The sequence below is a fragment of the Tiliqua scincoides genome, chromosome 7, assembly GCF_035046505.1.
Source record: "Tiliqua scincoides isolate rTilSci1 chromosome 7, rTilSci1.hap2, whole genome shotgun sequence".
Taxonomy (NCBI): domain Eukaryota; kingdom Metazoa; phylum Chordata; class Lepidosauria; order Squamata; family Scincidae; genus Tiliqua; species Tiliqua scincoides.
Genome location: NC_089827.1, coordinates 61683423 through 61927215, shown reverse-complemented (window position 1 = coordinate 61927215; position 243793 = coordinate 61683423). Strand labels below are relative to the sequence as shown.

Sequence of the window (243793 nt, the reverse complement as noted above, 5' to 3'; positions counted from 1 at the left end):
AGATTACATGCAATTTATTCATTACAACAGCCATTCAACCACTGTGCTGTGGCACACTGGTGTGCCGCGAGTGGCCTACAGGTGTGCCACAGGAGTTTGGGGGAAAGTCATTTGTTAATAGGGCCAATGAGAGATGTGAGCCCCCACTGGCAGCATGTGGTGCCTTGCCAATTGTCAGAAACCTGGTGGTGTGCCCTGACCAGTTCAGCGCCTTGTCAGCGTGCTGTGAGATGGAAATGTTGAAAATCACAGCATTACAAGAGGGCTGTGTGCTGCCTGCTCACAGGGAAAAGGAGGACACTGAAGTTCTTTCCCAGGACACGAGGCTGCAAAGGAGGGCACGTCCTGGGAAAAAGAGGGTGCCTGGGCACCCTGAGCCAGCTTTCCCACGCACACCAAGGAGTGGGTGGGGAGTGACTCCCAGTGGCTTTTTGGGCTCCCCCTGCAAGCAGCCAGAAGGAAAGCAAGTCTCTTCCGCTGCCACAGAAGCAAACACCAGCCACTTTCCGGCTCCAGCCTCCGCCTGCCGCAGCTCCTCCTCCTGGCTTGCCTGCGCCCCACGTGGCGGCCCAGCATCCCTCGGCCAAGATGGCAGCGCCCAGGGCCGAGAAGCAGGCGTGCGCGCGCGCGTCTTGGGCACACTGAGCCCACCTGCCGCGCGCCCACGTTGCAGGCTCCGGGGCTCTGGAAGCATGAAGACCAAATCGTCCTCGCACAAGGCGGAGAACACGCACAGGGTAAGATGCCGCCGCCAAGCACCCTGTGCTGGGGAAGGGGGAATGGAGAGGGTTGCAGGGGGAGAGTCGGCAGCACTCAGGGGTTTCTGGACCTATTATGCATCTCGGTATCAAAAGCCTTTGGAAGGGATGGTGCCGCCTCCAAGGAGTGACAGGACAGACAGGGCCAGTTTTAGCTGCCTCCTGCCAGAAGTTGTGGCAGTGGCTAGTCCCTGCAAAAATGCTGGAGGTGCCCTGCTCCCTCTGTAGCCAGTGCCCAAGATCAACCCACTGTAACAACAAGGTGTTGTATACAGCAGTGGTCTTCAACCTTTTTATGTGCCATGACCCCCAATAAATGCATAAGTAAAGTATGAGACTGGGGACCCACCATCAAGCCTGCTCCCCCCCCTCCTGGAACCCTATCTGCCCATCCTTCCTCTGTCACCATCTACCCCCTGCCCCTGCCACACCCTTCCAGAACTGTTCACTGGAACCAAATATTCTTAGAGAGAACAATAAAAGTTGCCACGAAGCCTGCGCTAGTGAAACCTATTTTAGCACAATTGCTGAGCAGGACTGGGACACAATCTCCTGGGGCCTGAAGGTGGGACCATCAGGTGCCTCTCCCTTTACCTGGTGGTGCTCTAGTCCAGTGCTCTACAACATATGCATTCCTGTAAGTTGCCACAACCCCACAGTTGAGGCTTCCTGACCCCCAAGGTTGAAGAACACTGGCATATAGTATTTCTCTCCCCCCAGCCCCCTCTCACCAATTTAGAATTGTTTTGGTACTGAGCAACATAAATGGACATGACCCAGGCAATTCTAAAAGGTGAACTTAAACCTCTGTTTTGTCATGATGAACGCACCTCTTTTTTCCTGCTGTCCCCTCTTGGATCTCTTGATCATTAGCATTCTGAGCAATGCACATCACAGAGATAGTTGGAGGTTTGAATTGATATGAAAAGTTTCTAGTGCAGTGCTTTGCAAAACCTTGCCCCTCCCTATCAGATTAAAACATTGATCATTAAATTCCAAGGTATATATTTATGCATTTGAAAGTCTAATGTTGACTTTTCCTTCTTTTATCTTTGTTTGGCTTGTCAGCTAATTTACTGAATTTCATGAAAAAAATACCAAGTTTTCATTGCTAGTACTTTGATCCTGAAACATTTTAACTAGAATAAATCTGATTGATTTTAAAGAAATTTAACTTAAAATTTGCAAAACTTACTTTCATGTAAATAGGTTTGGGATTATGTGTGTCCTTGAGTGTGCAAGTAATCTTTTTAACCTTCTGTATGCATGACGGCAGGGGTCTTCATTCATTTCTTTAAGAGAGCTGATGTCATATATGCAGGGGAATGAATGCTTAAACTCCTGAAGGATCTGTTCTACACAAAGACGTTCCATTTGTGCAGAGGTGCTCACTATCAGTATAACTGATTGCTGGATGGGGCACAAGCCTGTCTGATTATACTCTCTGGGGTTAGTAGAAAGTTTTTCACTAATCCTGGAAGCGTAATGGTTACAACACATACCGTAGAACACTGTTTATTATTGTTGAAATTATTTTTTTAAGAAAATTTATATACTGTTTTTTAACAGGAGTATTTCATAAAGTGGTTTACATGGCAAAATAAATCAATAAATGGTTCCCTGACCCTCACAGTTTAAAAATGATGCAAAAGAGACACCAGCAACAGCCACTGAAAAAGATGCTATGCTGGGCTGAAGAGGGAGAGTTGCTTTCCCCTTGCTAAATATAAGAGGACTTTAAAAGGTGCTTCCTGCCCAATTAGCAGGGCAGTAGATCATAAATCTTAATCTTGACCATGGAACTCCTTGCCACAGTACAGAATGTTGTACTAAATTACATTTAGATACGTGTCAGTCTCCAAAGAGTTTGATTTCATTTAATGAATATACCATACTGTTTAATGGGCAGTACATCCTTTGCGCAAAAATGTTTAAAAGTACAATTAAATAGAGTTTGGCCTGTATTATTTGAAAACTTTAAGAACATAAGAACAGCCCCACTGGATCAGGCCATAGGCCCATCTAGTCCAGCTTCCTGTATCTCACAGCGGCCCACCAAATGCCCCAGGGAGCACAGCAGTTAACAAGAGACCTCATCCTGGTGCCCTCCTTTGCATCTGGCATTCTGACATAGCCCATTTCTAAAATCAGGAGGTTGCACATACACATCATGGCTTATAGCCCGTGATGGATTTTTCCTCCAGAAACTTGTCCCATTCCCTTTTAAAGGCGTCCAGGCCAGACGCCATCACCACATCCTGTGGCAAGGAGTTCCACAGACCAACCACACGCTGAGTAAAGAAATATTTTCTTTTCTCTGTCCTAACCCTCCCAACACTCAATTTTAGCGGATGTCCCCTGGTTCTGGTGTTATGTGAGAGTGTAAAGAGCATCTCCCTATCCACTCTGTCCATCCCCTGCATAACTTTCCTTAAATGTGTTTCTTTAAAGATTATTGAAAAACAGCCAAACAATTTTTATATTTCTCTTGCAGTTTCTCACCTTTTCAGAACGCTTAAGTAATGTAAATATTGACATTATTCATCGCATTGACCGAGCAGGGAGCTATGCTGAGGTAAGGCCAATGTATTTTTAAAAAATTCTATTGCTATCCTTCAGGTAAAGATCATGAAATATTTTGCACATATTAAATGCTACTGTGCAAGACCTCTCCTAGGCTCAGAATGGCAACTGGAGTTGTTTTCTGATGACTTCTGATTTATGGATCAGGGTCCCTAAAAAATGGCTTGTAGGCCCCTTCCAGTCCACCAGTGACTGGCCAGTTCAATCCGGTGGCATTATAATTGCATACAACCCACTCCATTCCTTTCTGTTCTCTCCATATCTGCCGCAACAGACATTTTTCTTTCTGCCGGAAGAAGCAACTGTTGGACTGGGTTGGTGTTGCTGGGAACAGAGCAGAGAGAGAACCAGTCAACCCCGCAGATGCAAATATTGCAGATATTTTTCTCCTAGAATTATGTGCAAAATGTGTTTTCTATAATTGATCAATTTTGGCCTTCCATAAGAGCAAGACTGAGTGATGTGATCCAGGCAGCTGAAAATTTGAGGACCCCAATACAGATGTTTGTACTAAACAAAATCAAATAAGTAAAGAGCAGGCAAAAACAGTTTTGGAATGATCCTTGCTGGTTTGGTGCAGTGATTGCCTTTCCTTCATCTCCCTTCATTCTGATTCTGCTAATACCTTTGACTATTCTGGTCAGCCCAGGAATAGGCACCATTGTCGTCTGTCCTGCACAGGACTGCCTTATGGTGCTAGTCACTCACATATGCAGTACAATCACTGGCAAAAGCCAATTATTTTTTGATATTTTGACTCTCTTTATTTCCCTGTAAACATGCTGAGGCATGTTGCCAAGGAAAAGGAATTGCTTCCTAAATTTATTCCTCTCCAACTGATCTCCTTATTTTGCTTTTATTATCTATTGTATAGAACAGGGGTAAGCAGCCTTTAAACTTTAGGGCTAATGAACCTTTTACACAGGTGTTAGTGACATGATAAGCTGCATCTGTTGAAATTCCATCTTCTGCACAAGTGTTAAATGTCCCGGAGCCCTAAAGTTGAAAGGTTGGGTACCCTTGGTATAGAAGTAGTATTATTCCTGCGAGGTGATTAACTTCTGTTATTGCCTTTGTACAAATGGGTAACAAAGATAAGAGAAATCTAGGCTCTCATCATACATCTTAAATTCTTTGAATGATTAAACTCGAAATGCTGTAATGACTTTATAAGCTAACTAATGCACATTCTTCATTTTTGCTTAGGAGGTTGAAACCTACTTTCGTGAAGGACTTGAGAAATGGAGGGAACTGAACCTTACTCGAGACTTTGGTATATCTTTTGTTCAAAGTATTTTGCACAGTCCTTAGTTCCATGCTGGGAATGTATGTCATGCTGAAGGGTTTATAGCTCATCTGAATAGTAGCATGGTCCACAACAAGCCTTATGTATATGTTTTGGTGCTGATTGGTTTCTTCCCTGAATGTATGGCTCACTGTCCAGGATAGCTGTCAGTCATGCTGCGGTAAGAGCACTGTAACAAGTTGGTGCTAAATGAAGCAGCTTTATGGTATTGCTGTGTGTGAGCGGAAAACACATCATACTTGTCATTAAGCTGACAAGCCACTTTTAAATCCTCACATCCAGTGAGTTTCTTCTTTCTCAGAAAGATGTAACTTTTGAGTTTGTGTTCGTGCAAACTAGCCCTACTTGGAGTAGCTGGCTAGCAAGCTCTGCAAAAGTTTTCCCCCCTCCTCCTGCAAGAGTGTGACTGACAGTCCCCATTAGGTATATGGGTCTTGCGTGCCTGGACCTGGATTGCCCTCTGTGGGTCTGCGGTGCCTGCTGAGGCTTCTGAGTTGGTAACCTTGGAATTTTAGCAAGAGTTGGAGGACATGGAGTGTGTGCTGCCCATCCTTACTTCGTCCTCACTCTAGTGAAGGAAAGAATAGTGACTGTCTTTGGAATGCTGTAACATCATTCCAAAGAGCTATTTCTAAGGTTTTCATTTGTGTTTACATAGTGACATTCTACAGACAGGTGGTCAACAAATGCCAGTCTTTCAACCAGCTGGTATACTATCAAAACGACATTGTGCAGAGCCTAAAAACGCACCTGCAAGTGAAGAACAGTCTGGCTTTCCAGCCCCTTTTGGAGTGAGTACATGCCCTCAGATACACTTTCTCTGTGGGTTTTAAAATAATGCTGATAATGATTTTTTTCCTTCTCACACAAGTTCACAGTACTTGGGGCCTTTCCTTTTCGGTATCCTAGAGCAGTGGTTCATAACTTTTTTTAAGGTCATGGACCCCTCTGAGAATCTGATAAGAGTTATGGGCCCCCTCCCCACAAAAATGCACATATGCACAAACATGTTTTCTGCACCTGGTTTTGCACCCCCTGAATCCCGTCCATGGATCCCAGCTTAAGAACCCCTGACCTAGAGTGCTGCCTACTGATGTTTTAAAATTGTATTGCCAGTTGTACAGATTGCTTGAAAATGCTGTTGTTGGAACATATTTGCAATAATCCAAGATACACGTGTAAACTTTATTAGGGGCAGTCCTGCAGTGTATGCATGTTTATTGGCTGTGTCGGAATTTTTAAAAATAACACTGCTTAAGAGAAAGCATTTAAACTTTTCAATTACAAATGAAGATAGTTAACATCAGAAATAAAAACAGCTGATGATTGTATTTCCATTTTTTTCTTCATCAAGACTTGGTGCATTATATACACACATGTTTGAGCTCCTATATGACTTTTGATTTAGATTAAATGAATGGTCTAGTAGGATACATTGATAGATCCTAGTCCAAATCCAAGCTCAACCTTTAATCCAAGGACAGCTTTGGGCAATTTACTCTTGGTTTCTTAGCATTTTTCCAAAGTGAGAATGATGGTATTTGTACCTACTTTGCAGGACTGTTGCGGAAAATGAAACTTATGATGAATCTTGGGCATGTGCTGGGCTATACAATAAATAAACAAAAGCGTGAGCACATCCTGAGACAAGACAATATTTTTCCAAATATGTTTAGTTACTGTTGGATGAATGTTCCTTTAAATGTACTGTCATTAACATTTCTTTCCCGTCCCCAAATGTATTTTTAATCCTAGCTTGGTTGTACAGTTGGCACGTGATCTCCAGACAGATTTCTATCCTCATTTTCAAGATTTTTTCCTGTCCATTACAAAATTGCTGGACACCCAGGACACAGAGCTGCTAGAATGGGCTTTCAATACTCTCTCTTATCTTTACAAATACTTATGGAGGCTCATGGTGAAGGACATGTCCAATATTTATGGGTAAGCTTTTTACTGAGTTACTTAAAATAATGTGTGGTGGGTGCTTAGCTTTTACAGAGCTATGATATAATAGCATCACCCTTCTAAGGTTAAATGTTTAGGCATTTATAACTATGAGTAGTTTAGTCATTGAAAAAACTGCTTGGGGTGGGTATGAATGTTAAATCTTCTTTCTGGAAGCATTTTGTAAAGCAGGTTGGAAAAGCACCAGCCAGGGATGCTTTGGTGATAGCTTTTCTTGATACTGGAAATTTACCAGTTCAGTCACTGTGTCATTTCAAACTTCATGAGGTGTTGTATGAATTTATATGGAGTGACCAAACTGGTACACTACAGGAGGAGACTGCAGGGCCATCCAGGGCATGATGGATTTGGGGCAGTCATTGTAGCCTTATATAAATTGCAGAAATATATAATGTAAGGTCATTGGCAATAATTAGCTTTTGGCATCTACAAATTGCAAGGTTTGCAGTCTGTCATCATCGGACAGATGCAGCTGGTCACTAAGGTGGGTAGGTGTCATGCAAGTAGCTATTTCACTAGCCACTGTGGTCTACAGCAGTGTTTCCCAAGCTGTAGGTCAGGACCCACGAGTAAGGGCATGAGCTGATTTTTGGTGGGTTGCAAAAAGTTTTTGAAACATTAGAAAAAAAACAACTTCGCAAGCATCCTTGCCCAGTTTGCAGAAAAAAAATCATTAGCTGGAATGTTAACCTGTGGTATGAGGTTATCTTCTTACCTCTAAATTAACCAATTTCTGCCCAGTCCACAGGTGTTCACGTTTGATCCCTGTTGCGTATATGCAACGTTGGGCTGAAATGACTTAAAATATTACATTTTCCAACTTTCTCTACTAATTCTCATGCTTTAGATAACATGTGAATCCAGTTTCAGCCTGTTCTCTGGGCTGGAATTCCCTGACTGCACAACTTGCTCGGGTTCAGCCTTCTGGGTACCCTGGAATGACTGTAAAGGTTTGGGGAAACGGTCCTTGAACTCCATTTCTAGGGATAGTCTAGCAAATGTCTACACATCACATACTATATGTAAGGTCCCTAGCAGCCTCAGGAGCACAGTACCCCAATTATTATTAATTAGTAAGTTATTCATTATTAATAAATAAAATTTCTTTCTAGATCTCTTTTTCGGTCTGGTGGGTCAGATTAGTCATTTTTTAAAGTGGGTCCTGGCGCTAAAAAGTTTGGGAAGCACTTGGATAGTATTAAATTATACCAAACCTCAGGAACAGTTGCTCTCTGATGCCTGTGTCTCAGAATGCATATCTGTGTAATTTTTTTAAACCTAAAATCTGACAGATTTTGAGGTAGTTGGAGGACTTGAAAGTGCTCCAGAAGTAGCAATAGTGATAGTGACTCTCCGCTTGTATATCCTAACTTACCAAAATCAGAATAAAGATGTGTTGAGATTTGTGCTTTGCTTGAGAGCAGCCATTCTCAACCTTTTGGGGGGGGGGGCTATGGCCCCTTAGGAGCTCAGATTTCAGTGTCCCTCTGTCAAACAAGGATACAACATGAGCAGATAAACATAAAATCATTTCTATCTAGTTTTCTGTCCATGGCCCCCTTCAAATGTGCCACAGTTCCCCAGGGGGCCATATGGCTCCCGTTAAGAATGGCTGCTTTAGGGAATGGATTCCAGGAGGCATTGCTGAAAGAATGTATTTACCCTGCACAGCCTTTTTCTTTCATATATATTAATATATGTTTGAACCTTTGTTTACAGATTGTACAGCACTCTGTTGGCTCACCACAAACAGCACATCAGGAACTTTGCAGCCGAAAGCTTCACCTTCCTAATGAGGAAGGTAAGTGATATGTAGGTTGGAAAGAGAGGAAGCAAGTGAGAAATCAAGTTGACTATAGCCTTGAAATGTATATAAAGACCACAGCTGTAGTATCAACTTGGTCTGAAAAGTATATTGCTAGGGCTGTTCTTTTAGGAAACATCTTTTATAATGGGTTCCAATCCCGCTTCAGCCAAAGACTTGTTGGGTAGATTTTTAGTCTCAGGTATAGATTGGATGGGGCCTACGCTGGTGCAGGAGGCCTTAGAAGGGAGTGGTGCAGGAGTTGCAGCACCCTGAGTCCTCTTACTACCTTGTCCCACCTCCTCCTGCTATGTGTCCTGGGGCTGGACCATGCTGTGTCTCACTTCGCTTGCTGGCCAATTGTTGGGCTGGGGAGATAGATCCCAGCAAGCCCTGTGCATGGTCTGTGACTGGCCCACCAGGCCTGGCTTGGCAATGGCCTCCACACCAAGCTGGTCCACATAGCTGGATGCAGAAGCTTTGGCCTGGTTGCTGTTGGGGAGATCAGCTATTCCACCTGCCCCAGGTATGTCCAGCCCCAGACATTGACTGAACAAATAACTTATTACCATAGATACTCATGGATAAGTCAACCCAGGTTTTCAGGATACATTTTAGACTAAAATTTCTCAACATATACATGAGGATCTATGGTAAATGGTGTAGAACAACAGAGATGCTCAAAATACCGCAAGAAATCTGATAGTGTGAAAATTAAGCCTCTTGCACCTGCAGTCTTCTCCTTTTTCTATTCTTCTCCTGAATATGATCCTTATGTTAAAGTTGATGTAAAATTAAGGAGAGAAAAAATGGAGAAAAATAGAGGCCAATATGTGCAAGATAGTTTATGTATTTAAGGCCTCAATCCTAACCCACTTTCCAGCATCAACATAACGGCAATGCAGCTCCGAGGTAAGGGAACAAACATTCCCTTACTTTGAGGAGGCCTTCATGTGTGCCACCCATGCGCCATTGGCACTACTATGCCAGTGCTGGAAAAGTGGTTAGGATTTGGGCCTAAATGTCTGTTGTTTAAGATACTGTCATCCCAATTCTAACCCACATTGGCACGGAAAGGCTGACTGGCCTGCTCTGTATCCAGTGCAGGGTTAGGGCCGAAAGTGACTGAGCCTGGGGCCAAAAGTGACTGAGCACCTCAAGAGGTGGCACAGATCTGAGCAGTCCAGAGCTGTGCTCAAGTGCTGGATCCTGACCTCCACAAGTGCTGGATCCTGACCCCGCCCCCCCACTCACCCACCACTTGCCCATGGGCCCACCTGCCCTCCCCTACACTGAAACGCTTCCCCATGCCCCCCCCCCCCAGACCCCTGTTCCAGCCTGACTTGGCCTGTGCAGGCTTACCTCCTTTGCTGGCCCAGTAGAGCTTGGGCTGGCCTCGCTCCTCCAAAGGTGGCGTGAAAGTGCTTTATGGCACTTTCGTGACACTCTTCAGCCAGTGCAAGGGACTTGGGCCAGCCAAGGGTGCCCTCAGAATTGCGCCCTATGTCAGTTTAAGGATACCAATCTGCACTTTTCATTGAGTGGATTTTGTTTTGTAGGTTTCTGACCAAAATGCTCTTTTGAATTTAATGTTCCGTGACCTGGAAGAGCACCCAGAAAAAGTGGAAGGTGTGGGGCAGTTAATTTTCGAGATGTGTAAAGGTGTCAGAAACATGTTCCATTCCTGTGCAGAAAAGGTAAATATGATCAGTGTGTGAAGCAAACAGAAAATTTCAAAGGGAACAGTGCTACGTACATCTGTTGCTGGATTTTCAAAAGGATTGTACAGGTTAAGTGATGTTTTCAGCTTGCTTGAATGGAGAAGTGGTCCAGATTCTTACTATAAATTGTCATTGAGTTTATGGTAAGTATTTCATGCACTTGAAGTAACTTTTCAGGATATTTAAAAAAAAAAACTTTATCTAGAAATTATTTCATCAGTAAATGGTTTCTTTGAGAAGAATGAGTGCATATGTAATTTTGTTTGACCAAAAACTAATTTTGGTAACCATGTATTGGCATCAAATTGCTATAATGCTTACAGACAGCAACACATTTAAAGGAGTGAGATAAGGGTGCATTCCATAAGCACTTATACAGATGAGTTTGAGGTTTAAGGGTAAGTGTTTCAACTTACAGACAGTATAGCAGTAAAGGCCCATGTGACTCTTCCCACAGGCTATAAAGTTAATTTTGAAAAAGTTGGGTCCAGTTACAGAAACTGACATTGTGCTGCCCTGGGACTCTGTTGGAGAAGCTTTCAAACATACAGCAAAGTCTGCTGCCGATTTCGTCTACAAGGAGCATTTTGACGTCTTTTTCAGATGTTTGCAAGTAAGTTGTCATTAATTGTAATTCAGAAGGTTCTGTCTTCTTTCAGGCCAACAAATTATGCTGTTGCATGGTAGGTGATAGAACTAGTTTTTGATAGCCTTATGGCAGGTGTGGTGATCCATTTGGGACCTCCCAGGCAGCTAGAAGCCGTCTGGAAAAGGATGGATGTTGCCACCAGGAAGAAAAAACACCAAAAAAGAAAGTCCCCTTTCTCACCTCGCCTCTCGTCTGAGGGAGAGTCTGGCGTTTCCTCAGCATAAACACCAGCTGGTGGAAGAGCAAACTGGAAAGCCAACTAACCTGATTGACCTCCCTCCGCTGCATCTGCATTTGCTCTGTGTAGTATTAGCTCTGAGTGACCTGTTAGGGGGTAAGGAGCAATCGCTTTTGGCTCTGGTCAGAAGGAAGCAGGCCAGCAACTTGTGAGAATAGGTAAGAGTTTAAGAATGATAGCAAACAAAGGGAAAATGGGCAAGAGTCAAACGAGGCAAGAAGCAGATTACTCAAAATCAGAGTTTGAATTTGAATTCAGAGGCAACTGAAATGAAATCCAAGCACAGACTCCCTGTACTTTTTATTTGCTTCCTGGTCTGGAGGACAGGACAGCAATATGCAGTTAACTCTGCAGTGTTCCCCTCTCAGTCCAGCCCTATTTTTAAATGGGACTCAGGGGGAATCAAAAATCTACTGTTCTTATTGGCTATTCCAAAGACAGGAAGCTTCAATCCAACCTCCAGAACTTCTCTTCAAACTTGGTCAGCTGGGTGGACTTATCCAGTGTGAGCAAAATCCAGCAGGGTGCTTGTGTTTGTCTGCTGCCCCATTATTGTATTGGCAACCTTCAGTCTCGAAAGACTATGGTATCGCGCTCTGAAAGGTGGTTCTGGCACAGCGTCTAGTGTGGCTGAAAAGGCCAATCCGGGAGTGACAATCCCTTCCACACCGGGAGCAAGTGCAGTCTGTCCCTGGTCTGTCTCCCTGGCTATGGGCCTTCCTTCTTTGCCTCTTAGCCTCAGACTGTTGGCAAAGTGTCTCTTCAAACTGGGAAAGGCCATGCTGCACAGCCTGCCTCCAAGCGGGCCGCTCAGAGGCCAGGGTTTCCCACTTGTTGAGGTCCATCCCTAAGGCCTTCAGATCCCTCTTGCAGATGTCCTTGTATCGCAGCTGTGGTCTACCTGTAGGGCGCTTTCCTTGCATGAGTTCTCCATAGAGGAGATCCTTTGGGATCCGGCCATCATCCATTCTCACGACATGACCAAGCCAACGCAGGCGTCTCTGTTTCAGCAGCGAATACATGCTAGGGATTCCAGCACGTTCCAGGACTGTGTTGTTTGGAACTTTGTCCTGCCAGGTGATGCCGAGGATGCGTCGGAGGCAGCGCATGTGGAAAGCGCTCAGTTTCCTCTCCTGTTGTGGGCGAAGAGTCCATGACTCGCTGCAGTACAGAAGTGTACTCAGGACGAAAGCTCTGTAGACCTGGATCTTGGTATGTTCCGTCAGCTTCTTGTTGGACCAGACTCTCTTTGTGAGTCTGGAAAACGTGGTAGCTGCTTTACCGATGCGCCTGTTTAGCTCGGCATCGAGAGAATGAGTGTCGGAGATCGTTGAGCCAAGGTACACAAAGTCATGGACAACCTCCAGTTCATGCTCAGAGATTGTAATGCAGGGAGGTGAGTCCACATCCTGAACCATGACCTGTGTTTTCTTCAGGCTGATTGTCAGTCCAAAATCTTGGCAGGCCTTGCTAAAACGATCCATGAGCTGCTGGAGATCTTTGGCTGCCCCATTATAAAAAAAACAACCACTGTGCATATTTTCCATAAGAGACAAGATTATGCTTTCGTGTTCTTTCTGGATGAACCTCATTTGTGCAGTATGAGGATGGGGTAAAGGAAATTTCAGGAGATAACTTAGCAAATATTATACACAGTGGTTCTCAAAACTGTGGGTCGCAATCCACTAGGTGGGTCGCGAGCCCATTTCAAGTGGGTCTCCATTTCAACGTGTACTTTATTTTTAATATATTATACTCGATCCTACCATGGCATGTGACTGCATTTGGGAAAATGGGACAGATCTGTACTTTTAACAGATTACTAAGCATATACTTTTAACAATGACAGTCAGTGGGGGCTCACTCCTGGGTAAGTGTAGATAAGATTGCAGACTTTGGATGTTTGGGGAAAATTTTTTTTGAAACAGATCACCAACTGCTTGGAGGGTTAGGAGAGTTCTATTTTAAAAATAAATTTTAAAACTTATTATAAACCATTAATTTACTTAATTTGATTCTGTCACGTATGGGGTGGTAAAAATTTTTTCCTGCTTGTTGTTGTCACTTCCGACCACGACATCACTTCCAAGTTTGTGGCATTGCTTCCAATTGTCATTCTAAAAAGTGGGTCCCAGTGCTAAAATGTTTAAGAACCACTGTTATAACAATATAATAACAGAATTATATTTATTTATATTTAATCTATAATGACATCTGACCTTTTGGTACAAAACCATTTTTTGTTTGTTTCCTAACAGGAATCAATAATTATACTTCAAGACATGATAACCAAGGAGAACTGCACCGAAGCTTCTGAGCAGATTGAAAGGGTGTTGCAGGTGTATTTGACCTTATTAGAGTATGCACATGGCTCAAAGATCTCACAGCCTGAAGAAGTTTGCAAGGTGAGTCGACCTATTTGATCTTCTAGGACAGACCTAGTGCACCTGAAGTGAGATAAGAAGATACACAAGATGGGCTGTAGCATTCTGTTTTGATTTTCTCCTGCAGATTAAGGGCCCAATCCTATATAGTGTGTGCTGGCTTACTGCCAGTGTTCACTGTTGCAAACATACCATAAGGCACGTTTGCAGGTCCTTGCACAAGTGGAGTGCTGGTGCTGGCTCAGTACTGGCCGGCACTGGATTAGCACTGGTGGCTCATTAGTACTCTGCTGCTTGGCAGTTGTGCAGACTGCTGGCTGGTGGCGAGGTAGGTAGGGGTGTGGGGGGAGGCAAGGAGGAGGCATTCTGGGACTGGGGAGGAGGCATGCTGGGAGGAGGGAGCAGGGCAGGAGGGAGGTGGGACTGGTAGAGCTTTACTCCACTGCATCCTGAGCCTCCATGTCAGGCCTCCACTTGCCTGACATGGAGGCTCTTGATTCTACGGCAACCCTTGGGTCACTGTAGCATCGAGTAGCCCATTGTGGGACTACTCGCCTTACCAGGGAGAAGAGAATGAAAGTCCCCTTCTCCCAAGGAGCTGCCGGCGCTGCCTGGGTTGCGCTCAGGATGCAGCAGCAGCCATTTTCGATGCTGCTGCAGCCCTGAGCACTGGGCAGCTCAGGATTGGGCTACCAGTGTAATGGCAGAGTACGTCTAATAGTAGAGAGGGTTGAGCCGCATATGAAGGTTATGAAGTGGATTATGCAATCCACTTCATAACCTCTTTGTTGCCCTAACACTAATCTTTTGGTGTTGTGCCATATCAGATGCATTGTTCAAGAAGAAAGAATGTTTATAAGAAGAGGAGCAAGGCATAAACAGAAAGATTTAGTGGCAGGTGTGGCTCCAAATGCGATGGAATGTTGCATATGGTGCCAGGCACAAGTGGTATATGTTTAATCCTACGTCCTGCAGCTTCTATTTAAAAAGCAAGCAAATGAAAAGTTGTGGTTTTTTTGCCCTGATGAATGTGTTAATGAAGGAAATAAAAAGATGGAATTGAAGTATATATTTTTATAGCCACATAGCAGATTTTTCTAACTGAATTTCTTGGTCTGTTTTTAACAGTTTTCCATTCTTTCCTTCCATAGACATTAATGAAATTGATAGAAACAGCTGAACTCTCATCACCGTGTTGTGATATTCTCCTAAAAATGATTTCTGTTTTGCTTCTTGCTGAGAATGTCTCATTGCCTGAGTCTTTGGTTAAAGAAATGGTTGAAAAGGTAACAGTGGGTTAGGCTAAACTCAGTTTTATTATAAACATGCTCAGGAAAGCTTGAGATTGCTCACTTCCTGTTTGGAAGATAAAAATACTCCAAAGTGGGGTATAACTTTTTAAACGGTCTGATCCACATGTTACCCACTTAATGGGAGGGTGCATGAAATGACCTGATTGACACCTGTCTGCTAGAGGAAGGAGCAGACCTGCCTCTTTCTGGCAGCCAATGCAAACAGGTGCAGATGTGGCATAATGGCCACCACTGTTCTTCTCTTGTTGTGGGACGTGAAAGGTTGAAACCTCTGTAATAACAGGGGGCTTTTTTGCCATATAGAATCAGAACAGTGGCCAAAGTTTGCATTTGTGATCATGACTTAAGAGTTTGCCCTCTATCTAGCACCCCAGGAAAATGTTTCAGTGTTTGCTCTTAAGATCTATGCTTTCAACCAGATACGCACAGATGTGTGAACGAAGGAGCCATAGCTCAATGGCAAAGTGTAAGCCTTGCATTGAGACACCTGGGACTCAGCCTGAGGCATCTCACATTAAGAGAGTCTTGAATAGATTGGCTGGATGAGACCCCTGCTTGAGATCTTGATGAGCTGCTGTGGTTGGAGTAGAGTTCCTGCATTGGTTGGAGCAATAATCTGATTCAGGAGGAGGGGAGAAAACCCATTGAAATCTGGACCGACCAATTTTTCTTACTCCCATTTACTTTTTATTTGCTTTCTGTAGGTCTTCAAAGGTGGATTTGAAAGGAATTCTATTTTGGATTTTTCTAAATCCATGTTTGCAATGAAACAGTTTGAAAGGGTAGGTGAAGGTCTTTCTTTTGGGATTGGTGTATTACAGGACAGAAATGTGTATGGAGCAATCCCACTGCTGTTATGGACTCTGAAAACTGCCACTGCCATTGATCAAGTCCTAGAGATTGTGTCCTCAAAAAGAGTTATTTGTTTATTTGATCTAATGTTGCTTTCTATTAACCCTGTCCTCTATATTAGTTCTAACACAAAGCTATCAATAGCAGCAGCAGCAGCAAAACAGTAAAGCAAAATGCCATTTTTGTCTGAAATTTTACAGGTTTTAAAGCCTCAAAAGATATTTAAATATAACTGGATAGCATCAGAGCTCCATATTTCATTTTGTAGTAGCTGCTGGCTTCTTGAAAAAAAAAAAGCTTGGAAATAATGTATAAATTCAACTACCTTCTTAGAATTATTTGGATCAGTGCATTTAGCACTAATTATCTTTGTCAAAACATAATAATACTTGACATTGTGTTCACTTTTATTAAAAATATTTATATACTGCCTTTCCCCTCCCCGTGGAAAAGGTGCCCAAGGTGGCTTACGTTTTTTCCCCTGCATGTTAGTAGAATACAAAAGTAGAGCAGAGGGAAGCATGCTTCTCTCTTTTTTTTTTCTCCTCCTCCTTTTGACAGTAGAGTTGGTGTCTCTCTATGAGAGGGGAGGGACACAATTCAGCTTTAAAAGGCATCAGCACGTGGAGGTGACAATGGCGATGCTTTGCCTTGCTGGTTCCTCTGAGGAGGAGGAGGATGTAGAGTATTGCTCTTTAGAGTGTTCAAAGCGCATAACTTATCTCAACATAGCTCAAAATCTGTAATCATTTTGCAGATACAGGCTCAGACTGAGAGGTTGCTTCATGCCTGAGGCGCCATAATGAGAGAATGTTCTGATTCATAGTTTATAGATTTCTTAGCTATTGTATACATACTTTCTAGATGTACATTTTGTGTTTGTGGAATAATCTCCCATTTAGGTGGGAAGTTATCTTCCAAATAATCTGTTTAAATATGTACCCTCTCCTGAAGTTCTCAGAGGTTCAGATCAGCCTCTGTTCTACATGCATGCATATAAGCACAAAAATATACTTACGGACTACTGCCCAACAGTCTCGGTGTCTGAGCTTGCTGGAGTGATCTTGAGTGTGGGTTTGGAGTCCCCTCAGCTGGTAGTGCTGGAGGAACAGGTATGAACATTCATGCCAAGGATTTCAGCTCAGGATTTCATGGCCACCATGGGCCTGTCTGAACTAGTATCTCAACTGCCCTGTGCACTGTGCTTAACACCCATTGGCTATAGTGTGTTTACTTCTAGGCAGGTTGGTGGTGATCTGGCTATGGAGATTAAAATCACTCCTTTGTAATGGACATTTGCTACCTGGTAGGGTTTAGGCTTATGAACTCCTTTCATTGCAGATTGGGGGACCTATTCAGAAGGTACACCCCAAGAGCCTTTTCAATCAAGATGAATTTCTGGTAGCTCTGGAGGATTTTTCTGCCAGTGGGAATATTGATTCTACCATGGCCTTGGTTGACCTTTTGCAATGAAAAAGTGATTAAGGACATTGATATGATTGCACCTGAGTGTCAACTTTTGCCCAACATAGGCATTTTCCTAGATCAGTCACAGCTTATCATGGACTACTGTTCAAAAATTAGTCACATCACGTTTGCATTCCTATCACACGCTGTGTGGGGCTGTGCATGAAGACCATCCAGAAACTTCAGCTAGAGCAAAATACCGATGCAGGTATGCTGATAGGCACAAGGTGTGGTGAACGTGGCCAACTGCATTGCTTTCTAGTATGTTTCTGAGTGGAATTCAAGGTGTTTGTTCTGACCTTTAAAGCTCTGAATGGCTTGGAGTCAGAATACATGAAGGACTGCCATACCCATGTAGAAACATCCACCCTTTGGGGTCAACTTAGAGGAGTTTCTTGATTGTCCCTTCACTGGCCAAAGTCTTATCCAGCAGTGATATATGAGAGGGCCTTCTCCACAGTGGCACCCAGTCGCAGAATGCGATGTCTCCATCTTTACCACCTTTTGGCCGAAGCCTTCTTTGTTTTGTTCTGTTTTGGAGGCCTAATTTTTGCCACTGGTTGTGGGTGGGCTGCTTTGCTTTTCTGTTTCATTACCTGTTTTCTCTGAATTGGAAATTGTTTAAAATCCTGTATTTTCTGTTTCCCTTTGCAGCTGTTCCTTCCCAGTTTCCTTGAGTATATTGAGCACTGTGTTTGTGGAGATGAAGTTCTAGTTCAGGAGGCGGCCTTGGCAAGTTTGGCTAAACTCATTCTAGAGAAAGCAGAACCTCCCACTGTTGGCTCAATGGCATTTGAGAAGTATCCTCTCATTTTTGCAGAATCATCTAAGTGGTATGTTTCTGAGTTCTCTTTGGCAGTCTGTTGCTGAGGTGATTACTAAGGCTGGTGCTGGGTTGTGGTTTGTCTAAGGTTCAATAAGCATAGTTCACTATGTGGATTAACCACAGCGTAGATCCTGCTTCAGAAGGGCAGGGAACAAGCTGACAGGTGGGATATAAGATGAATCATACCCATGCTGTGGCCTAAAACCATGAGTGCACTGTTAACAAACCAGTTCTCATGCAGAAATACTCTGTGCCAAGTGTAGCACTCCTTTGGACTAGAACAGGTTGTAATGTGCTAATCTGGCCATTGAGCATTTAAAAGTACTTTCTGTGTGATTATGTTAACCAACGTCAAATGTCACAGGCCAAATGCATGGGCAAACCATTTTTAGAGAAGTGTAGATTGTTTGCTAGCTTGTATTAGTGGGTGTTAATTCAGTTGTCTTCCATTTTAAGAATCAGGGTGCCAGTTTAGCCATCACCAAATGAATTCCAGAATTCTGATTGACTTCTGTAAGATCAAGATTGCTATCCTGAGCTGCAATTTAGAGTATTTATTTGAGAATGATCTCTCCATCTTTAGTGGCAGAAGAAATGGGGGAAAGACTGTACCTGATGCAACTCTGTTGGAAATGTTGGCAAAATACCCCTAGGAAGCAGAGAGCAGTATAAACTCACATCTCCATGTGAAAAGAAAAAGACATCAGTGTTTATAGTAAGGGAGTAAATTGAGAGTATCTGGAATTATGAGTAACAAGGTTGATCTTTCTTAAGATAGTTCAAAAATTCTTTGTATTGGAAAGGTTTTGGAGGGAAGGCGGTATGTCATGAACAGCAGATTAAAGTATAATCTAGTTTAATGAAATTTAGGCAACAGTTCTATCCACAACTGAGGATAACAGCCCAATCCTACCTGCACATTTACAATAGTGGAACATAGTTCCACTGTTGTAAATGACCATACAGCAGCACACACAGTGGCCATATTGGAACTGCCGCCTCAAACAGACCCAGCTATCTCTGCCACCAAAGGTAAGCCAGCAATGGGGGTGGACAGAACAAAGCAGAGATTGGGACTTCTGGGGGGCATGGTGGGCAAGAGGGCGGATATCAGTGGCGATGGCTCTCTCAATTTCCTCCGCTCCTACCCAGTGTCAACAAGCCCCCGTGGCTCTACTTGGACTTGTGCCAGCCTAACAGCTGGCACAGATCTGGGTAAACCCATAGGAGACCATAGCTCAGCAGAGTAAGGTAAGTTAAACTTTATTTTACTTACCTCTCTGCCTAGACAGTGTCCCTGCCTGCCCATAGGATGCAGTGGAGCCTATGCTGGTGCCACTGTACCTTAAGAACATAAGAGCCCCACCGGATCAGATCAAAAGCCCATTTAGTCCAGCTTCCTGTATCTCACAGTGGCCCACTAAATGCCTTGTGGCCTACCTTGTGGGCAGGCACTAGTTAGAATTGGACTATCAGTCCCTTAGAACTCGGTGGGACTTCTGAGTACACAGGATAGGATTGTGCTACTATTCAAATATTGTAGGAGATTCAGGCACTGCTTTTTAATGGCAGCCTGTAGCACAAATGCATTTTTATTTTGGTTCTAGTAAAAGACAACTGAAGAGTAAGAAAATGGGAGAAAAAGAAGAGAAGACCGTGTTGGATCGTATTCTGTCCTGCATTCAGTTACCAGAAGATAGAACAGTGGTTGATCTTTCACAGCCTTGGGCAGCTCTTGTTGTACTCCCTCATATAAGGTAAATATGTAAATCCCTGTAGCTGCCTCTTAAATTGTCTTAATTGGACACATCCAGTGGCTCTGTAGGTCTTGTAGCAAGTGTTGCTGCTAATAACAGGTGAACCTGAGTCTGGAATTTACAGTAAAGCGTAATGCTGAAGGTGTGGTCTGGAGGTTTAGCTGCTGCCTTGCCCAAAGAAGCTAAATGGGAGTAACCCTGGCCATTCTCTGAAAGAGAGACCAACACAGCTGCTAAGCCATAGCAGAGTATGGAGCCATGAGGAGTCATTGTCATTGCTGATCACCAACCCATGAGAGGGCAAAGGAATCCCTGCAATGAGCCAGGTGGTGGAGGGGTGTGGAGGTCAGCTGCCAAGAACAAATAGCACCTGGCTGATTTGTGGCTGCTGCTGCTGAAAGCTTGTTGGCATGTGTCAGCAAAAACAATGATGACCATGCTGTGAGGGGAAGAAATCTGGAAATGAGGAGTTCTAGGGGTTTCTCATAGAACATTAATTGTGAAAAAACTCCATTTGTAAAAAAAAATGGAATTAAGTGATAGCTTGCCTATGTGAACCACTTTATAAGAGAGTAAGGGCCCAATCCTAACCAACTTTCCAGCGCTGATGCAGTTGTGCCTAGGGGGCATGTACTACATCCTGAGGTAGGGAAGCATTCACAGAGGCTTCTCATGGCAAGGGAACATTTGTTCCCTTACTTTGGGGCTGCATTGCAGCTGCATTAATGCTGGAAAGTTGGTTAGGATTGAGCCCTAAGACTCTCAGTAATAGTGAGAGTCAGTGAGGAAGGTGGTATAGAAATCCTGTAGTAGTAGTAATAATAAATCAGAAGAGAGTGTAGTGGTACCTGTAGGACTAAGTTGCCCATTAAATCAGTACCAGTTGCAGGTGCAGTAAACCACCTTGATGTGAAGCCCATTCACATCTGTATGATTTCGTTCTCAGTTGAGACTGGATGTCAGATTTTACATATGGAGTGCTATGAGGTTAACTTAATTTACCTTTTAGCTAAATATCTTGGCTCTGTTATCAGTCTCACACTGTCCTTCAGGGCCACAGTTGGTCTCAGTTGTGTGTGCTTGAACCAGCCTGGCACTGGTTACTCAAGGCACAGCTGAAATAAAACGGTCTCATTTATTGCATTGCATCTTATGCATTCCTAAGTCTTTCTGGATTTCACCCTAAGTCTTCAACTGCAACCATAAGGCTGCAATCCTGTGCATACTTACCTGGCAATAACCCCTATTTAATTCAACAAGAATGTACTTGTGAGAAGACATGGTTAGGCTTGTGCTGTAAGTTAAGTTTATATATCTGTGTTTGGCAGACCAATTGACAAAGGAAAAATCGTACCAGCAGTTACAAGTTTTGCTGAGTATCTCTTCACCACTCTTGACAAAGGAGAGCTCCGCAAAGGTTGGTGCCTTTTTCTCCCCCTCAGAACTCCCTAATGGTGAATAGAAATATTTTATAAATGATTTCTTTATTTGTGATTTGTAACCTGCTTCCCTCTGAATAACTGGAGCACTCAAAGTAAGAGGCATAATTGATGCAGAAAAACAGACGAAGTGTAACACCCCAGTGAAATTCAAAATGAAACTTAAAATTTTTTTTTACAGTGACTTGTTTGAAGGAGTGTGTTAAGTTGTACACATAAATTTCAGAACTGCCCAAGTTATTTAAAATCCTAGTTGCCATTAGTGGTCTTTTCCAGTGATGCCTGCCTCAGCTTAGTCTTCAAATTGTAAAAATGATTTTCTGACATTGGGTAGTATCCAGAGTTGTTTCTTTCAAAGGAAAGGATTCTGGAGGAACTTGCTTTTGCTTGTTTCTCTTCTGAAGTGGTCTAGACTTATTGATTGTACTATAGTCTTGAGATTCTGTTTATCAATTCCAATGCAAAAATGGCCATGGTGTATATCTGCATGTCCAGAGAGAGGTGGTCCCCTAGCCTGTGAACCCTGGTCCCACCTAGTCGTTTGATCCTGCTTCCTAAGCCTCAAATTACTGGTGTGGGGAGGGGGTTGAGCAGGACCACCGAGTCCTCTCCTTGGCCTCTCCATCATCTCTGGGCTGATTGAACTCCCTTGGTGGAGTGGTTCCAGCCTTGGGCCCTTTGTCCAGAGTTCTCCTCATTGGCCCACTTCTAGGGAGGTTTATGTCTAAGTCAGGGTGGGTAGAAAGACCACCTCTTCTAGGCTGTTGTACCCTCTTAAAGCCTTTCTCCCTTCCTGTTCTGTTCTCCCCTTTCTTTCCTGGGGGCTCCTCATATCCAGCTCCTTGCTCTGGGCATCGGTCTCAGCCACAGTCCACCCTCATGTGGAATTGTCCCTTCCCATCTTCTGTGGGCACTTCATCCTGTCAGATACTGGCTGTGCCTCATGCTGTGGCTTCCACATCCCTACCCAGACCTTGCTCGCTTTCTCAAACATGGCCCTCTCACTGGAGAGGCCATGTGGCTTCCCTCTTGATGCTCCATGGTGGCCTGCGACTGGGGTGTCTGGCTCTTGGCTGGCTATCACACCTCAGTCTTTGGGTTGCCACTGATCCTGGGACTCACCTGGCATCTGCATTTATTCCCAGACAACCTGCAATAGTAAGATCAAATGGTTACATCTGCATCATTGGCATTCAAGTGTAAAAATTGGCATATGGCCAAGGCAGAAATTGTAATTCCTCTGCTTTGGTAGAACTGTCCAATGGATTTCACATCTGGGCAACTACATGGAAGAATTTTGTCCTAAATGTACATTATTTGTGAAACTGCATCAGGATGTTAATATTTGAGTCATTGCTTGACTAAACTCTCATTTCCGGTCATGGTATTTTTATTTTCTAGTCTATTTATTTTGACTGTTTCATATTTAGTATCACCTGTTTAGTCCGAGGCTTTCAAAACATCTCTCAAAGAGGATTTCACAGAAGTGAATTAATGGACAATTTCTTTCTGTTTCATTTTCTCCAGGAAACTTGTTTGTGGCCCTCCAAGCTGTGAGCACACTGCTCGCTTTAGCAGAATCTCTGGAAATTCTGGATTTGTTGCCAGTGGAGCTTATAAAGAATTTGTTGCTGTATGTAACAAGAGATGAATTTTACGTGCTCTGTATGGCTGTTGCATCCAATTACAAGCGTCTGCCACTAACAACCTTCCGCTTAACAATGAACTGCATACGTGATGGTGGTCAAAGCACAACAGAGAGGCTCCTAATGAGACAGTCAGGACTCCCATAGCCTGCAGCAGAGTGTCTGTTTACACAACAAAGAGGCCCTTAATGCAAAGAAGAGGCAATCTATGTCCAGTAGCCTGTACAGTCAGCTAGTTTCTGGCAGGGAGTGTCACAACCAAGACACTAGATTGGGCTGCATGTTCACTTAACAACCTAACCGCATAACAACAGGGATTGGAGAACATATCCCTGTCGTTAAGTGGCTCACACCTGTAACTATTTATTTTATGTTTTCCAAATTCTACATATGAAACTGAGTTTGCAAGAAAAGAGAATTTGTGTTGTCCCAATATGATTATATAATTAACAGTCCAGTTCTAACCAAATCCCTTCGTGGTGGTGCTGCATTCTGCAGGGGAATTTCGGCTGCTGAAGGTCTCTTTGAGGTAAGGGGACATTTGTCCCCTTGCCCCAGGATAAGACCCAGCCGTACAGTGGGTCAACTCAGACCTGCACCAGCGATATCGCCGGCACAAGTCTGAGTGGATCCATGCAGGCAGATCAGACCTAGGAAAGGGGTTAGGATATAGCATAGTGCTGGTGCTGCTGATCCCACCCCTTCCTGGGCCCTATGTGCCCACCCTCCCCATCTACTCCCTGTTCCACCCTCTCTCCACTCCTGCACTGGACTTACCTGGTCTGGCAGGTGTCCTGTGCTCTGCCAGCACATGCGGGAAGGTTCCAACCTTTCCTCTGGCACATTGGTTAATAGTGCTGTTACGAAGCACTTTACGGCACTTTTGTGGCAGCATGCGCTGGCGGAATGCGTGTTCTGCCAGCACAGTGATTTAATAGGATTGGGCTGCAGTCCCCCATCCCTGATGATGAGCTGTAGCTCAGTAGTTTGAATGCAGAAGGGCCCAGGTTCAGTCCTGGCATCTTGGTAGGCTTGGGAAATACCCGTCTTGAAATCCTGGAGAGCTACTGCCAAACAAGGCAGAGATTATTCTGAGATAAATGGAGTCATGTTCTTGTATTAAATTTCACTGTGATTAATAATAACGTTCTTTATTCCCCAGATCATTTCCTTCAGAGCCATCTGCCTTGCTCTTGGGTGATCTCTATTATACAAGATTAAATTTGTGTGGTCACCGTGAGCACCTTTCCCAAGAGAACCTGATGGAATTGTTTTCTAAATTGCATATTAATATATCATCTTGTGTATCCAAGGTAATTCTATTTCCAAATTTCTCAGTGAATGCACTAGGCTTCCTATTACACAAATAGTTAACTGTTTATGTATAATTTCCTGTCATATGTAACTTAAAAGAAAGTAACAACTGTCATTTAATCATAATTGCACCCCTTTTGTTAAGCCTTGTGCTGTACAACACAAATGGCATAATGAATTGTGATTTACTCCTTCACAGGTACGACTCTTGACAGTAAGAATTTTAAATCACTTTGACACGCTGCTTCCTGCTGGAATGGAGGTAATATTTAAAGTTGTAATTTAATACACCAGCTTTCTGAGTGGCATTCTTTATACAAAGGATTGCTATGTATTAATGTAAAATAATACTATTCAGCAGGATGGGCACTCAACTTGGGGTGACTCAACTTGAGTCGCACTTGTCACTGCCCCCAAGGACTCGACTCAAGTTGTGGCAGTCACTGACTCTATTTGTGGGTACTGGCTCAAATATTGACTATGGACTCAGAATGACTTTGAGTCCCTAGCTTTGTAGTGTGTTGGTGTATTCCTGCTTATTTGTTTGCCGCTTCTGTGTCATGGTGCAAAGACTCGTGGGTGACCTGGAAGCAGGCATTTTGAAGGATGGCAGCAGTGGTGGTAGGAGGGTATGTTGGTTCCAGGAGGTGGGACGGGGGGGTTGAGGGGACGGTTTAAGATTGTTTTTTCGGGGGGTGTGCGTGCATGAGGCTGTGGGAGGGACCAGAAGGTGGGAGCAGCCAGGCCACAGGGAGGGGGCTGATTTACATAGTGGAACAAACGGCTAATTTTTTTTTCTGGATAAGGGAGGGGCGAGAGGAGGCAGGGAAGCCAGGGGGGAGTTGTTTCTTTTCTAAACAGGAGGAATGGCTTTAGCTCCTCTGGTGCACTTTGCATTTGCTGACTGGAGTTCTGATGGGATAGGAAAATCAGGAGGGTGTTAAATGAAAACTCCCACACACACCCCGCCCCCCACCTCTTTTTTTCTGTGAAATTGAAACTTGTGACTCGAAATGACTCAGGCTCATGACTCAATAGACTTGAAATTTTGTTCAAGTCAAGTTGCATGGCCATGTGCTATGACTAGTGAGTTGAGACATGGGGTCAGTGACTTGCAACTCAGCTTGTGACTTGAGCACATTTCTGCTATTGAGATGGTGCCTGAAAAGTTAAGGTGACAATAGTAGCTCAATCACTGTATAGTTCTAAGACAGATTTAAAACCTCAGTCCTGCCTAAAATCCCCATGCAGTGAGGCAGCAGCACTGGCACAGCTATCACTGTATCCCACTGCTGGAAGTCTCCTCGGAGCAAGGAGACATTTATCCCCTTACCTCTGGGCAAACCCCAGCAGCCGCTATGGGTCAACGTGGACCTGCGCCACCCCAATCACTGGTGCAAGTTCACATTGACCCTGGAATGCAGATCAGACCTGGGAAGGGGGTTGGGATTCAGTGTGTGCTGCCACCCGCCAGTCCCACCCCCTCCCAGGCCTGATCCATCCTCTACCCTGCCCCATCACCATGCCGTTCTGCCCACCTCCTCCCCTGCCCTGTTCCACCGCCTCCCACCAACTCCCTGAGCAGGCTTACATGCTCTGGTGAATCTCCCTGGATCCACTGGTACACTGGACAACGCTCTTGCCTCCCTGCCAGTGACTGTACAGTACATGTTGGCAGAGGCTGCCTTCAACTGCTGCAAAGCATCCTCTGCCCACATAACGGTAGTTATGCCAGTGGGGGAGGGGAATAGGATTAAGCCATACCTCATTTTTGTGGAAGTTCCTATTGGATTCTTTTGCTTTGGAATTTTGGAACTTACAATCCATGGGAGTTTTATTTTGGAGAAGTTTAGGGCAAAGATAGTTTTGATTCAATCATGTATCCTTTGATTCAGGAGTGGATAGGAATAGCTGAAATGTTTAAATTAAGCCATTGCTGCCCAATGTTGCATATACGCAACAAGGATCAAGTGTGTACACCGGTGGGCTGGGCAGAAATGGGTTAAAGCTGTGTTTTTTTTCTTCCTGAATGAAAACACATTTGGTGTTGCTATAGCCCAGATGTCAAGTTTTATGTCTTCTCTGGTTTGCTAAGGATGTGGACGGAGGTGAGGGACAGTCTGTGTTTCCCATATTGCTGCAAGCTGAACTGGTGCCAGCCAGTGTTGGCGATTATCGTGAGAAGCTGCTGCACTTGAGGAAGCTGAGGAATGCACAGTTCCTGACCCCTGAGGGACCTTTGCGTGAGGTAACATGTCAGTGTGTTGAAAGACACATCATAGCTGTCATGCAGAAAATAAGCTTACCTTTTTATTCAATCAAAACACATTTGATATCCTGTGCCTCGCGATGGTAACTAGTTGCCAGAACAAACTAGCCATGGTTAATTTGAAGATCAAGGAGCTTCACAGCACACACAGCACAATGGCCTCACTATTCTCTATGCAAGAGAATGAGAAACAAAACTGTGTACACAAAACTGTGTACACAAAGGTGTGGGCTGTGACTTAAATTTTCAAAACCAGCCCTGCCAGAAAAAATGAAAACAGTATAGGCTTAAGGAAGATTTGTTTCTATTACCAACAGTGCTTTTAAAATTCAAGAAAAGTTCTCTTGTTTTCTTTGAAGGGAAAACTTGATGTTGTCTATATTTTCTTTTGCATTACTAAAAGATTAACTTTTCCTTTGGATCAGACTTCAGTGTTTTATTTTGTTTAGCAGTTCTCTGTTGTCAAGCAGGATGAGATCTTTGCAGGGGGAAAGTGCAGAGTTCTGGGGGAATTGCATCATTTCCTCCAGGGCTTGGCTGGGCATCCTCTGTATAGAGATGTGTTTGAGGCTTGGCCAGATTTTGTCTTTGTTATAACAGCATTCTCCAGTGCAACACTTTGACACCCACTCCTATGGGGAAAATTAATGATTCATTTGTGTGTAGCTAGAACACAAAGGGATTAATTTGGGGAGATCATTGGGTGAGGAAGCATGTATAAGTGTGCTTTTTGCCCCTGGCAATGCTAGCTATAATCTACTCTAGACTGCATACCCCTGCTTTGAGGGGTACTGTTTTTTGGCTGTACTAGAATCCGATAAAATGTCTGTACCGAGGGCATTCTATCTTATTTATTTTTGTGAGTTTAAGGGTACAATCCTGAGGTGCCCTTGGGCCAGTGCAAATCCCTTGCACCAGCTCAGAAAGGTTGCAAATGTGCCATAAAGCACATTTGCGCCTCCTATAGAATCAGCTGGGCCAGCACATGGACGTGTGGACAGCCTGCAGAGGCTGAATCCAGCCTCTACTCTGACTTGTGGAGGGAGCCTTGTGTCGCCTGAGCTTGGCTGACACAAGGTTCGGGGGGAGGCGTGGGAGGGAGACATTCCAGGGTGGAGGGCGGTCCTGGGGGCGGGCGGGGAGCTTGAGGCGGAGCTGGAATCCTGCTGTTATGCTGGATCCTAGCCCACATTCCTGAGTGACTGCAAGCTGCTCTGCTCTCCTCAGACTTATGCCCCCTTAGGAGGTAGCGCTAGTCCAAGGAGGCCCATTGCGGCTGCAGTGGCTTACCCAGGGGTAAGGGGTGTGAGATAGGATTGCATTGTAAGTGGTATTGCTATATTGGGCTCTTGCTGTGTACAAGAAGAACAAAAAATTTAGAGCAATTTAGCTTAGAAAATTGATAGCTAATAAACTGGGATATCATGGACATATACAAAAACCCTGAATGGTCTGGGGGTAAAAGCACATTGGAATAAACTCTTATGAAATACGAGAACTGAAAAGAATCAGTAAAATTATTGCACTGAAAATATTAGGGCAGGGGAAGCATTTTTGAAAGAGCAGATCTTCTTTTATAGATATTAAACCCGTGATCTTCTTTTATATATACTTATTAATGGCATAGATCTTTAAACAAATGACTTTGAATATTATTCTAGGTCCCCCTACGGTATTTACTGGGAATGTTATATATCAACTTTAGCCCATTGTGGGATCCTGTGATTGAGCTCATAACGTAAGTAAAACTTTATCATGAAATGAATTCTTTAGATTTCCAGCCTTTCCTACTTCTAGAGCTCAAGAGGGGTAACATTTCTTTCTTTTTAACCGGTCTGCTTTAATTAACCTTTTAAAAATTCAAAACTGAAACTGAGAAAGAGTGGCTAGTTGAAGGTTATCCAATGGGCAACCCAATCCTAACTAAATCCCCATGTGGCAATGCAGTGGTGCTGGTGTGTTTTCTGCAGTTTTACCTACTGGATTTTTGGCCACTGGAGGCCTCCTTGGGGTAAGGGAGCATTAGTACCCTTGCCCCGGGGTAAGCCCCAGCAGCTGCCATGCGTCAACCTGGACCCACATCAGCTCAATAACTGGCACAAGACTGAGTTGATCTGTGAAAGTGGATCAGGTCTGGAAAGGGGTTTAGGATTTCACATGCACTGCCTCCATTGAACCTACCCCCATTCCAGGCCTGATCTGCCCTCCTCCCACCAAATCACTGCGCCGTTCCACCCACCCCCACCCTCTCCCCACCCCATTCCACCCCCTGCTCAGGCTTTCCTCCTCCGGCAAGCATCACTGCCCCCGCCCCAAACATCCTGTTCTCGCCTCTGTTCCACCTGCCTCTCTGCCACCCAGTGCCACGCTCATCTGCCCAGGTGGGATGCAGCACTTGCAGGACAGTGCAGGCCATCCTGCCCGCGCTGCTTTCTCACACAGTGTTGAAAAGTGCTTTATGGTGCTTTTATGACACCCAGTGCCAGTGCTGCAGCTGCAGCGCCAGGAGTCTCAGAACCGCCCACTTAGGAGCGGGCTGCCTGTCTCCCTAGTCAGTTTTCTGTCCTTTTGTCTTTATAGCTGAATGATGATAAAGTATACAACAAATGCACTTTTTCCACAATAGAGATGATGTGATGGGAAATTATACTGTTGAATTTCTACCTGTCACGCAGCCAGTTAGCAGTACAGATGAGTATCAGAATGCTTAGTAGTGTATGTGTACCAAATGGTACCTTAACATTGGTAGCTAATATACTGTGAAAGTGGTTAGTTACCTAATGTTTGCAAACACCTTTGTTCATTTTTAATTAGTTCTCATGCAAATGAAATGGAGAACAAGCAGTTCTGGAAAGTCTACTATGAACATTTGGAAAGAGCTGTGTCCTATGCTGGTAAGACAGGCCTCGTCTCGGCCACGGTGAAAGTTGCATATGAAATAAGTTGAGAGGTTTCTGATTAAGTATAGGTTAGGAGTATTGCTTCTGGTACCACCACCAGCTCCTCCTCGTTCCAGAGCTAGAATTTAGAGGGGTTGGAGTCTTGCTGAATTATTGCTTCCTTTCCTGTTGCTCTCCTGTGTTCCCAAAAAGCAGGATTCCTTGACTGGTTTGGGACAAACTTTATACATAGCACATAGAAGCTAAGTACAGGTTGAAGTACCTCTTATCTGGAATTCCAAAATATGGAATACTCCAAAATATGGATTTTTTTTTTAGAATCAGCATGACTTTTTTTAACTTTTTTTGCATAAGTAAAAACTGTCACTGCATAAGTAAAAAAGTCACAAACTGTGTTTCATGCACAAACCTTTTTCATGCACAAAATTGTTTCATGTACAAAGATTGTATAAAATTACCTTCAGCTGTGTGTATAAGGGGCATATGAAACATAAATAAGTTGTGTGTTTAGACTTGGGGCCCCATCTCCAAGATCTCTCATTATGTATATGCAAGTATTCCAAAATACAGAAAAATCAGATGTCCTCCTGTGGATCTCTGCGTTCTCACTTGCCAGGCATTTTTTATTAGCTACTTATTGCAGTCAGATTACTAAATACAATTGCTTCCTACCATAATGCTGATAAATGTTCAGGAATGTGTAGAAGAGTTTTAAAAATGATTTCTTGTAAAACAAAAGCCTTGTTTTTGCCTCTTCCACAGAGGGGGAGCTTCATAATCAGTTGGAAGAAGACCAAGAAGGCTTTATAGATGGTGAAAGAGAGAAAGGCCATGAAGGAGAGATCAGAACCTTTTATCTTGACCAACTGAAATTTCATACGTGCTGCAGTGAGAGATTGAATCATGCAAACTTTAGGTTTTTGCTTTGGAAGGCGATGTCAAAATTTCCAGACAGGGTGGAACCCAGATCAAGAGAACTTTCCCCACTTCTCTTAAGGTTTATTGAGTAAGTGAGAATTTTTACTGAGGTAGAGAGAGAGAAATGTTATTCTCTTGCTTTTGCATTTAAGCGCTTCTGAAAGTTACTTTGAAGACAATTTAAAAGTTGACTGTTCATAGTTAGTGTGTGCATGCGCGTAGTGGCGGCACTGTGTATACTCACTAAAATGTGATTGGTTAGAATTGGGAGGACAAAATTATGGCGAGCAGCATGACAAAAGACACATACAAAGGAATAGGAGAACAAAAGAAAAGTGATAACTTATTTTCATTGAGGCAGGTGGAGGAGAAAGAGTGTGTGTGTGTGTGTGTGTGAGTGGCTTGAGGTTAGTGACTAGAATGACAGGGACTTCAGGTAAAGACTTAGTGAGAGGGAAAGGTAAGGTAATTGTGGTTTTATTTAATCATACAGCAAAATGCAGCATCATTATATAAAATTCATAATATACAAAATTATATTTAAAATATAAACAACAAGCAATAAATTAAGACATGGTGAATAAAATTGTGAATAAAATAACATATGTATATGTTATATACGAGCAGTTACGGGCAGCCCAATCCTGAGCTGCTCGGGGCTGTGGTGGCGCCAAAAATGTCTGCCACCGCATCCTGTGCACTTCAAACAGCCACAGACGGCACCTCGGGAAAAGGGATCTTTTGTCCCCTTCCCCCGCGTAAATGCAGTAGCCCCGCAATGGGGCTACTTGATTTACCGCCAACAAAGGTTGGCTCTGAATCAAAAGCCTCTGTGTTGGGTGGTGAGCCTGACACGGAGACTTTGGATCCGGTGGAGTGTTGCCCCACCGGTCCCGTCTCCCCCTGCCCCCTGGCACGTCTCCCCCCGTTCTCTGCCCCCCTCCCTGGAATGCCTCCTCACCACCTCCCCCCACGCTGCTTACCAGCAGTCCACGCAACCACAGAGGTTGGGTGCCCGCCCTCCGCCGGCCAGCGCTCGGCTACCACCAGCACTCGCCCAGCATTAGGGCCCACAAACGTGCCTTAGTGCACGCCGGCAGAGAGCCGGCACACCGAGCCCAGGATTGGCTCTAAGTGTCTAAACCTATGGCTGAATATTTAAATCATTTAACCATTGGACAGCAGTACCCTCAAGTTGATGTAGTTCCTGCAGAGAGCCAGAGTACCTTCTAAGAAGGCATTCCATTGCAATGTGATGTAAAGTTTGTGGAAAAGTCCTGCAGTCATAATTAAGATTATCAACCAACCCCCATTTGTATTTCCAGTATTGGCACCTGCCATGGTTAGTACGAATCCAGTTCAGCACTGTCTAGTTCCTCCTCAGAAGATCAAAGCCATAGGGATGTTGCACTGGATCAGGCACTAGATTAAGCAGATCTGGGTTGGAAGTTGCCCACTCCTGACACCATGCTGTCTCAACATCAAAATCTTCTCTGACTAATTGCTGTCCAAATTTCCAAATTTCTAGAATTTAAGTCTGAATCCTCATGTATAGGTAATAGTGTGTTTGCCTTGCATTTCTGCCACTCCCTTTTTAAGGCTAGTTGTCTTCTAAGATGTGAAGGTGGTGTGTTAGATAATACTGGTAGTCAGTTGGAGGGTGTTGATTTGATGGTTCTTGATATTAACCTCATAGAGTGATTAAGTTGGATGTCCACTACTTTTTTATAGGCACCGTTTAGCCATACAGGGCTGCAGGTAATTGTGGTGACTTGAAGAGAATTTCCCTGAGGGGAAAGGCAACCGGCAAGAAGACCAGCTAGGAAAAGGCTGCAGTAGTTTTAGTTTTGAATCTTTTTTCTTTTCTTAAATAGCAATGAATATTACCCTGCAGACTCACTAGCAGCTCCAGCACAAAACCTCAAAAAGAAAAGTGGGGGTCATCATGGTATAGAAGAAGAAGATCTCACCAAGGAGATAAATCAGGCTGTCACAACAGAGGATGAGAAGAATGATGAGGAGGAAGAGAAACAGGCTTCAGAAGAGCCATTAACTGAAGGAATGCCAAAAAAGAAAACAAGAAGAGCTGCTGCAAAGTATGTTTTGCTGAATCGCAGGAAAAGAAATAATATTCACAAATAGTGGAGAAAGTCCCTTTTGAATGTCATTCAGCTTCTAGTCCTCTTCTTTCCCCCCCCCCCCAAGTGCAACTTGGATGTTTTTAAATGTAATTGTTTTTCTTGTTGTATTTCCTGTCATTCAAAAGATTTAACAAGATAACTCTTTAATTGCACACTGTGAATCAAAGAGCAGGAGCTTTTCCCGCATTGGAAAGGGGTGGCCAATCATGTCTAACACTGCAGAGCTAAATGTCTGCATTTTCTGGATCGAAGCCATCAGCCAGAATTCAGAGAGGCCTGTATATGAGCACAAATTGCTTTCTGAGCATGACAGAACTCTGGCCTCAAAATGTTCTTGGCATTTTTCAAGTATTGGGCAAAGTAACTCCTGGGTAAAAGATTTACTGGCAAGGTGTTAATGAATGCTTTAGCAAAAGCTTTTTCTCTTGACCCTGGAGTCACCATATAACTGTCAGATTTATACCATTGCTGTTCAGGCTATGAGCTCTAATTTGTTAGTGGAGGTTTTCCACACAGGGTTGTGATCCTGATTGGGTTTTGTACCTGGAGGATGGATAACAAGATGGAGCCAATTCTTGTTTTCTTGAACGCTACTATGCTCACCTGATAACGGTCTGGGAGACTGACTGCGGTTTCCCGCGTAAACTGACCTCCTTTGAGTAGTTGGGATCCATATTAAAGTCACTGTGGTTTAAAAAATAAGGGCTTCACAGTTTCAGAGCACATACATCCATGCAGGCATAGCATTATGTAACACAATCATTACAGCATTAACACACAGTCAGGCAAATTTACTTTAAATTCAGTAGAGATTATTTTCAACTTGGGTCATGACCATAAGCTGGATCAATTAGTGAATGGCCCAAAAACTCAGTCTCTGATAAATTCTGATGTCCTGTTTATATTAGTCCTCAACTGCCTCTGAACTTAAAGAAAACACTTGAATAAAGTTGTCCATACCTTTCTATTCTTCCACTTCCCAGATTAATAATCTTGTTCAAGGACCTGAAACAACTGTTTCCCATTGATGGTTTTTGTGTCCCATTTTGTTTTTCAGACAGCTCATCGCCCACTTACAAGTGTTCGCAAGATTTTCAAATCCACGTGCATTATATTTAGAACCCAAATTAAAAGAACTCTATACCCAGGTGAAATGTTACAAGCATGTCTTATTTTGTTTGGCATGCGTGTGCTGTTGTCTTGCATGGACTGTGCCAGTTTGTAAGTGACTCAAGGCCAAATTACACATTCCATTAAGCATATGTTTGGCTTTGATGTGTTAGGTTTTTGTTTTTTTAAAATTATTGCAGCTGCAGGCACCCCACTGCAGTGTGGGTGACACCATGGGGAGCTTCACTTCCAGAGAAAAGAGTAGCCACTGTGAGGGAACAGAATTGAGTCTGTGGTAGAGGCAAAAGGTGCATGCCATGGCTAGTGAGGATTCCTAAGCATGGGCTGCAGCTCAGTGGTAGACGCAGAGCCATGTTTGTGTAAGGTCCCCAGAATCAACCCGTGGCATCTCTGGTTACAAGATATATAGAAGACAGGTCTGTGACAGACCCTGAAGGGCTGCTGTCATTCACAGTAGCATTAGGGACTGGATGGCCCAGGGCCTAATCTTATCCAATTTTCTAGTGCTGGTGCAGTTGTGCCGGGGAGGTGTGCACTGCATCCTGTGGTGGAGGGGCAGTCACTGGGGCCTCCTCAAGGTATAGGAACACATGTCCCTTACCAAGGTGCTGCATTGTGGCTACACTGGAACTGGAAAGTTGGATAGACTTGGGCCCCCAATGATCAGTATAAGGGAGGGGTTTGTGTGTGTGTTTCACATTTGTAAAAATTGTGTGTACAGATAGCCTCTATTCATGTTAATGATTTCTAAAAGGAAAAAGAACTCCCTTATGAATCCTGTTACCTTGCAGTTACTATTTTCTATTGTTTCTCTTCAGAAGAGAAACAACTTGTCATAGAATATTAACCGTGATTTGCTAAATTAATAGAAGACAAAATTGGCCACTTTTGGGCTCTCTTCTGATTCTTATTTCTTGTAAAACATGATCTTCAGCTGCTGTCTCATCAAGACCAGAATGTGCAAAAAGTAGCTCTTGACTGTATCATGACTTACAAGCATCCACATCTACTGCCTTACAGGTAAGAGTTCTCAAGTATGGTTTGACTGTATGTTTTGCACTAACCATACATGGAAGAAATATTGTGTGTTGAGAGCAAATTGAGGATGTATGAGTGGATACTATTTATTTATTGCATTTCTACCCTACCTTTCCCTCACAGATGTGGGCACTCAAGGCAGCTTGTATAAAATCACAATCTACAATAACAACACATAACATTAAAACAATCACGTGCATTTCTTGATTTATCCACTTCTTTCCCTCTCCCCATCAGACATACACAAAATTTGTTTTTAGGATCTTTGACTTTGTCTTCTAATACATTGTGTGGAGGAGCGTGCTCCTGATGTTGCATTATATATTTATAGAGAGAATCTGCAAAGGCTACTAGAAGACAAGAATTTTAAAGAGGAAATAGTTCACTTCAGTATTTCTGAAGAAAATACAATTGTTAAAACCCTGCACCGACCAGAACTTGTTCCTGTTTTAATGAGGTGAGACACTTCTTAAGATGTTTATATGAACTTAGAAGCCTAGATTCTGGTGGATCTTTTACAATTCAGTAAGAAAATATAGTTACCTGTTTTTAAGGGAAATTTGGGATATTTTGACCCGCTGCTCAAATTCTACTATGAACACCCAGTTCCCCCCCCCCCAAACGAAAGAAGTACATTATATTATAAAATCCTTTTTATGTTGTAATGAAAAACTGCATCCTTTAGGTAATCCCCTGAAATGGCCTTTTATACATTGAGCTTCTGTTGTGAGGCCTAAGTTTCAAATCACACTGCTAGCAAAACTTCCTCCAATAATCATCCTGGAGGTGGCACAAAAAGCAGATTCCACATGTGAGGTATTTTGTGATGGTATTTGAGTGCACAGCTATAATCGCTGCTGCTATCTTGAAAGCATCAGTTAAGTATGTGATGGTGTTCTGAGAAGCAATCAAGCCCAACCGACCAGGCCTTCTGCAGGTAAGCCTGTAGCTTCTGATATCTTAATGTGATTTGTTTTCTTTTTGGAAGGATTCTATATGGCCGAATGAGAAACAAAACTGGAAGCAAAACACAGGGAAAGTCGGCTGCAGGAACCCGCATGGCTATTGTTTTGCGATTCCTTGCTGGCTCACTGCCCGCAGAGATCAGAATGTTCCTGGATCTGCTTTTTGAGCCTGTGAAGCACTACAGCAATGGTATGCATATATGATGGGACACTTTGCATCTTAACCCAAGTGCATGTACCCAAGCACCCATCTCCACCAATAATAACAAAGTAGGCTTGAGGGTATTTGACAATTTAAAGAGGAATGAATTGCTGTTGATTTTGTCTGGAAAGTTGGACATAACTTTGGTGAAGCTTGCACCACCAAGCTTCCTTAGGTAACTTTTTTTTTTTTGGCCTCAGCTGTACTTAGTTTGTGTTGTTCCTTAGTTATATTTTGATCTGTACCTATCCATCTTCCTGCACGTATGAAGATGCCTTACTGAATCATTCTGCCCAGTATTTTCTCCTCTTTTTGATTTTTCTTTCCTTGCTGTTTGAGATCCTGTTCAAATGAAGATGCCAAAGATTAATGTTTCACATTTATGCATGCTGAGCATGTGTTATATCACTGGGCTGTGATCCCCAACATTCTTGTTGATCTGTGCTCCTTGCTTATAGTGCAGTGGCAGCAGAGAACAGTGGTTCTTCCTCTTATTTATAGCACCCTTAGAAAAAGTATAAGACATACCCTGTACTAGCTCTTAATTTTGACTTCTGCTGCACTAAGACTACCCAGTTTATGTGTTTGTTCTCAGCATTTGAAGCCCTGCGTTGCCTTTGTTATGCTCCCTTGAATTTTCCTTCAGTTTTTGATATTTTCCCAAAAATTTGGTGCCTTGTACTGGATGTCAGATTGCAGCTGAAGCCCATTTAGCGTTTCTTACTATTTCCTTGATCATCAGAGTGACTTTCCTTTTCTAATCGCAGTTATACTATATGGAACAGTACCTTCACAGCACAATCCTGTGCATGCCTTCTCAGAAATAAGTCCCACTGAGTTCAGTGGGTCATGCCTAGGTGTATGTAGTGTGTATAGGACTGCAGGCTCAATCTCTGTGTATTGGAAGGATTCACTGTTTTCTTCCTTTCCTGTAGGACACTGCCACTCAGCAGTACTGCAAGCAATGGAAAAATTGGACTTAACTCAAGTCCTGCCTCTGGGTCGCCAGCATGGCCTTTTCAACAGCCTGGAAGTAGTTCTGAAAAACATGGGGCATCTGATCAGCGAGTATCTCCCAGAGATTTTGCAGATCTTACTTTGTATGACAGCATCAGTATCTCACATTCTTCAGCAAAGAGAAAAGGTGAGAAATACGATGTGGCTTATGTGTTTCCCCTCCACCCTTTGCACCTTTAAGTAACAAAATATTGCATGGTTGCTAAGAAATTGTAAAATCTATAATGGGGCTTTCAAGAAAGGCTCAAGTACTGGTAAAGAAAATCAAGGTTTGTTAACAGGTTTCTAATCAAATAGATTTGGGAGTCCTGGTTTGATTACTTACTCGTGTTTCTAGGTAGCCATCACTGAATGAAAATATATGGACTGATGGTGGAAATTAACATGTTAATTCTGACTTGCAGGAATTTGAATGTCAAATGCTAATTTATTTCAAAAATATTTCAGTCTTTGGACTGAAAATGCAAGATCCACAAACCAATTAGAATTTTATTGCTCGTTGTTTGGGTTCCTTCTAAGTTTTAAATTAAACCTGTGGCTAGAGTAAGAGAAGAGTCTCTCCTTTATGACGTTTCTGCAGCTTAACTTATCCACTATTTTATCAGCAAATGTATATATATCTTGGCAACGTCAAGAGGCTTTATACAATAATTAATTGCTGCAGCACTTTTCCTTGGCAAGTGTTCTTTTAAAGAGCCCTGCTTCAACCATCTGTTATGATGTTGCCCTGTTAGTTCTGCTCTTGGCAGGGATTCCTATGTTAGGATTGATGTCTTGTTCTAATGTTGTACAATAGTAAACTAAACAGAAAGTGAGTTTAATGTCATACAAATTAGTCTGTTTATTTTACAGGCCCAACTCAAGCACCCCTTGAAGCAGGTGCAAATGTCACTACCACTGCAGACCCATTCAAAAAACTGTGCAGAAGGCAGCAATTCTTACTGCCTCACCTCACTCCTTCCTTGTGTGGTCCCTTTAAACAAAGCTGGAATTGCGAGACTGAGAGCTGGAAGCGCTCTCAGCATTTCGTGGTTAGTTTAGAGGGATTGCATGAGGAAGAAGTAAGGTGAGGGAATCAAGAAGCAGATCACAGCTTTCTGATTCACTCCCCACTTGCTTTTAGCAAACAGGGAGCAGGCCAGGATGACTCTGTGCATTGCAGGCTTGTGAAAAGCGGTGGCAGTCTTGGGGTAAAAGGCACCTGAAGTTTGCCATTCCCTGCAACCCACCATTTGACATGAGCCTCTTCATTCATGAGCCAGCCATGCTTGCATTGGATCTCTGATTAGAGCTATGAGATATATACAGAAATAGAATGTAGCTAATGCCCTTTGGCTTCAGTAGCACATTGTCTGCCACCTACCATACTTAATAACAGGGACATCATCATCATGTTTACGTTTATATCTCCATTCTGATTCAAGAAGACAAATATGGCTCTCTTTCCCTGTGTTATTCTCACAGCAATTCTGTGGAGTAGGTTAGGCTAAGAGAAAGCTCAGTGGTAAAGTGGCGTTTAGACCCAGACTTTACCAAGGTGGCTACTTTCGCCCCCTTCCCCCGGGTGAATGGAGTAGCTCCACAATGGGGCTACTCGGTTCATTGCCAACCCAAAGGTTGGTGGTGAATCAAGTGCCTCCATGTTGGGTGGTGAGCCCGATGCGGAGGCTTTGGATCTGGTGGAGTTTGCTCCACTGGTCCCGCCTCCCTCTCGCCCTGCTCCCTCCCCCAGCATGCCTCCTCCCCGCCTCCCCCCCATGCCTCCACTTACTTCTCTGCTGCTCAGTGGTCTGTGGGAGACCATGCTGAGCTCATGACTGGGCTCTGAGGCTGCAATTCTAGCCACACTTTCCTGGGAGTAAGCCCCATTGACTATAATGAGACTTACTTCTGAGTAAACATGTATAAGATTGGGCTCTGAGTATGTATGGGAAGGAAGTTCAGTTTGAAAGCGGTAGATGGTTAGGGTTAGCAGTTTCAACATGATTTGCCTGCGCCTGAAGCTCTTCCCCTCTGGCTGCTAACTGAGGAGGCATTGCTGTGGCTTCTGCAGAATCTTTAGATGTTGCTTTCCACCGAAAGCTCACAAAAAAAGTGATAATCTGGACCCCAGCACTTGCCTGAGGGTGTTGCATGTTGACTTTCAGTTATTCTTTGAAATCCATTGTGAGTTTGATATTATTCTGGGAATGCTTCTAAACCAATTCAAGATGCATGGACCTGTGATGGAGCCACTTTTTAAAGGTTGTGCCTGAAACAGAAAGAAAATACTGATGGACCTGATTTGGAACTGAGCTGAATTTTTTTAACGGTTTCGTTCCCTAATTACATGGCTACGCACATGTTTAAATTGAGGGAAAAGTTATTCTTTTCACAACTTTGTTACTGGTGTCCACAGTAATCCCTTTTGTAGTTGCTTCTTGAACAAGTTATTCAGTAACACTGAGACAAAAAACTAATTCATTAACTTCTGGTTTAGCAAATATCTTTCAATGATGTCATTTGTTAAGCTTAAGTTATTGCCTTATTATGTAGTGTGGTGATAAAAGTCATTTATGGACTGTGAGAAGACTCTTTAAGTTATATCCAGTACTTTTCTCAATAAATTGGTCATTCATTGTAGACTTAGTACTTCCACTGGTGTTAAAGTTTGACTTTTTACACTAATGAATAGAGTTATGGTTTATAGTTTCCCATTGTTTTCTTTTGTGATAGAATCTATCTCCTGCAGCCTCATTCTCCTTGGCATGTCATCTGTTTTACATTTTTTTATTCAAATTTTTGTACCATCCTTCAAGGAGCTCAGGGTGCTGAACATAGTTCCTCTGCTCCTTTTATCCTCATAGCAACCCTGTGAGGTAGGTGAGGTTAAGAGATAGTGACTGGCCCAAGGTCACCCAGGAAGCTTAATGTCTGAGAGGGATTTGAACCTGGATCTTCCCAGTTTAAGTCCAACTCTGGAACCACTGCACCATCCAGACTCTAAAATGGATTTTAAACCATAATTTGCTACATAATGTTTAATGTTTGTTTTTCCAACAAAAACTGTAATCCAATGCATATTTGCTTCGGAGTCTGCTCCACTGTACTCGGGTGACTTCCTTCTGAGAAAATATGCACAAGATTATGCAGGAACTCTGCTAAGGGTGCTAATTTAGATCTGACTGAAATGTTACAATCTCCCGCTATGAGAATGCTACTTAGTGAAGAAGCCCTATCCCTTGGTGGTACTCAAGTGGTGGGTGTGATGTGTGTAAACGTCTTTCTCCTGTAGCTCCATTATTCATTATAAAAGTAGTAGTTCAACAAAGAAAAAGTAAAAGAAAGAAAGAATCTATTTGGTAAAAGAAAAAGTATCTTCTCAAAGTCATCCTAAACTTTTGCATATCCCTGACAGGATGGTTTTGAGAGGATGCATTCAGGAACTAGCATTTAGATGTTGGGTCCTCTGCACAGATGAAAAATTGCAGTGAAGAATAACAACCAGACTAACCCACAGGATTGTTGCAATTTGTTTTACAGATTCAACTCAAATTTATTAACCCACTGAAAAACTTGAGGCGACTTGGAATTAAGCTTGTAGCTGACTTCTTCTCTGACTTTGAAACATATAACTTTAGTGTTGAAGAGATCGATGCTGTGTTTCATGCAGTTGTGTGGCCCCAGGTAAGAGCAGTGTGAAATTGCAAAGTTGTGCACTTGAGTGCATTCCTGTTTCTTTCCAGTGTTGTTCAGCATTCTCCCAGAGTCTGGAGTGGTATGGGTATTTAGGGGAAGGGGGAGAGGGAATGCAAGAACAAAACTTCCAGGGTACTATTTCACTCTAATTTTGATTTCCTTTTTTTCCCTATTTTCTCAGATCACCAGACTTGCCTCGGAGAGCCAGTATTCTCCTTCTCTTTTACTCAAAATCATTCACATCTGGAGCAGGGACCCCAGGTAAGATCTGAACTTCTTACAGTACAACCCTATGCATGTTTACTTTAAAAGATCTCTCTGTTGTTCTTTGATAAGAGTCTTTTTTAACAGCAAATTTATTTCATTGCTTAAACTAATTCCTTTTCTTGGTTGTTTTTTCCCCTCCAGATATTTCCCCTTGTTGGCCAAGCAAAAACCAGGTCATCCAGAATGTGATATATTATCCAATGTATTTGCTCTGCTATCAGCAAAAAGTCTATGTGAGACAACAGCGGGTGTTGTGATGGATGTCGTCGACAGCCTTCTTAGCACTCCTGATTTTGAACCCAAGGACCAGCTTTGTAGCTTGACGGTGACTGACTGTGTCTTAACTGAAGATGATGAAATGACAGGAGGTAGGAATGATCAGGAGACAGACACTATTGATGGTGGCTGTTTCAAGTGATTCATCTGTACGTGGAAAAGTGGTTTGTTTAGCACACATCAACTTGCTTATCATATTTATGCTCTGTAAACTGACCTTTGCTTTGAAGCTCCCCTGTACAGAATTTATAGCTCTAGGATAAAAGGAACATGAAATATAGTCATGGTATCCAGAACGGAGCTGTCTTGCAATTTTGGCTTTTAGCCACTTATAGTTTTTAAAAAAAATAATTCAGATTTAAAAGAATTTATAGCCACCTTTGGTGGTACATTGAACACTACTGCCCCCCCCCCCCCACCACCAAAAACATTTGTTGAAGAAAAAAAATTTTTGGACAGAACTCATTGCTGGAAAAAAAAAATTAAGACCATTTCAGTTTTTTCAGTGTTCTGAAATTACAGATTAATTTTGGGCCAGGACTACATTGGGCCAAGACTACATATGTGAATTTGCAGGAGATGATCACGAAGTGCGGAAGACATTGAGATGTGTCCTAACTCTGCTGCTTGTTGAAGGAAATCCTAAACAGAAATATCGCTGCTCTTTTTTGCCAATCACAGTCCCTCACGATCCCTGAAATACACTTCTGAGGGTTGAGGAATCTTCTAAAGTAAGATAGGATGTGGCATGGGGGATTTCCAGGGAAGGGGAAGTCAGCTAAAATCATCCCCCATCCTTGTGCGGACAGAAATGCCACACAAATTTAGGGTAGGATGCAACCCAATGACTAGTATTTAGCAATGACTAGTATTGCTGGTAAATTGAATGAGTACGTTAATAAATTAATATGCATTTGAGCAACCAGCAATCTAAATCTAAACAGAGATCAAAAGCTGAGAAGCGTTTCTTATCAGTGCTAAGCAACACCATCACTAGCAACTCCTATGTTCAGTGGTACCCCAGGAAATATCGCAGTACTTTTGTGATCAATAGTCAGGGGATCTAGTGTGCTGGAAGCCATAGGATAATCTGTTGTTACATTTTCTGCAGGTTAAAGCAAACTTTGATAATGATAAATGATAAGCCATGTTTACGAACACAGACTTCAACTTCCAACATCCATTAAACCTTCCTGAGAAGTTGAACTCGAAGTTTCTGGCTTTAGGTCAGGCACAAGACAGGTGCATAAGAAGAGCGTGTGATAAAGGGGTTTCGAGATTCATATTCCACTGTTTTTAGGAGTCCTTCCTGCTTCACAGGAACCTTGGAGTGTCTCTTAACACGTGGCAACACAGGAATATTGCTTAAAGGAATAGGAAAGCTCAATGTATTTGCTGCTCTATCACATACAGTGTGTGCAACTAGAAATAGAAGAGCATTTAGTAACCTCACTCTCTCCATTCCAGATGTTCTTGACCAGGGTGTAAAGCTGATTCTCCCCCATGTCCCTGCCATTCTTCAGTATCTCAGCAAAACTATGTCAAATGTAGACAAGATGAAGAAAAAGAAATATAGAGTACAAGTCGGTAAAGAACTCAACATTCTTTCAAAGTAAGTGCTTCCTTAGTGTTCTTAAGAGTGTAGGCTTATAAGGGTTGTTTAAAGACAATGTTTTGTATTTGAGCCATCCACTAGGCTCTTGGGAGTTGACACTACAGGAAGGCAGTGTCAGGAACTGCCTTATTTCAGGTGGGCCTCTGGAAACTGTTATTTTCTGGGTGCTGACTTGAAACTGCTTGGATCCAATAACTACCGTGGTGTGAAGTGGTCCAAACTCTGATGGAGAACTAACATTGGTTCCTGCACCAAAGTGCTGAGATGTTGTTCTTGGTGGCTTTCCTTAGAAAAGTTACTAAGTACCACTGAGGGAGCCTCCACTTGCCAGAGCAGGTAAGATGATGGGAGAGGTGGGAAGGAGTGGCAGGAGGGCAGAACAGGTGGGGAGGGGGCAAAACCGGGTGGGGGGCATAATGGGCAGGGAGGCTGTAGCAAGGGAGGATCCATCACGAAAGGCCCAAGCCAGATCCTATCCCTTCTGGCAGCAGCCTCCTCGCGCCCTTTCACTCTTTGGACTTGTGCTAGCAAAATAGCTGGCATAGGTCTCAGGAGACCCATTATGAGTTGGGGAGCTTACGCAGGGGTAAGGGGATTTAAAATTCCTTTTCCCTGCAGAAGCTTCCTAGCCCACCTCCCCCATCGGATGCAGCATTTGCCAGTTTGGCGTCCCAGTAAGTGTGGGGGGAGGAGGATAGGATTGGGCTGTAAAGTTTCTCAGTAAGTCTAAGAAATACTAAAAACACAGATGTATCAACATAGTGTTTGGAGACCAATGGCAAACAGAGATCAAACAGTTTTTATTCATCAATTTATTATATGCTTTGTAAGCAGAACATCAGTAAAAATATCCAGTGTGCACATTAACAAAGTATATTTGTATAGCATCAGTTTCTACTTCAGACAATTGACTCATTAAATGGTGGCAGTGGTTACATACTATATAACATCTTTCTGTCCTGTGTAGAATCAGCAAGTTCATTAAGGACAAGAGCCAGAGTTCCATCCTGATTAGCCTTCTTCTTCCTTTCCTTTACCAGAGTAATATTACACAGGTAGGTTTTGCTTTATTTCTGTGGAAAATCACATTTTCTTTCACATGAGATTGTTTTTTCTTTTGAACTTTTAAAATGTTTTTGCAGATCATTGTGATCTGGTGGTAACTGGATTTAAGCCAGTGTTATTTCATCTGTGGGTCTTTAGCATTTTTTTTTAAATTTTAGTTATTTTCATCCCACTTTTGAGGCAAATTTTCAAAAGTGCTTACATAAAAATACTAAAACAATAACTCATCAGTAAAAAGCTATGCAATAAAAATATAATAACTGGCCCTATCCTGTGAAACAGTAGGTGTGTACCCATGCTGTTCTTAAAAATAATCCCATGTCTTCATTCAGAAGAACAGTGAGATTAGATTGTATATTTTGGGGTGTGGTTTGCGGTGGAAATGACCCCAAGCCCAGGAGTATCACCAGTTTACAAATTTGTGGTTTTGTTTTTTTAAAATTTTAAAAGGGAACTGTCTAATCTGGGAAACGGTACTTACGTGTCAGACCACCCCCAGATCAGCCCACTGAACACGGGCCACGTGGTATCACAGACAGTGAGCATATGCTCAGTCTAACGGTGTCTGCAGCACAGAGAACTCCATATGGTACAGTCACACCATGCTTCTTATTAAAGGAATAAAGAGAGAACAGAAGATATTGAAAGCCCTCCAGCTCTGTCCCATTCTTTTTTCTCTTGTTCAAGAGTGCTATTGTCATTCCCTTGCCCGTAATTGCAGAAAGATGTCTCTTTCCAAAAGTTTTCTTATTTTAGCTTCCTCTTTCCTCATCAGTTCTCTTCTCATCTCCTCTCAGTCTGAGAAGCCTCAAGTGTAGTTTCAGGTTGATTGAAGCAGTAAGGAACTCCAGGCAACGTGCTTTGTACTACTAAAACAGGGGTTGATCTGTGCACTATCTCTTGAACTTTCAAGTAGTGCCCTTGATTTTAAAATTCCCTGGAGTGTTGGTAAGTGACAGAGTGTGTCATGACCAGAAGCTTCAATTCCCTTTTTATACTGTACTAATGAGGCAATGCCAATGCCCCTTTGTTCTTGGAAAGCCGGTTTCCATTTTACTGGGAGCAAGCACAGAAAGAAATCTTGGAATATACGGGCGTGGGTTTTTTAAAAAGTGACAATAAAAGATGCTCGAGTGGATTTCTTGTGCTGATACTGTGGCATCGTTCTGAAGGAAGTGCCTCCTACCCCCTTTCCCACTAATACAATCCGATAACTGGTGTATCTTGCTGACTTACCTGGGAAGGAAGACAGTAGGCTTATTTAGTACAGCGTGCAAGTATAAAATTCTGTGTGATTGGAGGATTAGGAGACCTTCATTTTCCAGATTGACTTATCCTGTTGACCTTTTCTTTCTTTTGCAGAACAATATCAAAAGCATTGTTTGGCCATGTAGGTGTATTTTGTCCATCTGCTGCTCAATACTTATTGTCTAATTAACCTACCAAGTATCATGTTTTAACCTACCAGGTTTTTTGAGGTATCCACAGAGGAAATAAGTCAGTAGGTCATTGATTGGCATATTTCAGTTCACTAAATCTTGCTTAGTATATGACATGCACATGTTTGTATCAAAAGTCTCATTAAAGGACTTCATGAAATGAGTTCTCACAGCAAGGGAATGATTGTCCTCCATATTTTGAGATCTTCCCAGACCTCTTTGTTTCTTTCAGGACACAGAGATTGACATTCTTGAGACAGTACAAAATTTGCTGGAGCATTGCACGAGTCCAGCAGACTTCCTCAAACCTCTGGCAAAACTGTTCTCTGTTGTTCAGAACAAATTGTCTCGTCAGACCCTCTGCACAGTTTTTCAGGTATTGTATATAAACAACTGCAGTCCAAGGAGCCCTCCCTTTCTCCAGGCTTGATATGTAATGGGTGCTCGCTCAGGCAATTGTTTTGGGCCCAATGTGAATTGGATCCAGAATGGCCCCATTTCAGGTTAAAGCACTGAAATGTTACATTTAGCTACACTGAAATGTAGCAGTGCCTGCTACAGCACTGCTAATGTTATTGGATGCACAACAGTGCCTAGAATCCCCCCGTCTCCACTGTGAGCCCCCCTTTGTGAAGCCTTCCCTTTCCATTATGTGATACTGAAGGTTAGCTAGAGAAGGCTAGAAGCTCCTGTCGCATTTGTAGGGGACACAGGGCATCCCAGGATATATAGTGCGCATACCCCACCATGTGCAAGGGTTGCACATGTATCTATCTGACCACATGTCTGTTCCTGATACCTGTTAGTGTACATGTGCTAAATATAAATTTTTGTACTAGTAATATGTAATTTTGTCCTAGTAATATGAATCTAGGAGGAGTGTCGTGGTGAAGCATCTTTTAAATTGTTTGTTAAATTATTTGATGACTTTTTTCATTTTTTTAAAGACTCTGTCACATTTGGAGCGTGATCTAAATTACATTACAGATATAGTTAAGGTATGTAACTTTTTTTTTGTGGCTTTCCTTTGTCTGGATGTTTTTCATTTATATCTTTATTAAACCCTGAGTGACTTATTTTTCTGTTTTAGTTGAATGCATTTGATCCGCGTCACCTTGATGATATCAATTTTGACATCCGCTTGTCGGCATTCCAAGACATCACTTCCCATATCAAGAAAATGAAAACAGTGGATATCGGCTATTTTGTTTCAGTTATGCATAATTGTTTCTACTCCATACAGGTGAGCTATACTCACATGGAAAACATCTGCCCTTGCTTTTATGGTGGTGTTCCTGGAAATAGATTCTTGTTTTTACAGAAATTTTGATCCCTTTCAGAGTTAAGAAATCCATTTGCCTTCATTACTTTGCGCACCATGTCAGCAGTTGTGGTCTTAGAAATTTCTGTTTGTCATACTTCGTGTCATTAGCAAAAGAGCCATAATCCATCTTAGATGCATGTTATAATTGCCTCTTGGATGCTGTACGAAGAGATAACTGCTGCAGTCCATTTCGCTAGAAAACTGCAAGCCTGCCTCTGTAGGGTGGCTTGAAGTTTTTCCCAAATTGTTGACCGTATTTGTGCACACATTTCTATATTTTATAATTGTTCACTTTGTAATCCCAAGTGCCATAATTCTTTTATTTCTTCAGTTAGGGGAGATGGCTCTTAGCGACAGTGCCATCCTCTGCTTGAATGCAATTATTACCTTGCTTGCTGAAATTGATCACACAGCAGAGGAATACAAAGAAATAATCCAGCACACACTTTTGGAAGCTCTGAGAAAAGGGCTGAAGAGTAAGACTGAGGTAAATGAGCTCAGCTGTATATGGGTGTCTGTTTGTGTTTTTTTGGAAGGGGAGGGTGTGTGTACAGTTACGTGTTTCCTTCTTCATCCTTTATTACTCAGATCTGAGATGCTCTGAATTTAGCAAAAACCCAAATAGTCTAACAGCACAATCCTATGCATGAGTGCTCAGAACTGCCGGGCAGCCTAATTCTGAGCTGCCCGGAGCACCCAGATTCAATTCTGTGCCTCCCACACTACCACAGGAGGCTCCTCGGGAGATTCGTCCCCTTCCCCCGAGTAAGGTAAGCAGCCCCACAATGGGGCTACTCAGTATACAAGTAAAGGCGCTTGTGTGGTGCGCCCAGCCCTCCGCGAGCGCCCTGGATCCTGTGGAGCTCGGCTCTGCAGATCGTCCTCCAGCCCGCCCCCCGGCCCGCCTCCCCCCTGCCCCTTGGCACGCTTCCCCCCGCCGGCCTCCCCCCTCCCTGGAACGCCTCCCCCATGTCCCCGCCCCCCACCTCCCGTTCCACAGCCCAGCGGTCCGGAAGACCGCCGAGCTGCGGAACTTGGGCCGCCGCCCAGCGCTAGCCTAGAATAAACTCCTTCGCTCTTTGCTTGATGTCTTCTCTGGAGCATCAACAGCACTCACCTGCCTTTAAAAAAATTCTGTTCTACCTGCTTTGAAGGGGATAGGGAAAGACAGATTCTCTCATGTACAGTACACCTTGCGTGGCTAGAGGCAGTTACTCCCTACATACCTGCAAAGGGAAAAAGAACTGGAGTTAGAGACTCCTTTGGAAGAGTGTGACTTGTGGCTTCCAAAATCTAGTGCTGATGTCCTTATATCAATCCAAACCATACATTATTCAATCTCTTTCACTTTCTCTCTCTCTCTTACTGCTCTTAGAGCATTCAGCAGGATTACACCTCGTTACTCTCCTACTTGATTCGAACATTTCCAAATCACCCAGAGTTTCAGGACCTGGTTCAGCTGACCGACTCCCATGACCCAGAGATGGACTTCTTTGAAAATATGAAGCATATTCAGGTAAAAAGACAACCCTGTTTCTGACCACTCTTAAATTTTCTTTTTTTCTTTTGCTGTGATAGTGGAAAGATCATACTTCTAATCACTTTAAAGGTAAGGAGGTCCGAAATGTTTCACTTTGTGCAACCCACTCAAGAGGTGCACAAAGTCTCATCAGGAAGATCTGCACAAGCCCCACTGAAACAAATGTGAGCTGCACAAAAGCCTTGCCCTGCCCAGTGTAGCAGCGCAAGATGCTGCTCTGGGGAGCACCCAAGGCTTTTGAGGGCCTTGGTGCTTGGTGGGAGACAACACAAGACTTTATCTTGTGGCCTGATGGGAGAGTGCTAAAAGCAGAAGCACTCTGAGGGTTTGAAAGTTAGATCTCGAGGCAGCAAAGCGTTAGAACAATGAATAAAACAACAGACAAGTATAGTAGCGAGATGCAGAAGGAAGGCTAGATGCAGAAGAAGAGCTCCTGGGATTCAGCCTTCTCTGCCTTTTATTCCTTCTCATACAATTCACAACAGGCTGGGGTTTTCCATTCTCTGATCTTGTTTACAATACTAAACCATGAGTCAATAGTCTGTGTAATAGAGAAATTTCCAAGAGGAAGCTGAGACTCACACTGGCTGTAACCAGCCAACTTTCTAGCTTAACCACAATCACATTCTAGATATGATTCTTTATAACATCGCCTTGTTGACAGGCCACAGAGCCTCAGACTCAGCATGTCGCCAAGGCCGCACAAGCTTGCTCTGCGCATGTGCAAAGTGTGCTTTGCTTTATTGCCAACATACTAAGGCTAAGGCTAGCGCCTGTGTAGGTAACCACTACAGCTCAGCCCAGCTTTATTTAGATTTCTGTGGGGTTTTTGCTTAAGTTGTTCCAGTGCATTGCACCCAGTGTCATTCCCCTTTTTTGTGAGTAGAAAATGATGTGAGCGTGGCTCTTCTTTTTGGTTTGCCAAATATCCACAGTGGCTGATCATTCCTAGAACAATAGTTGTGCATGTTTGTCTTGTACACATGAGTATAATGTCATTTAAAGCATTCTAACACATGTTTGTTATGGTTTACTGTTTATATTGACTTCAAAGAGCAATGGCTCAAGACTATATGGTTTTATTTGGAATTGATCTGACTGTTCCTATACAAAACATCTATTGTAAGAGTAGAGTAAAGAGCAAACGATGGAGTAAGTTATCCTCCAAAGGTATTTGGAGAAATTTGAAATAAAAGCTAGGACTGTTACCTGGTTAAAGAAATTATTGAAAAGACTTTTAATGATTCAATGTGCATAAATCTGCATATAGCTAAAAAAGATTAAAAAGCATATTTCATTTTTAGAGCTGAGAGAACTTCTGCCTGAAATTAATGGGCGGGAGGGTTGGTTGAAAGGGGTAATTGAAATCAACCTAGCTTTTGTTGTCATTTGTCGTGACACCTGTTTTGTGGAAACAGCACATAATTTCTCAATCTTTCTCAGATTCACAGAAGGGCACGAGCCTTAAGGAAACTAGCTAAGCAAATCTCTGAAGGCAAAACTGCACTTTCCTCAAGATCTCTTCAGAACTACATTATGCCTTATGCAACTACTACTATTTTTGATGAGAAAATGCTAAAGGTGAGTTTAACATATTGAGAACACTTTCTAAAATAATTTATTTGCCCTTCATGCCCTTTTGGTACTTTATTTTGATGGGACAGGACACTGTTCAAAAGTGGAGAAGAACTGGAAACCGGAGTGTATTTTAGATCTATTTCCATACTAACTTTAGCATCGCCTCTTTCTCTTAGAATTGGGTTGTTTCATACAGAGAATTTGTCAGTTAGTTTACTAGTGGTAGTAGTTACTTTAAAAAAATTAAGGTTTTGAGCTATTTTTCAAAGAAACTGGGTCTGAATGTGACTCTTTCTTCAATTGACATTGTTGCACTGTTCTCATGTCCACTTAGTGCATTATACATCATGTAATTTAAGAATATAAAAATGAGCTGAAGAAAAACTTTGATGGGTTTCTGAATTTTGCCAAACTTGTAGCTCACTTTCAGTACTCAGAATGTGGATATAACTTCAGCTGGGTGAATTTTTCAGCAGCTTACAGACCTACTATTTAATTCAGAGTTGTTGCTTTTTCACTCTGTCTTGGGAGATTTTGGGGGAATGCAGTTGCGTTCCCAGGGTGGCGGGGGGCCCTGCCTTTGTCATCGGAGCCATTCCAGGAGGCAAAAGTAATGTGGAGTCATCTCCTCTGTATTGCTTTCACCTCCTGGAATGGCTCTGGCAATGAGGTGGAGGGACAGCTTGCAGGGGGTGATGAGGTGCCCTGCAAAACTTAGCACTGTGCCCCCCCCTACTGGGAACGTCACTGAAGGGAGGTTCATTGAGACACTGTTCATCTTATTTTACATTTGCTTTGTTAGTTAACTTTAGGCAGAGTTTCTGTCCTGCTTGAACATGGGGAAGACTAGAGGTTTTCTGTTTCTGTTTCTTAGCATGAAAATATGATAACTGCTTCAGTGGAAATGGTGGGAGCTGTTTGCAGACATCTTTCTTGGTCAGCATATCTCTATCACTTGAAACATTTCATACACGTCTTGCAGACCGGACAAATCAATCAAAAATTGGGTGTCAGGTACAGTAAAAATCAATGTTAAGATCAGTCATTTCATACTAATGATAGTGGGAATAAAATAAACACACTGACAATCTCTGTCTCTTTAAGATGTTAGTGTCGCTTTTACAGACTTGCATGCAAAAGTTCCCTTCTGCTCAGGTTCTAGTGGAAAGCCCCTTCTGCTTGCAGCTTAGCAGAAGAGCTTTGTATGATAGAAGAGACCCCAATTCCCAAGAAGTTCTTTGTTCATAAAGTCATGGCCTTTTTTATGGCCTTCTGGAGTTTATGTGCTGCAACCTGCATCTCTCTTGTTCACCATGTGACTCATACACGATGTAGCTCCCAATACCTACACTGAAAGAGCTTTTCTGCTAGTGTTTGCACCAGGTGTTTACAGAAGAGTACCAAGGCATCTTGTACACACAAAATTGGGAATGAGTCTCATTGGACTTCTTTCTGAGTATACGTGCATAGGATTGCCCTGTAAGTCTTTTTTTTTTTTTCCTTCCACACATGGTTCATTGGATGTAAACCTGGGTTAGTGGGAGCCGCAGTACTATGTCTGCACTAAAAGATTGTATTTTGTGCTGTTTTAATCCACGTTGGCCAGAATTCAAAAGGTATTCTAAGGTTGAGCACACTAAGGGCTCAATCCTAACCCGCGCTGGAGCAGGCAAGCCAGGAGGCTTGCGCTGCATCCAATGCGGGATTGCAGCGAGCAGCGGCTCAGCCACGGGCAAGGGGAAGCTCTTCCCCTTACCCGTGGGTAAGGGCTGCACGCCCCTATGGGTCTCTTCAGACCTATGCCACCTCCAGAGGTGGTGCAAGTCCGAGGAGACCTGAGTGGCTTAAAGCCACTCCGCTAGGGATGGGGGTTGGGATCTGGCATAACCACTGGGTCCCCGCCCCTGGCTCCCTGTGCACTCCTGGGCCCACCCTTCCCCCACCCAGTAACACCCCCTTCCACCCCTCCCCATGCCCCCCACGCCTACCTTTGCCGCTTATGTCGGCGCGCTCACAGCAACACAAGCGGCGGCGCAGGAGCCGCTGCGGAGGCTTCTGCCTCCGTCTGCGCGTCGGCGTATCTGAATGCGCCGACGCAGCTCTCGCCTAAAAAAGCGCAAACTTGCTTTATGGCACGTTTGTGATCCTCCAGGGCCACCTATAGCGGCATAACTGCTGGTTAGGATTGCACCCTAAGTAGAATATTTGACCTTTTTCAGTGCATAGCAGACACACACACAGACCAGGTATGTGTATGCACACATTCTGTATCACATTTGGAAGTATCCTCACTTTGAGGTCTTAACTGATTAGCTGTTGCAATCAATATATTTTGGACTGTTTTCTATTTCCCAGGTGGCTTACATGCTTTGTTCTTGGAATCAAATGATTGGGTTGTATTGTGGTAACTGGACTAGTAGGAAAGATTTTAGGATGGAGAACAAGAGAGAGGCATGGGCAGGGAGACCTGAAAGAGGAGGAGTAGCAGCATTGTAGACAAAATGGGTTTAATCTGTTTTAAAAGTTGGACTTTTTAGAATTAACATCTTATTATTCCCTCCCCCCAAATCTGTTTGACAGTGTGCTGGTTATGGTGCTGGAAGCTTTTCATTTTGACAATGACACTCTTGAAAAGCAGCTTGAGATGATGCAGAATGAAGGTAATATCATATATTCATATATCAGATGATGGAACCATCTCTCCTTATACAACTTCAATTTCTCATAGTAGTGCACAAGGAAAGTTTCAACTGACATGGTTTGGGGATTCTAACCCATATTTTTATCCCTTTATTATCTAATGGAACACCCTCTTTCTGTCATGCCCCTTTCTTGACACTTTTTAGAAACAAAACATGGCACTTTTCTGCTGCTTTTAATGTAGTTTGATGCTGCTGTTTATCTAATTTTAATTTGACTTTTGCTTATTCATCTATTTATTGTAGTTTTAGTAGTTGATGGTAATTTTTACTCTTTTATATGAGCTCTTTCATGGCATTTTTCTTTGTTAAAAAGCAAATTAAAAATATGACTAAATAAATCAATGAATAATGGGGTCTTTACACACTAAGTAAGGATGATGAGATGGAACCATACAGTTCACTGAAAGTCATGAATGCTCCATGGATTCGCCAGAGTCGGTACTGGCCATCGCATAGCTAAAGTTTTTTCTTCTCAATCTGCTTAGCAGATGCAGAAGCTGAAGCTATTGATGCTGAGCCTGAAGTAGAGAATGAAGCCATGGAGACGGAGCTGAGTGATGGAGAAGAAGACCAAGAAACCGGCATCGAACTTTCTAGTGACACCAACAAACCCAAGGAGGCTGCATCATCTGTGCCTGATCAGCCTGCCAGTGGAGATGTTGAGAACTCCCAGGAAGCCAAGAAACCCATTTTCTTCTTGTGCAGGAATAAGGAGCAGTTGCAGTTTCTGATTAGACATATTCAAGAAACAGTCACTGGCAGCATTTTGCCCAAATTGAAACGATGTCTCACTGCAAAGGTGCATTTCTAACCCTTCTGCTCAAAAAATCCCCCAACTAAATATATATTGACTCCTAAGAAGATGAGAATTGAAGGTTGTTTGCTGCTGCTGAGCCCAACAGGGGAGAGGAGGAACCTCGGTTGGGTGGGGGAAGGTGGTTTGTTTTATAGCTTGCCACAACCTTTTCTCTGTATTTGGGAATTCTGAGAACCTCTCCATGGGTAAAATCATCTTGTCCTCAATATCTAATGGGGATGTCCTTTCTCAACTTCTGTTTTATACGTCTCTTACTATATACAGTGAATTTACGTTAATGTCTCTAGTATAAGAAAATTGCCCACATATGTAGTCCTGCGTATTGGTAGAACGCCATTATACAGTCCTTTACTCCAGTGCCCCCTCCCTTCCTTCCCCCCACTTCATTCCTGCATAACCAAAAAACATTGGTAAATACCATGCTCGTTTACTGAGTTTTCTTTTTTATTGGAGTCTTTCCGTTGTCCCCGCCACCTTATAGATAAGATCATTGCTGGTAGCCATCTTACTTGTAAGCACCTGGTACTGGCGTTTGTGCCTGGGCTTAGGTATAAGAATGATGTCCATCAACAGCAGGCAGGCAGCGTCTCTAGTGAATGATTTTAAGAAGCATTTTTGCTGAACCTTGCAGGTCAAAAGAGATGAAGAACACAAACTTGTGAAATCTAAAGTTGTGAATGACGAAGAAGTAGTTCGTGTGCCATTAGCTTTTGCAATGGTCAAGCTGATGCAGACTCTCCCAGAAGATGTCATGCAAGGGAATTTGCCAAGGTAGAGTCCTCCTGATAAATGTGAAATTTGTATAGTATGAACCTGTTGGAGATAAGCAGTGTAAACAAAATATAGACTTGCTGGAAAGCACTCATCTTGAAAAGCAGCTCTCCCCAGTTTTTCTTTTGCTCCATTGTACTTCTCTGATTATTTCTGTCTCTCTCTGGGTTCCAGCATTCTCCTGAAAGTCTGTTCTCTCCTGAGGAACAGAGCACAGGAAATCCGGGACATCGCACGTAACACCCTGATGAAAATAATGGAGGCTTTGGGGGCACAATACCTGCAATATGTCTTAAAAGAAATGCAGTCAACCCTTGTCCATGGTTACCAGGTAATGTTCTGGTCTTATTCCTCCTTCTAACTCTTGACCAGTTAGGAAAGAGAGAGTTATACAAGCACATCAGAACTGTATTTTGCCATAGCTTAGTAGCATGAACAGATTATACTGTGAAGAACGTATAAAATTCCTGGAAAGGTTGAAATCCTGAGCCAGGTGGTGCCTTCCTCCCCTTAATAGCAAAGACATGGGGGAGTTGAATATCCTCTAGCAAAGGAACCTTATTGATTTACATCAGATTGGTGGGGAGAGGCAGCTTCCCCTACTTAACCCATCATACCAGCCTGATTTGGGAAGAGCTATTGCCTTATTCTAAAGGTATTTGGAGTAAGTTTATTATTAGAGTTGGATTAGTGTTGCAGTCTGAAGATCTCTGCATGCAACAGGAAACACAGTCTTATGCAGGAATCTTTGTGCTCTGTGTGTGTAGAACCAATGCTTGGTGCTGTTTTGAGAGATAGGACTAAAAGTTTGAACAGGTGTAGAAGTGGGAGCCTGAGCTCAGAAATTTTGACATCGCATTATACAGGAAGTTGAGTTAGCCATCAGTAGTATAAAAACTGCTGAGAAGACCATCATAACAATCATCAAAATCCTGTTCCAGTTGCATGCCTATGTCCTTCTCTCAGTCAAAATGCTTTCTTGAGCAAATGTAAAGTAATTTGTTTTCTTCCACTTGTGTAGATGCATGTCCTAACATTCACAGTCCACCTCCTGCTGAAAGGCCTAACCAGTAACAGGCTAAACGTTGGTGATTTGGATCCTTGCATAGAACTCTTGATTGAAGTAAGTTGGTTGAATACAAAGTCGGTGCATGTGAAAAATACCAAATTCAAAAGGAGTTTGTTTCAGAGATGCTGTGTCGGTCTTTAGGTTCCAGCTTCTTGGTTTCTTAACAATGGGGAGAGGCGAAACCGAGGGAGAGGCAGTTTGCCAATTGAATAACTTCAGGGTCCAAATAATAATCTTTCATGAAGGAGCCCAAGTCATGAGCCATTACAGTATGTGGGAAAGTGGCAACAGACCTCTGAGGAGGTCATGGCTTTCGAATTTATACAGGATAGGGACATGGCTCAATGGTGGAGCACCTGCTTTGCAGGCAGAAGGTCCTGGGTTCAATTCCTGTCATCTCCACTTGATGAAGACCCCCTCTGAAACTCCTGAAGAGCCATTGCTTATCAGTGTGGAAATACTGAACTAGAGGGGCCATTTGTCTCACTCAGCATAGTCATTGCTTTGTCATTTCTGGCTCTTATGCTCTCCTGGTTTCTTTTTATGCCTTCTTGAAAAAAAGATTTTCAATCAAGAACTCTTTGGGGAGGTTGCAGAGGAGAAGGAAGTGAAAGGCATCGTTTCCAAAGTCATGGAGGCCCGCAGAAGCAAGAGTTACGATTCCTATGAAATTGTTGCCCAGTATGTAGGGAAGGACCAGGTGACCAAGCTTATCCTTCCATTGAAAGAGGTAAGACCGTGCCACTAATTTTTCAGGGAAATCTTGAAGTGCAGCATGCTGTGAATAAAATTATCTAATTTTTTTGCTGAATGTACACTCTAAGGACTTTTATTGTTTGGGGGGGTTGCAGCCACTTGTATAGTTCCGCATTTCCATCTGTTCTCCTTTCATGAATAATCCTGGCACAAAGCTAACTGTGATGTTTCCATAGTCAGCAGCTGCACAGCACTCAGAGGGGCTTTGTGGTCTTATTCGTGGCCTTTCAGCAGGATTTGTCTAAGAGCTGCCAGTCCCTACCCCCCTCTAGATAAAATATGTGCAGCCATTTACACACACAGATTAAAGTGCAGATATTTGTGAATAGCGTGGTGAATTCAGCCTATAAGGTGAGTTGCATGCAAGAGTAAAATGAGCAAGGAGGCAAGAGGGGACAGTCTGTGACACTGTGGGGCATTTGAAGTGAATTGTCCTAGTGAAATGAAGGCAGAAATGTGCTATAAAGGGAGATGCAAGAATTCAGTCCTAATATGATGTTGTCTGGCAGATTTTAGAGAACACCACAAGTCTAAAGATGGCCCGGAAGGTACACGAGACGTTTCGCCGCATTGTGTCTGGATTGATCATGAACACAGCAATGACTGCAGAGTCCGTTCTTCTGCTTAGCCATGGCCTGATTAGTGAAAATCTACCGTTGTTAACAGAGAAAGCGAGGTACGTTTTTACAGATAGTGTAGCCATGATTAAAGCCAGTTTTCTTGACTTTGTTTGCTGAGACAAGTGCTTGAATGGCAATTTTCTGCTTTGAAAAGTATGTTTACATATAGAAGGTAGGAGGAGCCATTTTCCTGTGGTTGGCAGTAAGGTCCAGATTTGAACCCCGAAGTCTTCATTAGGTCAGATGTCCGTAGTTTCCATATTGGAGCTATTCACAATTATTTGTTTTAGTTCTTTCCACTGAAGTTGTTGAAATACATTCAGAACCTGGTATCTGGTATCCCAGTTCTGGAACCCCCTTGGTATATGTTAGCATCTGCTGTGAGTCAAATCTGTGGATACCTGAACCATAGATACCTGGCTCTGACTGTATATGCCTTCTGTTTTACACTTTGTACTTATGTTATGGCATATGGAAGATAATAGATATAAAACCGACCTGAACAATCTCATATGGGAACTTCAGCAGCATTCAGTATTCCCCCAGGATAAGCTAGGAGTAACTTTTCCCAGTCTATCAAATTTGGGGTGCTTGTAACATAGTGCCTGAATTAAACCACCTGCTCAACCCTTTCATTAAGGGTTAGGGTTGCCCCTGGATGACAGTAATCATCTAGATACTTTGCAGTTTGGGTTTAGACATGGTTTTGGGATTGAAACAACTTTGGTTGCCCTTGCACTGTCTTTCTCTGGGAACTAGACAGAGAGTGCACTCTTGCTATTTTTTTCAGACCTCTTAGTGACTTTTGATTTCATCGACCATGATTACTTTTGAGCCACCAGGCAGAGATGAGCACAGTGGTTTCACTCTTGCTTGTCAGGTAGGGTTCAGAAGGTGGTATTTATTGTTTAGCCCCTTGTTCACTTGCCTGTGGGATCCCACAAAGTTTCATCTTCTCCCTCATGCTGTTTAATATCTGTGTGAAGCTGCTGGGAGAGGTTATCCAGAGATTTGGAGTATGGTGTCCTCATATGCTGATAACACCCAGCTCTATCTCTGCTTTTCATCTGATATGGGGATAGCTGTGGGTGTTCTGAATCTATGCTTAGAGGTGGGTTGTAAACATTTGAAATTTAATCCAGGTGAAACAGAGGCATGCCATAGGTCAATAGATTAGGCTTCCAGCCTGTTCTGGACAGGGTTGCACCTCCTTGAAGGATATCAACTGATAATCCATATTGTAGTTGCATCACACCTGGACTGTTGTATAGTGCTTTACATGGACCTACCCCTGAAGATGATCAAGAAACTGTAGCTGGTATAGATTGCAGCAACCAGGTTTCTTCCTGGAACCTGATTGTCTGGCAACATCACTGGTGCTGGCTTTGACCTTTGGAGCCTTATATGGCTTTGGGCCTGGATATTTGAAGGACCACCTTCTCCATTTGTACTTGCCTGTGCTCTACAATTAACATCTGAGGGCTGTGGTTTGGATGTCACTGCTGAGTTACAGCTGGTGGGGATGCAGGACAGAGTTCTCTCAGTGGGAGCATTGATACTATGGAACTGTCTCTGCAGAGCTGGCCCAGGTTGTGTCTTTGTTGAAGGGGGTGGTTTCATTTTGGCTATCCACTGAGGTCTAAGATTTTTTTCCCCTGCTTGCTGATCCGTTGACTGCTAATATTTATTTTTTTCTTTCTTATGGATGGATTGTGTTTTAAATAATTGATGTTAGTCTTCATGTGGAAATAGAAGAGTGTGACCTAATTTTTTTTAACAAATACATTAGCAAACCATTTAATCCAGATTAGACTCCTTTAAAGTCACTAAATTTACTCTGAAGTGAGTAGCTCAACTTTATCATCAGGCAGTCATGCAAGTATGACCCAGTTCTGTCTTCCCTTGTGCAGTGTAGTTCCTCTGAGCTAATTGCTGACACTGTTGGTGAAGACCTAAAACCTAGTTTTGGTTCTCTCCATAAATGATTTTTTTCACCCCAGGACCAAAGCTTCCACTCCTCCAGATCCCCGTTTGCAACCAGAGAGCTGCCTTTTACTTCTACCAACCCCAGTCCGAGGAGGGCAGAAAGCCCCTGTAAGCCGCAGGACAAACATGCACATATTGGTTGAGTCAGGCCTGCGGGTAAGAAAACGATGTTTTCTAATGTTTTAAAAAACTGACAGCCCAATTCTATGTCTATCTACTCAGAAGTAAGTCCCATTGTATTCAGTGGGGCTCACTCCCAGGAAAGTGTCTTTAGGATTGCAGCCTGAAATTTTACCTTTATGCTTTAGTAAAAAATCCCTCCCTTCAAAATGCATGATTGATCTGGGTTAACAGTTCTTGTTTCCTCTAATCAGGTGGGAGGTGTCACAAACATCACCCTTGGGGTAGGGAAGGACCAGGGGTGATTCCGAAGTCAACCAGGATTTAACCCTCCTCCACCTACACCACCCTCCACAAACCCCCAAGAGCAATGTTTATGTATTTAGCTTACTCCAAGCCCCAGGTCCTATTAACATACATGTCCTTGGTTAATTATTGCACTCCATTTTCATGTAAAAGATTTTTATTATAGCTTTAAGGGAGCTTCAATTGCTCCAATAACATATCTACATGAATTACAGTAGCTTAAAAACAAGAAAAGATCATATCTAAAAAGAGGCTAAAATTACCATCTTTCATGTCTCTCAGCATTTCTTCCAGTATAAAAGCTGTTAACCCCCAGCTCCCTTCCTCCTGCTGTGTGTTTTCAGGCACCCATGCCCAGGTTTTATTCTTTAAATTACTAATGCACTACACCTGGGTAACAAACACCCAACTTAATCCATCTTAAAGGGAAAGGGACTTGCCCCACCCCGTGACAGGAGGTGAGTCCTGCTTCCTTAGCCATGATCTCCTCTATGGGACAGTTCCATACATCTTCATCTCACAGTTCTCATCCCTCATTAATTTATACGCAATTAATGTCATGCATTTCTTTCCTACTATAGCTGCTGCACATGAGCCTGAAGAGATCCAAAATAAATTCTTCAGATGAGCACATTTTAGAAATGTTGGATCCTTTTGTAGAGCTGCTTATCAACTGCCTTCAATCCACAGACGTGAAGGTAAGGGTTGAAGTGCATTGTCGAAGTGCAACAGCTCTTCTACAATGCAGCCACTCACTAATTTCAGCTTGAATCCTAGTCTTTATGCTGCCACTGAGATTAATAAAGGGATTAGGGAATAAAATTCACATACTGAATTTTTAGATGCCAGGATAGATGAATAAAAAAAACCTGAGCTAATTCATGCATAAGTTTCTGTCCTTCATGGTTGCAAGAACAAACTTTGGAAAATGTCCTCTAAAGGCACCTTATTACTGGGTATCCACAGCCATAAAACCGGATTAAGTTTGCTCCTGTGTGGAGTCTTTCACAACTGGCTGCTTGTTCTTGGGTACGCAAAGTCTAATATAAAATGCATATGTGCAAAAATAGTGTACGTGTGTATACTTGCATTAAAATGGTGTTTCCTGTTATGTGTTTGTGTGTAGGTACTGATACCAGAGTACAAAAATTAAACGTGAATCAACCCTCTCCTGGTATGACTTCCAGGAAGATTTAAGCCTTGCACCTCTTGTTGTTGCAATTAAGTTGAGGTCACCCTCTTATCCACATATATTTTGCTTCTCTGTGTTAAAATTATGGTATTAAGTGCCAGAGGTTCAGGGCATGGTTCAAATGTCTTTGATGGCACTGCACTGAGAACCTTATAAAAATAGAATCTTCTATGAGATGGAGAAGACCAGTAGTTTCCATTGAGGAATTCATGGCTGTGGCCAAACATTTCTGGATAGGTTTATTTTATTTTATTGCTTTCTTTTCTTAGGTGATCACTGGTGCTCTTCTGTCCCTTCTCTGGGTTTTAAAGTTTCCACTGCCTTCTGTGGACAAGAACATAGATCAACTAACCAAGCAACTTTTCCTTCTGCTGAAGGACTTTGCCAAACCCGGAGCAGCTAAAGGCCAGAATTTTCATTTGGTGGTTAATTGTTTCAAAGTAAGTCATAACTGAAAGAACAGGATCTGCACTAATCTTTTCAACTGTTTTATTCCAGGTCAAAATGTTTGCATGAAACCTCAATGAGGTAGGATGATCAGTATGATGGGCAGAAGTCATCTTTTGGAAACAGGCCTGTGGATGCTAGCAAATTGCACTTTTTGGACAATTTTTGCTAGTTCTCATTCCTACAGTGTCCCCAAAATGACAGCATTTGATCTGGCTGTCAGCCGCCACCACTAACCATCAACAGAAGTTGGGAGCTGCACAGTACAGCTACCTAATTTAGGATCACCTACTGCAGTGTTTCCCAACTTGTGTGTGCGTTTTTGGTTGAGACTGTTATCCCTTTAAGGAGGGTAGCAGCTCGATTGGGGACCTGTAGATACTGTTATATGGCATTTCCGGGTTTCACTGGTGCTGTTGCTTTACTCACATGCATTTGGCAGCGACTCCCAGAAATGCCATGCTAATGGCATCTATGGGTCCCTGATCAGGTTGCTACCTTCCTCAAGGGGGTAAGAGTCTCAACCAAAAGTTGGGAACCCTGTCCTGGTGAGCAAACAGAAAATGCCTATTCTCTGTTGGCCTGATCCTGATATGCTGCAGCACAGTGGTTCTCAAACTCTACATGAGTTTGAGAACCACTGAGTCTTGGCGGGGGGGGGGGGGGAGCAGCATGATCCTCAGGATTGCACTGCTGCCAGGGACTGAGGGGCTTTTTTCAGCTTACCCTGCCTTGTGCTGGCCTCCTGGGGGTGCAGGGAGCCCTGCGGAGCCCTATGCAGGACTTCCTGCATCTCTAACGCTCAAAAATGTGATTGCAACCCACTTCTGGGTTGTGATTGCAAAGATCGCATCCTGAGGATCGTGCTGCTGCTTTCACTCTACCCCTTGAAGAGGCAGTGGTTCTTGGGCTGATGGGTTGCCACCCACCAGTTTGAGAACCACTGCTGTAGAAGATTAAGTAATATGAAAATTCTGACACTCATACTGAAGCTCTGGAGTAGAAGAAGGTTGTCATGTAGAAACTTGCCCCTCACTGCTCCTTAAAAGTTTAAAAACATATTTACAGAACTGGATCCAAAACAACTGATAATAATTGTCGTCATAATGCCAACTTAAAAGCATGCATCCTGAATAGTTCATAGCTTCCATAAATGAATGTCATAGACAATGGTTCAATGTCTGGGAAAATGGTAAAACGTTTATATTCCCCCACCTACATGTCTTCATGGGTGGGTTACATAGGTTTCCTTGGGCAATAGATTCCATGGGTTTGGGGCCACCACAAAAAAGAGCCTGCTGGGGTTACCCAGCAATATGACCACTGAGCAGGCAGACTCTGAGCAGAGACTTCCCTGCAGATCTTAATGGATAGGAGGGGTTCTGACTGAGACTGTAACTCCACACCTGTGGAGTCTCATAAGAGCTCATAAGGCTTTAAGAACTTGGGATCCAGAGGAAGCCCCGTATCAAATATTTTCAAGTATTTGTGATCCTAATTCTAGATTTTAATTTGCAGTGTGTAACTCTGCTTGTGAAGAACACAAAGAGTCACATAACAGAGAAACAACTGCAAGTGTTGCTCGGATTTGCTGAAGAAGATCTCTATGATTCTTTACGACAAGCCACAGCCTTTGGCCTCTTGAAGGTATTACACCATCCCAGACAGTCTCTTAAAACTATTTCTTCAAACTAAAACAAAGCACTCTGTTTTTATGTAAGTATATACAGGTGTCTGTCACTTAACAACAGGGATGCATTCTCCAATCCCTGTGGTAAAGCAAACCCATTATTATGTTGATATCCACCACCATCTAGTGGCTGAATGTGGTATAGAGTCTATTGCAGGGGTCTGTCGCAAACTTAAGAGGGGTTTGGTGTGCTCAGAGTTCTTGGTTCTCGAACCCTAAAGCCCTCAAGGCCCCTCTGCTCAGTAGTACTGCCACCACCCTGTATGTGCCAGTGCCTCAGTCCAGGGACACTGAGATCCTCTAGGCTTAATTCTATCCCTTGCAGACACTGAGCACTTTCTCCAATTAAAGCTTCAGTCCTCAAGTTACTAGTCCTCAATGAGCACTTGGTAACTTGCTGAACGGCTAGGCAGGATTCTGAACCTTTGTCCCCAATAGAGAATGAAACAACTTAGTAAAAGATATTTTAGTTTATTAAGTACATAAGGTTACATAAGGCAGCAAATGCTAGAGGCATAAATATCTAGGAAACATATCAGCAATAAAATAATAAAGCTAGCTGGCTATCTCTATTAATCCCTATCTCTCACCTGGGTCAGTTACTCTTGGAGATCTTTTAGCTCCAGGGCTACCTATGAGACCAGGTGCCCATGTTGGACAATGGAGCTCAAAGTGTGCAGGATGTTGCACCCAAAACTCTGTCAAAGGAACACCCACACATCCCCTGGGCACTCATTCTTATACTTCTTATGCTAATAGTACTGAGGTGACCTCATACTTATTTAGACTGTCCAATCAGAAACTTTTGAGAACAGAACCTTCCCAAAGTTGGCCTGGTTGTTAACTCCTCCTAGTTCTTACCCCTCCCAACTGGAGATCCACAGCTGCACTCCATCACGCTTGATCAGGCGCCTCTCTGTCTACTAAGATGCTAAACATTCCAATGGGTTGTAATTCTTATTATCTGTCCTTTCTGGCCAGCAAAGAAGAGACAACAATCTTTTTGTTTATTTACCCACATTCTTGCAGCTAGGAACTGCTAGCAACTTCTCCGTTACACTGTCTTAGTGTGGTTCAAGCTTCACACAGTGTGGTTCAGGCTTCTACTGCCGACCTAGGGCTAACATGTACATATTCATGACAGGGTCTCTAAACCCCAGCTGACACCTGATTAAGATACATGATGTGGCCCTGGGGCTAAAAATTTTGGAGACCCCTGCTCTATAGCATATAACGGAATGAAATTGACTAGCATGTGAGAACCTTGTGTTCTGGTGTTAGAGGGCTGTTTTATGTACAGTTGGTTGTTAGTCGGAACGTTGTTAAGTGACGCACACCTGTATTGAAGTAGATTGTGTTGCTTCTTACATCAAAAGAAGATTTAGATGTATGTCTTTTTAACGTGCAACAGGGGGGGTTAAATTTCCCTGGTCTTCAGCACTGTTTGTACCTGCAAGGTGATAAGTTTTACAAAGGAGGAGGAAAATTAACCACATAAAAGTCAGTTTTTGGCGAAGGTTGTAACTACTTAAACTGTGTGTAATTCTGATGTGTCAGCCAGAAGATGAAACATGTTTCACTCTTTTGGTCTAACCGCATATGGCAGCCAACATGTATGTTGTGGTGAGAGAAGACACACACATGCACACAAAACTAAGGAAATAGCCTAAGTTGCACTTCACAGTGTGCAGAGTGAAATCACTAAAAGTCAGGTTTGTATTTCTTTCTTTCTTTTTTTTAAAGGCTATTTTGTCCAGAAAACTGATTGCTCCTGAGGTTGACGGAGTCATGCAGAAGGTTGCAAACTTTGCCATCACGGGCCCAAGCGAGCAAGTTAGAATCCAGTGCAGACAGGTTTGTAGAAGTGAAAAGGGCTTTTAAAGTCTTTACTATTACAACTGTTTTCAAACTTTTCAAACTCAAACAGATCTTTGCAACTGTTTTCAACAGTTCCCATTTGATTGATGGTAGGAAAGCTAGCAACACCACAAATATTTCTAGTATCTATCTGAAACCAGTTCCATATTCTAATTCAGGGGTGCTCAATAGGTGGATCGCGATCTACCGGTAGATCGCGAGGCAAAATGAGTAGATCGCGGAGTGCCGACCCCCCCTTCAGGTGCCTCTGGGAGGAAATGCCGGGAGTAAGGCCCATTGTACTCAATGGGGCTTACTCCCAGGTAAGTGTGGCTAGGATTGCAGCCTCACAGCCTAATCCTAGGCATGTCTACTCAGGAGTAAGTCCTGTTATACTCAGTGGGGTTTAAGGTACACCAACATACATTGTACACATAAATGTTATATGTTATGATGGCGCGAACATTGTAAAAAAAACTCTGGTAGATCTCCGGGCCTTGCTGGGTTTCAAAGTAGCTCTCGAGCCAAAAAAGTGTGAGCACCCCTGTTCTAATTCATCATGATGATACTGATGCAGAACCACTTAAAATGCTAGTCTTGGTTTTGACTCTAATTAATCCCAAATGGGATTAATGGGATGAACTTGTTTTGAATCCTAATATCTAGCATGACAGATGCTGTGTGGATTTTCGTAAGACCAGACAAAACATTAGATTGCTAAATTGTGCATCCTGAGGAATTTAGCTTTCAGGTTTTGTTTTTTTAAAATGCAAGTTTCTGTTCCTCATCAAAATAAGCATGAAAGTGTGTGGACAGTGTCTAGTGAACAATATGAATAGAAAAATTTGACTTCAAGGCTACCAACTTCTTGTTCCTCACTCTGATTTAATAGAAGCAGAATAAATAATTCAGTTAAAGACCTTTGCATAGGTTTGCTTAATTTGAATAATTTACACAGGTTAAAGTTTTTAGTTTCTTCTTACTTGTCATCCTCCAGTGGTCCAGGATCCACTTAGGGACAGGACAAGATACACTGGAGCAGGCAGGGCACACCTCCCACTTCTTCACCAAAGCCAGTGTTTTGCCTGTAGCAAGCAGATAGAGATTCTGAGCTCAGCCAGAGGAGGTTGATCTCTTCTTTCTCTCCCCACCCCATCAGCTCCCTCTTGCATTGCAAGCAGGAGCTGGTGCTATTGTCATGTTGTTCCAGTCTCTCTCTTCTAAAGGAGGAGGAGATGACCGTATATCTCACTCTAGATGTGTGAAGGGGTCTTGTGGTCTTTCTTTAGAGAATGTAGATTAACCTGGCCCAGTGTTTTGGAGCAGTGTCCTAATTAGATTGCCTTAACTAGATGGTTCTAAGGCTTGAGGTCCAACATGAATGGGTGAGGGAGAGGGTGAGAAGGTGTGTTAGCTTTTATTACAAAAGTGTTGAGCTCTGGGGCGTACCTTGTTTGAAGAGTCAGACCTGAATGGTGGATGAAGAAGGAAGGGACCGAGAATAGAACACTGCATCAAGGGAGACCTTGTAGCCAGGAGGAGAAATGTGAGGTTTGTACATATGTGTGAGGTCTGTCTTGAATTCCTTGTGGCTCCCACTAAGGGATCCTGGGAAGCAGGATCTGGAAGAACCACTAGTTAAGATACCAGAGACCTGCCACCAACCTGATCAACAGCTGTATGCTAGATTATTTGGTCCTGCACTGTACATCCTTGTGCCCTTCCTGATGCACATTTGGCAGATGACAGCAGAAGTACCAGCAGAGGTTTTAATGCTTTGTCTGGCACAGTTGCTGAAACACATTTAGAAATCCCATTTGAATCAATTATACTAGGAAGCTCTTGGCAAGGTGCTGGCACTTGGCTTTCTTGCTTATTTCTCTGCAAGAACCTGAAGAGGTATTCTAGGAGAATTCAGTGACCAACTCCGAGCTCCCTCCTGAAGATAATTCTCTTTCCTGTTACGTTGCTGTCACTTAGAGCCCAATCCTATGCAGATCTACTCAGAAGTAAGTTCTATTGTAGTCAATGGGGCTTACTTCCAGGCAAATGTGGATAGGATTGTAGCCTTAGGGCCCAATCCTAAAAAATGCACCAGCTTATCGCTGGCACACACTGTTGCAAAGGTGCCATAAAGCATGTTTGTGAACTCAGTGCCAGCCGGCGCTCCGCCACTGTGCAGTCTGCGGCAGAGAGGCAGGTGAGGGCGTGGGGGGAGGAGGCCTTCCAGGGCGGGGGGAGTGTGGGGAGAAGGTGTGCTGGGGGAGAAAGCAGGGCAGGAGGGAGACGGGACTGCTGGAGCTCAGCTCCACTGCATCCCGAGCTCCATGTCAGGCTGCACAGCCCGACACAGAGGCTCTTGATTCTATGGCAGTCCAAGAGCTGCTGTAGAATCAAGTAGCCCCATTGTGAGGCTACTTGCCCAGGGGATGGGGATGAGAGTCCCTTCCCCCGAGGAGCCACCAGCAGCAGCCCTGTTGTGCACAGGATGCCACAGCAGCCATTTCCTCACCGTGCCAGTCCTGGCAGAGCGGGCAGCTCGGAATTGGGCTGTCTGGAGGTGAAGTCTGTCTTTTGGAATGAACCTTTTTGTAAATGGGAAAACTTACATTTCCATGATGTTTTCACTGACACAGGTGTTCCTTGTTTGGCTTTTTGCTCCCCACAGATTTACCTGAAATATATACTGGATTATCCCCTTGGTAAAAAGTTGAAAGGCAACCTAGAGTACCTCATTGCGCAGCTCAAGTAAGTGTACTGAGTTTATGAATATAGTTCTCCAGACGGATCAAACCTGGTCTCTTCCCCCCCCCCCAGGTTTGAATAAGGCCCTTCTTATGATCATATACTGTTTGTGGAATAGGAACAAGCCATCCCTATTCAAAATAAAACCCTTCCATATGTGGAAAAGTCTTCCATGTATGCTTGACTTAGTGGAACTGGGAGCAGCATTCCCTATAAGGTGTCTGTGCTGGTGCATGGATCCCCCTGGAGCTGCACAGCATCGTAAATTGTCACATAGCTGAGTCTAGATGTTCGGTGATGTTGTCATTGCCAAACCTCTGGGTTGCTGAGCTGCATAGAGCTCAGCACCATAAAGAGGACACTGCGTGGGAGTAGTTCCATTCAAACAGTAGGACTTCCTGCGGTGCACAGAGAAAACGTATATGGCTTTGCTTCATCCAACCCTCTCTTCCACATCCTTCTATGTATATATCTCCATGCCTTAAACCCTGCCCATTTGTTGAAACAGTCTAGGCAGTAAGTGTTTGGCCCTGGCTGGAACCAAGGCTTCTCCCATTCCTCTGCATACAAACAAAAGGGAAGAGAATGGAAGTGTTGCCAACTTCTGACCCCAGTTGAGCTGCTGTACTGATAACAGTTGTATGGAAGAGAGAGGTGTTTGCCATGCATGGCTTCCCGCAGCACAATCCTGTGACAAAAACTGTACTGGCCCAACTTCTGCTTTCCTTGCAGCTTTTGAACACTTCCTTCAAAACCAGCTGTTTGAAATAAACAGAGTACTGTACTGTGAAAATTTACAGACACATCTTGCCCTGTAATCTCTTAACATTTTGAACGCCTTTTTATGTCTTTCTGGCAGTTCTTGAAGATACTAACCAAACTGTACTGTTACTTTTTTTGCCATAGTTACGAATACGAGACAGGAAGAGAGTCAGCTTTAGAAACGATTGCTTACCTCTTTGATATGTTCCCGCAGGTAATGTATAATTGCACCACAAGTGCAATATTCTTCTTACTGTTCAACTTGAACATGTATGTGGTGTTTCACAGAACATGTTTGAGGAAGGCTGCTGCGCTGTTTCCCCTCTTTCAATCATACTAGACTTGGAGTGTTTTATAGCATTTTGTCTGATGCTTTTGAGCATTGGAAAAATGGTTTGTGAATATAAGCAAATGCGGGCTGAAGGGGAGAGAGAAGAGAGATTATAAAGGTGCACAAGACATTCTTACCATTGACATGACCTTGGCAACTTTTGTAGCCATTTCTTTATTTAGCTGTGTAAACTACATTTTATTGAAAAGCAGCATTTAAATATTCTTTCAGCGGGAGGGGGAATCCCTTGGTATGTAAAATTCCCCCTCTTAGAAATTGCCAGTAAACAACATGGTGACTTTAATTTTTCTCTTCTCCTTCAGGGTTTGCTACATGAGAATTGTGGTCTCTTCTTTGTCCCACTATGTATGATGCTTGTAAATGATGACTCAACGAAGTGCAAGAGAATGGCCGCCCTGGCAATCAAATCGCTGCTCACCAAGATTAGCCCTGCAAACCGAGACCTGATGTTCTCACTGGTCACCTCATGGCTCAGGAGTAAGAAGGTACAGCTTATGGCAAGATTTTTGGTTCTCACTGACAGTAGGTTTTGTGAGTTGAGAGGAGCTGACTATGGAATTCCCAGAAGTGAATCTGTTGGGGAGGAGATTTTGGTTACACTTCCTGGCTGATTTCCTTCAATTTATTGTTTATTTTCAAAATTTGTATTCCCACTCTTCTCAGGATTTAGAGCACCTTACTAAATTTTTCCCCCCAAACCAATACAGTTAGTAATAAAAAAATGTCACTCAGATGTGACATTTGTAAGGGGACAAAATTATAAGAAGTTTACAAATGCCTGGCAATGAAAGACATACAGAAAGAGGGGGCCAGCCACATCCTCAAGGGTGCTTGCCAGTTCAGGTTTTCACCCTTCATAGGCCTTAGAGGCCTTAGGCTCAGGGAAGTCCCAGCTTCTGCGGCAGGGATCATTTGATTCTTTCCTGTCTGGTTCAGGCTTGGATGAACCACCACAGTTTACCTTTGTTAGGGAAGCTGGAGGCTGACCACAAGAAGTAAGGCCTGGTACAGCCCAGCACACCCCTTTCTGCTCGCCACAGATTTATTAAGTTGGTGACTGACTGGGGGAGAAACTGGAAGATTAACCCACTGCAGCCATCCCAGACTAAGGAAACCAGACAAAGTGGGGGCCATTTGGTAAAAGCTTCCCTTCCCTGCATAACACAGAACTACGTGGTTCTGTGCCACAGCATAGGAGCTCCTTGCAAGCAATCAGAACTCAACAGCCCACTGAATTGCCAGTAAACATGAATTAGGCAAGCAAAGAATGATATTTTAACTACTTTATTGAAATCAAACTGGGGAAGTAGTGAAGGACAATGAGCGGGCTGTTGAAAAATGCTCAGACTTGGCTGGATGGCTATGAAGAGAGAGCCTGAAAAATCTGGTGCAGTAATCAGCAACACCAGTAGGGCGGAGCTAGGTAGCTATTGGAAAGCACACAAAATCCCAAGGCACTGCTACACCAGGGAAGTTTGCAGGCTGGTTTGGAGTGGAAAGAGCAAGCAAAACAAAATTAATACCCTAAATGCATCAAGCTACTTACCTTTTTACAGCAATACCTATTGCTAGCTACTTACATAGTTACAGGAATGAATGCTAGCTTTCTGCACCTACTGGGGAGTAAGAGCTGTACCTTCCACAAGACAGCAGCTGGTTTCAGTGGCAGATCTGGCAAAACACACCAACATCTTTGTATCTGATTTGAAGAAATCTAGGTTTGAGAATATCATAGGGGACAGCACCTGACCTCCTTTACCTAGACAGGTGGACTGTGCTGCCCAATCAGTGAGCACACATCAATATCAGCAGAAGAGTTGGCTAGATAACTTTGTCTCTGGGGAAGCCCAAACACACCATCCATATTCTGCACATGTGGCTTCTTGGGCATGGCATTTCAAACAATCTCAGGGGAGCATCCCAGAGTAATGGCTGTGCATCTAGGGTGCTAGACAGTTTTTGGGAAGCTGTATTTTCCCAAAGGGGTTCTGGGACTAGAAATGTTCAGATGAGGAAAACTGAGGGGAAAACACAGGGCTGGGTGGGGCATTTTATCATAATCTGAGCTAAACTGAGCTAGCTGTGAGATTCTTTTCTAAATCCTCGGGTCATGTGATTTTGTCTTTTTTGGCAGAGTGTGCACAAGAGGCTAGCTGCTCACACCTGTAGTGTGTTTGTTGAAGCTGAGGGGGTAGAGTTTGAAAAAAGACTTGGAACTGTTCTCCCAGTTACTGAAAGAGAAATACAGCCTTCAAAGTTTGAAGAGGTAAGTCATCTCATTACAGGGGATGTTTGTAGGAAAGAGGAGGGGAAAGCTGAAGAGCCTTAGACTAACAGAAGGAGGCAGAGTGATTCTGCACTGGGTCACATGGCTTGTTCACAAAAGGAAACCACCAAAACCGCCTGATTGAAAGTTTTCATAGTTTCCATTATGATATCATCCTGAAACATCAAAGAAAATGCATAACTTTGTATTAACTATGTGAAGGAATGGCTGTAGGCTCTATGTGAAGGAATGGCCATCCTCTTTTGTACTGAGGGGAGGTCATTCACATATTTTTCTTCTCAGATTGATGATGTGACCTTATGAAAGGAAGGCTTGTGCCTGTTTGGAGTTCAAAGATACCAATAGATTTTTGGACATTAGAACCTTACAAACGTGCTTTAGAATGCAGCCCGAGTGATATCATTTCCCTGCATTATTTCATGCCTAGTGTTTCTCAAACTGTGGGTTGGGACCCACTAGGTGAGTCACAAGTCAGTTTCAGGTGGGTCCCCATTTTATTTTGAATCTCTTAGACTTGATACTACCATGGTATGTGATTGCATTTGGGGAAATGTAGCAGATCTGTACTTAATAGGCTACTACTTATATACTTTTAACAATGATAGTCTGTGGAGCTTATTCCTGGGTAAGTGTGGATAGGATCTCAGCCTGGGATTGTTAAAAAAATTTCCTGTTTCCAGACATGACATAACTTCCAGTGGGTCCTGAGCAGATTGTCATTCTAAAAAGTGGGTCCCAGTGCTAAGAAGTTTGAGAACCACTGCCTAGAAAATTGTATAATAATCACATATACTGTAATCATTTAGGCAGCATCTTACAAACTAGCAATTAGAGGCTTGCAGCCATGGCAACTTATATGTAAACCTCTCTATCATTCATTTGCTAGTACATTTGCAGGAGAAAGTAGTCTTAACACTGTCATTGTGCATTTCTTAAAGTTTACAGACGAGACGGAAGAAAAGGCTGCGGACAGATTGCTTTTCAGCTTCCTAACCTTGATTATCAAACTAATTAAGGAATGCAACATTCTAGAATTAAATAAACACAGTGAGATTTTGAGCAACATTTTGGGTAAGCATTAAGAATCCCGGCCATATTACAACTAATATTTTGTTATGCATTAAGAACTGCTCACATGGATAAAGGATGTATTCTGTGAAATGGCTTTTTGTTTTTATATTCTCCTGTTTATGAATGGATATGGATTAAATCAGCCCTCTTTCAATTTCTGAAGGACACGTCCAATCCCATTTATGGTATCCTCATAGTTGGGTGTGGTTGACTTCAGCTCAGATTTTTGGCTTGTTGTTTGCTTCTCACAATCCAGAAGAACTTGTTAATAAATGGAGTAAAAGAGAGCTGGACAATCAAGGACCTTCTGTTGAGCCATCTGCAACCACCTTCTTAACTAAAGAATTGGACAAAAAGGTTAGCCCTGTTCTCCTAAGCTGCTTTTCTTGTATTGCTGTAAATGTCAGTCTGTAATAGGTGGCAGAAATGAACATTAACATGAGTCTTAGATCAGTTCACATGGTGGAAGTGATGTCCTCTTTGTGTTGGGCAGCCCATTCCTAACCTGTGCTGTATTCAGGTCTCTTTAGGATAGGGGGATATATTTCCCCTTAGCATGGGTAAAGCCCCAGCCATCTCATGGGGCTTCTTGGATCTGCGCCGGCTATTTAGCTGGCACAAATCCTGAAAGCCTGGTTAACGCCAAGCGGGCTGGATTTAGGATATGGTGGAGGCCTGCTCTGCCGATCCTGCCCCCCTCCTGGGCCATTCTGCACCTGTCCTGCCTTCCCCCGCCCAGAAACGCCCTCTCCCAGCCCTTGCACTGCCTGACACAACCTTACCTCTTCCGGCCAGCAATGCTTCTGGCAGGCTTCTGGCTCACGAGTATGCTTTATGTACTTTATGGCACATTTGCGTACTCAGAGTAGGTGCAGGGATGACTGTGCTGGCTCAGTCGGCAGTTTAGAAGTGCACTGTTAGCTGCAATATCTCCTCCCTTTCTGGAGAGCAAATTATCCACACAACAGCACTATGCATCACAATACCCCCCAACCAAAAATGTCAATGATAGTCTCGAGTTGACCTATACTTTTCTCTCATACTTCACTCTTGGCATATATGTTGGAGAAGGATCACAAGTATTTGTCTTCACAGATGAAAACACTTGCTTTAGCTTTCTGCCACCAGCTGAAGTCCAAATTTCTGGATCCAGCACTTGGAGAACAGGTGAGAAACTAAGGAGGTTTTTAGCAGATTATTTTGTCTTTCAAAACCGAGACAAATAGCTGAAGGCATTCTGGTGTTTGCATAGTGGTAAAAATATAGTAATCAAATAATAGGTTTCTGAGTGACTTTTGCTTTTCTTAATATTTTAAGGTTATAAAGAATTTACTGTTTGTAGCCAAGGTACTGTACCTTCTGGCTCCTGAAGAAGGCAAAAAGATAAGTGAGGACATGGGCTGTGAAACTGAGGTTCAGGATGCCTCTGGAGGGGAGAATGAGAATGAGTCTTCAGCAGTGGAAGAGAAAGAAGATGAAGAGATGGAGGATAAAGACAGGCCAGTCACTTTGTTGTGGGTGATGAAGAGACTCTTCATAATGGCGACTCGAGAAGCCGCATATTCCCCCAAAGAACCTTTAAAGGTTTGCATGCTTTTCATGTAGACAGCAATTCTGTTTCTGTACACCCTGCCTTTCACTTTAACGGTCATTTCAGAATTGCAGGGCATTGGGAGATTGTTGCTTGTATTTGTGTAATGTGCAATGGGCCTTAAAGTGTTTGATATCTTTCAGAATCATATTTTTGACCGAACATTTGTTGTCTTTTCAGAGAACTTGCATCTTCAAGTTCCTTGGTGCTATTGCGGTGGATCTAGGAAAAGACAGGGTAAAACCATACCTTCCAACAATCATAGCCCCTCTGTATAGAGAACTCAGCAGCACCTATGCAGAACAAGGTGAGATAGAGCTTGTTTTCCATTTCATACAAAGGTATTTCCTGCTATTTAAAATGCCAGTTGTTTTTCACAACATTTATGTAACAGAAATTAATGGCAGCTAATAAGAAAAGAATGGTTGGACTTCCATATGCAATAAATGCAGGGGCCTTCCTGGATGATGGTGCTTCAGATGCAGAGATTTCATCTGATAGATACAGGAAGGTTCCTGCACCAGCTAGTCAATCTGCCCATCCCCTACCATATAGCTAAAGTAAAAACGGTGATAGCAAAACCTATATAATGACCCTCATTAGTGTCATTATTCTTCCTCAAAAAAAAGCAGCTGTATCTTGGTTCTGATTCCCACTTAATTTTATTACTTAATTTGTTTCCTTACAAACAAGAAGAGCAACACCTTGTAGGTCTTCAGGAGGACTGACTTAATCATTCTCCCTGTTTAATGATCTGTGTATCTGAATAGGCCATCACACATGTCACATTAGATAGAATTGCCATATTGCTGTTAACACAGTCAGCTATCAATCAACAAGTTTGGAGTAACTGAAGTCATGTCATCTTTGTTAGATCCAACTCTGAAGAACCTTTCCCAGGAAATCATAGAATTACTAAAGAAACTAGTTGGGCTGGAGATTTTCTCTATTGCATTTGCTTCAGTGCAAAAGCAGGCGAGCCAAAAGAGAGTCCTCCGGAAGAAACAGAGAGCCCTGCAGGTTGGTATTCAACTCCAATCCTGCCCCTAAACATATTATTCAAAATGTGAAGCTTCTCACATGAGAACTTTTACTTAAAACCAGAATGTATAAGGAAAGTGTGGACTCAAACACTGTGGTTTTGTTTTCTGGTTTAGGCAGTTGCTAATCCTGACATTGCTGCCAAGAAGAAGTTGAAGAGACACAAGAATAAAATTGAGGCAAAGAAAAGAAAAATAGAGTTCCTGCGTCCTGGTTATAGAGCCAAAAAACCAAGAAGCCATGCCTTAAAAGACCTGGCCATGGTGGAGTGAAACAGCATCACGCATAACTCAGTTATAAATAAATGTGTGTATCTTTCATTTGCAGCTGCCATTCAGATCATGAAACAAAAAACTACCCACCTACTTTGACAATACAGGAACCACACTTTTGCCAGGGCCTTTTACCAGCCAGACTGTATTTAGAAAGTATTTCAGCTGAATTACTGTCACAGTACTGTCTATATGAAGACATCTGCAGTTGCACTGTGGCCTTATTGAGGCTCTGTTGCAGGGGAGACAGACCTCACCTCAAAAAACACACCCTTATTTATTGGATTTTTATCTATACAGAACCTGTTCAATAGAATATTTTCCCATATTGTAAAGTATGTAAACAGTTCAGCAGGAAGATGCTTCTACCCAAGTCTGATTTTTTTAATTGACCACGTAAGAGTTTATTATATCAGTGATTAACATACTATACTGATACCTTTTTCTAATTAAATGTGCTTTTAAAGCATTTGAATTCTGTTGTTCAATATGTGTTAACTCTTCAGCTTGGTTTAAACAGTCAGATTGTGGCTTACTTGCCGGTTCAGGCACCATGGAAACAGTTTATAGGTTTTAAATTGAGCAGTGTCTCGCAACAAATTCTTACTGAGAACGGGAACAAGAGTCAGTCCTGCTTTATTATTATTATTATTGAACCAGGAAGCAGAGTGCAAATATGCTCCCTGTCAAAACTCCAGTTGACTTCAAAGGAAAGTAAAAATAAAGCTGGGGGAAAATCAAAGGAAGCAAGAAGAATATCTGATCTTGAAGCGTATTAGAGGTACATGTAATTCTGATTCCCTCCCTTTTAAAATTTTATCCCAGGCAACAAAGAACAGTACACAAGATGGTAAGTCTGTGTCTGCACTGTGCTTTTCCACACAAAGACTAAAAACTCCATTGAAGACTAGTATCACAGGAGGAAGGGCTCTAGGGTAGCTTTATTCCTGACATGCTGGCTTTCCTGGGATGTTTTTTCCCCCATGACACAGAAGCTATTTAAACATTACAGTGAACAAGCTGCAATTAGCCATGTTTGCTCCTCAGGAAGCTCTGCCACCCCCCACCCCCTTAATGTTCTTGAGCAGAAATGGAAACACCACCCTTATAGAACTCTCCCCTCTGAGGATGACTCCTTTCATTCAGGTCAGTAAACAGGATTTCTTCTCTTGGATGAAATGTCCTCTAGTATGTACTGTCTCCACTGAATAAGCAGGCTGCCTTGCAGCTGTTCATGCTCATAAGCTTTCTCCTGCCTCTCCCTTTCTTATTGGTTTCAGGCTCTTCATAGGGGGCAGGTCAGTTGCCTTTGTGAGACGACCCTTCTGTCCAACCTATGCAGCCCATAGCATAAGCATGTTACAAGGAAGCACAAAAATCCATGCAAATGGTAGTTAAATATATTTATTAGTGTTAAATAGTTTCAAAACACTTAGAAGTAACAAAGATTTATTCAATTATTTATTCTTACAATCAATCTTCAGTTAAGTCTGCCATAAAAATTGATGTTACATGCATAACTTACACAAGATAAAAGAAATAGAGTATTTTAAATGTAATATACGAACAAACATTCAGTTGGTTCAGTGTGATTTACAATGCAAAGAAACTCCATTTCTTTCAAAGGTAATTTTCTGTCAGTCCTATGTACAGCATACTTTTAATTCACACGACTGCTAGAAGAAAACTTCAGGTCCATTTCACTGTCTGCTCTTCAAGGTCTCCACCAACCTAGAAAAACAGATTCCATTTTGAGACTCACGAATATCCTCGAGATAGATTTAAATGGTCATGTAGAGTAATTTTTAAAAGCAGAAGTGAATCTGTTTAGGACCGACAAATATTTTGTAATGAAGCAGAGTTTCCACGCACGACATTCAGACCCTTCCAAGATTCAACAGTCATAATACTTACCACTCCATTGCTTCATCAAGTCCAGTGCCTTTGGTTGCAGATGTTTTGAATATCTGCCACTTCCGATCCTTCAGAGCTGGGAGTCCAAGTGCATTTGCCATTTCTGTGGGAGTCATAGCCTGTTCCATATCTTGTTTATTTGCAAAAACCACTAAAATGGCTTTTTTTAATTCCTCTTCCTAAAAGAGGAACAGATCAGTTAATCAAAATCACATTTCACTTCCCAGACTCAAAGAGTTACCTGAATTATCTCAAGCACATACAAGAGCCTATAGGGGATGGATAGAAAACTAAATTTCAGTGCTGAATGAAGTTGCCTCTAGAAATAATTTAGTGTAAAAACACAACTCAAGTGGGAATTCTCATTCTCTGTTAGTTTGGTGTCAACTATCAACTGTTGAACCTGTGCTGTAAAGTACAACCACAACATTAAACACAGGTTTAGTTGCAGAAGGGCCAAATGTACAAGGAGTTCAATCTTTCATTTCGACTATTATCTATCTCCCTGGAAAAGGCCATAAGACATTATCAAAATCTTTAAACATGTTTAGAAACAGACGTCTCAGTGAAAATCAGTGCTATAATAAAGTTGTGCAGCAGCCAACAACCTCTTTGCACTGCTCTTTCACCTACAGAAAGCCAAACAATCCAGCAGAGTGCCACCCAGCTTTCTTTCCCCATGTGACTCGCGTATAGAAATGTATGCAGCTGCACAACAACTGCTGACATGGGCATGTAAGCAACACCTGTACTAGGTCCAAAGCTCTCAGGGATGCAAACATGAAGCCCTTTGAGGACTAGATCAATGCAGACAGAAGAACACCAATGAAAAAAGTGCAGAAACCACAAATGTAAAATACCCTGAAGTTGACAGGACGTTTGGTTCATTTAGTTAATCTCTAACTACTACTTTAGGAGGCAGCATTTAGAACTAGCCCTTTGTGTAAACCTCTTCAGTTTCTTACCTCCAACATGGCAACAAGCTCAGACTTTGAAATTCCAATTCTGTCTCTATCACAGCTGTCTACAACATAGATAACTGCATCTGTATTGGAATAGTAACAACGCCAATATGGCCTGGAAAAGAAACAGTATTTAATGGTTTAAACTGTACTTTAAGTTCAAGATTAACATGGTTTTACAGAACACTTTTCCTGCAGCTTGAAATGAGGGTATGGGAAGCACAATGGCTTAAATGAGAAACTATAAACTTTTGGACAGACTGTATTTCTCACACACATTTCCCTCTTTGTGAGGGCCCAAATGCCCTCCATCTTCCCCCAAAAGGCCACATCACAGGGGCTTGGAAATAATATTTAGATAAGGAAATACTGATACACTCTATGCTAGCTTACTGTTTTGGGTGTTGTTTATTAAGAGAGGGGTATTCAAAAAAAAGATGCTATACAAATGAGCTGGTCCAAACCCCTTGCCAAGCTCTGCCTCTTGGATCACAGAGACACTCATCTTCTCTGCCACTTCTCTCCCTAGATCCTATGCTGTTCCCCGAAAGTCTCTCCTACCTTGGGCCTTTCTCCACCTTCCACCCTGGCTGCCCTGCCACTCAGTCCTCCCTTATCTTGCTCTCTTCTTTGGCTCTTCCTTACTTGTTGTCCTCCCCTTTTCTCTAAGTAGCCCACCTCTCCTCTCCTGACTTTTTCCATCTTTAATTCATTCCCCCATCTCCTGCATCCCTTGCCTTCTTGTCCCCAATCCCTTGCCTCCTTCTCCTTTAGGTTTGCTTGAAGTACCCAAGCATTAAATTACATTGTTTCATAAGTCATGCTCTGTGCTTGCAATTCTCTTGCTTTCACCAGATGCTTTATACCTGATGCTTGTCTGTCCTCCCAGATCCCAGACTTGAAACTTCAGATTCTTGTAGGTTACTGTCTCAACATTGAAACCAATTGCTAGAAGAGAAAACTAGGCTCATCAATGTACATTAAATACTTTGCTATAAACAGAAATACGAATTTGGAGATAAATCTGAATACACACATCCAACACAGTGCAATTAGTTACACTGGCATCCCAACAAACTATTCTCAAATAATTCTTACTGCACCATACATTCAGTACTTTGAAAGTCAGAAAAGGAATTAAATCTCAGAATCCAAAATTAATGCAAGATTCAGTTGAACAAAAGAATGTTTATAAAAGTACAGCAGGATATGGACAAAAACCGCTATTACAATAATATTACCACTATGACAGTATCCTTGTTTTCTTCTTAGAAGGAACCAGCAATAAATTATGAGTATAAATACCTCTGATAGGCATTCATTCTACATAGATCGATATGCAGTGCTTCTTCAGCATTAGTACTGAATACTTTAGGGTCTACAATTTCTCAAAATTATTTATTTAAAGTGATTTGTTATCCCACCTTCATAGTAGTGACATTCACTGGCATGGTTCAAAGTTTTAGGATGCTTAATTGTTTTTATTATTTTAAAAGTTAAATCCTATACTGCATACTGAGGAGGAAAATGAAGTTGAGCAAGATATCAGATCATCTATCCTGGGTGCACTTTAACGGTCATCCAAGCTCCTTCATTTCATATGAATGAGGAAATAGAAGACAGGGCATTGTATTACATGTTAAAGAACACTTACTAGGAATGGTAGTCACCACTTCTCCAACTTGTAACCTGTAGAGAATTGTTGTCTTTCCTGCTCCGTCTAATCCCAGGATTAAAATTCTCATCTCCCGGGTACCAAATAAACTGGAAAAAATGGTTGAAAAAAACCCACCTAAAAAAGAAGAATCATTTTAAAAACTGCACTACATGTTCAGACTGTTCAGTACTTTTCACCAGCTTGTTTGCACCAAGAACACATTTTCAAGATAGCATTCACTTTGGCCAATACAGAATAAGCAAAAGCAACAACAAAGGTCTTCTTTGGACTGACCACTCCAATGTCTTGTCTCAGGTTCCAAATGATGCTAATGTTGGATGTTAGACAGAAGTTTATAGCAAAATGCTGCAACTCTTTCATGTTCCTGTCATCAAAACCCAATGAAGTTATGTTTACAAGACCAGTAAATTCAAGATTAGAAATTAACTCATTCTTCAAGATCCTCAAAGATCTGCCCAGGACTCACTGAACACAACACATTTTCCCCTTCTCTGCCCTTGTCTTAAAAGGAAATCCACACAACTCTATCTGAACAGATGCTGAAAAGTAAAATGCATCAGGGATTGTTTTACTAAAACGCTAGGATTTCGAAATCGTTACACCAGTCCTTATTTCTTTGAATGCTGAATGCTTCATAGACTGTAAATGAATTCAGACAGTTAATCTCGCAAACAACAAGATTTGTAAACAAAGCATGTTTTCCGTTCTGAAATCATCTTTTCATTATATCCGACCAGATTATATCAGATTATAACTTCATCAAAATAATGGAAATATTGCTCTCCTAATCTGTAGCTGTGTTGCAGTTCTGCTACCCCAGCCTTTCCCTAGGTGCCAGGAGGGGCAGATACATGGGGGGAGGGGTCAGTGCTCTTTAACAGGAAATATCTGAGGACTGTAGTGGCCATATAGCCTGCAGGCACTATCCTGGGTTTAAGTACCTGTGGTTTACAGCACTGCTGGGCAGCGGAGGGTGAGGATGGGAGTCGCAGCTCTCTCTCCCTGGGAAATAACTCAAACTGAGGATGCGAGGCTGGAGGAAATGATTCCAAGTGGGCAAAGGGACAGAATGAACACTGTAGCTGCCCCCCCCCCGGCTGCCCACTTTGAGAGTGAAGACAAGAGAGGGGGGGTTTCTTTATCCATACCTGGAGTACTGCACCCAGTTCCGGTTGCCACATCTCAAAAAAGATATAGTGGAAATGGAAAAGGTGCAAAAGAGGGCAACTAAGATGATTACTGGGCTGGGGCACCTTCCTTATGAGGAAAGGCTACGGCGTTTGGGCCTCTTCAGCCTAGAAAAGAGGAGCCTGAGGGGGGACATGATTGAGACACAAAATTATGAAGGGGGTGGATAAGCCACCCGGTAGATGGGACTCGTCAGCCTGGGAAGGCAGCTCATCTGAGAGAAGGAAAACTGATCCCAAACCTCCACTGCCTTGTGGCTACATCCTGTTATGGAAAAGGCCTCAGGAGTCAACCTCGAGGCAAAATCCGGAGCCGGAGTCCCTGAGGCAGTTCATGGCTGAACACAGTCACGTTCTGGCAACTCCTGCGACGCCGCTGGAACCAACCGTATTGGCCTCTGCCTTTCCATTGGACCATTTCAGTGATGTGGAGAGGGGGGGATTTGCTGCATGGGTAACAGCCTATCCTCCATACCTGCTTTACCCAGGCTTCACGCACTGGAGAGGACACTCTGTTCCAGAACCACCATTCAGAGCGTGACACCATAGTCTTCCAAGACTGAAGGATGCCAACAATCCGGATAAGGGATAGAGAGATACTCCTTTCCCTCTCACACAACACCAGAACCAGGGACTGTCCACTAAAACTGAGTGGTGGGAGAGTCAGGACAAACGAAAGAAAACATTTCTTTAGCCAGTGGAACTCCTTGCCACAGGATGTGGTGATGGCAACTGGCCTGGGTGTGAATCGCTGAGTCAAGAAGCGGGCTGCTCGGCATGCGGGTGCAGGGAGGGCGCAGGGCTCCTGTCTTGGGTGCTCCCGAGCGACTGGCGGCCACTGGGAAGCTGGGCGGACGGGCCTTAGCCCGACCCGGCAGGGCTCTTGCCTTCCCCCTTCGTGGCTGCGGGGGTGAAGGGCGGGGCCCTCGCGAAGACGGTGCCTGCGGAACTCCTCGCCACTACGCGTGTGGAGGCTCCCAGGCAGCGTGGTGACTTGTGCGTTCCCTGAGGCGCCTGGGGGCCAGCGGGGGATGAGGAGGCTTCGTAGGGTCGGCCCCATGGGAGGCGCCTTCTTCAGCAGGCCGGCGGGAACCAGCTCCCGTCGCCGGGGCGCAGAGGCCGAGCAGCCTCCGAGCTGCCCAGAGCTGCCCGCCCCAGGAAGAGCCTGGGCGTCCCTCCCCCCTCGAGGCTTCCCGCAGCAGCCGGGAGGAGCGCGCCCCAGGACCCAGGCGTCCGAGCCGCTTCCCTCCCCCACCGGGCGGGGCGCCGTTGCTAGGCGACCACCTCCCCCTCCACGCGCTGGCCGCGCCTCCGCCCCTCACTCACCCATGGCTGAGGCTCGCGCGCGCCGCCGCCTCCCTCCTTCAGAGAGCCCCTCCTGCCTCTCGGCCGCGGCCGCCCGTTAACCCGGAAGTCGCGCGCAGCAGCTTCCACGTCGGCGTCCTCCCTCAGCCGCTCGCGCCCCGTCCCTCCTCGAGGCAGCAGCGCGAGCGAGCCCCGTTCTGCGGGCGGCACTTTCGTCACGGAGCAGGCGCCGCCGCCGCTCTTAGCGAGCGAAGCCTTCAGGAGGGGAGCCGCCGGCACAAGCAACGGGGAAAAAATGAAATGAAATTTTAGAAGAGCGCGAATGGGAGTTGAGTGGAAAACAGCGAATCTGCTGCTTCGAAGCGATGGCTGGAGCAGTTCCTCTTCTCCGCCCCCCATTGGGCGACCGGGACAGGACCGGGACTTGCTTCAAGACTTGCGGTCCGCTCATGCTGAAGAACTAGGAAAAGGCTAGAGGTGCATGCCGTGTGAGGCACGGCGGGATTGTATCCCCTATCTCCAAAGGAAGTTTTCCAGAGGAAATGTTTTATGTGCTGCCCACACAAAACAGTGGATACATCTGGGATGTGATGGTCTCTGTGATTCCACTGAGGATCAAGAGGGCAGCAATAAAAAAAATAGATGTTTCATGTGAAAAGTGAGCTTTTCTTAAAGGCTAAACATGCACTCAGTGGAGGTCAAGTCTTCTGCACATCATTTGGTGTTGAATCTGGGGTGCAGATGTGAGCAGAGGATGCAATTTAAAGAGACTGACAGCTCCTGCAACCTAAGAGGAGCTTACAAGTGTTTCTCAGCCAGTGGCACAGGCACCACCAGTGGTACTTGTGGTGGTATCTGGTGGTAGATGCAGAGCCCTGGACCCTTGCCACCAGGCAGCGAGTCCAGGAATACAACATAGACAGCCATGTGAAGTGGTACAGCAGAGGACAAACATTGAGAAACACTGCCCTAGTGCAGTGTTTTTCAACCAGTGGTACAGGTAACTCCAGTGGCCTGTGAGATGATGTCTGGTGGTACTCATGAGACCCCTGGACACTTGCCACCCAGCAGCAAGACTAGGAATGTGATGCCACAAATAGTGGTAGGAGGCTTAGCTCTGGTTTGAAAAAGCCTTCCTGTTCACCCTGAGTGTCTGTTGTATTGCATCTGGCCAGATGTCATCACCAGTTACTTTCATGGTGCTTTGAATAGGTGGACCATGTGAAGTGGTACAGCAGAGAACAAACCTTGAGAAACACCGGCTTAGAACGTCTTTTCCAATATAAAACCCAGAAACTCATTACAGGAAAGAGATTCATTCCACTGGATTTTTCTTATTTCTTTTATAGGTCAGTGGTTCCCAAATTGTGAGCCACTTGGATTCCCCAGGGAGCCATAGAAACCAGTCACAGGAGCTGCAGAATCCTCACAAAAAACCAGCTGCCCTATACACTGTATAGGATTGTAGCCCTAATGGGGAGTCATGGCCAGTTGGCCCAGTAGGTCAAGGGAGCCACTAGTTGAAAGTGTGTGGGAACTACTGTTATTGGTAATTCGTACTTCAAGGTACAGGGCTATGCCTAGCCCAGGTGCTGCTTCTTCTTGCATGAAGAAGCAGAAATGGAGAGAGATATATAAAGTTTCTACTTTTAGAGCGGGCAAAATCTCAGTGGCTTGCAGTTTTGGTAGGGCCATACGGTAGCTTAATGCAGATGTGGACAAACTGATAAGCCTCCAACCTCTAGTTCAGTGGTCCTCCAACCTTTCTGCACCAGGACCCACTTTTTAGAATTACAATCTGTCCAGGACCCACCAGAAGTCATGTCATGGCCAAAAGTGACATCATCGAGCAGGAAAAATTTTTAACATCCCCATACAACAAAAAATCAATTAGGTAAATTGGAAGTTTACAATAAGTTTAAAACTTTATTTAAAATAAAGAAGAACCCTGCTAACCCTCCCAAGCAGTTGCTGATCTGTTGGATTTCTTGGGATACACCATTTTCCAGTTCTTTCAGCTTACCACATAACCTTACATTATACAAAACCCCAACTACTTGCCTTTTGAAAGCAAGGCAAGAACAAAGCTGATACCAACCATAGTTATAATCCATAAAGCTGCTCTCTATTTCCCAATCTATTTCAAGCTGTACAAGGTCTAAAATTCAAAATCTTTAGTCCATTGCATGTATTTTACAGCTGGATTTACAACAGTAAATGTGGAAAAAATAATGTCAGTCAACATCCAATTTCTCTTCGGCTAAGGCAAAGCCTGAACATTCTTTCCAATGACCACCATCTCTCTTCAGTAATTGTTTTATTTTTTATTCAGCAAAAAGCATCATATTTTAAACGCTCTTTTTGTACAGTAGATGGAAATAGGAAGATTAAACAAAATTGATTCATTATTGGAATGAAACATAGCAAAAATCATTTCGATCATAATTAAGAAAATGTCACTTCTACAAAAACTTGATTAAGGCACACAAAGAAGTCCTTCAGGTCCTTGATATCCTCAGGAGACCACGAATACGCCTGACAAGTGCTTGAATGAAAGTGTAGCGTGACCGAACCTTCGAATACAGGCCTTCGATGTCAAGGAGCTTCTTCTGCAAAGATTCTCCAAAACTATTGGTAGCCTCGATCTGAAGCTAAAAGGATAGTGGGGAGAAGAGACAAGAGTTTGATTTAACGAGTGCTGTTTTCACAGAGGTCCCGTCACATCAGTTCTTTAAATTTTCCTCTTAAGCCATTTCTGCCCAACTTTGCACATATGCAACAGGGACCAAATGCATACACCTGTGGGCTGGGCAAATATGGGTTAAAGAAATGCCATGTTGTGGTTAGGTAAACCATGTTGTGGTTAGGTAAAGATATTTAGAAATATTAGGTATCATTCCCCTCTAAAAGTATAAAAAAAGTTATGTGGCTGGAAGAAGGGCATGTATGATAAGCATTTCACAATTTAGAACCCAAATGCCTGTATTTGGGTTCTGTATTTGGGTTTGTATTTGACCTCAGTGCCTCTACAGATATAAATTAATGTGCTTGAAGCCCTGTAAAAATACAGAAATCTATGGAATCCAGGATAGTTATAAGAAGTTCAAAAAAAAAAATTTTTAAACAGGCTATCTTATACAGATTAGGGAAAACAACCAATATTCTTTTGGTACAAAAAAGACATACTATTATTTGTAAGCATAAGTCATAGTTCTCAGGAAAATGATTCACATTTGTTCCCGAAGAGATGAAATGGGCTAGCTGGCTACTAGAGATGTCACAAGAAATTGATCAGATGAACTTGAAATATTTAATTCCCCTGCTTGATTTCTTAAAATATTTATACTTCACTTTTCTTATGTTTAAGGCAGCTTACAACATAACCTTAGATCTACCTTATCAAGCAATAAAAACACAGTAAAACAGAGAGGACAAAAACACTTTGAATCATGGCCAGTACAGTTCCGAGACTAAGATACACTGTGTTTACTAGCTATGCCTGCGGTTTCCAAACTCGAAGGGAGTTTGAATCCCGCCGTAAGTCTTTGCGGGGGTGGGGGGAGGCCACTCAGGGGGGCTGCAGTGGCTTGGTGCACTTGCCCAAGCCCCCTGCAGCCCCCCGGGGGTGCGGCGAGCCTTGTGCGACATTCAGCAGTGTATAGTTTTTACACACTGATCACACAACTGAGATACGAGATACTATTTGAAGGATCTTACCTGATCTATATCATGCTGGTTGACTCTACTCAGTCCGCTTCTAAAATCCAAGTTAGGCTCTGAACTCAAGGAATCTTTGAATTAAAAGTGACAACATTTATTTTCTATGAGTACCAAACAACTTTACAATACAATGTGTAGCAGCAGTAAGTAACTTAAGATTTCATGACACACTGCTGCTGTAGTACACTGACTGAGTTGCAGATGTCTGAGTTATGGATGACTGCATTTGAACTTTTACATAGGCACAGTATATCTTTTGGTGACAGTGGTGTAGCTAAGGGGGGCAGGGGTGTACACTGCCTGGGTACCACGTCTTCTGGGGGTGTCAACCCATGCTCCTGATAGTGGATTCCGAGGCCCTGGGGTGTGTGTGCAAGAGAAGGTACTGCAGCAGTGAGGAAGCCTCTTCTCAGCTATAGTATCTTTTCCTGCATCCACCCCCACAGCCACTCAGAGTAGGTGTTCACAACTGCTCTGACTGATAGGGGGGAGGGGGGTTTGGAGAAGCTTCTGTAAAAAGGTCTGGCAAAAAAGCAAACAAAGCCATTGGCCACTCAGAATGGCTTGCACCCACTCTAAGCATGCCTTAAACCTGAAAGTAATTGGTGGTGGCAACATCACATCACCACATTTACTTCCAGATTAGGCAGTTCTGGGGGGGGGGGGTGACATCCAACATAATGGTCTCAGGTGCCCTTGCTATGACACTCTTTGGTAGTACTTTCTTGCTGGGCTGGCAAGAACCAGCTATTTTGACTTCTGTGCATTTCATACAAGCCTCCTGAACAAAACAAGTATGTAGGCAGAAGACTTAGTTTTGTAGTGGTAGTAATAACCTTTCCACACGTATACTTTTTCTGGTCTCCCATCCACATTTTCACCAACACCTAATTGTACAATAATCTGTTACCCAGTAAGAGTGGCCTTTCTTAATTTTCACAATACCACACAGACTAAAAAAAATCACCCAGTGATCTTAAATATACCAACATAATCTATTGTTTTTATAATTAAAGCTTTCACAAAGTTTGAGAAATATTACCTTGTAATCTTCTGCTTTTAAATGAAGTCCTGGAGGCCAAAAGAGAATCCTGGGAATCTGCAGGAATACAGCGCAATAGGTAGTGTTCCAGATGCCGCCAAAGAATAAAAAGGCATGTTTCTATGATATCTGCAAACACCTCTAGTAAAGGAGAATTAAGTATTTAAGGGGAGAGGGCAGAGAAACTAGTCACTCTTTACAACAGCTTTGATCATCAAGTCATCAACATTTCTTCTCAAAACACAGATTTAAAAAAACTTCATGTCTTTACCACAGTCTTTAAATTGTTAACTATCAAAGGATACAGCAACAGAGAGAAAGCAGTTTGGCTCTATTGTTTATCAGCTTCACCAAGCGCCGCCGGGCCAAGATGTATTTTTGGGCAGTTGAAATTTTGTCTACTCCAGCTAGCATAACTGACTGGCACAGCTAAAGAAAGAACAGAACAGAACAAATGCAAATATTTCATATTGTCTCACCAATCCCAAAAGAGTGCAACAGACCTAGAGAATCACATCACCCCCCCTCTCTCTCCTTCTCCCTACATGTCTGACTGTATCCAATTCTAGAAAAATATATTTAACATGAAATTCTGAATTTTCCACCACTTTATAGTTACATTTTTAGCACAATGGTATGCATTTCTACTTAGACACAAATCCCATTATAGTCAATGAGATTTAGGGCGCAATCCTAACCCCTTATGTCAGTGCTTTCCAGCACTGGCGTAGCAGTGCCAGTGGGACATGTGCTGCATCCTGCAGTTGGGTGTCACTCACTAAGGCCTCCTCAAAATAAGGGAATGTTTGTTCCCTTACCTCAGAGCTGCATTGCCCTTATGTCAGTGCTGGAAAGCACTGACATAAGGGGTTAGGATTGCGCCCGTACTCTCAGATAAGTGTGGATAGGATTGCAGTCTTTGGTACATTTTGCATTTCTCTTTAACACAAACAATCCCTTAGTATCTGGATAATCTTAATTATCTCACTTCATTTTGTCAGAGAAAGTAAAAATATTTAGGGTTGGCCAATCCTGAAATCATCACAATGGTCCTTCTGAAAGTCAAAGTAAATGTCATTTTAAAAAAATCCAACAGGAAGTTCTTCAAAATCTCCTTATTACATTTTAGCCACTAGTATAGTTGTTTAATCAACGCTTAATCAACTCTGGTTATTCCAATAGTACAAGGATATATATATACATCTGTCACAATAAACCTTTAATACTTAAGACATGGGTGGCAGCTACCTCTTTTATCTCATCTGGTGGTAGTTGCTCCACATTTTGCAGCTTGCTAACACTCTGACGATGGCTGTCATAATAACTGAAGAAGTCATTAGCACTCTGTTTTAACAGGTAGAGAATGATACCCAGGCCAGGCAGACGCCAATATGGAATCACCAATGCTTGTGTGTCTAAGGAAGATTACAATCTGTTAAAACAATATTTCTCAAGTTCTTTGGAAACATAACTTTGTATGGGGTTTGTCATCGCTGTATCTTAGCAAGTGATAAGCTGTATTCCAGATTTAAGCCATTTCTGCTCAACGCTGCATATATGCAATAGGGATCAAATGTGTGCATCTTTGGGCTGGGCAGAAATGGGTTAACTGCTTGACGCCTAGCCATCAATAACACAAGTCACACTGCTTTTGTGTTGAAGTTCCTATTTTGAAGCCTAAAAATGCAATCTCGGAATGAAAGTGCTACTGTGTTCAACGAGGTGCAATCCTAGAAGCATGTGGATAGGACTATAGCCTAAATGTCCATAACTCCAAATATACATACCTAGACCTGTCTTATTGTGAGATATATTTATTATAGATAAAAAGCTGTGTATTGTATGAAAAGTGTACAGGAAAGACAGAGGGGTGGCACAACAAATTTCACTTCACTCATTGAATGACTCAAATAGTTATGCAATTGGTACTCCATTATTTAAACCATTGGAGAAAACAAGAATTCTGCTTCTTTTTCTCCTTCCAATTATCTTTTTGGTTTTGTTTGTGAAACACAATGGAAAAGTTGTGTTTTTCTTACTGCATACATGCTTACTTCACAGAAGAAGCCAAACAGAAACAGTGATTAGGAGCGTTTCCCCCCAGCTTTGGCTGATATGCCAGCTAAAACATTTCCTGGAAAAGACACACCTGGCCATAATTGTTCATGCATTGATAACCTCCAGACCAAGTGGAGGGACCGTTCCTGAACTGCATCTGGGAACTTCAATTGGTCCACAATGCTGCTGCCAGATAGCTGTCCAGGGGCTGGCCAGACAGAACATTCCACTCATGCTACTTCAGCTTTGTTCCATCTTCACTGTCTATCATTCATTTTCAGGCTTAACTTAAGGTGCCAATTCCCCCCTTTAAAGGACTAACAGTGCAATCTAGGTAGGTTTACTCAGAAGCAAGTCCCATTGTGTTCATAAGTGGGATTTACTCCCAGGAAAGAATGTAAAGGAGTGTAGCCTCAAAGGCTTAGAAGAGGGACACTTCCAGGATCACTTTTTCACATTCACCCCGAACGCTTCAATCAACACAAGAGTTCCTGCTTCAGATTTCCCCACTGACTGAGGTGTGGAAGGCAAATATAAAGGACACAGCCTGTTCCAACACAGTGCCTACTTTATAGATGTTCCTGCTATGCCAAAGGACAAACGAACCCCCCCTTTCTTTGCTAGTTTTAAAAAATGGAACCATGATGATGATATATACCAAGTCAACTTCTTCACATATCCAACAAATGTCAGTGTGAAGATTAACTTTATTTACTACATTTTTTGAATTAACCATAAATTTGAAAGCTTCCTGCAGCATTTTATGCCATGATGCAAGTGGCATCTTCAATATATGAGAAAAGAACATGTGAAATTTCTTAACGACATTTTCGGTTCAGCTTCCAGAATACAGCCCCTGACCCATACCAGGAAAACCACAAACTTACCTTGTCGAGATCCATCTCGATTGGTAGACTCAGAGAGACTGGGTGTGAAGAGGCAAACAGTGTGCTCAAAACTGGGGGCACACTGCACCATAAGTGACTGGCAGTATTCCATCACGTTGGCACAGATCTGCAGAGGAAGATACTGAGCAGGTTAATGACAATCAAGCACAAAATGTGGTCGATGGTCACTCCTGTCCTACCTGCTATCACTGGGAAAATGACACAAAATGAAGACACCAGACATTCCACAATTTTAGAATAAGGACATACACAGTGCGACCCAAGCTACAGCTCACCTGCTGCATGGCCAACTCAATTTCATCCCTCCTGTTCACTCTGTCACCCTCTGTGTGATCATCTTGTAACTTAAACTGACGCAGTCTATCTGAGCCACCAAACCGTGTTAGAAGGCCCAAGCACTGCCGCTGGAGGTAAAGCAAACAAAGCAGAGATTATTTTTTGTGTTCCAGTTACAGCTTTTCAAAAATTGTCAAAAATGCCTTTAAATTTTGAACAGTGTGTCATCCTTTAAATGCAAAAGAATTTTTCAAAGGACATTGGCATGACATTCTTGCCTGTCCCACTCAGATCAATGCTACATGCCTCAAATACACACTTCAGCATTTTGTTTCCAAGGATACCAAAGTAGGCCACACTCAGCTGCAAACATATTCTCTAATTATGATCACGGAGGCTTCCCAATTTTCTACCATGAACCACATATACTGCAGAATCCCATTAACACACATTTCAATTCATAGAAGGGCCACAAAAACCTCTGGGTTCACATCCTGCCAGTTGCCAAGTGAATACTGCAGATATACTGCATATATTTTATTCTCCATTATGCATACTACATTCTCAGCCTGAAAGGGTTTGCTGACTTTGCGAGTGTATGTCATAATGTGTTTCATCTCTTCAATATTAGGTTTTTTTTTAGATTAAGCATACAGCTTAGCCTCCATCATATCTGTGCTAAAATTAGAATTCCTGGGTTTTATCTTGTTAAAGGTTTCTCTCATGGCTTATGAAAAATTTATTTTATACATTGCGTAAGAAATACCCATTCTTGAAACTACATCTTGTTGGCATCCTTCAGTCTCGGAAGACTATGGTGTCACGCTCTGAATGGTGGTTCTGGAACAGAGTGTCCTCTCCAGTGCGTGAAGCCTGGGTAAAGTAGGTATGGAGGATAGGCTGTTAACCATGCAGCAAATCCCCCCTCTCCACGTCGCTGAAATGGTCCAATGGAAAGGCAAATACGGTTGGTTCCAGGAAAAAATTCACTCAGAGGTTTCATTCAAATCATTATCAAAAAGCAGTTGCTGTAATCATAATTATTTACCTGAAATCGACCTATATGTCCTTGTAGTTCAATCTGCATTCCTCCATTTACGTCAATCTCCAAGTCACCCAACACACCTAATGAATTAATACATATTTCATGATGAAAATAATCCACATACAGCTGACTAAAAATCTTTAAGAAATCTGTTTGGTTTCAAAAACATTAAGTCATGTTTTTGTCAAGATATACATAGTCAAACCCAAAACAGGTAAGATAATCTTTTATCGGACCACCTGTTGGTAAAAGGACTCAGCGCACAGTAACCATAGCTTTTGAAGCTGCTTCAAATGTATGAAGGAAAATTTCCACAAACATTTAATCTCATCTGTGCCTTGGTTTTCCTTGTGCTGGATTGCTGATTAGTGTTGGGGAGAACTCTCTCAGTCAGCTTAAAACAGCACTTAGAAAAACGGAAGTATTTTCTTCACTTGGAAAAAAAACTTCAATTTATTCTGAGTCCAAGTTGAACCCTGCCGAAACCCCCAGTAGTGGCACAGGAGCAAAGCTGCATTTTCGCAATACTACACTGTGGAACATGACAAGGCATTTTGGGAAAGGAGAGGGATGTGAGAGACCTCCCTCCCACCGCTGCCGGAGTGGCAAGAAACATAAGTGGAGTCTGAAGGTTGACATGGATGAAAGGGAAGCAGGGTTTAAAGTCAGAAAAAATAAATCAGGGCTGAAAAGCTTGTCTTGTATTTTAGATGCATATTAAGAGCCAACTAAATGTGCTTTTCCAAATGAGGAAAAACAGATTTCAGTAACTTCACTCATGCTGGTTGCCATTCTCAAGCAGACTTCCATGACCTCCTTTTTGAGAGAGATAAAATGTGTGTCCCATTTTCAGGCTTTTATAATAATCAGGATGTGTTGGATTACATGCGTACCAGATCTCTCTCTCATTCTTTTGTAATTATTAATTTATATTTTTATATTTATATAAAATATAAATTTTATATATTTTTTCCTTTTCAAGAAAAAGGTTCCAAGTGGTTTATTCTAGCAAAATGAATGAAAAAATAATTCCCTGTAAAAAGAGACACCAGCAAACAACAGCTGGAAAAATTTATGTGTTGGGATGAATAGGAACAATTGTTCTCCCCCTGAGAAATCTAAGAGGAACACCACTTAAAAAGAATCTTTTTACCTGGTAAGCAGGAGTAATTATAATACCTTTCCTCAGTAAGTAAGTGAGTCACAAACATTTTTTTTCTAATGACGTGTTATCTAATCCAGGGGTGCCCAATAAGTCGATCCCGATCTACCAGTCGATCGCCAGGCAAAACACATTCTTGGGAGTGAGCCCCGCCCTGGGAGTGAGTAGTCTACTGGGACTGACTCGTGAGTAGTCCTGGAGAGGAGCCGCTGGCAGGCTTCTCTCCCATCCACACATCCCTGGGAGTGAGCCCAGTTGACTCTCCTGGGGATGACTTACCTTTCCCCTGTTTTTGCACTGGTATGTATGGAGATCTGCCCCCCCCCACTTCCATCTGTTGGTTCTGTATGCAAGGGGTTTTGCACTGGTCTTGCTGTGATGCCTATATAGAGATCTTCCCTCCCTCACACCTTTCCCTTGTTTTTGCACTGGTTTGTATAGAGATCTGCCCCCCCACTTGTATTGGAATCAAGGAAGATCTGGTGAGGAGGTAGATGTGGTGTCAGCAGTGGCCCCTTTAAGGGTAAGGCCTCGGCATCCAGCAGAGTGTGCTGCACAGCTGCAGCCACTTGAAGGCAATAGGGCCCTCAGGGATATAAGAGCACCTGAGGCAGGAAGGGCTCCACTTATTTATGTGAGTCAGCCTTTTCCTACATGAAGACCTTTAAGTCCAAGTTCATCAGTTCCACCATGACTGATGAACATTTGGAAGTGTGCTTGAAGTTGGCTGTCAGCAGCTACTGTCCGGGCTATGCATCCTTGGCTGATTCACTTCAGTGCAAGTCATCAAAGTAAACTCAAGTAATTACAAAAAATGTTTATATTTAATTATGTTGTGTTGTGCAATATTGGCTCATGCGGTTATGCAAGGTACACCAACATACATTGTACACATAAATGTTATATGTTATGATGGCGCGAACATTGTAAAAAAACTCTGGTAGATCTCCGGGCCTTGCTGGGTTTCAAAGTAGCTCTCGAGCCAAAAAAGTGTGAGCACTCCTGATCTAATCAGTCTCCAGGATAGAAGACAGAAACTAACTAAGAAACCCTCTGAATTACAAAGAGCTTTTGAACATTTTCTCCACCTGTTGCATTCTGTGCCAGTTGAAGGACTGCCTAAATCTTTATGGAAGGAAGTTGGTCCAGTAAACTTCCTTTGCATCTAATAACAAGGTAATGATTAACAGCCAAGTATATATATCCTACCAGGTAGAGCTGTTTTGCTGATTATACCAGTCAGTAAAGCCAACTCTTGCAAAGATCCTGCACTGACTTCTTGACACCGCAAGATTGCCTGGATAGTATCTGAATGGGATATTAGAAACTGCAAAACCTGCACAAGAGAAAAACATATAGAAAAAAGAATAAAATCCATTTTCCGAAACTTTTTGGTTGTGTCAGTGGAAGAGAGCTGGCAAAACAGACAGCCTACTATGGAAGGCTACATCAGCAATGAAGAGCCAACTCTGCTTGGAGCGCCTGCCCAGTAAGTCACCTGTCCTGCCGCCTGCGCATGTTGGGCCATGCTAGATGTGAGAATGATCTGGCACAGCTGGAGAGCCGGCAGAAGAATCTGGCGATAGCGTTCTACAGGAGCAGGAATGAAGACTGGAGGCTCTCGCATTCCAAATATTCTGAAAGAAAAAGAAATCAAAGTTGTTTTCTTAAAAATCATGATAAACCTTAACACTAACATTTGAGGCTATCGGATCATATTTGTAGTAATTGTATACTTTGGCTACAATCCTATATATGCTTACCTGGGAGTAAATCTACTTCTGAATAGTCATGCTGTCTCTCTGACACCTCTCCTCAACGCCAGTTTTTCACAGCCTTCCTACCAGATATTCTTTAACTGGTGATGCTAGGGATTGAACCTGAGATCTCATATGTGCAAAGCATGTGGGCCGCTACTAAGTTTCAGCTCTTCCCCAACAAATATACATGTCTACACTAAGTCCCCAAGATATATACCGGTTCAATCCCAGAAGTTTATCCAGAAGTCAGAATTTAAATTAATCGAAACAGCCGGCCCAGAGTTTTCATGCCTGTGCAAAAGTACCAATGTGACTGTCTGTAATTTGGACATCTGTCACTTGGGAACATAGTGTATTTGCACATGCTAGTCTTCCTTCAACAAGCTCTTAAAGCCCACCATCTGCAAATACTGTACTGTATATATGGTTTACTAATATCTGTATTTTTAGGCATCCACAGTAGGTCTTGGAACACATCTCCTGCAGGGAGGGGGAGTACTGTATACTCTTATGTTGATCGCACTTTGTGCCCAAAAGTTCTAGATTCTGCACCACAGAAACACAGCACAGTAATACCTCTGGCCTGTGTAAGTCCAGTAGCGTAGGGCAAAGGAACTGAACTGTGAATCAGGATTTCCTTGGTTCACAACTTACTTCTGCCATGGCTCACTAGAAGGCTTTAGGCAAGCCACTCCCTCGCAACTTCAACTCCCCAGCTGCATAAATGGGAATAGCAACACTTTCCTTACGGAGTTGTTGGAATAGTTCCATACTTTACACACTCAAAATGCACTGCACAAATGCTAACAGTACTAGGTATGACTATTCAGAAGTAGATTTACTCCCAGGTAAGCATATATAGGATTGTAGCCAAAGTATACAATTACTACAAATATGCAGAAAACCAGTAGTATAAAGCCATCTTGGGCTCGTCTCAATGGGAAAAGGAAAGCTGGAAAGAAATGTTTTAAATAATTCTTATTGTTAATTCACAGTAAAAATTACGGGGATAGCCTTTCAATGCCAATTGAGCAAAAAGGTTTTAGACTCTTAACTCTAGCCAAGAAACTAATTGCTATCCACTCATTCCTCCTAAGCTGAGTATTCTTTCTAGCAGGTAAATGAATTTGATTAATAACAGTGATATTATTAAACATGGCAACAAAAAATGTGGGCTTCAAAATGTGAAGATTTTCTCTAAGGATGTGTTTTACAGGTTCCCAACTTTGTGGATGACTCTAGGTACAGCCTACAAAGAAACCCACCTCTGCTGATCCAATTCAGGACGCATGCCATACACCTGACACTGTGCAAGCCTCAGTATCACTCCAGATCTCAGTAACTCCAGTGCTCCCTGCTGTATTTTAGCCACCTTGGTCAGGAATGCCTGCAAACAGATTACAAAAGGTGAAATGAGTCAAAGCAAGTCATATGGTAAGAACCTGCTTTCGGAAATGATACCATCCCTAAACAGTTTCCTTTCACTCAGCTATCACACTAAATTAACACACACACACACACACACACACACACACGATTTGTGTACATTAAATACATAAAATATACATAACCTGAACACACAGAGCTGTATCCTAACTCTCTCTCTTACAAACTGAAGGTACTTCTGTTTACCCAGGGAAAGTAGGGGCAGGAATTTTCACCAATCTCCCCTTAAGCCTACAGTTCTCTGCTCCTTATTACAGTCTGTAAACCACTTTGTGAACTTTTGTTGAAAAGCGGTATATACAGTTAATAATAATAATACTGTTAATTATACAGTCCAATCTCCAAAACAGGTTTTCAATTCAGGGGGCTGTTGTGCTGGGAAGGGGGGGTAGCTTGCATGAGCTTCGGTTCACTTGCTGTTCTTAGAATACAATCCACTGTAAAAAAAAAAAAATGTAATTGCTGAAAACAGCAAAGACAGAGCATGGAAACTGAGGAAGCAGAAAACATGACAGATCAATGTTTTTAAGTACATAACCTCAGAAAGCAGAACTTGCGGTCCTAAAGTTTGCAACACCTATTTAGAGTTCTTTTGAGGTTGTGGTCTTCTAGAACTTAGGCAAGAGGTTTGCACTAGCCGAATTTTTTAAACCTTTTTTTTCTTTGAAGAACTGGTTCCCATTATCATAAACTATATTTGAAACTCTATCCAGTTTTAAGAAGAGTTTGCTGCATAGTGCTGCTGGTCAAGAAACATAACCCTAAGGGCTTCTTGGACTTATAGTACTTGATTTATGTTCTCTGGATTCCTGACACTGTTTCTTATGGCTGTTAGTTTCTCAAAGGGACAAAAACACATTATCTGTTTCTGTGGAGTAGAGTGGGCACTTGGGGAATAAAAAGAAAAGACAATTCCATTTAGTTAGTATGTATGACAGAAGCCTAATTAGGGCTCATCACTTCTTTTATAAACTGCTCTTTAATCACCATGATCTGGAACATGACCACAAGCAGCACTGGCTGCTGTACAAAGAACTATTCTTGGTATACAAGCTCCCCAACTTACGAATGTACAAGTGACAGATTGCTGTGTTGGAACTTTGGTGCAGGTGCAATATGTCATCTGCTGACACTTTCACACAGGCAGGATAGCACTGGGCTGACAAGAACAGGATGTTCCAACCTACGTCAGTTTCAAGTTATGAATGGACCTACGGAAGCTAATCTCTCTGTACGGAAAGGACTTAAGTATAATAAGATCTTACCATTTTTGATTCATAGGTGTACAGTGCCTTAAGTAGTGGAGGTTGAGGAGTGAGCAAACTTTGCAGCTTGAGATCATCATCTGCAAGGCTGTCTACAAGCACCTTTAAGTAGCCACTGTTGGAGAGGTACAACAACCACTGGTGCTGCTTATCCACAGAGACAATACGATCAAGTAAAGCCAGTGCTAGCATCTGAAAAGGGGGAAAAGAAGATTGTGCCTTAATGCATGTATTACCTACTCTCTAGCCCCTGGGGGCTGGGGGATAAGAATGGGCCCTCAGTTTGGCTGTACTTGTCCTAAGAGGCAACTAAACAGCAACCAGGAAGATAGGACTCGTTAGCCTGGGAAGGCAGCTCATCTGAGAGAAGGAAAACTCTGATCCCAAACCTCCACTGCCTTGTGGCTACATCCAATTATGGAAAAGGCTTCAGGAGTCAACCTCGAGGCAAACTCCGGAGCCAGAGTCCCTGAGGCAGTTCATGGCTGAACACAGTCACGTTCTGCAACTCCTGCGACGCCGCTGGAACCAACCGCATTTGCCTTTCCATTGGACCATTTCAGTGATGTGGAGAGGGGGGATTTGCTGAATGGGTAACAGTCTATCCTCCATACCTTCTTTACCCAGGCTCTGAGCACTGGAGAGGACACTCTGTTCCAGAACCACCATTCAGAGTGCAATACCATAGTCTTCTGAGACTGAAGGATGCCAACAAAACTAAAAACCTATTCTCTGCTCAGAAAGAATAAGTTCAAAAAATAATTCTAATTTCATTGTCCACTGTTTGCCTATTTGAAAGACAGAGTGTTTCTGCCTACGATGTAGAAAGCATTGTACATACACAGCAAATGTTTAGCACACCTTTCCTGGCATAGACAACTTCCTGCACCCAGTAGGAAAGGTAAAAACTCTTTTCTGAATTTGTTTAAGAAATCCTAAAATTATTAAGGGATTCCTTATTTCGACAGGTATGATACATCTTTAATGTTTTTGTCAATGGTTATTGTCAGTGTTTTACAAATTTTGATGCAGGCCCATTTTACATTGACAACAGAAAAGGAATACTTTCACACACCCGCCCTATCTCATGTCCATCACAAGCATCTCGGCAGACTACTTCCATTAGTGCAGAACCGTAGCTTTCAATAATCGCCATGTTTTCTCGCTGCAATTTACTGAAAGCATCTTCAGGAGCTGTTAGACGTTCCCACATGGTCTTCTTTGCTGCAAATTAGAAGGGAAAACAAAAAATAAACTATCACCCCTACATACAGCAAGGCAGTAACACTTCTTCAATGTATAGACTGCTTAACTGTCAACACTTAAATAGAAATGTTGACAAAAAAGAAACTGTTATCAATAATGTATTTTAGTAAGAATATACAAATGTGGATACCTTTATCCCTCAACAAAGAACTTTACTTCAGAACAAAATATGAACAGAAACCTTAATTTAAGCTGAAGAGGAAACACAACTCTGAAGAACTATTTATTTCAGGGAAAGGGCACAATATAGTTTCACTCAAGATAAAGGAAAAATACTAATTTCACTACAGTTTGTGCGAGGCACAAATAAAATTCCAAACACCATCAGGAAAAGAAACATGCAAACCAGTCTGTTGTGCAAGGATGGGATAGGGAGGTAGGGTCTATGAGATGCCTGGAAAGTGACAGGAAAGAAAAACAATGGTATGAGCATGAGTGAGGCTATTATTGATTACAGAGAAGAAGAAATATGAATAAAATGCTGTGAACCTTGGTCATAAACAGAATGCAACAAAGCTCTTAGGCTGAAGACGTTTAGCCCCATCATCACATTCACAACCAATGGCAACACCATTTGACAAGAGTTTATAACAGAGCAATATATTCCACTTGCATGTGAATTTAAATTATGAAAAGGTCATCAGAAAGTGATGTTTACCTGCTTCTAGGGTTTCTGGTTCATCTGGTCTCTGGGCAATCTGTAAGTAGTATAGCAGTGATCCATACAGGTGCGTTCGCACTCGCTGGAACCCACCTCCTGCTCAGATAGGAAAAGGACATTTCTCATGAAGAATTCTCACATCATTCTTCTTTTACCCCCCAGATCAAGGCTTGATTTATTTCCAGATCTATCTCCAGCTTTTGCAATGCAATGACAAATCTGTCTTAACAGTGCAAGATCATTCTGAATAAGATACAGTCATTCTATTTGTTAGTAGAAACCACAGAATTTCTCTATTTCCCGATTGTGAGTGACGGCCATACTTTATGGAAATTTACTTGCATGCCTATGAACTTGACAAGCATAAAACATTAGCGCAATGAAGCAGAATAAAAAAGCCAAGGTCAGAATAATATTGTGTACTATTTCTTTCCAATAAGTGTGAAATTCACACCTTCGATATTACCTGTTTTCAAAATAAAATCCAGAATTTTCTTCAGTATGATATGAAGAGAAGAGTCTCCAATAGGTGCAAATCCCACAGCCACGCCTTCAGAACTTGCTGACATTGTGAAAGAAGCATCCAGCACAAAGACAAACTGGGAATGTCCAGGTATAGGGACAGCAAGTGGCTCCTTCTGCTCTGTTCTCACGGCTTGGCTCAAATGGGCAGTCAGAGTGAACACTGCTCCTGCCACAACAGGCATCAACTCTTGAGCTGCATCATCATTCAGGATCTTACAGAAACAAGACAGGCTCAGTATCTTAGAACATGAAAGCAATCTGGTGTATTTCTGTAGACCTCCCAGTGCAAATACCATATTGCAACATTTTATTTGACATTTGTCGTAAACATAGGGGGGTTTGGGGTGCTCAGCGTTCTTGGTTCTCAAACTCTAAGCCCCTCTGCTCAGTAGTACTGCCACCACCGTGTATGTGCCAGTGCCTCAGTCCAGGGACACCGAGACCCTCTAGGCTTAATTCTATCCCTTGCAGGCACTGAGCTCTTTCTCCAATTCAAGCCTCAGTCCTCAAGTTACTAGACCTCAATGAGCACTTGGCAGCTTGCTGAATGGCTAGGCAGGATTCTGAACCTTAGTCCCCAACAGGCAATGAAACAACTTAGTAAAGATATTTTAGTTTATTAAGTACATAAGGTTACACACTCTACAATAAGGCAGCAAATGCTAGAGGCATATACATCTAGGAAACATATCAGCATTAAAATAATAAAGCTAGCTGGCTATCTCTATTAATCCCTAACTCTCACCTGGGTCAGTTACTCTTGTAGATCTCTTAGCTCCAGGGCTACCTATGAGGCCAGGTGCCCATGATGGACAATGGAGCTCACATGTGTGCAGGATGTTGCACCCAAAAATTCTGTCTAAGAAGGAACACCACACCCCTCGGGCACTCATTATCTTCTTATGCTAACAGTACTGAGGTGACTTCATACTTAAGACTGTCCAATCAGACCCTTGAGGAACAGAACCTTCTCAAAGTTGGCCTGGCTGCTAACTCCTCCTAGTTCTTACCCCTCCCAACTGGAGATCCACAGCCGCACTCCATCACACTTGATAAGACACCTCTCTGTCTACTAAGGTGCTAAACATTCCAATGGGTTGTAATTTTTGTTATCTGTCCTTTCTGGCCAGCAAAGGAGAGACAACAATCCTTTTGTTTATTTACTCACATTCTTGCAGCTGGGAACTGCTAGCAACTTCTCAGTTACACTGTCTTAGTTTGGTTCAGGCTTTACATGCTAGCCTAGGCCTAACATGTACTTATTCATCACAACATTATATAAATAAGACATTCTTAAAGCAGGAAGTGGGTGCAGCACAGTTGAAATAAGCTCTTTCCCAACTCACCTCCCCGATACTTTGGCTGGACCCAAAAAGTATAGCAAAGGCAACCCAGAAACACACAGCCCATCTCCAGTCATCATAGTACTTTGCAACTGGTTGCTGGAGACACCTGCAACCTCATGTATGTACAGCGACATAGAAGAATCATAGCAATTTGATTTTGGGAGACATTTTTGTTGATACAAAGAAATTTCATAACAGAAAAATAGATACTTGATGCTTAATTAAAAGCCAAAGACACACATATTGAAGTTTTTGTTGTAGTCAACATAAGAACACGAACACAATTAGAGGGACTTACTTTGTCATGCAAATCCTGTAAGAGATCACGGATGATAAGCTGCCTGTCTTCAGGTTGTATGAGGTCCTGTGGACAGGCAGTTAATATTATTTCTACCAGCTGTCTCCAGGACTCTAATGCATGTCGCTTGGCATACAGGCACTGGAGCAGTTTGTTCCGTTCCACAACATACTGGAGAATTGTGTTGATTTCCTGGACATCCAATAAAAGGAAATTCCATCAGTTCACAGCAAGAAAGAAAAAACATAACCTTTTAACCATTTAGCACACAACTGTAATTAACAAAGAGCAAATCTAAAAACAATTTTTCAGATCACTATACTGATGCTATATCATTGCCTAAACATTTCTTTCCCTTTTCATATTTGTGTTCTCTTCAGCTACCCACAGAACTCTCAAGACTGCCTTTCCACTCACCCAAGGTTCAGGATGTCACTTGGGGATTTTGTCTAGGAGGTTCTTAAAAGGAAAACCACTATCAGACATGTGTTGCTTTCCTATGACATTGCCTTTCAAACACCGCCCCCTCCCCCAAACACCAGATTGTGTTTGTGGGTTTTATGAGAGCAATGGATGAAAAAGAACATGTAAAAGGAACTGGGTTTTTGAATTTAAACTTTAGAATCTCAGACTTACTTTCCCCTAAAAACTTTCCCCTAACTTTCCCCTGGCCCAATCACAAAACCAGCATCATATGCACTGTGTGAATAGACACGACAAAACAAAACTATTAGCATAATCTACTTCAAAGAATTGAGAAAATAAAAGAAATCAAACACCATAATACATCCCTTAATGCAGGGGATCTATTCCTGAAAAGCTGAGTGCTGTCTAAAACAGCACTAATAGAAGACGTAATTGAAGATAACTTGTGCTGTTTGGCTAGAAAGTTCTCCTCCATTGCCTATAATAGCTATCAATTGGCCACGGTGATGAATGTTGTGACAAAACAGCACTAAAGAAAACGGTGTTAACAGAGTATTACTGTACGGTAAATAATTCTACTTCAACCATTTATTAATTGAAAGTGCTACTTCTTTAAATGAACAAACACCTGTTTTCCCCAAGAGTGTTACTAGTAAACAGTGGAAGAACCATGTGCCTGCCTTCACAATATCAAATCTATACATTTGGTTTGCGCTTACCTCCATGAGTAAAGGCCTCTGCCCGAGGGCTGCCATTCCTTGCAGGGCATTTATTTCAGCAACAAGAACTTTGTGGAGGTGCTAAAATGGAAGAGGAAAGAAGATAAAACATGTTCTCATGTCTTCAGATAACCCTTTGTATGTAAATAATGCTGCACCTAACCTTACTGGTAACAAATGCTCAATCCCATGATCATACTAAAAAAAATTCCAGCCAAAGTGACACACTGTTAAGGTCCACCAACATTAACAAAAGCGTAAAGCATGCGCCTAAAAATCTTCAGCTAGAAGGGTTGAGATTTACTCGTGTGTAACATAAGCTACACAGTGTCCTCAAACTGTCTGTCACTAGATATAGCAGAATTTCTGAAAATTGTTCACCTTGACGTTGCAGATAACTGGTCCACGGGCACTCCTGTTCTCACAGTTGGCAATGACCTGCTCAGTTTGAGCACGATCAAAAAAATCCAGCTGTAAAGGAGCTGGGATCTCTTGGTTGAAATCAATTGAGTCCAGGATGCTCAAGATTTTCCTGCGTACTGAGGTCAAAAGGAGACATCTATTCAGATATATCAAGAAGTCAAAGGAATCAGAGTTCAGTGGAACATTAAGATAGAAATTATACAAGATTTAGGAATAGAAGCTTCCCATTCAAAGCTATTTCATTTCTATATACAAGGGCAAAAATACTCGAATTTGCAATTCGAGACTTGGGTATCACCCCTGAGGCAGCAACCACCTCCCCCACCCACCCCTGCACACTATCACTACAGAGGGCTCTCCATGTGCCCTCTGCTTTGCTGGATAACAATGTTAGGAGAAAATGGGAGCAGCAAAGACTCCTGGACTGGTGATGAAACCCTACACCCTTCTACAACTTCTGGAGCTGGTGATATTTCCCTAGGCTGACATGTGGGGCAGATCACCCCTAGCATGTCACCTCCAAATGGGGCAACATGAAAGGATGGTCTGCCCTATGTGTCATGATAATGTTCTATGTAATGCAGTGTAAGCAGGTCTTAAAGGTCTGAAAACTGCAATTGGTACAGAATGCAGTAGCTCATGTGGTCATTGGGGCTTAGTAGCTTGATTTCATTAGACCACAATTTGGTGGCTGCACTAGCTCTCTGTTAGCTTCCAGGTACAGTCCATCCTTCAAGGTCATTTGAGAGATTTTTCTCTGTGAGCTGCCATTGGACAACACCAGGCTGGAGGCAACAAGGGACAGGGCCTCCCCCTAGCATTGACACTAACCCCTTTGAAAGGATTAAGAAACTCACCTTCCCTCTCAGCCTTCCAGTAAGGGGTTAAAGGCTTTTTTGTTTCATCTTGCTTTTTTGCTTCAGTTTCCTGTTTACCAATTCTCTTGCACTGGCTGGTCAGCTATTTATACTATTCTTTGCATTAATTGAATTTTTATTTAATTGCATTGTATTTTATGTTCTTAAATTATGACTAAGCTGCCCATGGACTAAAGGGGGGGGGGAGAATGTGGATTTAAATGTTTAAAAATAAATTAAAGTGTTAGTGAACATCTTGAACCGATACCAGGTCTGATTCAAAACGTTACTACATGAACATGCAAATAATAGCTCAAAGGCATTGGTACTTACTGGGTTTTTCCTCCCTATTACTAGGTTTATAATATGCTGCTTTTCATGAAAGGCTGTGTCCAAAACAGGCTGACAACAGTACAAAAAAAAGCTCAAGGATCTACTCATGCAGAATTCATAAAGGCTCAAAAGCACCCTGGAGAATCAGCACACTGAAGGTGCTGGAAGCAAAACAACCTAAAAGACTCCAAACCCATCTCAATCTTGGGATCATGCCCAAGATTAGATCACACTCTATAACAGATGTGTGTGCTAGAGACAAAAATACTTTCGGATGCAAACTCTTAGCAAAAATTACAGTGACATTTATTCATTTCAATTGTGGTACTTCACTCCCAAAGCTAGATCCCAATTTCTGAATTTCCTTCTTACACAATTGGTGCAAATTAAATGAAAAGGTGGGATACAGACTACAGTTCAGTTGCAGTGGCTGCTCTAGTGACAGGGCTCCCCAAGTTAGGTATGGAATCTGACTAAACCCATCTCCAAGAGACTCACCTTTGGAGGCAGTGTCGAAGTGGAGAAAACCACTAACAGACCGACTGTCATCTTCTACTTCACCATCAGCTAACAGGATTGAAAACAATACAAAAGTACATAAAAACACAGACATTCCAGAAGTAATTCTCAGAGGTTTAGGAAAAATGGTGCTTCCTAGGCAAAGGCAGCTTAAGAAATGCAGGGAAAATGATTTTAAGGTTGTAATCACAGATTTTGTGAGACATAATTAAGTAACCCTTCAAATGCCCAAAAGTCCCCAGAAGAATAGGGAGAAAAATAGCGGGAAAACAGGGCATTCATCACTGTCAAATGTACAATGAGAGTTCTAACAAATGGATACGAAAGTGATACAAATGCCCAATGGTCTTCAACCTTTTAGAGCCACAACACCAATATATAAAGTATAAGACTGGGGACCCACTGTCAATTCCGCCCCCCTCCTGGGACCCCATCTGCCTACCCCCTCCCTGACCCCTTCATGCCCTCCAAGCACTTTTCACTGTAACCAAATATTCTTATTAGAGAGAGAGAGCGCAGAAAAAGTAACCATGAAGCCTGGCACTAGTGAAAGCTATTTTAGCACAACTGCTAAAAACTTGAGCAGGACTGGGACACAATCTCCTAGTACCTGAAGGAGTACACCAGATGCCTCTCCCTTTTCCTGTTCATGCTCTCGTCCAGTGGTCTTCAACCTTTTTCATTTCTCTAAGTTGCACCAATCCCACAACTGAGGCTTCACAACCCCAAGGTTGATGATTACTGCTTTAAAAGAGCAACCCAGTGGCAACTCTCAAGTTTGTCCTGCCAAAAACCCACTTACCTAAGTAAGATTTCACTGGGATGTCATCTAGAAGCAAATGCAAGAGTCGCTGCGTGTGTGAACGTTGGCGGTTCAGTGAAGTAACACGTAGTTCTATAGATGCAGTTTTCATTAGCCAAGACATCTGGTTCAAGGCTGCAATCTCATGCTCTGAATGGAGAAGACAGCACAAGGGTGGCAAAGTTTCACAAAGTAACGCATACACTTTGGTCCAACTCATATGTTACACTTACAATACAACCACCAGCTGGTTTCAAATAGGTCAAACATAAGCACAAGGAGGCTGCCATGTGATGGAAGTTGTTTATAGGTCTACTTACATGTTTCATAGAATGCACAGCATTTGTACAGCATACCCAAGACTTTGATCTGTACACACTGTTATTCACACTTCACGCTCAACATACTAACCACAGCACGCACAATTAGTATTCTACATTTTCAAGGGGGTTAGTCCACATACTTGCTTTTTAAAATAAAGATATCATATAGTCATTCACTCAAAAGTAGGTGCCAGCAGACAGCTGTACATGCATTCAGCATAACCCGTAAATAGTTTTTAATGCAAGGTATGCATCCATATTGTGCACCTGACCACAAACCCTGATGCCTCTGTGCTCATGTTTTAAAGTATGTATTTCTCCCCTCAACATACAGATCAATCACTTGGTTGGAAAACACACGCATGCATATACCAGGATGCAGGCAAATAGCAAAAAGGAAGGGTAAACGTGGCATCTTTCTGTCAAGGCAAGATGTCCAGAATTCTGCCATAGAGATACACTCATTTCAAGAGACAAAGTGATTTTTCCCCAGAGACTGGCAAAGCAATATTAAACCTGAGGGACTGTATTTATGGTTTTACCTTTGACTGAAAATGGTAAATGCTGTAACTGAGAGAATAAGAAATCCTGGCTGGTCCTTAGATATCTCATAGTTGGACCTGAAGTGTCGGAGCAGGCACATAAATGATAGATCACCTGTTTAATCAGAAAATAATTCAGACGTTAGTTCCTTTTTACAGGCCTGCAAAGAATACTAGGTAGAGAGGAAATATTAGTCCATATATATCTGTAATTTATAATTTTCTAAAACTTACAAGCCATATGATGGTGGCTGAAGTCTTCTAAGAATCAGAACGACACTATTAAATCACAAAGTGGCAGATAAAAGATAAAACTGGGATCCAAGGATATATTTCTGGGCAACTGGCAATACATAGACAAGGTTTCAGATTCCTCTTTTTTTCCAGAAATAAGGCCTTTCCTCTCCTAATTAAGCTGTTGAATGTAAGAATGCTTGGGGCAAAATCCAGAAGTGAATGTGAGGGAGGACTGTGACATTGCTTCTGGTACTGAAAACAAATTCCAAATCTGAGAATGTGCTCAGAGGCACCCATAATCCTAAATCCACTGTCCTGAGCTACTATTTTGCATGTGGTTCCAGCTCAGACCTCAGGATTCTAGTTAACAAAGTAAGTCCTGCAAGCCTAAAGTCTGTTCACCCTAACCTACAAAAATCAATTTCCTACGTGAAAGCTTGTTGATTATATTCAAGAGACCTCATTTTAAGTTTTCAGAAAGAGAAATATTTTGCATACCTGATAACACAACTCTGCTAGATGAGGAGATTCTCGAACTGCTATGGGACCAGACCTCATTTCGGTGCCGTTTTCCAATATGTTTAAAATAGCATGAAGACAAGTACGAGGGCAGCCCAAAACACCTTTAAAAATGAAAGATTCATATTTAGATAACCAGTAAGTAGGTGCAAGATATACAGGTCTTAAATATGGCAAGTGGAAACAGAATTTCACTCTATGTTAAAATAACTGCTGACCAAACAGCAGCAAAAATTCTACCAATACTGTATAACAAAATCCAATATGGTATTGTATTGTCAAAGGTGGAGTACAAAGAAGCGGGAGGGGGAGTCTAAGAATTAAGAAATGCTCTAGAGACTTTGTATTTAGATACAGTTTCTATTGTGCACTAACTTTAAACATGAACTTTTAACAAAACAGCATTTTTGAAGTATTTTTTTCTGTCTTCTGAGATTAAAAATTGTTGCCCACTACCAAAAAGGACAGAAATACATTTCTCCCATTTCTGGGTAGATTTTGTCCAAACAGTAAACACAATCTATCCGTCCATCCGCACATGCATGAATTACAAGCACTTCTTCAGCCATGTACCTGGATCCTGTAGGTTGGTAGTGCTAACGGGCTTCTTGAGCTCATAACCCAGAAGATATAGAGCCAGATTGGGTGGGCTGCACTCCAGAGAGGTGATGAGAAGGTTCAGGATGTTAATCCTAGTTTCATGATAAATCGGGGCCTGCTTCCTTTCAGCCTCCAGTTCTTGGAACAAAAAATAAACATCAAAAATTCAGAAAGCCTTCAGTAGGTTAATATAAAATTGCTGTTAATAGAACCAGACATAACTTACAATAGTGCATGGCCTTTTTTCTTTTTAGCTAATAACAAGCCTCCTGTGAGTCTACTTGCCTGATCGCCTGTGATGAGCAACAACCACATTCAAATGACCACATAGGGAAGCTTTAGTACAAGTAACTGTGCAGGTGTGTGTTTTATTTTTTCTTGTTTCAGATATCAAACTATTATAGGTATATGTGGGTGGTTATTAACTTATGATCAGTAACTTTTGCAGACTTATCTTCAAAGCCAATATGAAAATCAGCTTTGCACTTTAGTAGGCTCCACTTACCGTTTTGCTCAAAATGAAACATACATTAAAAAGAGAGGAATCTAAAGCCAGTTACAAGTAACACTTGTGGTCTGCTCCAAAAAAAAAAAAAAAAAAAAAAAAAAGAGTACAATGGCTTTAAGTTCTCCAACTGATGTCATATAAGGTCCCCTGGTATTTTAATTTGTATGAAAATAGAAATTGAATACCTCCATACCTTCGACAGGATTAATTATTTCTTCTGCCATTTCACAGTCCAAACATTCCACAAAACCAGCCATCAATTTCTGGCTAATCGCCTGGATTTGCAAGTAAAGGAGAAGATTAAGACAGTGATTTATTAAGACTGCACACCAATTTAAAACAACACATAACATTCATCCATCCTCCATTTAATGTTATAAATTGTTTGCAGAAAAAACCCTTTTCCCACTTATACCAGCCTTGAATCAGATCCAGCCATGATGCCCCAATTTAGGGAACCATATATTTATTTAGCTATGTAAATTGCTTTGTTAACTGTTGTTGTTAAGCAGTGTGTTATTGTATGGGGTGTATATATACCATATATAGCAATATGGTGTGTATATACAGGTTGAGACTAATTATTTGCGTGGATGGCAAAAAACGAACTATAGCAAATCAATTTAAAAAGTTTCTTTGCTCTGGTGATTTAAAAACAGCCTTGCTGACCTTTTGACTCTAAGAGTAATTAAGAAGACAATCCATCAATCAGTCATCCTCCAAGAGCTTACAAAGAGCTGAGAGCTTACACTCAGCCCCTCCCTTCACCAATGTAAGGGGATCACCTTTCTTTCATGTGCTCGGGGGAAGGGAGAAGTCCACTGGGGAGAGAAGGACTGATGGATTGTCAGCCAGCTGCCCTCTCCCCTCTCTCATTAAGAGGCTATTGTTAAAGGACTGCTCAGTTTTTTAAACTGATTTTAAAGGAGTGTATTTTCCCCTTCTCTAGGGATCAGCACATTCCTTCTCATTTGCAGGGGCCATTCGTGTTGAGTCAAATCCATGTATAAAAAAATCCATGTATGAATAGGCTATGAATGAATCCGTGTATGAATAGGCTGGACCTGTATACCATATATAAATATAAATAGTAATAATATCATCCTCACCACCACCACCACTACATCACATTGAAAGCAAGGTGCTCAGTACCAGAGGTGGGAAGGAGAATATAGATGCTTGCTGTACCCTGTTTCTTGTTGATAACAAGCTTCTCCACATAGTATGAAGCAGTGGCAGGGGGAAATGTAAGCAAGAAGTGAGGCTTGAGGAATCTGGATGGGAGAGAACATCATTCCCTAGCCTTCCCCCTCACGTTTTCATATGCACACGGAGACACTTAAAAGAGAATACTCAAACATTTCATAACCTTCCAATAATAAATCCAGCCATTGTAATAGCAAAAGGGTTTGCTGTTAAATAGCTACATCATTCTTCTCTACTACTGAATGAAAAATTAACATAGCAGTTACCTGGTCTTGTGTGAAATCTCCAATTAGTTTGACCTGAATGTTTGAATTACAAGAAATGCAACACAGAATCTTGGAACTTTCAAAAGCCAGTTCTGGATTTGTGCTACCATGATAAAGGTACCTTTAAAATGACAAGAACATCATAGCAGTTGGTGATCTGGCCAGAAATTCCAGAGAAAAGGAAAAAGTATCATTACATAATATATAAAAATAAGTTCTGTGATCTCAAAATATCTAAAGTTACAATTCTAAACTGACCAGAATGCAATGGGGATTATTTCCAAGTAAACAGGAAGATTGCACTACCTCTCTATGTAGGTAAGGCAAGCAAACAGAATTTTAACTCCCCTACTAATCCTTCACACACAAACGGTCTCGCAAATATCCACATATTTTACTGGGTCCAATGCTACACCTCAAACCATCCCCTTTGTAAGATGCTCCCAATGAAAAGGCAGCACCACATGTAACAAGGTCATCTACTTCTACAAAGCCACACTGATGGCATAAGCAGCCAGGTCTGCTGTGGGAGCTTTTAAAAATGGATGTAACAGCTTAGCAATGCAGGTCACCTCTAGAGGCACACCTGTCCTCTAAACAGAGTGGGCCTACCTGGCTATGTTCACTACATGGTCTGCCTTTTTAGTCCGAGGATTGATTCCTTGCAAGAGCTGTTCCAGTGATGTGACGATCAGGGAGAGATGGCTTTCCCTTAGGTAGTCCATGAAAAGGTTCTCTTTCTGCAGCGTCAGATTGAGAAGCCCAAGACAATACTGTACTGCTTTCTCTAAATGCTTCTTTCCTGAATAAAAAATGAAAACACACTAACTTCTAGAACACTTCAGAAAACACTTCATTTTGAATATTATCTGATGATGATGCCACAACTAGTCATGTTTTCTACTGAAACCCCATAACCATTGCCCAATTTTATTCATCAGTTTTCCTTACAGCAAAGCTTCCTACAATGAAGAATTCAATTCATAGCATATACAGGAAGTACAAAAAAGCTGTCAGCGTTTTAACTGTTTTTAAAGCTGCTACATACCAGGGAAAGGGGCATAGGTATCTAGTTGTTTAACTCCTTCTTCCAGCAAGCTAAGACAAAGTTCCAACATTGGTGACTCATTCAACAGATGATACATCAGGTTAAATCCAGGTGGTTTATAAGCTATAATTTCTTCTCCTGGAAAAGGAAAAACACAGTCAAGTACTATTCAGGAGCATTAGAATCTGCCAGAGATTTGTCCTAATCTTATTTCCAAGAAACCCAGACTGCCAGCATGAATTCTGCCTCCCTTGCTCTTCCATCTAAGAACTGCAAGATTCAGACACTTACCCTCTTTTAGGACCTATAATTCCGTCTCTCTTCTCTGTACCTTCTCCTGAAAAATGTCTTTGCTCTTAAACTGTCCCTTATCTAGGTTACCATTAACACTTCCTTGTTAAACTACAGACATTATTTCTTTTTCTTAAATTCAGGTTCTCTCTGCTGAACTCCAATCTTCCTCCTGTTCTACTATGGAGTACATTATCCTTCTTAAGACTGCATCACATCCTTTTAGAGTTCTCTGCCTCTGAATGAATCTCCTCTGTCAACTCCCCTAACATGCTAGCCCCTCTGCTCTAAACAAATTCATTTTTAATCTCTTCCTTCCATGCTCTACCTTACAATTAGGAACAAAGCAGCCTCCCTCTACACCCAGAGCCTCCTAAATCTGTTCGGAAAATTTTTTGAACTTTCTTGCTTCAGCCTAACTCCAAATTCCTTGCAACCTGAATCATCCTACCCACCCACTGCTCCAACCTGAAGAAAAAGTCACAATCTGGAAGACTTCTTGGATCCAGCTTTGCTCCTCAAAACACAGGCAGCAGTTGTGGCTAGGAGTGCTTTGACCCTGCTTCAACTGGTACACCATCTTTAGCCCTTCTGGGAGAAAGAAGATCTGACTACAAAGATTCACACCTTACTCATGTCTCATCTTAAGGCTCTTCTTGAGGCTGCCCATGAAGACTGTGCAGAAACATCAAACCACTGGTGCAACTGATCAGAAACTTCACCAGAATGTTGAATGCGCACTGAATGCGCAGAATGAACAGAATGTGCAGAATGCGACAGCTATGCTACTTTCTTGCAGCCATTAGTTACAGCATATAACAGTGCTCTCTGAGCTTCATTGGCTTCTAGGATGTTTCTGATAACAATTCAAGATGATAGTTAAAAACCTCATAACCAGGGTACCTCAAGGACAGCCTCCTCCCGTGTGCCTACTTGCACACTGCATTCATCTTCAGAGGGTCTGTTCCACCATGGATACAGGAATGCTAGACAGAGCCTTTTTGGTGCTGACACTCCAATTCTAGCACTCTTCCCCTCCCTAGGAAGCCTAGTAGGCTCCTACACTGCCTGCTTTTAAGCAGACAGTGAAAAAGTTCTTGTTCTGTTTGGCCTTCCCTTGAATGTACTTTGCTTCCTGGCATCTTAGAACCATTAAACTCTGAACCTTTCTGGCCAGCTCTGTTTAACTATTTAGTTATTCTTACACTGTTTTTATCAAGATGGTAAATCACAGTAATGATCCTTTAAATGGGATAGAAAGTTAAGTTTAAAAAAGATACTCATTTGTAAGCAACTGCCCTCTCCCCACCTTATTCCGTCCATGAAATGTGTAGAGAATATGGCAACCCCATAGTCAGGGAATGCCTTATTTTTAGGTTTTGTGCATCATTTTGCATATTGTTGTATTTAAATAATAACCATAGTACCACAGATTGTCTGACTGGCTTCCAAGAACCTGTCCATGGCACCAAACAAGGTGTGCCATGGCTCCCTGGTCCAAGGAAGGTATAAGGTAATACAGATCAAGAAAGAGCTTACCTTGTAACTCTACATACTGGTCTACAAAATCTTCAAGCTGAGGTTCGTAATCTCGCAGCAATTTATAAAACACCTCAAGAACTGCTTCAGCTACTTCCCACTGTCAAGAAAACCACACCAAAAACATTGTTCATACAGTAAAAACAAAGTGATCATGGCCCAGTCCTATCTGCCGGCATAAACGGTGCAGTGACACTGTAAATGGCACTGCTGTCAAGCACAAAGGAGCTACCAGTGGAAATGGGCACTCCTCACACATGCCAACAGCCCATGTAGGCAGCACAAGAGAAGATAAGGTGGCAGCAGGGACAGGTCATGGGTGGAGTAGGGTGGTTTGAGGGGGAGGATCTCAACAGCATTCACACACACTGCATCGGATCTCCTGTTCCCGGCCAAGACCCACCCCTTCCTCTCCTCGCTTACACCAGCAAAAGAGCTGGCACAGGTCTGAGGAGACCCATAAGTGACCAGAAGGTCTACAGAGAGGTAATTTTTAAACCTACCTCTCACTGGCCATCTGGTCAGCTTCCCCTCCCCCACCATAGCATACAGCGTACACTTCATCGTTGTGGTTGCATGCTATGGAGTGGTGGAGGATAGGATTGGGCTGTTAAAGTGACATCAATACACTGTCAGTAAGAACCACAGCTGAATCAGAGAACTACCACAACCAGGAAATTGAAATCATATCATACATCAGCATGCATTCACATCCTACAGATGGGTAAAGTCCAAATCAGCTTACACCATCACTTGCATTCATTATTCCAGGTTCTGTCAACATGAACAATGGCATTTGTTTAAAAAAAAAATAAAGAACTTTATAGGTAGCATTTCATACATACACATCTAAAGGACTTCAGTGCATGCTAGTCTCTTCAAGAATGATTAAACAAGGTAGTGAAAATAAAACTACAAACATACTGAAATTATATAAATTTAAGAGGCACCCACATTTAACCATACTATGGGTTATTTTTTGTTAAACAAACAGGATAGAGTAGTGCTGAAGAAAGTACACAGAGGACTAAAACAATTAACATTTTACGAGAGAAAAGCATTTACAGCTTTTTAGTTTCTACCAAAAAAGGAGAAGGAAATTCATTTTCACTGAATGCCCCATTAATACACAATGAGCATTTCATCACTCCAAAAAATAACTTTGCCAATTATTGTCCCATGCTTTCACTTGGTAGAACAAAAAAGAACAGAACATTATGCCTATTAGAAAATATTCCAGGGTCTAATTGCTTCTAAAAGCTTTACAAATCACCATGACAGATCACAAAGCCACTGCTATCATTGGTAATCCTAATGCTTGGGCATTTAAGATTTGTGTCATTGTGATGACTGTTTCTGTTCGTTTGTTTCATGCTGCTTCTGAAGTCTGTGTTCCTGCTCTGAGATGCCAAGAAGTAACAGTATGATGCAGTAGAAGCTAGGTCAAGTGGCTTAGGTGGGAGCATGCAAGGCAAAAGTTAGCTAGAAAGAGTTGGACTAAATAATATAATCTAGCTGGTAAACTAACAGGCATTCAAACATTAATTTAATGCCACTGGATGTGGTAATTACTACTTTCACAGAGGCTGTGGTTTAAACAAAGCCATGGAAAGTCTATCAATGGCTACTTGGCACCATCAGGAAGAGTGGGGCATCCATACTTTGAACAGAACACCACTTAATGCAAAATAGCAAGAAGATATACACAAACATCTGTAGCGGTAATTTAAATCACTATGTTGAAAGAACTGTTTTATGACCCAAAGTTACCTTTTCAGCAGCCCTCCGGTAAGCCCGTGTCTGAAATCGAAGAAACACGGAGTCTCTCAGAAATTGCAGATAGGGGTCAAAACCTGGGGGACGCAGCCCAGCCCCCAGGTTTGAAGGAAATGAACTCTCAACCAACGTGCTGATGAGGTGGCAGAAAGCACGAGTTAAAGGATACTCCTCAAACCGGGATTCAATCTCATTCAATTCAACCTTTTGAAGAAAGCAAGAAAAATGCAGTAAAAAAAAATCACCACACTCATGTTCTCATTTTTTTTTACACCCAGACCCCCATTAATTTCTTCTTGATTTTTCAACTTCATAATTATTACATGTTACGGTTTCAACAGGACCACGTGTTTTCATCATCATCATTACAGACCACAGAAGTTCCAAAATAAAACTCAGCAGCATAGAATTGATATTGTAGTCATCAGTATTATGATAAACCAGTATTAGCTAGTTCTCCCCCTCCCTTTCTTTACATTTAAAAGGGCCACCAGCTTTTCAAAGAACTAGCTTCCAGGAGCTATAAGGCAGCATAGTAACAGTGAAATTCTGGGCAAAAGTAAAGAAGCAGTTTTCAAAACTCCTCCTACAGCTGCCCTGCATTTTAACATCATGTAGGAAGGCTCTGCTCCAAATGCCTACTCTGAGGGAGAGGACATCAGTGTGAGCATGGCTTTCGCTGTACAGCTCCTATCCTTTGGAACTTGCTTAATAGGGAAACTTCCAAGCACCGAGCCCTCTTTAGGAACTTTTGGAAGTTACCAAATGTATCGTTCATCTTGGAAAAATATTTAATTTACTTATTACTCTTTAACATCTATGGCCCCAATCCAGTTAAAGCTAGTCTTCATTAGCAGTACAATCCTATGCCCGTTTACTGAGAAGTAAGTCCCACTGTGTACAGTAGAGCCTACTCTCACATAAGAGTGCTTAAGACTATAACCTAAGCCATGCTACAGTAAGCATGTTATTTACAATTAATTCATCCTGTTGCTTTCAATAGGTCCAGTAATTCCCTCCTGTATAAAGTCAGGAGTGCTGAATGCACTTATTTAAAGGGCCCAGGTGTGGCTAATTCTATATAGATTGGGTTACTAATCATAAATTTAGCTGAACTGTGTCTATTGTCAACTGGTATTACTTACAGATGTTCTCAATTAACTTTGGTGAATTGTTTTGATTTTTTTCTTATCTTAAAAAGACATGATTTCTTTTAATTAAAAAAAGAATGCAAAAGGGCTTTGAAACTATTATGTACACAATATCAGTCCTACAGCTTCTCATTTAACACAATCAGAAATGATTAAACTTTACCTCAATGCCAATTGCTTGTTTCTGACCTGGAGTTCTTACAGTTTGCAGTATCTTCCAAAACAAACAAAAAGAGAAAGGAAATGCTTTTTTCACAATTACTGAAATAAGAGGGCTGTATCTGAACAACGCAACAAAAATACTAATTGTGCTGACAGGACAAGACCAAGCAACAAACATATTAACTGTGTTTCTCTCACACACATCACTGTTCAAAACCTTCTAAAAATGCTGTATTATCCATTTTATAGTTTTTATGACTGTTAGCCACCCTGGGCATTCACTTAGTAAAAGCAGGATAAAAATTCATTAAATAAATAAGGAGAGTGACCCTGTCTGGACATGAGAAACAGCTCACAGTGAACAAAGCTCTGAAACCCACTTGAGGAATGGCATATCTAAGGTTTAATTTACAAGAAGTTTTTAAAAAGGGAATAAACCCAAACTCAAGAAATAGAGCAATCACATTTTTGACCCTATAGGGCTAAACTACCATGGGGAGGGGGGGAGAAATACCTGTGTGTATTCCAATGACTGCCAAAGAGAAGCAGCAATTTCAGGAGATTTCCCAAAAGCTGCAAGAGTTTCTAATAACTCTGCCTTCAAGATGGGAGGAATGCTACACTGCAGAAGTCCCAAAATGATAACCACTGGGGTCCACTGAGGATGTTCACAGAGAGCCAGGCGAGCATTCTCACTCTATAAAATACAGAACACAAATGCAGTTTTGTGGAATTCAAGAAATCCCGCACAATTGTTTTTACATTCATCTTCAGCCAAATATAGTACTGTCATGAGCAGAAGTTAAAAACGGTTTCCTGTTTGTGTGAAGGCAGTTAGAACTCAAACTACAGTTTTCTTTCTAAAACCATTTTAAAAAGTACCGGAAAAACTATTTGGTTTGAATTTCTTTCCCAAATGGCCAAATGAAAGGGAGATGAGCAAAGGAACCCCAAAAAGTATCTAAAGGCAAATTCCTAGTGGCTGGGGGCAACAAAAGATTGACCCAACAGATAGGCATTGGGCATCTCTGAGTCCTGAGTATGAAACCTACAAGACTACCACAGGCACAGACTACTGAATAACAGACTGAGGGTTGTAACCAAACTTAGGGCCATAGTAGGATTTCTACCACAAGCAGAGTTGCACATGATATGAACCCACTAGCAACAATGTGGCTTGTTTCTTCCTACAAATGTTTTTTTGGTAATGCCTGAAGTGGCTTTCATAGCCATTGAAGCTCAAGTACTTTTCCCAGGATCCAGCTCCTGTCACTCAATGAAAGAGATCGCAGGATCATTTCCTGGTGCTTTCTTTGAGGAGCAGGAGCTAGACACATGAATGCTACCTGTACTTCAAGAGTTCTAAAGACACTGCCACCCTCAAACAAAGTAGAAAAAAAGGATTTATAAGAAAAAAATCCCTGCTGCAATAACAAAGTCTATCCCAACCACAAGCAATTCCAATTTTTGCAAGTACAAAAAGGAGTATTTGGAAGGGGTCTAGACTTGCTGCAAGTAAGGCTCTTGTGCTTTCTCTAAAATGCCCTGTTCATTATCTCTGCACAGGAAAGAGCTCCTTCAGAACTAATCCAGATTGGAATCCTGAATGTATCAACAAGAAAAAGATTACCTACCCACTTTACTATAGTGCTTGTAAGTTGTAGAAAGGCAATCAATCCATCCTGCTCTTTCTGAGTGATGCCTCTCAGGGGGAGGTGGCGATACTGAATGCTATCTGCGCTTGGCAGATCTTTCCGCAGGTGTTCATGATACAGCATTAAAGAGTGGAAGAAATGCTCCCAGGAGACAGGACTACCACCTGCTCCTTGGATGTTCTCAGCTACAAGAAAAAAAAACATATCTACATTGTTGCAGATTCTGCTCACTTAACTAAGCCAAGGGGTGAAATAAAACTGGGGTGTTGTAAAATTAAGTTTAGGAATTCATTTTTATCTAGAAGCTCAGAAGTACAGTATCATCAACAGATACATACGATGGTCTGTCATTCACAAAAAGCAGCCCCAAAAAGTTAGTATACAGAGACCATAGAGGATAAAGAAGCGGTTGAAAGGAATAAAATATATATTTTACATAGTATTTTGTCTGTCCCTCTTTCTATGTTTTCTCTAGTATCTTTCAGAATCAGAGCGAAAGCATTTTTTAATCCCATATAGCAGTGATTCCCAAACTCCTCAAGAATTTGGGAATCAGGGTAAGTCTTTGCAGGGGAGGAGGAAGGCAGCAATGCGATCCCCAGAATCATGCCACTGCCAGGGATGGAAGGGGTGTTAAACTTACCCATCACTGTAAGCCGCATGAAGTGTTGATATGTAGATACTTTGGATATGTATATGCACAAATATTTTTCCCCCTTTTTTTAAGCAATTCATAAGCACGTATCGATGTTATATTCTTTTTTTTGTTTGTTTTTGTTCTGTTTATGTAAAACAATAAAATTTAAGAAAAAAAACTTACCCATCACTGTGTCAGCCTCTGGGGAGGGGATGTGGGGAACCCTGTGGAGCCTTCCACAAGGCTCCCCAAGCTTTGTAAAGTGTAAAAATCATGATCGCAACCCACTCCCAGTTTGTGATCACGGAAGTGGGTCATGATCATGATTTTTACACTTTCAAAGACTTGGGGAAACCTGCGGAGGGCTCTGCGGGACTTCCTGCACTCCCCAGAGGCTGGCGCAGCGATAGGCAAATTTAACCCCCCCCCCCTTCCATCCTCAGCAGTGGCACAATCCTGGAGATCAAGCATTGCTGCCTTTCCCCCTTCTCCACCCTTTAGGGGATCAGAGGAAGGGCTTATCAGTCTGGGGTGCTGAGATGCCCCAGTTTGAGAATTTCAGCTATAACACTGTCCTATATCAATTTACAAATTTATCCTGTTTGTCCTTTCATTCAGTGGGCAATTCAATGTCAAAACGAATCCTTTTTGGTATTCTTTTAATCCACTTCTGATTCACTTCCATCAGTAATGCTGCATGGCAACAGAACAGAACAATGGATAATGCTAAATTTCTTCTCAATACTGCACTGTAAACGTGAGAATGCCACGCTTACTGGGTTGTCATTAGGAAGAGACAGACTGTATTGTCTTTATTTTTACATCATTTTACATCAGAAATGTTTAATGGAAGGGACAGAAACACAAAGAGAAATGAGGGCATTATTTTCACTTGCACAGCACCTATTCTGTCCATCCAAGATAGATTCTTTAAGTGCCCACCTCTTCATTTCTCCAGCTGCTTTCTCAAATAGAGGGTCTATATTAAGATTCATCAACTAGAAATGCATTTAAAAACAAAGAAATGAAGCACCAGAACTAAATATAAAAAATTTGGACCAAGTTTTTCACTTATTTTTCTGTTGGTGACCAGTTTTCCTTGCTAGGTAGTACATGTGTGACCTTTTGAGGATTCCAAAGAAAAGGGAAAAGAAACCAAAAGTTAGCAGGAGTTACTGATATGGGGTCCTATTTCTTACCATGGCTGCTACTATTGACCTTCAGTAAAGTAAAACAGTAATGTGCACACTGCGGCCCACTGGCCAGTCCCCGGAGCATTTTCAGATAAGGAATGTATATTGTAGAGGGGAGGAGATCTCCCATTTGTCTCACAAATTTAGACAGAACAACCTGCAATACAAAAACAAGTTGCATTTCACAGTATAAGCATATATCAGCGTAATAAGAAATATCTGCCAAAAAGTTTCTAAATAACAGGCAACTTCCCTACACATAAAAATCAACTCAAATAATCACTTGAAATGATTGCTTTGAACTGGATAAGAATTCCCCCAACTTAAGACACAAGGGGAATGACTTGTCCTTGTCCTATTGCTTAAATCTTTCCCAATAAAATCATAGGCTTAACTCTCCCAACAAAATCAGTGGAATTTAAAAAGTCCTTATCTTTTGCTGATTTGTACCCCCTATATGTAGAGTCACTTTGAAATTTTAATATAAAAATAATTTGTAAAGCATTAACAAAAAACTATTTGGCATAAGTGATGGCCACTCAGGGTTCGTGCCCCCATCACTGCTGTAACTGCAAGTATATAGTTCCATGTCAGGTATGGAACTATGCACCTGCACCTACTTCCCTTATTAACTTCACCTCTCATGGCCTTAACAGCCTGCAAACACTCACATCCTTTTGGAAAATATGGGAAGATCTATAACCACCTTAAAATTACTTTCATCCAAATCTCTTTTCCAATTAATGGAGAAAACTAATCTTTTCAAACCTGACGCTGAGGGGGCCTTTGATGAGCAATCCCAAGATAGGATCCCATAATGGTAGAGCTTTGCAGAGGCTCTGAAGGGCACCAGTACTCCAGAGCAAGTTCCAAACTGAAAGGATCCTTCTTGTACAACTCAGCAATCTGTATAGGTAAAGAAAAAAGAGACATGGACATCAAAACAAACGTTTTGATTAAAAGAAAAAGACACCAATATGCAGTTGGTGTTGCACTAATACATAGGATAGCCTGGTCAACCAAACAATAAATGCACAATTCAACAGAAATATTTAAAAATAAGCAGTGAGCTTCCGCTAAAGTTTGGTATAAATAAAAAAAGCTTTTGACATAAAAAATTTTACCGTTACAACCATACATTTTTAACCAAACCTTTTAAACAATAAAACTGCAAAAGGAATCTTTTTTAAAAAAGAACTTACTAGAAGCATTAGATGCTCCAGATCCCGCCTCAAAGAAAGTGGCGGCTCATTACCCAGCTGTATACTCATGTGGATCATGCGAGCATCTTCATCAGCACGATTTCTCAGCTGTTTCACCTACAGAATTTAAAAACGAAAGCAATGTTAATTAACAATACAACAGAACAAAAAAAAAGACAGCTCTTAATAGCTGTTTTGATTATCTTTCATTACCATTTACAAAACTGCTACTAGAACAAACAGGTGAAATTAAAGAATTTTTTTATTCTCTTACTTCAGAATTGCTACACTGTGATAATTATGGACAATAAATACATGAGGAATTGGGGCTTTAAAATAATACCACAGAGGGCCCAATCCTATCCAACTTTCCAGATCTGACGCAGTTGTGCAAATGGGGCATGCACTGCATCCTGCAGTGGGAGGGCAATCATGGAGGCCACCTGAAGGTAAGAAACATTTGTTCCCTTACCTCAGGGCTGAACCATGGCTGCATCAGTACTGGAAAGTTGGAAAGAATGGGGCCCATATTACATAAGGTAAGAGGAAAAAAACTATAGGCCTGCCGTTAAGTGAAACCGCGGATATGAGGGGACGCCTCCCACCCTTGCCTCCAGAGGGTCTTCTGAGGGTTGCAGAGGCTGCGCGTGACCACCTGTGGCTGCTGTGGGCCTCAAAATGGATGAAAAGGCCAAAACACACAACTTCAGAATTTCAATCAAAAAATCAAAATTAACATTTTTAGTGCCTTATAAGTCATTGGGAGGCCGAGGGAAGCTGCGGAGGGAGAACAATGATTGAAAAAAGGAGAACAATGGTTTTTTTAAAAAATGAAGACCACCAAAGCTGCAATCCTATATACATGTTCTTGGGAGAAAGCCTGACTGGGAGCACAACGGGGCTTACTTCTATACATATAAGCTTCTACTCCAAGCAACTTAAGCTAGTCCATGGCTTAAGACAAGGGTAAGCTAGGACTTAAATCAATATACTGATTCTTGATGATTTATCCAGACAAAAAACATATTAAAACACCATGTAATTAGATTTTATTACAATCATAATCACTAATAACAAAATCTGATAAATTACATATGAACTATATACACATTTGTTATTTTTAAGCATAGTTTCTAAAGAGTACTTCTTGCTCAAAACACATCAAAACATTTCCTCTTCAATATTATACTACAGTTGTGACCAACTTTGTACTGCCTTCAAAAAACAAACTGAACTTAAATCAAGCTAGGTGAACTATAGGTAACAGGCAAAATGTTGGGGTCCTGCATTTCAAACATGAACCATTCAACCAAAAGGCAAAGTGCCATGCAACAGCACGTAAAAATGCTCTGGATATTGTATGCTAAATGTAAATCATTACACAATTTCTAAAGATGTCCTTTCTTGCACTAGATCAAAATTATCTAAAATAATGTTCATGATTTAAAATAAAATGACACACACCATTCACACCCCAAATACTCTACATAGCAGTAATTATTTTAATCTCCATACACACATTACATTGGGATGTTAGGCCTATCTATATGAAAAATTCTGCACCTGGTCCATTTAATTAAAACTTACTTTCATCGGCATGAGTGCAAGAAAGTCAGTGACAAGGTTGTGGATTCTGCGCATATAAAATTCATCCTGGTAGAAGTTTTCAGCTCTCAACACAGATTCAGTAAGGAAGAGAAAAACATTATCTGCAATTGCTAATTCTGCCATTGCTTCATCTGCTTCCGTGAATTCTGCAAGTGCTGAACAGAATGAAGAGAAATAAATTGAAGAAACAATCTCATAGAAGGTAGTGTCTCATGATTATTTATTATTTTATTATTATTATGATCTAATCCTAAGAACGTGTATTCAACCAGTGTATGCTGGTGCAGGTACGAGTTGATCAACTGCAGCTGCTAGGGCTTACCCAAGGGCAAGGCGACAAAGGTCCCCTCACCTTGACAAGACCTTCAGCAGCCAAAAATCCTCTGCAGGATGCCACATAGTCCACACGGGCACTGCTGCATTGCCATGTGTGGATTTACGTAGGATTTGGTTGCCCAACAGGTTTCCAAAGGAAATACAATTAAGGGTGCCATCTTGAATAAAAGGAAAATACATGCTGGATTTGCGTCCTTCACTGAAATTAGGAAAGTACATGACGGCCAAGTTTCTTGTGCATGATTTCTACTCTGAATTTCATTTACCTGTCACATCAGAAAACTGTGAAATTCCACGCAATGCTAGTGCCCAGGCTAACCGAACAGTAGCTTGAAGTCCTGGTAGTTTCCAAGGCTGAGATTCCTGAAGGCGTGTATGGATTGCAGCTATATACTGCCTCTCTGTTAGAATTGGCAATTGATGCATTAGCTCTAAAAAGAGTAGGAGCAAAGTGATAATTAAATCCTTGAGAAATGTAATTTGGTCTCAATTCCACTGAAAATGAACGGGTAGCTGTGCAAATACAAAGATCTCTTCTACATCTCTTATTTTATATCATTTCAGAGCATTTAGCTGAGTACTTCATATCACACAATTGTGCTGCTTCAACCCTTTTATACGAGTTATTCTATCACAAACATTTGAACACCATCCAGAAGAAGTCAAGTGTGCCTAGAGTTGCTGATGTTACAGGATTAAAGTACTGAGTTAAATTCTCAGGAAAATGTAAATTCCTACAAATAAGATGCTTTATGTTTCTTCTTCAAAATAAAGAAACCACAGCAGAAGATCTTAAGCACTTGTATGTACATGTGAGAACCTAACATGCCCTCCCCACCCCACAAGAATTTTCTTCCAGCACAAAACTGGGAGCTGTGAAACTTTATCACAAGGATTTAAGAATATAACTAACAGCTCGGTCCTACAAACCCCTGCCAGCCTAGAGAATGCAGCACCACCATTGCAACCTGAGCCGCATTCTGTGGGCCAGCCAGGCACTAGGAGAGATAAGAAATGATATTTTTTTGTATTTACCTCCCTGTAGGCTACTTGATTCCCAATGGGTGGTCTCAAACCTAAACAGTTCTTTGGCCCCCTGCCACCCCACCCCAATCCCCCCCCCCTTACTGGTGACAACAGAATTGTGTGGGCTGATATAACCCATGCTCAGCCTCCAGGGCTTTGCACTAGTGGCAACAGCCTGCACGACAATGGACTGGCTGCCATGTCAGCCACCCAGAAATTATGCTGCTGGGTCACAAGATTCCAAAAGCGTAAGGCCCAGACAGGGTTGAGCTGTAAGTACCAAACTGGGAAGCAAACTCAAAGGAAACCAACCTACAACAACTCACATAAATGCAAAACTTTGAGAACTAATATTGTTGTTTTTCCTAATTTAGAAAGTGAAAATTTGCTGTACATCATAAAAATAAACAAAGCCTACTTATAAGCAGTTATTCATCAACTGCCTTCACCCTTAGCCATCTCATTGGATTATTAATGGAAGCAAGTTAGGAAGCAAAGAATCAACATGACTTAAGCAGCATATGCAAATATTGCACAGGTTTAAAGGTTTAAACTGCATAAATTTGACAATCAGCTCTAAATCTTTGTGGACAACATATCTTTCTGCATAACCTAAAGTGCAAGGAAAACCATTTTACCATCTCGATCTTCAGTGACTTGTTCTAGAAAGCTGACATCGAAACAATAAAGAATAGCCATAAGAAGTGCCAAGTTCACTTTGTCCAGTGAGCCATCAGCTTCCACAGTCACTTTCTCTAAGTATGTAATAAGGATTAAAGTATCATCCCTGCTCAGTGGTGACTGGCATGCCCAAACAAACAAGCTTTCTGCCAATGCTTGTCGACACTCCTTGATGAGATCAGCAACCTAGAAGAAATACCAAACATACAATGCATACTCTTAAATCAAGTATTTATCTTATAGCAAAAATACTGCCTTGCAACATAGGGTTACCAACAATACAGACTCACAATACATCAATTTTGCATATTAAACCATCAGGTCATTTTGTTCATCAGTTCTACTGTATCAGCTCAGGACTGGCGAACAAATTCTTGGTCACAACCACTGAAACAAGGGCTACTTTAAGAGTCATGCACTTATCAGTATCTTTAAGCAGCTAGTTAAGTTTAAACTTTGCCAGCTTTTTTGGCCAAATATGTAAGTGCCTTCTCAAAGGGAAGTGTACATTCAAAGAGTGTACATTAGAATATACACTCAATTCTTGTTATCAGCTGGGGTTGGGTTTCTGGAAAACCCAGCAGATACCGAATCAGCTGATACCGAACCATTGCTCCTAGGGGAAAAATGGGGTAAGGTTCTTTCGGATCCTCTTTGCTATACACTATATATGGCAGGGGTGGCCAAACCTTGGCATGCGAGCCACATGCAGCTCTTTGACATATAACATGTGGTTCTCAGAAATACGTTGGCTGAGCTCCTTTTTGCATCACAGTTAATATAAAAGATAAATAAGAAATTTTCAAGCTTTATAATTACTTACAGGAACATAAACCGAGAGAACACTAGATTAAAACATAATGCACATAATAAGGAAATTAAGAATTTAAACGCTTCTTAGTATTGCAGCTCTCAAACATCTGTGGCGCTCAAACATGTGAAGTTTATCGTAAGTGGCTCTTATATTAAGCAAGTTTGGGGCCACCCCTGATATATGGTATGGTTTTATTATGAGTAAAGAAAATTGAGAACAGGTTCTAAACATGAATATTTGCATCTGTTGCAAAATGAATGCTTGCATAAGAATTGATGTAATTTCCCCAAGACACTGGCCCAGTTTATATAATTATGGGAGCAAGCTTCAGGCTCACTCATGAACTCCAATTCCCTTCTTGACACATCCAAATCAGGACAAACTATGATTCAATCTGCATGAACCTCAAACCAGAATTGAAAACCAGTTAGAAATCAAGCCTGGTTCAGACATAATCCTGGTGAAATAACAGAATCCTGAGGTTGTACAGTAAACGGTATTAAGAAAGTTACAAATCCATGAAAACTAAATTATTTACCTCTTTGCGATGTTTCTCACTGCCCAGTCCTCGCTCTCTTTGCAGTTTCTCGAACTCAGTGTTCACATCAATTTGAGACACCAAGGTCAGAATTTTATGGGTTAAGCCCTGCTCCATGAGTTCATCTGTAAAACGTGTCGTTATGGACACCAACTCAGGACTGCAATAAAAAGAGATAGTTTTGTCTCAATGAATTCTGGCAACCTGCTTCTAGACTATCTAGAAAGTTAGAAGTAAAGCCATACCAGTACTGTCAAACATTATAGAAAATACAGACCACAAAACAAAAGTATTGGTTTCTATATAGTTGGAGGGATGGACTCCCCAGATATGAAGAAATGTACTTATTTTTAAATAAAATAACTCCCTCCACAAAAAAAACAAAAGCAACAGACACCCAATGAGGACTGAGCATACTCATTGCCATCCAGGAGGCACAGACCTAAACCAGTTTTTTGATGGCATCCGTTGAAGAAAGGAGGGGGAAAAGATGGAAAAAAATCAGAGTGAGGGAATGAAACCGGCTTGGTCAAATTTCCAGAAGAACCATTAAAATGCAGGTCAAAAAATTGGAATCTACAGACACAGAGGGACAAAAAATAAGACTCACAGTAAAACGAGGGGAGGGGATGAGAGGCGTTCCTTTTTCTGCATAAATTAGCACTTAAACAAGTCAGGCTCAGCACAGACATGCTTTTTAGTGTCTTTTGTCTACAATTTTCCAAAAGATGTCATCTAAAAAACAGACCTGAGGTCCAGGGTCCATGTCTTGCCTCGCCGAGACTGGATAAGTGTTCGCAATGAATTTGCAATGCATCGTTTTCCATCCCAGTACAGAAGAACAGCTACTAAGCCTCTAGTTAGCCCAGGAAAACGAGGTTGCTGGTGCTCTCCTGAAAAATGAAAGAAACCTACCATCAAAAGAAAAGTCCCAGTTTCCCGCACTTCTCACTTTTCAACAATTTCTCTAATTCCCTCTCTGAATTACAACCAGCAACCGTTCCAACAAAGAAGCACAGCTGATATAGGGCAGTTCTAAGAGTAAGCATTTGAACAATGAATCGTGACAACTACATCTAATAAAGGAGGATGGTGGTTTGTGTTCACTTCACTGGGGGGGGATTACAGCTTGGTTTCACAGTAACATGGCTTGCATGCAGAAAATCTCAGGACCAATCCCAAACAAAAGACATCCAATAGAAAGTTTCGGGAAGACACTTGCCCAAGGCCTACAGAGCTGCTGCCTGAGTAGGCAGCACTAGGCTAGATAAACAATTTGATTACAATTTGGCAGCTTCTTACATCCTCTCTTCCCATTAGCAGATACAGCCCGAACTCTGTGAGTGCAGATAAATTCTTGGGTGACATGGCTAATCAATTCCCCCTCAATTCAAGGCAGTTTCAAATAGAAGGAGACTCCCACAACATTGCATCATATCCCATGTGGCTGGATTCTGCTGGAACGCTGGTTGCTGTTTTGAGAAGCTTATCATAAGCTAAATGAAAAATGTCCTATTTTTAGTTTTTCAGAGTTTCTTGAACTCAGTGGCATCTCTAGGGGGGTGTAGGCCGCACCAGATGATGCACATGGCGGGTGACACCACTACTGGCCAAGATTTTTAAAATCTTGATATTTTCAAACAATACCATAATGTTATACATCAATTGAAGCATAATTTCATGCAGAATGCAATAAAACAAATCATGTTGAAATATTTTTATTCTATCAAAAGTTATAGCCAAAAACCCACCAGGGGGGAGCAATGGTACAGCACCACATCCACCGCCTGGGGTGTTGCCCTGCACACTGCAAGGGAGGAGATTCATCATAGGGATGATGTGCTGGTTCCCCACACCAGGCGATACAAAGCCTAGTGACGCCACTACTTGGACTACACTTATTCTAAACTTCATTTTTCTAACTTATGGAAATCGTTCGACAATTTTGAAAGCAAATGACAATGAGTTTTGAGTTTCTTTCTGAACACGATGCCACTTTATGATTTATATAAATGCTTATATACAGCCACATGTTGCTTAACAACAGGGATGAGTTTCTGTTCCCCATCATCAAGCGATGCTTGATGATAAGCAAAGTCTCTGAAGCCGAGGGGAGCTGCACGCCTTTCACCTCTGGAGGTTTTTCTGAGCCACACAGAAGCAGTGTGTCTACCTCTTTTCACCTGTTTCAGCCACTGTGAGCCTCTGCGGGGCTCAGAAAACGCGAATGGACCACAGCTCCCCTTGGCTTCAGAGGCCTGGGGGCTGAACAGGGACCAGTGGTGGTTGTCGCATATGTGGCCCCTTGTTAGTTGGAATATCACTAAGCACGTTCACCTGTATTTGTTGATTTTGAAGCATACAGTGGTGTAGCTACAGGGGGGCGGAGCACCGAGTCTGGCAGGGGACAAGCAGCCCCTCCCTTCGGAGCCATTCCCAGCGGGGGGGAAACGGAACGTTATGGTGGAGCACCCAGTGGCGGGGGGCAAGCGGCCCCTCCCTTCGGAGCCATATGGTGGAGCACCCAGTCAGGTGGGGGACAAGCGGCCCCTTCCTTCAGAGCCATTTCGGGGGGGGTAAAACGGAACCGTATGGCTGTTTTGACCCCCCTCGCTGGGAATGGCTCCGAAGGGAGGGGCCGCTTGCTCCCCACCTGACTGGGTGCTCCACCCCCCACCAGCTACGCCACCAGAAGCACATGTTCCAATTCTGTTAGTTGTGTAAAAAGAACTACGTGGAGGCCATGGAAGTTCCTATCATTAACAGAGAAAAACCTCTTCACTCCAGTTCTAAGATTTCACTAGACATTCCCTAGACACTTTTGAGTATTATCTTATTTTTTGAGACAAAACCTAAACATATTTTTTAAAATTAATGCTGGGATTCTCAAAATGATACATTCTGCATCCATACTAAATGTTGTATTTTCATGGAACTGCACACAAAGTTCTGATTATGAACACAAACATGAAAATGAGTTCTCTTCCAGTTTGTTTTTTTAAACATGATGCCATTTAAAATAAAACCACTTTGAAAATGCTATTCTAACCATAGGACTGCATTCTAACTCTTACTCCAGCCCTAAGATCTTCATCTTGTTCTAATCACTAAAAGGCAAGAACGTATTTGCAACATGCCAACAGAAAAGAGCAATTCTTATACTTTAAAAGGAGCACTGTGTTGCTTTAAAATGACAAAGGATAAAGTAAGCTTGCAGTCAGCTGTTTGCCAAATGAAAGCAACAATTTCTTTGCTATAATCCTGTTAATTCTGAGTATTTAATCAGACACAGGTCTTATATACTTAAACATTTGGAATTTATAAGAATTTCATTTCCTGACCTACCAGGACACAATAAAAAAGAAATACACAGCCTGCTCTCATCACACATTACCTGCCAGGAGAAGTTCAACAGCTGCCAGTTCCCCAATATCAAAAAGATCACTCAAAATAAAGGCCTCTCTGATGAGCTGCTCTGGTAACAGCCGGGTTCCCTGTTGGCCCTGAATAGCAACTCCTTCTACATTTGCTTTCTGAACCTTCTCATGCTGTTGGGCATTCTTTGGCTATAAAACAATTTAAACAAAAAGTGCCAAAATTTTTTATCAGAGTTAACCAGAAAGGAACATTTCACAGCAAGAAAATGAACATTAACTAACCTGAAAAGAACATTTCACAGTAAGTACAGGTAAAGCACATTTCTCTGCAAACACTGCCTTCATCGCTTTTCAGTAATTTAACAAATATCACATACTACAGACTTTGTAACACAAAACCTTACATCATCTGGATGTATTTTAAAAAAATTATTTTTATACACACACACCCACCCAGCTGTATTGCACATGGTCACTGGAGGTTTTAACATTTAATTCAAGAATAAATTGATTCCTTTGATCAAATGCAGAGCTTCAGATGGGAAGTTACAAGAGAACATGCTGTTTTCCACTTGCTTAGCTTTGACCAACAGGTAGATGTTTTTGTTGATTTTGGATGTCTTTGAACCAAAGAAGTGACATGTAGGAATCTTCTACTTTATCAGCTCAGAATAACTCATGGACAAGTACTAGTAAGTGTACAAATCCAGCTCAAGAACTGTATCATTGTGAAATGTTAGCTGATATACATACAGTGAGCATATTTATATTAGTTATCCTGCTAATTGGGCAAAGAGGCACTTTTTCAAGTGAGGGTCCTCTTATTTAGAAGAGGAGAGCTCTGGATCCCTAGAAATTGAAAACAGCTGACAGTTTTTGAGAAGGTAAAAGATATGCAAATCTATCACTACATTTTCAACCCAGTATGAACCAAGTGTCACATTTCAACTGCAGAACTTGATCTATGACTGCACCTGTTCACCCCAAAAAAGCATATGTCATCTGGAAGCACAAAGGTAACTCCAAGTGGGCACATTTGACATTATTTGCAATGTCAATTCCTAAACAATGATTTCTAGAAGCTTGACTTTGTGCCCTTTGCATTGAAACAATCATCACTGCAGAAAACTCAGTAACTGAAGTTCTTGAGGGCAAAATGGTCAACCATGTAGTTAGAAAGCACAAGTGTATATATTCTTGTAAGATACTAGAACAAGCAGGTGATGATGTTTTCCTACCCATGGTTTCCTACTTCTTCTAACTGAAGAAGGTTACCAAGCAGCACTAGTTAGCTCAGTGGACAATGCTGTAGTCATCATTTGCTTGATATTCCATGCATGGATCAGGGCCCTGTTGTTTGGCCCTGGATACCTCAAAGACTGTCCCCCTCACAGGAGCAGCTTAAGAAGCTGACTTTATGGAGGTGAGAAAATACCTTGCCCAAGTGTTAATCAGCACACAGCTGTCCTGATGCAATTTCCATACAAAAATGAATTTAAGGAGAAAAGAAAAGCACCAGCTGTTTCACACCCACTTCCCAAAAGAAGTTACTTTTTACCGGATTTCTGAAGAGCGATATGAAGTCAGGCTTGTGTTTCTTTAAAATTTGATCAAGGAGATGTACTGCTTCAGGCTGCTTTTTCCAGATAGCATTAACCACTGCCTGCCAAATGTCTTTGTAGGGTCCCCACAAACTGGCAGCTAAAAATAAAACACACACAGTATTTTCACAACTGGAGAACAGCATGACAATGAAAATATTACATTACCACACATGTGACAAAAACAAACTGAGTATATGGAAATCTCTGCAAAACAGCAAAAGAAAAACCCACTAGCAGGCATTTGGTGAGTAACATTGCCTTTACAGTAATGACTGACTGCAACAAACTCCACCAAACTCCAGAGGAAGGTGCCTCTGCCTCATTTTTGGCAACCCTTTCCTCCCACTGCAGACCACCATTCCTTATCCCATGATCCTTGGGAAGAGTCTTTTTCAGAGGTACAAAAGGCTGCTGTAAGATGGACCACAAAAGTTTCCTAGTGCAAGTTTCTTCTGCTTGTACAATGTCTGGATACAATCCATTTGTTCATGTACTTATATTATGGTTTATTGTGGGGGAGGGACTGCCAAAGAGACAAAAAGTGTGTCATCAACAGATTCTGGGTAACCTTTTATTTCTGTTTTATGTCTTGTCAACTGGCTCCAAGTTCATACTCTAATAATACTTACAATGCTGTAAATAAAGTCACTATTACACTGCAGATATGACATCAAGGCTGCAACTATGTAGTTTATCTAAAGAGGGTTTAGTTCAAGGACAAAATGAGATCTGAACTGGGGACTTTCTGATTTGTAGTTCAATTGCTTAGACTGCAATCCTAGACACACTGACTAGGGAGTAAGCCACTAACCACAATGAGACCATTTTGAGCAAGCACTTTTAGGATTGTGTTTTAGCCACTATGCTACACCTTATAACAATGGTGTTGAGGAAAACACAGCAAAACTAGGGGATGTCACAGAGGCAAAGTTTTGCATATCTAAAACCACTTATTTATTCACTTAAAGTGAGATAGTCACCTCTTCACTTGCATTCATCCATAGAATACTTAGTGCAATCTTATGCATCCTTACCCAGAAATAAATATTTCTCAACCACTGGTGTGCATATCACTGGTGATAGGCAAAGCGGTATGTGGCAGCAAGCATGGCAGGCCAGAACAGCAAGTGGTCGTTCCCCTTCTGGAGGGCTCTGTGCTGCGTGGGGAGACTCCCCCCACCACTGACTCCAAGGGGACTTGCTTCTGAGTAGACATGCAGAGGCCTGGGCTGCAGTTCTCTGCTCACCTACCAGGGAGTAGGTCCTATTGACTCCAAGCGGACTTGCTTCTGAGTAGACACTGACTCTAATGGGACTTACTCCCTGGTCGGTGTGCAGAGGATGGCAGCCCAATCTGCGCGTGTCTACTCAGAAGGAAGCTGTTGCAGCCAGCGGGCCTCGCACAGGGAAGCGTGGAGGGATCGCAGCCCAAGACCGCGCTCGCGGCGGTGGGAAGGGAAGGGCCGGCCGGCCTCAAGCACAGCTCGGCGGGGTCTCCACAGGGCGTCGGGGAAGCTGTCCAGCTAGCGGGGCCGCTGCCAGGCGAGTGTGGCCAGGACTGCAGGGAGGGTTCGGGAGCCCCCGGTCCTTGCTGCAGGCGGCGCGGGAGGGGCGCCCAGGCGGGTCCAGACTCCGCGCTCATTCCCGCAGGTGTCGGCGAAGCCGCTCCGGCCCCGTGCAGAGCGGCGGGCGCCGGAAGAGCCGTGCGAGGAGCGCGAGGCAGTTCCGTCCCTCCGACCGCTGCAGCGCGCGGCGCTCCCGTACCTGAAATTACCGCCAGCGGCGCCGCCATCTTGGAAAGGCTCTGCCCACACGGCGCCCAGTGGCGGGCGGGAGCCTGAGCGGAAGTAGCGCTCTCCTCGCCCCGCGGCTGCCCGGCGCCAGCGACGCGGCTCCGTCGTGCCCGCCACGCCGCGGCCAGCAGTCCGTCGCTGAGGCGGGGGAGGTGGCCGGTCAGGTCGGCGTGAGGAGCACAGGCGCCGCGAGGACCCCGGAGCGGTGCATGCTGGGAACTGCAGTTCTCTGCCGCCTGCAGGGAAGGCGGGAAAAGGAAGCAAAGGAGCCTGGCGGCAGCAGAAGCCACAAGCGCCTGGGAGGAGCCCCGCTGGCGCTGACAGGCTTACTTCTGAGCAGGCGCGCGCAGGCCTGGGCTGTGGCAGAGAAGGGAGCAGCAGCAGCCCTGGAGGGGAACACGCCCCGCCCCGCCGGGTCAACGGGGCCTCTTCCCGGGAAAGCGTGCGCAGGGTTGGGCTGACAGGCGAGACGCGGACAATGGGCGGGGCTTGTGAAGAGAGGGCGGGGCCACCGCTGGCTTCCGGTTTCCTGCCTATGGGCTTGAAGCTCCTGCGAATGCGTGCTGGGAGAGGCCGGCGTGAATCTTGTCGGGCAGCTGTAAGGACTGCGTCGTCGGGGCGCTTCTCACCTGCCCGAGCGAGCCGCAGCCCCCGCCGTAGAGCGGCGCCAGTCTCCAGGCCGCCTCCGGCTGCGCAGCTCCCTCGCTCCAGGAGCGCCTTCGCGGCTTCCTCAGTGAGGAGTCCCTCGCGGGGGCGGGGGAGGCTCTTTGCCAGACCGGGGGGGCCGCCTCCAAATGGGGTGTCTGTGGAACTCCTCGCCACATGATATGGCGGTGGAGCGGAGAGGGGGCACGCTTTTCTCTCTTAGCCCCGGACCCGGGGACAGCCGCTAAAGCCGAGTGTGGGGAGGCTGAGGGCAGACAAAAGGAAACCCTTTTGGCCAGTGGAACTCCCTGCCACAGGCTGTGGTGCTGACATCTGGCCCTGGAGGCCTTCTGAAGGGGCCTGCACGGGTGCAGCCTGTTCAAAATAACTGCAGCACCTTTAAAGGAGTTGTGCTTCAGAACCAGGTCTCACCAGAGTTTGAAAGTACACACCTTTTTTGCTTTAAAATGTGAATTTTCGCAGGGAAACTAATTGCACGCAGGGTGAGGTGAGCATTGCAGTGCCTGGTGGTTGCAGGAGTGTTCCCGCTCCCTGCCTTCTCTTTCTCTGCTACTGTTTCCTGCAACCGCCCCTGCAAAAAGGAATATTCTTGCTGACTCTGCTCCTTCCTTCCCCAGAAGTGCTGCTTTCGCTGGCCACCATGTTTGTTTTAGTGGAGATGACTGATACTGTGCGGATACCACCCTGGCAATTTGAAAGAAAACTGAATGATGCCATCACTGAAGAGCTAAACAAGAAATTAGCCAATAAGGTAAAGCTTAAGTGTACAGCCAGTCCAGCGCAGACTTGCCTGAGATAATGGGATTCTTGTCCTATAATAATAGGTATCACGTAGTCTCCTAAAAAAAATAATAATAATTGTGATGTACAGTTTTGCACTGACTAGAACTATGAAACTTGTTCATTGTTATCAGATTTTGGCAAACCTAAGTTCAGTGTCTGCCCATTGTGGACACTTGCTGTGTAACTGACATATATGGTGTAGCTGGGCTCAACAAACTCTGTTCCCACCTTTTCCCCTGTGGCCAGGGAAAAGAACTCTGGCAAGTGAAAGAATTCCTTTCACTGCTGCTGGATGGGAAACTTCCAAAAAAGGACTAGATTTTGTTTGGAGAAAAGAAAGAGGCTGTGTTCTCCTGCGGAAGACTAAGCAAAGGGAAAGAGAAACCTCTTTCCTTTTCTTCATGAGCCGATTGGGGAGAGAAAAGAGGAGGGTCCTCTCAAGAGCACTGGGTATGCGTACTTCATTTGTGCTTGTGTGCACAGGCTGCTTATTTCCACGTCAGCCTCTGCATGATTTGAATGCCAAGACATGGCACAGTTATTCTTTCTCTTGCTCATGATGCCACACACTTCCATTCTAAATGTACACAGTAGAGAAAATGCAAAAGCAAAGCAAGTGGGTAAAATGTTTTTATAGAAAGCCAGTTTTAACTGAATAGCAAGATTCCTGTGGATGGGATCATGTTAACTTGTCTATGTTGGCTGTATGAAATTGGCCTCTGTAGCAGAGTTTCCCACTGCAGAAAGGGGAGAATAACTCCAGGTTTTCAATCAATTCTCTTCTATGTTGTCATCCCAAAAATGATTAAACATCCAAAGAACTGAGCTGCAGTCCTACATCTTACTCTTTTGTGAAAGGAAAGATTGTCCTAACTAAACTTTTAAGCTCCAATTATGAGAAAACATGTTTGTTGGACTGTGCACATATGTCCTAAGCTCTTGCAGCTGTTTGGAACTGCTATTAGTTAATTAAATGGGCCCCTCAGCTAATTTCCAGCCAGTAGAGCTTTCTGGATCATCAAGTGCTAGATATGGAAATGGGAGCTATGAAAGAATATTTCTTGAAGGGGTAGGGGCTTGATGCTGTATTAGTGTTTTAAATTTTTTTAGTTTTATGATTTATATTTTTTATGTTGTAAGCTGTCTTGGGTGCCCTTCAGGGTGGGGGGGGAGGCAGACTATAAATGGAAATATTTTACTGTATTATGAACTCATTCACAAAGTTGGTTCTTTTGCACAGCTTTTCCTGTGCTAAACTCTGACATACTTCTTTAGAAAGTCTTGACAATTTCCTACTAGCTGCTGAGATGCATTGCTTTGTGAACTTTTTCCCCCAAACAGGTTGTATACAATGTTGGCCTCTGTATCTGTCTGTATGACATCACAAAGCTGGAAGATTCTTACATATTCCCAGGGGATGGTGCATCACACACAAAAGGTATGTCAACTCTTTTATTATTAATATTATTATGGTCTCTTTAGAGCTGTAACTTGAACAATATGGGAACTATATCAGGGCATTTTTAGATATAAAGAATAACTAGTAACACTGTCACAGATTAAGCACTCTACGCTTGTCTGATTAAACATTCTGCCCACCGTCCAGCAAATGTATTCTTTGCCAAATATCTGAAAAGTACCTGTTGCAGAAGGGGAAAAATAGTCTGAGAGGATCCGTCTGACATGCTTTAATTACATATTTATTTAGCTAATGCTGATATTTTCATGAAAACACACTACTTTCATGTGTCCTTGCATTCTGAAGTTATTTATGAATAACAATTTCTCCCTCATGCTATAGTGGTAAGATATTACTTAACGTTAAGCTATAAGGGTAAGATATTACATTAACATTATACATTAAATTCTGTAGCTGTATCATTGTTTATAAATGATAATTGCTGGTCCCTTCATTATTCTTTTTGCTTTGCATCTGCTTCTTGCAAAAAATTAAAACTATTATCAGAAGGCTTATTGCAGGATGTGTTTCATTTAAAATGCGGAGTGGTGCCACAATACTTGCAGGATTTTTTTTGTACTTAATCACTAATTATCTCACTTTCCCTACAATACCAACAAATCTTTCTAGCTTTCAGTTTTCTTCACTGTGGTGTGCACACAATCAGACACAAACCTGTATTCAGGAAACCTAGAATTATATACACAGTCACGAACAAACAGCACAGCCCTTCATTTCTCAAATGCTCTTAGCTACCCCTAAACTATAAGCAACGTATGTTTTCCATTTCTGTTTCACTGCACTAAAGAAGTGCAGAGCATAAAAGCCTTGTTTCTGGGAAGCTGTGTCAGCGTTTTGAGATTCTACAAGTCTGGCAGTCTTGTTCTGATTTTTAACTAGAGAGCAAATAGGACAGTGCTGAGTGACGGGCAGCAGAAACAAAAATGAAAGAATAGGGTTGTGTGTTCCACGCAAACAACCTCCTTTTGCATTTCTTTTGTTAAATATTAAACCTTGAAACACCAATAAACAGGAGAGTGAGAAAATGTATTTGTATGTATTTAGCACCAGTCTTCCCATCTGAGCACATACAGTGTCTTTCCCTCACCACTGGAGCCTTGACCTGCTTTAGAGTTTAGTGTGAGATGTGCCTTGAGCACAGTAAAAAATGTTAGGAAAAGCCATTTTCAGCTTTTAACATGGAGTATCAGGTGCTTCTTACACTGATAGCAGACTAAGGGCACAATCCTAACCCATATTCCAGCACTGACATAAGGGCAATGCAGCTCCTAGGTAAGAAAACAAACATTCCCTTGCTTTGAAGTGGCCTCCGTGAGTGTCCCCCAACTGCAGGATGCAGCACACATCCCATTGGCACAGCTGTGCCAGTGCTGGAAAATGGTTTAGGATTTGGCCGTAAGTATCCCACTTGCTTTCTAACTTGCTTGTGTTCATGCAGGATGCAAGTTTCTGAATACAGGATTGCAGTTGTGTGTTTTATTTTTCATTGCTTGGAGAAAGAGAGAATAAGAGTGAACGAGTATGCAAGTCAATGTAACTTTCCAGCAGTGTGGTGGTGATCTGTTTGTTTTTTTTCTCCCCAGTGCATTTTCGGTATGTCGTGTTTCACCCTTTTATGGATGAAATTTTGGTTGGAGAAATAAAAGGCTGCAGTCCAGAAGGCGTTCATGGTAAATCTTAACTTTTGCTGGAATGGGGATGGGAATTTGGGGCCTGCATCCACCAATAAATCACAGCAGTCTTTGTGGACAGGACTATACATGGTTACAGCGGATTAATGTAGCATGTGATGTAGTGGGTCCTGGAGGAAGACAGTTCTGTTAATGAGAATCACTATTATAAAGATTTGCTGAAATACATATGGTTCCTCACTACCCCGATTTTTGGAATTCATAATTCATATGGTTGCTGTGGGATCTCCCTTCTAGGTCAGATGCAATTACAGTGGGGTGAAATGTGACTGGAAAATGACTAGTGTAGTGGGTTTCAGCTATTTGGAGCATGTTATTTCCTATAGTTTCATAATTTTTCTAACTCTAAAATGTAGCTAGTTTAACACTATTGGATTCCAGAATCAATCAGTCAGTTCCTTTTCTATATAGGAGTGAAGGCAAAGACCTTAAATATGCAGTTTCTATATGCTTGTAGCCCAAGAGGACAAATGCTATTATTCTGGTATTGGGATATGTTTTCATGCCAGACGCATTGTATTCTAGTATTGCTTCTATGAACTGCTTAGGTTGGTTAGATCTTATCATGTTAGCCTATTATTCCGTGGGAACTAGATCCACTGGAAATACATGGATGGTAGAGAGGGGTTCTGCTTCCTGAGGCTTCTGTAAACCGTCAATGCAAAGGGAGCAAAGCCACTTTTCCTGTTTGTGCTTGCTTTTAACTGAGCTTGCTTTAAAAGCTGTAAGCTGTTATAGTGGAAAAGTGAGAGAAAACAGTATAATATGAGGTTTAAAGCATTATGTGTTGTGCCAGTAGCTGACAAATTCTTGTCATATTGTGTCTGACTGGTACTTGTATTAATCTAAATGTTCTTTCTGAAGTTTCACTTGGGTTCTTTGATGACATCCTCATTCCTCCGGAAGCTCTACAGCAGCCTGCCAAGTTGTATCCTCTGAAAACTCTACACAGCTAGATACTTTGATATGTATAATGACTGCTGCTTCCCATAAAACCAGGCCTTCATGTACTTTAAAAGAGAAAAAAAAGGTTATGGCCATTACAATTCTAGAACCCTAGTATTAAAGAATACACAGTTTATTAAGCACCCACCATTACACTGCTATGGAAAGCACCTGATAAATTGTTAGGAAAAGGCTGATGTCACTGAATCGGGGAAGGGAAATGTGTGATGGTAAATCAGTTGAGGGCTGCAAAATAAGTCATTGGAGGACTAAATTGTCTACTTTGCTTCTATCATAGATTATTTTATTGTGCCTCCAGCAAGAATTCTTTTGAGATTCCTTTCTGACTGTTGTGAACAGCATCTGCACTGAGTTCAATTTTCCTGCTTTATAATACAATGTCAGCCATTGATTAATAGTTTCACCCTGATTTTTACATTTAGCAAAGTGAGGAAATTAGAAGAATGAATGCTTGGATTTGGACAACAAAAGTAATATCAGTGAAGGGGTTTCATGTTGTTAATGTGAAGTTCTGTTCCTTTTTATGGCACTATTTGCTTAACTTACTATGTGCTCAGCGATGAAGCGGAGCAGGTGTGGGTGTGGGAATATGAGACTGAAGAAGGAGCCCATGACCTGTATATGGATACAGGGGAGCAGATCCGTTTCCGTGTGTTTGATGAAACCTTCATGGACACATCCCCAACAGGCCCAAGCCCTGCAGAGCCTTCCACCTCTGGTGCAGCAGATGAAGTACAGAAGAAACAGGCCCCCTACACTCTTGTGGTAAGTATTTAACATTAAATACACAGCATTATGAAAAGAGGAGCCTTATTGCTATCCAAATGAGAAGCTAAGAAGGATGCCAGGAAAATGTTTGGAATGTCATTGCCAGCTTAATTGCTTGCTTGTTTTGGTGTTGGAATGGTGGGCAAAAGAGGAGGGATGCTGAAAGTTCAGCCTAAAAACAGACTATCTTCAGTAAATCAGTGTGTGTGCATCCACACATGCTTGAATTAGTGGTATTTTTGAATATCGTATTTCATCAAAGTCTCTGGCTAAATTAGATGAGGCTATAAACTACTGAACATTCTCTGTGGTGTCTGTAAGTCTTTTTCAGCTAGTTACATTCAGAAGAAAGAGGTTTTGGGGAAATCTCCCTTCAGGTACTACTGCAGAACTTGTTAGAGTAGAATTCTAGAGGTCTAGACATACTAAATACCTCTAAAAAATCTGGAGGCTTCCTGAATAATACAAAAAGTGTTTCTTAAAATGCTCACCTACATTTGTTTTCTGGACAGGGATCTATCAGTGAACCTGGTCTGGGCCTCCTGTCATGGTGGACAAGCAGTTAGCAGAAGAGACAGGCTATTTTGCAAGATGGAACTTTGCAAATGGAAAAAAAATCAGTTGGTGTCATTGATTTGTCTCTTGGAAAATGGAAGCAGTGTGTTTCCATTTCTGCAAAAATACAAATGGAAATATGCAGTGTGATGTCTCCAACACAGAAGAACAGTTGCATATCATGGTGTGGGTACTGCAAATTCAGGAGGTTCTGCTACCTCTAAACAGAACAGGGTACAAATATCTGAGAGAGATGTCCAAATTGGGGCAGGACTTGCCTGAAAGTAGATGCAAGAGGAAGTTTTCAAGAACATTGCCTTCCTTGAAGAGGACAGTATTTTATGTTGCCACCTTCTGTTTCATGAGGTGATGGAAAAGGGGGAAAGAAAGTTGTTGTGAAAGCCATCACTCATTTTTGAGTATGTTCCATTTCCCTGTGTTTCTAACCGTATCAGAAAGCAAGGGGCTCTCTTTTAAAGGTTGGAAATTCTTAATAAGGAAACAGTGGTAAGAGGTGGGAGCTAGCATATCAATGTTATTTCTCTTTTAATTGGTCTTCCTTAAATGAGTTAAGCAAATGATTCTAAGTGCTAGCTAAATGAATGGGCACTTAGCTGGCAGAACAACCTGAGAATTGCAGTAGGTAAGCTTGCAATGTTTAGAGAGCAAACAGAAATGAACTGCCCTTCCTAGTCTTGCTGTCTCCTGCAAATTGGACAATTGCTATTGTGTTTCAGCAGCTATGAAGTTGAATGACACACCTCTGCTTTCAAGCCTAACTATCAGAGCTACTGATGACTCTTACTTAATACATAATACTTGTTGCGGACTTCCTGTATTGAGAAGCAGCTGTTCTCATCTTATAATAGAGGGAGGTTATTTCCCTGGGCAGGGAACACTAGGCTACAAGACCAGGTTGTCTTCTAACCTCTGTCGGCACAAGTGGAAGACACCTTCATACAGTGGAGGATGGGGTTACTGATACTGCCTTCTCTGGCAGCCTACATGGCACAACTTGTATTGTTCCAGGGCGTTCCACATCTCAACATTGAATTTTCTTTAAGGGATTTGATTTTATTGCTTTTAGCCCTTGGACATGCACATGACATGGTCTTAGATGCAATAATGCGCTTGAAGATATCCCAAATTTGTCACTGGAAAGCACTCAAGTGCACATCTGAAACTGTACTGAGTTTTACTGCATAGTGCTACAACCTTTTGAGGCAATGCAGGACACTTCTGCCAAAATATACCCATAAGTGAAGCTATGCACTCTACAGCAGCTGTTAAAGGGGCCTTAGCTCTTGCTAGGGACCTACTACAAAGCAGCACAAACATTATGGGTAGAGTTTATTTTTGCAAGGATAAGACACTTGTGGACTATCTAACCAAGAATTAGTAGAGATACCAGCCAGCATTCAGCCAAAATGATGCGTGCTGCACCTGCAGTGATTATTTTTCTGAAGGCTGCTGTACCTGCAGTGATTATATTAGTGTTGCCAATAGGCTCCCTTCCCTGGTTCCAACCAGGATAGGTTGTGCTGAGTGACCAGCAAACAAGTGACTGGCACTGCTGATCCATTTATGGGAAATTTCCTTGTTCAGAAAAAAGGAGGGGACTCAGTTTTGAAACGGGTATCTCCCAAGGGGGGGGGGGGCGAAATCCTGTTTTCTAGATTAAAGAACTGAACAAAAAGAGGGAAATACTTCCTTATGAAAGTTTGAGCAGCAAATCATACAGTATGCCTTTGGAAGTTCCAGAAAACTGGAAGTTTTCTACTCTCAAAAGGGCAAACCCTCAGGAAGAAACTCTTGCCTCTTTTGGCAGGCAAGTGCTGCTGTGTGATAGCTATAGGCACAGGAAGACTGAACAGGAAGATGATTGATAGGACCAGAGGAGGGACTGAGCCAGCTTTTTCCATGAAGAAACTTCTGGATTGGGGTGAACGTGTAGTTAAAAGTCCCATGTGCACTGACAAAGGACAGAATTGAAGCAGTTAAAAACATCATTAAGTTGTTTCATCTCTTATTTAAATTATTTGTATTTTACCTTTGCCCTCCCACAAAGGAGAGGCCAACCACAATTTATTAAAAACACAATTTAGCAAAGCAAGACAACAAGTTTATACATCCATACAAATTAAATGAAAAATGATTTAATTTTAAAAAATAAAGTAATTCAAGGGACTGCATACACAAATGTAGGTGGTAATGAGGAAATTTGCACTGGCCAGAAGGTAGTCAAAGTAACCTGATGGAATGTTAAGCCATAGCTGGCATTTCATCACAGTTTTGAAGTATATTAGATAGTAACACTGCAAAAACTTTATTCATGGAGCTAATATATGCTTACCTGTTGGGTATTGTGAAGAACTCAAGGAAAAGGCTACAATAAATGCAATTTTTCAACAATTCAAAAAATTATCAGCATTTATTGGCTAGACTGCACACTGGGGGCCCAATCCTTTCCAACTTTCAAGCGCTGATACAGCTGTGTCAACAGCGGCATGTGCTCTATCATGCGCTGGGTAGGGGCAGTCATGGAGGCCTCTCATCAGGGCTGCACTGTCTGCATCAATGCTAGAAAGTTGAATAGGATTGGGCCATAAAAATATTTTAACTCACTTTCACTATAGACTTTTGGATAGGTAGAGTCTATGGTCTTATTTAAAAGGGTTGCCATTAATAAGCCTTTTCTGCTCAATGTTGCATATATGCAACAAGGATCAAATATGTACACCTGTGGGCTGGGCAGAAATGGATTAACTTGGAAATAGGTATTTGTTCTGCTGTAAGCCTGCAAAGAGAAGGCTCTTTGGAGGCTCACACCAGACCCATGTTTGGCCTAGAGTAGCAATGGGTGGAATCATGAGATTTGCTCCCTGACAAACCATTACTTTCCTGTGTGGGGTGTACTGTTTTTGAAACTTTAATTGCTGGATGTTTTAAATGTATAGAGTCCCAAGGCAGGATACCAGTAAGAATGGGGAGGGCAAGCATTAGCAATCTACTCATCTGGTATGCTGAGGCCAGCAGGCTGTTTGAGCACAGTGCTCCTTTTTATACATTTCATAGCCTTTCCATAGGCATACGGGTACGCCTTTCCAAAGGCATACAGGTCTCGAGTGGTACACCTTTCACATCCCAGGGCCCATCACCTGGGGCAGACCACCTCCCCACCTGCTGTGCTATTGGAATCAGGTACTGTGAATAATTTATTCCAGAGTGGGAAAATATTGGTTTTCTTATTGTTTATATAATTGACGCACAAAATATGTATTGGTATAACTGAGGTCATTCACATGCCATGCAATGTACAACTCTAATCTTAACCATGTGGGTTGTAGGATGATTTAAAATGGTCCCTGTGTAAAGAATAAAAAGGTTCCCTCTCTAAGATGCAGAACTCAAGTTCCAAGAATTTGAAAATGAGATTGGGAAAGGCAAACCTTTCAGGATCCCATGTGTAGGCTGTAATTTGATCATTAAAATAGTTATGAAGCAAATTAAGAATCATTTCTTCCTAGAGAAGACACACTAGGTTACTGTGTGCTCTACAGCCAAAAAGATAACTTTGAAACAATTATCTGTGAAAGATAAGTAAAATAAAGAGAGCCTCAGATTGTTCCTTTGCCAGGTACAGGATGTCCCATATCTGCTTCATTCCTGTTGTGCTGCTACTCAAGAAATGCTGACAAGTTCAGAGGCTGTTTGCTGGATACCACACAAGTCACGTAACGTGTTTTTTGAGCAAATAACTTGAGTTGTGGAGTATGATGAAGTAGGCAACACTTTATCATTTTTCCTAAACTGCATCAGTTACAGTCCCATTTTACATTGGTCTATAAAGCAAAAGACATGAGAAGATAGTTCCTAAACCCAAAGGGGCTCTGAGTAGTTGAAGGAAACAAGATTTGTCTCCAACTTAAGATCCACCTTTTCAGGGAAAATATAAGGATTTCATGCTACAGTTACATGTTGGGGGCTGGGCAACTTTTACACTGCAAATGAGTCAACTAAAGCTTTCAAACAAAGGTTAAGATTTGCCTTGATTGAAGAGTACATCCACGCAAGCAAGAAAGATGCACTGAATTTTTTCCCCCTGCATCATTAATAATGGGGAAAGAATCTTAAGCATTCTTGTCCTTGCTCTTTTTTTAAGACAAAACTAGTGCACATCTTGCATTCAAGGTGCAACTACTGTGGCTATCCTTCCAATATAAGAACCACAAGCAATAAGAACCACAAGCAATTGTAGCTAACTGTATTATGTATTATGTTACAGACTGTATTATGTTACAGTCCATGTTATTTTTTAACTTGTTAAGTTCTGAAACCACTTTGTGCTCTGGGAAATAATTAGACTATTCCATATTCAACACAATTAAAATCAAATGTTGTTCCAACAGTGACTGGTGGCTTTCTTTGTACCATTGAAAACTACATCTCCAATATATTTTTATACACCATACACAGAAGTTTTGGGTAATATGCAAATTCCAGCCAGCCAGCCCTGGAGGGGAAGCTTTACATTCGTCACCAAAAGCAAGATGGCAAGGGATGGAGTGCACAATAGTCATGGGGTGAAGGGGAGAGGGGGAGAACGAGAGAAAGGAAGGGACTTTTGTCTGTAAGGTGCCTACCAGAGCAATCCTATACAATTTTCCTTGGAAGTAAGTCCCATTTTGTTCAGTGGGGCTTACTCTCACATAAGTGTGCATAAGATTGCAGCCAGAGGCCAAACTTTCGCACAAGTTGTGAACGGCACCCACTGGGATGGGGAGCAGTCCAAGCACAGCCAAGAGCCCAGGTCCACTCACCTGTAAGACATGGAATGGGAACCCAGGTGTATCCAGCAGATACACCTGCTCAGCAAACCTTGGTTACAGTGGCCAGTTCAATAGGGAGCCCAGGTCTATCCACCTGGTTGACCTGGGCTGTGGAGTTAAGGTAGTACTCATGGCCCCCCTCAAACACAAACACTGGATCCACCCCTGCCAGAGGGAGTAAGAAAATGAGCATGAGGGAGGGAGCCTGCCAGTAAGAAGAAAAGAAAAAACAGAAAGGAGGAAAAAAAGTCAAAGAAGAATAATGTATGCAAGGCACTATGAACACCTGGAAGTGTTACATAAGTTCCATATGAAGCATATAAGCATATGAAGCAGCTGCCTACAGAGTCCATCTGGCTTAGTACTATCTACAATGAGTGACAACAGCTCTCCAGGGTCCAGATAAATGTGGGCAGCAGAACTGAAACCAGAATTCGTTGTCGCAGGGATAATATGATTCCCACTGCCAACCTCAGCTGTAATGAGTGCGTTGAAGAACGTAGTTATACAAGCATCCTCTAAACCCGCTAGCTGGCACTTAATGCGTATTTCGGAGGTGACATATCTCCCATCCATCACACCTTCACATCAATCCACAAGCTCTTTAGATGCATCTTGAAAATAGTTATTTACAGCAGTGTTCTTCAACCTTGAGGTTGGCAGTGGTGTTGCTAGAGGGGTGCAGGGGTGTGGGCTACACCAGGTGAAATGCCCAGGGGGGTAACACAACTACTGGCCAAAATTTTTAAAATCTTGATACTTTTAAATAATACCATCATGTTATATATAATTTGATGTGTAATTTCATGCAGAACGCATGCAAAAAAAACAGTGGGGCAGGGTAATGGTGCATCACTATGCCCACCACCTGGGGCATTGTCCCACTCATTGCATGGGAGGAGGTCCATCATGGGAGTGATGCACTCGCCTCCCAATCCAGGTGATGCAAACCCTAGTGACAACCCTGGGGGTTGGGACCTGAATGGGGCAGCGAAGGCTCAGTTGTGCGGTGCTGCCAGTGGCATTGCTAAATAGGTGCAGGTGGTGCAGTATGCACTGGGTGATGTGCACCCTAGTTACACCACTGGTTCGGGCAACTTATGGAAATGAAAAAGGTTGAAGACCACTGGACTAGAGTACCACCAGGTAGAGGGGGAGGCATCTGATGTAGTCCTTCAGATCCCAGCAGATTGATTCCCAGTTCCTGCTCATGTGCTTAGCACCTGTGCTAAAACAGCTTCCACCAGTGCCAATCTTCAAGGTAATTTTTTCTGCTCTCTCTAATATTTGGTAACAGTGAACAATGTTGGCAGGGTGTTATAGGGTCAGGGAGTGGGCAATGAGGGGGATGGAGGTGTGAGGGTAGGGTCCTTGGGAGGGAGCTGGGATTTTGGTGGGGTCCTCAATTGCATGACTGACTTTTTGATTGATTGGGGTCTTGGCACAACAGGCTGAAGACCACTGATGTAGTGAGTAGCACTGATGGACCACTAAGAAGTTCAGTACTGTTGCCAAGTGTCCACCATGCACCATGGTGATGCTGGCTATTCCTGCATTTTGGAGACAGTTTGTTTTTTGCAGAGAGGTAACTGCAAAACACAGAAAGATAACACCAGTTAAAATTCTACTGATCAAGCCTGCAGTCCAATCCACACTTACTTGGGAGTAAGCCTCATTGATTCTAATGGGACCTACTCCTGAGTAGACATGCATAGGCTTGGGCTCTGAGGCTGCAGTCCAATCCACACTTACCTGTGAGTAAGCCTCATTGATTCTAATGGGACCTACTCCTGAGTAGACATGCATAGGCTTGGGCTCTGAGGCTGCAGACCAATCCACACTTAACTGTGAGTAAGCCCCATTGATTCTAATGGGACCTACTCCTGAGTAGACATGCATAGGCTTGGGCTCTGAGGCTGCAGACCAATCCACACTTAACTGTGAGTAAGCCCCATTGATTCTAATGGGACCTACTCCTGAGTAGACATGCATAGGCTCGGGTTCTGAGGCTGCAGACCAAAGCAGACTAGGCGCTGGGACTTGGACCTGTCAGAATCGCACTTAGGACTCCCGCAGCTCCGCCTTGACTGCTGGCTGGGACTTCACAAGACAAGCCACAAGGGACGACGGGGTCCCTTCGGCCAGGAGCACCAACGGGAACAGCCGCCTATCCCCCGCTGTGCGGGTCCCCTGTACGGAATTGCCCCTCTACAGAACGTGCCGCCGACGGCGCCGCCATTTTGAAACACCCGCCGCGCGACGACCGGAGGCGCCGACGATAGAGAAAGGCCCCCAGGTGAGGTGTCCGCAATGACGCCAGAGTAGAAACCATAGGCCTGGACGGTGACAATTGCGGCAAACTTGAGCGTGAGCAAGGCTGCCTCCCCGACCCGCCGCATACGAGGACCCTGTCGCAATGGTCGCTGGGAGTTGTGGTTTCAACTCCATCTTATGGTGGCAAAGCGGGAAAGGATGAATTGAGCCACTAACAGTTATAGACTTCAGTGGGGCTGGGTCCAGGTCACGTGGGCGGGTTTATGCTGCAGTCCTATTCACCCTTTCCTGGGAGTAAGCACCATGGGATGCAATGGCACTTACTTCTGAGTAGACATGCATAGATTGCACTCTTGTGCTGCAATCCTATGCACACTTTCCTGGGAGTAAGCCTCATTGAAACCAATGGCACTTACATCTGAGTAGACAAGAAGAGCTTGGGCTGTTAGATATCCTTGGGTACAAATACATTTTGTGCAAGCCTCACTTTTTCTAAGTTGCTATATCCCTTTCACGTGAAATTCAGAATATTCCGTTTGCATCTATCACAAAGCGGGTTCCCCAGAAGAACTATATCATAGGAAGTAAAAGTTATGCCAAGAACATTTCAGATCTTTATGGTGCCATTCAGTATTGCTAGTGCAACACTGAAAGCAGAAGACTCGGTTTTTAAATCAAATTTACTTGCTGAACATTTTTCCCCTTTCACTTGATTTTCAAATGTAGAGAACCACTACCAAATGTGGTTCTAGTTACACCCTCAGGCTGCAGGCATTCATGTTGTTGGCAACCTTCAGTCTCGAAAGACTATGGTATCACACTCTGAATGGTGGTTCTGGAACAGCGTCTAGTGTGGCTGAAAAGGCCAATCCGGGAGTGACAATCCCTTCCACACTGGGAGCAAGTGCAGTCTGTCCCTGGTCTGTCTCCCTGGCTATGGGCCTTCCTTCTTTGCCTCTTTGCCTCAGTCTGTTGGCCAAGTGTCTCTTCAAACTGGGAAATACCATGCTGCACAACCTGCCCGCAAGCGGGTCGCTCAGAGGCCAGGGTTTCCCACCTGTTGAGGTCCACTCCTAAGGCCTTCAGATCCCTCTTGCAGATGTCCTTGTATTGCAGCTGTGGTCTACCTGTAGGGCGCTTTCCTTGCACGAGTTCTCCATAGAGGAGATCCTTTGGGATCCGGCCATCATCCATTCTCACAACATGACCGAGCCAACGCAGGCGTCTCTGTTTCAGCAGTGCATACATGCTGAGGATTCCAGCACGTTCCAGGACTGTGTTGTTTGGAACTTTGTCCTGCCAGGTGATGCCGAGAATGTGTCGGAGGCAGCGCATGTGGAAAGCGTTCAGTTTCCTCTCCTGTTGTGAGCGAAGAGTCCATGACTCGCTGCAGTACAGAAGTGTACTCAGGACGCAAGCTCTGTAGACCTGGATCTTGGTATGTTCCGTCAGCTTCTTATTGGACCAGACTCTCTTTGTGAGTCTGGAAAACGTGGTAGCTGCTTTACCGATGCGTTTGTTTAGCTCAGTATCGAGAGGCTTGGTATCGAGACGCTCGGTATGGGTTTGTTTAGCTTGGTATCAAGGCTGCAGGCATATATACGTCCTTTCCTGGGTGTAAGCCTCACTGACCACAATGGGACTTACTTCTGAGATAACATGCATGCAGCTGTGCTGTTTCTTGGAAGTATATTTCATCTCATTCGACAAAAGTGTTTAGAATCAAGAGTGTCCATAATAATAATAAATAACAACAACAACAACAACTAAGTATTTATATACCGCCTTTCTGGTCATCGGATTACTCCTCTGACTTTATTCAAGGCGGTTTACATAGGCAGGCATTTCTAAATCCCTCAAGGGGATTTTTACAATCCTAGAGGTTCTCTCTTTCAAGAACCAACAACATTTCAGATGGATCTTTCTGGTTTGGTCTCAATTCTGGCCTCCAGTTCTCCCATGCAGGCTGACAAGCCGCTCCCTCTCACATGGAGGGCAGCCAAGACACTTCTTGCTCACACCAAGAGCAGGTGGAATCACTCAGCTAGGCTTGTTAGCTGCTTCAAGGTCTCACCATTCTCAGCCATTCATAATCCATTTCTATTTGCTTTTTTTAGAAAAGGAAGGATGCAATCACAAACATGCCGTAAAACACGTTTGCGCCTCCTCAGGAGTCATCTGGGCTGGCGCAGGGACGTGCACTGGCCCATGGAGGTTGTATCCAGCCACTGAGCTGACTTGGGGAGAGAAGGGTTGCGTAGGCCAAGCCCAACCAACACAGGGGTCTGGGGAGGGCAAGGAGGAGGCGGGAGGGAGGCATTCCGGGATGGGGTGAGGGCGGGGAGTGGGAGGCAGGGCTGGGACCGAGCTGTTATGTCAGATCCCAACCCCAGCAGAACACACTCTTTCCGTAACTGAAAACTTCAAGAAACAAAAGCACAATCAATGAAAAGCCAAACAAAACAAGTATTTTTTCACTACCACTTAAGAATACACAGTGAGTTACAGGGCAAGCATATGCCTGCTTACCGAGAGTTGACCTTATTGAGTTCAGTGGGTTTACCATTCTAGGTTACTGTTTATAGGATTGCAGCTTTAGAGCCCAGTCCTATCCAACTTTCCAGCATTGATGCAGCCACAACATAGCCCAGAGGTAAGGGACCAAATGTTCTCATACTTTGAGGAGGACTCTGTGACTGCCTTCCCACCACAGGATGCAGCACATGCTCCATTAGCACCACTGCACCAGCACTGGAAAATTGGATAGGGTTGGGCCCTCAGCTCTGCAGGAGGCAGGTGCCTGTTAAGGAAATGCACAAGATCCCTTGAGGAGATAGGTTGTGGTGTCAACAGTGGCCCCTTGCTCTGGTAGGCAAGCATGAGGTTAACCCAGGGCTCCAACTAGCATTGAGTATGCTGCATAGCTGCAGCCACCACAGGCAACTATGTCATTAAGGAATAAAAGCAGCACTGAAGAAGGGAGAGTTTGGTGGGTGTAGAAAGAAAGAGTTTGGAGGAGGGAGAATTAAGTGATGGATTAATGAACTGAGGAACTAATGGACTGGCTGAGGGACTACTGGACCTGTTGACTGACCAATGGACTAGTTGACTAATGGGTGAATGGATTTCTGAAGATTTCTGGAAGCTGGAAACACTGGAGATTGGGATGTGGTTGTCACTCCCAAGACCTTCTGAGGACCAAGTTGTTGCTGTGGTGGTTGGAGAAGCTGCTGGCAGGAGAGGGGAGAAAGGAGAACCTCTGCAGGTTGAACAGGCAAGCTACCCTGGTGGTGGGGCCCAGCAGTGCAGAATTAGGGCCATCTTTGGGGAACACAGGGGAGCTAATTAGTTTAAATTATGGGGCTACTTCCCTTACTGTGGGGGACGGGGACAAATATCTTCTGAGGAGCTGCTGCAGGCTGCATTGGATGCTGTGGTAGCTATTCTGGGGATGCAGCAGCCTCATGTGCTGGGCAGCTCAGATCTTGAGAACTAGAATACTGGACATGGATTAGAATACAGGACTTGGGCCATCGAGAACTGGCTTCAAATTCCTGTTTGTCATTAAGCTCACTGTGTAAACTTGATTCTATCACTCTATCTTGGCCTACCATACCTTACAAAGTTTTTGTAAGGACAAAATGCAGCAACTGTCTTAAATTCTTTGGAGGATAAAAGGATATAACCCCTGCTAACTAGGTAAGAGGCATTTTTTCAAGTGGGTGCTCCTCTTTTGTTTAGCAGGGAGAGAGTAACAGGCCCTTCTCACCCCAGCAATGTCTTTCTAGTGGCTGTCTGCTGGTGTTCTTATGCATCTTTTTAGATTGGGAGCCCTTTTGGGACAGAGAGCCATCAGTTGTTTGATTTTCTCTGTAAACCGCTTTGTGAACTTTTGTTGATAAGCGGTATACAAGTATTGTCAATAATATAATAATAATATAATCTGAAAAAATAATGTTGTTAGCGTTTGACTGGTACTGTACACCCATTTTTTAGCTTTACAATAATTACTTGTATTTTCTCTCTTATTTTACTGGACTAGAACACCCTCCTCCTCTGTCAATGGTTCCTCAGATGTGTACTTTGGCAGCCGCCTAATGCTGCAATCCTACACACACTCAGTAGCGTAGCTAGTGGAGTATGGGTAGTGCTTGCCCTGGGTCCCTCCCTCGGGGGGGGGTGACCCCACTAATGAGGAAAATAGCAGTTCTTAGGAATAGTACTATCATGTTATATACCAGGGGTGCCCAAACCCCAGCCCTGGAGGCACTTGCGGCCCTTGAGGACTCCCATTTTGGCCCATGGGGAGCCCTCAGTCTCAAGTTAGTTTCTGGCCCTCCTGAGACTTGCTGGAGCCCACACTGGCCTGACACAACTGCTCTCAGCATGACGGCCAACAGTTCAACCTCTCCTGTGAACTGTGGGACAAGAGCTCCTCCACTGCTTGCTGTTTCACGTCTGTGATATAGCAGTGGCAGCAAAGGAAAGGCTGGTCTTGCTTTGTGCAAGGTGTTTTATAGGCCTTGAGCTTTTGCAAGACCTTCATTCATTCATTCATATTAATTCCATCTCTAATATGTTCATTTATGTACATTTATTCCAATTTGAAATGTAAATTCTTTTTTTTCCTGGCCCCTGACACAGTGTCAGAGAGATGATGTGGCCCTCCTGCCAAAACGTTTGGACACCCCTGTTATATACCATTTGATGTGTAATTTACAGCAGAATGCAATGAAATAAACCTCATTGAAATATCTGTGTTCTAGCAAAAGCTATAGCCAAATAACCCAACAACGAAAACACAATGTTCTTATGTCACAAAAAGTGGATTTCTTTAACTCAAAACTGACCAATGAGCCTGAGTGTTCTGAGAGCTGATGAGGTGTTATTATGACACAGCATGGAACCAATAAGATGCTATTATGAATCAGCTCAATTTTCCATGTATCAGAGTTAGAACTCCTATTCAATTGTGTGTAATCAAGTTGGCCACTTTTTTTTTTGCTGGTTACTGATTGGTTGTGTAACCTGTTCTGTTCTGTAGTTAAATAAATAAGTGGAATTGACACCATGAATTACCAAACTAAGTGACACCAACCCTAGTGATGCCACTAGAAGGTTGGGTGTTAGTCACTGACTTAGATGACACTTGTCTATTACATGTGGTCAACTTAAACACTCTATATATATTACTTATTAAATTTAAAACAATATAGTCTTTATAGTATTAAAACAATACACATAGGGTGCAATCCTAACCCCTGATTTCAGTGCTTTCTAGCACTGGCATAGCAGTGCCAGTGGGGCATGTGCTGCATCCTGCAGTTGGGTGTCACTCATTGAGGCCTCCTCAAAGTAAGGGAGTGTTTATTCCCTTACCCCAGAGCTGCATAGCCCTTATGTCAGTGCTGGAAAGTGCTGGAAAGCAATGACATACGGTGTTAGGATTGCACCCATAATTTATTTACAATCTGCGTTGAAATATCTATATTCTATCAAAAGTTATAGCCAAGAAAGTTATAGTCAGCAGGGGCAGGGTGATGGTGCATCATGATGCCCATGCTTGGGGCATTGCCACACCCACTGCATGGGAGGAGATCCGTCAGGGGGGTGACATGCTGTCCTCCTGCTCTGGGTGATGCAAACTCTAATAACACACTGATCTGCTCCATATTCGTATGTGTGCTTTAGGCTGCAATCCTATGCACACTTACCTGGGAGTAAGTCCCACTAATTAAAATGAGACTTACTTCTGAGTAGATATGTAGAGGATTGGGCTGTTACACTGTTAACCTAAGTGAAAACATAATACAATTTCAGCACAATTCTATGTGTCTCAAGTAAATGGGGCTAACTCTCAGGAAAGCGTGCATAGGATTTGTCAAGGAAATGGGGCTAACTCTCAGGAAAGTGTGCAACCTTTGTCAAGGAAAGCAAAGGCAACTTGCTAAAGAAGTAAAATATGTAACTGTTGCTTGTGAAGAACTTCAAAAAAGGAAAATCTGAAAAGAGCAGCTCTTCTTCTACCAACCACCTGGATCGGAATGATTGATATTTCCATTCTGTGCTTGTTTGGGGTGTTCTCTCTGCTGCGCAGTTGCTAAGAGCATTGTACATAAATCAACATTATGATTGATAGAGATGAGCAGAGCTGGGGGCAAACATAGTTATTGCTGTATTTATTCTTGGGCCTTGTTAAGGCTGCAATCCTATCCACACTTACCTTGGAGTAAGCCTAATTGACTATAATGGGGCTTACAATGAGTAGACATGCAAAGGATTTGGGTCTAAGAGTATTGTTAACTAGCTGAATCCTCATTTAATGGACCTTGATTTCCGCCCAAATCCTAACCAACTTCCCAGCACAGGCATAGCTGTGCTAATGGGACGTGTGCTTCATCCTGCAGTTGGGTGGCGCTCATGGAGCCCTCTTCAAAGTAAGGGAATGTTTGTTCCCTTCCTTCGGAGTTGCATTGCCCTTATGCCGGTGCTAGAAAGTGGGTTAGGGTTGCACCCTTAATAGACTTCAGAAACAATGGATGTTTTCTGCTCCTCTAAAAACTAGTCAGAAATGCATTTGAACTGAGCAGACATTTGAACTTAACAGACTTAACAACACTTCCCCTATTTGTCTGTTAAACTGAGGATTTGTTATATAGGATCTTGTCTAGCTTACAGTGCTGCAAGGACCAGCATAACAGCAGCCATAGAGTGAACTGCCAGACTCTTGAGTTTAGGAACCACTAGCTGGGGATTGACTGTAGGGTCTAAAATTATGACTGGACTAAAGGCATATTTGTAATTTCATATAATACTAGAAGAGCAACTAAATGCACAGGCTAAAAGAAACAAAATAAGTGCTGATTTCAGAAAATGCACAATTGTTCTGAGAAATTTACTCCAGTGAAACCAACTTTGCCCAATGCCAAAATTTACTTCAGAACAGGATTACACTAAATCCTGAGTGGTAGCGAGTATCAAAATTTATTGTAATAAATTCTTAATAAATAAATAATAAATAAATAATAAATTATATTTATTTAATAAATAAATAAATAAATGTAATAAATAAATAAATTGTACAATCCTATGCATGTCTACTCAGAAGCAAGTCCCATTGAGTTCCAGTAAGCAGAACTTACTCCCAGGTAAGTGTGTATTAGATTGTAGCCTTGGGTGCTAAGGGCTGTTTCAATATTTAAAGCTTAAAACATGTGAAATGTTCCTAAATGGGTTAGGCACAGATGACAGCAGAAAACATCTGCTTTGATAAAGCTCCTTGAAGTTCAGGCATGCCCCAGTATCTGTGGGGTTCTATTCCGGAACTATGAATTGAAACTATGGATACCAGGGAATCCATAGTTTAATTAGAATCCATATGGTTCCATAGAATCCATATGGTTAATTGAAACTATGGATACCAGGGAATGCCCCCCACCCACTGTGACTTCCCTGGGCCTCCTAATGCCTTATAAGGCACTAAAAACATCACTTCTGGTTTTACTGGAAAACCGGAAGTCATGGGTTTTTTGCTCTAAGAGTCATTCTGAGACCTGCAGAGACTGTGGGTGAATGCAGAGATCCCTCACCTCCATAGGGGGCGTGTGCAGGGTGCCCCATGGGATCACCTGATCTGCAAATGAGTGAAACCACTGATATGGGATCTATGGATATGGGGGTCTGGCTCTAACCACAGTCACCAACGTAATGGTAGACTAGATCAGTGGTTCGTGCTCTGTGAGCTGTGGCTCCCTAGGGAGCCACAGAAACCAGCCAAGAGAGCCATGGAATCCTTGCAAAAAAAACCCTCACCCTATACCTGGGGTCAGCAACCCGTGGCTCCGGAGCCACATGTGGCACTTTCAGCCGTCTGCTGCGGCTCCGGAGTCCGGGTGAAAGTGGCAAAGGGAGTGACAGAGCGCATTGACTCTAATGGGACTGACTTCTGAGGAGACAGGCAGAGGAGGGGCTCTGAGGCTGCAGTCCTCTCCACACTTTCCTGGGAGGAAGCCCCACTGTCTCTAATGGGACTGACTTCTGAGCAGACAGGCAGAGGAGGGGCTCTGAGGCTGCAATCCTCTCCACACTTTCCTGGGAGAAAGCCCCACTGCCTCTACTGGGACTGACTTCAAAAATGCAACACACTATAGTTTTTTTTATACATAGCATAAAGGTAAAAAAAACTATAGATTTTTTTAGACTATAGTTTTATAGACTAAAACTATAGAGGAAGCCCCACTGCCTCTAATGGGACTGACTTCTGAGGAGACAGGCAGAGGAGGGGCTCTTAGGCTGCAGTCCTCTCCACACGTTCCTGGGAGAAAGCCCCACTGCCTCTACTGGGACTGACTTCAAAAATGCAACACACTATAGTTTTTTTTTATACATAGCATAAAGGTAAAAAAAACTATAGATTTTTTTAGACTATAGTTTTATAGACTAAAACTATAGAGGAAGCCCCACTGCCTCTAATGGGACTGACTTCTGAGGAGACAGGCAGAGGAGGGGCTCTTAGGCTGCAGTCCTCTCCACACGTTCCTGGGAGAAAGCCCCACTGCCTCTACTGGGACTGACTTCAAAAATGCAACACACTATAGTTTTTTTATACATAGCATAAAGGTAAAAAAAACTATAGATGCAGTGTTATCTTCATTTTAGATGTCAAAAGGGTTTTGTGGCTCCCAAAGTTTTCTTAACTCCTGAAAACGGGTCCAAATGGCTCTTTGAGTGTTTAAGGTTGCCTACCCCTGCCCTATACAATGTATAGGATTGTAGCCCTAATGGGGAGCCACGGCCATTGGTCCAGGTCAAGTGAGCCACTAGTCAAACAAGTTTGGGAACCGCTGGGTGAGATGAACCATCGGCTTTAGCCCACTGTACTGTACCTATTCTTCGGCAGCAAAAAAAATACAAACCTCAAACTGAAAACAACATAAAACACCCAAACAGGTCACAAATGCCCAGAAGAAAAACTCCTGCAGGTGGTTTCAGCAACAAGCTACAGTGGTTTTCAACCTTTTTGTCTCAGGGCACACTGACAAGGTACTAAAATTGTTGAGGCACACCTGGTAGCGTAGCTGGAGGGGGGCGGAGCACTTAGCCTGGCAGGGAGGTGGGTGAGTGGCCCCTCCCTTCAGAGCCATTCCTGGTGTGGGGGGGGGAAACGGAGCCGTATGCCCCCTCCAGCTACGCCACCGGGCACACCATCAGTGTTTTGACCATTGACAAGGCACACCATGCTGCTGGTGGGCCATTGGGGGGCTCACATCCCCCAATGGCCCTATTCTTCAATGACCCTTCCCCAAACTCCTGTGGCACACCTGCAGACCATTTGTGGTACACCAGTGTGCTGTGGCACACCACTGGTTGAAAATGGGTGAGCTACAAGAATACCAAGCAGAGAGCTGTAAACGCGGATATATTTTCTCAGCAACAATCAATGTCTTGAAACTAATTTTTTTACAGCTCAATTCAATGCATGTCAAAATAAGTGACTTCAACTGGACTTACACCCAGGTAAGGTTGCAAGTAGGACTGCAGCCTCAGTGTCAGTATATATAGTATATATATATATATAGTGTGTGTGTATATATATATGTGTGTGTATATTGTGTATATATATATACTATATAATATATATATATAGTGTCAGCCTCAGTATATATACCAGAATGAATGGCGAAGCTGCCACTGTCTACAGTTGTGTGCACACAAAACTCACAACTGGTGTGCAAGGGTGTGTTGGAAAAGCACATCACACAATTAGTTAGCAGCTTGCAGAGCCACACCCTCCTCCATAGGTACGCATGCAGATGTCCACAGAACCAGCTTGGCTTTGTGTAGTCTGGTGCTTCACGCGCCCCCTAGAGGAGAAGGGCACAGCCTCGCAGAGCGCGGCTGGGCCTCCAGGACTACAAGCCCCGTGATGCTCTCTGCCTCCCGCGCCGCGTCTTCCCTTTCTCCTTCCCCGCCCGCCCCTCCACAGCTCGTGCGCATGCGCGTTGGGAGCAGCGTCCGGGGCAGGCAGGCAGGCAGTTTCTCCCTAATGTAAGATGGTGGCCGGTCTGGCAGCGAAGCGCGCAGAGCCTGGAGATTTCCCGTCCCTCACTTAAAGGTCGTCGGAGGAGGCGCCGGGCCCCTCCCGAAGAGCGCGAGCAGGAGAGCGCCGCCGCCGCGCAGCCGTCGCCGTGGAGCAGGGACGACGGGGCGGGTGAGTGGCCGCCGCCGGGCTGGGGGAGCGGGGCTGCCGGCTACGAGAGCGCGGAGGCTTCGCGGGGAGCCTGCAGGCCGCGGCCGCCCGCCCTCGTCCCCCGAGCTCCCCCGCAGGGGGAGGGCGGGCGGGCGGGCGGGCGGCCTCTCAGGGACGGCCGGAGCCCTCAGCCGCCCGCCCGCCCACCGGGACCGGCCACGCCAGGCTGCTCAGCGCGGGCGCCGGCAGGCGAGGGGCTGGAGCCGCCGCCCCGCCCGCAGCCTTCCCTGTGCTCAGGAGGCTCCAGGCTGCGCCCCCCTGCTGGGCTCCGGCTCCGGAGGGGCCGACTGGGAGCGCTCGCCTCTCCCTCCCGGGAAGGGGCGGCCAGAGACGGTCCTGCGCATCCCTCCAGGCCAGCACGCGTGTGTGGCGGTGGTTGCAGGTAACGGGACGGCGTTCCCTCTGGTGGACCTTCGCCTGCCCGCAGGCATCTTCCTGCGCAGGTTTTTCCTCGCGCTCCAGCCCTCTCCAGCTCATGCACGCTGACAGGGCACTGAAGCGGTCTGGGCGCACCGCTGGTTCTTGGACCATTGGCAGGGCTCACCCTGCTGCTGGTGGGGGCTCACGTTCCCCCAGCTGCCCTGCTAATAAATGACTCTTCCCCCTGAACTCCTGCGGCACACCAGTGGGCCACAACACAGTGATTGGAAATCCCTGCTCGGCTGGGAGTTTCTGGGAGCATGATGCCTGGTTAGTGGGATTCACAGATTTAAGTATTCAGGACAGTGTTGGTTCTTGAATGCTCTGGGCTGTTCGATATCAAAGTGAGGCTCTCACCCCTTCCTAAGGTCTTCTCTCTTGCATCCTGATGTTTCTTTTCCCAAGGTAAATCCTAGAGGGTTTACCAGGCCAGCATACTTAATGGTAATATGATTTTTTTCCCCAGCAGACCTGTTCTAGTGTCTTATTTATATATATCTTATTTAGTTTAAGCAGAAGAATGCAAAAGACAGGAGTGGATGCCTAAGCCTTACCTAGCATGTAATTGGCTGACTGACAGCCCAGTCCTATCCACACTTTTCTAGGAGTAAGCCCCATTGACTGTAATGGAACTTACTTCTGAGCAGACATGCCTAGGATTGGGCTGTGACTTTGCAGCTAATACCACTTCACATAGTATTTGTAAGTTGTGGTGGTGTCATCTTGAAGGCATGTCAGTTTTACTTGTGACTCCCAGAAAAATAGGTTTAGGTCAAAGTGGTTGTGTGCTTGCTGTAATGATGCCTGCTTGTTTCATTTCTTTTGAAAGCCCTGATTATGTTAACTGCATTCCATGTGGCCTTGTTCATGTTATTGTGGTAATGATGTAATAAAAGCAAATGGGAATATTGAACCATTGGGGGGGAGTCAACAATTACTATTAGTTGCAGTTTCAAAGAAGGAACTATGAACGGGGTAATGGAACACATGTCTTTTGGAGAGAAGGTCCCTGTAAGCCACAGATGTGTGCAATCTTCACTAGACTTGTCGTTTCAAGAAGTCTTCTGTCTAACTTACAGCACAATTCTGAGTGTTTAATTGGAAGTAACTGTGTTGTGGAAATTACTCCTGATTAAGTGCGTTTAGGATTGCAGCCTTAGTGTATGGTACAGTAGTCAAATGCATTACACCTTGCAGTTTTCATAATTCTGAAGTTTGTATCTATTTCGAAATGCTTGGCAGTCAGTTTTGGCTGAAATACAAACAAGTGTGTTCTAGGAGAGAATGATCTCTGTATAGTATGAGGACACAATGACAGAAACAAAGCCTTTGTAACTTTAAGTATCTTTTTTTATTCTTTGCTACTTTTAGAGAAAATGTTAAGCATTAAAAGGTTTTTTGCTCCAGCACTTTTAATTTGGTACATTTGAGGCTATACGTCGTGGATGGCTCTTGAGGAAGCCCAGTCAATGCATGTTAGATTACCCAAAAGTAAAATACAAATGTGTGAGTTGGCTTTACTAATGTCAGTATGCGCACCTCTTTTGTATCAGTCATGGCCTATGTAGGCAGACATACCATGTTATGTTTTTCACTATCAAATAAATAATGCATCTTTTAGCTGTATTAATCACTGACTTTTAAAAGACTTATACTGCGAAGTACACGCCTGCATGTTTTCAGTTAACAAATTGAAGTTCAACAGGTTGCATCCAAAATGTCTTGCATACTGGTTTTATTTAGCAGCATCTAGAAATATTTCTGACATAGATAATACTGTGTGTGAATTCTAGTACTGTACAGCATAGAAAAGTGCAAGTCCCTATCCGAATCTACTACAGCAAGGTTCTCAAAAATTAGTGTACGTTTGCTATCTTATAGTGGATGTGATGTGGATCACTTTCATTTTGCTTGCAAATATGTAATAACCAGTTGCAACTGGAAGTGGAGAATGGGGATGAATGAATACTTATCAGAATGGAGGAGGTAACAAGCAGGTTTCCCCAAGGCCTTGGGATCAGTGCTTTTTAACTTGTTCATAAATGATCTGGAGTTATGAGCAAGCCACATTTGCCAGTGACTCCCAAACTATTCAAGATAGTGAAAACCAAAGTGGATTGTGAAGAGCTCTGAACGGATCTTGCCATTCAAACTGGGTGAATGGGCAACAAAATGGCAAGTTTGGGTCAATGTCAATAAATATAAAGATATGTACAATTGAGGGGGGAATCAGTTTATACACTGATGTGGTCTGAGCTGTCTCTGACTGTCCAGGAGAGAGAGATTGGGATCACAATAATGAGCTCAATGAAAACATTGGCCCAGTGTATGGCAGCTATGAAGAAGGCAAATTCTATGCTAGGAATCCTTAGGGAAGGATTCAAAAAAATAAAACTGTTACTATATTATTACAATACAGTCAGCCCACATCTTACATGATATTTACATTCTGATGTTGGGGAGTAAAGCCAAAATTGTATATAGTTGAACTCCCTTAGATACCAGGAAATACTTCTAACAAAGAACTAAAAGTGCAGCACAAGAGACATGTGGGGACTGAGGGAATAGCAACTTCATTCTCTTGTTTCAGGCTTGCTTTGGGGCATAAACAGAGTAAGTGGAATGACAGGCAGTGTCTCCTGCACTATTTAGAATATGGTTTTTTTCTATCTATAGGGGGCACATACTTGAATTTGCGCAAGTCAGTTATGTGTAAAATGCAGGCTGCCTGTATTATCTGGTATGATACCCTGGCTTCTGGATTTACAGGTGGCTGTGTCAGCACTTTTGCGCAGACCAAATATGTCCATTGTAGTGATTTTGCGCATGCACGATAGCTCTGGGTTATGGTCGGCTTTTTCAAGATCTGTGTTCCAACTTCCAGGCAGACCTCTGGAACAGACATGGTACATATGTTGGGGACTTAATAGCTTGTATGGTGCCGTGCAGTTGTTCCCAAACTTACCTGGATCATGATGCCCCCGCATCCTCTTCTGCCTGACTCAGCCAGGCACTGCCATCTTGGATAGTGCAAGATCTTGTGAGATCCAAGATGGGGGTGCCTGGAGAACGTGCCCCTGGTGGCACCTCCAACATCTTGTGGTGCTCCTGCTGGGCATTGCCATCTTGGATGGTGCAAGATCTTGTGAGATCCAAGATGGCGGTGCCTGGAGAACATGTCCCTGGTGGCATCTCCAACATCTTGTGGTGCCTCTGCAAGTATACCTTGATGCCCTAAGGCAGAGGCCTCCAAAGCAGCCTGCGGAGAGCACGGGAACAATCTTTTCTGGGCATGGTGGTGGCAAGTCCTACTGTTGCATGCTGCAGCCTCCTTTCTTAATGCCTGATCTTCATACAGCCTCATGCTGGGTAACCGCTTCTGCTGATTGTCACTCCAGAAGGCTCTGCGCCCCGATTTCCTAGGGGAAGCAGCTGCCTGGTACAAGGCTCTATGAAAATCAGGCGCAGTTAAAGGAGGCACCAGTGCAGAGTGGTAAGGCTTCACCACTGCCATGCCACACATGGAAGGATTTTTCCCATGGGCCAGGGTTTAGAGGCCCCTGCCCTAAGGTGTCATGACACACATTTTGGGAACCCTTAGCTTAGTGACTGAGAGACTGAGCTGTGAATTGGGACTTGCTAGATTTTATCTCACCACTGCTGTAACTATATTAGATAGCCTTAGGTCACTCCCTCTCAATCTCAGCTCCTTAGCTGCAATATGGGGATGATAAACTTACAGGGCTGTTGTAAGAACAGCATTATGGCAATAGATTTCTGGAAATTGATGTGAACTTACAAATGCTAAGTATTATTGTTCCTTTACAGAAACAGTGTACTCACATCTGAAATACTATGTACAGTTGTGGCTACTATGTGAAAGCATATAGTATATGCGGAGAAGATGGATAAGTAGACATCCAGATTATCAGATGACTAGAGCACCTTTTTTATGAAAAAGATTGCACCATCTAGGACTTTTTAGTTTAGAAAAAAGGTGACTAAGACAGGACATGATGGAGGCTTATTTATGTATGAGAATTATTTCTTTCACAACCCTAGAATCAGGGGACATACTGTATAATGAAATAATGTTGGAGGTGTTAGGATGAACCAAGAGAAGTACTTTTTCACACAAAGCACAATTAATGGTTGGAATTCCACAAGATGTGGCGATGGCCACCAACTTGGGCGACTTTGAAAGGGGATTGGACAAATTTGTGGATAACAGGTCTATCACAGGCTATGAGTCATGTTGCTGTATGCTGCTTCCATGTTCTGAAACCTTCTGAATATTTATTGGTCTTCAGGTCCTGTTTGTTGACTTCTCAGAAGCAACTAGTGGGCCACACTGAGGAACAGGATGCTAGACTAACTTGGTCTTTGGCCTCATCCAGTCGCACCCATTTTTTGTATCCTTATGAAGTGATTTCCAACATTGGTGGCCTGTAATTTGTCAGGTTGTGACACACCTCAACCTGGGACCATTCACAGTTCCCTTCTCTTTAATTGGGTTACTGGAACTGTTCTGTCTACACTTCCCTGCCAGGCAGTATATCCAAGAATGGTGCATCCAAGAATCATCTGTGCCTGCCACAGCATGATGTGGTTAGCCAGCAGACAATGGGGTGGGCCAAGTGAGCCACCACACTACCACAGTTGTTTTTTCTTATTTATTTAAAATATTTTTAGGCTCACTTTCAGTCCCATTAAAAGAGCCATCAAAACTGCTTCCTAACCTTAAAAAAGGAGTATTATAATAAATTTAAGAAGAGCCACAGTAAAAAAGAAACGGAGCCAAGTAAAGGTACAGTACAAGCATAGAAAACTCCAAAGAAGGCCAACTGAAGCAGTAAGGCTTTCACAGCCTGCTTTGAAATGGGCAGCATTGAGGCCAGCCAGAACTCCCAGGAGGGGGGACTCCATAATGGGGTGTCCACAAAAAGTGCCTGTCCTTTGTCCCCACCAGTTACCACTATGTAGGTAGACATACCATGGAGCAGGGCCTCTTAGGAAGAATCCAGAGTGTGGACAGGTTGATGTGGAAGAAGATAACCCTTTAAGAAGTACCAAGGTTTCAAGTTATGTAGGGTTTTATTGGTAATAATCAGCACCTTCAATTGTGCTCAGAAACACGCTGGAGGCCAAAGCAGTTCACAGAGCATATTTTCCAGCCAACATACACCTGGGAGCATGCTGGCTGCCACACTGTACCAGCTGTAGTTTCCAGGTAGTCTTCAAGGACAGCCCCAAATTGTAGTGTAACAGTAATGCGTGTATGTGGTGAAGGCATGCATGATTGTAGCCTGACTTGCTTTACTTCAAGACAGGCCACAACTGACACATCAGCCAATGTTCAGTCCTTCAAGGGAAGTGCAATCCTGACCAGAAAAGATTGTAGTAGTAGTAGTAGTAGTAATAATAATAATAATAATAATAATAAACTTTATTTGTATCCCGCCCTTCTCCCTAAAAGGGACCCAGGGCGGCTCACAACATATAAAAACAGTTTTAAAAGCATGATTTAACAGGATAAAAACATATTAAAAACACATTAACAGAGGCCATAAAAACAGTAGTCAGAATAAAGTCAGAATAAAAAGAGCATAAAACAGCAAGTCATAGAGGAATCCAGCCTGTAAACAGAAACTAAAAAATGTATAAAAAAGTTAAGAAGGCCATGGAATCAGAAGGCTTGTTTAAAGAACAGGGTCTTCAGGCCTCACCGAAAAAACTCAAGAGAGGGAGCCGTTCTCAAGTCAAGGGGAAGGGAGTTCCACAACGTTGGTGCTACTACTGAGAAGGCCCTGTTTCTTGCCGCTGCCCCATGAACCTCCTTGAGCGGCGGCACTTGTAAAAAGGCATTCTCATCCATCCCAGAATCAGTTTTCTTTCCAGAGTGCCTCAGCTTTGCCTGAGTTAAGTTTCTGCCTACATCCAGTCCTTCACAGCTGTCAGGCATCAATTCTGAACTTCCACAGCCTCTCTGGTACAAGATAGAAAGGAGAGATATTATGAACAGGTAAAATCGAGGTGGAGTCTGAATCTATCTTTGAGTTGTAACTGCAGCTGTGACAAAGGAGGTAATTAGTATGAGACAGGAACATGTTATCTGCTTCTCAGTGTAACCAATCACAGTGAGGAGTGCTTCTTGCGGGCTCAAGGGTGCACTTATCAAGGAAGATTCCCTACAGCTGTGCAGTTTCTGGTTGGGAGGGGTAGGAGTAGTGACCAACAGTAGTCTGTTAGCCAACCTTCTAGAAGTTTTGGACCATTCTGCATCCTGATTGGCTGTTACAGTTGTAATTAACATAAGGGTGTGTTGTGCTTCCCTTGGACAGTGAGTCTTGGCATCCTCCTGCCTACTGCTTATCTTTTCAGCTCTGTTTTCCATCGTAGGTGCCTGGCCGGACAAGGTGCCTGGAAGCCATTTGTTCTCCAGTGGTCAAAAGATCCAACTGACATAAAGAAATGTAGACAGAAAGCTAGCTTTGTTGTTTTAGAACTGATGTGTTTCTGGAAGTCTCTATCTCTTGCAATTGCTGCCTTGAAACATTTGTACAACCTTAATTTTCTTTAATAAACCAAAATATATTTTAGAGGCCTGAATTTGGTCTTGAGTACTGGGAATGGCACTCAGCTACCAGCATAGCTGCTTGGTTGAGCTACCAAGAAAAGTCTAAATTACAGTCCAGAGCCTTGAGGCCTGGGTCCCTGAATGGGAGGCAACCCAGAGCCTGCAAGGGCTGGTGTAAGCCCCTAAAGCAGTGATTTTCAACCTTTTTTTGTCTCACAGCACACTGACAGGGCACTGAAATTGTCAAGGCCAACCATCAGTTTTTGGACAACTGATAAGGCACACCATGCTGTTGGTGGGGGCTCATATCCCCCAGTGGTCCTATTAAAAAATGACCCCACACCAAACTCCCACGGCACACCTGGGGACCATTTGTGGCACACCAGTGTGCCACAGCACATTGGTTGAAAATGGCTGCCCTAGAGCCTCAGAGTCCCTGAGCTGAGGCACTTTCATATTCTGGGTGATGGCAGTACTGCCAAGATTCAGTTCTCAGCAATTTGGTTTAATTGGCTACGAACTGTGTCTTGCTGTCTTTAGGTACTGTGCTCCCTTGAGATGGTAAGGAACGAAAGAACCACAACCAAGAACTGTTGGCTTGACACTTAAGCTGAGATTCAGACTCCTTAAGTGCCTAGCCTACCTAAGAGCCTAAATTAGGCACAGTGACCCCTAGGCTGCTAGAATTTGGGACAGGGGCTGTAAAAACAGGGTAGGGGCCAGGTACCTGGGGTATGGGCCTGATCCTTACTGTGACTGGAGCTAAAGTTATGTGTCACCAGCATGTTCTTTTTATACTGTGTGATAGTGGTCAATCGGTATGCACTTCTCCTTGGCCCCTTGTTTCTTTCCAGGCCAGCTGGATATAAAGTCAGGGTAGAGAGTAGCATGGCATGGCAACAGCATACTCTTAATTTTGAAAGGTGGGAGGGAGAGAAAGTAGGTGGGGTGAGAAAGAACAGTGGAGTGCTTCAGGTTTGTGGGTCGGGGACTGCAGAGTCCCAGGGAAGGTTGAGGATTTATGCAAAAGCAGCCCCTCCAAAGCCAAAATCTTCAGGATTACCACTTGCTGTACATAAGAACATAAGAACAGCCCCACTGGATCAGGCCATAGGCCCATCTAGTCCAGCTTCCTATATCTCACAGCGGCCCACCAAATGCCCCAGGGAGCACACCAGATAACAAGAGACCTCATCCTGGTGCCCTCCCTTGCATCTGGCATTCTGACATAACCCATTTCTAAAATCAGGAGGTTGCGCATACACATCATGGCTTGTACCCCATAATGGATTTTTCCTCCAGAAACTTGTCCAATCCCCTTTTAAAGGCGTCTAGGCTAGACGCCAGCACCACATCCTGTGGCAAGGAGTTCCACAGACTGACCACATGCTGAGTAAAGAAATATTTTCTTTTGTCTGTCCTAACCCGCCCAACACTCAATTTTAGTGGATGTCCCCTGGTTCTGGTATTATGTGAGAGTGTAAAGATCATCTCCCTATCCACTCTGTCCATCCCCTGCATAATTTTGTATGTCTCAATCATGTCCCCCCTCAGGCGTCTCTTTTCTAGGCTGAAGAGGCCCAAACGCCGTAGCCTTCCCTCATAAGGAAGGTGCCCCAGCCCCGTAATCATCTTAGTCGCTCTCTTTTGCACCTTTTCCATTTCCACTATGTCTTTTTTGAGATGCGGCGACCAGAACTGGACACAATACTCCAGGTGTGGCCTTACCATTGATTTGTACAACGGCATTATAATACTAGCCGTTTTGTTCTCAATACCCTTCCTAATGATCCCAAGCATAGAATTGGCCTTCTTCACTGCCGCCGCACATTGGGTCGACACTTTCATCGACCTGTCCACCACCACCCCAAGACCTCTCTCCTGATCTGTCACAGACAGCTCAGAACCCATCAGCCTATATCTAAAGTTTTGATTTTTTGCCCCAATGTGCATGACTTTACACTTACTTACATTGAAGTGCATCTGCCATTTTGCTGCCCATTCTTCCAGTCTGGAGAGATCTTTCTGGAGCTCCTCACGATCACTTCTGGTCTTCACCACTTGGAAAAGTTTGGTGTCGTCTGCAAACTTAGCCACTTCACTGCTCAACCCTGTCTCCAGGTCATTTATGAAGAGGTTGAAAAGCACCAGTCCCAGGACAGATCCTTGGGGCACACTGCTTTTCACCTCTCTCCATTGTGAAAATTGCCCATTGACACCCACTCTCTGTTTCCTTGCCTCCAACCAGTTCTCAATCCACGAGAGGACCTGTCCTCTAATTCCCTGACTGGAGTTTTTTCAGTAGTCTTTGGTGAGGGACCGTGTCAAACGCCTTCTGAAAGTCCAGATATATAATGTCCACGGGTTCTCCCGCATCCACATGCCTGTTGACCTTTTCAAAGAATTCTATAAGGTTTGTGAGGCAAGACTTACCCTTACAGAAGCCATGCTGACTCTCCCTCAGCAAGGCCTGTTCGTCTATGTGTTTTGAGATCCTATCTTTGATGAGGCATTCCACCATCTTACCCGGTATGGATGTTAGGCTGACCGGCCTATAGTTTCCCGGGTCCCCCCTCTTTCCCTTTTTAAAAATAGGCGTGACATTTGCTATCCTCCAATCTTCTGGCACCATGGCCGTTTTGAGGGACAAGTTGCATACCTTAGTCAAGAGGTCTGCAACTTCATTCTTCAATTCCTTAATAACTCTTGGGTGGATGCCATCAGGGCCCGGTGACTTATTGATCTTTAATTTATCAATGAGGTCTGAAACATCTTCTCTTTTAACCTCTATCTGACTTAACTCCTCGGTCAGGAGGGGCCGTTCGGGCAGCAGTATCTGCCCGAGGTCTTCTGCCGTGAAAACAGATGCAAAGAACTCATTTAATTTCTCTGCCATCTCTAAGTCTCCTTTTATCTCCCCTTTCCCTCCCTCACCATCCAGAGGGCCAAGCGCTTCTCTGGCGGGTTTCCTGCTTCTAACATATTTGAAGAAGCTTTTATTATTCCCCTTAATGTTGCTGGCCATGCGTTCCTCATAGTCTCGTAGCCACAGGCCAAGTTTTTCAGGCCTGAACCTCAAAGCGAAATGATGGCAGCAGCACTGTCATGACCCTGCTGAAGTCAGATCATAACCCACTTCTGGGTCCCCACCTGTTGAAGCTCTCTGGCTTATGTTGTGAAAAGATATGGAGATAATCTGTGTTGTCTACTGTGTCTTTTCAGACTGCCTGTTTGCCCCTTAATGAATGCAGTTTTCCCACCCTTTTTCATGTGAATGTTTCTTCAGCTGAAAGAGGCGAGCAGCCAGCACTATGCAATTTATTTACTGATGGCTTTTTAAATAATAAATACAATACATCACAAGAAAACAAATCTTGAATACTAAGGAAACTATAAACCTAAACGCTTCTCATAGAATGGTATGTGGAGTTTATCCCTTTCATTGATGGAAAAATTGAGGCACCCATTTTGGTTTTAGAAAGGTTTTTTTGTTTTTTTTTAAAGAATCGTAAAATAAGTAATCTAGTCTTTCTCTTCCAGGAAGAGAAATGGGAAGAAGCCATGGGGGAAGCGAATGTTTTCCTTGCCACAGGAAGGGATATTCTGAAGACTGATGTCACAGTGAGATGCCCATTTGATATGGGAATAGCTCTTAAGATTGAGGGTTACTTTTGGTGCACTTGTTGATCTAGAAATAATCTAAATCAAGGCAAACAATGGCATCTTCTTTAGGTAAAGCTTACTAATTCACAAAAATGTATATCTAAGTTGTGATACAAGTTCATCTATGTATGTTGAAAGATTTGTCTTGAAGTAGAAATTATCGTGATGGAATTGTTTAGCGTTTAGCAGGAAACATTTCCCAAGTTCCTTGCTTAGAAGGCATAATTGTTCTAAAACACTTGGATACATGCCAGGTTGATGCATTAATGTATTTGAGATACTAGATTGTTTCATTACTGAACAACTTAACTCTGTAAGTTTAGGGCTTTGTTTCAAACTCTCTGGTAAGTTTAGCATTGCACTTGTTAATGATTGCATTCCGACATAACCATTTGAGCTTTGAAATGCTAGGAGTTGGTCTGTAAATTCCAGATTTGGAATTTGAAGATATTGCATAACCAAACAAATATCATCTTTTAAATAGAGCCACATGTTAGGAATAGGCAGCTGTTACCCACAGTTCACCTCAACCACCTGAAGTTTCCCATCTGGCTGCTACTGTATAGCCTTGATTTCAGGGCAACCATTACATCTTGCTGCCTGTGCACCTTTTTTGGGGGGGGGGGGGAGAGCTCCATGAGCCCAGACACAGGCTGTGCTTCTCCATTGTGAATGGTGCCAGAGTAAACAGTTTGCCTCACTCTCCACAGGCCCCCCCCCAATGTCATCTTGAGTACAATTCTTGCTTCACTTTACCTATGCCTTGGTTCATTCATGGGAGTCAAGTCAATATCTGTAGCACTTAATGGGGCAACTTAGCCAGAGCTGCTTGTTGTTCACATATGTGTAAGTGTGCTTGAAATCCTTAGCATGTATGCACTGCTGAGACGCCTGCGTTGGCTCGGTCATGTCGTGAGAATGGATGATGGCCGGATCCCAAAGGATCTCCTCTATGGAGAACTTGTGCAAGGAAAGCGCCCTACAGGTAGACCACAGCTGTGATACAAGGACATCTGCAAGAGGGATCTGAAGGCCTTAGGAGTGGACCTCAACAAGTGGGAAACCCTAGCCTTTGAGCGGCCCGCTTGGAGGCAGGCTGTGCAGCATGGCTTTTCCCAGTTTGAAGAGACACTTGGCCAACAGTCTGAGGCAAAGAGGAAAAGAAGGAAGGCTCATCGCCAGGGAGACAGACCAGGGACAGACTCCACTTGCTCCCAGTGTGGAAGGGATTGTCACTCCTGAATTGGCCTTTTCAGCCACACTAGACGCTGTTCCAGAACCACCATTCAGAGTGCGATACCATACTCTTTCGAGACTGAAGGTTGCCTACTGCTTGAAGAACACTTTGTCTATGTCTGGGCTTAAGTAAACATGAGGAATGAGTGGCATGAACACTGCTGGTCCTTCACCCCTTGAGTAATTTAAAACATGATCTCTTCTCATAATTAATTGCCAACCAGGACTGCAGCCGGCTTCTAAATTCACACAAAATATTTCATTATTCCTTGGAATACTGTGGTGATAATTTGGAATCATCTAGCCTTGAAAAAAGTGTCACTAGGATCAATATAGGTGGGACGTCAGTATTCACCGATTTGGCATCCACTGATTTGACTCACCCCTACCAGTGTCCACCTTTAAATACCATGTAACAAGGGAAAAAAGCACCAAAGTACTATTTCCTACCTTCATGATTTTGTTATCATTCCATTAGATTCCATTTTTCACCCTGTCTAGTGGCTGAATGCAGTATAGTGCCGATACCAATATATTCTGGGGCAACAATGGAGATGCAAGAAACCTGGAAGTGGGTTTTTAAAGCTGTTTTTCCACTGACTTGATATCCACTGATTTTTTTTTATCCACTAGGGCAGCGATTTTCAACCTTTCATCTCACGGCACACTGACGGCATTAAAATTGTCAAGGCACACTATCAGGTTTTTGACAATTGACAAGGCACTCTATGCTGCCAGTGGGAGCTCACATCCCCCATTGGCCCTACTAATAAATGACCATTCCCCAAATTCCGGTGGCACACCTATGGACCATTTGCGGCACACCAGTGTGTGCCTTGGCACAGTGGTTGAAAATGGCTGCACTAGGGGTTCTGGAACGGAACCCAGTGGATAACAAGACATGACCTGTATGCCTGTAATTTCAACTTTGTCCAACCTGTTGTAAATCACTGGCTGGTTTAGACAATGCAAAATTTTGGTTTATGCTTTGTGAACCTGCCTAAGGGAGCTCCTTGAGAAAGAGCAAGAGAAGGAAGCAAAAGCTTTTACTTTAAGGACAAATTGGCTTCCTCTTATCTGGTAACTTGGAATTTTAACTTACTTGAATATAATTAAAACAAACTAGGATATCAAACTATTAGCAAACCACAGTTTCCTCATTTAATAAGTGATGTAGTACTTTGGCTTCTTTTAAAGTGAGAGTGAAAACTTTCGTTCTCCTCTTATCCACAAGAGATGATGAGGAGCATGCACGCCTGTGTTTCTTAAATTCAATCACCTGTAGTAAAATCATGGTTTAGTATTACATCTGAGCAAATATATGTGGGTCCCTGTGCTCACAGTTCCTGTATCAGATCCTAATTCAGTTATTCGTGGATCAGGACCCCCCTGCCCACTAACATAATTAATTATAATAATTAAGACTCTTACTGGGATGAAGTTTTTTTGTTTAAACAGGTCCCTATAAGCATTTACGCTTACAGCGCCACAGCACAGGCTGGCAGTAGCCCAAATGCTTTGAATCTAGCTCTAATGCAAAACAGGAAGTGGCAGCTTACTGCTTCCTGTTTTGCATTAGAGCTAGTTTGAAGCATCTGGGTGCTATAAACTTAGATGCTTATAGCAACTTGTTTAAACAAGAGAACTTTGCTCCAATGAGCTTCTTAACTATGTTAATGAGTTGGGGGGGACTTTTGCATGGGTGTTTATTTGTATAATGTCCCCTGTATCCATGGTTTCTATATCCATGGTGGGGGTGGGGTCCATGGAACAGATCCCCTGCAGATACAGGGGCATACCTGTATTCTCTTGCTTGACTTCTTGCTGGAAGGTTTTGTCTGTGCGGGTTGTAGCTCGGTTGAGCAAAGCACATGCTTTTCTTTCAGAAAGCACCAAGGTCAATCACTGGTTTCTCCAGTTGGAAAGATTTTAGATAGCAGGCCTTACCTGAGACCTTACTAATTAGACTATACAGTCCTGAACTAAATGGGCCAATGATCTGACGATATAGGGCACATTCATCTTGTGCTTCATTGACCTCTTTGGACTTAACATTGCCCTTAATGGTTTAATTCCAAGTTTTAAGACGTGTCATATAAAGACATCATAATGACTAAGGGTGACACGTGCTTACTAATCATTGTGGGTTGAATCCAGAGGTTTTCTTATCCTGGAGGAAGGGGATCTCTGAGTCCATACCATGATACTGAGATATTCAGCAGTCACTATTGGTGGATAATATAGGGTGGTAAGTAGTGATTGGATTTGCCTAGAAGGACTTAAATTTATATTTGTATTGTCTTTGTTCCTGGCTAGGATAGAAGGCTCTGACTTTCCAGAAGTTGGTAAGAATTACTTTAAAAAAACACAGTGGTCTTCCCTATTTGTAAGAGAGCTTCAAAATAAAATATGAATTTGACTTGAGAAGTGTGGGGTCTGTTTAAAAAACTGGATTAATCATAGGAATAGCTGCTGCTGCGAGACAAATGTTTTATTAGTGGACTTTTGTTGCAGCCAAGTTTGCATGTAAGAATCAACATGTTGAACAAAGGCATTGTATATCTAACGCTGACATTGTTTTGTTATGAGTACTGTTGTCAGTAGGTCAAAGTTATTAATAAAAGTGATGGGGAAGCAAGTTCAACACTGCGAAGAAGCCCATCAGAACAAGTGACTGATCAGCCACTAAATTAATGTCAGATCCCTTTCAGCTCTGACTGAGAATAAAACTAAACTGAGACAACATTAGCCAACTTAGCAGCTTTCTTGGATGCTAAACTGAGAATTTAAATCTGTTGCTTGTTGGGGGAATGGTAGTCTTTCCATTCCCTGTCCATGGTACTGCAGCAAAAGTAACTGTTTTTGTACCAGTAAACATGTGGTCTAGATATGCTTCTTGGACTATTAATCCATTATTTTGTTTTTTGGAGCAGCTGCTCATACCACTGTAACTTACATCCTTTTCCTTAGGACAGTGTTTCTCAAACTGTGGTTCGGGACCCACCAGGTGGGTCACGAGCCAATTTCAGGTGGGTCCCCATTCATTTCTATATTTTATTTTTCATATACTAGTCTTGATAATCTAAACCATGGCATGGGACTGCATTGGGGAAATGTTACAGATCTGTTGAAAGTTCATGTATATGCTTTTAACAATGTATATGTGCTGTATATGCTTTTAACAATGATAGAAAATGGGACTTACTCCTGGGTAAATGTGGATAGGATTACAGTCTAGGATTGCTAAAAATTTTCTTGCTCGATGATGTCGCTTCTCATGGCATCACTTCCAGTGGGTCCGGACAGATTCCCATTCTAAAAAGTGGGTCCCGGTGCTAAAAGTCTGAGAACCACTACAGTGGCATCAGCATTAGTAGAGAACAATAGAGGTATAGGAAGTAAAAGTAAAACCTTGCTAGTCAAACAGGAGGCAACACTAATGAAAACACTATCTGTATAAAGCCATAGCAGTCATCAGAGTATGTGTAGATTGCATGTGACTACTTTAACCTCTTGCAGAGGTTTTTGCAAAATGTACTAATAGTTTGTGCTCAGTGTAGGGGTCTCCTAGAAAAATATGCAGTTGATTTTGACACTCAAGTGTTGCTGTATGCTTTGAATGCCTTCTGTCTGCCAGTGTGTGGTGGTGTATTTTTTCTAGATTGGACCAACAGTGTTGAATTTATGGGGTCAGTTTCTTGCAGGTATGATAGCATTCTTAATTGGTTCTCCCTTGCTAGATCATGGATTGTTCTAAAAGAGCAGAGGGGCTTTTGGTGTTTGCATCTCTTTGCTGTGAAAATGTGCAGAAAGGTTAGATAACTGAAGTATTTTTGACAAATGTACTTATAGACACATTCAATTTTATCAAATCGTTGAGTAAAGAAACAAAACTAGTTGGATCCCTTATGCTAAGATGGGCTCTTTCATATGCTGAACAGATTCTCCCATGTCATCTAGTGGCTAATGTTGCACAGTTGATTGTCCCACTTGTCTTTCTATCTTCCTAGTCATTGGATTGTTGTTGTGGCCGTATCCTCTTCTTAGTTCTAGTCATTTTGTCTGAAGCATTTGAATCATCAACTCTTCCCAGTGCAAATAACTACCTTAACATCTTTATACTAATGTCAAGATTGCCTCCCTGCCCCACATAGATACCATGTATTTTAAAGTTAAAATTTGCAGAACAAATGATGTATGGATAAATTTGAGATCCACAAGCACTGGTGTATAACCCAAACTGAATTATCTTAAGTTACACATACTGCAATTTATGTGCTTAGGGTAGTAAATATAATTCTGGTTTGGAGAGCTGGTATTCTTTAGTATTTCAGTTTTTCCATAGTGCCCCTTTGATCCGCCAGAAAAGACTTTTCCATGACTTCCACGTTTTTGGAAACATAACCATTACATAATTCACACACAAAGACTATATTCACTGCCCTGCATTTCTTTCTTCCTCTCTGCCCAACACCAAGGTTTCAGACAGGATCGTGGTGCATTGGAGGGAAATTAGCAGTAGAAATTGAAGTTGGGCATTAAAGATACACATGGAGTAGTTGAAAGTAAATCTTTATGTAGCACAAATCTTTATGTTCCAGTAGGACAGAGGGAGGCAGTGTGTTCATAGATGGACCATTTCTGAATCCTTTTTCTGGTGAACCACCAGTGTAGCTCTCCAGTGCTGGAGAGGTAGTATTCACCAAAATTAGCACCCTTGAATTCTGTAATTCTGTTAGCAGTCTTTGCAGGCAGTTACATCATGCTGATTCATTGTGATCTTGTAATAAGATCTTAGTTCTTTTCTTCAGTTAAGAGTTATTCATGGTGGTTTTTTCCCTCTTTTCTACAAGTGTGTGAATTGCAGTGACGTAGCTAAGAGGGTGCAGGGGTAGCAGTTGCACCGGGCAACAAGCTTTAGGGGGACAACAAGTTGAGCTTAACACCAGTGGCCAAAATTGTGAAAAAATTTGGTACGTACGAATAATACTATCATGTTATATGTCATTGGAAAGGTAATTTAAAGCAGAATGCAGTGAAACAAACCCCATTTGAATATCTGTATTCTATCAAAGGTTATGGCCAATTAATCAGAAAACGAAAATGCAACTGCCTTATGGACCAAAAAGTGGATTTTCTTAACTCAAAACTGACCCATGAGACTGATTATTCTGAGAGCCAGTGAGATGTTGTTATGATACAGCATGGGACCACTAAGGTGTTCATACGAGTCAGTTCTCATTTCCATGTATCATAACACAGCTACTCCTGCTGACTGGTAAAGAGGCACTTTTTGAAGTGATGCTCCTCTTATATTTATCAGGGAGAGAATTACCGCCCCTCTTCACCCCAACACAGTGTCTCTAACCAATAAGGGGCACTTTTTATTTATTTACTTAATCAAATTTGATTTTGTCATGGAGGGGGCTACATAATCTTTCTTTGATCCCAGGTAGCATATAGATGTTTTAGATATGCCACTGGCTGGGGAGAAGTGGCAGACCAAGTGTGTGGTGAACTGCTAGGGGGAGGAGGCAGGTTTCCCCCCAATTTGCACTTTTTAAAAAGTCCAAGTGTGATGACACTTCCGTTTGTGACATCACTTCCAGGGCATCATTTTGAGCTCTACACCGGGCTACATGTTCATTAGCTATGCCACTGGTGAATCGTACTATTAAATGCTCAAAGGATGCACTTTAGAAAACAAAGGGAAGGAAGATTGCCGCTGCACAGCATATAGAACATTTTGCCTCATGTGTGAACATTAGCTTTACATTTAAGGAAAGGAAGATATTTGTTTTGTCTCCTTTTCTTGGATCTGTTCACCAGTTTGAGATAAGAGTTTTACAAGGTAGAACTGTTCTGTTGTGAAATACATGCTTGCATAGATGAAAGTTGAATTATCTGTTATCCACTGATTTTTGTGGTAAGTAAAATGAAATCTTTCTAGTGAACTCTTAATACAAAAAAATAAGGCAGTTTTCTACTAAAAATATAGCTGTGTTATAATTTTCTATTACAAGAGAGCTCTTCCATTTATTTCAGTGATGATGAACTGCTTTCAGAATTATTTCAGGTCCAGGTATTAAGTGCCAAGATGAGTGATTGCCTGATCTCTGAAGCCTTTCCAGAACTTGGCTTGAAAAATTTCTTTTGAATGTATATAATCTAATTTAATACCTTTGTAGCATTTTTCAAGATGAGGAATAAAGTATCAGTCCCCACTTTTATCCTTCATATTAGCTAATATAGACTGCATGTTAAATCATGCAATCCCTTACCGCGGATAACTCACTAGGCTTGTATGGACTGTTGGGGAAGAATATTCAGTTTTGTGTGTACAGGTGTGGATACCAGTAAGTCAGTTTCAGCCTGCATACAGCTTGCTACATATCATTACAAGGGAAAAAATTGAGTCTGCTGCTACTTGGAAGAGACACTCTGATGAGAAAAGCTTTGCTGAGGAAATACGTACCGTATTTTTCGCTCCATAAAACTCACTTTTCCCCCCAAAAAAGTGGGGGGGGGGAGTGTGTGCGTCTTATGGAGCGAATACTGCAAAAAAGAGTGCACGTTATGTTATGCTTTATGCCAGTTTATGATCACATTCACCCTAAGAAGGGGGGGATCTTCATGCCAGTTTATGCTCACATTCACCCTAAGGAGGGGGTGGACCTTCATGCCAGTTTATGCTCACATTCACCCTAAAGGGGGGGATCTTCATGCCAGTTTATGCTCACATTCACCCTAAGGAGGGGGTGGACCTTCATGCCAGTTTATGCTCACATTCACCCTAAAGGGGGGGATCTTCATGCCAGTTTATGCTCACATTCACCCTAAGAAGGGGGGGGGGATCTTCATGCCAGTTTATGATCACATTCACCCTAAGAAGGGGGGGGGGAATCTTCATGCTAGTTTATGATCACATTCACCCTAAGAAGGGGGAGGATCTTCATGCCAGTTTGTGATCACATTCACCCTAAGAAGGTGGGGATCTTCATGCCAGTTTATGCTCACATTCACCCTAAGAAGGGGGGGGGGACCTTCATGCCAGGATGGATGGATGGATGAAAATAGATTGAGAATACACGTTGAAAAGGTGTGGTCCAAACATCCTGGAGGACTTCTGAAAAAATGGGTGAAAGCATCATGGGACTCAGTAAAGGAGAAGATCCTTGTACAGTCATTCAAAAAATGTGGCATTAGCAATGCCTTGGATGGAAGTGAAGACGGTATCTTATATGAAGAAAGTGATGTCAGTGATTGTGAGCAAATGAGCTTCATAAATTCTGACTCTAGCGAGGATGAGTTCTTGGGGTTTCCAGAAAACTAGAGTACTCAAACCTTTAAGTTTCTCCATTTGTTAATGACAGTGATAATGGTTCTTAATGCCACTGTTGACTGCTGTTCACTTTACATGGTTCAAATGTTATTCTGTTATAGTTTATTAAATATTTTATTACACTATTTGGTTCAGAATATTTTTTTCCTGTTTTCCTCCTCTAAAAAATAGGTGGGTCTTATGGTCAGGTGCGTCTTATGGAGCAAAAAATACGGTACATATCACTAACATTCAGTTGCTGGGCAACTTCTGGTGTCTCTGTTCATACATTACAGGCATGGAGAGCATTTTATTAGGATACACATAATTTGACTTTTATGAGAAAGCCATCCAAAAGTGTGTGTGCCTGTGCCTGTGGAACTATGTGTTTGTTCTGTGGAACTCCTTGCCACAGGATGTGGTGATGGCGTCTGGCCTGGACACCCTTAAAAGGGGACAGGACAAGTTTCTGGAGGAAAAATCCATTACGGGTTACAAGCCATGATGTGCATGTGCAACCTCCTGATTTTAGAAATGGGCTATGTCAGAATGCCAGATGCAAGGGAGGATGAGGTCTCTTGTTATCTGGTGTGCTCCCTGGGGCATTTGGTGGGCCACTGTGAGATACAGGAAGCTGGACTAGATGGGCCTATGGCCTGATCCAGTGGGGCTGTTCTTATGTTCTTATGTGTTAGGTGTATGCAGTGGTTCCCAAACTTACTGCTGCTATGGTTCCCTTCATCCATGGTGAATCTTGACCCAGGAAGCTGGGAGTAAGAGGCCACGTGGCACTCCTGTGAGTGTGCCATTGTACCCTCAGGGACCACGATGCATAGTTTGGAAATCACTGGCTGTATCCTTAAGGTGTAATTTGAAAGCCTGAGGTTAGGTTGGACTTTGTTTCTTCTATAAATGAACTGTTAAGTTATATCTTTAATGTACAGAATTTATGAAAATGGGGTTGATTAGGTTAACCTCATTTAAGGAACAAATCTTGCATGTTTAAGCAGGTTAATTTTACAATATATGCCTCATATTTAGCAATTGACTTTGCCTTTGCATCCTCCTTAAAAGAGTAGGTGCCAGTCAAATTCTTCCTATTTTTTCAGTATTGGCCTGAATTATATGTTTATATTCTCAGAAATGCTACAACATATGGGCTTCCCCTACTCTTATTTGCTGCTGCTTAGTTGTTGTGAATTTATTTGCATGTCTTCAGGCAAGCGTATGTGTCAGAGCACCGGAAGGTAGCCAATGTGACTTTTTTAAAAAGGGAACCACTGAGGTTCCAGGAAATTAGACTGTTCAGCTTAATCTCTGTTCCTGATAAACTGGTGGAACACATAATTGCTTATAGAATTATGTATAGATGAAGAAGAATCGGTATGGCTTTTGCAAAAGGAAGTCCTCCCTCACTAACCTCTTAGAATTATTTGACAGTGTCAGCAGGTACGAGTTGATCTGGTCAATGGTCAATGTATTCTTGCACTTAAAAAAAAAAATCCCCATGACTGCTAAGAGGACAGGTCTTTTAGGAATTGGGAATTGGTTAAAGAACCGGAAGCAGAGATTCAGAATAAATTGATGCTTCTCTAAAGGGATGGAAGTAAAAGTAGTTCTTGCCAAAGATAGGTGCATTTCCATTTTTTAATAAATGGTGTGGAGTTAGGAGTAAGCAGCAAGGTGGCCAAGTTTGCAAATGATACTAAACTATTTGGGATATTGAAAACAAGAGCTTCATTCATACTGGGGAGTGGGCAACAAAATGCCAAGCATGGTTCAGTGTCAATAAATACAGAGATGTGCTGTGGAACAACAACAACAACAAAAACTCAGTTTCATTTACACACTTATGTGGTCTGAGCAGTGACTGACTTGAGAGAGATATTTGAATCATGGTGTATCAAACATAAGACCTATGGGCCACATGTGGTTCCATAAGCTCTTTATCTGGCCCCATTATAATTGGGCTCTCTTGGAGCAACCCTTTCAGCAGCGCCACTTTTCCCAAGACTCTGGAAGGGAAAGACTGAAGGAGGGAAGGCAAGGAATGCTATGAGGGAAGAGAGGGTGAGAGGGGTATACTGCTGAGGCATTGGGAGAGCCCGGTTATCACGCATGTTGCCCATTCAGCAGTGCTGCCTCTACTGGGGCATCACTTTTCAGAGCAACTCTTGGCTGCCTCAGCAGCAGCAATACTGCTGAAAGGTGGCCATGCTGTCCCATATCTTGAAAACATGATTGGTGTTTGCATATTTTCTGTCATTTGAAGCTAATGAGTTACTACTTGAGAACCATGTGCTTATTTCTGGCCATCATCTGTTGAATGATGTCATTTCCTGCTTAATGATGTCACTTCCGTCCCTCAGTAGGTACCATGAACACTATTCAGCCCACTACATGAAATGAGTTTGACACTCTGGACCAGGGGTGTCCAAACTTTTTGGCAGGAGGGCCACATCATCTCTCTGACACTGTGTCAGGGGCCGGGGAAAAAAAAGAGTTCATTTAAATTTCAAATTTAAATAAATTTATATAAATGAATACATTAGAGATGGAACTTATATGAATGAATGGAGGGTCTTGCAATCATTCCTGGCCTATAAAAGACCTTGTACAAAGCAAGGCCAGCCTTTCCTTTGCTGCCACTGCTGCATCACAGACATGAAACAGCAAGCAATGGAGGGAGCCCTCATCCCACAGCTCAGGCAAGAAGTCAAACAGTTGGCTGTCATGCTGAGAACAGTTGCATCGGGCCAGCGTGGGCTCCAGCAAAACTCCAGAGGGCCAGAATTCATTGGAGACTGGGGGCTCCCAGAGGGCCGGATTGAGAATCCTCAAGGGCCGCAAGTGGCCCCAGGGCCGGGGTTTGGGCACCCCTGCTCTGGACTGACTCATTGAAAATGATGATCCGGTGTGTGGCAGTTGTGAAGAAGGCAAATTCTATGCCAGGATTAATTAGGGAAGGAACTGAAAGTAAAACTTGTATTATATAAATATCTGGTGTGACCACATTTGAAATAGTGTGTTCACTTCTGATCATTATGTCTCAAACAGGATATTGTTTTGTTGGAAGAGGTGTAGAAAAACGCAATCCGAATGAGCAGGAGTCTGTAGCACCGTCCTTATGAAGAAAAATTACAGGCTCAGGCAGTGTGTTGAACCTATTGTACCAGCAAATACGTTACTATATAGATATTCAGGAGAGCAACTAAAATGGTTAAAGAAGACATCAAAAGGCTTAAGGAGACTGTAGTATTGAAAAGACAATTGTGATGATTGTAGAAATTAATAACGGGCATATATCCTATAGGGACTAGGAAAGGGGAAAAGGTCTTTTTGAGGGCCCTAATTATATTTCAGATTGAGAATTCTCAACATTCTGACCTTGGTAACAGCAGGGGATCCATTCCTGGACCACCTTGTAGATAAGCAAATCTGTGGGTTGGTCCATTATTACCTCCAGACACGACTGAAGATATTTTCTGGTTGCCCCAAGGTGTTCTAAGGCTCACAGAGGTCATATGTAGCAATCTGGATGCTTGAAAAAGAGGTTAACAGGAAGTGTAAGTTTACCACGGGAAGGGTGGGAGTGCAGAGAAAGATGTCCCTGTATTCATAGGGGAGGGATTCCGTGGAATGGATCCCTGCAGGTATGGGAGTACACCTCTATTGACCTTATAGAACAGGGTGTCAAACATAAGGTCCGGGGGCCAGATGCAGCCCCCGGAAGCTTTTTATCCGACCCTCAGGCTCTCAGCTGCTGAAGTCGCTGAAATGGCAGCCCACATGAAAATTGGGCTTTCCCAAATCTTGAAATATGATCAAGATTTGCGTACTTGCTCTTCTGTCATTTGCAGTTAATGAATTTCTATATGAGGACAGGGTCTGATTTCTCGCCATTAGCTTCTTAATGATGTCACTTTCTGCTTAATAACATCACTTCCGGCCCTCAGTTGGAACCCTGAATGCTAACTTCGGCCCTCTGTATGAAACGAGTTTGACACACCTGTTATAGAAGCTGAATTTTGGTACACTTATTTTTATTACATAAAGCAGTGTTATTCAAACTGTGAGTCGTGGCTCTTTAGGAAGGCGCCAGGAACTCAAAGGGGAGGCGCGGGATATCCTTTTGCAGCGGTACAGTCACACCCCTGGGCAGAATATGAGGCTGTCTTCTGCCCGTCGTCTGTGCTTTTTTTTTAAAGCAGAAGAAACGGGAGTTGCTCAGCTGCAAGAGTGGCTGCTGCCGCCCTGCCCTCTTCTCCCTCCACTCCAAGGCTGCCACCTTCTGTGTTTGCTGCTTGTTGTTTCCAAAGCTCTTTGACTCCAACCCCCATCTGGCAAGTACCGAGCATGCTCAGCTTGCAGTCCTTAACCCTCGCTGATCCTTGTCTGGTTGGTTCCTAGTTCCCAGCCTGGGATCGCTTCTCATCATAGTGAAATCTCTCTTTTCAACCCCTTCCCTCTTCCACTCCTGCCTTTTGATCTCCAAACCTTCCTGCTTTCCTCCCCCTTCCCAAATAAAATGCTTCCTATTTTACCAGTCACCAGGGGTCTTAAAGTTGCTTCCATGCAGTTGGCAAAGGGGGGGTGGGAGAGAGAGAAGCACACACTTTACTTGGCCAGAAGCAGAAAAAGGGTACTGTTTTTAAAGTGATTTATTTATCTTGTTTGACTGAAGAGGAGAGGCTGTATTTTTAAAGTGATGAATCTTGCTATTTGAAGGGAATACTTTTCAGCCATTGATGAAGTGATTGCCAGCCCAATCCTATCCACACTTTCCTGGGAGTAAGCCCCATTGACTCTAATGGGAGTTACTTTTGAGTAGACATGCATAGCCTTGAGTTGTGCATCTCCTGGTATAAGAGACAAATCAGCTTCCTAACCAAACCCTTATCAGCTCTGATATATTTTCATGGTCTATTTTTGTTTTCCCCACCAGCTGCTGGAAAAATTTAATTTCATTAAATTAATAAAGGGTTCAATACTATCCAAGGAGAATGGGAGAAATGACGAGCTGGATTGGCATCCACAGGGGTGTGTGTGTGTAATGTTAGTCAGACTGGTTGTTCACAAAGTTCATTTGATAAAACAATTCTATTGGTATGCTTACAAAGTTTTAAAAAAATGAGTCCTCCTGGACCAGACAAAATCTACCTACTCCAGCATCCTGTCTCCAACAGTGATCAGCAGCTGATCATTTATAAAGCATGTATATTGCTGTGAATTAATAATATATTTTTAAGATCTGCATTTAATTAATGATATGATTGATATAATTAATATTAATATAGTTAATATATTCAATATTTAATATTATATTATAATAAATATTTCTGGCCACTTCCTGTTTAATGATGTCACTTCCAGCCCTCAGGAACATGATGGGGAGTCATGGCCAACAGCCACGGGGGTCAAGGGAGCCACTGGCCGGAAAAGTTTGAGTACCACTGACATAAAGTATTTTCTGTTATCAGTCCTGATATGAAACATGGTTTGTGCCCCTTCTTCCACTATTTTTATATTTAAATGGATAAGCTGCTTTTTCACCACAAGGGCACTCAAAGCGACTTATAGTAAGATACACACAATTAAAATCTAAAATATACAAAGCATTAATAACAGTTCATTGGTGCTATCCATTCTGATCTATTAAATCCTCACCTGTTGGGTGGTACTTTAGAATCAAGGGATTGACATGTGAGTTTCAGTGCATGTGATTCTGAACCATCTAAGGCAGTCTTAATGTTCTCTATGTGGAAAACACCTTCTTGTAGCAAGTATTGCATTATCATTGCATATGTGTGTTACTGCATATAGTGGAGTTGCATCTTACATGGGAGTTAGCGTCTAAAGTCAGTGCGTAAGGTGACAATTACATATAAAAAGTACGGTAGCCAAACTTAAAACAACTGTGAAAGGCACACAGGAATTGAGATTGAGGGAACAGCAAATGCACATCTCCCATCTAATGCTCTCTGTGAAGGATACACTCATTGAGGAGAATGGTGGGTAGAATTCCCTACCCCATTCAAAATATTTTTATCTTTTTTTTGTTTTTGTATAAGCGAATTCACATAAGTTAAATGCACATATGATGAGACTCTATATATTTAGAAGTTGGCAGTTTTCATAGAGAAATCACAAACAGTGTAATAGGTGAGAACTGTGGACCTACTGGATCCACTAAATCCCTACTCTTGTTAGGACACAGCTGTAAAACAGTTTTTCTGGTTTATGAATTAATGAAAGCACAGCCCTTGATATTCTATAGACTGGTCTGCACAAAAGTGTTCAGACTGTACTGTGTGTGGGCCCCCCTCCCATGTCCTTTCCTTGTGGTATACAAATATGATAGGATGTTTCAGAAAGCCATAAAATGGGACTGTAATTGGGCTGGTTTTGTATGAGTCATTCAGCCTCTTGGATGTTGTATACTTGAAGAAGGCTCAACTTTCACTATTTTGCTTAGTTGTACCTCATGAATATGTGCTGCATGCTACGACTGCTGAGTCAGTGAAGTTTGTCTCAGAAGTTGCTTACTGTGTAGAAGGTAGTTATTTAACTACGAGCCAAAAATAATCTCTAGAAAGTAAAATTAGGCAAGTTGAGGAAGTGTCCAATTTCATTCAGAGGAGACTGTGAAAACACTGTGAATAAAATTTATCATAGTATGTCCAGAGACTTACCAAAAACATGCATTCTATAATAATGATAGGGTATAATAGGCTCATCTGGTTCCAAGCCTTGGATGCTCTTTGGGGCTTGAATGAATAGGAATTTGGTTTCAATTCAAGTTCATTACAGTACCAATGTGGTGTTTGACCTGGGATCAGGGAGACCTGGGTTTACATCTCTGCTTATCCACGAGCATTCACTGAGTGACCAGTTTACTCAGCCTAATCTGCTTCACAAGGTGGTTGTGAGAAATTGCTCCCAGGCAAGCTTCCTTTAGCCTTTCCGAAAAAGTGCAGAATATAAACATGAAAAGCAAGGTGAAGTAAAGTGTTAGCTAACTCTCTGACTTGGTTGGGGGTTTAAATGACGTCTTGAAAAAATTGGTCCACTACTAGGTTAATCAATTCTGAATCACTTGGAATTGGTTCAGATACATTTTATGCCGATAAATGGCATACTCTTAGCCTTGCAGTGTAACACCTATGAAATAAATTTTCTAAGGTTTTTTTATAATATGATGCTCACCTTTCTACCATATCCTCTAGAATTCTGTCAGACTTGCCCACTGAAAGTTCAGGTGTTCAGTGAGTGGGGAAATGGGAGGTAAACTGGAATGAGTGATAAGGTATTCTTTGTACTGCTGATAACCCATCTTGCACTTGGAAAAGCAAGTTTCCTTGCTTCAGTTTGTTCTGAACTTGAGGGTTTTATGTTAATCACCTGATCAAACCATAGTTGTTTATGGTTTTGGAGAACCTCAGCAATAGTTGTAGCATAACTATGCTCAGTTTCTTGAGCTGCGATCCTTTGCACTGTTACCTGAGAGTAAGTCCAAATGAACTGATAACTTGCTTCTAAGTAGACACACATAGAATCGGACCATTAGTTCATATTTAATTTTGAGCTTTAGTACTGGCTAGGATTATGTTTATGCTAGTTGTATTGGTGTTTTCCAGATATGTGGCTAGAAACCTATTTGTGTTCAGGAGTCATAAAACAGAGATCATTGTTCCATGTGTTATGTTGTTACTCTATGTCTGGTAGGGCAATTTTCTGACCTATATAAAAGGGTTATGTGAGTTCCAGTTTAGTCAGTCTCTAGTTTATAGTGTCAGATTGAAGTCTTTGTTTACAAGTTAGAATTTGCATTTGTATTAGTTGGAGAGGAACATGAGTTGGCATCCTTCCAAAGTCGGAAGACTTTGGTATCACGCTCTGAATAGTGGTTCCGGAACAGTGTCCTCTCCAGTGTGCGGAACCTGGGCAAGGTAGGTATGGAGGATAGGCTGTTACCCATGCAGCAAATCCCCCCTCTCCACGTAGCTGAAATGGTCCAATGGAAAGGCAGAAGCCAGTATGGTTCCAGTGGCGTCGCAAGAGTTGCCAGAACGTGACTGTGTTCAGCCATGAACTGCCTCAGGGACTCCGGCTCCAGATTTTGCCTCGAGGTTGACTCCTGAAGCCTTTTCCATAACTGGTTGTAGCCACAAGGCAGTGGAGGTTTGGGGTTAGAGTTTTCCTTCTCTCAGATGAGCTGCCTTCCCAGGCTAACGAGTCCCACCTACCCGGTGGCTGTTTAGTCACCTCTTACGACAAGTACAGCCAAACTGAGGGCCTATTCTTATCCCCAGCCCCCAGGGGAACATGAGTACCAGTCTGCTAAGTGCTATACTAGCTCTGCTTTACCCACTATTTCTGCATCTTCAAAACTCAGCATCTCTCCCTTTCAAAAATACAGCATCTTTCTCCATCTCTAAAATCAGCACTAGGAAAAACCTGATGAAACTGATAAGCAAACGCCTGATGAAGCTATCCTTAAGTTGGGACTTCTGTAAAGTTGGTTGTCCTTAAATAGAGGAATGCTTGTTTGTCAAGCCGAAATTAATTGGAGCACCTAAAAACTAAGCAAATGTTTTAAAAAGGCAGCAAAAAGATTACTGGGGCAAACCGATCATAGTAATGCCTTCTGTACTACATGGGCACTTCAAGTGAAGGATTTCATAAAAGTGTTGAGCTTTCATAAGCTGAAATTGGTGGTTGTGAGCTGATTTTGTACACTTAAAGCTTAAACCAGAGGGGTCTTTGATACTTCAGAGACTAAAACCTTGATGCTGATACTCTTTAAGAATGTGAACTTTTTCCAGTGCTGCCTGAGGATCTTCTTCCTTAAGGATCATATTAGAATTTATCTTGGGTACCAACTTTACTCCATTCTAGAGGCAAGAGGTCCTGGCAGACTTTCCTGGAATAAAAGAAGCTGTGTTGATTTTGTAATCCAAGAGCAGTAAGTGGAGGAGAAAAAAACAAAACACCTAGAAAGTAGGGCTAATCTTGGGCAAAATCTTCTCTCTTATTATTTTTATGCAAATTGGTTTTAGGACTATGTCCACTCTTGTGCATGTTTACTTGCAAGTTTCCACTATATTCAGCGGAGTTTATCATTTCCACGTGAGTGTGCATTGGACTGCAACCTTGCAGCACAAATCTATGCATGGTTACTCAGAAGTAAATTGCATTGATGCTTGTGATATGCTTGCTCTTGGATCAGTGTGCATAGTGCTGCTGTATATCTGAGATCAAGTCTGTTGGAGTCATTGAGTTTTTCTTACAACTACTTGGAAGGTAATAATCCTTATGTACTTGGGGGTAGGGGAAATTATGAGAGGTAGTGATGTACTTCTACCATAAAATAGTGAGGACATGCAGTTAAGCAAAAGAAGGAAAAGACCAAACCTCTGGTCTGCGGTTTAAATAAATGAGCTGTCATTTTAAAACTTGTAAACCACTTTTTAAGTTTAGAAATAACTATGATTAAGTTCCAAAGCCGGGTTAAATATTAATTCACTTGTATCTTTGTTTTTCTTGCAGATCTTCAAGTTTCTTCATTTTAGTTTTCTGTGCTGACCTTATTCCTCCCTTAAGTTATTATATACTTTTTTGCTGCTGTGTGAAAACGAAGATGTCTCGCAGCCCCGATGCAAAGGAAGACCCTGTGGAATGCCCGCTTTGCATGGAGCCTCTGGAGATTGATGACATAAACTTTTTCCCTTGCACCTGTGGTTACCAGATCTGTCGCTTCTGTTGGCATCGTATTCGCACTGATGAGAATGGGCTTTGTCCTGCTTGCAGAAAGGTGAGTATCATTGTTAAATTCTTCACAGTGAATGCATGTGTGTGATAAGTCCTTTAAATGAAATGTTGCTTCAAATGTGATGTATCCTGTCCCACCTGCCCCCTTGGGCTTTATGTTGTGATCCCCTAGCACAGGGGTCAGCAACCTTAAACACTCAAAGAGCCATTTGGACCCATTTTCCGGAGGGAAAAAAAACCTTGGGAGCCACAAAACCCCTTTGACATCTAAAATGAAGATAACATTGCATATAGTTTTTTTACCTTTATCCTCTTATAGGTCCCATTTTTATAATGCAGCCCCCTCTAGTAGCTTTTAGTTAGTTTTGTCATACATTCTTGTCCTGTGTTTTCAGACGCCTGGTTCTCTATGGTGTTTTGCCTGATTCCAAGGTCATTCTCTGCCTGGAGAATTATGCCCACTTTAAGCAAATTAGCTCCCCTTCTTTCTCCCAACAAATGACCCTGGTTCTGCCCTGCAGTCCTGCTGGACCCCACCTCCAGGGTAGCTCACCTGTTCAACCTGCAGAGGTCCTCTCTTTGTTAGTCACAAAGTCAGAGAAAGTATCCAAGGCAGAGTCCAAAGTCAATAAGCCAAGTCACAGTCCAAGGTCAGATTCCAAAGTAAGTCAGTCAAATCAGTCAGAGTATCCAAGTCAAAGTCAATAAGCCAAGTCAGTCTCCTCTCCAACCTGCACTCCTTCTACAACCCACACCCCCTTCCTGCCTCAGGTGCTCCTTATATCCCTGAGGGCCCTATTGCCTTCAAGTGGCTGCAGCTGTGCAGCACACTCTGCTGGATGCCCAGGCCTTACCCTTAAAGGGGCCACTGCTGACACCACATCTACCTCCTCACCAGATCTTCCAGGATTCCAATACATATGGTGGTTATGACATATGCTTATCTTACATGGATACTAAAGAACTCCCCCCACCTTCCAGAGGCACCCTGCTGGAAGGAAAAAAGGACACAGACTCCAGAAAAGAAGCCAGAGCTGGGGGGAAGGTGGGGGGGGCAACTACAGGCCAGCTTCTGCCCTGCCTGCCCTCCCTCCCTCCCTCAGGCTGCAACCCTCTCCACACTATCCTGGGAGTAAGCCCCATTGGCTACAATGGGACTTCTGAGCAGACAAGTTGGTTGGAGCTCTCAGGTTGCAGTCCTCTCCACACTTTCCTGGGAGGAAGCCTCACTGACTACTTGTGAGTAGACCTGCATAGGAGGGGGCTGAGGCTGCAGCCCCCCACACCTTCCTGGGAGGAAGCCCCATGGACTACAGCAGGACTTACTCGTGAGTAGACCTACACAGGAGGGGGCTGAGGCGACAGCCCTCTACACCTTCCTGGGAGTAACCCAGGGACTACAGCGGGGCTTGCTCACGAACAGACCTGCCGGGCACGGGCTCCCACTCACCTGTCCTTGCGCTTGGCCTTGAGCAGGCTCCAAGGCTGCCATCCCAGGCACCCTTTCCTGGTAGTAAGCTTCATCCTCTGTAATGGGGCTTACAACTGAATAGACACGCATAGGAGCAGGCTCCAAGGCTGCCATCCCAGGCACCCTTTCCTGGGAGTAAGCTTCATCCTCTGTAATGGGGCTTACTACTGAGTAGACACACAGGATGTCTCCTCTGCTGTGGAGGAAAAGCCTCTCCTTGCACTGAGTGGGGACCTGCTCAGGGAAAGGCGGGCTGCAAGGGCTCACAATGGCTGAGGAGGAGGGCATCTTGCTGGAGAGTTGGGGAAGGGAAAACAGGGAGCTTAAGCCTGCAGAGTGGGGAAAATTGAAAAGGGAAACCAATGCGGGGCAGGTGGGGGTGAAGGGAGAGGAGGGTAGTGAGCTCAGGGAAGCAGCCTGCCCTCCCAACACAGGTGCCTCCTGTCACCCCCTTTGCCACTTTCACCCGGAGGAGCCGCAGCAGACAGCTGAAAGAGCCGCATGCAGCTCCAGAGCCGCAGATTGCCGACCCCTGCCCTAGCAAATCTGAAAGCTGTCAAAGTGTATGACATTGCTTTAAGTGAAACACTGATGTTTGATTAAATTTTTTGAGTTGTGCTCCTTCCCAAATAACATGGCTAAAGTCTTACCTAACACTGTAAAGTTGTCTACAGTGGTGCTAGATCTGTGGCATTGTAAAGGTGTTGCATGGTTAACTGGTTATTGTGCTGTTCTGTTGTTCAGTATGTAAACTGGCTGATGCTGATGATTGCATCATCTTTACACAGAAAGATGACATGTTCCTGTTCTATGTGGTTTGCAGTCTAGATAGTGACATGGGAAGACAACAGAGGGGAGGAATGGAGGTAGGGCTAAGCAGGGGAAGGACAGCCAGTTTTTTCAGTTACTGTACTTAAGTTTAGCTGCAGTAAGGAGGGAGGTTTTCAGGTGTAAGGCTTAAAGAAAAGGTGAATTAGAAGGAGGTAAGAGGAGGCATCATACAGGTGCTCTGGAAGACAGGTCCAGATATGACAGTGGAGAAATGGGCAATGTTTGCTGGAGCAGTAGAACTTTAGATGGTTGAAGGTGGTGGAGGTGGAGGAACAAATGTTGTGGATAACAGTGTAACAGGATATGACATTTGAGAGGTGAGGAGGGGTAGGGCCACAAAGGGCTTTGAAGGCCAGGACAAGAAACTTGTGCTGGATCTGAGAATGAAAAGGAAGCCAGTGAAGGGATTTAAGAAGGTGGGCAAAAAGCAGTAAACTGTTGTGGCAGGAGAGTATTGGGCATAGGTGACAGCACCAAGTTGAGCCAATAGAAGACCAGCAAAGAGAGGGCTGCTGTAGTTAAACTTGAGAAATGGCTGGGGCTTTTAGTCCTAGACTTTGTTGCAGAGGCATGCACTCTTTACTTTTCATTATTGCAGCTTTTGTGGCATAGCCCAGGGCCACTTTCTATAAACTTGACTTCTGGTACCAAAATGTTACTTGAAATTGAGTCTGTCTTGACTTTACCGCATGGATACTGTATTTGGAATGAAAGTTGAGGAAGAGCTCATTGACACTTGAGATGAATCTGCAGCTGATGTTGGCCTTTGGGGGAGAGACTAACTGACATATCCCCTCACTGTTCAGCAGCATAGTAATTTTTTTAGAAGCACTCATTAAGAAACACTCTGGTAGTAATACTTTAAATAGCAAGTGTCACTATCACTGACAAGTTGTTTTATGTCACCAGCAATAACTTTCTTTGCCTCTTTTTTTTATGTACCATTTCCTACACTTCCTTGTCACTAAACTAATTTGTCTCTCTGCTCAAAATCGGTTTCTTGAGGCTCCTGATAGATGATTGTGTTAACAGTGGCATAAACTTGTGCAGACTAAAGGCTACTTATAGATGTGTTCAGCACAACAAAGAAAAATGTCCCAGACATTGCGCTTCTGCAGGTCCTGCATGATTTGGGTCATTTAAAAATAACTCTATCATTGGATGGTGACTGATTGCTCAGATTTTCCCCATTGAATTGCCACCCCATACTTTCTTGAACAGGATCCACATGAACATAAGAACATAAGAACAGCCCCACTGGATCAGGCCATAGGCCCATCTAGTCCAGCTTCCTGTATCTCACAGCGGCCCACCAAATGCCCCAGGGAGCACACCAGATAACAAGAGACCTCATCCTGGTGCCCTCCCCTACATCTGGCATTCTGACTTAACCCATTCCTAAAATCAGGAGGTTGCGCATACACATCATGGCTTGTACCCCATAATGGATTTTTCCTCCAGAAATTCGTCCAATCCCCTTTTAAAGGCGTCTGGGCTAGATGCCAGCACCACATCCTGTGCAAGGAGTTCCACAGACCGACCACACGCTGAGTAAAGAAATATTTTCTTTTGTCTGTCCTAACCCGCCCAACACTCAATTTTAGTGGATGTCCCCTGGTTCTGGTATTATGTGAGAGTGTAAAGAGCATCTCCCTATCCACTCTGTCCATCCCCTGCATAATTTTGTATGTCTCAATCATGTCCCCCCTCAAGCGTCTCTTTTCTAGGCTGAAGAGGCCCAAACACCGTAGCCTTTCCTCATAAGGAAGGTGCCCCAGCCCCGTAATCATCTTAGTCGCTCTCTTTTGCACCTTTTCCATTTCCACTATGTCTTTTTTGAGATGCGGCGACCAGAACTGGACACAATACTCCAGGTGTGGCCTTACCATCGATTTGTACAACGGCATTATAATACTAGCCGTTTTGTTCTCAATACCCTTCCTAATGATCCCAAGCATAGAATTGGCCTTCTTCACTGCTGCCGCACATTGGGTCGACACTTTCATCGACCTGTCCACCACCACCCCAAGATCTCTCTCCTGATCTGTCACAGACAGCTCAGAACCCATCAGCCTATATCTAAAGTTTTGATTTTTTGCCCCAATGTGCATGACTTTACACTTACTGACATTGAAGCGCATCTGCCATTTTGCTGCCCATTCTGCCAGTCTGGAGAGATCCTTCTGGAGCTCCTCACAATCACTTCTGGTCTTCACCACTCTGAAAAGTTTGGTGTCATCTGCAAACTTAGCCACTTCACTGCTCAACCCTGTCTCCAGGTCATTTATGAAGAGGTTGAAAAGCACCGGTCCCAGGACAGATCCTTGGGGCACACCGCTTTTCACCTCTCTCCATTGTGAAAATTGCCCATTGACACCCACTCTCTGCTTCCTGGCCTCCAACCAGTTCTCAATCCACGAGAGGACCTGTCCTCTAATTCCCTGACTGTGGAGTTTTTTCAGTAGCCTTTGGTGAGGGACCGTGTCAAACGCCTTCTGAAAGTCCAGATATATAATGTCCACGGGTTCTCCCGCATCCACATGCCTGTTGACCTTTTCAAAGAATTCTATAAGGTTTGTGAGGCAAGACTTACCCTTACAGAAGCCATGCTGACTCTCCCTCAGCAAGGCCTGTTCGTCTATGTGTTTTGAGATCCTATTTTTGATGAGGCATTCCACCATCTTACCCGGTATGGATGTTAGGCTGACTGGCCTATAGTTTCCCGGGTCCCCCCTCTTTCCCTTTTTAAAAATAGGCGTGACATTTGCTATCCTCCAATCTTCTGGCACCGTGGCCGTTTTGAGGGATTAGCACCCTGCCTATATGACTGGATTATTTAAACAGTTTTCCGGCCATTTACACTCCTATCCTTGTGTTTTGCTTTTAGAAATTACTGTGGATGTGTTTTGGTAATCCTGTCATTTCTGACAGTTTTTCTCTTAATCTGAAGCTTTTCTGTAATATCTACTGAGGTTTGCTATAAATCTGCATATATTTATCATTATAGTTTACTGGGGCTTGTATATAACTATAACTTACTATAGTTGTGAATGCTTCTAATGACCCAACTTTTTAAACTCATTGACCTTGCTTATGTGGGTCATTCTTCAAGCACCAATAGTTAAAGGGAAGTGTGCATAAGATTGAATGTTGCATTGTATGAGGTTAAGGCAATGGTTTGTGCTAGGCCAGGTTAGATTCAGCAGTGTGTAAATACCTTGTTTATTGCATTTGTTCCCCCATGTCTATCCCTGCCAGTTGCCCTCTCCCCTATCATGCCATTCCAAGTGCCTGTCCCAGTATCAGGATAGAACTACATTCTGCAGCCTCCATAGTACTGTTTTCCTTGTCTTCCAATCTATGTGTATGGCTTACTCTTTCATCTGGAGTTGCTGTTTATCATGGAGCTGGTTGCACATTTGGTACACTCCTTCCTTCCTTCAAGAGCTGCTGACTTTTTAAAGGAGAAGGGAGACAACATACATGACCTCTTCTTGGTTGTAATGGGGACACTTGAGGCAATTATTACTTGCCACGGGTTACATGTTAACTTGTTATATTAAAACTATATTTTTTTCTTTGACAAAATACATAAGAACATGTCATTTTATAAATAATTACAATTAGAATAGTTGTTTTAAAGTTCTTGCTTACTGCAGAAATATCTGTCACACAGAAAGTGCAGATGGGTGAGGGCCTTGCACCATGTTGCTGTCAGTTCACTTCTGCCAATGGCAGCATGCGAAAGAGGGCTTTTCTAGGAGACTTTAAGGAATGGGTATCCTCATAGAGCAAGAGAGAGAAACTCATACCAAGCTGTAAAGGGCTTTAACGGTCCACACCAGCAGCTTGACTTGCTCCCAGAAGCTAATAGGCAGCCAGAGCAGCTACCAGAGAAGTGCGTTATCAAAGACAAACTACTGAACCCAAGCAACCTGTTGCTTAGAGCAGAGGTTTTCCGGATGTGATATACAGATCTCTGTGACCCATAGAAACGTATCTGGACTTCCACAATGAGAAGATAAATAATGGGAACTTGCCTACTGTTACTAGTTTTTTCTTTGAACTTCCCAAAGCAGTTAAGTGTTGGACATGTTTGTGAAGTGTAATAATGAGATTTAACAGGTCTTGCTGGAACAAACTGCACACCTTAAAAAGCATCCCAGTGTTGCAGGGATCTACCTTTCTTTTTTTTACATATGTTAGAAAGTCATCATGTGCCACCAATATGTATGCAATAAAATATCCTCTGCAGTGGGTAGAGGTTCTTCATTTAAACTCTGATGTGGAAGGAGCTTGCTGAGGAAAATAGTGATGAAAGCCAGAAGTATGACTGGGATTGCAATGCAGATAGAGAATTTAGCCTTTGACAGAAACTTCTACGTGTATTACAAAGCTTTGAAAATGCCTACCAAAGTAGTAGGTGAAACGTTAGGTGAGAACAGCTTTATTTGACTGCAGCCTATCAGCCCACATATTATTCATTTCAATGTTAAGTCTTTCTGTTTTGTAAAAAATTGTTACATAGAGAATAACCTCAAAAAGACATCTGCCTGTAGCTCACAGCCAAAAATGATTCATGCAGAGGTTGGATGGCAGATTTGCACCACCATTTCTGCAACCTCTTGTGTGCCACAGCTCTTATTCTGCATTCCTATGAAGTTATTGCACATCAATGACGCATTTTGCCACACCATAATTTCAGGAAAATTAAATTTCCCTCATAATCTAAACTGTTCACAAATTAGGGGGCTGAATTTTAGGCTATGTGGTGACATCTGTCACTATTGAGAACATGGGCTCTTGAGAGAGGTTGCACGTGGATGCTGAGAAGGTAGTTTGCATAAATATGCTTGATTTGGCTAGGGATTTGATAGGGAGCTGTTGAAAAAAAGAAATGGAGAATAATTGAGGTTATTTGTGTATTATACTGGTACTGAGGCTGCATGCCTGCACACTATTGGGGGGGGGTCCCATTGAACATAATGGGACTCATTTCTGAGTAAACGTATGTAGGCTTACACTGTAATTACCTTTCTAGGATTGGAAGAATAGTTTTAGTTTAAAAAAAAATCTATGACTTAATTAGCTTTTTTTAAAATTAGCCATATCCAGAAGATCCTGCAGTGTACAAACCACTCTCTCAAGAAGAACTGCAAAGGATAAAAAATGAAAAGAAACAGAAGCAAAACGAGAGGAAACAGAAGATATCAGAGAATCGTAAACATCTGGCAAGTGTACGGGTTGTACAGAAGAATCTTGTCTTTGTAGTAGGCTTATCACAGCGTCTAGCAGACCCAGAGGTAAGCAGTTGTTGGAGCTTTGCTCTTTAGACACAGCAAATGTATTCTTATTAAATGGCTACTGTAGGTCTCACTGGTGCCAAATTAGTTTTTGTTCCATTGGAACTTGCATTTCCAATAATTCAGTCATTTTCATGCTGAGTTTACAGTGTGTTTCTGTAATACTGAGCTTCTCTGGTTCATCAAAGTATTGTCATGGAGCATCTTCTTATACTGTCTTTAACATAATGCTAGCTATCTATGCATTGTGTCTTATAAAGGTAGATATGCATATGTCTTCCTGTCAGCTTCTCCAGGTCAGGGACATTAGTATAAGATATTGTCAGAATTCAGGAAAGTGAAGAACCCCTTGTTCTTCTAGAGTTGGCAGAGCAGCCAAATGACTAGCTCTCATTTCATCTAGCTCCCGTCTTGACTGATTTAGACAGAAGCCTACCTATCCAACTATATTCTGATGATTTGAGCAAGGAAAGCAGTTGATACTCGGGTATATACTACAATACTTCCCTTTCTATGAACAGACAAGGAATTTCAGTTTCTTACTGTCCAGATTCTTACTTTAAGGTTTGCTTACCACTACAGTATTGTATGTAGATCTGTAGCTGCCTCTATAATAAGGAGAACCACATAGCCATATTTCTCTGTTTTCTTTAATTTAAATATGTTTCAAAGCCACCAAAAATAGTTTCAGTGCAATTCTATGAATGTCAACTCAGAAGTAAGACCCTGAGACTTACTTCCAGGTACATGTGTAGGATTGCAGCCTAAATGAAACAGATGTTCAGTGTTGGTAGTTTCTTGTCAGTACTACCTTTAGATCAGTTAATTTTATTTCTTCATGCAGGTTTTGAAAAGGCCAGAATATTTTGGGAAATTTGGTAAAATACACAAAGTTGTCATCAACAACAGCACATCATATGCAGGCTCACAGGTAAGATATATTCTCTCTTGTTCTGTTCAAAAGGCGAGTTTTTGAACTGCTGGAATCCAGTTACAGTGAAATCTAGGCAATTTGAAGTCTGGTCCAACAGGATGTGGGTCCAGGAGCAAGCTGTATATTTTTTATACTCACCTTTTCCATGTCTACACCCATCACATGCTTGGGTTGAACTGACATCTGTTCAGCTTATTAATTCACAGTTTCTTGTGATATCCAAACCATGAACCTATGGTTTAAGCCAGGGGTTTCAAACTCATTTCATACAGAGGGCCAAATAGCATTCATGATGCTTGCTGAGGGCCAAAAGTGATGTCATTAGGCAGGAAGTGATGTCATTAAACAGTTCATGACCAAAAACAAGCACTTTTTCTCACTTGGGAACTCATTAGCTGCAAATGGCAGAAGAGAAAATATACATACCTTGATCATATTCAAGATATGGGAGAGCTCAATTTTCATGTGGGCTGCCTTTTCAGCAGTAACACCTCAGCATGGCTCAGCAGCTGAGAGCCTGAGGGCTGGATAAAAAGCTTCCACGGGCTACATCCGGCCCCCGGGCCTTATGTTTGCCACCCCTGGTTTAAGCTCTCTGAGTAATTTCGGATGCCTACAGTTTAACAGACTGGTTCGTGGGGAGCACTCAAACTGCAGTTTCCCTGGTCAAGGAGGGGCATTCTGTGCAGATGGGTTAGCCCCTCACCCAGTCACGAGATAGGGCCAGTCAGAACTTGTGACTCCACACATTGGGCTCCCACTCTTCCAAGCTGGGCCTGCCAAACTGCAGTTTCCTAGTTCAAACATCACAGTAAACTGGTTTAACATACTAGGAAGTTTTCAATTGAGTTGGGTATGCAATGGGAGGAGTGGGGAACATTCCTGGGAGGAATGGGGAACAGGTGGCATGCCTGTATTCCAATCTTCATGAACTAATAATCAGTATCCAATGAATTCTATAACCCAGAACATTTGTCAGTAAACTAAAAAAGAAACTAAATTCTGCAGTCAGAATAAGTTCAAATTAAAGGTCTTGTATAATTATAATTATTTCTGTGATGTTGTATATCCATATACAGAAATACCTTGACTTTCGTCCACTCGATTTTCTTATGGTTTTCTTTTATTTGTGTTGGGTTCACATGTATTCACGTGTTGTTTAATTGCAAGCTAAATAAGGCTATGTTTTGACATTCATCCAGTGTTGACTTTCATCCATGCTCTGGCCAGACAAACATGCTAGGATTGCTGTATATACATACATATGTATATCTGTATATGACTCTGAAGTGGCCCCCTTACTGATGTGTCTTTCTCATTTGTTCTGTTTGCAGTAGGACCTGTTTAAATGTCCTCTTTATATCTATTCAGATGTGTACCATTCCATTTTTAAATGTCTCGTGATTTGCTGGAGAAATCTGTCCTACAATTCATTCTAAGCATGATCATTTTGACTTCTGGGTTTACAAGGCTTTGGTGTGTTAGTGATATCAAATCTTGATGTAAACTCTTAATGCTGTAATCTTGTGCGTCAGGTGGACACTCTTAATATCCTGCTAATGTTAGGATTTATTAAACTTAAAAGATGCTGTTGTTTTCCTTTAAAGTTGTATGCTTGATAGGATCATTAAATTACATAGAACATTTTTGCTTTCAGAAGTTGGGTTCACCTCTGGAAGTAAAACAAAGATTGTAAGGAAAACAGGAAATCTAATTGCCCAGTGAGAGGAATGTTTGGATGATTATGATGGTCTCATTTTTATGACTGTCTTGCCAAATTGTACAGTAAAAAGAGGCACTGTCCTTAGCAGTAGTCTGCTGAGTAGTTGCCAGTGCGAATTTCACTTTAGCCACAGCTATAATTGCATTTATATAAATGGAATCTGTTGTGAAAGAGTTTGCTTTCAAAGCGTATTTCTGTAAATTCTTGATTATTTGACCCTTTATGTCAATGTTCAACTGTTTTAGAACCGTGAATAACTTTTTTTTTTTAATTCTAGGGTCCAAGTGCAAGTGCTTATGTAACCTATATCCGTTCAGAAGACGCACTCAGAGCCATACAGTGTGTCAATAATGTGGTGGTAGATGGAAGAACACTTAAGGTAATACTCCTTTATAAGAATTTTGGAAGTGTTTACAGTGCTAGAGGAATAATGTTCCTATACAATTCAGCTACATAGGATAATAGTCCCATACGACATTCTTTATGGATTGTATGTTCGACTTGTGGTGTTTAGTGCCCATCCAGTAGCTGAGCCCATGTTCTCTAAAAATGAACTTTAAAATAGCTGTAAAAGTCAGGTTCACTTCAGCAGTATAGTTTCCTGTCCTTCAGAGTTCCTGACATGTGTTGTTTTTCACCAGGCATCTTTAGGTACCACAAAATACTGCAGTTACTTCTTGAAGAATATGCAGTGTCCAAAACCAGACTGTATGTATCTACATGAACTAGGGGATGAAGCAGCCAGTTTCACAAAAGAGGAGATGCAGGTAGGCATGTGGCAATCTATACCACAAATCTTTCTCATGTGTGTACAAATTACTTTAAAAATACCTGGTGCAAAATTTGATTATGATGAAATCTGAAGAAATTGCAGATGGGGAGAAGATAAAAACCTTTGTCAGTACTCAGATTGTGAGCTTTTGTGGTCCTTTGGACCACATCTCTTTGGTGCTTTGGCTTGGTTCTTTGACTTGCATCTCTGACACCTGGGGTCAGTACTCATCTTGTCCTCTGGGCAAGTAATTTTCTTAGTTCCTGCCCTGATCTGTAAAATGGGGGCATAGTGGTGACCACCATGGGTGGGTGTTGAGAAGAAACCATAATAAAGTTTGAAACATTACTTGTGAAGTAGACCCTTGCTGGGTGATGTGTTAGGGGAATTTGGAGGAAAGGTATGGTATTCCCAGCATGAAGATAAGCAAAAGATTATATGGTGGTGGAGGTCGGGCTGGCCATTGCAGGCACAAGAGAGATAGTCGTAGACCTATCCCTTACTCCAAATTTAGGGCCTCTGGTAAGCTACAACCCCACTTATTCATTTAATACACTGCTCAAAACAATAAAGGGAACAACACAATGTCACTCCAAGTCAATCACACTTCTGTGAAATCAAACTGTCCACCTAGGAAGCCACACCGATTGACAATCAAGTTCACATGTTGTTGCACAAATGGAGCAGACAACAGGTGGAAATCATAGGCAAGTAACAAGACACCCCCAGTTAAGGAGTGGTTCTGCAGGTGGTGACCACAGACCACTTCGCAGTCCCTATGCTTTCTGGCTGATGTTTGGGTGACCTTTGAATGCTGGCGGTGCTGTCACTCTAGTGGCAGCATGAGGCGGAGTCTGCAACCCACACAAGTGGCTCAGGTAGTGCAGCTCATCCAGGATCGCACATCAATGCGAGCTGTGGCAAGGAGGTTTGCTGTGTCTGTCAGTGTAGTGTCCAGAGCATGGAGGCGCTACCAGGAGACAGGCCAGTACACCAGGAGACGTGGAGGAGGCTGTAGGAGGGCAACAACCCAGCATCAGGACCGCTACCTCCGCCTTCGTGCCAGGAGGAACAGGAGGAGCACTGCCAGAGCCCTGCAAAATGACCTCCAGCAGGCCACAAATGTGCATGTGTCTGCTCAAACCGTCAGGCTCCATGAGGGTGGTATGAGGGCCCGACATCCACAGGTGGGGGTTGTGCTGACAGCCCGACACCGTGCAGGACGTTTGGCATTTGCCAGAGAACACCAAGATTGGCAACCTCGCCACTGGCGCCCTGTGCTCTTCACAGATGAAAGCAGGTTCACACTGAGCACATGTGGCAGACGTGACAGAGTCTGGAGACGGCAGGGAGAACATTCTGCTGCCTGCAACATCCTCCAGCATGACCGGTTTGGCAGTGGGTCAGTAATGGTGTGGGGTGGCATTTCTTTGGGGGGCCGCACAGCCCTCCATGTGCTCGCCAGAGGTAGCCTGACTGCCATTAGGTACCGAGATGAGATCCTCAGACCCCTTGTGAGACCATATGCTGGCGTGGTTGGCCCTGGGTTCCTCCTAATGCAGGACAATGCTAGACCTCATGTGGCTGGAGTGTGTCAGCAGTTCCTGCAAGATGAAGGCATTGATGCTATGGACTGGCCCGCCCATTCCCCAGACCTGAATCCAATTGAGCACATCTGGGACATCATGTCTCGCTCCATCCACCAGCGCCACGTTGCACCACAGACTGTCCAGGAGTTGGCGGATGCTTTAGTCCAGGTCTGGGAGGCGATCCCTCAGAAGACCCTGAGATCCCTTTAAAAAGGGAAAGAGGGGGGACCCGGGTAACTATAGACCGGTCAGCCTAACATCCATACCGGGTAAGATGGTGGAATGCCTCATCAAAGATAGGATCTCAAAACACATAGACGAACAGGCCTTGCTGAGGGAGAGTCAGCATGGCTTCTGTAAGGGTAAGTCTTGCCTCACGAATCTTATAGAATTCTTTGAAAAGGTCAACAGGCATGTGGATGCGGGAGAACCCGTAGACATTATATATCTGGACTTTCAGAAGGCGTTCGACACGGTCCCTCACCAAAGGCTACTGAAAAAACTCCACAGTCAGGGAATTAGAGGACAGGTCCTCTCACGGATTGAGAACTGGTTGGAGGCCAGGAAGCAGAGAGTGGGTGTCAATGGGCAATTTTCACAATGGAGAGAGGTGAAAAGCGGTGTGCCCCAAGGATCTGTCCTGGGACCGGTGCTTTTCAACCTCTTCATAAATGACCTGGAGACAGGGTTGAGCAGTGAGGTGGCTAAGTTTGCAGACGACACCAAACTTTTCCGAGTGGTGAAGACCAGAAGTGATTGTGAGGAGCTCCAGAAAGATCTCTCCAGACTGGCAGAATGGGCAGCAAAATGGCAGATGCGCTTCAATGTAAGTAAGTGTAAAGTCATGCACATTGGGGCAAAAAATCAAAACTTTAGATATAGGTTGATGGGTTCTGAGCTGTCTGTGACAGATCAGGAGAGAGATCTTGGGGTGGTGGTGGACAGGTCGATGAAAGTGTCAACCCAATGTGCGGCGGCAGTGAAGAAGGCCAATTCTATGCTTGGGATCATTAGGAAGGGTATTGAGAACAAAACGGCTAATATTATAATGCCATTGTACAAATCAATGGTAAGGCCACACCTGGAGTATTGTGTCCAGTTCTGGTCGCCGCATCTCAAAAAAGACATAGTGGAAATGGAAAAGGTGCAAAAGAGAGCGACTAAGATGATTACGGGGCTGGGGCACCTTCCTTATGAGGAAAGGCTACGGCGTTTGGGCCTCTTCAGCCTAGAAAAGAGACGCCTGAGGGGGGGCATGATTGAGACATACAAAATTATGCAGGGGATGGACAGAGTGGATAGGGAGATGCTCTTTACACTCTCACATAATACCAGAACCAGGGGACATCCACTAAAATTGAGTGTTGGGCGGGTTAGGACAGACAAAAGAAAATATTTCTTTACTCAGCGTGTGGTCGGTCTGTGGAACTCCTTGCCACAGGATGTGGTGCTGGCGTCTAGCCTAGACGCCTTTAAAAGGGGATTGGACAAATTTCTGGAGGAAAAATCCATTATGGGGTACAAGCCATGATGTGTATGCGCAACCTCCTGATTTTAGGAATGGGTTAAGTCAGAATGCCAGATGTAGGGGAGAGCACCAGGATGAGGTCTCTTGTTATCTGGTGTGCTCCCTGGGGCATTTGGTGGGCCGCTGTGAGATACAGGAAGCTGGACTAGATGGGCCTATGGCCTGATCCAGTGGGGCTGTTCTTATGTTATTATGAGACTATCCGCCACCTCATCAGGAGCATGCCCAGGCGTTGTAGAGAGGTCATACAGGCACGTGGAGGCCACACACACTACTAAGCCTCATTTTGACTTGCTTTATGGACATTACATCGAAGTTGGATCAGCCTGTTGTGTGTTTTTCCACTTCAATTTTGAGTATGACACCAAACCCATACCTCCATGGGTTAATGAATATGATTTCCATTGATGATTGTTGTGTGATTTTGTTGTCAGCACATTCAACTATGTCAGGAACAAAGTATTTAATAGGAATATTTCGTTCATTCAGATCTTGGATGTGTTAAGTGTTCCCTTTATTGTTTTGAGCAGTGTAAAATCAACTTGATCCAGGATTTAATCCTGGAAGGAGGACACTGACCTGGTGTCTATCATGAAGACCAGGCTGGAGGAGATGGGAGAGGTTAGCTTCTCTCAGCTATGTACACTAGGTTTCCGTGTGCAGCAACAGCCATGGCTACAGGGTGGGGAGGTGGAGTTGCAGTGGCCTATTGGAAGGACATCTGTTCAAGAGTTCACTGGGTGTGAGTGCCTTTGCATTATGCTGAAGGTGTGAGAAAGGATTGAAATTCTGTTGGTGTACAGTGTCTGAGTTGGTAGGGGTGCTCTCAGCAGTGGCATTGCAGTGTCCTCAGATGGTGGTGCTGGGGAATTTCAGTGTCCAAACTTGAGGCTCTGATATAGGTGTGGCTCAGAATTTAATGTCTGGGCCTCTCTCAGTTGATTATGGTCCCTAATGCATGTTGCTGGGTCTGTATAGGATTTGGTGTATACTGTGGGTTGGGGGACAGTGATCTGGTTGAGGATGGACAGATCCCTATCTGGTAGGACTTGGGCTAGTTGTGACTTCTTGCCTCTGCAGAGGCGGGGGACTGATTTGTATGGTCTGGTTCCAGAGGTTAATGGATCCAGTTGGATTCCTGATCACATGGGAGATCAAAATGAAACCATTCGGATGTGGTGTGACCATCAATCAACAATCATGGAACAGATTCAAAAATGCAGGCTCTGTTGGTTTGGCCATATTTGCAGAATGGATACCATCTGGGTTTCAAGCAAACTTCTTTAGCAATAGCGACCTGACAGCTGGAATACCCAGCAAAAGGCACCAAAGCAAAAGGCACCAAAGAAAACATGGCTAAAACATAGAAGAAGATTTAAAAACCAGTGATTGCCCATTGATACAGCTAGAATCATTGCCATGGATTGTAATGAATGGAAGGGTATTGTGATTCATGCATCAAAACCTGTGGTACCTACAGCAGCATATTGGCTCAGAAGACAACCTGTCTTCCCAGATGCCAGCTGAAGGAATAAAGGAAAGGATTCTTGATGGTTCTGGGGGAATTTACTGCTGCCAGGGTTGGGCAACTCATCTGCAGCTTTAGTCAACTTCAGGAATGAGGAAATAGCTAGAGTGGTAAATGAAATTTTTCCTGTGCAGCCTCTGCCCTGTCGTAGAACTTCAATGGCTCCTTGACTTACTGAGGAGTTGTAGGCAATGAAATGACTAGGCAGGTGTTTCTGGGCCCTTGAGCACATTTCAGAGCTTACTCCTTAGTATTAATGGCAGCAAAGAAGGTTTTTTCCCTCTGCTACCATTATGTTGCAGAGTGTTGTCTAGCTTTGCTTTTTCCATATTGTGCAGGAATTGTTGCATCTGGCCTAGCAATGCATGACAATTATTTGATCGCTCACTGTGTTGATTTTGCTAGGCACTTGTTGGATAAAATCACATGTATCTCCCATGATTCAAGGAATGTAGGTTTATATTACCTACTGTGTGTGAACATATAAAGTTGCCTTCTACCTAGTCGGACTGCTGATCAGTTTAGCCTAGTATTCAACCTTTTTCTACCCCAGGCCGGTAAGCATCAGGAATATGAACAGAAGTTACTTCAAGAATTGTACAAGTTAAACCCCAACTTCCTCCAGTTGTCTACAAATGCCGTTGACAAGAACAAGAACAAACTGACTTCACTGCAGAGGTATGATGTGTAAGTACAGGTTCTCTGCCAGTGCTTTTATTTCAGTTTCCATCGAACTCCCCTTTTTCTCACACTCTGCTTCACTGTCTTTACTGCTTAAGCCGGCACACAGCATCTTACTACCCTTGCGTCATTATATAGTTGCATGCAGCATTTTTAAACAACTGCTAGTGTGACTATTTTCTTAAATGAGAGGCTGCTTCTGCTAGTGAAAACGTTGTCTTAATACTTGTGTCACAAAATCTTATCAGTATGTGCATAATGCAATCGTTATTATGATGACCAGTATGAATTTATCTAGGATTCAGCAACTGTTCATGCAGCATTAGTGTTGTGAAATTAGCAAGGTATGTGTTTAAATTGGAGATATCCACATATGATTATTTAATTTTAAATACAATGCCAGGTTAATACTAAAATATAAGCAGCTTGATTCAGCTTTGCTTCTAGAAGGCAAGAATGCCACAAAGCGTTATCTGGAAGACAAGATTAATCTTAATGTAAAAGTTCTGACTTGGTACCTTAGATGAATCATGTGCACATGCTATTTGTGTTGGCCACTAATATTCAGAATGCAGTTTCTGATATGCTAACAAGAAGTCGCTGACTTCTTTTTACACCATCTTCTAGTTAAGCTCAGTAACAATGCTAAGTGGCTATCTGTAAAAATTTAATTTGCAGAAGTGCCATAATCATGACGTGTAGTAATTTTGCTGTTTGCAAGATGTCTTTTGAATTAAAATGATTGTTGCACTAGATCACATCCAGCTAAGTCTCTTCATCCAGTAATAGTCAAAGAGAAATCCACTTGAATGAATGGGAAAATAATCTGAATGAATTTCTGTGTGTGGTGACCATAGTAAATGAGTGGGCAAGAGAGCTTTTTTCTTGCAAGCTTTCAAACAAGCTTTGAGAGCAGCTTTACTCACACTCCCAGACTAATTCCATTTGGTCTCCTACTAAAGTTCTCTGGATCAGAATTATATCTAAATCAAGAACATGAAGTATCTTGTAGCTAAGGGAGCTGACAAGGGTACCTGTGTAATTAGAAGTCTAGTTTTTCTTCTTGTATCCTTTTAGCAAATGTTGATTTGGACATTTTGGGCTTACTTTTGTGTCATTTTGTGGTCATCTCATTTGGATGATGATGGCTTCAAACAAGCTCTGGCTCTAGTGCATTAGTGTGAGCTTCAAGAGTTGTACCATGGAAACAAACCAAATACCATTCAAGCTTCAAGTGAAACAGTGTTTCAGAGTGGTCTGAGATCCCATGGGGCTGGAGTCCCTCTGTAAGGAAAAACAGCTATCAAGCAGTGCATTATTACTTCTGAAATGGCAACAGGAAATGGCAACTGGCAGTTTCAACATTAGGAATTCATCTGGCACTTTCATGATCATTTTTTAGAAAAAGGTCCCAGGTGAATCTTTGATGCCCATTTATTTGGCCTGTAGATTAAAGTGGGAATTGACTTAATTTTGCTGGTGTATGTTGCCTGGATTGCTTCTCCTCTCTCAACAATTTTTTAGCTCTTCACTGACATAAATGTCATTTTAGAAATTTTAGGTTTCTGATCTCCTGACTTCTTGGATATGTTTCTTTAGTTTGGCACTGTTTTAAGCATTGAATCTAACAAGGCAGTATATGATTTTCCATGATTTTAATTCTTAAGCATATAGAATTCAGCTTTGTTTCTGAAATGTACCATCCAAGTAGCACAGAAAGAAGGCTTTTAAGTCAAAATGGAAGCTGTAACTGCTGCCAGAGAAGATCTCTTCTTTTTCATACTTGCTATGTTGTGCAAGTCTTTGAACAAGTTATCTTTCATTGGTCTGTAGCAGCAGCTGCCAAATCCTGACCACAGGCTGGATCTGGTGCCTGACGTGATTCTTCCTCCCCGGTGAACTTCCCTGGGGGTCTTGCTGTTTCACTGCAGATCACCCCTGACCTTCACACTGGTCAATCTCTTCCTGGGTCTGTCATCCTGGCAGGCTTTGCACCTGGATTTCTGGGCATGCGTGGCTGGCAATAGGGAGGCCCCCCCCAGGCAGAACGGTAAGAGGTGTCTGCCCCAGGGACGCCTTTACTTATGTGTGGGACTCCGCTTTATTCTGGTCTACAGCAAAAGCTGCTACTTCCTGATTTCATGTGCTCATAGGCAGTAACTCTTAATGTTGTACAGAAGTAACCAACCATAAGTTCACGCACCAACCTTAAAACCTGAAAAAGGAACAGAGATTTAGACAGCAGCCTATTCCATATGGCTATGGACTTTGCAATAAAAAACAGGATACTTTGGGTCAAAAAACAGGGTAATCACATGACAAAACTTTGTTCTCAGCATGGTGAAATGGAACAGTGGATTTACCTTTTTGCAGTTTCTGACATATAAGAACTAACTCAGAAAGCTACATGGATAGATGAGAAATTGTGAACGAAGAATTTAGTGAAACTGTTTAAATCAATGGCTTGATTGGTTTTTTAGAAACTGTTTTGTGTGTTTCTTCCTGACACATTTTGAGAACCCATAAATTTATTGCATAACATGGAATGACTGGTAAGGCAAAGAATTTGCTTTCAGAAAGATATGAGGATGTGTAAAAAAGCTCTGTCATATCCAAGAAAATTACAGTACTGAATAGCCTTGATTTTTGTAGGAATGGTGCTTTCCCAAAGTTATAGAGAGAAACTAAGCGTTTGGTTTCTACATACAAAACCCAGCACCAATATCTGTTTGGAGATTTAGTTGCCTATTTCAGTTTACTCAGGCTCTCAAAAATTTTTCCATATTAAAGGAATCTTATTTAGTAAGCATTGTTTATATTAGATGGATTTGGTTCAAATGTTTGAAACAAGAGGAACTGAACATTGGTGAGCTGAATGTTTTTACTTCAAAATTGTACCACAGTTCTGGCTTCGTGTTGTTCAGTGTGGGAAAAATTCCTCAAGGACATTGTGGAAATACAGCATATTCACTCAACGGTCAGGTCTAATTCATAATATTAGACCATCATGTCTTGGTGATCAGGCTCACCTAAATTATACAAATGTGTGATCAGTCTGCCTGGTGCAAGAAATGGAGTCTTAACTCCACAATCTTAACTGCAGACACTAAAATTTGTTTTGAAGACCTCCTTATTCCTCTGAACCGTTATGGCATGAGGAATAACTTCCCCAGTGTTTCAGTTTTAAGACTTTCTTCATAACTTGAACTCTCTTTTGCTCTCACCTCTTTCCAGACCCAACAGTAATAACAAAGATGCCTGGCCATCATTACAGAGTTCAAGTAAATCAGTCAACGGCTTAACAATGGAACACAGGAAAACGCCTCCTATTTTAGAAAATGGCACAGACCCAGAACACATGACTCCAGATGGTCCAGATTCAGATTTCGGGTAATTGTGCTGCCTTTTATACTTTAGTTAGTTTTTCTTTCTCTCTCACTGATGTGGAGGGATGATTTTTCTAGCCTCTGTCAGGAGAGCTGGATTCAAATTCTGATTAGGTTACAAATTAAAATGATTAACCTGAACTTCTAGGAAGTGCTTAAATCTGTTGGGGTGGGGTGGGTGAACTGCCACTTGTTTCCCAAAGGGCAGTTTGTTCAGGATAGGCCTGTGTCTGTGTTAACAGGTGATTATTAAAGGTAAAGGTTGCAAATAGAGCAAAACACCTTAAACAATTGCCTTCTGGGTCAGTGTTCTAGCAAAGCACATACCTCATCTCAATAAAACTATAATATTGTATACTAGAAATTATTAGCTTTTAGGAGGCCTTTAGTTGACTGGTTTGAATGCTGTGAACTGTGTTGGCAAATCTTAATATTTTCTGCTTTTCATCCACATACATTAGTGTTAATAGGTATGATAAGCAAGACATCAGAATGAGAGGCAGCACCATTTTAATGATCAAGTATCCATATATATCCATGTGTGTATTCTACATATTGCTAGTCTGCTTTCCCACTTCTTAAGACCTTTGGATCTGATTATAATAATGTAAGAACTTACATCGTAAAACAGCACTGAGGGACTTTGAACGTGTTCAACCCAAAGTGTTCCTCGTTTTGTAGCACCTCTAAACTGTCTTCAGTTATGCAGCCTAACTGGGGAAGTTCTAAGGCAGCATTTCTCATCCAGTGGTACCTGTAACCACCGGTGGTACTTGATGAGGTGTCCAATGGTACGCATGGGACCGCTGGACCCCCGTCACCTGACAGTGAAACCAGCGACACAAGGTGACAAGCAGCAGGAGGATTGGTTAGATGGGCAGAGCATGTGCTTTTCACATGCTCGAAAAGCCCTCCAGTTCGCCCTGAGCCTCTTACTAGTGTTTGTCATCTTGCTGTGTTAAGATGTACTCTTGCAGTGTAGAAGGTTCTTTTGTATGTTCCAGTCTCAGCAGCACATCTGTAATATGTGGTGGTGGGGTAGAACTATATCAGACACTTAGCCCACATATTTCCTATTTAGACATTACTGGTATGTAGAATAATCAGACCATGGGGAAGTTGTTTCCATGTTGCATCAGTAATGTATGAACTGGACCTCAAGCTTATTAAAGCCAGCTGAATACTCTGTAATTCAGTACAAGAGCAAGAACTATTACTTCCCATCTGTATTGAACTACCGGCAAAGTTTGAATAGTTTGGGAAATGCGGCTTGGATGGAAAAACCTTTGTTCATTTTGCAGCAGAACATCCTGTGGTCCTTTAGTCTAGCTCTTTTCAGAAGCAAGTAGTCTATTTTAGGTTTTCCTCTGAAGATGGATATGACACTACTGGAACTTTAGTGAAGCATCTGAACCTCTGTCAGGTTCTTTTGTTGTTGTTGGCTATGATTTGTACATACCTATGAAAACCACTTCAAGGGTGTTCTTTGTGTCTGTAGGCGAGGTTAAACTGGACATAATCGGCATATACACAGGGCCTTTCTATGCAGTGCTTTCGTCTCTTGTGCCCCCTTTCGCCCTGCCGCCCAAAGAAATTTCTCTGAAGGCCGGGGAACCTCCAAAAGTGGATTCAACATGTATCAAAATGACTAAGGCCCCAGTCCTGTCCTATCCAATTTCCAGCACTGATAAACCGTGCCAGTGGGACATGCACTGCATCCTCCAGTGGGAGAGGGGCAGTAATGGAGGTCTCATCAAGATAAGGGAACACTGGTTCCATTACCTCAGGGCTGCATTATGGTTGCATCAGTGCTGGAAAGTTGGATAGGTTTGGGCCCTCAGTTGGGAAGAAGAATTGACAACTCCTCCCCCATGAGTATATACACTTTCTGTCACATGTGGATCTCTTTGGGTCCTAGCCTGAACCAGATTTTCCATTTGCAGCACACTGCTGTGTCAGTTTGAGATTCCCATTGATCAGGTGAGGGGCCTTGAACATTTGGGCAGCCACTTACGATGCAACTATTCTGTGGTCAGAGTGCAGAATTGTTGTTTTTTAAAAAAAAAATAGCTTGAATATTCTGCCTGAGCCATTCATTGTGTCTATTGATTATTAAATCTTGAGCATAAACAAGACATTCTGCTTGACTTAGCTTAGCCTCTTACTTGTATTACTTGTATCACATACTTGTATCACTTGTATAAGTGATAATGTAACAAAAACTTATATTTTTCCTACCTCTGGGCTTGTGGTAATTTTGCACTGAGGAATGTCCGTTTTTGTTTTCTTTCCCTGAGTTACCAAGGCTTGATCAGAGTTCTGCCAGAAAGCATAAAATGTAGATTGCAACTTATGTCTAGCAGCAGTTTGAGTTCCAGCTTGGTTCTTGAAGTTTGCTCACACAAACACTCAGTTTGTAGTATAGTTATTTGTGTGATTTCCTGTTAATATGATTAGATTCCATTGAGATTGTACGGAGTTTTGCTGTTCAGTCCTGTAGCCCAAACTATGCCTATTTTGAATGACAGGCTCCCGTCCCCCTTAAAAGCTTTTGGTAAATACTGTGCTCCATGTTAGAAGAAATGTATAGCTTTAGGAATTGTCTGTCCTCGGTTACCATTTGGAACCAAGCTAGCCAATGATTTACCTGATCTGTCATTTAACTTTTGGATTAAGAGCCTTTTCTTTTCAGAGTGAATAGGAATAGGGGCCTGTGTTGGCTCAGAGCACCCTCTGAGTTATGCTCCTAGTTAGACACACCAAGTTCTCAGAATATCCCCCACTGACACACGGCTGACATTGTTGACTTAGGGATCTGCAAACATCCACCAACCTGTGTGCTGGGGTGGTTCCACACATCTCTTCAGTTGCTTCTCTTAAATCAGGGGTCTCCAAACATTTTGACCAGAGGTCCGCATCAAATATCTGGCACGGTGTTGAGGGCTGGGAAAAAATTTAAATATAAATAAATTAGAGATGGAACTTAGATGAGTGAATAAATGAATGAATGGATTCATTCATTCAAACTCTCTGGCCCTTAGAGCACCCTCCAGATGCAACCAGAGCACAGTTCCAGTCATGTTCAGCCAAGTGGGCCAGGGCCTTTCAGGGGACAAGAGGCTGGCCGCAGGCTGGATTGAGGGTGTCCGTTGGCCTCATCTGGCCCCTGGGCCGGGGTTTGAAGACCCATGTCATAAATCAATGATTTTCAAACAGTGTGCTGTGAAAGCTTTGCAGTTATGCTGTGGGAATTTGGAGCACAGCAGTTGAAAATCACTGGAAAACTCATCTGGGTTCTGTGACTCTGCTTTAGGGTAACTGTCTGCTATTACTACAATGAATTGTATGTCCCTCTAAGGAGCCTACAAAGGAAGAGGGACAGACAATTTGCTATCTCAGGCAGTTGCCCTAAAAACATTGCCACAGAACCTGGAGGAGTCTCCTGGAAGCTGTTAGTGACTTTTGGCGAAGACCATGAGGGTCAGTGTGCTGTAAGAAAAAAAATGTTGAAAATTTCTTCCTTAAGTACTTGTTGCAGGTTTTCTGTCATGTAGTATGTATGAATTAGAGCTCATTAAAATATGTGTAATTTTTGAGACACCCTGTATATCTAAAAGATGTGTGCATCTTTCCAAAATGAAAACATGTACTAATGATACAGGATAGTGTGACCTAAAATAATAGAGAATAATTTAGGTTTTATGTTTACTTTAATTAGCATAAATTCTTATTGGACTTGAGCTAGGTTGCAGTATTATACATATTTTCCAGGGAGTTAGCTTCATTGAAAAGAATGGAACTTACTTCTGAGTAAATATGCAGGGATTGCATTGTTAGTGCAACATTTATGTTTAAGTAATTTTAAGTTTTTATGATATCTTTGTAGAATGATAGAAATTATTTAAAAGTATTATGGAAACTACCTGTCCTCTTGTAGTGCTATTACAAAGTCAAATGCATTTCGTCTGTTGGATCTGATACAGTTTTGCAGGCCTTGCTACCACCCTGTATGAGATGTGTGTAAATATGTGGTTTATTAGTAAGGTTGTGCAGTAAAAATTGCAATATCTGGCACTTGATGATCCGGAAAGCACTATTAATCAGCTCAACGAGCTCACCAGTTCCAACTTTTAGTTGACTACTGTTGCTGCTGACAACTGTGGAGAACTAACATCATCCCCAGTGAAGCTGACAGCTACAACAACAGAGATGTTCTGATATCCAGAAAACTATATCTGGCATCTCCAGGACTAAAGGTTCGCCAGATATAACATATTTAACTGTATCTTGGCTTGTTCTAGGCAAACTTGAAGTATTGGCTCAGCTATACTTGTGGCTCAATCTTTTCCCCTTTCCCAAAGAGAAAATTCACTATGATGATAGCAACCAGTGTGTATTGATATAGGTTGTAAAGTTACAAACAATGACTAAAACTAACACTCTACAACTGATTCCACTTGCTGGGATTTAAGGAAGTCTATGTGGTCAGTTCTGGCCCGCTGATGTTTTGTTATCAGAGTGGTGGTTTCATATGTAGCTGGAGCTTATTCTCCGAGGTGTTTTCAAGAGCTGACTTACATTCAGGTGTTAACTGCTTTTGAATAAAGCAGATCATCCCAGAAAGGATGGTCCTCATTTAGAAAAGACATAGCTAAATATGGCTGACTATCTGAGGATATACCTCTTGCAGGCTATGTACTATATGCTGTGTTTAATACTAGCTCTGCTATGCTTTTCAGGCTCTTTTAAAAAAATTATATCTATTTAAATTGGAACTTTTGTTTGTTCTCTGGAAGATGGAGGCAAAGGTTCTTAATCTGAAACAAAGTTTTTAGTAAACAGGATTGTATACTTGGAGCATGTTCATCCACGAATCTGGCTCAGTGCAGGTCCCTGAGCCCTCTGAAGGTTCATTCCACAGGTTTCCCCAGGCCTCAGAATGCCTTCTATGGTGATAAAACTTCACTTTGCTGAGGGAAACCAGAAGTGGCATTTTTTTTGCCTCTCTGGGCCATTCTGAAGCCTGCAGAGGCAGCAGACGGACACGTGCTGCCTGTGCAGGCTTTTTAAAGCCGCCTGAGGGAGAAAGGGGCAGAAAATCACGAATTTGATTATCCACAATTTTCGGTGTCAGCAAGGGATCAAAGATCAGATCCCCCATGGATGCCGAGGGAGGCCCCCCCATTTAGTTTCTTTAACATGGATCTGCTCAGGATATAAAAACACAGTTCAAGTTTTGCTTTTTAGATTAGAAGCTACCAAATGTTAGTGTGTGTGGTTGCCATATGTTTGCGTCTCCTGGACAGGCACTTCTAAAATCCAGGTGCCTTCCTCTAACTCCTGTTAATGATGGCAGGATCCAAATACATTTTGGAAGCCAAGTTCCTTAGTACTTGAGTGGTAAATAGTTCATTGAAGAAGCTTGAAGTAAGGAAGCTTGGCTAAACTGCTTTCTGCACCACTGTGTGGCCGAGACATGGCTTCTGTGATTTTGAAGGCTGAAAGCAACTCAAGCTAAGCATTGTAACCTTTCCTGAATACTTGCACTTCTTTCTCCAGTAGCTGTCCAGTATATTATTGCATCCTCTACTGCTTGATTTGTCATCAGCATAGTAACAGTTCAGTTGGACTGCAACGCCAACTAGTTTGGTTTTTGGCATCTTTATTTCTCCTAGTGTCTTAAATTATCAATATACTTGAGAATTGCAGCTAGAACTCTGTGTAGGCATACATTTGCAGCTATACTCAGGCAGAACCATGCATTCCAGCATGCATGTGTGATGTGATCCCCTTCAACTTCTAACAGCAACTGACCTGGTCTTTCTCCTTGTCACCATTACCACCTCAGTTCATTCTTCCCCTGGTTTTGCTGTACTATGGTCTCATCCCAACTCCTGTCTTGTCCTTCCCTGGCTCTTTCTGTTATCATTCTAATTTTCTGGTAGATGGTTGGATGGATGGCTGCAGCTTCACTTTTGCTTTCTGTTGCATTTAAGTTTGCTTCAATATTCCCGTGACTAGAAACTGAAAAGACAGGAAAGTAGAATTTCCTTTTCCACTCTGCTAAATTATTTAATGGAGGGTCGGCTCACTAACTTGCTCTTTTATCCTTCTTCCCCTGCCCCCAACTCAGTGTATCAAACAGGAGTATGAGAGTTATTTGGGATCCATTGGCCTTGTTGAACACAAAGCTCTTATGGAACCTGTTGCATAAGCACCAAATTATTTTGTGGGATTGATGATGATAGAAGTGTAGACAATCTTAATTTTTGTGTAGTTCAGGAGCAGGCTGCTTATATGTTTCAGACCTGAATGTACTAAATTGACAACAAAATTTACGAACAGAATTGGCAACAGGATACTTATTGAGCAAATTAGTGAATGGCCAACAATAAATAAATGTTCCTTAATCTTTGTACATTTTTTGTTTAGTGATTTTTAACTCACAGTTCAGGCTATCAAGCTAATATATTCTTCTTGTTGTTGTTCTTGTGTTTTTTTGTTTTTTTGGCATTTACCTAACTGTGTTTCTTTTTCTCTAGCCCTATCGACAAACCTTCAGATTCTCTCAGTATAGGAAACTGTGATAATTCACAACAGGTATGACTTTGGAGAACTAGTGTTACTTAAGTCTTCTGCATGAGATCATTGCTTTTAGGGGAAGCTTTATAGCAGCTGTAATGTAAATTTGTTTCATATCAGTCCAAGTTATAATTCAATTTCATGTCTTGATTTATATGATACTCGTGAAATATTTAGTTTGTCTCAAGTCTTCAGAAAGTGCTATAGAAGAACGTGTTTTATTTTGTGTTGCTCTTTTCCTCTTAGATATCAAATAGCGACACGCCTTCACCACCACCCGGTTTATCAAAATCCAATCCAGTAATCCCCATCAGTTCATCTAATCACAGTGCACGGTCTCCCTTCGAAGGAGCTATAACAGAGTCACAGTCTCTCTTCTCAGACAACTTCCGGCACCCCAACCCAATTCCAAGTGGACTCCCCCCATTTCCCAGCTCCCCACAGACTTCCAATGACTGGCCCATGGCACCAGAACCACAGAGCCTCTTCACATCAGGTATAAATCATATTTACACAAACCGAACACATTATGGCTTAAAATAATATATTTTAACTTTATTTCACCTATAGTTTAGTGCAGTGGTTCTCACCCGCCAGTTTGTATAAACTTTGTGTAAAAGTTTGTGTAAAGGTTGTGTAAAGGAAGGGGAGAGGCAGGAAAGCTATCCCCCGGATTGCATCCCTATGGGGGGGGCAAAGGGGGAGTGCTTTCACTTACTTTATGTAGGTAGGGCTGTAGGAGGTGGGGGGAGCCCTGTGCAGCCCTCCGCAGTGTTCCCCAAGGCTTGGAATTGTCAATAACAGTGGGCGCAAAACACTTCCATTTTGCAGGAGGTGCTTCGCGCCTGCTTTTAGTGAACGTTCCAAGCCTTGGGGAGTGCTGTGGAGGACTGTGCAGGGCTCCCCACACCTCCTGCAACCTGTTGCAACCCTGCATACATAAAGTGAAAGCGCCCCCCCCCCAGCAATGCGATCCTGGGGATTGTGTCGCTGCCCTAACCTCTCCCCCACAAAGACTTACCGAGGGAGTAAAGCTTCCTCAAAGTTTGAGAAACACTGGTTTAGTGCATCAGTTAGATGGTAATGTTGTGTACTCTGATTAAAGCACCTGTGAATCTGATGTCAAAATTAAGGGCCCTGTAATTCTATGTCCCAAAGCTTTCCTGATGAACAGTCCCGTTTCTTTCATAGATGGTAGTAATCTGTGTCAAAGAAATGCAAATTCTGTGCTTTAATTAAATTAAGGAAATGTTTTGTAAATCATGCCTGCTTAATATGATACTTCTCATGTTGTGCTTGGCTGGAAGGGACTATTGATTCCAGTGATTGTCAAGATTAAACAGTGGTTTTTGCTGAAAATTATGTAGTTTCCAGTAAGTAATACTTGCAGCCATTTGCAACAAGGTCGGAATGTTCTGCACTTAAAAAAATGTTTATTGCTTACATAGAAGGAACTTGAAAGGGAAACTCAAGATTATGACATCTTGTTTGTTAAAACATTCTTATTCATCTCTTCTGCCCCACAGTGTGGCCATCAAGATAGTCTCTATTATAAATTGCTTTATATCTGTTGTAAGCTATCAAGTTACTCATAGAATAATACTCATAGGTAGGAGAGAACTCATAGTCCACTCTCCTATCAACCCAGCAGTTTGCCTACCCAAGTCAGCTGCTTAGTCTGACCCTAAAACTGAGCCCCAAATCCAGACCACCTATTAGCAAAATTAGGCAGCACGCCACTTTCCATGGTTTTGAAACCTACAAAATGTTAAGATTGCCATGGCTAGAGGTATTGTTGTTAATAACATGTAAAAACACAAAACACCGCATTTTGGTGTTTTAAGATATTTTAAAAATATATTACTTTTCCAGTTAAAAATAATTCTGTGGCTGCATATGCTAACACTATATCACCTACCTAGCACACTTTTAAAATGCTTAAAATTAATAAAAAATGAAAATTTGGAAGGAGAACTTGTTATAAAAAAACATAACATCACTTTCTGTCTTTTTCATTTTTTTCAAATCATGAAATTAAAAAACAAACAACCCACAATTTTCAAACACTTCTAGCCATGGCTGAGGCACATCACTAGAATTTTAAAAGAATATTGAGTTCACAGTACTTCGACTGAACTGCACATTTGTGGTTGGCTAAAAATCATGTAAATATCACTTAAGTCTACTATGTCTGCATAGCTGACTGCTAATGAAGAATGATATAGCAGTTTCCTGTTTGTGCTTTCCATATTCAATCCCTTTCTTTCTCTTGTATGCATGCATGTGCACTATGGTGGCAAACATTTACCACCTTGGGTGATAAGGGTCCTGTAGCCAATTTTGTATGTGGCACTTGTTCAGAAGTGTATGTTTTTTAGATGTACATATTAAATATTTTATAGATATGCACCTGACTTAAATTTGTGAAGCTGTCCTAAGTTAGTGATTACAACAGAAATGTTGGATGTGAGCCTTTATGCCCAGGTTAAGGCTTTGGCCAGGAAGCACATTTATGAGCTTTGGTTGACATGCCAGCTATGTGCCTTTTTGAAAAAGACTGAAAACAACATGGTACATGCTCTTGTTACTTCCTGCTGCTGTAATGTGCTGTGTGGGGGCACCCCTTGAAGACTGTTCGCAAACTTGATCTAGTCCAAATGTGACAACTAGGGTAACATGTGGCTGCAGCTGCAGGGAACATTGCACAAGTTCTATATGAGCTCCACCGTTACTTTATTTCTGGGATAAATATAAGGTCCTGATATTTATCTTTAAAGCACTTTACAATCTGTACTCATGAGGGGACTATCTATTCCTTCTTACTCTTCAGGAGAAAAACCTCTTGGCAGTCTCATCATCTATCAGGTTGATAGCTACCACTGAACAGTGTTTTTCAGTGGTGGACCTCCAAGTTCTTGACTTAGTTCTTGACTCTTTGTAACAGGTGCAGGAGAGTGCAGCTTAATTCAGGCAAGCTTTATAAGTAAGTTGTTGCTTAAAACAACAGTAAGAGCTGACCCTAAATCAGTCTCATATATTTTGTTACTGCAACTTCATTGTGGGTTGTTCTATTTAGTAGTAACCTGCCTTGGGAACCATTTTCAAAAAGTAGGTAATAGATCTAAAAACCTTAGATCTTATAAGCCTTAGGCTTATGTTCTGAATTAGTATTTTGGCAAAGCTAACATTATGTTTTCATTTTTTTAAAAGTTTGTTGAATACTGTCTCTTTATTCCACAGAAACCATCCCAGTATCCTCCTCTACAGACTGGCAAGCAGCGTTCGGATTTGGTTCTTCTAAACAGCAAGAAGATGACTTGGGGTTTGATCCTTTTGATATCACCCGCAAAGCCTTAGCAGACCTGATTGAGAAGGAACTGTCAGTCCAAGACCAACCCTCCCTCTCGCCCACATCTCTCCAGAACCCTTCCCCACACACTACAACCGCCAAAGGGTCAGGCTCTGGATTTCTGCATCCTGCTGCACCCACAAATGCCAACTCTCTTAGTAGCACATTTTCAGTCTTGCCACAGAGGTTTCCACAGTTTCAACAGCATCGAGCAGTTTACAACTCTTTCAGTTTTCCAGGCCAAGCAGCTCGCTACCCTTGGATGGCCTTCCCACGCAATAACATCATGCACTTGAACCACACGGCGAATCCCCCTTCAAATAGTAATTTCTTGGACTTGAATCTCCCACCACAACACAGCACAGGTCTAGGAGGGATCCCTGTAGCAGGTAAGTACACTGAAATGGCCAATTAACTTGGAATACGCCTTCAGCGTCTCTGAACCAGAGTAGCAAGACTGGGTAGATGATGCTCAATGCTAATTTAACTATCTTGCTTGAGAGCATGACCTTTATATCTTTTGAAAATGAAACTTTTAGTTTGATATTTAGCCTTGTAATACTGAGCTTTATAAGGAAGGTGGAGTACTTTGTGTCCAAAAATGATTTCAAAAGTGATTTTTAAAATAATTTCCTTTGTCATTAGTCTTCATCATGCAATGGATTTGACTTATTTTCAACTTTGTTTCTATAGCATAAGAATGAGTTACATTTTAACACTTTAGAAGAAGACAAAACTGTCCCTCCCAACCCCAATTCACTTGAATTTGCATTTATAGCACAACAGGGAGAAGCTAAACTAATAGCCAAATTTTTTATCTCACTGTTTGAACTCAAGAATCTTCAATAGTATCTGAAATCCAACCTGGATGAGCTGGTGACTACCACTGAATAAGATGGTGCAGCAATCTGTTGAGACAATATGATAAAACTTCCTGTCAGATGTGTTCTTTTCATTGTGGAATTAGAAAGATCTAATCACTTGGTTGTCTGTTTTGTAGCATAACGCTCCAAGGGGCAGTAATAAGTGCTAAGGAGAGTGCTGGAAAATAGACTTGTTCATAGTTGACATGCACAAATCGGTATGATGTGGCAAACATTAACAGCTGCATGATCGTATCTCTTGGAGGCTAGAGGCAAATTTCAGTAGCTTTCCTTGCATCACAATTACATTGCCTCTCTTCTTTAAATCTCTGGGAGTACAGTATAGTCTTGACTGTACAGATCAGTCGTGTATGAATAGTATGTCTTGTAATTAGCTAGTACTTTAAACTGAAATCCAGTCCATTTCTCCTTTATAGATCCTGAATACTATAATTTTGGTTTTTCAGTACATTTAAATGATGCACACAATCCCCCTCTTACTTGTTGACAGTGAATGTTAGTAATTTGGGGCATCCAGAGAAATTGTCATTTACCTGCTATTCTGACTACCAGTAAAATTAATCTGGCTCTTTTGTCTTGGCTTTGAGTCTGGGATAGATATTGTAGAATTGGGTTTCTTGATTTTAGACCAGAATTAAGAGATCTGTGTTAATGCAGAAAATACTCCACTTTCACACAAGGGGTCTGCTAGTTTCTTGCACCTGACAACATGCAAATCTGGGCAGGGCATTGGAGAGCTGGCATTGGACTTGGAACAAGATGCTCGATTGCCCCCCTTTCCCCACTTTTCCCCTAACACATTCATCGCCACCACCCTCTAACATCCTTACGTTAAATAATATTTACTTTCTTTTCTTCTGCCTCAGCAAAATGCTACTTGTTTGTTTTTCCTCCTAATAATACATGGGCATCCAAGGACTGGCTTTCACTATTTCTCTGATTACTATGTGGTGATTTTGAAACAAAGTCCATGTGAAATAAACTTGCCTGGCCTTTTTTATTTTTCATTTCCCCCCCCCTCTTTTTTTCATCTGTGCTCCAGACTTATATTTGCATACAGTTAATTTCACCTCCAAACAATGCCAAAACACATGTAGACTTAATCCAAGACCATGTGTTCTAGACACACACTAAAAAACTAGAAGAATGGGTGGAGCTCTCTATAGGAATTCTGTGAAGTGAACTGGGTGATCTGTTCCTGGGGCCTAGTAGTTCTGCTTTGAAGGCGTAAATTTCATTCCCATGTTTGAATTTTACTAGTACATGTTGGTGCTTATGGAAGAGACCTCGGCTACATTTCTACTACAGCTTTAATGCACTTTCAATGAACTTATATTCCTCCAATGCATTCTGGGGGAATTTAAGGAATCTGAGTGCTGTTAGAGCTTCCTTTAACAAACTACAATCCCCAGAATTCATTGAGTGAATAGAAGTGCATTAAAGCTGTAATGGAAACACAGACTTGCATAGGCTGAGACGGAGGTACTCAAATTTATTTTGTAATTTGTTTTGTATTGTATATTGTATTTGTCATGGCCTAGGGCCCTGGATTTTGCTCCCACTGCCCTCTCATCAGGCATGACTCTGGAGAATCCTCAATGGACTTTAATGATGGCTTTTCAGGAAGCACCTGGCTGAGTTAATGGTGTCTGAAGAAGCCTCTGTGTGCAGCCTTTTAGATCTTGGCTTGCTGGTCCTTTTCAACTTTTCTGGTTCTTTTTTTAAAAGGCATTGCCAAACTCCTCTGAGATGAGCACAGAAAGTAATTCCCAAGACTTACTGTACATCTTAGAGTAGAACTCTAAAATGTGGTTTAGTGCTAAAGTTAAAAATCTTCCTAAACATGGAAGAATATGACTTGTGGAACTTATTGGGTCACCATTCTCCATTGGGAAGTATTGGAATTGAGAAAACAGGATCCCATCTCAGCCCTGGACTCAGTATCCCAATGATAGAAAACTGTATTTTCTTATTGCCTTCCCCATTTTTAAGTCTGAAGCAAAAACAAAGCAGTAAAAGTGATCATTGTGAACTAACTGCTCATTTTGCTGTTTAAAACGGAGTCTTTAGGGATGCTGGAACCTTCAAACAATGCATTGAAACACATTTATTGAAATGTCTTCTGAATATGTTGTACCAGAGATAGATATTTGGTCCTGGGACTCAGTGGAAAAACTATCGTAAAAGTTTTTCTGTAGATGAGAAAACTTTAAGTGACCTGGAATTTATATGTCATATCTCAGTGTTCTTCAACCTTGGAGTTGGAATCCCAATGGCGTTGCAAAGCCTCAGTTGTTGGGTTGTGGCAACTTATGGGACTGAAAAATGTTGAAGAACACTGTTCTAGAGCTCCACTAGGTAAAAGGGGAAGTATCTGGTGTACTGCTTCAGGAACCAGGAGGTTGTGTCCCAGTCCTACTCAGGCTCTTAGCAGTTGTGCTAAAATAGCTTTCACTAGTGCCAGGCTCCATGGTAACTTTTTCTGCTCTTTCTAATACGTTTATTTGGTTCCAGTGAACAATGCTGGGAGGGCATTACGGGGGGCAAAGAGTGGGCAGCAAGGGGGATGGCGTGGGTAGATAGGATCCTAGGAGGGGTTCAGGATTGACAGTGGGGTCCCTAGTTGCACACTTTGTTTATTGGTTTATTTTTTGTGGTTGTGGCATGAAAAATGTTGAAGATCACTATCATATTTAAAGGCCTTCTGGAAGTGTTAATACCTTGAGTTTCTGCACATTACGTCAGTATTTTTCTAGAAAATGTCACTGTAGTTATGATGGTATATGTGTCTGTTGCTTTTCCATTATGCAACCCACTTTGGGAAGGAATCGGTATCCTTAAATGCCATTCTGCATATTCTCAAACTTGCCAAAGATAGTTATGTCTCTGTCCCAAATTCTTCTTCTGAAAGGCATTCTGTATATAAAACACTATCTGGATCTCTATCCGGGTTGCACTATGTGGGTCCTGAATATTTTGCATATCAGATAGTGCAGTGGTTCTCACAAATTAAGCACCGGGACCCACTTTTTAGGATGAGAATCTGTCTGGACCCACTGGAAGTGATGATGTCACTTCCGGTCATGACATCAAGTAGGTACATTTTTCACAATCCTAGGCTGCAAACCTACCCACACTTACCCAGGAGTAAGCCCCATTTACTATCATTGTTAAAAGAATATACATAGTAGCTTGTTCAAAGTACATGTCTGTAACATTTCTCCAAATGCAGTCACATACCATGGTAGCATCAAGTCTAATATATTAAAAATAAAATATTAAAATGAATGGGGACCCACCTGAAATTGGCTCATGATGCACCTAGTGGGTCCCGAACCACAGTTTGAGAAACACTGAGATAGAGGGGAAAAAGTTCTATTTCAAATAGAAATGCACATACAAATGGTAAAGTACATACACTTTACTAAAATTGTGTTAGGTCTATAAATGTGTCAGACTTTTTCTAGGTTAGACATGAAGGTAACTTAGCTTTACAAAACTATCCTAACTTGAGCAATATATTTTTTTTTACCTTTTCGATCAAAGAATACTTAGTATTTTCAGGAATGGCACTATGCACAACTTTTTCCCCAGCGTTGATAATTAGAATAATTAGAATTAGAATTGATCTGAGGAAGACTTTCTGACAACCTTGAAGTAGGTGCCTTGCTTTGCTGCAAAGACACTTGCATTCTTGGTTGCGGAGTATCTCACCTTTGATTTTGTTGAGTGATCATTTGGGTATTTAGCTGCTGTTCATAGGTCCTCTCTGTTTTGTAGCATCTCTGAATTTTGATAAGATACCAATCATACCATCTGTTCCATTCAGTCATTTAAGATATTTAAACAGTTTCAAACCCATGACCAATCCCCTGGAACTCCACATGTTACCTTTAGAATCTAATGTGACTTCATTAATTATTGTACAAGGGGCAACTTTTCAACTAAAGGAATGACTGATTGTTGTGAGCTTTTCAAAATTATTTTTATAGTATTTGTATATATACAGAATTCTTTATAGTTCTTACATGCACAGTACATACTCTGAAATGGTTTTAGAGAAGATGACTTGTTCAGCTGTAAAACTTCAGGATTTTAACTTGATCTCCACTGATTCAGAATTCAGCAATGCCCTCTGCAAATACTGGCTTGGATGCAGAGTTGCTTGGTTATGGCCAGTACAATCTTTCACTTGGTTCTTTTGAGCAGCAGATTCTCATGTCGTATTGCAAATTGTTTTGTACATACTTTCTGTTCAGTTTGAAAAGCAGCTTGTAATATAATATAAGAATCATTCGCTCGAAAAAAGTGAAAAAATCTACTAGCCATGCAAGGTGCTCTTTGCATCCAAGTCATTGGTTTTCATAATTTTCATTTTGAAGATTCTGCCTTGAGAGTTTACCAGAATTCTTCACTAAGGCTAAACTTCATATTTACCCTGTTTGACCACAGAACAGTTGGGTGTTGTCTTGTTTAAAATCAAGAATTGAAATTTGCCATTCTCCAGTCAACTGATCTAAAATCTAAGCATGCTGACTGTGTCAACTTTAACTCTAAGTTTTGATCTCTAAGCTCTCTACAGAATGTCTTCATGTTTGCCATACTCATTCTTTAGTGCAGTGGTTCTCACACATTTAGCACCGGGACCCGTTTTTTAGAATTGGAATCTGTCAGGACCCACCAGAAGTGATGTCATGACCAGATGATGTCATGACATCATCAAGCAGGAAAATTTTGAACAATCCTACGCTGCAGTCCTACCTACACTTACCCAGGAGTAATCCCCATTTACTTTCATTGTTAAAAGAATAGACATAGTAGTTTGTTAAAAGTACAGGTCTGTAATGTTTCCCCAAATGCAGTCACATCCCATGGTAGCATCAATATACGTATATAGCATCTAATATATGAAAAATAAAATACTGAAATGAATAGGGACCCAGCTGAAATTGGCTCACAACCAAGAGTGGGTCCCAACACACAGTTTGAGAAACACCGCTTTAGTGTTAAATGGAACTCTAGACATAGTTTCTGCCGAGACCTGGTTTGTATAAGGTTTGCCACTGCTTGAGTGAGTCTGCACTTTGTGCTGAATCATGTGACAACTTTGAGGGTAGCTGTGAAGGATGCAAGACCTATAGGTAGCCTGAGTCAAATGTAGCTTACATGATGGTGTGTTTTGAACACCTAGGATGCTTATTAGCAAAACCCTTAAGTGGTTTCGGGAACTGCCTTTTGCGAGTTTTTATAAAAAGGTATCAAAAAGACTAATGCATTAGTTTGCCTTAATCTTTTAAAGTGTGCCTATTCTGTCTTGTTTGACTAACTTGGCCAGTTTGTTTTGTACATTTTTCATTTGCATAGTTTGTATCTCCTAAAATTTAAAAATCAAATATTAATTCATTTGTTCATCAAGTTACTAATATAATTACCATTCATTCCTACCATCTTGCTAGTTAACATTGAGTTAGTAACTTTAAAAGCTTAGCAACACAGGAGAAAATCAAGTCACAGATCATCTGATATTAATCCCGGTTCAGTACTATGCTTGTGTGAGGATAAGTAATCCCTGAAAAGTAGCAACAATAACACTCTACCGCTGGACGCCACTAGGTATGCCTGTTTTGGAAGTCACCAGATCCCTACAATCCATTAATTCTATCCTGAACCTGGCATAGGTGCAAAAGCAGTAGCTGTTTGTAGAGCTGGATATTTGCTGAGAAATATTCAGACAACTTAAAGCTACAACAAATGTATATTGACCTCAAGTAGAAAAGAGGATGCGTGATTACCATAACTTTGTTTTAGGCCTGTCATGTATTCTCCTATAAAGTTATTTGCTATGTGCAGAACCTAATGTTCACTAGATAGAATTTTCTCTTGGTATGAGCTAGCCAGCGTACATTGATTAGCTCCTTTGCTATCAAATTATACAGACAATCTAGTTGGAATTCCAGAATACTTGAATGCTTACTCCCAAGTTCTCCATGCTGTTACGTTTTGTTTTGGAGCTCTATCATAGGTTCACAACTCAGATTGGAATTATTCTATATATGAAAGACATTTTTTTTTATTTAGCCTGAAAGTACAAGTAGTGTGGACAAAATAGGAACTTCAAAGTTGGAAACCTGTCTAGCTGCAGATGTTTCTCTTACTTCTTTTAATAACTTCCTGTTGCCATGAAGTTTGTCAAACTCTTCACTCTTGTTGGGTAAAAACATGAATATTGTGATCAAATAATTCATCTACATTAAATACATATAAATTATTTTAATTGCACATACTGTTCCAGTGTTGGTTTAAGTGCTTTAGAGACATTACTGGTATTCAGATGTGTTTGACCTCCTATGAATGAACTAGCTGACTGCTGCTTTCCTTTCACCCTCCTGTAGAATGAGGGTTGTTGGCTGGATTATGTTTGTCCATATTTGGATGTAGCCAGTGAGTAGGTCCAATCACTTTTAGGATATTGCAGATCAAAAGTAATTCTTGAAATACATTAAGCCCTGTTTAGATGTTATGTAAGTGCCTCTGAATGGAGCTGGCTAGTTGTCCTGGTTACTAAGATATGTAGTGATGTTAATTGAGAGAGTGCTCATTCTAGTGTGCTATTTTCAGTCTTGTTTTCTTTAATATTTGAAAAAGGATCTTTTCTCAACACATGAAATGCACAAGCTTAATTTAATTTTCTACTCACTGTAATCCATATTTGACTTCTCTGACCTTGAGAAAATAGAATCTGAAGTTAAATCTGTGGTTAAAGAGCATGGTGGTCTGCTGCACTATATAATGGTATAAAGGTTGTCACTAAACATACAGTGATGTTTCGGCCACTTTGTTATCCAGACACTGAAGAGTTTGGTCGTGTTCCAGAGCAACGTGCACAATGGAGTTAGTTTTCTGAATTTTCTCTTTCAGAAACTCACTTCTCACTCTGACTGCACCTCCATGGAGTTTTAAAGAAGAATGTATCTGTATTTGTAAAGTCTACTGAAAAGAGGAGACTGCCTCCTGCTTACATGGCCAACCTTTCTGTGAATTTCCATTTCAGCATTTCTTATGCCAAAGCTGCAAACTTGTTTGAAAAGCTCCCAAATTCTTTGTGTCGAACACACAAATTGTGTGATTTACCAAACAGCCCTCCAGTACACGTTTGTCTCCCAGATTGCATCCATCGTCTCAAATTCACGATGAATTTGACTAAAAATTTGATTTGTAATGGTTGTTATGAATCAGGGAAAAATACATAACCAAAAACACAGGGAAACTGCAACAGAAAAGAGATGGAATATTGGGGAATATTTCCAAGTCTGTGAGATAGTCATGGTCTTTTGTGACAATGCTGCAGTATTGCAAAGTCTTTTTTTCTTGCTTTGTTTTTTATCCCGGTGTAGAGTTCTTCAAATTTTTTTCTGCTTTTTAGTTGGGCAGTGAAGTTGAAACTGCTGGGCAGTGTTGAAAAATGTGTTCTCTTAGAAGAAACATACAATTTCAAGTCTTGTATTTGTATTGCTTGTATTTGTATTGTTTTGTATTTGTATTGCTGTTTGAGTTTTAGTATAACTCAACCCTAAATTGCAATTGATCAATCACAGTCTGAGTTTGGACTACCAGACACACATACGTGTGTGTGAGAGAGAGAGGGGGGGGGGAAGATGCACAAAATGCAGGTCCTGCTTCTTTTCTTGTCTCTTCTATTCAGATGTTGGCAGTTACTATTACTTTAAACATTGCCTCATTTCACATGAGTTTGACAGGTCATGGTTACTTTGAGAGTATTAGATGTCAACAGTTCTGAGATTCTTTAGACCAGGGGTGTCAAGCATAAGGCCTGGGGGCTGGATGCGGCCCGCAGAAGCTTTTTATCTGACCCTCGGGCTCTCCAGCTGCTGAGCAATGCTGAGATGACATTGCTGAAAGGGTGGCCCTCATGATAATTGGGCTCTTCCATATCTTGAAATATGATCAAGATTTGTGTATTTTCTCTTCTGTTATTAGCAGCTAATGAGTTCCTGCATGAGAACAGAGTGCTTATTTCTGGTTTTGACCTTTTAATGACATCACTTCCTGTGTAATGGCATCACCTCCAGCCCTCAGCAGGCATCATGAATGCTGTTCACCCCTCTCTGTATGAAATGTGTTTGACACTCCTACTTTAGACTGTATTCTTGCAGAAGAAAACTTTAGATGCATTACTATAAGCTGCTCTGGCTCAAAGTCATGGTGAGACCACTTCATGTTTGGATATCACATGTAATTTTGATGGTCCTTTGATTCCGTTAGGACAGGGGTCTCTAAACTTGTCAACCGAAGGGCTGCATCAAATATCTGGCACAGTGTCGAGGGCTGGAAAAAATATATAAAATTTAAATAAATATATTAGAGATGGAACTTAGATGAATGAGTAAATGAATGACTGGGCTCAAATGCCCAGGATTTCTCCAAGCACCAACACAGCCCAAGAAATGAAGCACACACTTAAATGGACCCCCATTCCTCCACCCCACAAGCACAACTGTGGTTGCGTTTGCTCAACTGCCCAGAGGCTCTCAGTAGATAGAGGCTGGCTGCGAACTGTATAGGGACTGGCCGTGGGCTGCATTTGGCCCCCCGGCCGGGGTTTGGAGGCCTCTGCTTTAGGACAGCCATTTTCAACCTCTGTGCCGCAGCACACTGGGGTACCGCGAATAGTCTTCAGGCGTGCCGCAGGAGTTTGAGAGAGGGTCATTTATTAGTAGGGTCATTGGGGGATAAGCCCCCACCAACAATATGGTGTGCCTTGTCAAAAAACGGATGGTGTGCCTTTAGTATCTTGTCAGTGTGCCGTGAGACGAAAAAGGTTGAAAATTAGGATGCTTTAGGAGGGTGCTCCTATGTCAGTTATATGCTTCCATTTGTTGGAGAACCGTATAGTACTGAGAATTTCCTTATGCAACATTCTTGCTCAAAATAAAACTGAATAATGAGGACTGGATTCGGATTTTGTGTATGTTTGTCATTGAAAGGTAAATCCACACCTGGATTCTGCATTTGATAAGGTTCAGCCCACAAACATCTGATGCCTTAAAGGACGTGTCTGCTGTAGTCAGTTTTCAAGGAACTTAGTGAAGTATTCTTTGATGTTCTGTTTTTCTGCTGCCTGTGACAACTTTTAAAACACAAACCTAGATCATATTTGGAGTCCCTTGCATGTTAAGCATTTGCTTCGCCAGATTAAGATATAGCCCTGCAAAATTTAAAAACTGGCATACACAGGCAATTATAATGACCACAGAGGAGATTGTTAATGGAAACCACAACATGCGTTTCTTATTTCATACTCATACTCAGCCCTGTTGAAAATAGTGTTGATGCAGATTTGGTTTTGTATTTTATTTATCCTAAGTTTTAAAACAAGAGATAATACAGAAAGGTAGTGCTTGGAATATTTAGCGAGGTTAGACAGAGTAAAAGAGAACTCTAAATTATCTTGTTACTCAGTAGGTGTTGAGGTACTTTGAAGAGAACCCTGTAGATGACAGTATTCAATGGCTAATTTGGGAGCAAGTGTACAACCCTAAAATAAAATGCCTAACTTTAAAATGAGATGCCTAGGTCAAACCGTTTCCTGCTTGGTTTACTTGGGATGTATGACATAATTGTCTATTCCGAAACGGAAAAAGACCTTTTCTGGAGAGAAATGCCTGATCACTGAGTGTACATGACTGTTGTTAGAATGATGGCTCCTTGTTACTTCTGTTGTACGTCTGTGTCTGGAAACATCCTGTGTCTGGAAACATTCCTATGCTTCCCTACCCCTAGGAAGATTAGACTCTTGAAATACTCCAGCAGAAATTTTAAAGCTTCCCCAAATACAAGGAACACTAGAGGTTTTCTGAACGCTGATATACCTCTGTGTCTTGCCAGCTTCATACTGTTAAGAGGATTTTGTCCTATGCTCTATACTTCAACTTATAGTGCTCCCCAAGATCTTGCACAGAGGTCTTTCTTGGGAACTGAGTTAATTTTAATAGGAGATGTCAGGAATTGAATCTTCATGCAAAGTATGTACTGAGCTATTACCCTGCCCTCCAATTTGTTTTAAGTACAGTTCAAATGTGAGATGGCATGATAAGGGTCAAGTTTTAACATGACATGTCATAGTCTTTGGATAAAACTCTCAGGTCTATGCAAGTGGATTGGTCATGCAGACCTGGTCTTGGGTTTAAAAGATTCAAGCCTGATAGGAGCTTGCAATAGGATCTAATGTCTAAGGTTGACAAGACATTGCGAACCAAACAATGCCTGCCAAGTGATTGGGCCTCATAACAAATGCACTCTAAATAGATGTTTTGAATTACTCATTTTCTGTTTTTTATGTATAATAGAACAGGTGCTCCAGTCATTCTTACTAAAATGTTAAATGCTCTAAAGAAGAAATCTGGTAGTAGAATATAGGGCTGGTGCACATGTAGCATTTTAGATTATTTAAAGTTTAAAATGATCTGTAGTTTAAACCAGTGGTTTTAATGATGTTCCGGTCATAGCCCCCTTGGTTCCATAAACTCATCCCTAGTGCCTCCCATCCTACCCTATAAAAAGCATTATTCAAAATAGCAGTTTGCATGACCCACTAAGGGCAATAATGATAAAATTCAAAATGATATTGTACATCTATTCAAAATCCAATTAAAAACTTTTTAGTTTAACCAATTTTTCCCCAGTGTACACATTTGATCCCTGTCGCATATACGCAACATTGGACAGAAATGGCTTAATTTACTCAACAATATTGATGAACTTGATCCAGTGATACCACCTTTTCAAAATTTGATAGGGATTTAGCAAGAATCTTAGATATCACATTTAGTGATATCTACTTCTGCTGTTCAGTAAATTCTGAATGCAATGGATGGGTTTGGTGAAGTGATATCAGTTTCCCAATGTCTGGTTTAAAGTCATTTACCAGGAGTCTTAAATTGTCTGATTTAGTAATCTGGAGTTGATTTCTTTTTTTGGACCACACTAAAACTTCATTCCACCAAATATGATGTTGGAAATGCAACAGGGAGCTTCTTAACCACTGTCCATAGTGCAGGATAGCGCTCAGAATTTCCCTTCTGTAACCAAGAACTCTTGGTACAATTTCTTAAACTTTAACTTCATCTCCATGTTACTTTGTAATACGATCCCTTTCTCCATGACCCCAACTTCCTCAGTATCTGAAAATGGATTTATCACCCAATCTGGAATTTCCATCAAAAGAAGAAAATCTGGTCACTCGTATATATCTTCATGCATCATATCCAAAATAGTCACAAAAAAACTTGCAGAGCATTGTTTTGTATGCCACCTTTCTCTCTTAGCTCAGAGAGGCTTGGAAATTAGTATAGCTTGCAACAGCCTATATTGCACTTGAATAAACTTTGAAATAATACGTAGAGATTACAGATTTGGCCTCGTTTCAGATTGCCCTCATTTCCCTGCAACTGCAAATTCATTTTGTTGAACTTGGCATATAGTTCTGATAAATAAGCAATGTCATGCCTGGCCACTTTTAAGTGTCAAAAAGGTTATGAAAGCATCTCACACAGCCGCCTTTTCATAGCCAACAAAGTTCAGTATGAAGCTGCAAATGTTCAAAATTTTCATCATTCTCAACCTTGAGCTCCTGGAATGGTTGATTGTTGAGAGCATGGGCGTTAATTTTATTCACTGTCAGTAATGACACTGTATAATCTATGCAGCAGATCACAGAGGTTTTTTGCAACCATATGTTGACAATGAATGACACAGTAAATGGTAAAGACATTTGGTGCTGCTTTTTTCAAGTGAGCAGCACACCCACAATAGCAACTAATCCTTGATGGTGCGCCATCAGTAACCCAAGCAAGTATGTTAGTAAGCAGAATTTCCTTGTCTTTAGAAAAACTGTTCAACATGAAATATTGACTCGTCATTAGTATCTGTTCTTAGTTGCTTTGCCAATGACTTTTTTTTTTAACCAAATATTCATCTTTTATAAAGTACACATAAGCAAGAAGCAAAGATTCATTGCCTGGCAAGGTTGACTCATCCAGCTGTAATGCAAATTGTCTTGTCCTTGGTATGCTGCATAATGTTATCTTCCATATTCTCAGCCATTTCATCTGTGCGTCATTACACTGATTTGTTGCTGAGACAAATTGTCTTAATTATATCGTGTGGTGACTTATACAAAACTGTGCTCACAACCTCACTAACTGCTGGTAGGATGAGTTCTTTACCAATTGTATATATGTGACTTTCCAGACAAAGCACTCAACAGTGAAATGCTGTATGATGCACGGAAACCATCGTGTCCTGAAGCATTGCAAAACATGCTTGACCATGTGGCCCCGCTTTTGAAATTTGTCACAAAGTGATTGAAAAGAAAAGTTCTTCAAATGTTCTATCTGTCTGGAAGGCTTCATTGCTTCCTTAGAAAAGACCTTTTCACATATTAGGCATACTGGCAGCTGCTGCTTTGTTGGTGTTGATATAAATCCATACTTATTATACAGAGCATCTCAAGAAAATGTACACACACTTTACAGTGTTAAATTTATTATGCTATATCACAAAAATATAGCATGCTGCATCTATGTATTGGCAACCTTCAGTCTCGAAAGACTATGGTATCGCGCTCTGAAAGGTGGTTCTGGCACAGCGTCTAGTGTGGCTGAAAAGGCCAATCCAGGAGTGACAATCCCTTCCACACCGGGAGCAAGTGCAGTCTGTCCCTGGTCTGTCTCCCTGGCTATGGGCCTTCCTTCTTTGCCTCTTAGCCTCAGACTGTTGGCAAAGTGTCTCTTCAAACTGGGAAAGGCCATGCTGCACAGCCTGCCTCCAAGTGTTCACAAAAGCAGATGCTTGACCCAATTTCATTAGTTAATGAAACAGTCCAAGTGCTCAAAATGTCCTCCATTGGCATTTATACACCGCTGGTTTAGATGACTAAGCAATCTGTAGAAATCATTCAGTGTGTGTGCTGGGATGGTCCCACATCTTCAATTGCTACCCTTAGATCAGGGGTGTTCAAACTTTTTGGCATTAGAGCCACATCATCTCTCTGTCACTGTGTCAGGGGCTGGGGGAAAAAGAATTAATTTACATTTTAAAATTGAATAAATTTACATAAATTGATATATTAGAGATGGAACTTATATGAATGAAAAAGGGTCTTGCAATAGTACACGTCCTATAACAGGCCTTGCACAAAGCAAGGCTGGCCTTTCCTTCACTACTGCTGCATCACTGATGTGAAACAGCAAGCAGTGGAGGGAGCCCACAGCTCACGCTAGAACAGATGCCCTCACACTGACAGCAGTTGCGTCAGACCAGCACAGGCTCCAGCAAGTCTCTGGAGACTTGCTGTTTGGAGACTGGGGTCTCCCTGCTGCCCAGATTGGGAGTCCCTGGAGGCTGCAAGTGGCCCCTGGGCTGGTGTTTGGGCACCCCTATCTTAGATCAATGACCCCTAAACTTTTTTGACTGGCTGCCTTGGCCTTTTGGGCCATTGGTCAGGACTGCCCGTTAGGACTACAATCCTATGCATTGTATAGGGCTGCAAGTATTTTGCAAGGAATCCGCAGCTCCCCTGGATGGTTTCCATGGCTCCCTGGGGAGGCATGGCTCATGATTTAGGAACTACTGCCTTAGGTATTTGAGTGTTGTCAATTTACCACAAGGACGTATGTATGAATTAGAATTCGTAGTCAGAACTGTCTAGGAGTATACCTTGACTTCTTTTCTGCTCATGTTAAACTCCTTAAAAATGTGTTTGTGAAGGCCCGAGTTTCTGTTGTTACTCTTAAACTTGATCTCTGCAATTCAGGGACAAAGGGTTTTGTTCCAGATGACACATTTTTGACCTATAGTGAAAATCATTTTAAAATCTCTCCTTTTTATATACCATAGTTGAGAGGAAGTAGCAAGTAAGGTGCAGGTGGTGTTGGGCTTGTTTTACATGCAGTAGTTTAAATTGCATTCTTAGATGTGAGCATAGCAGATCTGTTTATATTACAATAAAAGTGAACCGTGGATTCTTAGAGACTATCAGAGTTAGGTGTTGGCAGTGACCAGTGAGATAACATTAGACCTCTTTCTCAATGCCAAACCTAGTCTTGAGCCATATTTGTAAAAATATTTTTCCTTGCACCTTGGTACTGATATCAAATGTAACACTAAATCCTTTACAGGGATATTCTTATGGAATAATTAGATTCAAGGATGACAAATATTAGCTTATCTACTTTGCTTGATAATATTACTGAAATCAGCAATTTCAACCCCATTTGTGTTCATAGATGAATTATTATTAAACTTGCAGTTCTATACTGAGAATAAACCCAGTTGGTTGCATTTCTGATTGGGCTGCACAATAGTCAACACTGGAATATTAATATTTCAGAGCAAGTTGTTTAAAGAAAATATTATTGTAGGAAAAAAGCTTCTTGAATAAATGTCTGAAATATTATAGAAACAGATGCCATCTTGCGATTAATGTTGAAATCTGATAATTGTCCTGTCATCATAGAGTTGCTTCATAGGGATGAATAATTAGTAACAATTAGTAATACCTTTTGTATAATAAATGTATTGCATTAACTAATTTCTCTAGCAGTTCTGGAACAAGAAGAATTTTGATTGATGACAACAGCTGACCTTTAGAAATATTTAATTAGTAAATTTCAGGTGATTTTTTTTTTCTGTCAGCAGTCAGTGAGGCTCACAGTAAAATACAATAAAATGAACACATCAAACATAGCCAAATCTGCCCTTTCCACGCATTGCCACACCTGATGCAACATTCTAAATTGGGCAAAAGTATCTCGCCAACAACTGGGCATCCAGGCTCTAAGCGTAGTACAGAAGCACAACCAGATTGAGAACCTGAGTCTTCAGGGAAAGTGCTAGTCCCCATAATAGAGGTTTTACAAATGTAGCAGTTGTGAAGCAAAACAGTTGTTATATTTCATTATTTCACTCTGTGTTCTGATTAACTGATAAATAAAATCAATTTTTCTTAATGTTTCTTTTGTTTCCCCTCATCTACCTACATAAAACTCATTACTGTAGACATAACAGAAATTGTTTCTCATAATGTGTTAATACCAGTCTGGTTACTGCAATCATAAGAATTGTTCTTTGACTGTAACATATTTCAGACATCTTAATAGAAATACTTTTGAATCTCTTGGTTTAAATAAAGTATGAGACCACAGTTTATTATGCCTTCGGTATATGCATCCCTTAGTACAAGATTAACGTTTAACCTTGTTATGGACCTCTGGTGAGACAATGAAAACAAATTGACAGTTTTCTTAGATAAAGAAGCAAGGTGTATTTTAAGATGAGTATCATGATCCCAGTTGTACTCAGTGAATCTTTTGATCTTCTTGCAAAATTTATTTTAAACCTATAGATGCTTTCTATTCAACAAAATGACCAATTATCTTTTTTGCAATCATATCTGCAATGGTAGGAAAAAGAAATCTCATTTTAGCCAATTTATAAACATTTCCAGCATTTATGACTATCCTAATCCAGTGGTTCCCAAACTGTGAGTTGGAACCCGCTAGTACGACCTAATTTCTGGTCGGTCCCATAGAGCCTCCAGTGAAAACATGGCTGATGGAAAGATCAGATAACTAATTACCTTGAAGCTATTCAAAAATCATATAGTTCCTAATTGCCCTGCAAAGAGCGCAGCTAATCACAAACTGAGCTCTTGCAGTTTGCAAGTATATGTAAGTATAGGAAGATAAACGTCCAGGCATCTTTTTGGGGGGTTATTATTCCTTGTAAACAAATAAATAGCTTCTTCTTAAATCTCCCTTATTTTAATGTCTCATAATCCTAGGATGGTCCTGATAGTGTTGTTTTAAAAAGTGTCCTGGTGCTTAAAAAGTTTGGGAAACTGCCCTAGTCCATTTATTTTACTTGGGGTGATATATTGATGAGCAGATTTGTTCATACAGTTGCCATCTTCACATTGAGTAGAGTGTTACTGGTGACAAAACAAACCTTACGTTGGGGAGAAAAGGTTTGGGCAGCATCTGAACTTGGAAGTCCATAAAAGTTGAGCTGTTTCAAATACCCCTACTGTGTGTGGCTCTTTGGTGGTTCATGTACCACACAGAATATAATCAGATGCTGACTTATAAATACAAAAATAATGAAAGTCAGTAATTCTCATCAGCCAAAATCTGAATCTCCTCTGTGTGAATGTGAGTGTACATGAGAGAACTTGGGAAGAGGACATAGGGAGGGGTGAGTGTTTTAAAAAAACAACAAAACTTTAGGGCTGATGTCTAATTAAATGTTTGTCGATCAGTTAAAAAGCAAATTAATAAAATATATTTGCATAATTCCAAAATCTCAATATGTGGCCTTAATAGCACAACAATATTGCCCGTTGTTGGAAGGAAAGGCTGTGCTGTCCAGAAAGAGCCATTTTTTAAGAGGCCCCACCCACAATAATCTCACTTTTTGTCAGTCACTTGAGCCCCATTCCATTTTCCTACTTGCTCAGATATCTCAGTGCAGGGGAGGGGGGGGTTACTTTGAAAAACACTGCAAGAAAAATCTACGTGTTTTTGATGCTCCTGCTGTGAGATTCAATATTGTATTTTCAAAGGGGAGGGGATACCAACTTTAGCGGCGGTATCTTTTCTGATCTTGTATTCCCACTGCAGTTAATTCTTTGTAGTGATGGTGTGAAGAAGCTTGTAGCTTGCCTTTTTGAAAGAGCCCATGTCTTTGTTAGCTAGTTCAAAAGTTTGTTTAGGAAAAAAAGGATACGTAGGATCGTGTGTGCTGTATGCCTTAAAGAGAAAAATAACAGAATTCTGCACCAGGGTAATGCAGAAGATGTGTAAAGCAAAGTTCTGCAACCAACATAATGTATACCGTTTACTTACTTTTTTCACCTTAAATAATTTTTTCTAGCCTTGTGGGATGGGCTCTGAACTTGCAACTTGTGCCAATTGTAAATGTTTCTTGGCTGTACCTCTGACTTCTCAGGTGTCCCAAGATATCTCAAACATGCTTTCAAGTCTCTTTACAGTCCTTCAGAAATTGAGTTTCTCAAGAACCTAAATTCTGAGCCAGCTACTCAATCCCACATTTTTAAATTTAAGACCCATGTTATAATATTGCTGCAGCACATTTAACTGTAGTAAAGCCATTAAGCAAAAAGAATTCGAACTCCAGAATGGAGAGGAGAGTGCATAGCACAGTTTCACTGCCTGCTCTTGATTTACTTGTGAATTGGAAACATAGCATTGGCGTAAGGCTATAGTCTCTAAGTTAAATGTATAGTGCATATCTTATGGCCTATGAAGTTGCTTCTGTAACCATTTGTCACCATTTGGATACCACCTTCTTTTGTCACTAGGGTCTAAATCCAGGGTGGCAACCAAAGTGCTCTAGAATTGACTTATGCCACCTTTATAATAGAGTGACAAAGCATATTGTGTATAATGTGATCAAGAAAATCAGTTTTTGTGAACAAGAAAAATCAGTTTGTTCTTTTTAACAAAATGAAACTGCAATATGGCTGAAAAGTGGGGTCCAAACTATGTATTAACATAGAGTGCATCATTTGCCTGTATGTGTGTTCTTTAAAAAGAAATGTGAAACATAACAAAACCACAGGGAGGGAGCTCTAGCACTTTGCCCCAACTGTGGCTCTTACTCTGATGATGTATCTCCACCTGTGCACTATTTGCTATAGAAAAAAGCTTCAAATGAAACTTTTTTCTACTGTAAATAGTACATGGTGATGCACAGAAGTGTTATAGCTCCCCTGACCGCCCACCATGGTTGTGCCTACTTCACACTTCCCCAGGTGCTATTTGAAAAGGGGGAAAGGGGCTGACAAACGTGTACTGAGTGAAGTGTAATTTTGCTCTGACTTCCCTGTTTGTTGCAGGCATGAAAAGGATATCTTAGGGTCATACTGAGATTAAGAGTGAATTTACCAGTGCAGCACTGAATTTGAGTGTGACCATTTGATCTGTAGTGTGACCATTTGAAGTGTAGTTTAAGACTTGGACAACCACTCCAATCTGGCTTGATTGCTTCTGAACAACTTTGAAACAGAGTACCACCATGGTGAATCCTTCTTTAAGGTTTTTTTTTTTAAGAATTGATTTCTTAAGCACAAGTTGTTTGATGCAACTGTTCACAGGAATGCATCCACAGCAATCCACCTGTTGACAAGAGGTGTGGGAATCAATTCCACAACAAAGCCAACCTTAGATGAAAATAGAGCAGTGGCATAGGTAAACAAGAAAGCTGACCACACTGAAGACTTAATCAGCTTGTTGCAGAATGAAGAATTGTGTGACTGAAGAGTGGGTCTTAATCTTTAATACGCATTGAATTGATGTGAATGTACACGGAAAGTTAGTTGAATTTTGAACCTGGTATCACTTGATGTGAGCAGTTACATTGCTTTGGTTTCATCAGGAAGCTTACCCCACTACCTGCTGAGCATTAAGAGAAAATGAATGGTACTAATTTTACATGAACTGGTTGTGCCAGAAAAATGTCAGCAGTCATACTTTCACAATGCCGAACACTATCCAAAACCATCTTTGTTCATGGTATTGGCATAAGCATCAATGGCAGTATGAAAGTAGATAACATCTGCAGCAAAGGGAGCATTGTATGTGGCTGGAACAAGAAATACCTACATCAGCAGTACGTAAACAATGCTACCTTCAGCGAATTCCAAGACCTGTTCAATAAAACATGTGTCCAGCAATTTCTTCAAGACAAATTCAAGAAGTACGCAAAACAGTTTCTACACATCCATTTTCTGTACACTGCGGAAAAGTTACTGCAATCATTGTTTTTATCTGTGGATTAACGTATGCAAATTGGTTCTAGTATCTCCATATGGAAGCAGACAGAATACCCCTGTACAGATGAGAAAAAGTGGACAAAAGGATGCTGTTATTTATGTAGTAGACACAGATGTTCTTGCAGCATGCGTGATGCATCAAATGGAAGAAATCTGTTTTAAAGTGCAAGGCTGACTCAGTTCAAAGTTAAATTGAACAAAGGAAGTGGTTCAAATTATTATTCCACTTCACAGTGGGGCAAATGCAGTTTCTGGCTTTGGAAACATGGCAAAAAATTTGTCAAACTACTGCAAGACAACAGAATGCCAAAATGCGGTTGCGAAGTGATGGACAGTACCTTCTGATGACAGCATGGAGTAGTTCCCTATCAGATATGTAAACTGAGACAACATCAGTGATACCCCTGCAGAAGATTGTGTGGTGAAGAGCAAGAAGGTTTAGAAGACATCAGTGTAGAGATTACTTTCTCGCATGCAGTAGCTACAACTTGAAAGTGAATTCAGTTAATTACAAGGTGTATGTCCTGCTTTATTGCCACTGATTATGGCAGATGCTTTCTCCACATTGATCTGTATTTTGTTCAGATTCAAAATTTGGCAATGTCTCAGATTCTGATAGTGTGCTGAAATCTTAGTATGACAGATAGCTAAGGAGTATTAGTTGAGCTTGGTTTATTTTTCTCCCAAATTACTTATGCAAAAGTAATTTCACAAGTTTTTTTTCTCCATACATAGGTCTTTAGGACATTCATTACATGGAGTCTGCACTGATGTTCCCTTTAAAAATAAAACATGTCAAAATAGACTTATATCCTCCATAAATAATGTAATGCATAGGAAGAAAAGCTGCTACTGAAGAACCTTTCACTAGCAGAAGCAAAGTCAAGCCACCTTTTCTTGTGGTGGTCACCTTGAATTTTGTGACCAGTGTGGTAGTTCTGTATTTAAAATGTTTTATACGTATAAAAAAAAATTTGCAGTTTGGCTGCTATCTTGGATTTTGACCCATAGAAGCAAATGCACATTATTCAAGAGCTACCCCAGCCTATTCCTTATGGCATGTTTTTCTCATATAGAAACCACCGTGAAACCTTTTTGTGAAATAATTTTACCTTACTAAGAGAAATAATGCCTTGTTTTAGTCCAAAAATGGCAGTGTGCTAAAGTGACGGTTTGTACCTACTTCTATGCACATGTTCAACTAGGAGTTTTCTTGTCTGTGTTCTCAAATCAAAATTCAGCAACTGTGCACATGAGATTTACTTTTTGGTGGGCAGTATTTGCCTTTCAGTGCTTGGTAGCCCTTTTTTTCCTGTGAACCAGGAAGTGATCTTAACTGCCTTTAAGACATCTCTGTTTAGTAAATATCAGTCCCATTTAAAGAGAGAATCTTTCTTTCAAGCTTCAATATATGTCAGGTACTCCTCTGGAAAACATTGCTATAAAACATAATTTAACATGTTGCTCAAGTCTTTAAGCCAAGGATTAAAAAAATTATAGAACCTAGTCCCAACATTTCACTTTCAACTGTGGAAAGCATCTTCAGGGGTTATAAAGAATTTGTATCCTCTCATCTGTTAGTTGACTATTTACTCACTTCACAGTGGTCATCCACCTGTATCATCTGTTTACACCATTCAGATTTTTTAAAGTTTGTTTCTTGAGGAAGGGCAGATAGGTAGTCTTGGATTACTGAAATCTTTTGAAGTCTAATAATTGTAACTCCCCACTTGCATTGAGTAAACTGAGTGCTAAGCACTATCTTTATTCATGGTGGTGATCCATTCTCTGTTTGTACTTGTTTTGGTCCTGATTTTACTGCCTATCAAGAAGGTTTTTTACACTTGTTTAACATTGTTCAAAATATAGCTGGTGCTTATGATGTGTATATAGCTACAGACCTCCTTAAAAGGAATGTAGACAAACTTTGTTTCAGTCATATCTGTCTGATTTTGTATATAGAGCAAATGTAGTAAAATTGGGTACTACTGATATATAGATTGAAAAATCTGAAGCAATTCCTAGAGATGTTTTAATCATTTATGGAAAGATTGAATATTCTATGCCTCTGCTATTCACAGGTGAAAATACATAACACTTTCTAGAACATTAGCTCTAGAACAGTGTTTCTCAATGTTTGTCCTCTGCTACTTCACATGGTCATCCTGTTCAAAGTACCAGTGAAAGTAACTGGTGATGGTATCGCCAGTTACTTTCGGGTTGCGAGGCCAGATGCAACACTACAAATATTAGTAAGAGGCTCAGGATAGATGGGAGGACTTTTCCAAGTGTGGAAAAGCATGCTTTGGAGCTCTGCCCGCCATGCCAGGCCTCCTAACTCTGTTTGTTGCATCGCGTCACTGATCTTGCTGCTGGGCAGCAGGGTGTCCAGGGGTCCCACAAAAAAATTTTTTTTTTTTAAAATCTTTTAGCAGAATCAAAAGAGACTGATAAATCCAGGGCTCTGACTTTACAGTGTCAATACATCTATCTGGTCAATACCTTCAGATTGATTCCTGATAACTGGCTAAAGAGGCACCTTTTAAAGCAGTGACTTTCTCTTAATTGGCAAGAGAAGAGCAACTGTTCCTAGTCCCTGAAGCACAGATTATTTTCCAGTGGCTGTTTGGTGTTGCTTTTAGATTGTGAGCCCTTTTTGGAGCCTTTTTTGGACATCTTTTTCACTTATTTTGCTGTGTAAACCACTTTGTGAACTTCTGTTGAAAAGCAGTATACTGTATAAATATTGATGCGTAGGGCATTGTAAACTAAGTATTTATTAGTGCCTTTTGGATCAGACTACTGACCACCTCAATAAAATGTAATTATTTAAATATAGCCATAACAGTTAGACATATACATATATTCTAATGGAGCAGGATCATACTTTCTTTTAAAGAAAGTCTACATGGACACTTTTTAGGTCTTCTGTAGGTGATCAAATAAAATGCAAATAAAATTTTCTAATTGCAAAACTCAGATATTTTGCTGTTCAGTAAGCTCACTTGATCTTTTCAACAGGTGAATTTTTTTTTAAATTCTGCAGAGATGGATGGACAGGACTAGGTATAGAGCCTGGGATCTATTTAGTCCACTATTCTTTTGTCACACGTGTCTAGCTGGGTACCTTTAGAAGCTCAAAAAGAGATGTTAAGATGTTGGCTATCCTCTATTGTTTGAGATCTGTTAATCAAAAGCGTACAGCTTGGAACAGGAGCTTACATTTCGCTATTGAGACTGACAGCTTGCTGTGATAGGTCTGTTCTCCATAACTTGGTCTAAACCTTTGTTGATGTCAGGTAACCCAGTAGCTGTCACAACATCTTATGATGATGAATTTCTTAAGTTAATTGCGTATTGAGTGAAGTATTTTACATTATTAGAGCACCCTTCCTCCAAGGAGCTCAGGGTGGTGTACATAGTTCCTTCCTCCTTTTGTCCTCACAACAACCCTGTGTGGTATATTAGCCTAAGAGATCGTGACTGGCCCAAGGTTTACCTAGGAAGCTTGATGGCTCAAATAAATAGTTCAAAGGATTTCTGTTGGCAGGATTGAAATGACACCATAAGAATATTCCTGATATCCTTAAAATAACCAGTTCTCTTTCTTTGGTAGTAGAAATTCTGGAGCTAGTGTTAAAGAAACTGCGCGTGATAGTTTATGTGTGGTCCTTGCTTACAGCAAGTTGTCTTAGGAATTTTCTCCTCTTCTACCCACTCTATGCTGAAACAGGCTTTTCTCACTTTCAGCCAAAACTTGCTACCTCTCCCTCTGATACAGTCCAAGCAATGTGTAAGATTTTCACAATTCTGTTCTTGTTAGGTTCTGTCGCATTGTCTTGCATCTTCTCATTTGAGTAGGAAGCTGTTAAATCATCTCTCTTATAAGCCTATATGATTTGTCATTGGCTGGGGAAACTTTTGTTAAAGCATGTAGTGGGTTTTTTTCTAGTTAGTAATGAAAGAGATCCTGTTTCCTTAATGAAGCTTCTACCCTGATTTAGTAGGGAACTAGGTTTTTCTTCCCTACATGCTTAAAAAATATTACACTTTGTGGCAGCTCAACATTCAAGCTTCATCTTTATTTATCATCATTGCCCCATTCTCTTGGTAGGGAATCAGTATTAAATGCTTAGAGAACCACCATCTTTCACTTAAAACAGCATCTGTTTCTAACTTCAGCTTTTTATTTTCTATCTTTCATTTTCTTTTTTCTTTTTTGTTGATAAATCTCCCAGACAACAACAGTTCTGTAGAGAGTTTAAATATGAAGGAATGGCAGGACGGGCTAAGGGCACTTCTACCGAACATTAACATCAACTTTGGTGGACTGCCCAATGCTACTTCCCCCTCCAACGCCAACCACAGTGTACCAACGTCCAACACTGCCACCACCGACAGCCTGAATTGGGACAGCCCTGGCAGCTGGATGGACCCCGCAATCATCACAGGTAACAGTTTCTCGCTCATTCAGCTCCACTGATAATGATCAAGTGGGTATCTGGCACAAATTAATCAATACTTAAAAAAAAAAAAAAGCAATTCTATATGCGGTGGTCTCTTCCAGCTTCCATCCACCAAACTTTCAAGAGGCCCTGAAGATTTTTTGGAACAAATCAGCAGTAGTCTCCCACAACCCTTTCTATTGCATGCCCAGCATCTTTCCAAGGATATATTTAGTCCTTTGTAGGTTTCCACGTGGTCTAATGGCATGGCAGTATGTGCAATGCAGTTCCTGAGGCACAATATGTTACCTGGACTTTTTTTCCTTGTAAAGGGACACACTCCACTTGTTTATAAAGCTCTCTCTTATAAGGCTATTATGTGTTCCCCTTGTAAAAGGCTGAAGCATGATTTAGGAAGGTAGAAAAACCATGTGGTATTTGGTAGAGCTGGATTTGTGGATGAATCTTTCTGGATGATTGGCTTGGCAAGTGTGGAAAATAATCTAATGGAAAATTTCTCTTTGGTAAAACTCAGCTCTGGATATGTTGGAAAAACTGTTTTAACAGGGTTTTGTACAAATGAATGTGTTCTCACCATTGCCATTGGTAAACTGTTAAGCTGACCAACTTTACTTTTGAAGTCCTTGCTTGCTCTGACTTAACCTCTTTCTCCCACTATGTTTTCTTTTCTTCCTAGGAATCCCAGCCTCCGCTGGAAACAGTTTAGACTCCCTTCAAGACGACAATCCACCACACTGGCTAAAATCTCTTCAGGCTCTCACAGAGATGGACGGCCCAAGTGCTGCCCCAACACAGACCCCCCACAGTAACCCCTTCAGTACACAGATTCCTCTGCACAGAGCCAATTGGAATCCCTACTCTTCTCCTTCAAACCCCACCAGTTTCCACTCTCCTCCCCCAGGTTTTCAGACAGCTTTCAGACCCCCCAGTAAAACACCTACAGATCTACTACAGAGCTCAGCGCTGGATCGTCATTAGGAAAAGAGTTAAAAACATTAGAAATGCAGGAATTGCCCCACCCAGACTTCCCATTCCCATCCATGGGGTACCCCTCCATATCTCTGTTTCTGAAGAATCCAGTTCCTGATCAAGCCTCTTCCCCACCAGCCCCCAAATGCAATGCAATCACAGGGTCATGACCATATCTTTTTGTTAAGTTTCTGCTGAGTCAGTGTTTGAAATACACTGCTTAAAAATGATTTTGTTAAATGCACTAAGAAAAAAGAGAGAGAGAGAGAGAAAGAAATCAAAGTGCAGCCTTGATGCATTAAAAGAGAATATTACTTTCATAAATCTTTTGCACATAATTATTTTAGCGTATCAGGAAATGTCAGATCTACAGTAGGGGGAAAAAACACAATATAAAATTCAGAATCAAATGCAGTGATGTAAAAGCAATTTAATTTAAACATGACATTCAAGATATGGGGAGAAGCAATGGCCTAGCATTTGTTTTGCATTCTGTGTGTCGGTATACAAGAAAATAGCTTTTTTCTTTTCACTTTTTTTTTTTTGGAAGAGTGGGACAGTTTTGTCAGTACAAGGCTTGTCATAAAGTGGGTTGAAGGACAATTTGCCTATAGAAATAACTGACATGTTGCTAAGAAGTGATTTAACAGAGGGAATTATTTTTTTTTTAATTTTGGCTTTAGATTTCAAGTAAACTTTAATGTTTTAAAAATATTCACAGATTTAATACCTAGCATATACATGATATAAACAGCTGAAACACGAGTGATATTTACTTCAGTCTTTCTGTCTCCTTATCAATCTCTCTTTTTTTAAAAAAAATCACCTGATTTAAAGCACTCTGGGATAGCACTGCATTCGGGCCACATTATCACCATCAGGAGCGCAACCTTTTGACGACCTCTGCCTGCAGCTTTTACTTAACCTTGTAGTTTCTGGACGTTTGTGCAGTATTGAAAGACAGGAAAAAAAGAAACCAATTAAAATTAAACATGGTTATAACCTGACGCTAAAACTAAAAACAAGGAAATGTACCTCTTTCTTCAGAATTAAAACTAAAATCTTAAATAAAACAGAAAACTTGATGACAGCTTTTTGTGAGCACTGCTTCTTTGTTTTGGGAGGGGTTCTCTGATGGATAGATAATCAAGACTATGAGATGCTTTGTTGCCACCTCCATCCTATTGACCCATTAGCCTTTCTGTGCCATGTTACATCCTGCATTTGTTGTTTTTAAACTTATTTTTCAGTATATACCCTTCTTGGAATTATGTTCTTAAAACTTTTTGGAACAGGTTGCTGAGAAGTTAGATATACACACAAGGACTTCCTGTCTCCCAAGAGACCTACGTGTTATTGTCCTGTAATGTGTTGCCAATATTCAAGTCTTCGTGGTGTCTGGTCAATGTGGGAAGCTGTATGCATGCATTTAAAGCACATTATATTGGGAGGTATCATATTTCAGGAGACATTCATTGGTTTCTGCTTGTTGTGCTTTGGAAATCTGGTATTCAAGACAATGTGGTAATGGAATTTGCATCACAAAGCAATAATTAGAAGGATTAAATAATGTGTTTTCATATTATACTTAACTTTGTGCCAATGTTTTTTTCTCTGTGACTGTCAGTTGAAAGGATCTTAGCCTCTACAGTTTCAACCCTCGTGCAGCTGTGCACCAGTTGCAGTGTAACTTTTTAATTCAGAGTGATCTGAAAAATCACTGTGGCATGCACATGGATCCCCAAGCAACTTTTTAGAGTCGTGCTTAGGAATTCACCAAGAATATCTTCATTGATACTTTTATATGGGCATAAATATATAAAGGTTCTACTTGTTGGCTTACATTTGTGTGTCACAGAAGGCAAAAAATGTTACACTAGAGTTAACCTAGCCTATGCAGAATGATTGTTTCCTGCAGGGATAATTAACCTAATATGCTTAAGTAGAACTTGATAGCATTGTCAGCAGCATCACTAGGTTTTGTGTCACCCGGTGCAGGAGGCCAGCATGTCACCCCCATGGGAGAGGGTGCATGCAATGGGTGGGTCAGTGCTCCTCCCTTGCAATGGGTGGATCAGTGATGGATGTGGTGATGCACCATTGCCTTGCACCCGCTGGTTTTTTGGCTGTAACATTTGATAGAATAGAGATATTCCAAAACAGTTTGTCATTGTATTCTGCATGAAATCACACATCAAATGATATGCAATATGATGGTATTCAAAAAATACCAAGACTTTAAAAATTTTGGCCACTAGTGGTGTCACCCCTGTGTGTGTCATCTGGTGTGGCCCATGCCCCCCACATTTCCTTAGTGATGCCACTGAGCATTGTCACTGATATCTTTGTTTCCTTGAATATTTTTGTCATCTTGTTGGGGTCAAATCACTTGAAGATAAGCCAAAGGTTATAGAAACAGATGAAATATCATATGAATGTGTCCTTGGATTCTTTGTTCTTGGCTGGCATTCTGGGAACCTGCCCTTAGAAGCTTATCTCGGTAAGTAAATTCAGACATGAAGGTTTTCACATGGGAGACAAAAAAAATGAAGATGTAACATGAAGCCTTCAACTGGATCCAATATGTGCCATCTCACTCTGGCTTCCCCACATGAGTTACTGTGGAAATAATATGAAAACTATGGCATTTAACACCTGTGCTATAAGTGCATGCTGTTTTAATATGGCCAGCACATTGGTAAAATTAGTAAGATTTTGAGGCATAGCACATATTCCAGGGGTAAATAAAATGTGTTGTGCTTACACATTCAGGATTATTATCTTTTAACATTACTCTAAGAAGATGATTAAAATTCCTGTAGGCTGGCCCAATGAGAAGTGATTCCTAACCTTCTGTTGTGATTTTTCTGCCTGGGGGGTGGGGGAGAAATGTTTCATACTTCAAGGTCAGGCTTGTAAGGTTTTGCATCAGTGCAAATTTTACTGCAGCTAACTCGCTGCCAGAAGTTATGACTGCCATCTTGCAGGAAGTTGCTTCTCTCACTGCGCCTGAGCGTACCACTTGTGCAAGCAGTTATTTCCAAGGCAGAACTGCAGTCAGTTGCAGTAATGTCTGCTTCAGCTCTTGTTTGTAAGTAGTAGTGTATTTAGTGGCATCTTAGAGTAAATAACATAGTTTTATAATTCAACGAAGCTAACTGGAAGTACATTCAAAAGAACACTGGATTTCTATTCAGTCTATTGCCTGTAAGCGTGTATTAGTAATTGAACAAATAATAATGTTAAGCAATTGATTTTAATAGAAAAAGTATTTACATTTAATGCTCTTGTGCTGGTAATCTAATGTATTGTATACATTCTTTAGATGACAAAAGCACAGTGAAAAAACATTTAATACAGTTTAGTTGCAGTTGACAAGCACAATTTACAATGGCTTTCTTCTGCATAATTTGAACTTTTTCATCTGCTACTGTTCTAATATATCCTAAGTTCATGACTAAGGCATAAATATTTTGGCCTCCCACTATGATGTGTCAAACCTTAATTTTAAAAAGAAGACAGTAATGTCTGCTTAATACTCCAGTTCTAAAGGTAAAGTCTTTTCTTGAAAGATGGTAGTGCATCCTATAGTTGATGTACAAATTCTGACTTCAGAAAAGTGCAAATTTTTAACCATGCACTATGATGCTATAAATACAGTAGTTTGGTGTGAGTTGATCTTTGCTAGCAGAGATTTGTTGAAAGGTAATAAGAAAGATAAGATGTCTTATACTGAACCAGCATACATGGAATGCAAGCTTCAGCATTTTTAAAAAATTCTGCATATGGAAGAATGGAAAGAAGTAATTCTCAGCTCCTTCCTAGCTAGACATCTTTCATTGGCATTTAGTCATTTTGTGCAGTTACGAATCCTCACAAAATTTTACTTAATATAAAGCTTACATTTTGTGATTGTTCATGGTTATTATTGGAGATCCCACACACACACACAATCTCTCCAGTCTGCAGCTGATGCAAGCATTTGCAGGATGGATTCTCCACATTACTTGCATTACATCTGTGGTTTGGAGGTTGGCCTACTTTGTTACTGGCTGTGACTGCCCTGATTTCTGGCTTTTCTAGCAATCAGGGTGACGTGAACTATGAATAGCAAATTTGAAGGCCTGTACTCATATCTGAAGTGTCCTGTGTATAAATAATGTTACAGAACTTAGTATTTTATCACAATAGGAACATCTCACTGCTTTACTGCTCTTTTCCCCCAAGGACAGATAGCTCCCATATCAGTTAAAAGGCATGCTTGCTGTGTTTTCAATGAGCTCTGGGGAGAGTACCACACTGTTGTTTTCATACCTGGTGTGTGTGTGTTTTTTCCCTAGTAAAACCCCATAGTTCAGTGGTAGAGCATATGCTTTGGCATGCAGTTTCCCTCTTTAATCTCTGGCATCTGCAGAGCTAGACTTGTGTCTGAAATCCCAGAGAACAATTGCCAGACAGTGTTGGACAATAATGAGTTTGATGGACTCTGTGGTAACACACCTTCATATGAGAGTAGAAGGTTTATACTGGATGCATGCATAGGATTTATTTTTCTGGCTGGATTTACTTCTGTTTCTGTTTACAAGAAGCTATTACATTGGCCTGAGAAGTGCAAAAAAAAAAAATTAGTAAGCGTTCACCCCAGTATATTCATAGATGAAGTACGTATTTACAAGGGCTAGCAGTATCCTGCTGTGTGTAGTTTTCTTGTTGCACACCTGAGGTTCAGCTGCTTCATTTCTGGAAGTAAGAGGCAAAAGATAAGGTATTTTCTATGAACTTTGTCTCCCTGTTCTAGCACTGATGGTGTTTTTTCTGAGTAGCCCAAGTCCTAGTGCATGATAATAACAATGTTCTCCTAGAAGAAATTTCATCTATGTGCTACTATGCCAGGTCAAACCAGTGGTCTATCTTCAGTATCACCGAGATCAAGGTGGCCTGCTGAATTCACGGTCTGGACGTAATAAAACCAATTACCTGCTGCACGTTAAAGATGTTAAGAGTCCTAGGTAGAAGATAGTATGTGTTTGTCACATGGATTGCAATATAAATCGAAGAAGCCATTTATTGTATTAATCATCAGTGAACTATGCACGACAGAATTGTGTGGATAGCTCTGTTTTACCATCTGTTGGTTCTACTGGAGGATCCCACATCCTTTGTCAGCTTTCATGTTTCTCTCTTCTGTACTACTTATTGCCTTATACAACTGTCCATGACCTTCCTCAAACCAATTATTTAAACTGTAAATAAGAGTTATGCATGCCTTCTGGTTGCATTAGTTGCAAAGGGAGACTGAC

At 42.2% G+C, this 243793-nt stretch overlaps 5 protein-coding genes across 13 annotated transcripts; 3 read left to right on the top strand and 2 right to left on the bottom strand.

Annotated features, from left to right (window-relative positions):
* Positions 1–607: 607 nt before the first annotated feature.
* UTP20 (UTP20 small subunit processome component) lies at positions 608–74296 on the top strand. The gene is made up of 62 exons (XM_066634674.1): positions 608–737; positions 3253–3333; positions 4548–4614; positions 5306–5438; positions 6403–6591; positions 8335–8416; positions 9979–10116; positions 10598–10753; positions 13286–13432; positions 14563–14697; positions 15429–15506; positions 17698–17876; positions 19477–19626; positions 20955–21043; positions 22593–22698; positions 23874–24024; positions 24225–24287; positions 26121–26273; positions 27956–28032; positions 29109–29188; positions 29957–30200; positions 31987–32208; positions 33311–33401; positions 34319–34404; positions 34754–34879; positions 35411–35577; positions 36525–36733; positions 40129–40272; positions 40466–40545; positions 40693–40919; positions 42295–42439; positions 43410–43497; positions 45179–45322; positions 45894–45944; positions 46037–46189; positions 46602–46757; positions 47646–47786; positions 49254–49391; positions 50263–50402; positions 51969–52048; positions 52576–52889; positions 53539–53678; positions 53853–54009; positions 54700–54801; positions 55310–55477; positions 56013–56179; positions 58124–58265; positions 59117–59233; positions 59997–60167; positions 61693–61821; positions 63608–63718; positions 66390–66469; positions 67373–67442; positions 67883–68065; positions 69715–69846; positions 70806–70938; positions 71102–71295; positions 72034–72105; positions 72256–72522; positions 72710–72836; positions 73404–73549; positions 73687–74296. Exons 1-62 carry the CDS (start codon positions 693–695, stop codon positions 73840–73842), a joined length of 8409 nt encoding a protein of 2802 aa, XP_066490771.1. The 5' UTR covers positions 608–692; the 3' UTR covers positions 73843–74296.
* A 952-nt stretch (positions 74297–75248) lies between these two features.
* On the bottom strand, positions 75249–81057 carry ARL1 (ADP ribosylation factor like GTPase 1). Its single transcript, XM_066634673.1, has 6 exons — positions 80910–81057; positions 78373–78510; positions 77585–77666; positions 76722–76833; positions 75757–75935; positions 75249–75573 (listed from the first exon to the last, which is right to left on the bottom strand). Exons 1-6 carry the CDS (start codon positions 80911–80913, stop codon positions 75543–75545), a joined length of 546 nt encoding a protein of 181 aa, XP_066490770.1. The 5' UTR covers positions 80914–81057; the 3' UTR covers positions 75249–75542.
* A 1782-nt stretch (positions 81058–82839) lies between these two features.
* NUP205 (nucleoporin 205) lies at positions 82840–130790 on the bottom strand. The gene is made up of 43 exons (XM_066633206.1): positions 130349–130790; positions 128539–128681; positions 126998–127169; positions 124352–124496; positions 123604–123763; positions 122209–122437; positions 120811–120975; positions 120188–120363; positions 118601–118717; positions 118167–118304; positions 117405–117555; positions 115548–115753; positions 114428–114610; positions 113915–113965; positions 112595–112804; positions 110825–110924; positions 108995–109132; positions 108559–108748; positions 107947–108067; positions 106668–106749; positions 105940–106104; positions 105346–105470; positions 104611–104725; positions 103746–103895; positions 102923–102991; positions 101193–101350; positions 100812–100892; positions 99667–99858; positions 97964–98234; positions 97495–97593; positions 96646–96794; positions 95571–95762; positions 94125–94246; positions 92598–92736; positions 92309–92435; positions 89941–90017; positions 88892–89020; positions 88596–88722; positions 86899–87065; positions 85956–86079; positions 85651–85779; positions 84606–84679; positions 82840–83539 (listed from the first exon to the last, which is right to left on the bottom strand). The coding sequence occupies exons 1-43, from the start codon at positions 130374–130376 to the stop codon at positions 83387–83389; spliced, it is 6039 nt and encodes a 2012-aa protein (XP_066489303.1). The 5' UTR covers positions 130377–130790; the 3' UTR covers positions 82840–83386.
* POLR3H (RNA polymerase III subunit H) lies at positions 130458–137433 on the top strand. 3 transcript variants are annotated; one of them, XM_066633208.1, is made up of 7 exons: positions 130458–130828; positions 131661–131794; positions 133168–133264; positions 134890–134976; positions 135862–135925; positions 136521–136728; positions 137244–137433. In XM_066633208.1, exons 2-7 carry the CDS (start codon positions 131684–131686, stop codon positions 137295–137297), a joined length of 621 nt encoding a protein of 206 aa, XP_066489305.1. In that variant the 5' UTR covers positions 130458–130828; positions 131661–131683; the 3' UTR covers positions 137298–137433. The 3 variants fall into 3 exon arrangements, with proteins under 3 accessions (XP_066489305.1, XP_066489304.1, XP_066489307.1); XM_066633207.1 differs by having other exon boundaries at positions 130458–130975; XM_066633210.1 differs by lacking the exon at positions 130458–130828 and adding an exon at positions 131053–131110.
* Positions 137434–154502: 17069 nt separating this feature from the next.
* Positions 154503–239583, top strand: CNOT4 (CCR4-NOT transcription complex subunit 4). 7 transcript variants are annotated; one of them, XM_066633286.1, is made up of 13 exons: positions 154503–154599; positions 183405–183669; positions 191034–191231; positions 192076–192162; positions 194166–194267; positions 194530–194655; positions 199859–199992; positions 203221–203376; positions 209915–209972; positions 210201–210450; positions 213195–213692; positions 237297–237509; positions 238201–239583. In XM_066633286.1, the coding sequence occupies exons 2-13, from the start codon at positions 183496–183498 to the stop codon at positions 238500–238502; spliced, it is 2298 nt and encodes a 765-aa protein (XP_066489383.1). In that variant the 5' UTR covers positions 154503–154599; positions 183405–183495; the 3' UTR covers positions 238503–239583. The 7 variants fall into 7 exon arrangements, with proteins under 7 accessions (XP_066489383.1, XP_066489376.1, XP_066489378.1 ...); XM_066633279.1 differs by lacking the exon at positions 154503–154599 and having other exon boundaries at positions 183413–183669; positions 199859–199983; XM_066633281.1 differs by lacking the exons at positions 154503–154599; positions 203221–203376 and having other exon boundaries at positions 183413–183669; positions 199859–199983.
* Positions 239584–243793: the final 4210 nt, after the last annotated feature.

Coding starts and splice junctions, on each gene's coding strand:
- POLR3H (XM_066633208.1), top strand. CDS start 131,684: ATGTTTGTTTTAGTGGAGATGACTGATACTGTGCGGATACCACCCTGG. Junction 131,795..133,167: donor ACAAGAAATTAGCCAATAAG/GTAAAGCTTAAG, acceptor TCCCCCAAACAG/GTTGTATACAATGTTGGCCT. Junction 133,265..134,889: donor TGGTGCATCACACACAAAAG/GTATGTCAACTC, acceptor TTTTCTCCCCAG/TGCATTTTCGGTATGTCGTG.
- UTP20 (XM_066634674.1), top strand. CDS start 693: ATGAAGACCAAATCGTCCTCGCACAAGGCGGAGAACACGCACAGG. Junction 3,334..4,547: donor GAGCAGGGAGCTATGCTGAG/GTAAGGCCAATG, acceptor ATTTTTGCTTAG/GAGGTTGAAACCTACTTTCG. Junction 49,392..50,262: donor TTGATGAGAAAATGCTAAAG/GTGAGTTTAACA, acceptor TCTGTTTCTTAG/CATGAAAATATGATAACTGC.
- NUP205 (XM_066633206.1), bottom strand. CDS start 130,376: ATGGCGGCGCCGCTGGCGGTAATTTCAG. Junction 115,754..117,404: donor GGTCAATAGTAGCAGCCATG/GTAAGAAATAGG, acceptor TTTTTCTTGTAG/CTGAGAACATCCAAGGAGCA. Junction 102,992..103,745: donor CCCAGTGAAATCTTACTTAG/GTAAGTGGGTTT, acceptor CAATCCTGTTAG/CTGATGGTGAAGTAGAAGAT.
- ARL1 (XM_066634673.1), bottom strand. Junction 77,667..78,372: donor AGTGGTGACTACCATTCCTA/GTAAGTGTTCTT, acceptor TTTCTCTTCTAG/CAATTGGTTTCAATGTTGAG. Junction 76,834..77,584: donor GGAGGACAGACAAGCATCAG/GTATAAAGCATC, acceptor TTTCTTTTCCAG/GCCATATTGGCGTTGTTACT.
- CNOT4 (XM_066633286.1), top strand. CDS start 183,496: ATGTCTCGCAGCCCCGATGCAAAGGAAGACCCTGTGGAATGCCCGCTT. Junction 203,377..209,914: donor GGTCCAGATTCAGATTTCGG/GTAATTGTGCTG, acceptor CTTTTTCTCTAG/CCCTATCGACAAACCTTCAG. Junction 210,451..213,194: donor ACAGAGCCTCTTCACATCAG/GTATAAATCATA, acceptor TTTATTCCACAG/AAACCATCCCAGTATCCTCC.